Source organism: Tachyglossus aculeatus, chromosome 7 (assembly GCF_015852505.1).
Source record: "Tachyglossus aculeatus isolate mTacAcu1 chromosome 7, mTacAcu1.pri, whole genome shotgun sequence".
Classification (NCBI taxonomy): domain Eukaryota; kingdom Metazoa; phylum Chordata; class Mammalia; order Monotremata; family Tachyglossidae; genus Tachyglossus; species Tachyglossus aculeatus.
The window spans coordinates 41,565,924-41,792,580 of NC_052072.1; the positions used below are offsets into that span (position 1 = coordinate 41,565,924).

Below are 226,657 nucleotides of genomic sequence, written 5' to 3' on the forward strand. Positions count from 1 at the left end.
GGTGGCTAGAAAGTCAGATCTCATTAGGGCTATTAAGAATAAGGCAGATCCATCCCATCATAACGTTTGCTCCAGAAGACACAATTATAATTTCCGCAAAGTCTATGTGAGCCAGAGGATCAGGTACATATGCCTGGCAATTAGAAAAACTGGGTCTAATCCAGATTCTGCTACCCAATCACAGATATTATGCAAGAAACTTTATGTTCAATTCTCATCTAGAAAAACATGGTAAAGAGTCTCCTCTTTGTACTGAAAGTATTTTTTAATATCTAAAACTTTTAAAGGAATAAAGGTATAGTATCTTCATTTAAAAAGATACAAGACTTGTAGTTGTCTTGTATGCTTCCATTATCTCAGAAAATGCAGAATTATTTCTGGCATTTCTACAAAATCTTTAATCTTGAAGCTGTGCATCAGGCTACTCAGCTCTGCTTTAAAAAAGTGATGAATCACTGTTGGTAAACACAGACTTCTGTTGCTTGTGCTTTTTGGAGTCCTCTAATTCTCTTAAAGCACCTTTCTTGGCTCTAAACACAAATACCGGGGTAACCAGGTATCAGCTGCTGCCCTCCTGAGACATATCATGGAGGAAAATTGGCAAGAATGCTAGGATTTCATTACTTTAATTTATTATTCTGTCCTTTCACTTTAGAAGCAGTTGCATCTAGCAGAAAGAGTATGGGCCTGTGAGGAAGAGGACCTGGGTTCTAATTCCAGTTCCATTTACCTGCTGTGTGATTATTATTATTATTATTATTATTATTATTATTTATTATTATTATCACCAAATAATGCTGGCAACTGAGGCCCTATTGGGTGTTGCTTAACTGAGGCACAGAGAAGTGAATACAATTGAATGCTTCTAGACTGTGAGCCCACTGTTGGGTAGGGACCGTCTCTATATGTTGCCAACTTGTACTTCCCAAGCGCTTAGTACAGTGCTCTGCACACAGTAAGCACTCAATAAATACGACTGAATGAATGAATGAATGAATGCTGCCTGGATCATTTTTCTACAAAACATTCAGGACATGTCCCATTCCTCAAAAAACTCCAGTGGTTGCTCATCCACCTCTTCATCAAATAAAAGCTCAGCACCATTTGTTTAAAAGCATTCCACCAACTTGCCCCCTCCTACAACCCAGACCACACACTTCACTCCTTTGGCGCTAACCCTGTCACTGTGCCTCGATCTCACTTGTCTCACTGCAGACCCCTAGCCCACGTCCTTGCCTCTAGCCTGGAATGTCCTCACTTCTCAAATCTGACAGACAATTACTCTTCCCCCCTTTAAAACCTTATTGAAGACACATCTTCTTCAAGAGGCCTTCCCAGACTAAACCCCACTTTTCCTCATCTCCCACTCCCTTCTACATCACCCTGACTTGCTCCCTTTGCTCTTCCCCCTCCCATCCTCACAGCACTTATGTACATATCTGTAATTTTATTTGCATTGATGTCTGTCTCCCTTCCCCCCTAAATTGTACGCTCACTGTGGGCAGGAACTGTGACTGTTTATTGTTATATTGTACTCTTGCAAGTGCTTAGTACAGTGCTCTGCACACAGTACACACTCAAATATGATTGAATGAATGAATAAAAGTTCCATTATTTTTGGCTACTCCACCTCTCTATTAGTTGGCCCTTGATAGCCAGGGAATAGGGATGGATAAAAAGGGGGAGTCTTATCAGCTTTTACTAACCAAGCAGTACTTGTGAGTCAGCTTGAGGACAACTCCTTAAGTAGGCTGCATCATCTTCTGATCATACTTTTGGACCATTCCAGTCTTAATGATGCCAAAGGACCTACCTACTAATTTTGGGGTTCAATGTTTCAAGAATCAGGATAGAGGAGAGAACGTATTCAAGAGAAATAAATTAAAGTTTTTTCAGGCTCCTAAATGGCACCAATTTAACTCTATTTGGTCTAGGTTTTGATTCAACAGCCCCAAATTGTATAATGTCAAGAGGTCCTGAGTATGACCCAGATTTGATACATCTAAAATATACAAGTTGCATTTGCACATCATGTTGGGTTCCTGAGAAGAAGGAAATACTGGAAATGCAAAATAATTACCATTAACAAGTCATTATGTTGTTCATCCCTTGGTGAGCCAGCATTGCCAAGTGTTTAGTATACTGCCCTGCACCCAGTAAGTACTTAATAAATTTCACTGTTAGATTGCTATGGTAAATTCATTGTAACCATTCAGGTTTCCACCCCAGTATTGGTTTCACTGACCTTCTAAGTCTGTCCTTTGCCAGACAAACTTCCAGCCAGAACACCCCTTAAACAAACTGTCTGTAAACCCATGGTCAAAAATTCTCCAGGGCACAACCACAACTTGACCCCTCATATCACGGGGTAGGTAGTACTGGCTGAAAAGCCCCCCAAGAACATCTGTAGCTGCCTCTAATTCCTCTTGATTCAGGCAGTGATTTGGAGTCTGCCAAGTTGTAAATTACTTTCCTTGGACAGGACCCTGGCATTACTACATTCTTACCTTGGGATTCACTCCAATTCAAGGACACCTTCCCAGATTATTTAAGGAAACAAAGAGCCCTAAAATCTTACATTCATTTCAAAGAAAACACGTATTGATAAGAGAGATTCTTAGCCTATCCATCTTAGTCACTCTGATATTAAGTGCTCATCCCCAAGAAATAAATAAATTCAGAAGCACTAAATGGCACCAAGATTTTAAGCCATGGTTCCAGTCAGGTGCACAGAGTAGAGGCAGATATGTCCATTAGCTGATATGTTTCATATGAATTCCAAATTGACAATTTCCGAGATGTGCTAATATCAAGTTACTGAATTAATTCCACCTCAGTGAAGTTTGATCTCCCCAAATTCCCTCTGACATTTTAAATGGCTCTATTCTCCTTGGGATCTCTTCTTAGAATATCTTACCCTTCAGAGTAGCATGCTGCTACTGGTGTAGAGTGGCAGTTATATTTTCATGCACCAAATCAATGGGCTTTTTTCTCCCCACTTCAATCAAACAAACAACAATCACTGTCTACCACAACAGCTGGCTGGTATCCCACAGTATTATCCCATCTCTTATGAATTTGGGATCTGATTGACATTTATTCAAGGGGACAAAATGAATGAAATCGGTACCTAAACTAATGAAACTCAGACTACTATGACTGGGTCTCATCAGAACAAAAGATCATTTAAATATAAAAATGATTAACTCCAATGGTCTCATTTTCCTCTCACTGGGAAACTGTCAATGGCACCCACATTTGCAGATACCTCTAGCAAAGGCAGCAATTTTTTTTTACTGAGCTCAGCAACAAGCATCATGAAAGACTGAATTTTGTGGCAGCAACTGGCCTCTCTGATTTATGTCTATAAGGTGGCTTACATTTTTCAGAGAGCAAAATGAAACAAGAGGAAGGACTAAAAAGACTGGAAAGAGAGTGAGGCCCAGAGAGAGTCAGAGAGGGAGAGAGAAGGGGAGAGCAAGGAAAACAGAGGGCGAGGGCAGAATGGCAGTTATGGCTATGGCAGAAGAGAAAAGGGGCAACAAAAGGAGCAGAAAAGGAGATAAGAAGGAGAATGAAAAGCTGATGGAGACAAGGAGAAACAGGAAAAAAGGAGAACTGCTTGGCCATCCCATCATATGCCCTCCTGTGACAAAAAAAAAAAGCAGGACTCTAAAGCTATCCAACCAGCCAGCTGCTTGGTAGCTCATGCAAGTTCCACCTAATGCAGAACAGATGGTCACAGTCTAAGGAATCAAAAGCTATTGAGGAAGAAGTAGAAGAGTGATCCTAGCTCCAAAGGCAAAATGAAGGAAATGGTGGAGGAAATTACCTAGATATTTTAGCAAAACAAAAGAGCCAAAGGAGCAAATTAACAAGTAGAAATTAAGAAAGGGAGATTAATTTCTCCAAAGAATCTTTATTACCTGAACTACATTTAACTTTTCAGTTTCTGGGATTGGGATTATTTGGAGTTTGTATTTTTCAGTTCCAATTTGCATTGCTCAGAATGGTTATACATGGAACACATCTACCTGGGGGCGGGGGGGGGGGGGAAGAGAGAGAGAGAGAGAGGAGAGAGAGAGAGGAGAGAGGAGAGAGAGCACGTGCGAGTGTGTGTTTGGGTAGAGGGTGTCTTTTGCTTTTAAAGATGATGTTGCTGTCCATTCATTCAATTGTATTTACTGTGCTTACTGTGTGCAGAGCACTATACTAAGGACTTGGAAAGTACAATTCTATGCATGTACATGAGGCTAAAAAAAAAGAAAATGTATGTCTGACACTCCCTCCTGCCTAGTTTACTCAGAGGGAAAAAAAAATCAATCATTGGTATTTACTGAGTACTTACAGTGTGTAGAGCACTGAACTAAGTGTTGTGTTTAGGAAACTGTAATATAATAGAGTTAGATAATTTCCCTGGCTACTATGAGCTAAGCAACTTTAAGATGGGGACCATTTCCCTTACTTAACTGAATTCTCACTGAGGCTCAGCCCAGTGTTCTACTCACAGTAGAAACACAATAAATACTATTGATTTCATTGAAAGACAGCCACTGCTGGAAAATCTTTGCCAAAGTGGCAAGTCAGTTTTGAGCATGAGATGTTTCCTCAGCTCCCTTCTCATTTGGGAAAAGTAATGGGGTCCAAAATAGGACTATTTTGGACATAATAGACATAATATAATTATGGTATTTGTTAAGTGCTTACTATGTGTCAAGAACTGTTCTAAGCATTGGGGTAGATACAGGCTAATCAGGTTGGACACAACCCTATCCCACATGGGGCACACACCCTTAATCCCCAATTTATAGCTGAGGTAACTGAGGCACAGAGAAGTTAAGTGACTCACCCAAGGCCACACAGCAAACAAGTGGCAGAGCTGGGATTAGAACCCGCATCTTCTGACTCCCAAGCCCACGCTCTTGCCACTGGGCCACGCTGCTCCTATCCCCTTGTATTGGTCAAAAATAATATGATTCTCTAGGTCATCTGTGTGTGGTTTCCTTCAGTGTTACAAGAATAGTTAAATACACCATGAAGGGATGGTGATCATTAAATTTCAAAAAGAAAGACACCCATTACCAGGATATTTGTGTTTCTTTGTCTGCCTGAGCTCAGCTGTCAGGAGAACAAGATGGTTATCTGGTTTCAAATGCATCTAAGCCACTGCAATGTCAACAGATCCTTTCAAAACAAAGGGATTGCTTCCTACTTACCCCTTCGCTACCTGTAATACACTTAAGAATTCCTTCTACCCCAAGAAAGATAAAATGATTTAGTCTTGGTAGTGTCGGTTTCCACCAAGTTCAGTAAACTTCTGATCCACCTCAGCCTGAGCGTACACTTGAACTGTGTTGGGGGGGAATTGATACATCTTTTACTAATAAGCATACCCCTTTCATTTCAAGGGATATCAAAGGATGTTAAAACCTTATTCATGTAGGAAAATTCTTGCCTAGCCAAGTGGGATGTCATGGAGGTGGAATGCAATACAGCAACGGAACTCATGCAAGCTAAATGATTTGTAGGAAGATAATGGGTTTAATGCTCTCAGAGCTGGAAAGGTAGTAGGTGCCTCAACTGCAGAGAGAAAATTATCCTCTTCCTGCTGCTTTAGCATATTCTCAGTCAAGCGGCGGAGCTTGGATGAAGCTCTCTTTTGGGGTTTCTCTCCCAAGGTAAGCAAGGGCACAGAACACATCAGCACTACTGAGGAAGTGAGAGAAAAGGAAGTGGAGGGATTTTGGAGTTTGCTAATGCCCCAAGAGCTCCTAGAATATGTACCCTTTTCAAAACTGGAATATATCAGAGGTTCAGTGGATTGAAGCCAAGGGATTTCAGTTTTATGGTAGGCCCAGAGACCCAATATCATGGCTACCAGCAGCCAGTCAGTCAAGTGTACTTATTGAGCGCTATGTATAGAGCACTGTATTAAGTGCTTAGGTGAGTACAGGCACATTCCCTGCTCACAGCCAGTTTTACAGTCTATAGGGGGAGACAGATATTGCAGGCTGCTAGCATTTAAACTTCTCTGTGCCTCAGTTTCCTCATCTGTCAAATGGGGATTAAATACCTACTCTCCCTCCTACTTAAATTATGAGCTACATGTGGGACAGGGACTGTATCAAACCTCCCCATCACATGATTATCCTCCATGTATCCTAATGCTTAAAACAGTGCTTGACACATATTAAGTGCTTACAAATACCACTAAAATTTATCTCCACTCCCACCAAAATCTGTCTTCAAGCACAGCCAGATGAGGCATGCTTTCCCCCGCAATCATTCCTCCCACAGCAACTCTCCCCTTCCTGTACCTCTGGCCTATTGCATGGAACAATCCTGCACGCGGGACTGGTGGACTGAGCAACCAATGCAGGCTTTGGAAAATGTCGGGGTGGGGAAAGGCAGGATATGGCTATGTGATGGGGAGGGCACAGGAAGTGAGCAGGTTAGGGGAGTGAATAGGGAAAGGAATGATGTTTTGTGGAAGGATTCCATGGATTCCTCAGGTTGGCTGCTCCCATCCAGGCTGGTCACTCAATCTCCAGCATCTTCTGTTTCCCATGGATTCTCTCTAAATCCCTCACTAGGTGAAAAAGCAAACAGGAGTGTCTAGGAAAGAAACTGGTTGCTTTTTTCCCCTAGCAAAATCCAGAACAGCCTCAGGCTGGGTGACTGATCTTAATAGAGCTTAGAGAAGCAGTGTGGCTTAGTGGAAAGAACACAGGCTTGGGAGTTAGAGGTTGTGGGTTCCAATCCTGGCCCCACCACTCATCTGCTGTCTGACCTGGGGCAAGCCACTTAACTTCTCTGTGTCTCAGTTACCTCTTCTGTAAAATGGGGATTAAGACTATGAGCCCCACATGGGACAACCTGATTACCTTGTATCAACCCCAGAATTTAGAACAGTGCTTCACAAATAGTAAATGCTTAACAAATACCATTATTATTCACTTATTACAGTGCCTGGCATATAGTTAAGCATTTAACAAGTACCACAATTATTATTATTAATTATTATTATTATTATTTTATTAATAGGGCCAAGAGTTGGTCTCCTGTTCCACTCAAACAGGTGGATGTCTGCCCTCCCCTTCAAATTGCTGGGTAACCAGGCCCAATCTGTCCTATTCACAGGAATGGCCACCACTCATTCCCTCATCCCACCAAACAGTGGAACTGCCCTCCTCAGACCCCAGCTCTTGGTTGAGATGGACAAGAGAACCCTCTGTCCAGGGAGCGGAGGACCAACACACAGAAACATAAATAAGAATAATGAGGTATACAACCAAAGGCAAAGGGCATTGTCACTAAAAGAGCAGATATCTTCACATCAATCCCTTCAATGGTCAGAAACATAGTAGACATAAGGAGGACAAAGAGGTTATGGGTCTTCCTATAATCCAAGAAGCCTTTTTAAGGGGACACAGATCTTCTCAGAAGAAGGCAGATAGTGAGCCCAGTAGCCAGATCATCAATATTCTTTATCTTTAGCAGGGACAACAAAGTATCCCTTTAAGGAAAAAGAATGGTGTGTCACAGAATGCATGCTCCACTAAACAATGCTTCCTATGGATCAGTTATTTTATGTTTTACTGGAGTGGGGGGGAAAGTAACATCACAAGAAGAAACAATTTCTGTAGATTTTACTTGACTGATTTGTCAACTGAATGAGCAATTCAAAAAAGGGAGGTGGTGTAAGTTTATGGTAACATGTGAGGTCGAGGCACAGAGAATTAGCTCATTCTTTACCAGGTGTAATACTAAAGAACACTTAATCCTTCGCTTGACATTTCAGGCCCCTTCTACGCCTCCTAAAAGCTATAATTGACCCAAGCAGATCTATCAACCAAAGCTGGGATTCAATTACATTTTGGAAGAGAGACTGGTTGGGTGGAAGGAGTTGAGGTATTTTGTGGACTTGAGGGCTAGAGGGTGCATGTGTGCATTTGTGTGTGTGTGTGTGTGTGTGTGTGTGTGTGTGTGTCTGCACACATGCATGAATGTGTTTTGTTCCATGGGTCAATAGGCCAGAACAAGCTCTAGAGTTAACAGAAAAGACATAGTAGCCAGAACTGGGAGTGAATATGCTGACCCCTTGTGGGGCGCAGAGTACAGTCAAAAGCTGGAGTACCAATACTTAGACGCTTGAAAGGATGGTTCAATTGAACACGGATAAAAAATGAGAGAGACCTGGAATGCACTAACAATGGATTAAAAATTTATTCTTACCCAAAATCTTAGTACTCATTAAATAGTACAATTCTTCCCCCCCACCCCTCTACATTCTGGTTGAAAATTAATCTGAATCCTTAGTAGAAATTTTGAAATAGACTTCGAGGTTAAGAGAAAGTTGGACTGGAGAGAGACACCAAAAATAAAATTTGGATACCCATTTGAGAAAACGTTGAGGGAAATCAATTGTATATTCTGGTTGAAAATTAATCTGAACCCTTAGTATAAATTTTGAAATAGACTTCGAGGTTAAGAGAAAGTTGGACTGGAGAGAGACAACAAAAATAAAATTTGGATACCCATTTGAGAAAACGTTGAGGGAAATCAATTGCATATTTTATTCTCGGAAATGTATCTCTTTTTTCTAGGACTCACATGGGGTCGTTTCAGTGGTGGAAGGAAACTTATCCAATGGGATATCTATAAAGCGTTATATTGATGTGATAATGTCACAGCTCTCCATCAAGAACAGGAATCACAATCAATTGACACAATCCATCAATGATATTTATTGAGCACTTACTATGTGTAGAGCACTGTACTAAGTGCTTGGGAGAGTACAACAGATTTAGCAGACAGGTTCCCTGTCCATTATGATTTTACAGTCTAGAGAGCTGTACACAATGAGACCCAAAGCAGTTGACCACGTCCAATAGGAACCTGACCAAATCCTGGGCATTTTACAGTCATTTATTGAATGATGCTAGAGAACTAGCCAAGCTTCTGGAATAATATATTTGTTGGAAATTACATTTATTAAAGGTTATTTTTATTCTCAAATCTGGGTGGAAAAATATGTAGATGGATGCTTGATTTGGAATTTTTAGGAAATTGGAGCATCACAGCAGGATGAGTAGTTATCTATAATTTTGAAGACTACTAAACTACAATGCATTCTGTGGTGGTGAAAGATGATTTTTCTTTGCCAGGAAAATTTCAAAGGAAACATAAAATAAAATTCGTAAGTTCACTAGGTAGGTTTTCCATCAATTCTTTCTTAAAAATACTTTTTCCCATAACCTTTTTCAAGCAAAATCTCAAGTAAGTCGAAACAATCACTGTGGATGGCTGTTAGACCTGATTTTTATTAAGAACAACTCTTGGCAGGGTGGGTGATGATGATAATAATCATAATACTATTTAAGAACTTACTATGGGCAAAAACTGTACTAAGTGCTAGTGTTAATATATGATTGTACTCTCCCAAGTACTTATCACAATGTTCTAGAAGCAGCTTGGCTCAGTGGAAAGATCACGGGCTTGGGAGTCAGAGGTCATGGGTTCTAATCCTGGCTCTGCCATTTGTCAACTGTGTGACTTTGGGCAAGTCACTTAACTTCTCTGCACCTCAGTTCCCTCATCTGTAAAATGGGGGTTAAGACTGTGAGCCCCATGTGGGACAACCTGATCACCTTGTCTCCACCCCAGTTCTTAGAACAGTGCTTGACATATAGTAAGCACATAACAAATACCATTATTATTCCTGATTGATGGATAAGGTCAGGCAGTATCTGTCCCACATGATGCTCACAATGTAAGGGGCAGAAAGAACAGGTAGTTAATCCTCATTTGAACTGATGAGGAATCTGAGGTGAAGAAGATGTACTGAGATTCGGTCAGATGGGCCATACGGGGGACTTGGGATATGAGCGGAGAAGCAAGGACCACTGCTGCCCAGTGGAGTTCTGCCCCAAATACTGATTAGTATGGGAAGAGGGGGTCAGTTGCAAAGAGCTGAGGTTCATGTGTCTGCAGGACATTGGTTTCCTACCATCCCCTCTCCCATGGTCTAGGCATGGAGAAATCTCCCCATCATATTCCCAGAACTTAGCAAAATATGCTTCTTGCCATTCAGGAAGAGGCACATTTTTGAGAAAGTCTACAAAAACACATTTACATCTCTTTCAAAGGGATCTGATTTCTTCCCCACACATTTCTTTAATAGGCTTTCAGTCGCCATAGATTTCATCTTCAGATGGTAAAATGAGCATTAAATGTCCCTTAGCCTTGCCCGAAGACTATAGGGAAGTTTTATCATTTATTGTAAACAGTTTGTGAAGAGAAAAAATTCTAATTAAAAAATAAGTAATGCCATACTGATGCAAACAATTAACAATTTTCTGTCTCAGATTAGCAGTTAAGAATCTCTGGCAAAATAGTTTGAGAATGGCTCTGGGAATCAGAAGATCATGGGTTCTAAACCCGGCTCCACTTGTCTGCTGTGTGACTTTGGGCAAGTCACTTCTCTTCTCTGGGCCTCAGTTACATCGTCTGTAAAATGGGGATTGAGACTGTGAACTCCACATGGTACAGGAACTGTTTCCAACATGATAAATGTATATCTATCCCTGTGCTTAGTATAGTGCTGGTGTATAGTAAGTAGTGGATAGAGCACAGGCCTGGGGGTCAAAAAGACATGGGTTCTAATTCCAGCTCTGCCACTTGTCTGCTGAGTGACCTTGGGTAAGCCACGTCACTTCTCTGTGCTTCAGTTACCTCAACTGTAAAATGGGGATGAAGACTGTGACCCCTATATGGGACAAGGACTGCATCCAACTGGAATAGTTACTATACGCCCTCTTGCATAGTACAGTGCCTGGAACACAGTAAGCACTTAAATACCATAATCATCATCATCAATCATTTATCAAATAAAAAATGTGAGACTGTCATATCTTGAAGGCTTTCCCCTGAATAACATTTTGTAGTGTAAAATGTGCCCACCCTTCGTGAAACCAGGAACAGATGATGTTCATTAAGGAAAGGTTAAGTGGCCCATTCTCAACAAGCAACATGGATAGCTTAAGGTTTAAAGCAAACTGTGAGGCCACTATTCCCAGAACACCACTAGAGAGTCAAGTGCAGTAAAGCTCAGATTTCAGAAAAATTAACAATAAAAAACACATTGACCGGACAAATACACGTACATTTGTGTATTCTAAGTATAGTTTTAAAATAAATTAAATTGGAGATAAGATTAGGTCTTCCATTCAAGATTCTTATGTATACAAGATAAAAATTTGTATGTTGGCAAAATGCTCCAAAGACTCCCTCCTTTGTTCCTTTTCTCCCTCCCTGTACCCCAAGTGTCTCCCTCCCAACTGGTCTTCATTGTTGTCAAAAATATTTAGCCGGTAGAGGAATGACTTCTGACAATAAATCAAAGAAACTGGTCTTTCCACATTTCTCTCTTTTCTTTCTGCACTTGAACTAAATCTCCCACAGAGAAAGTTACACCATACAGGGGGTTCAGCAAAATGGCTCAAATCCCTGTGTCACCCACAGGTTACTTGCTTAGGGCAGAATTCCAATTTGTGGTTCTAAAAGAAGAAAATCCACGTGTATGTATTTTGTTTAGGTTCCTTAACATTATAATTACAGCTGTTCAAATATTTATCACTTCATATTTCAAAATCAAGAATTCACCGATTTACAGTGATCTGCACAATTTTCCCAATCTGTTTAGTGTTTGTTCTGCTCTTAAGAAGCTGGTGGTTTATGCATGTTTCTTTTTCTCCTTTAAGCCTAGCTCTTCTCTGAAGCCTTGTAAAGTCACTTCTACTCTACCTGTTATGAGAAGTGTTCTCAACGTAAAGTAGAGAAGCAGTGTTGCTCAGTGGAAAGAGCCCAAGCTTGGGAGTCAGAGGTCATGAGTTCTAACCCCAGCTCTGCCACTTGTCAGCTGTGTGACTTTGGGCAAGTCACTTCACTTCTCTGTGCCTCAGTTCCCTCATCTGTAAATGGGGACTAAGACTGTGAACCCTATGTGGGACAATCTGATTACCTTTTATCCCCCCCAGTGCTTAGAACAGTGCTTGGCACATAGTAAGTGCTTAACAAATACTATTATTGTTATTATATTCCTGAATCTTTAAGAAAGATCATTAATTTCTAACTCTGTAACTAGTACAAAACTTATTAGACTTAATACTGACATGATGATCTTCAATAAAGTATTATGTGCCACTGTCCAGGTGGGAGAGAAGTTACAAAAAATGCCTTCTGCCTTTGAGGGGCTCACTAGCCTCAAAAATTACTGAAAACAAAACCGGTTCTAGAATCACAGTAACCAGAACAAGATGCAAAGTGTTCAAACTTGGGGACAGAAGGGAGAGGGAAGGGGAGTTGAGATGTTTCCAAAGCCTCTTCTTCAGTGTCAGAGTTTAGGGCAAAAGACACCTGAATAGGCTACTGAAAGAAGCAGGGGAAGACTCTATTTGCAGAGATGTTTTAAAAAAGAATCGACAACCACCTGTCCTGGGTGGTTGGAGACTCCCCTGAACGTGTGGGCAGAGGACTGGAACAGAAAAAAAAAATCTCCAAGTCCTTTCAATTCACTGGATTTAGTAATATCCCTAGAGGGTTCCAAAGTTAGGGTGGCCACAAAACCAAAATACAGAACCTAAAAACACTAAATAATAATTGTATATGCCAAGTATTTACTATGTGCCAAGCACTGTTCAAAGCACTAGAATAGATACAAGGCAGTCAGGTTGGACACATTCTCTGTCCCATGCTGAGCTCACAGTCTGAATCCCCATTTTACAGATGAGGTAAATGAGTTTAAGACTCACATCCTGCTCCATGAAATAATGCCAGGCCACCAGGTAGCAGTCTGGCCTAAGAAGTTGTTGTTCACTTTGATGCCACCCCGATCCCTCTTACGGCTGAATGATAGGGTCCAGGGAATCCCACCTCTGGGTAAGAAAGGTCAACCCAGTATAGCCTACAGCTGTGGACAAGCTCAGAGCAGGGCTTACTCATCTTGGCAAAAAAAGGGTGCAGTGGCATCAGCAGGCCAGGCCAGAGGCTACCTCTGAGCACCCTGGGTTCAAGAAGGGGGCGGGGGGAATATTCCAAACACTCCACAATGTGGCCCCCAGTCACAACAGCAAGGCCTCCATCAACCAGTCCCATCCCACGGTGGAACTCCCTCCCCTTCCTGCAGCTCAGGCTTGCTGCCAGGACAACCCCATTGTGTGATTGGCAGACATAGGAGCCTCCCTCAGGCAGGGGATGTTGTGGTGGTGGAGATGACACAGGAAGCACATGGGTGGAGGAAGGGGGAAGTATCAAAGTATCCTGCAAGTCGGTTGCCCCTTCCAACTGGGGGGACTAAGGCCCTCACTGTGCCTGCCTGGGGCCTACCCTCCAAACTAGCTGGGCTTGGCCATATTGTTCTTGCTCCCTCCTTGTTTCCCTCAGTACAGTTTCCTTCCCCTTCAACATGGTAAAAACTTGCCCAACCTACATCTCATCTGGAATCTCCAATCTTATCCTAATACTGCCTGGTTCTACTTTGAAAGCTCAGCTTCTACCACCTAGATTTACGTCCTCTTGGGGCATCTGCATGACATTCTTTCTCTCCTTTCATTCATTCAATCATATTTATTGAGCACATACTGTGTGCAGAATACTGTACTAAGCACCTGGGAGAATACAATATAACAATAAACAGACACACTCCCTACCCACAATGAGCTCACAGTCTCCTGATTGGCAAGACTCTTCCATGGCCATTTCAAACACAGAACCATCATTTCTGGCTCTGATTTAGGACACCAGTCACACAGGTGAAACAGAACCAATCACTCTCATAGGCTACATCCATGGATTCATTCATTCATTCAATTGTATTTATTGAGCGCTTACTGTGTGCAGAGCACTGTACTAATTTCTCTGCCTGTGAATTCAAGAGTTTTTTTTTGAGGGATGAGGTAAATACGAATGCCATCTTGGAATAAATTATTGTATAGAGAAAGAATGTACGGTAAAATGGGAAAAAGAGACCCTACTGTGCACACTATTTCTGGAACACACTGAGAGACTATTTGGGGAGATTTAGTCACTAGAAAATAAAGGCAGAAATAGTATTTGCAACATTCCTTTCCCAAAATATGTTGTCTGGGAGTCTTCTCTGATCAATTGTCAATTCACAGTAAAATGACCTCAATGGATATTCTGTTAGAAGGCCTTTTCTCAAGAAGACTAATAGGATAGAACTTTCTACATTTATCCATTAAGGGGAAAATAAGGGTGTCTGAACCAAAGTAGGAAAAACAGAAGGGAAGAGCAAAGCAGCAAAAAAAAAAAAATAAGAGGACTACATTTTCAGAAGAATAAAATAGAAGAAAACATTGTGTTTAATTAGTATGAAAAGGAAAGTTTCTGAGAATAAGGAAGAAAGAATAAAGGTGAATTTTGATAACATTTGAAATGTGAATTAGTAGTTTATTTTTCCTCTTCTCATAGAAAATAGTACTCAAATGTGTCTAGGAATATCCTGCATTTGTATATTTGAACTTCAACAGCTTAAAATTTTACTCAGGACAGAACATAGCAGGCAGTGTTGGACTAAAAGTACAAAGCCATCCTTTGCATTCGAAGGAGACATGGAGATGACGGAGAATTCACCTAAGAGTGCATGTGGCAGTAATAGCCAACGCAGAACCTTCAGGACAGGCCACTTTGTGCTTATAAAGCTGTTCTTGGCTGTGTAAAAGTGTCTTATTTTTTGCAGTGCCTGTTACTGTTTTCTCCTGTGCCTCCAAGTCTCTTGCTGTGCTTGGAAGATGTCACTTCTAAAGCTTTGGTCCTAAAGTTCACTGTCTATGTCTGTTATATTGTACCCTTCCAAGAGAGTAGTACTGTGTTCCACACACAGTAAATGCTCGATAATTATGATTGATGAGACTCGGTGGAACATTATGCAATTGGATGAAACTTCTACAGGATAGGGCTTCTGGGGGAAATGGAGCTCTGAAAAGTCCAATTTCAAGTTGTTCTGATCTGTATCATGACAGACCATCTAACATACAGTGTTTACTGCCAGAGAAGTCACGTGGCTCCGTGGAAAAAGCACGGGCTTTGGAGTCAGAGGATGTGGATTCTAATACCGGCTCTGCCACTTGTCTGATGTGTGACCACGGGCAAGCCACTTAACTTTTCTGTTACCTCAGGGATCTCATCTGTAAAATGGGGATTTAGACAGTGAGCCCCACGTGGGACAACTTCATTACCTTTGTATCTGCCCCAGAGCTTAGAACAGTGCTTGGCACATAGTAAGCACTTAAATACCATAATTATTATTATTATTATTATTACTGGGTAAATGGTAGTGATGATGTTGGGGGTGGAGTGTAGAAGTAAAGAGAAGAGAGGAGGAAAGGAGAGACAGATAAGGGAGATAAGTGAGTGGTTCCCTTCCTCTTCTTCCATTTCTCTGGGCACATTCTAATTATGACATTCTGATAATTTATGAAAGTGGCAAAAGCTATTTTCATATTTTCCCAACACACCCGAATTTTCCTAGTCTGTCAGTGTCACAGATTTCTGGAGTGATTACTCCACAGTTCACTTTATAAGACACATCCTATTAAAGCCTAAAGGTTTTCATTCATTGGAAGATTACCACAGTATTATTTAGGTCACTAGTATCCTCTCAGCTAGGAATGGGCAGATCTGATATCTTGATCCATTCTACTTAGAAGTTATCCACTTTTAACTCCAACTGCTCAGGATTAATATGGGATAAAGGCCAAGACAAATCTGAAATTATCAAAATAATCTAGAATAGATTAGGCATGTAAGTGTCCTTAGAAATAGACTGTAAGCTTCTTGTGGTTAGGAAATGTTTCTACGGACTTTGTTATACTGTACTCTCCAAGGCACTTAGTACAGTATACTGCACATAGTAAGTAAGCGCTCAGATATGATTGATAAAGATGGTTGCCCTTAAAAAAAATTTGGGCCCATCCTTTTGGGTGTCAACCCTTAAATGGGAAAGCCAATCAACAGTGGCAGATTCATAATATTAAAGGAAATTCTGTTTAGAAATAACAGAGCAGCAGACCGATATTCCCTTTTTACTCTCCAAGGCACTTAGTACAGTGTACTGCACATAGTAAGCACTCAAATATGATTGATAAAGATGGTTGTCCTTAAAAAAAAAATTGGGCCCATCCTTTTGGGAGAGTCAACCCGTGAATGGGAAAGCCAATCAACAGTGGCAGATTCATAATATTAAAGGAAATTCTGTTTAGGAATAACAGAGCAGCAGACCGATAGTCCCTTTTTAGCACAGGAAAGCTTCACTTTTGAAATCTTCTCTCCCAAATTTTGTATATGCTCAAGCTGTGACCTGAATTAGCTTAGGAAATCAAAGGATAAATTGAGTACAGGCCAGTTTCATGAAATTTACTGCAAGGCTCCTTCCTTCTCAGGAAACACTATATCATGACTAAAATACTTTTACACTCAACCTTAAAATCGATAGGTGACAGCTCTTTGTCAATTGGCCACTAGGTGGGGGGCGACTAAACTGTTACATTGAATTTTAAAATTACTACATGGCTTAGCCAAGTCTCCCACGCTCTCGGAGAAGGGAAAACCAGAAGGAATTTATGCTGTTTCTCTATTTAACCTTTTCCTTTTAGATCAGTTCTTTTTATTATGGTAATTGGCTAGCACCTTTTTTCTTACATTACAAAAGAGAACAGATTCCTTTTAATTTCCAAAGCAAATTTGGGTCATTCATTCATTCAATCGTATTTATTGAGCGCTTACTGTGCGCAAAGCACTACACTAAGGCTTGGCAACATGTAGAGATGGTCCCTACCCAAGAAGGGCTCACGGTCTAGAAGGGGGAGACAGACAACAAAACAAGTAGATAGGGGTCACTCGCCTATAACCAGAACGCCTGAATGAGGAGGGGGAAGAGAGGATGAACACATTGAGGAAAGCCTATATTCAAATCCTACATTTTGATGCAAAAATAACGTGAGGCTAATACTTTTCTGTAAGGCTTTTTATGAATATGAATCCCCACACAACTCAAGAACACTAGGATTGGATTCAATTGTATATACTGAACACCGTGTGTGGAGCGCTGCACTAAGCGCTTGGGAGAGTACAATATAATAGGGTTTATAGACACATTCCCTGTCCACAAAGAGCTTACAGTCTATAGGAGAAGGGCTCAGGGCTAAAACTGGTAGAATAAGATTAAAGAGATTGGGAAAGAACCAGCGTATGAGGAATCTCTGCACCGTGCTTATTTCCAAGGGACGTAGCGTTAATGCTGTGCTGACTTTACAGGTGTGTTTGTGTGTGTGCGGGCAAGAGAAAGACATGGAGCTCAGGCCTAACATGTTCAGGCATCAGGTTTCATACCTGACAATCTTGCTTACAGCTGGCCTGTCCCTTGTCCAGTAGAGATAGATTCTGCACCAGACACCTTTGTCAATCAGTGGTATTTATTGAGCTCTTAATGCTTAACAAAAAACACTGTACTAAATCCTTGGAAGAGTATAATACAATGGAGTTGGTAGACACATTTCCTGCTCTTGGTGAGCTTACAGTCTACACCTTTATCAGTGGTATTTATTGAGTACTTACTGTGTGCAGAGCACTGTACTAAGCACTTGGGAGAGTAAAATACAAACTTTATGTGCAATATTTATATGCATCATTCCTTCCTCTGCTGCAGCTACTCTGTCCAGAAAGCCTGTGTTGAGAGAGGACAACTGAAGGGAACAGGACACCCACGAGAAATGCTCTAGGACACAGAAAAAAAAAATCAACTAAAATCAGCGGGAATCAGCTGGATTTAGCACAAAGGGCACCCTTCTATCTTCACTTTTTGAGCTCCATCATTAACCACCTTCCTCAGGACTTATATAGCCAGGTGGGCTTTAAGCTAGGGAGGCTTCTTCTGAGTTATGTGAAATAGGAAAGGGAGACAGATTTAGAGTGACCGAGTACTGCAGGCTAGAAATGGGCCAACTGGTTAGAACCGAGTGGAGGGAGTGAACCCAATACCAGCCTTCTCTATCCAGAGAGGGTCAGCAGACATAGATCACTTAGCATTCTCTCTGGGAAGAAAGACTAACTTGGATTTAACTGTATTTCCCATGTTGGGAAAAGAGCTAAAGACAATTATTTATTCACACTCCAGGGAAAATTGAAATCATTTTCAGTTCATTCCTCTTTTAGGAGACACAAAATTCATTAGGGTTTTTTGCCTAGTAGAAGCTATTAGATGATGTGAAAATTAAAGCAGAATGCAATAGAGTTGTAGCTATCACAGGAACAAGTCCACTGTACTGGGCATGGATGTTTCTGCTGTCTTCTGGAGAAGCGACTGGGATCTTTCAAGAGGTATCCCTTATTTGAAGGAGTCATTTCTTCAAAAGTAGGTGGCTAGCTTATTTAACCAGCATCAGCAAGGGCTAAATTGCAGAAATAGATTTCTCTTGAATCACAGTGCCAGAGGGTCACACTGACTAGCTCTCGACCTCAGTACACTCTCTAGGTTACACCATGGCACTAGAAGTCTTCCCATCACTTTCCCTTGTTTTAAAGAAGCCATTTTAGGTCTATCCTCAGGGTAGGCTGGTGCCGGGGACAGGCAGGCACTTCCCAGGTGCAGTGATGGTGATGCTGGGAAGCCGGGATATGTGCCCCTTCCAGTTATTCCTCTTAGTCATTCCCAGCCCCAGGACCACAATCTCCCAGGAAGGAGGACTGCTCTGGCCAACTGGCTCATGTGTAAGAGTGATCATGACAAGTCACGTAACTTCTCGGGGCCTCAGTTACCTCATCTGTAAAATGGGAATTAAACATGTGAGCCCATTTAGAGAAGCAGCGTGACTCAGTGGAAAAAAGCATGGGCTTTGGAGTCAGAGGTCATGGGTTCAAATCCCAGCTCTGCCAACTGTCAGCTGTGTGACCTTGGGCAAGTCACTTCACTGGGCCTCAGTTACCTCATCTGAAAAATGGGGATGAAGACTGTGAGTCCCCCGTGGGACAACCTGACCACCTTGTAACCTCCCCAGTGCTGAGAATAGGGCTTTGCACATAGTAAGTGCTTAATAAATGCTATCATTATTACTATGGGGAATAGGGACCACTTCCAACATGATTAACCTGTATCTACCCCAATGCTTAGAACAGTGCTTGGCATAGTAAGTGCCTACCAAGTCCCCTAAGCTCCCAGGAGCATAGCAGCACCTGCAGTCTCCCACAGGCTCAGGGATCAGACCTCCCTCTCAAACCACCCCCACAGCATAGCCAGGATAAGCAATCCAGGGTTTAGACATTTCATGGGATCTGTGTTGACTCCCTTCCTGGCTGGGATTGGGCTCCTTGTGCTCTGTTCTTATAAACCCATTGAGGGCAGAGACCTTATCTGCTAATTCTGTTGTAGTGCATTCTCCTGAGTGCTTAGAACATAATAAATGCTCAATAAATTTCATTGATTGGTGACAGCTGCCTCTTGTCCACCTAATTGGGGCCCCAGCTCTCTCTGATGCCTCATCCCTTCATTTCCAGCTGCTGCCTACTTCCCTGCCCCATTAAATCTCCTATGTAACTCTTTCTGTGCCTAAAATACATTTTAACTAAATCTTCTCACTGAGATTTATATCAGGGGACAATCAGAGGGATGAAGGAGGAAGACACACTGCTGAAAAGTACAATAAAGATGGTTGCCTCACAGAGAGGGAGAATGGGAATCCTGCATTTGCATGGTGGCCTTCTTGTTCATAACTCTGGTTTGGACCCCAGCTTAAGTGAAGACTATTGACAGACACTACCCTGGGGCAAGCCCTTACCTAGCTTACCCAACTGGCCCTGACAGAAAAAAAAAAAAACATGAGCTGCCCCCAGACATCATCCTACAGCACCTTAAAATGAGACATAGAATGAAACAATTTTAAAGTACATAAAAAGATAAAAAGTTAAAAGCAAATTACAACACATCCCTATGAAGACAAGCTTCCAGAAATGCCAAAAGCCTTTTATTACAATGTTGCTTAAATAAACAATGTTCGTAGAAGGTGTACTCACAAAAAAAATACAGGGGTACCTTCCCCAAGACTGTCCACATGACTCAGGAGGCATAGGGAGGAAAGGGCAGAGAGGCTTCCTACTGTGAAATTTAAATGGTTCCACACAAATTGATTGGCTCCCATTCACAGGGTATTCTGGGAAATGTAGGCTTTTCACCTTTTGGGAAAAGTATTCTCCAGTGAAATTCATCTTCACTTAGTTCTTTGTCCCTAAGCCTGAATATTATAGCCATCAGTCCCTGCCAAAAACTACCAACTTTCAAAAGTTTCCAATTCTTCTACTTTGGGCAGTCTCTCAGGTTATGCCTAAGATTGTCAACTCCCTGAGAGCAGAGATCTTGTCTATCATCTCTGTTGTTTTTCGCTTTCCCAAGTGCTTAGTACAGAGCTCTGGACACAGTCAGTGCTCAATAAATACCATTGATTGGTCTAGGTCTTCTAGGTTTGAAAACAACATGGAATAAGCCACTATAAAACTTCATAGTTACTATTTATCTAAGTCCCACAGAATTCACTAATTCGTTATGAAGAAACCCATCTAGCTAATCATTTAAATTACATTACATAATTTGCTTCTGATTATTCATTAGTATCAAAGATAACCCCCCAATGATGTTATTATCACAACCAGATATAGTTAAAAGATCGTGTTAAACTCATTGTGGTGAAAGTCTCTAGCCCAAGAAAAAATGATAAACCTTTCTCAAATTGTGACGCTGATCATAAACTCTTCAGGAAAAATATAACTACAAGGTACTCTTTAAAGAAATATATTTAATAAAAATGAGAAGTGTGGTTAATAAAGAAAACTAGACCGATTTGTGCCTATAGTTAATTGAATGTGATACCTTATTTTAGCTTCTTGATTTTTCATGAATCTAGGATTTGCGAAGTTCCACAGTTAGGTAGACATAATAATAAAACAGTGTTTCTGAGAATAGTTTCACATACTAGATGCCACCAGTCATCTTCTAGTGGAAGTGTGCATTTATAGTTTTTCTTTTTCCTCTCAAATTTACACTAGAGAAGTTTTTGAAATAAATATCTCTGCAGGTTTTGGTAGTGCTATTCAAATAAGGATTTCCCTCTCTAGAGAGAAATTTAGCATGTTTTTGTGAATTTTGCATTGACTGTGGAGGCGTGAGTCTTTTATGTGTGACCTCTTATGGGGTTTGGAAAGGTAACAAATGTAATTAACTTTAATTGATTTATTAGGTAATTGTGGTGCAGAAAGAGAAACGTTTGAGAGAAAGGGTGAGTAGGAGTGGGACTTTCTGTTCCTAGATTTACAAAGGGGACTCTTAGGAGAGAGTAGAATGTTTGCCTAGCATACAGTTAAAAAGACTTCTCTCTAAATACTTTGATTTTGCTGGTAGATACCAAACATTATGAGCTGCTTGAAATTTTGCACCTGCCCTAATAAAATGGTTGTATTCTAGCCACTAGCAGCTACTTCAAAAGCAAGTAGAGCTCCCTACTAGAAAGAGCATGGGCTTGAGAGTCAGAGGACCTGGGTTCTAATGCCATTTATCTGCTGTGTGACCTTGGGCATGTCATTTAGCTTCTCTGTGCCCCGAGGTAAAAAGGGAATTAAGACTATGAGCCCCATGTGGAACAGGGATTGTTTCCAACCTGATTAACTTGTATTTACCGCAGTGCTTAGAACAGAGCTAGACACATAGTAAGTGCTTAAATTCTATATTATTTCAAAATAATATAGTGTGTCCTAGTGTCCTAGTGGAAAGAGCCCAGACGTGGGAGTCAGAGTACCTGGGTTCTAATCCTGTCTCCACTGCTTCTCTGCTGTGTAACCTTGGGCAAGTCACTTAACTTCTCTGTGCCTCAGTTACCTCATCTGGAAAATGGGGATTTAAACTATGAGCTTCCTAAAAGACATGGGCTGCATCCAATCTGATTAACTTGTATCTACAGCAGTGCTTAGTACAATACCTGGCATATAGTAAGGGCTTAACAGACACCATTAAAAAATGAAAAGAAAGAAGAAGACAAGATCTTTAAATGAATCTTGGCATTTTTCCATTGTTAATGTTGAGCACAAGGAAAGTGCTAAAAGAGGTTTGAGAGTGAGACATCATCTCTGGGTTACTATTCATCTCCACCCCATGCACATTCTCAGAAACAATGAGTTCTAAGCTCACACTGTCTTAGTCACCTGGTAGTATGTAGGACTTGGAGGATAATAATGATAAAATAATAATAATAATAATAATAATGATATTTGTTAAGTGTTTGCTATGTATCAAGCACTGTTCTAAGCACTGGGGGAGGATAGAAGATAAATCAGGGCAGATACAGTTGCTGCTCAACACAGGGCTCATACTCTAGGAGGGAGAATGGTATTAAATCCCCATTTTACAGAAGAAGTAACTGAGCCCCAGAGAAGTGAAGTGATATGACCAGTTACACAGTAGGCACTGTGCAGCTGGGACTAGATCCCAGGTTTTCTGATTCCCAGGCCCATGTTATACCCACTAGCCCACACAGTCACTCTTTCAGACTACTGGGTCATGTACTTTCCCCATGTCAAGAATAACAATCTATTTGAAACAGGCTTATAAATGAACATCTGGTAAGGTTTATTTTTTGAGGAATACAAGTGCACAAAAGTATATGCACAGTAAAGGTCAAAGGTGCCTATTCACCCCAAAGGTTTATCACAAGCCTCTTCATTTAGGTTGTTAAATATGTGGTTTTTCCCAAAGTATATGGGTTCAGCTTCACTTCAAAATTATTAATGTGTCTCAAAAACCTAGTATCCTAAATGTAGGTTGATGGTTTCAAATAAAAGACTTCAGTAGGTCCTAACTTCTTTCTGGGTTGTGGTTGAGGCACTAAAGAGAATCTGGTTCTAGAGTTTCTATTTTTAAAATTAATATTTATTTTTGTTCCTCTCATCCTAAAATTCCTTCTGGGAGGTAGAAAAAAATTTGGGTAATCTTCATTTTTCCTCAAAATATGTTTTATTTCTTCCAAATGCTGAATGATAGTAACTTTTTAAACACCATGTAGCTAGCTTTTTCAAGAATAATGATAATAATTATGGCATTTAAGTTCTCACTACATGTCAGGTATTAGGTGAATCAAAGAGGTAAAAACAAGATAGATGAGACTAAAGAAAGAGTTTGGGTATTTCGGTATGGCATTTTCTATATTCCCTTCCAAAAGATGAGAAACCAAATTTAGTATTGTCCAGTTAACAGAGGCAAACAGGACCAATCAACACAGAAGCATTCCAGTTAACCTCTTCAATTGACTAGAAGCAGGCAGCCAGGACAAGAATTGACAAGTTAAAAACCAAATCAATCAATGGCATTTATTGAGCATTTACCTTATGGAGATCACTGTACTAAGTACCTGGGAGAATACAATAGAGTAGGTAGAAGTAATCCCTGCCCTCAGGGGTTTATAGACTAGAGGAGGAATGCTGTGACTGGTAAGAGTCACATAAGAGGGTGAGCAAACAGGTGATATGAGAAATGGATATGTTTATAAGTGCTGTGGGGATGGGGTGAAAATCAAAGTGCTTAAAGGGAACAGACCCAAGTGCATAGGTGTCGCAAAAGGGTGAGCAAATAGGGGATGTGAGAAATTAGGGAAGGCCTCTTGGAGGAGATGTGATTTTAGTAGGACTTTGAAAATGGGGAGGGGAGTGGAATGTCAGATATAAAGAGGGAGGGAGTTTCAGGACAGAAGGAGGATGTGAGAGATGAATCAGCAGTGATAAAGATGAGCTTGAGGTACAGTGAGTACCATGGGGTTAGAGGGGTGAAGTGTGTGGGAGGGGGAAAGTTGATTAACCCCCCTCCTACCTCACCTCCCTTCTCTCCTTCTCCAGCCCAGCCCGCACCCTCCGCTCCTCTGCCGCTGCTAACCTCCTCACTGTACCTCGTTCTGACCTGTCCTGCCGTCGACGCCCGGCCCACGTCCTTCCCCTGGCCTGGAATGCCCTCCCTCCACACATCCGCCAAGCTAGCTTTCTTCCTCCCTTTTCGTTCATTCATTCAATCTCATTTATGGAGCGCTTATTGTGTGCAGAGCACTGTACTTAGCGCTTGGGAAGTACAAGTTGGCAACATATAGAGACGGTCCCTACTCAACAACGGGCTCACAGTCTAGAAGAAGCCCTTCAAAGACCTACTGAGAGCTCACCTCCTCCAGGAGGCTTTCCCAGACTGAGCCCCCTTTTTCCTCTCCTCCTCCCCATCCTCCCGCCCTACCTCTTTCCCCTCCCCATAGCACTTTATATATTTGCACAGATTTATTACTCTATTTATTTTACTTGTACATATTTACTATTCTATTTATTTTGTTAATGATGTGCATATAGCTTTAATTCTATTTGTTCTGACGATTTTGACACCAGTCTACATGCTTTGTTTTGTTGTCTGTCTCCCCCTTCTAGACGGTGAGCCCCTTGTTGGGTAGGAACCGTCTCTATATGTTGCCCACTTGTACAGTGTGGCACAGTGGGAAGAACCCGTGCTTTGGAGTCAGAGGTAATGGTTCGAATTCCGGCTCTGCCACATGTCTGCTGTGTGACCTTGGGCAAGTCACTTCACTTCTCTGAGCCTCAGTTCCCTCATCTGTAAAATGGGGATGAAGACTGTGAATCCCATGCGAGACATGGACTGTGTCCAGCATGATTAGCTTGTATCTACCCCAGGGCTCTAGTATTGTGCCAGGCACATAGTAAGTGCTTGACAAATACCATTTAAAAAAAAAAAAAAGAGGCTGAGGCCAAGGAAGATTAAAGGTTGCTGAACACCCTTCCCTCTATCTCTTCTCCAATGCAAGCTTTGGTCCAGGCCTAAATAGATTCTGTTTTAAGTTTTGTTAAGTTTCATTTGTCCATAGCTATAATTTAAACTTGGGAGCTATAATTTAATTAGTGACTAAACTCCCACAGTAACATTTCTTAATTAGCTTGGCATCTGGGAGAATTCTATGATGAGACAGCATGTCTAGTAGGAAGAGCATGAGATTAGAATTCAGAAGGTCTCAGCTCCACACTGGCCTATAGTGTAACCTTGAGAAACTTAATTTTTTCTGGGCCTCAGATTCCTCACCTGTTAAATGGGGGTAAGACAGAATGAGTCCCATATAGGACAGGTGAAAGGAAAATTCGACCTTTATGGTCTATGTGCCCTTTACCTTGATTTTATTCTTAATTGCATAGTGCAGTGCTTTGCACACAATAGGCACTTAACTCATGCTAAATAATTCAACACGGCCCAGTTGGGTTTCCAGCCCAGTGAGGATTGAAGGTCCCCTAAGTCCTAGGCGACTTTAGCAATATGAGATCCAGTCCTCCAAAATATGAAATTTTTGCTGCCTCTAGAAAAGGAAGTATGCTTTTCTGTAGGTGATGCATTCTGTAGATTGTAAGCTCCTTGTAGGCAGAGATCACGTCTATCAACTCTATTGTATCATACTTTACCAAGTGCTTAGTACAGTGATCTGCACAAAGAGCTACGTAAATACCACTGACTGACTGATGGATTGATTGAAAGAAAGTCCAGTCTTTATCCATTACATTCAGTTATTTGGGCCCTAAAAGCATTGCCAAATAGTGGGGGTTACAAGGAGGGAAAAGGGGAGATGTAAGGGAAGGGTGACAGATCTTTAGCAGGGATTGTGGGAATTTCAGTGGGTAGCCCAATCAATCCATCAAATTTATTGAGCACTTACTGTGCGCAGAGAATGCACTTAGCTCTTGCGAGAGTACAAAATAATAGAATTGGTGGACATATTCCCTGCCCACGGGAGGATTGGAAAGGATTGAAGGGAATAATAATAATAATGGTATTTGTTAAGCACTTACTATGTGCCAAGCACTGTTCTAAATGCTGGGGTAGATACAAGGTAATCAGTTAACCCACTTGGTGCTCACAGTCTTAATCCCCATTTTACAGGTGAGGTAACTGAGGTGCAGAGAAGTTAAATGGTTTGCCCAAGGTCACTCAGCAGACAAGTGGCAGAGGTGGGATTACAACTAAGGTCCTCTGACTCCCAAGCCTGTGCTCTTTCCATTAAACCATGCTGCTTCTCAACAGGGTCAGGGACAGGGCACATGGTAAGCGCTCAGTAAATATGATTGATTGGATAGCTAAGCAGAGGGCTTAGGAAGAGCTTGGTAGAATCACCCCACGACCTCCAAAGAAAGGTCTCTTCCCATTCCTCTGCAGTACTATCATTTGATGTGGATTGGTGAGAAACCCCTGAGCATGTGCAAACATGATCGATAAGCAACCTTGCTGTGGAAACACAGTAGATAGAATGGCATTCTTGATAAATTGAATTCTTTTCCTGGATGACATGGCCAAATTGTCATTTTTTAAAAAGAAACCATTAGTCATTTCAAAATATGCCATACTTCCTTTCTTCTGGACTGCTTGTTTGGTGATACTACTTCCTCCACTCCAAAAGAAGCTGCATTTTGGGCCCAAATGAAGTGAGTCCCAGTGGAATATAGCTTTAACACAAGTTGTTCATTCATTCATTCAGTTGTGCACTTACCATGTGCAAAGCACTGTACTAAGTGCTTGGGAGAGTACCACAACAAATAGTTTTTTGTAAGCTCCCTGGCAGACCATCTATCAGTCATCATTGGCTGGAGATTGTTTGGGGCTTGTAAGGGCACGGAAAAAGGGCAGAAAATTTCTAAAAAGACAAAAGGTGACATGCTTCTGATCTCGTTTACAAACTTGTGGCCTTGGACTTTGAAAATAAAATTGGTTTATAGAAATTGGATGTACTGGAGCTGAACTGAGAAGAGTACAAGGGCTCAGAATAAACTCAATGCACCTTTTCAGAATCACTGATCCAGGATAAGGGGCTGAAAATAGATGAGAGACAGAATACGTGAAGTTAGCCTGGAAAGGACAGATGCAAACAAACTGAAATGGAAGCTGGAAGCTTCAGGCTTAGAATTATTCAATAGAAGAAAACATGTTTGATATTAGTTTTGGCCCATTCTCTACCTCAAGAAAAAGCAATTTTGCAAATGGCTTTAAGTCAATCAGTCAATCAATCATATTTATTGAGTGCTTAATATGTGCAGAGAACTGTACTAAGTGCTTTGGAGAGTACCATATAACCTAGTTGGTAGACATGTTTCCTCCCACAAGGTCCTAAAGAACTTTCTTTAGAAGTAGTAGTAGTAGTAGTAGTAGTAGTAGTAGTAGTAGTAGTAGGTAGCAGTAGTAGTAGCAACAGTATTTATTAGGTGCATATTGCGTGCAGAGCAGTGTACTAAGTGCTAGGAAAGTTTATATAAGTGGAAATCAGACGAGGTCCCTGACCCTCTGGTGGCTCACAATCTTAGAACAGTGCTCTGCACCCAGTAAGTGCTCAATAAATATGATTAAATGAATATAATAAAAAAGGAAGAGTGGGTAAGGAATAGACATCTAAGGAGAGATGAAATAAAGAGACAAAAACAAAATTAGTAGGATGCTTAGCTAGTGGAGCAGAATTTCAGGCTCCTCACAGCTCAGAGTCCACAAACATGCTCGAGCCACAGTGACGTTACAGCAGCCCCTACCACTGTCTTCCCAAAGTTTCATGGAGGCAGTGCCATACCGTGGCTGCTTTAAAACCTGTACATAGTCAACCATCCCTTTCCTTTCTAGCCCTCTCTATTAGCTCTACTGTCCTCCTTGTTAACAGGCAAAGACAAGCAAGCAGCTTCCAGAGAGAAAGAAAAAAAACACTCATTTCCCCACTAATATACATTCCCATGGAAACCAAATAAAATGGGAATGGAAAAGAAATGCAGAGCTAAATTTGTTACACCCATTACATGCTGGTGAGGCTGGCTGCATGAACTCTTTTTGGCCCAAGGGATCAACACACATTTCAAGGTTGGAAAGAATACTTATGAGGGTGGAAGTGGGACAGGGTAAGGCTGTTGTGCTTTCAGAGCCTGGCAGATCAATCCATCAGTGGTATTTATTGAGCACTGACTGTGCGCAGGGCACTGTACTAAGTTCTAGGGAGAGTAATAATAATAATAATACTAATAATAACGGTATTTGTTAAGCACTTACCATGTGCCAGGCACTATACTGAGCACAGGGGTGGATACAAGCAAATCAGGTTGGGCACAGTCCCTGCCCCACATGGGACTCACAATTTCAATCACCATTTTACAGATGAGGTAACTGAGGCCCAGAGAAGTGAAGTGACTTACCCAAGGTCACACAGCAGACAAATGGCGGAACCAGGATTAGAACCCACAACTTTCTGATTCCCAGGCCTGTCCTCTAGCCATTTTGCCATGCTGCTTCTTGGTGGAGATGATTCCTGACTTCAAGGAGCTTACACTTAGTGGAGTGAGGTTCTTTGACCATCCCACAAAAGGAGTTGGATAAGTCTGCCTATGTGTCTGTTTCCCAGCCTACCCATGGCCAGCTGGGTTTTCTTTCAGAAGCTGAAAGGGAGCTGTAGGATAGGCCAATTTCCAATCTGCTCCTTAGCAGCAGGCAGTGGATTGAGCATGGTGGGTCTCTGGCCTCCATTCACCTTGTAATAATGCTAACCTGGATTAATGTCGTCCTTAATTTTTTCTTCAGAAGGCAGGGGAGTGGAAAATGTCTTTTGGCTCCTCCACTAATTTCCAGTCAACACACCTTGCTGGTTCTGTTTTTTTTCTTAATGAATATAATCGTTCATTAAACAGCAGGACCTAGTGGAAAGAGGGTGAGCTTGGGAGTCAGAGGACCTCGGTTCTAATCACAGCTCTGCCACTTGCCTGCTGTGTGACCTTGGGTCACTTAATATCTCTGTGCCTCAGTTTCCTGATCTGCAAATTGGAGATTGAATCCTGCTTCCTCTTTTTTAGACTGTGTGCCCCAGATGGGACAGGGACTGTGACAGAGAAGCAGCATGGCTCAGTGAAAAGAGCATGGGCTTTGGAGTCAGAGGTCATGGGTTCAAATGCAGGGTCCACCAGTTGTCAGTTGTGTGACTTTGGGCAAGTCACTTAACTTCTCTGTGCCTCAGTTACCTCATCTGTAAAATGGAGATTAAGACTGTGAGCCCCCCGTGGGACAGCCTGATCACCTTGTAACCTCCCCATCACTTAGAACATTGCTTTGCACATAGTAAACACATAATAAATGCCATGATTATTATTATTATTACCACCTGAATGTTATGTATCTAACCCAGTGCTGAGTACAGTGCTTGGCACATAGTAAGCACTTAACAAATGCTAGTGATTATTAGTAGCAGTATAATTCTGTCTGTTGCAGCAAAGGAACACATTGATATTTGTAAACTACTGATGTTTTTCAGAGATCCAACCACCAGCATTATGCAGGGCTGCTCAGAGCTAGTGAAGAAAACATAGCAGCTGCACTCCTGGTACTTCTTAGATCTCCTCCCCAGTAAGGTCCCCAGTACGCTTCACCCCTCCTAGCCCATGCAGATTTGAAAGAGAAAGGTGGGAGAAAAGAGCTAAAACAAAACCACAGCTTAGTGGATAGAGCACGGGCCTGGGAGTCAAAAGAACTTGAGTTCTAATCCCAGCTCCGCCACATCAATCAATCAATCAATCAATCGTATTTACTGAGCGCTTACTGTGTGCAGAGCACCGTACTAAGCACTTGGGAAGTACAAGTTGGCAACATATAGAAACAGTCCCTACCCAACAGTGGGCTCACAGTCTAAAAGACACATGTCTGCTGTGTGACCTTGAGCAAGTCACTTCACTTCTCTGGGTCTCAATGACCTCATCTGTAAAATGGGGATTAAGAGTGTGAGCCCCATGTGGGACAGGGACCGTGTCCAACCTGATTAACTTGTATCTACCCCAGAGCTTAAAGCAGTGCTTGGCACAAGGTAGCGTTTAACAAGTACTATAATTATGAGAAGGACTGTGGCTTAGTGGATAGATCATGGGCCTGGTTATCAGAAGGACCTGGGTTCTAATCCCAGCTCTGCTATATGTCTGCTGTGTGACCTTGGGCAAGTTGTTTCACTTCTCTGGGCTTCAATTACCTCATCTGTAAAATGGAGATGAGTGTGAGTCCCAAGTGGAACTGGGCCTTTGTCTCACTTAATTAGCCTTTATCTACTCCAGTGCCTTGAACAGTGCTTGGCACATAGTAAGCATTTAGTAAGTATTATTATTATTGTTATTATTTTGAGAGTGGCAGTTTCCAAACCAAGACCTCTAGGGATCTGGCATCAGTGTCAAACATCCCTCAGCTCCTGTCTGCCTCCACATCAAAAATATCTGCCATCCTTGCCAGTAAGCTTGTGTCTCTGAGTCCTTGTTTTTCTTTGCAGTTGCAAAAATCCAATCACTGTAATTATTAGTAACACCTATAATTTGTATAGCATCTCTTTTCTGAAGCACTCTCTTTTTGATAATCACACGTTATTGTCACTACGTCTCTGATTGCATAGGAAGGATAGGTATTTTAGTTGAGGAAACTGAGGCATAGAAAGGTTGTGGAAGTCACATAGTTAGTGAGCTGCATAGTTGGGACTAGAATTGAGGGCTCACTGGCTGCCAAACCCAATTTCTTTCCACTAAACCCTACTTTCTTTTTCTTACTTAATTTTTTTCTCTCAGTAATTCCTTTTTCTTTCTTTCACAAAAATTCCCAGATTGGTCAATTTCTGGGTCCAATCATGGCTGAGAGACTGGAGTGGGCAAAAGGAAAATATTCCTCAAAAATGTTGGTCCCAATGACTCTGTTTGGGAGAACTCTGGTCTGCTGGAATGGAAATACTCACTATGAAATGGTCACCCTTATTGCATGGGTACTGGTTGAGTCTGAACAGGGTCTGAATTTTGGGAAAGGACTTCTCTGTGGAAAATTTATTTCTGACAAATCTCCACCATGGCAACAGAAGAGGTTAGACCAAATCAATATTCAGGAGTCACTGTCACTGATTCCCCTTCAGAGCCCACCCTGGGTTACAGATGCCATGTTGTCTCCATCCTTCTGCCACTACTGGGAGAACCATGGCACTCCCCTGAGCCAAAGATGGCTGTCACCGAAGCTAATCTGAGGACATGCATGAACACCCAAACAAAAGGCTAAAAAAAAAAAGCAGCAAGCAAACGGAGAAAGTCACTTTCAAACAATGCTGACTACTAAACAGTATTTATTGTCTGCAGTGGAAAAGAAACTTGAAACCGTTGGGCCATTAGGGAGTAGATTGAGGTAGTTTATGGAACAAGCATTGGGTCCTTCATTGGACAGACCTAATCAATGAATGCTTGGAACTGTCCCCTAGTACAATTTCTAGGATTCTGTTTCAGGCTATTCTGGTCAAAAAGAAGCCTTTTCCCTCTGGACTCAAATATTAATAGTACTATTTATTAAGCACTTATTCTGCTATAAACTAGAAAAGGAATAATACAATCAGAGCAGACAAAGTGCCTGGCCCACAGAGGGCTCACAATCTATGAGAGAGGAGAGAGAAGAGAGCTAAGGTAGGAATAGCCTTTTAGAGTAGATATTTTATTCCCATTTTACAAATGAGACAATCGAAGCACAGAGATACTAGGTGACTTGAATAAGGTCATTTTGCAGCAGGCCAGTGGTAGAGCTTGGATTAGACCCTGCATCTCCTGATTCCCAGCCTCATGTGCTTTCCCTTAGGCCTCACTGTCTCCCCACCCCTGATTGCTCTCTATTCCCTCACTTTCACATCCTATTTTCACTATTTTAACATATGACATTTTTCCTTCTTTCCAACAGCCGACAGTTTAGAGAGTAGAAAGAGCCTCTGACATCTCCAGAGATGATATGCTACATAAATCCAAGATATGTATTCATTATTCTATAAATGAGATTGTCTGGATCAGTCAATTATAGGTTAGAATTCTGGGATTTTTACCTTTATGTCTGGATTTACATAGTTAGCTAGTTCACTGATATTTGCATAGAACGGCGATACACTGACATTGACTGAAATGACTCCTTTCTAACCCAAGTACAGCTTTCTCTTCTTAGGGAAAAATGATGCTCTACAATACTGAAACAGCAGTGAGAATGTTTTTAAAAAATCAGTGGTTTAAAAACAACCCAAGAGCTAGCAGTGCCGCCAATACGATCAGACTTGACAGCTCTCAAATGCTGTTCTGAACCCTCTATTTAGTTGCTTGGATAAATGGAACAAGTAGTGCTTTATAGTGCCTGTGTTACATGCAACACTGTGTTCTAAATGTTTTTAATTCTTCCAAGGCTTTGGCTGTTAGGAAATGAAATGGCTCATTGGTACATAATTTGAAAGTCACCGAGTTGGAGAAGTGATTTGGTATTCTGAATGTTGATAGACTGGACAGCCCTTTCTAATTGTGAAAAGATGGCCTTTTGAAAGGAGACTTCTTGTTAATAATAGCATTGCTATATCTAACATTTCTAAAGAAGGAATAATCAATCAATCATTTTTCCTGAGCACTTACTGTAGGCAGAGCACTGTACTAAGTGCTTGGGAGAGTACAATATAATAGGGTTCCTAGATATGTTCCCTGACCACAATGAGCTTTATCAGGTCTATTACAGGAAATGGCTCTCCAATATACTTTTGTGTAATTATCCGACTTTAGGCATGAAAGAAATTCCATGAATCGTGTTTCTTTTCCTTAGCTTTTCTTCAATGTTCAATCCCCATCTGTCCTTGGCCTAACTTTTAAAGACTTTTTTTCCCCCCAAGAAGAATCTTCCAGGGCAACTATAGGTGCTTATCTATGAAAGTCCTTCTCAGCTAAGCTACCAGTTGCCTATTCACTTGAATATTCAACATATTTAACACCTACAACACCTGAAGGAATCAACTGGGCATATCATGGGACAGGCTCACTCATTTATCAAATTTAACTGTCTATCAGAGGTATGAGGAGTGTGATGACACTTTCCCATCAAGAACTGTACTGTATTTAGCTATATCAACCAATAATTTTTATTAAGTACTTACTGTGTGCAGAGCACTGTACTAAGAGCTTGCGGTGGTACAATAGAATAGAGTTGGTAGATGCATTCCCTGCCCATAAAGAGCTTACTGTCTAGGGCAGGAGACAATCATTAATTTAAGTGAATTATGGATATGTTCATAATTGCTGTGGGGCTGAGGGAGGGGTGAATAAAGAGTGCAAATCCAAGTGCAAGGGCATTGCATTTTTACATTATTTGAGGTTGTTACTTTTATTATTTATTTTGTTTTCTATTGTCATTAGAAATCTGTTTTGAGGGGAAACTCCATCCGACTCCATGATTTATTCCAGCACTTAATCCAGTGCTTTGCATACATGGGGCTTAATAAATATCACCAATTGCTTACTATCACTACTACTACTATTACTACAAATAGATTTTGTTTTCTAAAATATGCAGTAATTGATTTGGGTCCATCCACAATACGGCAGCAAGAGTGAACTGAATAGAAATTACAGATTAGTGAGTGAAGGTAGATACCTAGATTGATTTGGCGCAGTTAGAAACATCCAGCAATTTAAAGATGATAGTGAATGCTACTTATGACAGGAAGCAATTAATCCAAGCATTTACCTTGTTTCCAAGACCAACTGGTTTAAATCTAAAAAGCAATCATAGGAAGAAGTAATAAGCATAGAAGTAGCTGAGGAAAAACTAGGTTCATTATTTACTAAATATTTACTGCCAAGGTCAATCAATGAATCAGATTTATTGAGTGCATACGGTGTGCAGAACACTGTACTAAGTGCTTGGGAGAGTCCCAAATAACAGAGGTGGTAGACACATTCCATGCCCACAACAAGCTTACAGTCTAGAGTTGGGGAGACAGAAATCAATACAAATAAATAAATTATACATATGTACATAAGTGCTGTAGGGCTGGGATCGGGGCAGAACAAAGGGAGCAAGTCAGGGCAACACAAAAGGGAGTGGGAGAAGAGGAAAGTGGGGGCTTAGTCTGGAGGCTTCTTGGAGGAGATCCATAGAAACTCCTTCTCTCTGTTTGAGCCTTCCTCCTGATATTCCGTTCTTTGAGACATCCTCTCCTGATTGTTACCCACCAGGCATCCAACTGTCCAATCACATTGTTTGAGACTGTGTTGTTCTTTGTCTTTAAATTACTTATTCTCTTCCCTTCTCCCCATATAGACTGTAAACTCCTTGTGGGTAGGGTCTTGTGATTTCCCAAGTACTGCATACAGTACTCCACACACAGACAGTGCTTAGCAAATATCACTAATTGATTGATTCTGGCTTGCATCCCTTTGCAGTTTCCCACTTGGTAGCTGCTTGGTTCTCCAGTTACTATAAATACTCCACAAATGTCCTGCCCAAGTTAGCTGTGTTGACTGAGCATTGCTTCAATGCTGATGAACTAACTACATTTTAGGACCTCGGATTCATTACCCTGTCTTGCCATTTATTGTTGTGGCTCCTGTAATAGGTCCTTGTCTTCCAGTCATATAGAAGGTTAGGCACTACGATAGTTTCGCAGCCCTCTAACTGGAGCTTGATGTCTTATTGCTACCACGATGTCTCTCAGTCTATTGAAACGTATACTGGCCTCTTTGAACATGTTTCCTAGTTCTTTGTTTATCTGTACATTGTTGGATTATCTATTGCCTGGGTAACAGGGATGAGTGATAACATTAAGTTCTGTGATGCAGATGAAATGTGTGTGTGCTTGTGTGTGTGTAGTAATAACATTTTTATACATAGCTGTAATTTTTTCTATATTATTCATTCATTCAATCATATTTATTGAGCGCTTACTGTGTACAGAGCACTGTACTAAGTGCTTGGGAAGTGAAAGTCAGCAACATATATTGATGGTCCCTACCCAACAACGGCCTCGCAGCCTGTCTCCCCCTCCTTAGACTGTAAGATCACTGAGGGCAGGAAATGTGTGTGTTTATTGTTGTATTGTACTCTCGCAAGCACTTGGTACTGTGTTCTGCATACAGTAAGCACTCAATAAACGTGAATAACAGACTGACTGACTATTTATTAAGTGCTTACTGGGTACAGTGCCCTGTATGGGTGTGGGTGTGTGTACTTTGGGTGAAGACTGGAGCACAACATTTTATTTTATGATTTGTCAGTTCATAATCCTATGCCCAAATCTGCAAAGCAATTCCTTACAATTTGTGCATTCTTTCATTATGTAGCAGATGTCTCAAGAGCACAATCATCTGCATACAGCAGTTTTTGAATGACTGTCTCAGAGACTGTAGATGATAGATGATGCACAAGGATTGTTGAGCTGTAAGAGTTTCCCAGTGGATCAGAAGAATATTCTGCCTCCATTTTCATATCACTCATTGCATTCTCAGGAATTGTGACATAGAATAGGTTGAACTGAATTGGACCTACCTCACCGTTCTGTTTACTCCATTGGTTTAAAGGAAAAGCATCGGACAGGATTTCTTCATTCTGATTTTCTTGGTCCTGCCCCAGTGTTCAGTACAGTGCTTGGCACATAGCAAAACACTTATTAATCATCATCATCGTAATGATGGTATTTATAAAGTGCGTACTATATGCTGGGGTGGATACAAGCAAATCAGGTTGGACACAGTCCATGTCCTATGTGGGGCTCACAGTCTCAATCCCCATTTTACAAATGAGATAACTGAGGCCCAGAGAAGTGAAGTAGCTTGCCCAAGGTCACAACAGACATGTGACGGGGCTGGGATTAGAACCCATGACCTCCTGACTCCCAGGCCCATGCTATGTCACTACGTCAGCATGCCACTATGTCACGCTGATTCTCTAAATAAAGACTATTATTATTATTATCCTGATTAAGCTACATCCTCCTGTAGCTTAAATATCTTGGAGAATCTCCCGGGGCAGTTCAATTTTCTTAAAAATTCCCAGCGTTCTTTTTTTAATGGCATTTGTTAAGTGTTTACTATGTGCCAGGCACTCTACTAAGCACTGGAATAGATACAAGATAATCAGGTTGGACACAGCCTCTATCCCACAAAGGGCTCACAGTCTTTTTGTCTGCAGATAATATCAAATGTCCTTGGAAGTGACATGGAAACAGCACAGAGGTCTTGATGTGAGGTCTGCACTTTCCCAGTGTTGAACTAAGAAATGAGGATATAGAGAAATGGATGAAACTCAAATTATAAATAAAAAAGCCAAGCTCTACCCTTCTGCCACCCTATATATATAGAGTACTCTATGTACTCTGCAATCAGTCAATCAGATGTATTTATCGAGCACTAACTGTGTACAGAGCTCTGAACTAAATGCTCGAGAGAGTTGGAAGAAATGTTCCCAGATCACGAGGAGCCTACATTACTGTTCCAACTCCTTGTATGGGCTGCATACAGACACTTGCAACCTCCACTTTCTTTCCAACTCATCCCCCCAAAATATGAATTTTGTACTTTTCTCTTAAGAATGATAAGTCCACAGTGAGTCCACAGTCAGCTTCTTTTGGCTAAATTCAATGGTTCTCCTCTTCCCTATTTCTATTAGCATTATCAAGTTACAATATCACACTTCACAAGAAAAGTCAGAATTAGACTTTCAACAAATTTGGAAGTGAAACCTGTGGCAGACGGGCTAGCAATAGAGAGAGCACAACGAGGAAGCAGAGGAAAAAAAACTGTGACATGACAAGCATTCTATTTGCTTAAATATAAAGTTCAATTAAGTCAGGCTATCCAATGGAAAATGTTGGAAGGATAAAGATGCTATTTGGGAAGTGATGTCAAGATTGTAAGAGGTTAAGAGAGAAAGTGGACAAAGGAACCATTTACAATTACTACAAACTGAGAAAAATAAAATCAGCCAAGACAAAACAAAGTTTAAGGGAAAAAAACTGGCTCTAAGAAAACAAATTACAATACTATTTCTAATGGTGGAGTATGAGGAAAAACATGAGGTATAAATAATGACATTGTAAGCTCCTTGGAGGCCAGAATGGCATCTTTGCACTCTTCCAAGTCCTTAGTACAGAGATACGCATGCCCCAGTTGCTCAAAAAACATCATTGACTAGTTATGATGAAATTAGGAAGAGATAGAACATTTCAGAGGTCAATTTAAAGAAAAGTAAGATTAATTAAAATTATTTAAAGCATTTGTTCTTTCTCAATATAAAATGTTAATATTTGTTATAATGGTTAATATGGTCAGGTAGAAAGTCTTTAAAAGAGAAAAAGTTCCAGAGGGACAGAGAAAGTCAGAAAAACCAGGGCGAAGATAAATACATAAAATTAAAGATTTATTTCACTGAAACTTTCAGTAACTCCTTTGCTTTTCAGTAAAGATACACAAGATTGACCATCATTCCCACCTCCCCTTGGACTCCACAGCCTCCATCCACATGGCTAAACATTCTCCCACCTGCCTCCAACCAGTGACTCTATAGATGCCTTAAACAATACAAGGTTGATGTGACTTCAGAAGAAATGTGACTTTACCAGCTGTCCATCCAAAGTCATTTTCATATTTAGGACCACAATGTTTTCACTCATTAGTTTAGTTCCCTTAATTACTCTGTGCCTATGTTACCTGATCTGTAAAATGTGGATTAAAAGTGTGAGCCCCATGTGGCACAACCTGATTACTTTTATCTACCCCTGTGCTTAGAACACTTAGCACATAGTAAGTGCTTAACAAATACCATAATAATTATTGTTATTGTTTCCCCCTCTTCTCAATTTCCCTCCTTTTTTATGGTATTTGTTAAGCACTTACTATGTGCCAAGCACTGTTCTAAGCACTGGGGTAGATACAAGGTTGTACACAGTCCCTGTCCTGCATAGGGCTCACAGTGCTAGGTAAAAGAGATTAAGATTTAATCCCCATTTTACAGACGAGTAAACTGAATCACAGGGAATTTAATTGATGTGCCCATAGTCACCCAGCAGACAAGCGACAGATCCAGATTAGAACCCAAGGTCCTCTGACTCCCAAGTTTGGACACTTTCCACTAGGCCAGACTGCTTCTTGATTCCAGGTAAGATTTTCACACATTGCTATTGTTGCTAATGAAGCTACTGAAGTAAAGGTGTAGTCTGGTTTATGGCCACCCCACAATATATACAATGAAGGATTTCATCCTGCCCTATCTGCTGATTTACCCTACCATAGGTTAGTCCTGATTTTATGTCCTAGCACCATAAGTAAGTTAATTTTATCCCTCTCCTTCCATTGACCAACAACCTCCCTGCATACCCTGTTCCCAGCATGTTTTCTGTACCCACAATTCAGACCTCTCTCCTCTCTCTTCCCTCTTTTCTCCAGGATGCTTGCATTTTTTTATGCAACCACATGTACCCCACAAGGTACTGACTGCCTCCTTCCCCAAACTGCTAACAGGGATTCTGAGGGTAGGATGGGGGCAACAGCTGTTGCTGTCACTGCCCTGGCTGTTGGTGCTGTCCAGTTGTTGTCCCTCCTCTCTCTCACCTCAGTCTCTGGTTCTTTTTCATTGCTGGGATTGGGGTGGGGCATTAGAGCTACAAACTGAAAAAGGGGAAGGGAAAGGAGGGGCAGCAAAACAGCGCTAGTGGTGAAGAGCACACTGCAGCAACAGTTGTTGCTATGTGGTGCGGACAGGGAACTGGAGAGAGGGGAGTAGGGGGCTGAATTTGGGGTTCAGTGTGTAGGAAAGTATCTGAGAACAGGGGTGGAGAAGGGATAAGGGGCCTGGGGGGAGCACGAAAGGATTTACGGTAAAATTTTTACTTTACCTGTCATTCTCCACTGTCATGGTGGGGCTGGTTCTGGAGAAGATCCCTAATAAATGGTAAGTAAGTCTATGAGTAAACATACTCCACGGTACCACCATTCATGATACAACTGCATTTTTGAGAAACATAGCCAGGCTGTATTGTGAGGTACCTCTGTACTGCTGTTGTGTGAGCATGCTTTCTTGCCGCTGCATCTGGTAACAAATCCTTTGGCTTTCAGTGTGCAGACAAGGCACAAATGCAGAAGGAGCCTGACCACTTTGGGAGGTTCACTTTTCAAGGAGAGGAATCATCTAAGCCTGGCAGATCCACTTTTATCCAGCTCTGTCTCCCAATTTGGGCAAGTGCTGCGCAGATAGTCAACTGTTTCAGCCAGAAAGAGATTCTTTGTTTGTACAGAATGGTTGTCATGTCAATGAGCAGAAAGTCATTCCATATACATGCAGGGCTATCACTGTAACAACAAATTCCTTATCTCTCCTTATTCCAACAATAGCGCCCAGGGTGAAAATTAGTCTCAATGACAATTTTCAAATGCTTCATCCTACTACTATATGTTCCTGTAACATCAAACTAATATATGATCTGACTTTCTATGATGATAGTCATCATTGCGTCCCTTCAGAGGTTAATATTCAATTCATTCCCCTTTCCATACAGTGAACATACAACTATGTATGTTTGACTTTCAGGTAATGTGCCTACAAGAGGATCACTTCTCTAATCGTAACTTTTTTTTCTCTGAATATTGTTACTAAATATGAAATGAATTTTGAAGATTTTCTAGTTTGTTTATAAATTGACAGCTCACATTAAATGTACACAGCTCAAACCGGTTTGCTCCTTCAAATCTCTTTACTGATCTGTAATTTATCATGAAGGACAAATTCATTTTAAAAGACATTTTTAAACAAAGCACCAATAAGATACATCTAGGGATAGAAGAGCCCTCTAGGGATTGGGGACCATTTCCAAAATGTGTGTCCAGGTACGTATCCACAGAAATTGTCCTCCATTTTCCATGTTCAAACCTTAGAAGCTCTGCTAGAGAGGACAGAGTTAAGTTAAGATTTCACCTTTACAAGAACCAGTGTATCATAGAGCAAGGCACTTTGGGTTGCGTTGAGTCACTTAAATGTACGCATTCAGCCTGGGTGGATTGTCTTTCCAAAGCTCTTCATTCCTTGAAAGCTGCGAAACATGGCAAATCCTCTAGCTTTAATTTCCTAGGTTCTGAATATTCTTTTCAGATGGCCTTCTTCCCCAAACACTTGAATCTCTCCCTTGTCCATTTCTTCCATCCTACCCCCAATCCCCTCTGAATATACACAAAAGTAGTCTATGAACCCAAGCCAGCTTTTAAATTCTTGGGTCTTGAACACACTCTTGATTGAACTTAAATGAACTTTGGTATGATGCAAACATGTCCTAAAGGAAAGAAAGGATCAGGGGATGGGGAACACTTTTTTTTCAACAAATAAAACAGCATAAAAATATAACTTTATTGTCTCTGTGATGAGACAGTTTAAGAGTACAGGACTCCACAGTGAACATGAAAACACTATTAAGGACTGGGTTGGTAGGGCGGCCGGGGGGGAGGGGGGTAAGCCCTGGGCTCATCAACCTCCTCCTGGCATCGGCCCCTAATGGCTTCACACTCCCAGGAATTACACACACTGTGTGCCTCACAGCACAAGTAAAAGTGATCCACTGAGCATGGGATTTAGGGACATGGATAGAAGAAACCCATTTAAACTTTATCCCCGGGTTCTAAGTTCGGAATATTTGGGTGGGATTGAAAGGATCAAGCTCTGGGGAGCCATTTTGCCCTGACCTGACAGGATGAGACATGGAAGAGAAGGTCTACCTTTCAGCCATACTTCCAGATTCAGCCCTTCAGTGAGGACCTGAAGGTTTTCTGTCACCTGGAAATGAACAGGAAGAAAAATGGAAGCAGGCACCGGCTAAAAATAAAAAAAAATGTTCATAGTTCCCATTGGTTCATTTTACAAAGAGGCTGACGGGGAGAGTAGCTCCCCTCCTTTGTCCGGATTAAAGTACGTAGAAGTCATTGTTGTTAGATAGATCCGTAAAGTGATGGAGGGCAAGAGAGGAAACCTGAGGGGCTGGCGCCTCTGCCTTGTTTCCATTCTGGATCCAGTGAGTCTCTGAGTGTTGGGGGACGGGTTTGCAGAGATGAGTCTCCCAATGGGGCTGGACCTGCACCTCGGCCCTGCTTTTGCTCCTGAGCTGACTCTGGCCTCCGCAGTAGGTCACACAGCACCGACAGTCCGAAGAGGGTTTGGATCGGTGCTTGGTCCTGCCCGCGGGGGCCGGGACTGCGCTGAGCCTACTCTTGGAGTCCTGGCGCTCTGGAGGAGTTTTCAATCGGCTTCTCCTCCTCTGGATGTGGTCTAGGCTGAGATCAGACTGAGAAGAACAGCTGTCGTTCCAGCCAGAGCTGGCGTTCAGGCTCCTCAGGGGCAGGGCCAGCCTCAGGGCCTTCCAGAACTGGGAGCCCGGCTTGTTGGATTTTTCTCCCTTCCAGCTGACGAAAGGAACAGACTCTCTGAGCTGCAGGACTCCTGGATGGGGATGCTGAAGGGGTTGGTACTCGACTACAATGAGTTGGGTAGCGATGGAGTTCTGGCACATAACACCCAGCTTGAATTCCAGCATGCTGATGCTCTTCTCAGTCACGTAGTCGGGGCTGAGGACCACAATCATCCTTCGGCTCCTCTGAATGAAATCAAACACTGCTTCAACAGTGTCTATGGCAGAGGAGGGAGAGAAGAAAATGGACTGGTAAAGATACAGAGAGAATTAGAGCTGCCTAGTGGATACGGCACAGGCCTGAGAGTCAGGGGAATCTGAGTCTCATTCCCGGCTCTGCCACTTGCTTGCTGTGACACCTTGGGCAACTCACTTCAACTCACTAGGCCTTTGGGCTCTCATCAGTAAAATGGGGATTAAATACTTGTTCTCTCTCCCCATCCGTCTGTGAGTCCCATGAGGGACAGGGCCTGTGTCCGACCTGAGAATCTCATCTCTTTCACACACGTAATACAATGCTTGGCATAAAGTAAGTACTTAATGTATAGTATTATCATTATTTATTATTAAGTAGCCCCAAACAATCCCCCAAACTCGAGGGGTTATATATGACTTCCAGTTGGACCATAGGACATAAGATGTTAAGCAGTTGTCGTTACTGGATCACATCAGTGGTCCTCCCATCCCAATCACCTATCATCCATCTCCACCAGTGGCAAGAGAAAGCCTAGAGGAACAGCATGATGGTTGCTCTCCTTGACTTCCTCCAAATAATTCTTGAGTGTATCACCTATCATCACTAATTTCCCTCTCTGATATCCCATTATGGATCTCTCCAACTTCAGTGGATGGGTGTGGTTGTCAATAGTCTATCTCCCGCTCTGGACTGTAAGGTTGTTGTGGGCAGGGAATGTGTCTGCTTAGTGATGTATTTTACTTTCCTAAGCACTTAGCACAGTGCTCTGAATGCAGTAAGTGCTCAATATATGAGAAATAATGAATGAACAGTTCCACATTCATCCTGTCCAGACCCTCCATTTATTATAAACTCCAATCCTGTCCCCTCTTTGCTTCCACTGACCAGGTGAGAGAGCCATAATATTCTCCATTTATCCTCAACAGGAAGCTGATCCAGGAATCACGTGCAAACTTATTGTGGAGGAACAGTAGATACCCAAGAGTGAGGGGTAAAGATTTTCAGGTTCTTTTCCATTTACTTTGCTGGATTTAGGACAATCAATAACCTCCCCCTCTTTAAAATGTTCTCATAATTTTCCACATTTACCTCACAGTGGAACTTGGTAATTTAGATAGTATTTTGAAATACTACAGGGAAAGGTATCCCCTAAGATGCTGAAGAGCATCCCAAGCAGCTTGGCCAAGTTTATTAAGCCTTATGCTAATATTTGAGATGCTACGTCTTAATGTAATGACCTCGGTACTGAATTTTTGCAAGGTTATAAACATGAAAGAGTTGCAATAAATAATATCACAATGAAGCCACTCTGGATTTAAGGAACTAACCCATTTATCCAATTAATTTTTCCTAATTAACATTATCAGGAATTCCTAATGAAGGCAATAGAGCTGCTTGCTATCAGCATGTTGGCTGTTAACAGAATGTAAAATGCTTGGTAAGGCATTTTATAAAATGTGAAAGATAAAGGTAAAACCCTATACCTCAAGCAAATAAATAAAATCTCTCTCCTCTCCTTCTACTTCCTCCTGTCCCAATTACTGTTATTGAATTTTGTTGTCCCCTGGTAAATGCCTGTAAACGGAAAACAGTTTATGTAGCTTTTATGAACTTTAATGATCTTTTAATAAATCAGTGTGTGGGCTTATATCATAAATAACTCTGCTTTCTCTGTGTCCTGCTAGTTTGAAATATCTCTCCAGTAAACAGAAGATTGCTGTCAAATCAACCTGGGTTTTTTAGAAGATGAGTCTGGAAGCCTTTTGGGCTGTCTGCTTGCTTCAAATGCTACTGGGTTCCCACTTCAGTTCCAAGCAGATCTTTAATATTTTGTGGACTAGATTTCACTAAGATTCCTTTTCCAAACACACAGATGGTTTAGCTATCTTACTTTGGCAACATTACAACACATCTACTGAAAGAAATTTTATAGCAAAGAACTTTGGGGATGTTGTCGTTGTTGTCTTACGCTGTCGAGTTGTGTCCGACCCACTGCGACGTCGTGGACATATCTCTCCCAGAATGCCCCACCTCCATCTGCAATCATTCTGGTAGGGTGTCCATAGAGTTTTCTTGGTAAAAATATGGAAGTGGTTTACTATTTCCTCCTTCCGCACAGTAAACGTGTCTCCACCCTCGACTCTTTCCCATGCTGTTGCTGCCCGGCACAGGTGAGTTTTGACTTGTAGAAGATTGCCTACCACTCGCTAACCACTGCCCAAGCTAGAAATGGAATGGATATGCCTCTGCTTGACTTCCCCCTTCCATAGTCGGGACTGGTAGCATACTGGAAACTCTCCAGGTGTGATCCTGAGAGGGGCTTTGGGGATGTACACATTTTAGTATCTGCCTAACAGTCTCTGATAGAGGTTTGAAATGAATTTCAAGTTCCATTACTGTGATTTCAAGCTAAAGAGTGGTATTTAATAATAACTGTGACATTTGCTAAGCACTTACTGTGTGCCAAGCACTGTGCTAAGTGCTGGGTAGATAAAGTACATTCAGATCATAGGATGAATGGTCAGTTCTGAACAGGGAGACAGTGTGGCCTAGTGGAAAAGCCATGAGTCTAAGAGCAAGAGGATCTGGGTTCTAATCCTTGCTCTGCCAATTGCTTGCTATGTTACCCTGGGCAATTCACTTAACTTCTCTATGCCTCCGTTTACTCAACTGAAAAATGGGGATTAAATACCTGTTCTCCCTCCTATTCATTCATTCAATCATATTTATTGAGCGCTTATTGTGTGAAGAGCACTGTACTAAGTGCTTGGGAAGTACAAGTTGGCAACATATAGAGACATCCCTGCCCAACAACGGGCTCACAGTCTAGAAAGGGGACTACCTAGACCTACTTAAACTGTGAGTCCCATGTGGGACAGGGACTGTATCTGACAATTAATTTGTACCTACCCCTTAATTAACCTGTACCTATCATACCTATCATAGTAGGCATTTAATAAATGCCATAAGAAGAATTCTGATTTTCCAGTTGGTAGACTAACCACGCCCTTTTCCTCTCCTCCTCCTCCTCCTTCCCGTCTCCAAGCTTGAAGACATTTCACTAATTATTAGTTGGCTCATCAGAGGAAGGACAGGAGAAAAGATGAGAAACTCAAATCAGCCTATTTTCCTTCTAGTTAGCAATTGTTATAAAATATTTGAAGAGTTAACATTATTGTGAATTAGGTTGTGGAATACCTGTGGACTACTCAGACTTTCCCGCTAAGCACTGTTATGAATAATTAAAGGAAGACTGCACTGCAAGCCAGAGCAAAATGCCCACAAAGTCTAATTCCGGTAATGTGTTAAATTTACAAGACCTGAAACAGGCCACCTTCCATCTCCCTGCCTCAGTGTACTTACACTGTGGGGTAAAATATAGTGTTGGCACCCTGCTACCAATTAGATGTTCAATAGGATTTCCAAATATTTCCAGATAAGTTCCATTTCTAGTTGTGCAAGTCTTGGGACCCAAGCTCATTAATGAGTCTATTATTGCTGAAAAGGGGGAACATTCAAAATGCTGTCATGGTTGGCCAAATAAAAAAAAAGAAAAGAAAAGCCTGCTTCAGGCACAATGATTCCAGTAATAGAAGTTATGAAGCAAAGGTCCAGGACTGCACATATTTTTTCACAGGCATTGGGATGAGTCATTTGCTATGGAAAGTATCTTCCAGGGACCAGCCAAAGTTCTGGTGGCATGAATTGTAATACTTCAGAAAGCTGTTTGCGCTTCTGCCTATCTGTGCCTCTGAAACTTGCAGTTCTTCATAAGTTATTGGGGAACAGGCATATCGAGCTACATGTTTATAATAATAATGATAATACTACTACTACTACTAATAATTTGTGGCATTTGTTAAACTGCATATCAAACATCATACCATATTTGGATCAAACACAGGCCCTGTGCCATAGGGGGCTGGCAATCTAAAGGGAAGAACCCATTTCACAGTTGAGGAAACTAAAACACAGAGAAGTTAAATGGTATGCCCAATGTCACACAGTAGGCAAGTAACAGAGCTGTGATTATTATGCAGGTCCTACCAGTCACGAGGGTCAGCACACTGATGCAAGCCTTCTGTAAAGGAGAACCTACTTAGGGTGTCCACCCATCTGAGTTTTTAACAATCTTTGCCCCCAAAAAAGTCCCATGGCATCAGAGATGACCTAAGTCCTCTCCTACTACAACACAACCCACACACTTTGCACCTTTAACACAAACTGACAAACTGTACCTCCATCTCATCCATCTCATCGTCGATGGCTTATTCACATTTGTCTCCCTGTCTGGAGCCTCCTCTACATTTATATCTGACAAACCACCCCTCTCTACAGAAAGTAAGCACTCGGTTACTTTGATTGATTGATTGGAATCTGTCATTTTATTGTTATATGGTTCTCTCCCAAGCTTTTAGTATAGTGCTCTGTACACGGTAAGCACTCAGTAAGTACGATTGAATGAAATAATGCTCAGTTTGATATTCCCTCAGCACTTATTGTGCAGTTTGGCAGTTATATTCTGCTGTTCTTCTGGTCTTTCAACTTGCATAATGAAAATATACATTATGACAGAACTGATGTTGTGAATGCGAATAAGTAGTTGATGGGGTGGCCTGATCAATTAATCAATCAATCAGTGGTATTTATAGAGCTCTTACTGTGCAGAGAACTGTATTAACTGAGTTGGTACACACATTCCCTGCCGACAAGGAGCTTACGGTCTAGAGGGGGAGACAGACAATAAAATAAATTACAGATATGCACTTAATTGCTGTAGGGCTGAGAGTAGAGTGGGTGAATAACAAGAAGTTAAGTGCAATTTGCATCCTGCATAGCCTTAGCCCTTCCATCCCAGCTGAGAAACTCTCTGCCCACCCCTGGCTTGCCTTGTGGGAGCCAGGTCAGGTATAAAAGCTGCTGCTCTGCTTTCTTCGCCCCTCTTCACATCTGGCACTAGCAGCCTTGCCTCCCTGTGCACACTTGGGCTCCTTTGATTTAGCTGTTTCCCCTCCCCTCTGCATCACCAAGAACATCCCATCCTGTCCTGCTTTCCACCGCCATGGAAGGAATGAGAACAGCACCTGCAACATAAGGCCTCAAATAACCACGGGAAAGCAAGTTGCTGCAATAGCGACTGCTGTAGACCCTGATTCCTGACGAGAAATTCTGCTTCTCTAGCCACAGCTCTCTGCTGACTATTGTTTTAGCTTTGTGAATTGCATTTTTGTCCTCATGCTTTATGCTGTTTTAAAGGGTTAGTGTTTCAGTGCTCCCAATGTGTCTATCTTCAGACTCTCATCCCCATATCAATAGATTTTGAGACCATCAAGGGACAGGGTCTGTGTTTAATTCTCCAACTGTACACTCTTTTCCAGTGCTTTGTTAAGTGATCTGCATACAGTAAGTGGTTAATAAGTATTACTACTACTACTATTTCTTTGCTTATTCCCTTATCTGTAATTTATTTTAATGTCTGCCTCCTTCATTAGATTGTAAGGCCCTTGTGGGCAGGGATCGTGTCTATCAAAGTCCATTTTCATAATAATAATAATAATAATGCTATTGTTAAGCTCTTACTATATACGAAGCACTGTACTAAGTGCTGGGGTAGGTTCAAGATAATTGTGTTGGACATAGTCCCTGCCTCACATAGGGCTCACAATCTTAATCTCCATTTTACAGATGAAGTAACTGAGGCACTTGGAAGTTAAGTGACTTGCCCAAGGTCACACAAAAGACAAGTGACGGAGCTGGGATTAGAAACCAGGTCCTCTGATTCCCAGGCTCCTGTTCTTTCCACAAATTAACACTGCTTCTTATTGTATTCTCCCAAGCAATCAGTACAGTGCCCTGTACACAGTAAGAACTTAATAAATATCAAATATTAACTTCTCTGTGCCTCAATTACCACATCGGTTAAACAGGGATTAATGCTATGAGCCCCGTGTGGCACATGGACTGTGTTTAAAATGATTAATTTGTATCTACTCCAGTGCTTAGTACAGTGCCTGGCACGATGTAAGTGCTTAACAAATACCATAAAAGAAAAGATGAGTGATTGGTGAGATAGATTAGTGACTGGACCTATCCCAGAAGGCACTTATGGTTTTTTGAACAGTTTCTCCAGTAGAGCCTAGAACCTCATTTGATATTGTATATATTGACAAATGGATAACAAACAATGAGGTCTTTGATTCAGTCAGTTGGCCCCAAATGAGTCCTGTCATAACACAGCTCACTGGGCAGGACTAAAGATAATGAAGGCAGGATACCCAATTTGCTTAGTTGCATTCTGACCCGAAATACCTGTCTCCCTCTCTAGACTGTAAATCTGTTACAGGTAGGGATCGTGTCTGCTAATTCTATTGTATGGTACTCTCTCAAGTACTCGGTACAGTGTTCTGCACATAGGAAGCCCTCAATAAATATGATTGACTTATTGAAAGGAATAATAGAGCTAACATTAGGGGTGGGAGAATGGTCGATTAGGGCTGACAATTGGAAGGGGTGGTCTTTTCTCACCCCATCATCTCTCTCCCCCTCCCCAAGGCCAGCAGAGCCTGTCAGAGAAGAGACCCCAAGGGTACCTCCCTGCCTCTTTCTTTCCCAACCCAATGGTGAAACAGTTTGGTGGTCCAGGCAAGCTTCCAGCCCTGGGACCCCTGTGTGGGAAATCAATCAATCATTCGATCAGTGGTACTTATTGAATGCTCATTCTGTGCAGAGAACTGTACTAAGCACTTGGGAGAGTACAATATAGTCATGTTCCCTCCCCATAAAGAGCTTACAGTCTAGTGGAAGGAGGTATACAGGTAGGACCTACTTGCTATTTCAGTTGTTCTACTTCTTAAACCTTCCCCTCCCCGAACCAAGCTCGGCAGAACTAATGATTCTTGGGTTCAATCTGGAGAGGAGGCAGGCTTGGGAACAGAACTACTGAGGCAGAGGAAGCTTCTGGCTTCATTACCCTGCCTAGCACTGGGCTCTGAAATGTCAGCATTTCCAGGGCAGTGGAATGTCAGGAGTCCTTAGAAACAGACAGACCAGCCTAGTGTGCAGCAATCATCAGAGAGGTTGCTCTCCTTGAGCAGGGACTTTGAACATCAGGTAGCCAAGCAAGAGATTCAAAATCAAGGACAGTCAATGCAAGTGGCAGGCCCACTGGAACAGAAAGAGCTATCTTCATAGGCAAACAGTCTGGACTAAATTGCTGGGTCATATGAAGGCTTCTTTATCCAAGTCCATAAATGCAAACAGATTCTCTGTAAATGTCACCTTGTAATGTGAAAGACATATAGTTGGGTTATGTAATCCAAGATCCTAATTCACAAAATTGCCAATGCTGTATGAGGTAGAGAGAGGAGGTAACCTGTAATCTAGTTTATAAAATTTTAGTGATCTGATATCACTAGTGGTAACCTAGCCAGAATTCTAATAAGTGTGAGGAATACACAGAAAAAAATTATAAGTACAATTGGTTGCAATGCTAATCTTTTGATTATTCATATTCCTAGACCATCATCAATGGGTGAAAAAAAAAACATATGGAAGATTCTGATTCTCCCATCCCCCATCCCACCACAAACTAGCTATATAGTGGAAGAAGAAAAGTATTCTTGCAGAATAGTCACCAATTTAAAATGTGTCTATTTATTGTTGTATTGCACTCTCCTAAGGGCTTAGCACAGTGCTCTGCACACAGTAAGTGTTTAATAAATACATTTGAATGTATTAAACAGTAAGTGTTTAATAAATACATTTGAATGAATACATGAATAACACATAAAGGGTATCCTTCTGCAGGCAGTCAAGGCATACCGACTTTGACAAATAACTGAGGAAAATACTTGGTACCTCTCCCATTCATGTATACATATAATTTATGTGTATGCGTGTGTGTGTGTTTGTGTGCACGTATATATGTAGGTGTGCATATAGGTATATATGTGTTCATATATATAGATGCTTATAAATACACAGGTGTATGTATATATATATATAAGCATATGCACATATGAATTTTCAAATAGAAGAGAACAAGAGTTGTCTTCCATGTCTGAAGGTAACACAACAGACAATGGAATTCCATACATGGCAGAAATTGTGTCTTTCCACTCTATTGTACTTGTCCAGATGCTTTATATAGTGCTTTGCACACAGTAGGCAATAAAAATATTATCGATTGATTGTGAACACAAAAATAGAGTAAGAGCACACTTCTAGCCCCTTATTTCACTAGGGCAAGCCCGGCATCCTATAGGACTGAAATGTCAAGGGAGTGGCTGAAAGACATGCCCACCTCTTCAGCTAAGACACCAGTATTGGGATTCCCACTGCCATGAGACTACCTTTAAGTGAGGTAGAGGAAAATATCCTATGGCCAAGGTGTATTGGGCAGGAAGGTGATTTGCATAGGAGGCATTTGACCAGGCTATATATTTGCTGGATGCCTCTACCTTATCTACCTCCACCTAGAGAAGCAACATGGCCTAGTGGCTAGAGCACAGGCGTGGGAGTCAGAAGAATCCTGGATTCTAATCCTGGGTCTGCCAAATGTGTGCTGTGTGGCCTTGGGCAAATCATTTAATTTCTCTGGGCCTCAGTTACCTCATCTATAAAATGGGGATTAAGAGTGTGAGCCCCTGTGGGACAGAGACAGTGTCCAACCTGATTAATTTGAATCTACCCCAGCTCTTAGAACAGTGCATGGTGCATAGTAAGCTCCTAACAAATACCTTAGGAAAAAAAAAAATTACTTACCCAACACAGCAGGCAAGTGGTGGAGACAGAATTAGAATTCAGGTCCAAGCTCCCAAGACTCCCAGGACCAAGCTCTTTCTAGTAGAAAAAGTGTCATACTACCAACTCTGTTATAATGTACTCTCCCAAGCACTTAATACAGTGCTCTGCACACAGTAAGGGCTCAATAAATACAATTGATATGATACAACCTAAAGTGGGCAATTTCCATTATTAACATAAGCATGTCTGTTCTAACTTGATAGGATTGTTGTTGTTTCTGGTATTTGTTAAGTGCTTCCTATGTGCCAGGCATTGTTCTAAGACCTGGGGTAGATACACGTAAATCAGGTTGGAAAGAGTCCCTGTTTCACATGGGGCTCACAGTCTTAATCCCCATTTTACAGATGAGGTAACTGAGGCCCAGAGCCGTAAAGTTACTTGCCCAAGGTCACACAGCAATAGCGGAGTCAAGATTAGAACCCAGGTCCTTCTGATTCCCAGGTCTGTGCTCTATCCACTAGGACCTGCAGGGTCAGGAGAAGGATACCACCTCTGGTGTCCAGGAAGAGGTAAAAGCCTAGGAAGATGACAGCTCATTGTCTTTGAAACCATCTCCACCCATTTCTATAGTGCTTCTAGCTGCATTGTCTTTCGTACTGGAGAGTACAATTTTATTCACTGAAATGACTTTGTATTGTATTGTGGGACACACATCCAGGGAGTAGTATAGACACTGGTAGAATCAAACTCTAAGCAAACCTTATAATTGTCAATAATTGTCAAATACGTGAGCCTGTGTGAGTGCTTATCGAACCAGAAGAAAAATTCCCTACAAGTGCAGGGTGGTGGGCAGAGGGGAAGGGCTTTGGAATTCACCTCACATCACATGGAAAGAATTAAAGGTAGGGTGGTAGGCGAAAGCAGGGAAGAGTACTTAAAAATACTTAAATTATGCTCTTCTCTCATTTTAAAAAATGACCATGGGGGATTCTGCCTCTGCTGGTAAATCAATGTTCTCCCAGGGTCTGGATATTTGGGTGTGGAGAAAATTTCCAATCCCAGACTGAGCAGACTGTGGTGGATTGTGACCCAGCACTTCATGCCTCCTTCCTCCCCTTCCATCTTCCTTTCATAAAGTGAAGTGCTTGAATTTCAATCATTTGTTATTGTTCAGAAAATATTCCATTCATAGTTTCCATTATTTTTGTTAAATCACTTTCTAGTTTAATTCTAGTGGATTTATACTTGCAATCTGCCTTAAATAGGAAGTTACCCTCCTTTTGACTGTCTTTAATATCTCTCTGAAGCAAGATTCAGCCAATTTTTACTTTGTTGAGTTCCCATTACAAGTGCTGAATATTGCCCTGGGCAACTGATTAAAGAGAAGGTTGCTAATTGCACCATCCACTTAAATTAGTATGAATTAAAGCAGTCCACTTTTTTCAGATTTGTCCATAATTTTGACCAGTCATTCTTATGCTTGAACTTGATTTCTATTTTAAGCCAGTTTTGGCTCCTACAAATAGTGTTGTTCCTCCATGGTGATAAAATGGAAAGAAAAAGCCCATATTCAAATGTCTTAATTTTAAAAGAAAAAGATGTGCCTTGATTGCTCTGGCCAACAAGTCCCTTTCCTACCTCCTGTTCCCTCTCCTGCTCCTTGTTCCCTCTTCCACCTTGTGACCCCTTTGTGAGACAGGGACTGTTTCCAGCCTGATTAACATGTTTCTACCCCAGCACTTCGCCCTCTTAGGATCGCCCCTGGAGAGTTTCCAGTTCTCTACCAGTCTCAGCTAGGGGAGGGAGAGTCAAGAATAGGGATACCCATCCCATTGCTAGCTTGGGCAGTGGCTAGCAAGTGGAAGGCAGTCTTCTACAAGTCAAAACTCACCTGTGCTGGGCAGCAGCGGCATGGGAGAGAGACAAGGGTAGAGACTCAAGTTTACTGCAGGGAAGAAGGCAATGGTAAAACACTGCCATATTTTTACCAAGACAACTCTAGGGATACACTACCAGAAAGACTGTGGGTGGAGGTGGGATGTTCTGGGAGAGATGTGTCCGCAGAATTGCTCTGGGTTGGAGATGACTCAACAGCACAAGACAAGACCCCCAGCACTTAGAATGGTGTTTGAAGCATAGTAGGCACTTAATAAATACCATTTAAAATATTTTAAAAAAACAAAACAGAATGGGAGTAATGTGCACAATCTATGATGGGGAAACAACCTCTCTGTGCCCTCCTTCACCAACACCCAATGTTTTGTCTTTACTTGTTTCATAAACCACTACTTTGAGAGGCATTCACGCCAAATATCCTCTCAGGACAAGGACCAATCTAAGAGCAACATCAAATGATAAAGGACATGAGATGGGGGAAAGCTCTCAAGGTGAAGGAGCATGGCCTAATGGATAGAGCAACATCAAATGATAAAGGATATGAGATGGGAGAAGGAGCATGGCCTAATGGATAGAGCACAGGCTTGGGAGTCAGAAGGACCTGGGTTATAATCCCAGCTCTGCCATTTGTCTGCAGCATGACCTTGGGAAAGTCACTTTACTTCTCTGTGCCTGTTACCTCATCTTTAAAATGGAGATTAAGATTATGAGCCCCACATGGGTCAGGGACTGTGTCCAGCCCGATTTACGTGCATCCACCCTAGGGCTTAGTAAAGTGCCTGGGACACTTTAAGCACCCAACAAATACCACAATTACTATTATCTTGTATCTACCCCAGTGCTTAGAAGTATACCTAGCACATAGTTAGTGTTTAACAAATATCATAAAAAAATGGTGGGGGAGGTGACCCCAAAAGAGCCAGCCTAGAGATCTTGGGGAGGAGAGGCTGGAAGGCTAGTAAAATATTCAGCTCTGGTGGCCTCTCCTGCCTGGATCTATCACTGATTTTACTCAATCACATTTATTTATTTATTTATTTATTCACGTACTGGGTTCAGAGTACTGCACTAAGCGCTTGGGAGAGTTAAATATATCAATATACCAGAGTTGGTAGACATGATCCCTGCCCACAGTGAGTATGGTAGGGATTCAATATTTGAAAGAGGAATTACTTTCACTAGTTGCTGATCAAGAACACAAAATAGACAGGTCAATAATCTGGCTCTCACGTGGGGTGGTGTTGTGGCCTAGTGACATTTGGTAATATTTGCTAAGCACTTACTATGTGCAAAACACAATACTGAGTGTTGGGGTAAGTAAAACTTATGCAGAATCTGGACACTCTTCCTTCCCCAAGTCTAACGGGGCAGGAGAACAGTTTTTAATACCCATTTTATTGATGAAGAAATTGAGGCTCAGAGTGGTTAAGTGACATGCCCAAGGTCACCAAGCACTCAAGCGGCAGAGCTGGATCCAGAATTCAGACCCATCCTCTTTCTCTAAACTGTGCTGTTTCTCAAAAAGTAGAAAGTAGCAAGCAATGGGGAGTCAGTAAATCCTGGTTCTAGTCCTGGGTCTGCTGCTTGTGTGCTGTGTGACCCTGGAAAATCACTTTACCTCTCTGGCTTCCATTTCATCATTTGTCCCTCTGGGACATAAACTGTGTCTTATCTGGTTAGACTTGTATCTAACCCAACCCATTGTTTAGCATATAGAGCTTAATGAATGCCGCAAATATATCAGAGCACACTATAACAGAACTGGTAGATATGTTTCCTGTCCACATGGAGCATATAGTTTCCCTATTTAGAAAGAAGAGGGAATAGGATTCCAAACATTTCTATTCTACACCATGTGATTGCAGGAAAGCAATTTCAACTTAAAATTACAAGGTTTTTAAAGGATTCATTTTGCCACATACCATTGGTTTTGTCAAATGGATTTAATCAAGGATATATACATATATCTGCATAAATATCTATCGATATCTATATCTGTAGTTATAGATATTCTCTAAGAGTACGCAGAAAGGAGTGGGAAATTGTGTTTAATAAAAAGAGTTGAGTGAGCTTTATAAAAAAATCCTACAACATTTAAAATGGGGTGGATAGAGATCCAGTAGCTACAGTAGTTTGGATGTCTTGCTTTATTTCTGCCGTCTTTGAGTTTTCCCAGGGGAGGGGCAGCTAGTCTCAAGCTGAACCAAGTACCATTTATGTTTCAACTGTTGTTTGATGTCAGAGATAAACTAGTTTATGTGTAAAGGAGTCCCTCAATTTTTTGGTTAAAATAATATCTTTGCAATGGGAAGAATAATTTAAGTGCCATACTGGAAAATAAAGATAACAAACATGCAAAAGAAAGTCCCAAAATGAAAATAAAACAGTTTATTTAAAAATAAACATATTCACAAATAAAATATAAAAATACAAATAAAATAAAAAGACAATGTTAAAATATCAAAACATTTAATTGACAAGTGAGTGATGCTTTTGTTTTCAAATAAAATGGAGTGTCAACATGAGGATGTTGATTGTGTATTTTGACTCACAGTATATTAGAATACAAAAGAAAATTCAATAAATGCCCCCCATCAAAATGCACTGTTCACCTGTGCACTATGAGGCTCAGATGTTTACTGCACATGGGATCTGAGAGTTCCTAGAGCATATCTGAGGCATAGCCTTCTTTTACCTTTACCATTTTTACTACTCTCTTAAATTTCTTTTCCTCACCCCTACCTTTCCCAACATAAGAACCATCTCAATTATGCCTAGTTTTCCTAATCTTTTGGGAAGTAATGTTGAATCAGAAATAAAAACATACAGAAGAATTAGAATGCCACCTTAGTGTTAAATGTGTTAAAAGTGTACATTAGATCTCAGAGGTTCGAAGTAATCAGGAACAAAAACCAAAAATAAGCAAATACAACCCAAATGGAAGGAAACGGTGGCATAGCTCTAACTTCCAGAACTTGGAACAGAGAGAGAAACACTTAACCTACTACCCTAAAGCACAGTGGGTTTGGCCAACGATCTTGACTCAATAGCATTCCACATTATCTAGCATCTTCTGAGACGCAGGTGAGAGACAGAAGAAGCCATCTATGAAGTCTCTTATTAGGAACACTGGATGAGCCTTGATCCTGAGACTTCATGGAACTGATTGCAATGATATGTACAGCACGCCTTACATGCTCTCTCTTTCCCATCAGTCACATCCCTTTTGGGATAAGAGCACAGCACCTTAGAAGTGCGTGCAAAGGGGTTTTACAAACAGGACTTGTGTTTAGCTGGTTCCTGCCAGTGGTCTGGACATTGTGAGCTGATTAATGCTCCAGTTTTATGCCCCTAAGGGGAGCAGTAGTGATTGTGTTCAGGTGCTCTGCATAAGATAAATTTCTGGCAAATGTCCCCCAAGTCCAAGGACTTGTTAATTAATAAGTGCTAGATAGATGCGATTCACCTAAGGCCGTTTTTTTCAAGCTAAAAAAAAAGTGTCATCATCCCCCAAACCAGAACTCATGAAATTTTTCAAAATGAGATACAAATATTGGAGAAGGAGTTCTATTTCAGGTTGATGAATTCAGAGCAGTGTGGTAAATGCCTGTGTTCTGGGACCACTTGGATTGATTCAGTATTCATCTCGGCTCATTACTGACTCTGGTTTCTCATCTCCAGGCCAAGAAAAATGCCTCTAATAAAAGCTTTAGCCTTGTAACTGATGATAAGCAGGCAGGCCCAGAACAAAGACACAGTTGCTTCTAGATTCACATGTGACTAGCCAACTAATACTGTCAAAAGGGATATCCATGCAGATCAAGACAGACCCCTTCCCGTAAAAAAAAGCAGCAGAATATTATATACGGCTTGTGCTGTTTGTAACATAGCACTGGAAGATTGTCATCTCCCAGTTTGTGGCCTTTGAATTTAGAAGAAAAATAAAGTGTAGGGAAAGTACAACACAGAACTGTTAAATAAAGGCAAATATACAATGTAAGAACTGAAAAGGAATTCAGTGCTCATCAACAATGTGATGAAGAGTGCTCACTGCCCTCCTCTGACATATGTGAACTGAGTGTCATTCCATTTAGCTTGCTTTCAAGGGTCCCTCAATCAACGCTAAAAGTGTTTAAAAATACCAGATATTCAGGACCATACCTCTTTTGGGTTAAACCCCATCAAATTTTCTCCCAGGTAGGTACCTCATGACTTGCTCAAGGATAGCATTGTTAAAAACATTTCCTTTCAGAGTAAACCAAAACAGTCAGCTGCCTTCATTAGTGAGGACCCTGAGAAGCAAAACCTATGGTATATTTTTAGTGAATAAGGTTCACCCACATAAGCAGTCAGTCGTATGTCGATCAGAGAGTTATTGCCCTTAAATCAAAAGCACTGTGCATTGTTCAATTTTTGAATGCCTGAAAGGCAAGCACAGTCATCTGTCATGACAAAGAGATACTGTTAATCTTCTGAAAGAGAAGAAATAATCATTTTTTAGCCAAGTGTTCTGTAAGATCAAAACTGAATTGGTACTTTAGCTTCTTTTTTTAAAACTCTGCAAATACTTTTAAATCCTGCAAAAAGATTACAGAATCCCCCATAAAGCATGGTTTCACTAACTATTTTGGATAGAATGCTATTGGGGAATTAGGGAATATTCTTCAGGAAACAGGCATCAAACTTGACAGAGTATGACGGAATACCAGAAGGGACAATTGTCCACATGCACATGGCATTAGTCAAGGCCCACATAGTATATCTTAAGTTTTCCTTTCCTCCGAATCGTCAGAATCTTAACCCCTACATTAGGGGAGGACTGACTGTATCTGATGAATGTCTGCCTCATTAGTCAGATACCTCATAGGGCAGCATGGCTTAGTGGAAAGAGCACAGGCTTGGGAGTCAGAGGTCATGGGTTCTAATCCCGTCTCTGCCACTTGTCAGCTGTGCGACTTTGGGCAAGTCACTTAACTTATCTGTGCCTCAGTGACCTCATTTGTAAAATGGGGATGAAGCCTGTGAGCCCTATGTGGACAACCTGATTACCTTGTATCTACCCCAGTGCTTAGAACAGTGCTTCACACATAGTAAGTGCTTAACAAATGCCATTATTATTATTATTATCATTTCCTAATTGTAGATTTTTACCACAATTCAGGATGGACTGAGTGAAAAGAATTAGGTGGAGCAGAGTTTGCTCTGGTAGGATTATGACCAATGTGCCTTTGCTGATTATCTCAGAAGGCCATCCAATCACTTGCTGCAGTCCGAATGTGCTGAAGGCTCTGCACTACTGTCCTAATCCCTCGTCCAGTCTGCCTTTGATGAGGGTGGGTACTGCCTTAGAGAGACAACTGGGAACAGGGGCAAAACAAGGAGCTAGAAACGCTCAAACACTGGGCATCAATGTTCCTGGACTAGGCTTGGGAGTGGGATTAATGATACACAAATCCTAAACATAAGCTTTCTAGATACCATGTGAACCCCAGTAACATTAGGTTGGGGCCAAAGGTTAGATTTGTTTGGGGAAGATCTGGGTGAAATAAGGAATTTTCCAAAAGAAAATACCCCTGACATTAAATGGGTATGGCCTGAATCTGTTGTTCAGTGGGTTCTTTTTTTTACTTTACGTCAGTGTTTAAACTCCTTGTGGGCAGACAATACGTCTACCAGCTTGGTAGTACTGTACTCTCCCAAGTGTTTAATACAGTGCTCTGCACACAGTAAACCCTCAATAAATAGCAATGATTGATTGATGAGACTCGGAAATCAAGGCAGGAAATCCTATAGTACCGAAAGTCAGATCATAAACAGCTAGTAGGGTCCCAGTTGCATACAAAAATAAATTCATCTGCCTCCACTTAGAGGACAGAGCATCTCTAAAAAGTGCCAAAGGGATGGGGCCAAACCAGAAAGCATGCCAATGGACTTGGCATGAGACATAGGAGAGACAATTCATGCGGACCCAAGACCCTTCTTGTGAAACACTGACTGACATAACAGGCCGGTGTCAAATGAGATGCAAGAAAGAAGCCATCCTGAGAATGCCTTATATTTGGAAGGGTAAAAAATAGCTGCAGTCATCTTCCTATCTGGCAGTAAAGACAGTTCTGAAATGCTCCTGCAGAGTATTTTACTGGGGAGGAGGGAGGGGTTGCACAAGGGAAAATTACCAAAACCCAGAATGGAAAAACTCCCTCTCTTCACGGTGTACTCTCGTATTTTTTCTCTCAAACATTTTTTAAGGAAGAATAGGATAGGCCCTGTTCTTCACTGCTGGGCCATCTGGATCTTCTCTTCACAGGCATGGACACCTGCAGCTGCTTCCAGAACCTGCCCTGGGGATACTTGGACTTTTCACCTTTCCACTTAATGACTGTGAGCACCGCTTTGGCCCTCTTCAACTCCTTCACCTTAGTCTGCTTGACAGCTTTGTATTGCACTAAAATGACGCTGATGTTGCCCCTGGAGGCCATGTTTTCTAAGCCAGCTTTGAGCTCCAGGAGGGCTTGCGTCCCTTGAAGGACGTAGTTTGGGCTCAGGACAACCAGTAGGCGTCTGCTTTTCTGAATGAAGCTCAGAGTTTCATCTGTGACAACTGGGAAAGAAAACATCAAGGGGATTAGTGTTGGCTGAAATCAGGCTTCTGTGCTGCTGAGACAGATCTGGGTAGAAGAGGGGTTGGGTTCTTTAAGTAGGAAAACAGAATGAGGAACAACGGCTAGATAGAAAGGTCCCCTTCCCTTTCCATGGTACTTTCTTAAATAGTATTCTATTTCAGAAATGTAGTTAGCACACACACTCTTCAGTTTACCAATGGATTTTCTTTCAGGAACTGATAGAAACTCTTAACACTTGGTAGAATTTAGCAGTACATGGATGGGTACTGTTGCAGATTAGAGCCCTTAGAATTTAGAACAATTCAGCCCAGCTGATTTCAAAATGAAGCTTAGTGGAAAGGTTCGTCAACCTCGAAGTGGTCCTAATAAACTACCTCAAAAGTGGGTATTGTGTCCTGGAAATGGATGTGAAGGGCAGTGGAACTGGCAAGTGGAAAGTGATCAGGTCCTTCAATAACAATAATAAAAAAAAAATAATGGTGATGGTATTAAGTGCTCCCTCCAAGCACTTCATTAAGCACTGGAGTAGATAAAAGATAACCATGTTGGGCACAGTCCCTGTTGCACAATGTATGAGAGAAGGAGAATGGGCAGTTTATTCCCATTTCACAGATAAGTAAGTTGAGGCACAGAGAAGTTAAGTGTCGTGCTCAAGGTCACCCATAAAAGTATTAATCCAGGTCCCCTGACTCCTAGTTCTGTGATCTTTCCACTAAGCCAGGCTGCTTCTCCAGGTGCCTAGTTCAATGCTGTGCACACAGTAAGCACTCAATACTATTGTTGATCACCAACTGGGTCATTTCCACTGACATCCGTGGAAAGTAAATCAGTAGCTGCAGAATGAAGTCTTGCGATCTGAGCAGCACTTTAAAATTCCCCAAACCTACAATATCATTTTCAATTATTTTTGAAGCAATCAAGAATGTTACAAGTTGTGGTGATCGCACCACATCTAGACACAAGGCATTTAAAAAGGAGTTGCAGAGCAAAGGGCCTCTTTGATGATAAAGGATCCCCACTTCAACTTCTACAGCCCAAAACCTTCCCAGCCAGCAAAACTCACCCTAATGTTCTATATCTTACTCATCGCTACTGTAAAGGCATGTGCTCCAATAGCTGCTCCTTAACAAGCCTATATTTCCCTGACAAGTAAATGCTTTCATCAGAAAAGATGGGGAAGGGGGAAGAGAGAGAGTGCACGTGTGGAGCAAAAAATATGGAAATGCAATGAAATTTTATTTTGCTTTCAAGGGCTCTGATTAGTTCCTGTCACAAAACTCTTGGGGATAATCCATCTCCCAGAGTTTGCATTCTTATCAAGAACTGCATAATCCCCTACCTAGCATGTGGGTGTACACACACTCAGGGTACCAGACACTAGCGTCTGAAACCTATTTCACCGCCTGCCGGGCTCCCTGCTAAGCAGTGGTTGAAGCCTCTTAATCTCTAGTGGTACAGAAGAAGCAGTTGATAGTCCTGCAATTATAAACCAGGAGGGTTGGATGTGACTAGAAACTGCCTCAGCAAAATGAAATATATAACTCGGGTAGCATTGCTGGAGACAGGTCTGAAAAGCCCAGCTTGACAAAATCCCAAGTGCATGAGAAGAGATTCAGAGGCAAAGGACACTGGGGAGGGAGAAAGAGGAGACTGGAGAGGAGCTGCCACAGTGACAGACAATCCCTGAATACCCAAAAGCAGATGCTGAGGGGTAATTGTGCAGAACACACTTTCTTTGGGTAATGACCACAGCCTATTGATGTGACTTTCAGCTTACTAAAGGAGCTTCCATGGTCCATGACATCCATAATATCTTCCACGGGAAGGATGGGAGCTAGGTCCTGATGCAACTGAAATTCAAACACTTGATATTCAGAGGGAAGCCTGAATTAGGGGAGAGTTGGAACGAATGGCTTAAGTCACAATTTTAGCTTGTCCTTTGAGAGAAGTCTTTAACACCTGTCAAAGGCAAATTTTTCTGTTCAGCTAGCCCACAGCTTGCTTAGCCTTCGGACAGCAGACTGACAGGAATATAGATTAGGTGCAGAAGGGGAGAGAATAGGCAGGTTAGCACTGGACTCGGAACTGCAACTGAAGAACAGCTCACCAATCACGACTGTGATTCAGGAGATGGAAAATATAACCATTTTTCCCAATCAGCATTAATTTTGAAAGAAAGTAAAGAAACTGAGAGAAAATTAAGCAGGAAGGGTCCAAGTTGGCATCGGTGAATGATTTTTATAGCTAGGAGCTAACCTTTCATCATAAGGACTCTTTGCTTATATTTACTCAGCAAAAGCATTCTCTTGAAATTTTGCCAAGCTTAGAGTAATTGCCCTGTGCTAGGGCCAAGCAGCCTTGAAGGCTATACGTCAAGTGGAGCAATTCACTGGTAAGATTCTAGTAACTTTCAGGAGCCTTTTTTATTTTATGAAGGATTTTTCAAATGGACGTGGGGTAGCAGCAGAAGCTGTGGTGAAGGGGGTGACGAAAGTAGCAAGAGAAAAAGTGAGTCAGCAGGTCGGGGGAGAGGAGAGAGACAGGAGGGGTACAGAGAAAACTCATTTGAAGAAAGGCAGTTTTGCTTGCTTCTCTCCCCAGTTCCCCAGCTACTTCTCCCAAAAGCATTTCCTCATGGCCTGTCTACCCTCACCTCCTGGCATCCTAAGATTGAGGGACAGGACAGATGTTAATTAGTCAGGGGTTTCTGAAAACAAAACAACACCCTTGCTGTATGACTCCTGGGGGTATTTCTAAACCATCTGCTGACTCACTGGGGATCTACTTTATTATTTCTGAACTATGGAAAGAAATACTTGATCTCAATTCTAAGATGAGTGAAAAATCTTCTGTGACATTCGTATCAATGATTTTAGCCTGAGGTGTGGAATGTAACAAGGAACTGAAGGGTGAAAATGTGGAGGTGTTAACCACTAAAAGAGAATCAAAGGTCAATAATAGCCTTTGTTTTCCTTGATACCATCGCAGTTGAAGTCATCTAAAATACTTACTTCCACCTGGCAGGCTGTCCCGGTCAAAAATGCACAGCTTGTAACCAAATTCATTTTCTAGGACTCCGCGAAGGGTCAGTAGTACGAATTCTTCTTCCTCAGCATTTCTTGCATAGGATACATAAATGTCATACTCCTTGCCATCTGCAAAAAGAGTTCAACGGTTACAGAGTACAAACTTAATCATCAGGCACACTGTATCTTTAACATTTGTAAGTGATCAGGCAGCTCACAGAAATGCTTGGATATGCCCCTATGCCCGGTTTCACAGCAACTCAGGAGATAGAAAGGGGAATTACTTTTTTCTGTCATCACCAAATGTGACAAAAGGATAAAGGGTAATGCAGGATAATTAGGGAATTGGGGAACATCCTTCCAATGTCACAAGTCATCTTGGAAACAGCACAGTGCTGTGTGGAATAAGTTTGCATGCATGTATGCAGTGTTGGGCATCATAAGGACTGCAAGACACTACAGACCCTCCAATCTGGCATCTGTCCCCTACACTCCACCAAAACTGCCTTCTCAAAGGTCACAAATTACCTCTTCTTGCCAAATCCAATGGCTCCTACTCTATCCTAATCCTCCTCAACCTCTCAGGTGCCTTCTACACGGTGGATCACCTCCTTCTCCTCAACATGCTATCCAACCTTGGCTTCACAGACTCCATCCTCTCCTGGTTCTCCTCTTATCTCTGGCTGTTCATTCTCTGTCTCCTTCGTGGGCTCCTCCTCCCCCTCCCATCCCCTTACTGTAGGGGTTCCGCAAGGGTCAGTTCTTGGTCCTTTTCTGTTCTCTATCTACACTCACTCCCTTGGTAAACTCATTCACTCCCATGGCTTCAACTACCATCTCTACACTGATGACACCCAAATATACATCTCTACCCCTGCTCTCTCTCCCTCCCTCCAGGCTCATATCTCCTCCTGCCTTCAGTACATCTCCATCTGGATGTCTGCCTGTCATCTAAAACTCAAAATGTCCACGACTGAATTCCTTATCTTCTCTCCCAAACCCTGTCCTCTCCCTGACTTCCCGTCACTGTAGACGGCACCACCATCCTTCCCATCTCACAAGCCCGCAACCTTGATGTCATCCTTGAATCCGCTCTCTCATTCACCCCAGATATCCAGTCTGTCACCAAAACCTGCCAGTCTCACCTCTACAACATCGCCAAGATCTGCCATTTCCTTTCCATCTAAACCGCTACGTTGCTGGTTCAATCTCTCATCCTATCCTGACTGGATTACTGTAGCAGCCTCTGATCTCCCATCCTCCTGTCTCTCCCTGCTTTAGTCTATGCTCCACTCTGCTACCTGGATTATCTTTGTACAGAAATGCTCTGGGCATGTCACTCCCTTCCTCAAAAATCTCCAGTGGTTGCCTGTCATCCTATGAATCAAGAAAAGACTCCTCACTTTCAGCTTCAAGGCTCGCCATCACCTCGCCCCCTCCTACCTCACCTCACTTCTCTCCTTGTACAGCCCAGTCCGCACCCTCTGCTCCTCTGCCACTAATCTCCTCATCATGCCTCGTTCTTGCCTGTCCCGCCATCGACCCCCGGCCCACATTCTTCCCCTGGCCTGGAATGCCCTCCTTCCGCACATCCGCCAAGCTAGCTCTCTTCCTCCCTTCAAAGCCCTACTGAGAGTTCACCTCCTCCTGAAGGCCTTCCCACATTGAGCCCCCTTTTTCCTCTCCTCCTCCTCTCCCCATTGTCCCCCCACCCTACACTTGTATATATTTGTACATATTGATTACTGTTTTACTTGTACATATTTACTACTCTATTTATTTTATTAATGATGTGCATATAGCTATAATTCTATTTATTCTGATGGTTTTGACACCTGTCTAGGTGTTTAGTTTTGTTGTCTGTCTCCCCCTTCTAGACTGTGAGCCCACTGTTGGGTAGGGACCATCTCTTTATGTTGCTGACTTGTACTTCCCAAGAGCTTAGTACAGTGCTCTGCACACAGTAAGCATTCAATAAATACGATTGAATGAATGAAGACAGGAGGAGCAGCATGGTCTAGTGGAAAGAGCAGAGGTCTGGAAGGCAGTTCATTTATTCATTCAACCATATTTATTGAGTGCTTACTGTGTGCAGAGCACTGTACTAAGCGCTTGGGAAGTACAAGTCAGTTGACCTAGGTTCTGACTCTGGTTCCTCCATTTGCCTGCTGCGTGACCTTGGGCAAGTCACTTCACTTCTCTCTGCCTCAGTTACCTCATCTGTAAAATAGGGATTAAGACTTTAAGCCCCTTATGACACAGGGACTGTGTCCACCCTGATTAATACACTGCCTGGCACAAAGGCATTTAACAAATACCATAAACAAACAAAAAAACCCACAAAGTTTTCTTTAAAAAGAGGTTGTTCGAGAAGGCAACTCCCATAGTGTATGAGAACTGGGTGCATGATTTAAGAAATATCTATTGAGGTTCCTACCACTTTTCCACGAAGCCCAGTATTGTGATGAAAGGAGTAACATCCTCTAGACTGTAAGCTACTTTAGCAATATTATTGTTATGGTATTTGTTAAATGCTTTCTCTGTGTCAAGCACTAAGCCCTGCAAGAGATACAAGTTAAAGAAGTTAAATACAGTCCCTGTACCATATGCGGCTCACATTCTAAGTAGGAAGGAGAACAGGTATTGAATCCCCATTTTACAGATGAGGAAACTGAGGCACTGAGAAGTGAAGTGACTTATCCAAGGTTACCCTGCAAGCAATTGACAGACCCAAGATTAGAACCCAAGTCCTTTGACTCCCAGACCCAAGCTCTTTCCACTAGGCCATGCGGCTTCTCCTTGTGGGCAGGGATTGTGTCTACCATCTCTGATGTACTGTATTTTCCAGGAACTTAGTTCAGTGCTCTGCACACAGTAAGCTCTCAAAAAATACACCTGATTGATAAATAGCCATACATTGCAATTCCCCTCATCTGCTCTATTCACCATAAACTCAAATGGTTTTCAAGGGCTCTGACTACCTGTTAGATTGCAGGTCATTCCAACTCAAGGTCTACTTGCCGATTAAAATCTGCATAATTCCTATTATATCATCATATGAATGGAGGAAATGAATATTTTTCTAACTCTGAAACTTAGGGAAATTGTAAGCCATAACATTCCTTATTCATTTTGCCGTTGAATAAAAATTTCACTGTGCTCCATTCTCCTCCCATTGGGTTATTAACTTTTCCTTATAAAGATGTTGCAAATACTGTCCCTTTCTTGATTAAATATGGGGATTGAAGTTCAGAACAATCCAAAATGAGATAAATGGAGCAGAAATCCATTCATTTATTTTGGAAGGTTTAAGGAATGCTTTTCCTTGGAAAGCGGCATTGAAACACTTTATGAAAAACTTGTTTCTTACCCAAAATTGTTTCATCTGTCCCAAAATGAGCCCGATAAAACAGCACCATCTCCAGCCAGTAGACATGGTAGACGACAATCAGAATCACCACAAGGAAGACCGTGGCTCCAAACCCACAGGCCAGTTCCACCGTATATCTTGGCACTAGAACTGAGGGAAGAGATAAAGGGGCAGGATAAGTATTACACATGAAACACTATCACCAGTCATCACATCACAGGTCACCTATACCTGGACATCCAGCCGACATCTCAACTTAAAATATCCAAAACAAAACTCCTTCTGTTTCCACCAAAATCTCATCATCTTCATCTTTCCCACCACTGTAGACAATACCGTTATCCTTCTTATCTCATATCTGTTATCATCTCTTATCTTAAACCCATAATCTTGGTGGTGTCCTCGAATCATCTTTTTCATTCAACCCACACTTTCCATCTTTCACCAAATCCTGTCAGATTGCCAGATTTACCTTCACAACATTACTAAAATCCACCCTTTCCTCTCCACCCAAACTGCTACTATTCTGATCCAAACCCTTATCCTATCTGGCTTTGATTACTGAATCGGCCTTCTCACTACTGACCTCCCTGCCTGTCTCTGCCCATTCCAAAACATACTTCATTCTGGTGCCCAGATCATTTTTCTAAGAAAGCATTCAGTCCATGTCTCCCCACATCTCAAGAATGTCCAAAAACATCATCTCTGAAACATACAAAAACTCCTTGCGGTTGGCTTTAAAGCACTCAATCACCTTGCCCCCTCCTATCTTATCTCACTCATCTCCTACTAGAGCCTAGCCCACACACTTTGCTTCTCTAGTGGCAGCTTGATCATGTGTCTTGATTATTAGGCTCAGCATTTCTGAATTTGCATTCTGTAATCAGAACACAAGGGTAATCCCTTCTGTTATCTTCATTTCTGGCTTTCTGCGGATGGTTGTGTTGTAATACCGGAAGGATGGTCGCTGACTTTAACCCAGAGGCAGGTTTTTCAACAAGTGTTTTTCCAAATGATCAGTTCATCACTATGGCACTGCCAAACACTTTCCCACATCCTCCCTCTGGCCTGGAACTCCCTTCCCCTCCAAATACCCCAGACCACAACTCTCCCCACCTTCAAAGACTTATTAAGGTCCTATTTCCTCCAAGAAGCCTTCTCCTGATTAAGCCCTCTTCACCCTGGTTTCCTCTCCCTTTTGCACCATCCAGGCACTTGTATCTGTGACTTTTGGGTATTTGGTATTTGCCCCACCATCCGCCCTGCAGCACTTCTGTACATACCTAGAAATTATACATTTTAAATTATTTATTTATATTAATGTCGGTCTCCCCCTCTAGACTATAAGTTTGTTGTGGGCAGGGAACATGTCTTGGAACTCTGTAGAACTATACTCCCCCAAGTGCCTGTTACAGTGCTCTGCATACAGTAAGAGCTTAATAAATACCACTGATTAACTGATGACAAAAACCACCTAAAAAAAAACCCACCACTTGGAACAAATCCAGGTACCTAATGAAATGGAATCTTTAAAGAGAGGCCAGTGCCTTGAGAAAGTACATGGTTATTATTAATTGAAGCAACAGGGAAATCAAATGAGAAGCTAAAAAGTACTCCCTCTTAGTATTTGCCTAAGACTGGTCCCCAAAATCTTATGTCCAGGATCCTAACCAGTTTAAATGTCCCACATGGATACTTTTCAAGCACTGTTTCAGAAAAATCAATGAAAAAAGTCTTTCTATAGCACTAAGGGACTAGTCTTTGGATTATTAGGCAACAGAGTTAGGAATGAGCATAAAACTATAAATGGCATTTATTAAGCACAAACTATGTTCTACCTGCTACAGTAAATACAAGGTTATTTATTCTTTTCAGTGTATTTGTTAAGTACTAAGGACTGGGTCAGAGAAAGATAATCAGGTTGGACAGACGTAGTATTTAAGAGGGGGGCAGTATCTAATTCCCATTTCACAAATGAGAAAAGTGAAACCCAGGGAAGTCAGATGACTTGCCCAAGGTTACACGGTTGTAGGTCAGGGTCAAGTCTGGGACTAAAAACCTGACATCCAGTACTGCACTCTTTCCATAGGCCACATTGTCTCCCTTTCCCTATTAAATGGGCAGAATGCAACGTTTTGGTCATTTTGGTCACATAATTTTCATTTCATGCCTGGCCTAGCGAAGGCTTACTCTGGAATAAGCATCAGGTAGTTTAGATTTTTTTTGTGAAGTGCAATGCTCTGAGATATTAAAATTCCATACCAGAAGGTAAGCACAAATGCTAGCAAAGTCTAGGAGATTTTACTAAAATTCATCTCAGATAGCTGGCACAAAAACTGCTGCGTGCTCAGCATTTCTGAATTTACATTCTGTAATCAGAACACAAGGGTAATCCCCTCTGTTATCTTCATTTCTGGCTTTCCGTGGATGGTCGTGTTGTAATACTGGAAGGATGGTCACTGGCTTTAACCCAGAGGTAGGCTTTTCAACAAGTGTTTTTTTTAATGATCAGTTCATCACTTGCACTTTGATCTATGACCTCTGGACATTTGATATTCTCCCCACCCCCAACCCTAGGGCACTTATGTACACATCTTTAAATTATATACTACAATTTATTTATTCATATTAATGTGTCACCCTTTCTAGACTGTAAGCTCATCATGGGCAGGGAACATGTCTGCTAATTCTGTCATATCGTGCTCTCTCAAGAGCTTAGTACAGTGCTCTGCACATAGTAAATGTTTAGTAAATAGACTGATTGGTCATCAATTATCTTGATGCTCTTTTTTCCACATCAATCATTTCCATGAATAGAACCTATTCCAGGAATCACATTTTGTGGCTGAAAACATATAAGCATTTAACACAGTGCTCTCCACACAGTAAACACTCAATAAATATGATTGAATGAATAACACCACCTTTAATAGATCACAGAGTGTCAGCTGCCATTTAAAAAATTGGATCTGGGAGAAAGGAGCCCCAGCACTTGTATTTCCAGATTGTGCATGCTGCATTCAGAAAGGTACACAAATACCAAGTGATGGAAATACAGTATATAAAGACACCACGGACAATCAATAGAAACATTTATAAATCATTTATAGAGGTAAACACATATGGTAAAGGCTGTGGATAGTTCAGGAGATTGGAGTACACAATCATATCTGTGGGAGGCTTCATGTCAGGGATAGGTGGGTGGAAAGGTTTCCAAGACGCATGAGCAATAACCTGCTAGTGGGTGAGTTGAATGCCGACTATGCACTGATTAGCTTGGAGGAATCAGAGGGCAAAAGCAGGTCAGCAGCAGGCAGATAAGTGGAGAGTAAAGATAAGTGGTGAATCAAAAGTGGGACAAAGGGGCTTGCAGAGAGCCCAAAAGAGAAGGCAGTGGAAATAGACTGTATGTCCACTGAAAATGAATTGGAGGAGGGACATTAGATGACTCTCTAGACTGTAGGCTTGTTGTGGGCAGGGAATGTGTCTAGCAACTCTGTTATATTGTATTCAATTGCTTTGTGTAGTGCTCTGCACAGTAAGCACTCAATAAATGCCACTGATCGAGGGATTTCTGGAGGCACTCAATAAATACCACTGATTGATGGATATCGGGAAGAGTGCTTGGAGCCTGGAAGTGATGTTCTAGGGAATAAGGATTCCTGTGCTAAGAATGTAAACTCACCATGGGCAGAGGGGCAGGTTTAGTGCTTCTGTTGTAGTAGTAATAGTAGCAATAATAGTAGTAGTAATGGCATTTTGTAAGTGTTTGCTGTATGCAAAGCACTGTATCAAGCGTTGGGAAAGAATATACAAATGGGAATCAGAAATGTCCCCCCTGTCCTTTAGGGGGTTCATAATCTAAAAAGTACTTAGTATTGGGATCATTAGCACTGTAGTATTCAAGAGGAGTTCAATGAGTACACTTACTACTATGAGAAAGATTGTAGGATCAAAGATGGGGGGATGGGCAGAGCTGAGGGTAATGCATAGGCAAGACGAAGGCTTGGTATTTGAAGGAGGGATGGCTCATGATCAGAGTCTGAAGGAAGGAAAAGGGAGTCACTGCTCTGGTAGGTGCAGCTGAAGAATGAAGAAATGGGCCTTGAAGGAGCTCACATCAAAAGGTCAATCTGAGGAAACTTGCAAGATCATCAGCTATGAAGAAGGAAGGATGAAGAGGGAAAGGGTCAGAGGGAGTTGAAGATGCTGCAGAATTTCTGTAGATTGCAAGTAAGTGAGTCAATGAAATTTGAGAACAGTTTGGTAGTGATTAGGACTAAGTTGTGGGAAGGAAGGCTCTTATCTGACCTTCGAGAAAACAAGGAACACAAACTACTTGCATAAAATTTTAATCACTAAAATTGGTCTCAAAAGGGCCAGTACTTCATGTACTTTGAATTTATATTGAGATTTTCCCCTAAGATCATAGAATGAATCCTATTAAAGGTAAAATACGCCCTTATTCGATGAACTGAAGTGGGACATATGGAAATAAACTTTAAGAAGTTTATAAATGCAGAACAAAGCTAAACCTGAACCCAATGTATTATGGCCATTCCTAGCTAAAAATGTAGTGGAGAACAGACCATGTTAGCCTGAAGATATTGAAATATATGAAGGAAACTCATATTTTTCCAGAGGTCCGGAAGCAAGGTCTCAATTTATAACACCTCACAATACAGCCATTCATGCTACAGCCACATATGCACTTATGTAACTCTGTTAGCGTATGGTATATCTGAATCAGCAGTGCCATCTGTGGATTCCCTGTACAGACATCATTTCTTCCATATTGCTATGAAGCCTTGGTGAAAAGTTGGGGGCTTTTCTTAGGACCAAAGTCACATGTTAAAATTGAAGAAATTGTCACTCTGCTTTTCAGACCATTACCACAGTACCCAAATCTAGCTCCCAGGAGACAAAATTTGAACTCTGTAGCACTGATGCCATGAATAGGGTAATGCAGAATCTGGGCAGAAACACCATGAGAAAAAGAGGCTCTCACACAACCTCATGGGAAGTGAACACTCAAATCTCCTACGATTCAGGTTTTACACTTCAAACTCTGCATTAAAACTCACTCCCTATCACATAGATTTTGACTAGTGCCACATGTGCACAATCATTTCTTCTAACACCACATTTCATAATAATAGTAATAATAATAATAATTTTGGTATTTGTTAAGTGCTTACTATGTGTTCTAAGCTCTGAGGTAAAGTCCCTGCCCCACATTATTCTCATAGTCTAAGCAGCAGGGAGAACAGACCTTTCATTCAATTCAGGGAGATGTGTGCTGTCCCTAATAGTGTTCTAGCCAACACATATAATAAAAACATGTGTACCACCAATTCTGCTATAATGCATGCTCTTTACACATTTTCACTAGAGTAGTGATGAAGAATCAGGTAAAGTTCATCCAACAACCCAAACATGATTAGAGACAGCAAGACACTGTATGAGAAGAATGCTTTATGTCTGTGCATGTGTACACACACACACACACACACACACACAGTTTGGATCAAAGGAGTACTACCATGCCAGTTTTCCTTAAAACAAGGTTTAGTGAGACTACAACCCCCATATTCTAGGAGAACTGAATATATTACTTTCACCATCATGGGCATCTGCTTTCTACATTAAGTAATCTGCAAAGTATGCATTCCTCCCAATCCACCTCAGAGTCACTCCCACCATTGACAGCTAATGAAAAAAGTCAGTACAGTAAAAAGAAGTGATATATCTGAATTCATGCTCAGAGATGACATAACTAGAGTGAAATTTTTTCACATGTGCAGGTGTAGGTGAAAAGATAAAAGTGTGACTAACATACCATAATAATAACAATAATACCATAAGATTCTGCTCTACTGCACCTACACTATCATCCTATGAGCTTCACAGTGCATGTTTCTGCCTCTTAGGAGCACTAATTGCCTGAGGCTTCTGCTCTAAAATAGCCATCCAATTCCTGACTGTCGTATGCTAAACTGCAGAGACTGATGATGGGAGAAACAAAAGGCAACTTCAACTTGTATTTGACCATCCACATTATTTATGAGGACCTCAGTAAACTTTTCAGGGCAAGGGTAGCTGCACAAAACCTGGCAAAGCCCAATACGATTGATGTGTTCAACATTTCTGACTCTATGAGATCTATGGAACTGTTCTTTCCTTGGAGTAAATGAAAGGGCTTGATGTAAGAACTTGAACTTCTCCTATCTCTCCTACAGCAAAGATGCGATTTTTTGTATTGCAGTAAAAGCCAAAGTTTAGTTCTGTTTGTTTTTTTTAAACTAACTGGTCTGACTTGGATGGTGATAGTAGGCGATGACAATTCCTACAGTCACTTTTCTAATCTTTCTTTAGAGGAGAGTGATGATGCTGGGATCTTTTCAATGATGGCATTCTTTTAGTGTTCCATTTGTTGAAAAGGCCCTGCAGATGCTGAGCATTTATCTGAGCAATTCAACTTCCTCCCTTCTTGGAGATCTTTGCAAACACAGAAAGAGATTTATCATTCCATATGGAACAGATTGTTGGAATGAAGGCCACATCATGACATGCTGATGAGCGCTCTATTTTTTGCTGGTCTTTAATCCTCTATAGTAGAAGGCATGTTAAGAAGATCACTGAAATGTTGCTGTTCCTCTGCAGGATTCTCTTCCTACCTTGGATAAGGAACCATCGTCTATCTTCAGTTATGCTATGGTGTGGGGGAGAGGGGGAAAATGTGTGGGTGGGTGTGTATTTATAGAGGTTCAACAGATTGTTCCTGAATTTGCATATCACCGGTACATAAGAAAAATAATCTTTTAAGAAGGACCTGGAAGGATTTTTCTGTAATTGTAATCATAATGCAGGTTAATGTTAAGAGGGCCTATGAGACAGATTAAGGTTATTTGGGAAATACCAATTGCCTGGGAATAATAATCAGGACCAATCCTTCTCTTTTTCTTACACATTATTTTTTTCTCTCTCTCTTTCTCTCTCCCCCTTTTTCTTTCCCCTCCACCCATTCTGGTTGTGTCTCGGATACTATTATTCCTTTCCCTCTCTCTCCAACTGTGATGACCAACAGGAATTCTATAAAGAGGAAAAGGAAAATAACAAACACATAAACAAGTGAATGGAGGAGATATTTTGGATTCAGAGTAATATGGTAGATTAAATCTACAACTGAATTATTTTTATCATAGGATATTGCTGTTGAAGTTGACACCTCACAGTTTCATAATTCCATTTACCTTTTTGTTTCACTTTGGCCTGCCTTTCCACTTTCCCTTTTGCATTTCTTGCATGACAGGTATAGTTGCGCTTCAAATCATCAGGGGACACTTTTTTGATGTTCAGTGTCTTTATTACTGTTATATCTTCAATTTGAGAGGTGATTATGCTAGGAAAAAATAATCAAAGAATTACTGTCACCTTTAACCACTAGTAAGAAATCTCATAGTAAAATTGTCAACTTCTAATGATCCTAAATTTCACAAGGTCTGGGGGCTCTAACCTTCATGACTTGCTTAAAATATAACTTCTGGAATTTTTCCCATGGTTTACTTCTGTTAGGGGTTATTTCTGTTGATCTATCTCTGTCCTATGGCATTAAACAATATAATGAATCTGGATCCAACCTAAGGATCCCAGATGGAATGAATAAAAGGGCCATTCATTTTCAGGCAAAACCTCAGATTTTATAAAAGTTAGAGTGACTTTTCCAATAATCACCCAAATTCTTATTGAACATGAAAATATGCATTAAGGAAATTGAATGCAACAGGTGATAATTTCTCTGATATCAAGAACATTCAAGTCTAAATCTACTTTAGGCATTCTGAGCCCCACATGGGACAGGGAATGTGTCCATCCTGATCTGCTTGTATAATAATGATATTCATTCATTCAATCGTATTTATTGAGCGCTTACTGTGTGTAGAGCACTGTACTAAGCACTTGGGAAGTACACGTTGGCAACATATTGAGACGGTCCCTACCCAACAGCGGGCTCACAGTCTAGAAGGGTGAGACAGACAACAAAACAAAACATATTAACAAAATAAAATAAATAGAATAAATATGTACAAGTAAAATAAATAGAGTAATAAATATGTACAAACATATATACATATATACAGGTACTGTGGGGAGGGGAAGGAGGTAAGGCAGGAGGATGGGGAGGGGGAGGAGGGGGAGCACTTAATAGATATCATTTTATATGTATATGTTTGTACATATTTATTACTCTATTTTACTTGTACATATTTATTCCATTTATTTTATTTTGTTAATATGTTTTGTTTTGTTGTCCGTCTCCCCCTTCTAGACTGTGAGCCTGCTGTTGGGTAGGGACCGTCTCTCTATGCTGCCAACTTGTACTTCCCAAGTGCTTAGTACAGTACTCTGCACACAGTAAGTGCTCAATAAATACGATTGAATGAATGAATGAATGAATTTTTTTTCAAAAAAACAAGACCTGCTGAACCTCATTTGTGAAATGGATAGGGTTCAAGGAGGTTCCTTGGGTTCTTGTTCTAGTCACAAAGGGGACCCAGGAATCCCCTATTCTGTCAGCAGACCAGGACTCAGGATGGCAGGTGGAAGGGAGGAGTAAGGGGTGTTTTTAATTTGCCTTAATACCTACTATCAAATACTAAAAATGCACTTAATATCAGCCAAAATATAGCTCAAGTTTTTACACACCAATTTTCACTCAGTTTCGTCCTGGAAGTAAAGAGATAAATTAAAAATGACAATACCGAAGTCCCAGAGCTTACAGGCATCCACAATTCTATGAAGGTCTCTTGGTTTTACTCCAGATTTTCTAGTCAAACCATCAGGGTTGGAGGATGGATAGGAATAGGAGGAACCTGATCCTCTCTCAGGTCCAGAGAAGAACTGCTGCCAGTTCCCCACTGCCACGATTGACTCTGCTCACCACTCCAACTTAGGCTGGGTTTCTACCTCACTTACCCTGCTCCCTCTGTCCCCAGGGGAATCCCAGTTAGGCCTGGGACAATGGTGCTGAGCCAGAGGTTGGACTCTGCCCACTTGAGAGTACACTTAGCATCAAAAGGGGCCATACTGATAGCTCCAGCTAGCTCTGAAGCATTCCCACAGTGTGCATTCCACAATACCAAGTCAGAGCCTTCTTCCCTCATTGACACATTACCTTTGGTTCACTGTTATGTCAGGGATATCATCAGTTTTCTTCCCATCAATAGTCCACCAAATGTCTTTGGGTGAGTCCTTCAGGAAAGTAAAAATGACTTCACAGGGAAGGAGAAGTTCCTCTCCTAAGGGAGGTGAGCGAAGTTAGGGTAACCAATCATCAGCTTTCAAGGTTTGTACAAGCCATATGGACTTAGCTTTTCACTGAACGGAATGTGTGGGGAGCCTAAGAACATGAATGTTACAAAGAATTCCTAGATCATTTTGGTCCACTCCTACGTTGGTACTAAATAGGAGATGAACCTGCCAGACTGATAGCACACAAATCAAGATCCACTAAATCGCTCTAAAAATAAACACATTGCACATAGCCATTTAAGAGCACAAGTAGAAAGTCTAAGAATGGGGCTGCTATTTATCCCTACGTTGTTGCTTCTGTTTTCAAACATAGCTCTCCAAAAGACCACAAGTGGAGAGACCTTAGCAGTCTTCCTTTGCCATGAAATTACTCTTAAAACTAGAACAGTGGTATCCACACACTGATAAGTTGGTGAGGCAGGGCATTTCTAGTGACTAAAGCAGGTTTTAATAATAGGTCAAATTTAAAGTTACCTTTACTGCAACAGCCTCCTCACTAGTCTTTATAATAATAATGGCATTTATTAAGAGCTTACTATGTGCAAAAGCACTGTTCTAAGCGCTGTTCTGACTCCAATCCCTCTCTCCTCCAGTTCATGCTTCACTCTGCTGCCTGGATCATTTTTCTAAAACAACATTCTGCACGTCGTCCCACTCCTCAAAAACTTCCAAAGGCTGTGCCTTCCTACATCAAGTAGAAATGCCTGACAACTGGTTTGAAGATATCCAATGAGCTCTCTCCAAACCAGTTATCCATGGTTTTTTCCTATGACACCCCAGCTCACTATCTCCTCAGGTAGCTTCCTTGGGGCAGGGACTGTAAGACTGTAAGCTCCTGGAGGGTAGGGATCATGTTTACTAACTCCATTTTACACTCCCAAGTTCCTAGTACAGTGTTCTGCCCAGCGCAAACATTCAGTAATTGTCTCAGGGTGACAATCTGTCATTTTAAACATAGAAAAAACAGAGTGGGACACGGTGTTTGCCTCTTCAGCAAACCCCACCTTCTCTCCAGCCTGAGCTATTCTCCTAGACTTCAAAGGACGAGTATCATTTTGCCAGATGAGTGGGTCATTTTGCCCAGTAAACAGTGCTCTGAACCTGCCCCACCCCCTGTACAGATGCATGATCCACAGTGCTCTTCTGACTTGAACACTAGTTTTAAATTGCCCAGTGATTACATGAGCAGTAGAGGCCGCTCAGACCATGCCCCAAGGATTCAAAATTAAAACTGGGCTGCATGAGGGATCACAGGTAGAATTGGGCACAGTATGACACTCAAGAGGAGAAATAATACATGCTCCTCACAATTTCTGAATCACAGGGCTAAACTGCCCCATATGGAGTCAGATCCTTGCTAATTTCAGTGGGAAGAATGAAATCTACCAACTCTGTCATACTGAACTCTCCAGAGCACTTAGTACAGAGTCCTGCCCACAGTAAGCACTCAACAATGACAAAATTGATTGACTGATTGATTGATTGAAAGAGTTTCAATACCACGGTCTGGAAAGCATTCTCTGCTTACACCAGCCTGCTGGTCTCAGAATTCTGAACCACAGAACTCTGAAAAATCTATCTTTCTAATTTCTTTTTTTAAATTTTAATATATACTAGTTACCAATTCTCCTGCATTTTGTTATTTTAATTAACTGTTATTACTTGTACTTGTATTCTGTTTGTGCTATAGAGGTTTTGGGAATCTATTTGTCTTGGAATGAGTCATTATTTGTATTTATCTTTGCCCCCTCATCTCCATTAAACTCCTGAAAGGCAAGGAGAGTGCTCTTCCTCTGAAACCTCCCCAGTGTGCTTGACAAATACTATGATGGACTCAAATTTACATTTACCAAAGTCCACAGTTATATGAGTGCAAAATACTTAGTAGATATCTAACCTTGGTAGGTGGATTAGGGAAGGCAGGGGAAAGATAAAGAACAAGAAAAGATGGCCACCATTGGGCCCATCTTTCCTGCATACACTTTAAATCAATCAATCAATGGGATTTATTGAGCATGAAGTGTGTGTACTAAGCATTTGAGAGAGAGCAAAAGAATAGATGGACATGATCCTTGCACTAAAGGAGCTTATGATCAATCAATCTATAGTATTTATTGCATACCAACTATGTGCAGAGCACTGTACTAAGTGCTTGGGAGAGTACAATACAACAGAATTAGCAGACATATTCCCACCCACAAGAGGACAGTCTGTGATTTGAAAGACAATCACATAGACAGTGAAAAAGACTGGAAAGACAAGCTGGACCCAGAAAGTCCTATATGTAGGGTATACACTGGCTATGATATAGTCTTTAGAATCACATAAAAACTTTCTCTCTGGGACCGAAAATATCCAGTCAGGGTTGTCGTTACCTGGATCCTTTTCATAAACTACTTGGTCCGTGGGAGACAGCATCTGTGGAGGCAATGCTTTATTCGGATGCCCTGCAGAAGAGAAATCAAATATTTTATGAGATGTTAAATCATGCTTAATTGGTCAGTTCAATCAGTTCTTCTCTGAGGCATAGTTTCTAATAAGTGCAGATTTCTTATTTTCTTTCCACCCCCAACATAACACCCAGTGTCCAGCCTGATTATCTTGTATGTTCCCCAGCATTTAGTACAGTGCCTGGCACATAATGAGTGCTCAGTGAATACCATTAAAAACTAACAACAACAACAACAACATCAACGCCCCCCATTTTCTCAATCATTTGGAATACGTTGTAAAGTTAAACTTGGCTATAGAAAGACTCTAGAACCTAGAGTATACCAGGATTCAGTACTAGCCTGTTCCCCACCTGAGGACTCTGGGAAAATCACTTTACATCTTTGTGACTCATTTTCTACAACTGTCAGGTAGGGAGAACCACTTTTCTCTTGAATATATTGTGCTCTAGCGAACTCTCAATTGCGCAAGAGAGAAATGAGAGAAGTGAGTCAACCCACTCTACTACAGGAGAGCCTACCTAACAAGAAGAAAAATGTCCCAAAGACAGAGTGCAGAAGGGAGTAGGAGGTGATAGAAGGAACAGAAAGGATGAGAACCAGGAGCAAAACTGACAGATTTGCTTTGAGAAGAGGGTTGTGGAACCAGAAGGAAAAGTGATGATTGCTTTCATAGGACATTCCCACATGCCTTTGTTCAGCTTTCCTATCTTTAATTTGGACAATCCCGAACAGGGCAATCCAACCTGAATATGGAAAACTGATCTTGCCCTGGGACAGAGACAGGGTGAACCCCCTGTGCTCCTGGGGAAGAAAGCAGAGAGCCTTAATATCCCGAGAAATGAGTGCCTCTCCATTCCACTCAGTTTCTTCATAGTCCCCAGTCCTGAAGGATGCTGCTGGAGACAACACCAACCTGCCCGCGAGTGGTGTAAGAGTGACGGTCATTCATAGCAGATCGGAAGTGATAGTGGCACTGGCCCTCAAATACATGATCGGGAATCGGCATGTGTCTCACCCACACCTTGGACTCCACACTCACCTCAAAATGACCCGGAAGCGGTAGGACTGAGGCTCAATGGTTGTTCCCCCCAAGAGTCCCCATCAAGTCAAAATTCACATACTTCAGCCTTGCTCTTTCCTTCCTCCCTGTCTACTCCTGCTAATGGTAGGCAAAGGCTTTGATCTAAAGAAATGACCCGTGCTTTAGTCAATAGCTCAGTAAAGCATCACAGACAATGAAATATTTCCAGATGTGAAAAACCTAGATCTCTGAATGTACTAGAAAAATTAGAGGAAACAGTCAGAGAGAGAGGCAGGCCAGGATAGATCCCGGCAGAAAATCATGCCTAAACTTAGCCCATATATAGATTCAAGGAGAGACACAAACAGTCAGGTAGGGTGCTTAGTAAACAGCACACCTTTTTCACACTCAGGACGACGGAGGGTTGAAAGGGAGTCTGTACTCCTTAATCATCTCCTAGGGATGCACTGATGTGTTTCCTGGAACTGCCGATGAGTAAATACGGTTCAACATTCTTAGTAGACACAGGGGTCCCTCCTGAATTCCACTCTGTTTCTCTACCAATTGATCCATTGTATTTATTGAGTGCATGGAACACTATACTAAGCACTTGGGAGAGTACAATATAAACAATATGACAGAATTGGTAGGTATGTTCCCTGCCTATAGTGAATTATCCTTTGGTGATGCTTAATTTGTGATGCTTCACAGATAATTTCAAAAGACAGCTACAATGAAAATAACAGTTATGCTTAAGCAGAAATAGGCATTAGGTAATTAGGTATTAGGAAATCGGTATCCCTTAGAAAGCATCACTAAAATCCACTTAGGCCTCTCTATGGTTGGGTATCGCTTTTTTTCCAAGAAATCATCCTTACCTACCACCTTCACTTCTACACTTCGGGTGAGACTGAAGGTTCGCCCACTGTCCAGATAGTTCACGATGCAAGTGTAAATTCCATTAACTGAACTTCGGGCTGTGGTAAAGTCCAAGCTAGTCCCATTGGGAAATATACTATGAAAGTTATTCACTTCTTTACAGCCCTACAACAAAAAAACAAAGATGGTTAGCATTTAGCAGTGATTTCTTTCCAGGCTTTCATGCCCATTTCCCCTTGGGTTTAACATGCACTCTTCATTCCAACCAACCCCACTCACGTTCTCTGGCATCAGAGAAGCAGTTGTGGTACAGTGGTAAGAATATTGGGTCCATTAGAAGATACTCATCCTAGCTCTGTCATTTGCCGGCTGTGTGACCTTGCGCAGGTCATTTAATCAGTCTATGCCTCATATACAAAATAGGGTAATGATACCTGCCTTTCTATTCCAAACAGGAAGTTTGTGAGACCCACAACCTAAGGAGAAAGTGTTTTGAGAATAAAAGGGTTATATAAAAATCAAAGTTATTTTGTCTTCATTCTGCCTTGGAGCTTATTTCCAAACTGTTCTTCATGCATAGAACATACTAAAAATGTTCATCCTTTAAATCCTAGCTTAAGGCCTTCCTCCTCCAGGAAACTTTCCAGGATTAACCTCACCTAATCACCAACATACCTGCAAAATCCATGACATACACATACTTAACCAATTCTTGTAATTACAACACTGTACCTTCTGTATAAACTCTTATATGTTTTTCTTCTTTTAACTATTATTAGCTTCCTGAGATCAGGAACCATGTCTAGTCACTAGTACATGTACCAGAGGTCCATTTCTGCAAAGTACACATGACTGCTATTAAAATGACATTCAGAGTAAAAAATGTTAGGAAACAGCATTGATTGTGTGCTTACTGAGAGCAGAGCACTGACCTAGGTGCTTGGGGAAACTACAAAGGCAATAAAAGGTACAAGTCCTGCCTTGGTGGAACTTTGCATCTAACAGGGAAGACAAGCCCAGACAACTGAATATACAACTGAAAAAAGCGTGAAAGGCATGACTAGCAAAGTGGACAGTTAGTCTGGAAAAGCCAACTTAAAGAGAGCTTTGACAGAGGATCGCCAAGATCGACCCTTTCCTCTCCATCCAAACTGCTATCTTGCTGGTTCAATCTCTCATCCCATTCCGACTGGATTACTGCATCGGCCTCCTCTCTGATCTCCCATCCTCCTGTCTCTTCCCGCTTCAGTCTATACTTCACTCTGCTGCCTAGATTATCTTTGTACAGAAATGCTCTGGGCATGTCACTTCCCTCCATCCTCCTCAAAAATCTCCAGTGGCTGCCTGTCAACCTACGAATCAAGCAAAAACTCCTCACTCTTGACTTCAAGGTTCTCCATCGCTTCGCCCTCTCCCACCTCACCTCCCTTCTTTCCTTCTACAGCCCAGCTTACACCCTCTGCTCTTCTGCCGCTAACCTCCTCACTGTACCTCGTTCTTGCCTGTCCTGCCATCGACCCCCGGCCTACGTCCTTCCCCTGGCCTGGAATGCCCTCCCTCCACACATCCGCCAAGCTAGCACTCTTCCTCCTTTCAAAGCCTTACTGAGAGCTCACCTCCTCCAGGAGGCCTGTCCAGACAGAGCCCCCTTTTTCCTCACCTCCTCCCCATCCCCCCCTTCCCTACCTCCTTCCCGTCCCCACAGCACTTGTATATATTGGTACAGATTTATTACTCTATTCATTTTACTTGTACATATTTACTATTCTATTTATTTTGTTAATGATGTGCATATAGCTGTAGTTCTATTTGTTCTGACGATTTTGACACCTATCAAAATCTCCCCCTTCTAGCCTGTGAGTCCGTTGTTGGGTAGGGACCGTCTTTATATTTTGCTGACTTGCACTTCCCAAGCACTTGGTACAATGCTCTGCACACAGTAAGTGCTCAATAAATACGATTGAATGAATGAATGAATGGGGTGTACTCCAATGAGGAAATCTATTTTTTTCCTCCTAAACATGTCCTATGGCGCACATAATCAATCTATCTAAGCACTTAGTACAGCGCTCTGCTTAGGAAGTGCTCACTAAATACAACTGAATGATTGCTTCTGTTCAAGAATCAAGTTTAGTGGTTGGTTATCATCACAAACTCCTGTGCACACCTAAGGAGTTTGGGTGTAATATAGAATCTGCTCCAAGGCTAGTGCTGGCCTGGAAGCAATTTGGAGAGGACGGTCATGCTGTCTACTGGGGAGGTGGGGGTTGGGGAGAGAAGCTGGCAGAATCTCCCTTGGCCTAGAAGTCACTGCCAGGCATGCCAGGAGAAGAGGGGAGATGATGAGCCAGCATTCTCACAGATGAATGACACTCTTATTTTCTGATTCTCCTACTCCAAGCTCCCCGGGTCATATCTCTCTCCTCTCTCCTCTCTCTCTCTCTCTCTCTCTCTCTCTCTCTCTCTCTTCTTTCTTTCTCTCTCCTTTCCCTTTCTCTCTCTTCCTCCTCCTGTTTCTACTGCCTTTTCTCCCAGTGAGTTGAAGGGGTCTCTAGTCTAGTTAGACGATATTCCTAGAAATTAAAGTAGTAGCCAATAGGAATACTTACTGAACAACTGCTGGGTACTGTGCAAAGTACCAACACTAGAAGGCCTATCCAGACAGAGCCCCCTTTTTCCTCTCCTCCTCCCCATCCCCCCCTTTGCTACCTAGTGTACCAACACTAACAAAGAAGTGTTGCATTCCCTGCCCTCTACCATGTTGTAGTGTACTCTCCTGAGCACTTAGTATGGTGCTCTGCATGCAGTAAGTGTTCAGTAAATACTATTGATTGATCAAGAGCTTACACTACCAGGGAAAACAACTATCAAAATATTTAAAGATACAGTAGTCACAATAAATAGGTGAATGCACACAAATGGACCCTTATAATTACTCAGGAATAAGTGCCAATTGTTCAACTGCAGAATAACATTTACTTTCCTGGTGCTTTCAGTTAAAAAAATGATTTTGAATACTAACATCATGCATTAATATACATTTGTAAAAAACTAGGATTGTTTAAAATTGCACATGTGAATAAAATGTTTCTCTAAAACCCTAAGGTACACATAGCATGACATCTACATTGTGGCTTTTGATTGCTCTGCTTCTGGTTACCTTACTGTACTTTAAAAAATATTATAAATGGCATAACATTGCAGTAGCACCTTGCATTTATGCCTCTCTCCAAAGGCATTCAAAACACTTTCACACAGACTGTCTTATTATACAGTGTCTGGGAGGCAGGAAACAGGTGCAAAAGGAGGTTTGCTTTTACAAGGGGAGAAAATGAAGGAAAGATTGTTGAAATGGCTTGAACAAGATTATATAGTAAATCAGTTTTCAGGTCAAATCTAAATTGCCAAGCTATGACTCTCCAGCCTATGGACCCTTGCTCTCTAGCCTCTTAACAGCTGGCACAGCCTTCTGCTCTCAGCAGCAAGCTTGTTAAAGGCAGAAAGACCCACATGGGACAACTGCAAAACTAGAGCCAGCCTTGATTTAGATGGTATTTGTTAGTCAGCTCTGCAAGGTGCTGATGGCCTATAGATTGAAGGGTCTCATTCTCTCTAACAATACTGAAAAATTGGAAAATAATTTGCAGGGTGAGATGGCTACCATTAACGCTGTTGAGATCCCCACTGCCGCACTTACCCTCTAATGTGTGTTGTAAGGCTAGCTCAAAGATATACATCTTACTTCTTTAAGAGTTATTAGGCCTGTAGCACTTTTACAAAGAAATTCTCTTTCATATGCAATAGGGTAAGGATCTTAACAAAAATAACCTACCGGATGCATCAATCAACTGTATTTATTGATCCCTTACTGGGTGCGCAGCACTGTATTGGGTACTTGGGAGAGTATGTTCTTACAGAGTTGGTAGAGACATTCCCTACCCACAATGAGCTTATAGTCAAGAGGACAAGCTTACAGTTTAGCAGATGAATAGTTCATATGAGGTCTGCCTGTTCTACTGAGGAAACAATGTGATCAATCATTCAAACAGTAATTTAATTGACTATTATAAACTGAGCAGTGTACTAAATGTTTTAGAGAGGTCAATAGCCGGTAGGCAGGGAACAGGCCTACCAACTCTGTTGTATTACACTCTCCCAAGCACTTAGGGTAATGCTCTGCACACATTAAGAGTTCAAATACTACTGATTGATTCAGTAGAATTAGAGAAGCAGCGTGGCTCAGTGGAAAGAGCCTAGTCTTGGGAGTCTGAGGTTGTGGGTTCTAATCTCGACTCCATCACATGTCTGCTGGGTGATCTTGGGCAAATTGCTTAGCTTCTCTGAGCCTCAGTTCCCTCATCTGTAAAATGGGGATGAAGACTGTGAGCTCTGCGTGGGACAACCTGATCACCTTGTATTCCCCCCTGCGCTTAGAACAGTGCTTTGCAAATAGTAAGCGCTTAACAAATGCCATCATTATTATTATTATTAGTTACAATCTCTGCCTTAAGAACCTTACAATATAGAGGAGACTGTCACAAAAAAAGACAATAAATTACAGATAGTAGTAAATACGATAGTACAATGCTTCGCACACAGTAAACTCTCAGTATAGTCCATCAATCGAAAGATAAAGATAGGCATATTTTATAGCTCTTCGAAAATGGAATTTGAATTTTTATGGAATTCACAGAAACTAGCAGTGGATACTGGTTGAGAAACAAATGAAGGATTTGAAGCGGCACTGCAGTAAATCATCCACTGAAGAATTGCAAAAAGCAAGGCCATAAATAGGGAATTACATGCAATAAAAGGAAGCAGCGTGGCCTAGTGAAAAGAGCACAGGCTTGAGAGTCAGGGTACATGGGTGCTAATCCCAACTCTGCCATCTGTCTGCTGTGTGACCTTGGGCAAGTCACTTAGCCTCTTGGTGTCTCAGTTTCCTCATCTATAAAATAGGGATTCAATATCTGTTCTCCCACTTAGACTGTTAGCATAATGAGGGACAGGGACTTTAACCCATCTGATTATCTTGAATACAACCCAACACTTAGTACGGTACTTGGCACATAGTACGCGCTTAAATAAATAGCATATTTTTTAAAAAAAGAATCCAGGTAGTGAATAGAGCACAGGCCTGGGAGCCAGAAGGACCTGGATTCTAATTCAGCCTCCACCATTTGTCTGCTGTATGACCTTGGGCAAGTCACTTCACTCTCTGTGCCTCAGTTACTTCAACAGTAAAATAGGGATTAATATTCTGAGACCCATGTGGCACAGGGACTGTGTTCAACCTGATAACCTTGTCTCTACCCCAGCACTTAGAATGGTGCTTGGCACATGGAAAACACTTAATACCATTATTATTATTATTATTATTATTATTACTAGGTGGGACAAAGGGCAGAAAAGCCCTGGAAGGTCCCAGGATGGAAGGGGCAACAGGCTGGAGTGGATGGCTGATGGAGTAGGAGAATGGAAAAGCTGCGGAGTGGTAGAGAGTACAGGAGGGCAAAAGTATGGCAGACAGGTGAAGAGAAGCAGTAGCTGCAGAACAAATGAACAGACAAGGTAGTAGGTGTACCAAGGGGTAGCGAGTAAAAGAAAGATGACTATGGCAATTGACAGTGAAGGAAATGTCCAAAGATTAAATGTCCAATAGCTAATAATAATTATAATAATAATGACAGTATTAATTAAGCATTTACCATGTTCTAGGCACTGCACTAAGCACTGGGACAGTCCTTGTCCCACGTGGTTTCACAGTCTCAATCTTCATTGTACAGATGGGGTAACTGAGGCACAGAGAAGTGAAGTGACTTTCCCAAGGTCACACTGAAGACAAGTGGTGGAGCTGGGATTAAAACTCACAATCTCCTGACTCTCAGGCCTGTGTTCTATCCATTATGCCATGCTGCTTCTCAACAGCTAAACAGTATGGGGAGGAGAGATGGATAAGGAAAAAGGTGGAGAGTAGGGATGGCCATCTGGCAACTGCTGAAACCCAGGCTATGATTTCCTACTTGCCTGTAAGTAACCCTTCTAGTCCGGAAGCTCCTTAAGGGCAGGGGTCTTATCTATCAACTCTACTGTAGTGTCCTCTCCCAAGCACTTAGTATAGAGCTTTGCATATAGTAAGTGCTCAGTAAATTCATTCATTCAATCATTTTTATTGAGCTCTTACCATGTGCACAGCACTGTACTAAGCCATTGGGAAGTACAAGTCAACAACATGCGGAGACGGTCCCTACCCAACAACGGGCTCACAGTCTACGAGGGGAAGACAGACAACAAAACAAAACATGTAGACAGGTGTCAAAACCATCAGAATAAATAGAATTATAGCTATATGCACAACATTAACAAAATAAATAGACTAGTAAATAGATACAAGTAAAATAGAGTAATTCCATTGATTGATTGACTGATTGCCTGGGTTGGGGAGGAGGTGGCAACAAGTAGAGGGGTTGGAGAGGGAGGGGGCAGGATGCCAGGGAAATTTCAGAGGAGGCAATGGAAACACAAGCAAAGCCAGATAAAACTATGGGACTGTATGGAGGATGCACTCATTAGGGCAGGCAGTGAAGTAGAGTGGGAAATGGCTGTTAGCACATCAACAAACTATCTTACACCCATATTCTTTCCTCAGTTTCTGGGGACCCCTAATCTCGCTCCTGCCGCTGTCTAGTTAGTGGCCCCAAAGCAGCTTGGCCTAGTGGAAAGAGCCTGGGCCTGGGAGTCAGAAGGACCTGGGTTCTAATCCCAGCTCCACCATTTGCCTGCTGTGTGACCTTGTTCAAGTCACTTCACTTCTCTGTGCCTCAGTTACTTCATCTGTAAAATGGAGATTAATACTGTGAGCCTCATATGGACAGGGACTGCGTCCAACCCGATTTGCTTGTATCTACCCCAGTGCTTAGTACAGTATTTGGCATTTAGTAAGTGCTTAACAAATGCCACAATTATTACTATTATATTATTACAGGCTACCCCACAGTTCCATTCTCCAGGGTCTCAAGGGATCTCTCTCCCCACCTTCCAACCCTATTATTATTACTGCTAATGACAATAATAATAATAATGATGGCAATTGTTAAGTGCTATGTGCCAAGCACTGTTCTAAATACTGGGGTAGATACAAGCTAATCAGGTTGGACACAGTCCCTGTCCCACACGGGGCTCACAGTCTTAATTTCTATTTTATAGATGAGGTAACTGAGGCCCAGAGAACTGAAATGACTTGTCCAAGGTCATACAGCAGACAAGAGGCAGAGCTGGGATTAGAACCCATGACCTTCGGACTCTCAGGCCCATGCTCTAATAGGCCAAGCTGCTTTGGGGGCCACATTAAGCACTCAATTAACTGATTGATCAGCTGTCCCATTTTTCTTACCATGGCAAGTAGACAGAGTTGCAAATGTCCAGCAACCAATAGCAGCAGGAGAGAACAAGAATGTGAAGGGACAACCTGCTTCCTTCCATCCCAGCTCAACTACACATTTTCCATTGTGCTTTCAGTAATGATAATGAATAATAATAATTATGGTAGTTAAGTGTTTCCTTTTTACAGGCACAGTATTCTGGGATAGATACAAGATAATCAGGTTAGACACAGTCCCTGTCCCACATAGAAATCATAGGGAGGGAGTAGGATTTACATGTTTATGCAGCATGATTTATGTTGCTTTCCTAAAGAGAATTCATTATGCATCCATTTCAAATTCTCATTCAAGTGATGATTTTTAGACTCTCACTGCCCAGTTGCATAGAAAGCACTATTCATTCTACTCTCCTCAGAATGGTGATTATCACACCTGTTTTCTAGCAAAGGTCATCCGACTCACAGCCAACTAATTCCCCACACCTGATCCTACTGAGACTGTAGCCGGAAAAGTTAGGCTCTTGAATATCTTTTTCAATTAAGTCACAATGGTTTCCACAGCAACATACCATGATTCTAGCCCCCCAAAACACACACACACACACACACACACACACACACACACACACACACACACACACACACACACACACACACACACACACACACACACACACACACACACACACACTCTCTCTCTCTCTCTCTCTCTCTCTCTCTCCCTCCCACCCTCTCTCTTTCACTTTGGGACCCAGAAAACAGAAAGAATGAAATGGGAGGGTGGGCTTTAAATTGGGCCTATAAGAAAAGATTGTGTGGGCTGTATCAGAGGCTGGGAGAAAAGGGCAGGCTGTGAAAGTGAGCGTGGGCTGGGAAGGATAACACAAGCATTCATACACAGTCATCACTAATAATGGCCAAGGGAACAGAGAACTCTAGTCTGCTCAACTGTGTTTCTCCTGTATCTATTCACTGTTCATCCGCCAAACTTTCTTCTAAATAGAAGCCTCTCTACAGCAGAAGATTTTCCAGTCTTCATTACCAGAGATTATGTGCTTTGATTTATTTAAAATTCACTAGGCATTTAATCAATCAATAGTATTTATTGATAGCTTACTATGTGCAGAGTACAATACTAAGCACTTGGGAGAATATGGTACAGTAAGAGGTGGTAGACATGATTCCTGCCCTCAAGGAGCTTATTCATTCATTCAGTCGTATTTATTGAGTGCTTACTGCATGCAGAGCACTGTACTACGCGCTTGGGAAGTGCAAGTCGGCAACATATTGAGACGGTCCCTACCCAACAACGGGCTCAGTCTAGAAATTCTCCCAGAACCCCCCACATCTCCATCTGCACATCATTGTACATATTTACTATTCTATTTATCTTGTTAATGATGTGATTTAGCTTTATTTCTATTTACTCTGATGATGACACTTGTCCACGTTTTATTTTGTTGTCTTTCTCCCCCTCCCCCTCCCCCTGTGAGCTCGTTGTTGGGTAGGGACCGCCTCTATGTGTTGCCAACTTGTACTTCCCAAGTGTTTAGTACAGTGCTCTGCACACAGTAAGCACTCAATAAATGATTGAATGAATGAATGCTTGGAAAGTACAATTCGGTAACATATAGAGACGGTCCCTACCCAACAGTGGGCTCACAGTCTAGAAGGGACTTATACCACCTCCTTGGTTCTAGCCCTCATTACCTCACAGTTAACACTTAACTGATCTCCCCTCTGCAGACTACCCTGCGTAGAGCCACATTTATCCACTTAAAAAGACACCATTCACAAAGACATTCCTCTCCCACTTCAAACCTTCCAACGGTTCTTCCCTTTCTGCTGGCATAAAACTCCTACCCATTGGCCTCTGACCTCTTCCCCAGCTGCCTCTCTCTTACTTATCCACTCTCATCTCATTAAGTGCCAGTCCACATCCTTTCCAAACTTCCAAATTTATCTCACTTGATTTTTAGATGCATTTATTATGGCATCTGTTGAGCACTTACTGTGTGTCAACCATCGTTCTAAGTGCCGTGGTAGATACAAGCTAATCAGGTTGGACAAAGCCTCTGTCTCACATGGGGCTCACAGTCTAAGTAGGAGGGAGAACAGGCACTGAATCCCCATTTTTACAGTTGAGAAAACCGAGGTACAGTGAAGCCAAGTGACTTGCCCAAGATTGCACAGCAGTTGACTGGCAGAGGATTAAAACTCAGAAACTTACGGCTTCGATCCCGGGTGACAGAACGATCCACCAGAGTCGTCTCCTATCTCTTCTTCCTAGAGGGCAGGGATCATGTCTACTATGTCTCAAGTTCTCTGCCAAGTGCTGAGCCTTCTCCTGTGCACCCAGGAGGCTCCCAAATAGTAGGGATGGTGAGAAATCCCAGGCAACTTCAGGCACAGAAATGACAGAATGTCTCAGGCCTGGGAATTTGACATTTGAGCAATGTATCCAGACTATAACCTCGTTGTAGGCAGGGATTGTGTCTGTTAATTGTTTTATCGTACTCTCCCAAGCGCTTACTGCTGTGCTTTGCACACAGTAAGCACTCAATAAATGTGATTGACTGAATGAATGATGTTTTCCCGCTGGTGCGATTCTTGGGCAGTGTTGGGTTTTGAGAGTCATGAGAAAGGGCAACAAATGGCGGGGGGGACGGAAGCATGCCATTTAAAGGATTTCCCAAGCCCAGTGGACCCATTTGAAAGAATGGGATTTATCTGGTTGTAAATACAGCTGAACGAGAGAAAGTGTGGCTGGATAGAACAGCTGCAGCAAAGGAGTTATCCACCTGCTTGGAAACAGGAAACTAGTTGGAACACATGATTTCTCAATGATTCCAGGATTCCTGTTGTACACTTTCACCAGCTCCTCTGAATCTCTGTAGTTGACGGACGTATCTGAGGGTTGTTTCAGAGCACAGTTGCTGGGTTGCTCACTAGCACAGTCGGCTATTTAGCTCAGACAAAATGTCTGCACATGACATAGTGGTTAGAGTCAGAAGGTCATGGGTTCTAATCCCAGGTCCACCACATGTCTGCCATGTGGCCTTGGGCAAGTCACTCCACTTCTCTGTGCCCCAGTTACCTCATCTGCAAAACGGGGACTAAGACTGTGAGCCCCAAGCAGGACAGGGACTGCGTCCAACCCGATCCACTTGCATCCACCCCAGCGCTTAGTACAGTGCCTGGCACACAATAAGAGCTTAACAAATACCACAATTGTTATTATTATTACCGGCAAGAAGGGGAGTGGTTATTTTAGCTTATGAGCCCCCTGAGGGGCAGGGGTATGATTCCCATCTGCGTATTCTGTCCCAATGCTTAACACAGTGTTCTGTCTACAATAATGCTTAATAAATACCCTTACTACTAAAGAATGCTTGCATCAGGTACATTGTAGGCACTGGATGTCTGTAATTTTGGACAATGCTGCACAGTCAATAGCATTTACTGAGCACTAGGCACTGAACTGTGAGATCACAATAGGAGCACGTCCTGTTAACCTGTCTGCAACCAGCATACTGTCTAATGGGCGAGACAGCCCCAAATGATCAACTGATCACAAAAGGTGGAAGAAGTATAAGCACAATGCGGTACAACAAGTCACAATGAAACAACTGAACAATTGCTTCAATAAAGAGGTAAACAATATGCTTAAGTGCTGAGGCTATCACCCATACCTGCCAAGTAAGGACTGGTCTTCTTTCCATTTGTCACATGGGGAAAACAATAATAAACATGAGGTAGAAGTGCAGTGGCAAAAATCAGCACTGAAAGTTTCCTAGCCAACTGAGTGGCCTAGTGAAAAGAGCCCAAGACTGGGAGTAGAGGACCTGGGTTCTAATCCCAGCTCCACCACTTGTCTACTGTGGAAACTTGGGCAAGTCACTTCACTTCTCTGGGCCTTGGATACCTCATCTGCAAAATATGGACTAAGACCGTAAGCCCTATGTGGGACAGGGACAATGTCCAACCTAATTATCTTGCATGTACTCCAGCGCTTACTACAGTTCTTGGCACATGGTAAGCACTTGACAGATACCATTAAGGAAAAAAAAAAAATTACTGGGCAGTACTGCCTCTCCATGAGTACTGTGGATCATTACACTCGTAGCCTTGAGACAGACACGGAGAAGAATTATTCGGAAATGTTACGGCAACATTTCCCCCTTGGTCTAGAGACAGGCCCTCTTTGGGACCACCAAGCTATTCTTTCCTCCATCCTTCCCCATTCATTCTCCAGGTTTCTATTTAGAGAACTGCTAGACTTCCTGGGCTCTCTGGAGACTTGCAAAATATTTGCCACAGGTTGGACACAATCCCTGTACTACAGGGAGCTCACAGTCTTAATCCCCATTTTACAGCTGAGGTAATTGCAGGACAGAGTAAAGTGACTTGCCCGAGGTCACACAGCAGACAAGTGGCAGAGCCAAGATTAGAACACAGGTCCTGACTCTCAGACCCGTGCTCTAACCAGTTGGCCATATGACTTCTCAGCTTTAACCTGCAGTGACTGTAAATATCATTCTGTAAACATAGGTCTTTGAAGTTGTAACTCTGATTAAATCTTGACTTTCGGGTTATTTTTCGCTTTGGGAATCTGGTTCTCTCATGATTACTGGGACCGCTGCAGAGTTGCTAATGGGCTCTTAGCCAACTCCTGAACTCCTTTCTTCTGGATTGTTCTGAATAAAGGTTGGTCCCTATTTTTATTATTTTGTCATTTTTAATTCTACTTAAGTGTTGTACAACTATGAGACCCAAATTTTGATATCCTGAAGCAAAATCTTCCAAATCTATAAAAGGGCAGAAAGTATTGAGTAATATTAAATTTAAATGAACACTTGAAACGATAGCTATTACACGAGGCTTTTAATAAACTGCCCACATTTCCCAACAATGCATACAGTGCCAATAAAGAAAGCCCAAGTTTGATTCCTTTTCAGGAACATGTTACACTGATGGTATCTTGATAGTCATAAAAGGCAAAGATTTTCCCATTTTCCCAAAGATAACTCTAAACTGTGTTACTCCAAGTCAGATTAATTTCACTGCAAAATTTACAGGCGGAGGTAATATACTATTTTTAATGGCTCTATTAGGCAAGAGGATGGCTTGCTTTTGCAAATTGATTTCCACAGGGTTTTTTGTTTCATTCCGTTAATTGATTGTTGAGAGGATTCTGCCAGCTGTCAAAATTGCTGCATTTAAAACTCCCAATGAAGTCATTCCTCTGAACTACAATATACAGGCTTTAGTTGAGGCAGATTTCAAAGATAAAAAGAATAATTTTCATTGTTTTATATATATATATCTTTGGAAATTACTATTTCAGGCACTCACTTGAAGCAACCAGAAAGTGGGTTAATGATAATTGTGGTAATTGTTAAGCACTTATTATGTGTCAGTTACTTTAATACACACTGTGGTGGTTACAAGCAAATTGGATTGGACACAGTACTTGCCCCACATGGGGCTCACAGTCTCAATCCCCATTTTAAAGATGAGGTAACAACTGAGGCACAGAGAAGTGAAATTACTTGCCCAAGGTAACACAGCAGACAAGTGGCAGAGCTGGGATTAGAACCCATGACCTTCTGAATCCCAATCTTGTGCTCTATCCACTATACTATTTAGAATTGATGGAGGTCTACCTTGGTTTAAAACCCAGAACAAGTAGCTAAGTTTATAAAATGTAGGAATTAGAGAGCATGGAAAACATAGTACATTTTGAGTTCTAAACATACGGTTCACAATGTTAAAACATTTCAACCTTCATAATTTAAAAGGTAACATGGTATATATTATAATTTAATGCAGAAATTATAGAAATGACAAGAAAATAATTTCATACCAATGTATTCTGACCCATTCAGATAACTTTTTCTTTTCTTTTATGAAATGGTATTATTGATACACAGCCCTTATCCTGTATTAAGCACTCAGCATTTCTTAATGTAACAAATATCCGGCAAAAAAATATGCTTTTTTCCTTCCCAAATAAATTGGTCACAGCACTCAAGGATTTCTTTTTTTATTTTTTACAGAACATATGTCCTGCTCTAAACAACACAGCTTTTAATTTCCAAAGATTGCAATTCAGATTTTGATTCACTTTGCTTTTCATGAATGAAATGAATAATTTAGCAGGGGCAATGAGAAGAGGAGGTGGCAGAAAACTACTTAGTGTGAAAGAGGGTCTTATAAGTAGGTTCACCATAATATAAAAAGTAGGACTCATTACTCTGAAATACCCTGAGATCAGGATGGTCTAACAACAAGAGTATCAATGTACCTTTGATAAACAAAAAGCAGTTGTGGAGAGCAGGAATCATTACAGAGTTTAAAGTACTCTTAGAAACCGAAATAGTTTTCATGTGTACATGGAGTACACAGGACAACTGGGCATCAATCACTCTTTCTGGCGATATGATCAGCTGCATCATGTCAGCCAATAGTATTTAGTGAGCATTAATGTAAAGGACACAAATGCCAAATGCATTTAAATGATCTCATATCCACAATATTTTTCTGAGACCAGATCATAGAGCACAAAGAGATGTAGAGAATTGGCCATAAGCTGATTAATTCTGGCTGAAAAATGTAAGCCAAATTGGTTTGTTTTCTCTGCATGATCAAGATCAATTACCTACTCACCCCAGATTTAACAGATAATAGCCAATTTTCTAGGGAAGTGGTTGGGTTTGGGGAACAAACAAGAGGCATAGGGAAAAAAAATCAAATTTTTGCCCTGACTGATCAGAATTGGCTTCGGTCTCATCCTTAATCCTCCAGATAATTGCCAACTCCACATTTAACAGTGGCATTTCCTCTATTTTATTAATATAGAAAAGAAAACTGAGAGATTAAGGAATCGTCCAAAGCCAAACAACCAAGCTAAGAATAAAGTCAAAGTCTCTCTTTGAAGAGAAGCACAGGGGCTTCCTTACCTTGAACCAACGGACAACTGGTTTCAGGCTTACAGGATAGAATCCATCTATATTTGGACAATTGATGAATTGCAAGTCTTCCTCTTCATATAATAACTTCACCAACGGTTTCACTACTGGACTGACACATTTACCTGGGTCCTTTCTAACAACTTCCAGGGGAAAGGCAACTTTGCTGCAATATGTGGTATTCCTGATTTAAAAAAAGAAAGAAAAAAATAATGCAGAGTAAAGCGACAATAATGATTAGTGAGGATTAGTGCTATCCCACCAATAGCATTTAAAAAAAACTTTTATAAAACAAATTCTAAAGGGCATACAACATATTTAGAGTCAGAGATTTCACATTTATGTGCGTAAAAACTGGAAGCTGAAAAAAGGAGTTATAAAACTGAAACCAATGCACCAAACACCAAACAATAAATTTAATATGATCTAGGTAAAGCATTGGATAATCAATATTTTATGCTCTCAAAATTTATTTAAAAAACAAACAGAAGTGTATCTTTTATGAGGTTGAAATAAGACTACGATTGATTGACTACTTTGATCTTGATGATAAAGTTTTTTTAATGTTATTTGCATGCCAATCACTGTAATAAGCACTGGGGTAGATACAAATTATTCAGAATGGACACAGTCCCTGTCCCTCATGGGGCTCACAGGTTTAATCCCCATTTTACAGATGAGGCAACTGCGGCCCAGAGAAGTTAAGTGACTTGCTGAAGGTCACACAGCAGACAAGTTGGAGGAGCCAGAATTAGAACCCAGATCCTTCAGACTCCTAGGCCTATGCTCTATCTATTAGGCCATGCTGTTTTTTGTTAGATAAAATAAAGTTCACCAAAATAATTATTTTCCCTAAGAAAAGTTTGAATGGACTTAAACATTCCACGGCCACTCCTAACTGCCTCACTTATAAGAATGTTCCAAAGGGGCCCTGGTGGTGGGGGATGGGAGGGAGGAAGTGGGGAGAGAGAGGGGGAGAAAAAGGAGGAAGTGGAGAAGAAGTCTTGGTCCTGAGCAGTGCCTCATTCCCAATTCCTAAAAATGGCTTGGTAAAAACCTGGTCAACCCAAATAATTCCCTGCAATTTCGAGAGCCTGTTCCTACATCTCCTTCCCCCAACTGGAGGATGCAAGAGGGTCTTGGGATTAGTGGCCCAGTCCGAGAGATGAGCTTCTGGCCAGGAGCTGTACACCTTTCCCTGTAGGTATCTAATAGCAATAATAATAATAATGATACTTGTTAAGCACTTACTAGGTACCAAGCAGTGTTCTACGCACTGAGGAGGATACAAGCTAATCAGGTTGGACACAGTACCTGTACCACATGGGCCTCATAGTCTTAATCCCCATTTTACATGAGATAACTGAGGCACAGAGAAGTGAAGTGTGACTCTAGGTCACGCAGCAAAGTGGTGGAGCCGGGATTAGAACCCAGGTCCATCTGACTCATAGGCCCATGCTCTATTAGGCCATGCTGCTAGTTCCAGAACTTTAAGAATGTCCCCACACTCTTGGGGATCTTGTCAGCCCACCCAGGTATGAATCAATGCTGGTGTGAATGGGCTTTTCATGGTCCAGAGCTTTCCTCCAGAGTTTGGTCCAAAATGACTTTTTGCAAGAGTGCTTAGTACAATGCAGGGAGTTGTGAGACTGTGATTCACATGACAACATCACTTATTCCACTCAAGCCCACTGGGTAGAGGTATTTGTTAAATTTTTCTCTCGTTACCTGTGCCACAATCAGTGTCTTACAGCATGCAAACCCTTACACTTGCCTTCCCAAATCCACCTCAATCCCAGACCACTGTGTGACTCACAATCTAGGGAGGAGGGTGAACAGATATTGAATCACCATTTTACAGATGAGGAAACTGAGACACATTCATTCAATCGTATTTATTGAGTATTTACTGTGTGCAGAGCACTGTACTAAGCGCTTGGGAAGTACAAGTCGGCAACATATCGAGACAGTCCCTACCCAACAATGGGCTCACAGTCTAGAAGGGGGAGACAGACAACAAAACATGTACACAGGTGTCAATTGTCAATTGTCGGAATAAATAGAAACAATTAGAAACAAAATCGTCAGAACAAACACAGCCAAGCTAAGTGACTTTTCCAGTCTCACCCAACAGGGAAGTGGTGAAGCTGGAATTAGAAGTCAGGTCCTCTGACCCCCAGGGCCATGCTCTAACCACTTGACCACAAGAAGCTTACAGTCTACAGGGGGAGACAGATATGAAATATACTAAACAAAGGGGCAAAAGTATAGTATGACGATATGTACATAAGTACTGTGGGGGCTGGAGTGAGTACTGAAGTGCTTAAGGGGTATACGGTCAATTGCCTAGGTAGGGCAGAGTGGAGGGCACAAAGGGGAGACAAGGGGTTAATCAGGTAAAGACTTTTGGAATAAAGCTAAACATACTTTATGTTTAAATTTGGACATGTAATTATGTAGCACTCTTAGAGCCAAATGATTTTGCACACACCTCCTCAGCTAGGTTAAATTCTTATTCCTGATTGTAAATGAAGACATAAAAGCACAGGGAGGAAAAGTGATTTGTTCAGGTCACAGAGCAATTAAGGGACATAACCATCATCATCATTATCCAACAACTGCCCACTATTTTTACTGCACTGCACAAATCGGGAACTAAACCCACTACTCTCTCTTTTGTACCAGGCTGCCTTTGTAAGTTCCTGAGGAGAAGATGAGGTTCACTTGAGGGCTTACCCACCTGAAAAAAATGAAACTTACTGGAACTACCCCCTTTCTAAATTCCTCTTTCTTTTCTTCTTCTTTATGTGTCCATGGTGTGTAGACTAAGCCCTTTTTTCCTCAGCTCCCTCTCCCTCTCCCCTCCCCATAACCCTGATTCGCTCCCTTTGCTCTAACCCCCTTCCTGCCCCACAGCAATTATGTATATATGTACATATCTATAATCCTATTTATTTATATTAATGCCTGTTTACTTGTTTTGATGTGCATATATATATATATATATGATTCCATTTATTTATATGGGTGCTATTGATGCCTGCTTACTTGTTTTGATGTCTGTCTCCCCGACTTCTAGACTGTGAGCCTGTTGTGGGCAGGGATTGTCTCTCTTTGTTGCTGAATTGCACTTTCCAAGTGCTTAGGACAGTGCTCTGCACACAGTAAGTGATCAATAAATATGATTGAATGAATGAATGAATAAATACCTGGGCACCAAAATGATGGGACATACGGGAAAGCTGAAAGAAATAAGATACAATAAAACTCCACTAATCTGGACCCCACAAATCTTATACTGACAATGATTTAGACTGCTTTTACTTAAAGTAGGTCTACATAAATCAGCTAGTGAAAACGCTCTAAGAAGTGGCAGAAAGAAGTAGGCAGGAGAAGGTAGAAGAGTGGTAAAAAAAAGCATTTGGATTTCAGGTGACTAGAGAACAGCAACGCAAAAGAGAGGAGGAAGAAAAAAATCAATTAACCAAAGGTATTTATTGAGAGCTTATTGGGTGCAGAGTAGTGAAGTAAGTGCTTCAGGACAGAATGGAGTATGTGAATGTAGTTTTCACATTTCTATCAGCCTTACTCTCTGCAGAGGTGTAAGGTCAAGTTGAAGGGGAAGAAAAGAATTGCTAATTGTGTGGGAGAATGCGTGGGTGTGAGAGAGAAAGATTTCAATGAAAGATGTCAGAATCATCCACTCAAGAAATCAGTCCTTGTTTATCATAGTATTTGTTAAGCATTTACTATATGCCAGGCACTGTACTAAGCACTGGGATAGGTACAAGATAATCAGGTTGGACACAGTCCATGTCCTTCATGGGGCTAACAGCTTTAATCTCCCTTTTACAGATAAGGTAACTGAGGCCCAGGAAAGTTAAATGACTTGACCAAGGCCACACACAGCAGATAAGTGGTGAAGCCAGGATTAGAACCCAGATACTGTGATTCCCAGGCCTATGCTTTTTCCAATAAGCCACGCTGCTTCTTCTATTGAAACGTTCTATTAGACTGGCCTGTACTCTCCTTCACTTTGGCCTCAATTAGAAAGGACTACGTTATTAGTGGGCAGAGAACATGTCTACCAACTCTGTTGTAATAATAACAATAATAATAATAATGGCATTTGTTAAGCGCTTACTATGTGCAAAGCACTGTTCTAAGCGCTGGGGGGATACAAGGTGATCAGGTTGTCCCACGTGGGGCTCACAGTCATCATCCCCATTTTACAGATGAGGGAACTGAGGCTCCGAGAAGTTAAGTGACTTGCCCAAGGTCACACAGCAGACATGTTGGCGGAGCCGGGATTCGAACCCATGACCTCTGACTCCAAAGCCCGGGCTCTTTCCACTGAGCCATGCTGCTTCTCTTCTGCTTCTCTTCTCTTCTGCTTCTCTTGTACTTTCTCAAGTGCTTAGTACTATACTAAACTCTTAGTACAGCGCTCTGCACACAGTAAGCGTTCAATAAATACAATCAAATGAATACTCTGCACACAGTATGTGCTCAATAATACAACTGATTGATTGACAAGAGGAAGTCACAATAATCTCACTCCTAAGAAAGACCACCTACCTCAACATGCAAGTGTAATTCCCAGTGTCATTGAGAAGAGTGGGCCGAAACCAGAGGATGTCTTTCTCTTTGCTAATCCGGTTGTCTGGCAGTCGGAAATTGATTGGCTCCTCGAGGTCACGGTCTTGTCCAATCCAATACCAGATCAGAGTAAGTCCGGCAGAGTGGGCAGTACTGTAGTTGTACTTCAGGAACTGTTCGAAGAGTGGGCACTTGATACAGGCAGGTTCCCCATCATATACTTGGATTTTGGTCATAGTGTCTAGTCCCCAGTCTTCACAGCGTTCTTGAACCATCAGAAAAAAATAAGATGTGATATTTGTAAGTTTCCACCCCCAAAACTGCATCGGTGACATTCTTTCCACCTTATTCACATTGGCATATTTCCCAATATACTCTATAAGCAGTAGTAGTAGTAGTAGTAATAATAATAGTAATAGTAATGGTATTAAGTGCTTTGTGCAAACCACTAAAGCATGGGGAAAGAATACTTTAAGTGGGAATTACACACAGTCTTGTCCCTTGGGGGGACTCACAATCTAAAAATAAAAATGGGGGGGGTGGTAGTGGAGACTGGTGACAGATACCTAAGGAGGGAGGAAATGAAACATTAAGATAATGCAGTGACAAAAACAAAGCTCGGTAAGGCGAAGTGGCTAGAGGAGCAGAATTTTGGACTCCTCATGGGTCACAATCCACAGGCACAGCTGCAGCCACAGCAACTGCTACAGTAGCAGTAACCACAGTCTTCCCGAGGTTTTGTGAAGGTGGCACCAGGCTGGGGTTGCTGCCCTCTGTCCTGCCAGAGTGGTGGAAGACGGGATGGGATGGAGGCTCCTCAGAGATGTAGAGGAGATATGGTATGGGATCACATGTCTACCAACTCTGTTATATTATCAACAATCGTATTTATTGAGCGCTTACTGTGTGCAGAGCACTGTACTAAGCGCTTATAATAATAATGGCATTTATTAAGTGCTTACAATGTGTAAAGCACTGTTCTAAGCACTGGGGAGGTTACAAGGTGATCAGGTTGTCCCACGGGGGGCTCACAGTCTTAATCCCCATTTTACAGATGAGGTAACTGAGGTCCAGAGAAGTTATGTGACTTGCCCAAAGTCACACAGCTGACAATTGGTGGAGCCGGGATTTGAACCCATGACCTCTGACTCCAAAGCCCGTGCTCTTTTCCACTGAGCCACGCTGCTTCTCTATATTGTTATAGAGAATTATCTGGACATATTATATATAATATATTATATAGAGATCTTATATATTATTGTTATCTCTATATTGTTCTAATTGTTATATTGTATTCTCCCAAGCACTTACTGTACTGCTCTGCACACAGTAAGCACTCAATAAATACCATCAATTGACTGACCCTGACTCAGTTCCACTAACACCTTGAATTTTGTATAGCATTTTTATTTTTCCGAGTGCTTTCACCTTACTCATGGCATCCCTGTAGGAGGCATGGATAGCAGGTATTATTTATTAACCCCATTTTACAGGCAAGGAAACAACACAGAGAGGTTTAAAAGTCTTGCCCAAGGTCACATGGAAGGCCAGTGGAAGAGGTGGTATTAGTCCCATGCTTTTTCCATCAGGCACCCTGGTCTCCCACTAGGACAGTTTTATCACTCTGCAGAGGATTATTAACCGATAAGGAATGTTAGCCTTTCTTATGTCTGGGCTTCCTCTTGCCCTAGATATAGGACTCCACCGAAAAACACTTCACCTAATTCATCTCCTGGATGAAGCACTAAACCAAGTCTGTGCAGAACTGTTTGAGATCTGGCCACAAACCTTAACAAAATGCTTGGTCCTATTAACGAATCTTTCAGTGCTCTGCTCTTCATATGTAAAATAGGGACAGTAAGACAAGTGAAAAATCACCTGATTGATATCTTCAGAGCATTAGACATCTTTGAAAGAAAGTACCAAATAAATGCTCCCAGGCATAAATATTCAAAAGAGTCATATCAATTCATTACTATATCATCATCCACTTTTGGGGCATTTGACCACTTGAAATAAGATCTATGAATTTTGAAATTTCTGCAGAAGCCACCTGAGGTGATTTTGTCCAAGAAAATGCATGACAATAGACCAGAACGTCATAGAACACAGAATCAATTATATGATTTACTGTTGGCTCCAGCAGAAGGAAAGACTGAGGAGAAAGCTGCCATGCAAACAGATTCATCTTTAATAACAGCAAAGGGAATTCAGTAAATTGCATTTTTGTTAAAATGTTCTTCCTATCCAGTTCACTCCACAGAGGAAATCCCTCTTTAAATTGTCCGCAGATCACAGGGGAACGATAAAGTAAACCGAATGGTTTCCTAAAGCTAATGCTTGGTGGCACAAAAGACCAATGAGGTAATCAGTGTGCTTTCAACTCCAGGTCTCTAGCAAACCCAGCCCAGGTGGGTAGCAACAATTAGCATTTATATAACATGGTTTACATTCTAACAAATTAATCCCACAAGGTCCCCTTTAGGTTTCATTATTATTCCCTCATTCAGTGGGAGAAAACAGAAACCCTGAGGTTAATTGACTTTCTCTCATGCTTAAGAGATATGCCAATGGGCAAACTGACTTTAGTTTTCTAGAATCCTTGCCATCCTAGCCTATCTATCAATGGAATTTGTTGTGTGCCTACTTTGTACACAGCACTGTACAGACTCCTTGATCCTCTGACAGCCAGGACACACATCCCTTACAGAAAACTAATTCCAACTTCTTATAAATGAGGCTCTTGGGAAGCAGCATGACCTAGCAGAAACGCCTTGAGCCTGGGAGTCAGAGGGCCTGTGTTTTAATCCCAGGGTCTAACACACAGGCAACTCATTGAACTTCTGTGTGCCTCAGTTTCCTCATCTGTAAATTGGGAATTCAATACCTGTTCTCCTCCCATTTGGGCTGTGAGCCCCATGTGGAATAGGGTTTGCGTCCAACCTGATTATCCTGTATCTAACCAAGTGCTTAGTTCAGTGCTTGACACATAGTAAGCACTTACCAGTTAGCATAAAAAATACTAATCAGGTAGAAACAAGGAAAGTTCAAGAAGGGTGAGGTTCTCTGGCCACATTAACGAGCAGTAAAGGGAAGATCCCCACCTGTAATGAAGAATATATGTCTCAGTTACTAAAACAGAAGAAGGAGGAGGTTAGATTGTGAAACTGAGAAAATATCTCAAATTCAGAAAGCGAGAGCTTCTGGGAGCCACTACATATGGGAAGGCTTGTTCCATTGATGATTTTTATATCTCAAAAATGCACTGATTTACTCTTAAGAGATAAAGGGAAAAGATTCTGAATGATAGCTACCCGGTAGCAAGGGTTGGGAGCCAGAGTCTGGCTATTCTTGGAACCAAATGGGATTTTGGGACAGAGGCAGAGAGGCATCCACTGGCAGCCTCAGCTGCATGATGGTGTTACCATCACTTTTTTGCCTCCACAGCAAAAAACTATGGAAACCATCCGCATTACTGATGGAGTGCCAACTATGTGTGCAGAGCTCTGTACCAAAAGCAGACTGGGTGTCTGACTTCAGGCACACTGATAGCAGCTGTGTATGTGTCTGTTAAGAGCTGGGCAAGGGCTGAGTAGCACACTGGAGCTACCTGATGCTAACTCCTCTCCCACCTTCCTTCCTCCTGGAATTGTCAGCTTTGCAGAACAGTGCTTGACACATAGTAAGCGCTTTACAAATACCATAATCGTCAGAGTTGGCGGTGGGGGGGGGGGGGGGGGTTGGTGGATGGGGTTGCAGAGAGTTGGAAGAAGAATCAGGCATCTAACAGCAGAAGTGGAAAGGACAAGGGCTTTCTGAAAAAAAGAGTCCAGAGGCATATCCGCTGGCTGCTACATGGGGCAGATATTCCCTCCAGATATTCTGGCAGATTTGAGCAGGGATTCTTCAGTCACAGAGGCATTAGTCTCGGCTCTGGGGTCCTCTTTGGACCCTGAGGCGGCAGTCTGGTTTGGGACCTTCTCAGAGACGGGGCTGCCTGCCCCACTTGGCAGAGGTCTGCAGGCATGCCACTAGTTGTGGGCAGGGAATGTATCTGTTATAATGTTATTCTCTACTCTCCCAAGCACTTAAACAGTGCTCTGCACACAGTCAGTGCTCAATAAATACCACTGACTGACTGGTTGCCTGCTGCTGAGAGCTGCTCTGAGGAGTTGCCTGGTCTGGACTCCCTCCTCCTGCTCACCCTTCCCTTGTCCTCCCTTTCTCTTCTCTTCCCTCTTCCTAATGACATACTGTGAAACAAACATAAGGGCTGTAAATTGCATGGCTGTTTGCACACTGACTGCTCTATGGTTTCATTTGGTTTGAATCTTCTGCCAAAAAAACAAAAAACAGCTCTCAGATTCCTGTTCTATAGTCTTCAAATGAACCCCTTTACACTTAACTTTTCCTTAACACGTTTGACAATGCCTACCAAAATAAAGCACGATGCTAAGTCGAAAGAAACAGTTTTGTGCAAGAACCCGTGATTGAAGCAGGCATACTATAATGCAAGCTTTCCACTAGATGGGTCGTCAAGAATGTAACCCCATGTTCAGTAGTAGAACTGAATGTAATTATTTTGGTACTCCCATTCATCAATTGGCCTCAGATATGAAAATGAGCATCTTCTATTCATGGAACATCTTTTAAAATGTTCAGATGTCCATGGGGATGCACAACAAAGCCAGAGAAACTTCTGGAAGAACTCTTCTTGATCTAGCTAATGCGATGGACAGTTACACTTTAAAAGTGAGCCCTTTGTCTTACATTTTTACCATTAGATTATAAATCCCTTGAGAGTAGGGATTGGGAAAATGATCAGGAATGAATCTGACCAAGTGACTACGGGAGTGCTCCGCACAAAGTATATGCTTTATATATAACTGTGTTGATGATCACAGATCATTTAAAAGGATTGCCTAATACTGCAGTTAATACTAAAGATGTTATTTGTCCATAAAGGCAGTTAAAGGAGGGTGGTGAGAAAGAAGATGAGAAAGACAGACCCAGTGGAAACAACACAGGACTAGGAGTCAGGAGATCTGGGTTCTAATCCCAGCTTCTCCACTTGCCTGATGTGTAACCTAGGGCAAGTCACTTTAGTTATCTGTACCTCGGTTTCCTCCTCTGTAAAATGGGGATTCCATACCTATTCTCTCTTCCAAATAGACTGTGAGTCCCTTGAAGACCAAGGGCTGTGTCTAATCAGATTGTATTCATCTCAAAGTTTAGCACAGTGCTTGGAGTAGCATAGAAGGGAAGCAGCTTGGCCTACTGGAAAGCATGGCCCTGGAACCTGGATTCTAACTCCAACTCTGCTACTTGCCTTCTCTGTGACCTTGGGAAAGTCATGTAACTTCTCTGTCCCTCAGTTTCCTCCTCTGTAAAATAGGGATTCATTTCTTATTCTCCCTCCTCCTCAGACCATGAGCTCTGGGAGAAAGGAACTGTGTCTAACTTTCATTCATTCAGTCATATTTATTGAGTGCTTTCTGTGTGCAGATCACTGTATTAAGTGCTTAGGAAGTACAAATCGGCAACATATAGAGATGGTTCCTACCCAACAGCGGGCTCACAGTCTAGAAGGGGGAGATATACAAAAAACAAAACAAAACAAGTAAACAGGTGTCAATACCAACAGAATAAGTGGAATTATAACTATGTACACATCATTAATGCACTAGAGTAAAAAATATGTACAAATATACACAAGTACTGTGGAGAGGGGAAGGGGGATGGGGAGGGGAGGAGGAGGAGGAGAGGAAAAAGAGGAACTCAGTCTAGGTAGGCCTCCTAGAGATGGTGAGCTCTCAGTAGGGCTTTGAAGGGAAGAAGAGAGCTGGTTTGGTGGATGTGTGGAGGGAGGGCATTCCAGGCCAGAGATAGGATGTGGGCCGGGGGTCGACAGCAGGACAGGTGAGAACGAGGCACAGTGAGGAGATTAGTGGAAGAAGAGGAGCAGAGTGTGTGGGTGGGCTGTAGAAGGTGAGAAGGGAGGTGAGGTAGGAGGGGGTGAGGTGACGGAGAGCTTTGAAGCCGACAGTGGGCAGTTTTTGCTTGATTCGAAGGTTGATAGGTAACCACAGGAGATTTTTGAAGAGGTGAGTGACATGCCCAGAGTGTTTCTGTACAAAGACAATCCGGGCAGCAGAGTAAAGTATAGACTGAAGCAGGAAGAGACAGGAGGATGGGAGACCAGAAAGGAGGCCGATGCAGTACTCCAGTAGGGATAGGATGAGAGATTGAAGCAACAACTTGATTAACTTGTATCTACTCCAGTGTTTAGTACAGCACCTGGCATACATTAATTGCTTAATAAATGCCACAGTTCTTATTATACGGCATAGGTAAATTATCCTACTTCAGGCTGGTCCAGTATGAATAACCATTCATTCATTCAATTGTATTTATTGAGCACTTATATATGCAAAGAACTGAACTAAGCTGTTGGAATAATACAATACAACAACAAACGGACACATTTCCTGCCCACAACAAGCTCACAGTCTAGAGGGGGAGACAGACATCAATAATATAAATAAATAATTACTGATATATTTGTATGTGGTGGGGCGAAGGGAAGTATAATGAAGGGAGCAAGTCAGGGTGATGCAGAATGGAGTGGGAGAAGAAGAGAGGAGGGTTTAGAAAAGGCTTCTTGGAAGAAATTTGCCTTCAATTAACAACTAAATAGATAATCCAGCAAAAGGCTACTCTGAATAAGGGAATATGACATACTTCTAACCTATCCTCTGCATTTCAAGAACAAGACTTCAGGGAGGCTGTTAAAATGAAGAAAGTAAAGGAAAAAAGGGCCAAGTTCACATAAAAATGTTGGCATTTTTTGTTCCGTGTTTCTATGAAGGAACAAGAAGTTGGGCTGAAGTCTTTTTGAAAAATGGTACTATATATTTTGACATGCCTTTCATTGGTTCACTTTTCAACATTGACTTTTTTTTTTCTTTTTCAAGAGGCTTGGAGCCCTCCTTAAGGAGCTAATCATCTATTTTTGCACTTTCAGAAAGTGCAGAAATATATCACCAGGCAAACCTGAGAGATTTCTTTGATCAGGAATGTTTAAAAAACCCCAAAACTATAGAATAGAGAAAAAATAGCGCAGGTTTTTAGAAGCAGGCAGATGCAAGGGTCTTTGAGAGACGCAACCCTCTGGCTCCAGACTAGAGAATGACTAAACTAAACCAAATGGGACAGATGGTTGTTTATTCCTTTCTTGAAGATGGCCAGGGATAGAAACTCCACAATCTAACTTGGAAATCCATTTCAGGATTCTATCATTCTGACAGTCACTCTGAAATGTTCTCCCTTACGTCCAGCCGAAGCATCTTCTGCTTTAATTAAAACCCAATTCCTCTCTTCAGCCCTCTATAGATCTGAAGCTGTATAAAAATCTTCATAAACTTGTAGTTATTAAGTCACCCCTTCACCTTCGCATCTCTTGGCTAAATAAACCTCAAATCTAATATGTCCTCCAGGACCCATTTTCAAACCCTCTAATTGTTTTTGCTGATCTTTTCTGAACTTTCTCCAGTTCCTCTTCATACGACAGAAAGCTTTTAAGAATTGACATGGCCAAAACTGATTATTTGCCTTTCTTTTTGTATCACCTATGATTTTGGAACTATACCTTTAAAATATTTGATATTCACCCCACTCCCAGCACTTAGGTAATAATAATAATGATATTTACATATCCTTATATTGTCCCTTACCCCTAGACTGTAAACTCTTGGTGGGCAGAGAACAGATTTACCAAGTCTATTGTAGTGGACCCATTAAGGGCTTAGTATAGTTCTCAGCACACTGTAATCACTCAACAAATACCACTGATGGGTTGACTGATTTTAAAAAGGGTCTATTCCAAGTAGTGAATGGAGAAAGGATACATACTACACTCTTGTTAATTCATCATGATTCATGCATGATTTAATGCATGTTGATGCATTAAATTAGTTCTTTGTGTTTCATATTTGATTTATAGTCTACTACAGCCTACAAGTGTTTTTCTGCTGTGGATTTAAATTAACCAGTGGTATTTATTGAACACTTTGTGCAGAGCAGTGTACTAACTACTTGAGAGAGCAAAAAAGACAAGATTCCTGCTCTCAGTGAGTTACAGACTTCCCCCACCCTCAATCAATGGTGTAAATTGAGAACCTACTGAGTGCTAAGCCCTGCACTAAAGCCCTTGGGAGGGTATAAAGCATAGCAAGATGTGTTACCTCCCTCAAGCAGCTTACAATTTAACAGGGGAGAGAAAAAAAGTATTTAAAGGGAGTAAAGGCAGAGGAAAAACAAAGTTAAAGCATGAAGCAGTACAAACACATTAGGACAAAACAACGGAACTCTTGTTGCTGGTAAATATGCCATCTTGAACTTGGCCCCGTTGAATTTCAGTTGGTTTTTTCAAACCGTATTTCCGGTTTGATGTCACTTTCAAATGAATTCCTGATTTCCAAAATGTCAGTAATCCTGACCAATTTAGTATTACCTGAAAATCAAATTTAAGTAGCATTTTCTATGTTTTATTTGTGATGAGAGAGGAATAGTGGCTCAAACGACTCAGGATTTTGTATTTTTACCATGTAAGATTTCATGCGACAGGATTATCATCATTATACCAATGACAATACCACCACATATTAAATCAAAACCAGTTTATTTGAAAGGGTGGAATATTAGTGTTATTCGGTGTAACTGCTGCATGTGTACAGCAGAGAAGATGGTCTCAAATCTAAAATTTCAATTTTATTTTTAATTCCAGAATTTAAAGCCCAGGGGTCTCAGGGCTATGAATTACCAAGCCTTGACAATAAAGAAATCAATAATATTTACAGTGTAGCCATTATGTGCACAGCACTGTATTAAGCACAACTGTGCAAAAGACACAGATCCTGTATTCAAACTGCATACAGACTAACAGAGGATGACAGACAGAAGCCATTAAATGGAAAGAGCATGGTTTTGGGAGTCAGAGGTCATGGGTTTGGTCCCTGGCTCTGCCACTTTTCAGCTGTGTGATTTTGGGCAAGTAACTTAGCTTCTCTGTGCCTCAGTAACTGCGCACTCAGAATTAGAACCCATGATCCTTTGACTCCCAGGCCCGGACTCTTTCCACTGAGCCATGCTGCTATGTAATTTGGTGCCGTGACTCTGATGACAATGCTTGACAATGGTCCAGAGCAGTCCATCTCTGTGACCCTCAAGCAGAACCTCAGAGTCTCAGCAGGTCCCAAAATCCAGAGTCGTGGGAGAATCCTACCCAGCCTTAAAGGTTGCTCTCAATTAACCAGCAGTGGAAGCCCATAGCTGCAGAAGGTGAGCAAGTTGACCGAGTGACCAAGGTGACCAAGCCACCAGCCCCTGCATCTCCGGGAATCCAGCGGAATCACCTCCATATAACCTCGTCTTCCGAACCAGCGTGTGGAAATGCTTCCGCTGCATTCTCAGGGTCTCCCCACATCTGGGGGCCTCCTCGGGCCGGGGTCTCCCACCCACATGGAGGAACCACCTAGTGGGCCGGTGATCAGACATGTGGAATCTGGCCTAAACCCAGCGCTCCCAGTTTGGCATCCCAGTCTTCTCCAGAAAAAACTGGGGCTCCTTCCCTGCTCTTTGATCCAGAATGAAGCCAGGAGCCCTTGGGAGTCTCAGGGCAACTGAAATTGTGCCTCTCCTCCTCTGCCTGCAAGAATGGACGTGCCCTCAAGTCACCGGCACTCCCTGGCTCCCTGGAGCACCATCAGACCACTCATGGCATGGAGTGCTTTGGGGGGAATCCAGGCACTAGGACCACCTCAACCATCTCAGAGCCGCCCTTCTCTCCTTCTACAGACCAGCCTGAACACTCCACTCTTATGGCATTAACCTTCTCACCATGCTCCAATCTCGCCTGTCCCGTTATCGACCCCTGAACCACATCCTACCTCCGGCCCGAAATGCCCTCCCTCCTCAAGTCCACCAAAAGATCACTCTTCCCCCCTTCAAAGCCCTACTGAAGGCTCTCCTCCTCCAAGAGGCCTTCCCAGACTACATCCCCCTTTTCCTCAGCTCCCCCTCCCATCTGCATCACCTCAACTCACTCCCTTGGCTCTTCCCCCCTCTCCTCATCCCATGGCACTTATGTATTTATGTATATATGTATAATTCTATTCATTTATATTGATGTTGTATACTTGTTTTGATGTGTACATATTCATAATTTTATTTATTTATATTGATGCCTGTTTATTTGTTTTGATGTCTGTCTTCCCCCTTCTAGACTGTAAGCCCTGTGAGGGCAGGGGTTGTCTCTCTATTGCTGAATTGTACTTTCCAAGTGCTTAGTACAGTGCTCTGCACACAGCAAGTGCTCAATACGATTGAATGAATGAATAACCGTGTATCTACCCCAGCGCTTGGCACATAGTAAGCGCTTAACAAATACCATCATTATTATTATTATAATTGACAGCAAAAGTCGAGGAGATATATATTTATATATATATATATATATATGTGTGTGTGTATGTTAGTTAAACTAACTTGATAATACATTAAAGTGCTAGGGTGTATAACTTCCAAGACAGCTACTGGAAAGACATGATTTAAAAAGACAGAGTTTAATTAGGGAATGTCTTCTGGAAGAGGTGACCTTTCAAGATTGCAAGTGCTCTTGTCTAGCAGATTTGAGGTGGGAGGGAGTTCCAGGCAGGATGACAGACCTAGAAGAGAAGACACAGGAGAGCTAAGAACCAGGGACCATGAGAAAGTGAGCTTGAGACAAATGAAGATGGGAAGCTGGGGTGACAAAGGAGAAGAGAGAGCATAAGTCAGAAGGAAAGAGCTGATGAATGCCTTAAAAAATATTTTTTTAAAAATCAGTGGTCAGGAGTTCTTGTTTGGTGTGAAGGGAACTGGGTAAACCTCATTGGAGGTTTTTGAGAATTGTGGAGATATGTGCAGAATGACATTTTAGAAAAATTATTTGGGCAATCAAATGACCTGTGGACTGGAGCGGGGAGGCCTTCCCTGACAAAGCCCTCATTTCTTTTCCCACTCTCTTCTGCTTCATATATGTTGCCAACTTGTACTTCCCAAGCACTTAGTACAGTGCTCTGCACACAGTAAGCCTCAATAAATATGATTGATTGATTGCTTCACCCTAATCTGCTCCTCCAGCTTACAGCACTTATGTATATATCCGTAATTCATTTATATTAATGTCTGTCTCCTCTTCTAAATTGTAAACTATTTGTGAGCAGGGAATATGTCTACCAACTCTGTTATATTGTACTCTCCCAACCACTTGGTACAATGTTCTGCTTATAGTAAGTCCTCAATAAATGCAATTGATTGGGAGAGGTGAGAGACAAAAGTGTCCATTGACAAAAGTGGTTAGAGTAATCTAGTCCAGATTTGACTAGTACCTAGACCAGGGTAGTGGCTGTTTGGATGGAGAGGATGGGAAATATTTTTTAAAAAGCTGTCAGGATTTAATAACAGAAAAGTTTTAGAGTTGAAAGGAAGTGAGGAGTCAAGGATAACACCACGGTTCTAGGCTTCTGAAAGAGGAAGCATTATGGGATGATAGGAAAGTTGTGTGGAGGAGTAGGTTTTTGGAGGGAAGTTGAGGAATTTGGTTTTAGATGCACTGGACTCAAGGAATCAGTGGAGAGGTCCTGGAGGTGAAAGGAAATGTGACATAGCAGAGGAGGTGATGGGGTGAAGTAGTGAAATGGATTTGGGAATCCTCCACATAGTTGATCATTCAGTTAGTGGTATTTACTGGGCATTTGCTGTACACAGGAAACTACTAAAACACTTGGGAAAGTACAATAAAATAGAGTTGATAGATCCAATCTCTGCTCATAAGGCACTTAGAGGCTTCAGGGGAGGATGACATTAAAATAAATTACAGATCAATAAATCAATCAATGGCATTTATTGAGTGCTTACTATGTACAGAGCATTGTACTAAGGACAGATACGGGAAATAGAAAAGTATAAGGATATGAGAAGCAGCATGGTCTAGTGGCAAGAGCATGGCTTGGAAGTCAGAGGATGTGGGTTGTAATCCCAGCTCCGCCACTTGTCTGCTGTGTGACCTTGGACAAATCACTTAACTTCTCTAAATCTCAGTTACCTTATCTGTAAAATGGGGGTTAAGACTGTGAGCCCCACGTGGGACAGGGGCTTTGTCCAATCTGATTGCATTGTACCTACCCCAGGACTTATAACAGTACTTGGCACATAGTAAACACATAAATACCATAATTATCATTATTATTAAATAAATGCTATGTAGCTGGGGTGAATACCAAAGTGTGTAAGGGATGCATAGCCAAGTGCACAGTCAATTCAGAGGGGAGGGTGGATAGGAGAAATGACAACTTAGGGATGGCCTCCTGCAAGGCATGTAATTTTCGAAGAGTTTTGAAGGTAGGGAGAATGGTGGACTGTCATGGGGAGGGAATTCCAGGTCTGAGGGAGGATTTGGGCAAAGGGGTCAGTGGTGGGATAGATGAGATCAAGGTACAGAGAGTGAAGTTTGCCTTTAGAGGAGGAAAGTGTGCAGACTAGGTTATAGCAGAAGATTAGCAAAGTAAGGTGGGGGAAGAGAGCTGACAGTGCCTTAAACTGATGGTAAGAAGTTTCTGTTTGAGGCAGAGGTGGGCAACCATTGGTAGTTTTTGATGTGTGAGGAGATACAGACTGAACAGATTTTCTAAAAATATGATCCTGACAGCAGAGTGAAATATGAGCGTGGCTCAGTGGGAAAGAGCCCGGGCTTTAGAGTCAGAGGTCATGGGATCAAATCCTGGCTCCGCCAATTAGCTGTGTGACTTTGGGTAAGTCACTTCACTTCTCTGGGCCTCAGTTTCCTCATCTGTAAAATGGGGATGAAGACTGTGAGCCCCACCGTGGGATAACCTGATCTTGTAACCTCTCCAGCGCTTAGAACAGTGCTCTGCCCATAGTAAGCGCTTAATAAATGCCATTATTATTATTATTATTATATGAACTTGAGTGGAGAGAGACAGGAGGCAGGGAGGTCAGTGAGGAGGCTGATACAGTACTCAAGGTGGGGATTTATAAGTGCCTAGATCTGTATGGCAAGAGTTTGGATAGAGAAGAATGGGGGGATTCTTGAGATGTTGTGAGGTGGTAGTTGAAGTCTTCTAGACTGTGAGCCCGCTGCTGGGTATGGACTGTCTCTATGTGTTGCCGACTTGTACTTCCCAAGTGCTTAGTACAGTGCTCTGCACACAGTAAGCACTCAATAAATACGATTAGTTGATTGATTGAAGCATGGGAATGGATGAGCTCTCAAAGTGAATGAGTGAGTTTAAAGGATAATAATAATAATAATAATGGCATTTATTAAGTGCTTACTATGTGCAAAGCACTGTTCTAAGTGCTGGGAAGGTTACAAGGTGATCAGGTTGTCCCCTGGGGGGCTCACAGTCTTAATCCCCCTTTTCCAGATGAGGGAACTGAGGCCCAGAGAAGTTAAGCGACTTGCCCAAAGTCACACAGCTGGCAATTGGCGGAGCCGGGATTCAAACCCATGACCTCTGACTCCAAAGCCCGTGTTCTTTTCCACTGAGCCACGCTGCTTCCCTTTGGATCATCTCTTGGTGCATTCCTGTAGGTTAACACTGAGTCATTAACCACTGAGTCTAGTGGACAGATCACAGGCCTGGAAGTCAAAAGACCTGGATTCTAATCCCAGTTCTGACACTTGTCTGCTGTGTGACCTTGGGCAAATCACTTAATTTCTCTGTGGCTCAATTCCCTCATCTGTAAAATGGGGTTAAAGATTGTGAGCCCCATCAGGGACATGGACAGTGTCCAACCTGATTGTCTTCTACCTGCCCTGGCACTTTGAACAGTGCCTGGCACATAGTAAGTGCTTAATAAACACCATAATAACAGTGCTTAATAAACACCACCAGACTAATTTGTTTGAAGACCAGTCTGTCCTAGTTTGTTGATATGAATGTAATGGATCACAACAGATAACAGCAAAACACAGTCAGAACATAAATCCGATCTTCAGTCTGTGACATGTGGTGGTCAAAGTTCCAAATCATAGGTTACACAAGCAAAAATTGTAACTCTGATCCTTCATCTAACTTGAGTCAGCTATAAAGAGTCTCTCTGAACAGAAATCCAGGTTGCTTGAAAGTGAATTAAAACTACAGCAATCCATTTTAGTTTATATTCCAGTGGAAATTGGGCATTTTCACCCATAACATCCTAATAAATAATTTTGATCTTTCAGACAATGGGGCCAAACGAGAAGACTTCAAAGATGCAGATGGTGAGTTACTGGCTTACTATGGAACTGGCCCAGAGTATCTAGGAAAGCAGTTCCAAAAACATAGCACTGAAGAGACCCTTTGTGCAAGGCAGACTGCCAGCCTTTGATTTCATGTTATGCTCAAGGATTCTCAAAATATCCCACCTCCAAGTTAATAGGTATAATTACAAGGTGAACTGGTAGCTAAGGAAACTTCACATTTAAATTATTGAGCCACTAAACCTCCACAAAAGATTCTGGAATACTGGGTTCTTTTTTCCATCTTAATCTGATGACCTGTTCTGGCTTTGAGAAAGTCATCATCCACAAACAGTTTTGAAGTGCCCTCACTTCTTTTGTGCTGCAAAAATGAACAGGAAGGCAGAGTGATCACAGGGAAGTACAGGTGGCCTTGCATTGGGGAATTATGGACAATTGGATTGATTGATTTCAATAAATCAATAGTATCTATTGAGTACCTATCATTATCCAAGAACAGTGAACGTCAGTTATTAGGGATTTGTTTTTCAGATCTCAATCGAGATACCTGTGGCACAGATTTCAGTGGAATGCTGTTTTAAAGGTCTTTTCTAATAGTGTATCTATACCACCAAGTGCTGTTTTTGCAAGGGAATTTTTCTGGGGAAACATCTATTTTGGCCCCATTTTGATTCCTGGAAAACCTGCTTCTCAGGGGCCACCAAATGCTAGTGATGAAGACGGTATTTGGTAAGCACTGTTCTAAGTGCTGAGGTAGATACAAGTTAATCAGGTTGGAGCAATTCCCTATTCCACAGGAAGCTCACAATCTTAATCCCCATTTTACGGATGAGGTAACGGGCACAGAGGAGTTAAGTTACTGGGGCCTAAGGTCACAGAGCAGACAAGTGGAATTCAGGATGAATAGATTACAGTTATTTATTATGGAGGCAGGTCCCACTTGTCCCTCTTCAAACCCCTGCTTCTGATACCCTGATGACAGCATTGCACTAAATTGACAGATTTCAAGCTCTCTCATGCCTCCAGTAGACACCCACCAGTTAGATTTGGAGTGAAGTGGAGCGGGAGACAAAATGCCGGCCACCATGCTAGACATTTTAGATGGGGCCTGCCATCAGTTCCTTTTTCCCCAGACAGGAAGGCACAGAGCCAGTGGCAACAAGAGCCAGAGCTGTCCCTTTATACTGTACGGCCGGCCCCTAGCATGCAATGGAGTTCCCCGCCCATTATACCAGGAGGCCCATCATCCTCTCCTTCTTCAGCTCGATGAATCAGTGGCAACATGAGGCCACCTCAACTTTCAGAATATTGTGGCTGCTGTTGTGACCATAACTGCAGCTGAGAGGAGCTCAAAACTCTATTCCTATAACCACAATGCCCTTATCCATAATGATAATAATAATGATGGTATTTGTTAAACACTTACTATGTGCCAAGCACTATTCTAAGAGCTGGGGTAGATACAAGGTTATTGGGTTGTCCCACGTGAGGCTCACAGTCTTAATCCCCATTTTACAGATGAGGTAACTGAGGCATTGAGAAGTTAAAAGACTTGCCCAAAGTCACACAGCTGACAAGTGGCGGAGCTGAGATTACTTCCAAGATGGTGCTCTTTCCACTAAGCCATGCTGCTTCTCCATATATATGCCCCCCACACACACACCTATATACAGATATTATCTATATGCACATATAATATATATTAAAAAATTGACCTTGTCTTTTATAATGCTTTTGTATTTTTACCATTTCTTCCTTCCTTGTGTGTCTGTTGCCAATCCCCTCTCCCTTAGTCTTAGATTATGAGCCCTTCAAGGGCCAGACACTGTTATTACATTTTCAACTCTATTTTTCCCTCTGCACAAGTTAAGTGTTTAATACATTTCCTTACTACTACTACGTCTATTGTCAATCATCTGAGTGGGGCAAACAGGAAGCCTACATCACAGACCTATTGCCTTGCCTGCACAAGATGAATCAGCCAAAGGGATTGCTACAGCATAATGAGTAAAAATATTTAAAAAATACTAGTCTTCAAGCCTCCTTTGATTGATTTGAAAATGATACTGGAAGCAAGGTGACCAATAAGCACTTGGCCACTTTTGTGCCTATTCTTCTTACTTTTTTTTGCAATGTACCAGGTTATTTGACCTTTTTTTAAGAAGAGGCATTTGCTAAGTGCTTACTATGTTCCAAGCACTGTACTAAACCCTGGGATGAATACAAGATGATTGGACTGGACACAGTCCCTGTCCCACATAGGGCTCACAATCTTAACCCCCATTTTTCAGATGAGGTAACTGAGGAACAGGGAAGTAAAGAGACTTGCCCAAGGTCACACAGCAGACAAGTGGCAGAGCTGGAATCCAAATCCAGGTCCTCTGACTCCCGGGCCCCTGCTCTTTCCACTAGGCCAAGCTTCTTCTCTCTTGACAGAATAGAAAAATGATTTTTGGAGATACTGTTGAGAAGTGAGGCTCAAACCCAGGGAGAAAACAGATTTCTATCATAAGAATGAGCTACGGTGCTCTCCACCAACCCATAAAAGGCTGGATTTGGAAAAGATGATACGGTTTACATACATACACTGCTCAGCCTCATTGATTACTCTGCAGCACCCTTCTCGATGTAACTTTCAAGATCTATAAATCTAAAAGAATTAATAGTGGAGAAAGTGAAAATAAAAATCCATAAATCACTATTTGAATCCTGGAAACAGGCAAAGTTTACATTTAAATCTCTTTTGCTGGTAATCACTTCCCTGTCGGATAACCACATATCTCTACCTCGTACAACTTTACCTCGTCAACTGCTTGGGATGATTTCAACAACTATCTACATTGCATTTAGTTGGACAGTAAAAGATGTCTTCTGGGCTTTGTGTTGCCGCAACAAACAATAAAGTGCAAAAGTAAAGATAGACATAAATATGTCATCAAGTAACAATTATGTTCTTAGAAACCCAGACAATATCTGTCCAAAGGCAGTGATTCTCTGGCAGCAGCACGTTTCTTCAGCTGGCGGGGGATGGCATCTTTTTTGTCTTGAGTTAATAAAGGCCTTCGCTATCTGTCAAAGACATTGCTGTAACGAAGAAATGGAAAATCTGCCTGTTCAGTCGTAACTAGAAAGTCGGTCACAACATTTTCTTAGTCTGGGGGAGTGGGGGCAGAGGAGAGGGTGGGAAGGGAGGAGAGGGTTTAACCTATTTGCAAAATGGACCACTGTAATAAGCACTGCAGCTGTTCTTTGCTTTTACTCCTCTATGTACCTCCTTCCTTCTTCCTAAGTGATACCCCCCCTCAGTTAAATTTTGTGTCATGGAGTCCAAGTCTGTTATTTTCTGCTAGAACCCAAAAATTAAAGAATGAGCTTTGAGTTCTGGCAGCTATAAGGCAGTCTTACAAATCACGAGGCTGTATAGTTCTTTCCAGGATGAGGCAGTTAGCTAGAGGGAGCTTAGGTAGAATCATTTTCCTTGCTTTCTATTCTTTTTCTTCATTTTTTTTGCTCTCCATAGCACCTAGAAGGAATAATTTCTTGAATTCAATAGAATACTTTAATTTTCCAAATAGCTGATTTTTGATGATGATGATGGCATTTGTTAAGCACTTACTGTGTGTCAAGCACTGTTCTTAGAAGTGGGGTGGGTACGAGATTATCAGGTTGGACACAGTCTCTTTCCCACATGGGGCTCACAGTCTTGATCCCCATTTTACAGATGAGGTAACTGAGGCACAGAGAAGTTAAATGACTTGTCCAAGGTCACACAGCAGACAAGTGGCAGAGCTGGGATTAAACCCACATCCTTCTGATTCCCAGGCCCGTGCTCTTAACCAGTAAGCCAAACTGCCCTCACAACATTCCAATGAAGTAAAGAAAGGTAAACTTCATACCCATTTTACAGATGAAGAAACTGAGGCAGAGAGATTAAGTGGCTTGGCCAAGGTCACATAGCAGAACAGTGCAGTGCTGGCACTAGAACCAAGGTCCTCTGACTCCCTTTTTTCTACATCATGTTGCCACAAGCGCTGCTCAATATATACTTGATTGACACAGAATAGACATAAACTAGATTAAAATCAATTTCCCTTCTAAGCAATAAAAAGGTTCCACATATCAGAAATCAACATTCTACTTTCCCTCTACCTCCATTTAAAAAGAAAAAAAAAAGAATATGCAGGGTAGGATTTTTTTTTCCTACAGTAGAACTAAACTCTCAATTCGGTAACTCAGTTTTCCTATTTCAAGGTGTTTCTGACCCCATGTATACTTTCAGACTCAAAGAAGGGGAATCTTGTTAAGTAGTCTTTCAGGAACTAGCAATTGCGGACTACAGAAATTACCTGGCATGAGACAAACATCTAACCACATGTCCAAAAAAAAACAATGCACCCTGCCATCCTGCTGAGCTGTTCAACTGAGACTTTACCCGTAAAATGCCAGTGCAATCTCATTCTGTTTTAATAATGTCAGACATGCAGACATCTTTGGAGAGTGGCAGGGACAGTAGTAAGAGGGAAGTTTAGTAGAAAACAAAATGAGAGAATCGAAGAAGATAACAGCTGGTAATATGTAATGCTGGAGAGGAGTACTGATGGGATTGAAGGATGATAGAATTGGGGATTGTTTCTTGAGCCGGGTTAAGCGATGGAACTTGGGGAGGCAAGAGGTGGGTCCACTGCTCCAGAGGCTGGGGCAAAGGATCATTTCCAACAGAGATGATGAGGGGAGAACAGAACTGTCAGAAGAGATGGAGCAAATAGAGAAAATGCCAAGATAAAAATCTCTGTCCTAGTTTCCTAATACTGGTTTCTTTCGGTCCATTTCAATACTCAAACCCACACAAAGCCAGATCTGGCATAAAAACTCATCTTAGATTTTCTTTGGTTTTGTCTCAAACTGATTTTTTTTTAACTGTATTTTCTTTCATTCTTGTTAGTTTAAGAAATGCCAGAAATAAAGAACTGTTACCTACTGCAGGAGACAGAGCAGAAACTGCACATTTCAATCCTAATCCTGGTCTTGCTAAGTAAACTGAGAAGACTAAATGGGAAAAATGTTCTTACAAACTGAAAAGACTTAGAAGAATCTCCATGCTATTCCTGTGTACTCTCCCAAGAGCTAAGTGCAGTTATCTGCACACAAAAAGTGTTCAACACCACTGACAGATTGTGTCATCAGCTCCCCATTCCTCAAACTAGAAATCCTTCTCTTTATTCATTCTATACCATATTACTTTCTACTGGCTAGCATTATGTTATGCAACAGATTCCTGTATGCATAGGACATATATGTAACTGTCCTTCATTTTCAAAGATGTTACCCTGAAAGGTAAGATCACAACGATGTTTGAGTAGGGTTGAAAAGATAAACACTCCCACCTCTACAAGAACATATCTTAATTATCTAGGTCATTCATCTCCAACTTTTCAGGATATATAACAATAACAGTGATAATAATGGTGGTATTTATGAAGCAGTTACTATTGTCAAGGACTGTATTAAGGACTGGGGTAGATGCAAGATAATCAGAATATACTAAGGCAACAAACTCATTTTTAGTTGTACTTAGATTATAATCTGCCCTTTCTTCATCATCCAAAATGCTACTATGATGATGCAGGCACTCATCATACCCTACCTTGACTACTGCATCATCCTCCTCGCTCACCTCCCTGCTGCCTCTCTCCCCACTCCAGGCTGGGTCATTTTTCATAAAAACGTTCAGTCCACATCTCCCCACTCCTCCAGTGGTTTCTCATCCAACTTCACATCAAACAGAAACTCTGTTCGATTGGCTTTAAAGTGCTCAATCAGTTTGCCCTCTCTTCTCTTACCTCATCAGTTTCCTATTACAACCTAGTCCATGTGCTTCGCTCCTCCAATGCCAACTTCCTCAATCTCCGTATTTTTTCAACAACCCCTCACCCACGACTTCCCTCTGGCCTGGAACTCCACAGCCTACAACCCTTCCGATATGCCAGACCACCGCTCTCCCCACCTTCAAAGCCTTATTAAGGTCACATCTCCTCCAAAAGGCCTTCTCTGATTAAGCCCTCTTTACCCCTACTCCCTCTTCTTTCTGTATTACCTATGCCATTGTATCTGTACCTTTAAACATTTGATATTCACCTGAACCTCATCATTTATGCACATACACGTAAGTTACTTTTATTATTGCCGTCTCCCCTTCTAAACTATAAGCTCCTTGTGGGAAGATGTCTACCAACTCGATTGTATCCTCCCAAGTGTTTGGTACACTCTGCACACAGTAAACATTCAGTGAATACCATTGATTGTTTAAAATATTTATTGTTATGGTACTTGCTAAGCACTTACTATGTGTCAACTAACTATACTTTCCAAGCTCTTTGTACAGTACTCTGCACACAGTAAGTGCCTAATAAATATGATTGAATGAATGAATGAATGATTCCAGTTCTCTCATTTACCTCAGTCCTTGCAGCTTAACCAGTCCAAAATGCATTAATTTGACTCCCTCCTTAACAACAATTCTCTCCACAGTGGTCAAACGAAGCAACCAGTAACTCCTGCCTCCCCTCTCACCACAGCCTCTGCTCCAGACATGTTCCAGGCATACAAGCGCTTAGTAAAGTGCTCTGCACACAGTAAGCACTCAATAAATACGATTGAATGAATGAATGAATGCTAGGCCATGGGGATTTAAGTAGCAACAGCAGCATGTCCTCGGCATCATTCCTACCTGACAACCACGCTGTCACTTGAGAACTGACGCCAGCTCTCCCCTTTGCCACTCAGGAGACTCCATCCCATCTGTTTTCCACCACCCCAGAGGGAAAGAGAACAGCACCTGGAGCATCATTAGGCCTCCACAAAGTCCTGTGATGACTAGCAGCTACTGGCAAAACCAGTAAAGGTTGTTGTGGCAATGGGTTTACCTTGGACTCTGACCCATTAGGGGCCTGAAATTCTGCTCCTCTAGCCACAGCACCCTTCTGGTTTTGCTTTTATTTCATATATGTGTGCTTGCCTTTTATATTGTTTTAGTGTTTTATTATTCCAATCACTCCTTGTGTCTGTTCCCAGTTCCCTCTCCCTTACTTAACTTCGCAGGCTGTGAGTCCCCAAAGGAGTAAGGGACTGTATTTGATTCACAGCTGTACATTAATTCCCAGTGCTTAGTACAGTGCTCTGTGCCTAGTAAGTACTTAGTAAATAGCATTCCTTATGTTATTACTAACAACCAGTCACTGTTTCTTTCATATTGGGATGTTTTCTTCCTAATTTCCCTTCTTCAAGATGCCACTCCCCACTCCTAAGATACTTCCTTGCACCAAACTTTGCAGCATTTTTTGTCCTATCATTGCAAATGCCATCTAGCAGACCCTCAGGGAGTTCCTTCCCAATCTGCTACACAGGGAAGCTGAACTAGATAGTCTATAAATGGGTCTTTGCTCTTTCTAGGTATAAATGACACTATCCTGAATGTGGACTTTTAAGGGTTGCTACTTCTGATGCATCTTTTTCAATTCTGTTCAATATTCAAAGGGTGCTCATTCTTTAAAGGGAATCTGATCATTACAATAGCCAGGCAGGAATGGTGAAGGAAACCATTTTTATCTGAATTAAAGAGGTTAATTACAGACACTTGGCTTCAGCAGAGACCTCGAAGCAATCTCCTTTGTAAATTTGACTTCAGCGTACCCTTACAAGAAGCCAAAGCAGCAGAAGAGCCAAGAATGTCAATTTGTCAGCTAAGCAGTTTTCTCTGGCTTTTACCACCTCTGTTTTATTAACATTAAGCACAGTCAGGTGTGACTCAGGTCCTGCATGAGGTGGGAAAGGGAGAATGGTTCTCAAGCTGAGAGAAATACCACAGCAGGTCACACTGGAAGTCACTTAAAAAGACAATTAGAGGCTGATTGTTTATTACCCTAAAAACAAAACACTTCATCACCAGCAGCAGAGCTCAATTACCAGGACAATAGAGAAACTGCTAGGTTGACAATCATCAATCAACTCACCCTGCCACCTCCCATTACAGCCAACAGTCATTCTCTTGTGTCTTCCCTTCAAATTACATGGTACATTGAATTGTGAGTCACATTGAGAATGTGTCTGTGTCTCTCCGAGCATAAACTTTCTGGGAGACAGGATGGCACATAGCTTTCAACTAATATCCATCTGATAGTCACGGGAATTGCAACTCACTTACATTTTCCTAACCCTCTTCCAACCCATTCCCCCATCCACCTCAACTGAAAATTTCCTGTCTAAACCAGAACTGGAAAGTGGGATGGAGAGCAGCACACGTAAGTCAGAAGTTCTGGGGTGTCTTGGGATGCAGGAAGGAGGTAAGGGTAAAGCCATTCTGCAGTGGCTCGTTTCTCCCAGAGAAGGAAGAAGGAAGAACTGAAGAAGGAAGAAATTCATTACCTGAAACACACAGGCGAACAAGTGAGCATAAGGGATGGGGCATGTACAGTTCAGGACTAGAGAGATTCAGTGAGAGGCAGTATGACCTACTGGAAAGAGCATGGGCCTGGGATTCAGAGGACCTGGGTTCTACTCCTGGCTCTGCCACGCACTTTGCTGTGTGACCTTGGGAAAGTCACAACTTCTCTGTGCCTCAGTTACCTCATCTCAAAAGTGGGGATTAAGACTGTGAGCCCCCATGTGAGACATGGGTTGTGTCCAACCTGATTAGCTTAGAATGGTGCCCGGACTGAATAAGTGCTTAATAATACCATAAGAAAGTGACTAGCTTTCCATTAAATGAAGATCGACTTTCAAAAGGGTTCATTATCCAGGCTCTTTTCTTCTTTCTTCTTCTCTTCTGTTGTATACTTTTTGTGTTCTTCTCTACTGAATAGCACCTCCTGTGAAACTAGTCGAGAAATCACAATAAAACACAGAACTAAAATTTGTTTATCAGACTATCTCACCCACTAGACTGTAAACTCACTTTGGGTAGCTACCAACTCTGTTGGTTATACTAAACTCTCCCAAGAGCTTAGTACAATGCTCTGCACACAGTAACCATTTAATACAATTGACTATTAGTTTTGAGTTCCCCGACTCATACTCTCATACTTCCTGGGTTGGTTTAAAGAGGATATCTTCTCCAAAGCAAAATCTACCCCCTCTACCTTTGCCTCTGACCGCATCCCTTGTCACTTTCTAACACTTTCACCCAGTCTTCTTCCATCCTCACTGTCACTTTTAGTCCCTCACCCTTTGATGACTCGTTCCCCTCTGTTTTCAATCAATCAATTGTATTTATTGAGTATATACTGAGTACAGAGCAATCAATCAATCATATTTATTGAGTGCTTACTGTGTGCAGAGCACTGTACTAAGCACTTGGGAAGTACAAGTTGGCAACACATAGAGATGGTCCCTACCCAACAGTGGGCTCACAGTCAAGAAGTGCTTGAGAGGGTACAATATATCAGAGTTGGTAGACATGTTCCCTTCCCACCATGAGCTTTCAGTCATGGTCTTGTCGCCCTTATTATCAAAAAGCCTATTCAGGATTACGCAGCATCCTCCAATCATTGCTCCCATCTCCAAGCACCCATTCCTCTCCCAAATGGTTTGGATATATCCACTGTCTTCACTCCTCAACTCTAACCCCCCTTTTCACCTTCCCAAACCCAGTTTCCATCCTCCTCACTCCATTGAAACTGTCTTATCCAAGACCACCTTCTTGTGGTCCAATCTAAAGGATTATATAATTCTATAATCCTCCTTGATCTCATGGCTGTCTTTGACATCATAGACTACTCCCTACCCCTGGAAACACTACCATCCCAGATCGCTTAAACACAACTCTTTTACAATTGTGACTATTTAGAATTCCACCCACTTGACCTCACTGCCACTTAGAATAACAGAAATGATGGTTTGGCTTAAAGGCCCGGGTCATGTGTCATATTTGACAAATATCCTCCAAGACATCCCCTGAGATTGAACAGATCTATGGGGAGCTGAGCCTCCTCCTCTGAGATGCCAGGTTTTGCCTCTTGCACCTTGACTGTAGAAGAGGATTCCCTGAGCAGACCAACAGTGTTCTGCCTGTGCAGCCTCTTTGTCTAGAGTGAGTGTTGGTGACAGTCATTCTAATTGTGTTGATCCAGCCTGCATTCAATCTTGGAAGTCCTTGAGAATAATAAGACATTTTGGCACTGTAAAAAATAAAAAGGAACTTGGAGTGAAACCACTGTCAGATTTTAAAACCATTTCACACCCAATCTCTGCCAAGCACAGCAAAAATAGCTGGAATTTTAGGCATGTTCGAGTTCTAATGATAATATTTTGTAGTTCTTTTGTGTTGGATAACAAAGGACATCAGAGCAACCTGCACACCTCATCTTCAAAGGAGAAATAGCTAAATCCTCTATCAGAAAATGACCAAGTTGTTCTGATTTCCTGAGATCATCAACTGAATCTCAAGAAAGGAAATGTCAGACGCTTTGGGACAGCAGAATGGAGGGAGCTCCACAGTCAGTGACTACACCTACTTGATTCTAATCTCAAAATAAAGATCCTCCTCTCCCAGCATTTCCCTGTGTTCTTCCCAACTCCAAACTCAAATGTAAAGCTAGCTCACAGAACATCCTCCTTGGGATCATAACCACCCATTCTGGCAGGAAAAGAGTCTCATTTGGAAGGTATTAGATCAAAACAAAAATATAAAGTCTTAATTCAACAGCCTGGTATAAACACTATCCCCATCATCATAACAACGTTTGTGATATTTAAGAGCTTACTATGTGCCAAGGGCTGTTCTCAGTATTGAGGTAGGTATAAGAAAGTCAGGTTGGAGGCAGTCTTGTCCCACACTCACAGTCTAAGCAGGAGGTAAAACAGGTATTGAATTACATTTTACAGATGAGAAAATTGGTCTGAAATTCAAATGCTAGAAGCCTGCTTGTTTGTTCATTTATGCTACCCTTGTCACTCATCACAATACATAATCGAGTTGGCTGTGCATGGGAAAAAATGCAACTAAAAAGTAAATACTATCTGCTTCTTTACCTTTTTTGGGAAACAAGGACAGTAATGGAAAGGGCAATTTTTTTTTTAAAGTTCTGGCTAAAAGAAAGACGGAAAGAGCCCAGTGATTGCTCAGGAAATGTTACACCGTGGTGAGGAATAGAAACTGCCATGGTAGCAGATTGAATTTAGTGGATGTAGTTAATATTAAAAATGACTTTGAATGCACTGCAAAAACCTCATTATGTAATTAACAGGGGATATAATAATGTAATAATTACAAGGTGCCCACCACCGCACTGAGCACTGGGGTCGATACAAGATGTTAATACAAAATATACATGTAAATAAAACATGTCTACTTAGGACTCTTAATAATGACGATGAATTAGAAGGCTACCACTCTTCCAAAAGGTTCAAGAATCACTGATTTAAGGTCTCAGATTTTCAAACTCCATTTCAAAATCAATGTCTTCAGGATGAACAGCTCCAGTTTCCCTTGGTGCTTCTAAAGAACCCTGAAATTTAATCTTTGTCCCTGTGTCTGTTAAACACTGCACCTAGAAAAAGGTTTCCTTATTCACTCATTTAACTGCCAAATTTGATTTCCCTGTTTCTTAAAAGAAAAAAAAAACTGTCAAAATAAGTCAGTGGAACTTGTTCTGGATGGCTGTTGCAGTGACTTCTTGTTTTTACACTGAGTAGGACAAAAATTGGGAAATTTGGCTTGTGTTCTTTCACAGGTTTTGGTTTTGAAATTTTGTCATGGTGGTGACTTCTTGTAAAATGGCCAGAAGACCATCAGATTTTAATGCCACAGAAATGACTCTGTTCATTTAGATGAAAAGTCATTATAAAGAATTATGCTTCTATCATACTACTGTACTTACATAATGTCTTGATGAAAGAAGGTAACATTCCTTGTAAACATTTTTTTGTGAATGAATGAATGATCTAGCCAATGCCCTTAATGTGTGCAGAGCAAGTACAATATAAATATAAAGTGTGACAATCTCTGCCCACAACTAGCTCACAATCTAGATGGGGGAGACATGTATCAATACAAGTAAACAGACATAAATACAAACAAATAAAATTACATATATAAACATAAGTGCTGGGAGAGGGACGGAAGAACACAGGGAGCAACTCAGGGCGGTGCAGAAAGGAGTGGGAGATGCGGGAAAGTGGGGCTTATTTAGATAAACGTTTTCCCAATGACTATATAAATTAGGACGCTTTTAGAGCATCTGGTCAAGAAACATGAATTCCTATAAATTCCTTTGTAACTATATCATTATTTAATTTTTGTTAAATTCAAAGCCAAACATCACAACATTACATAAATAAGGAATTGTACTTGATCATGAGTCTATACAGAAGGCAGCAAATGCTTGTTCTGACTGCGAGAGGGGAGATTCCCTCTTCCTGGTGAAGACTGTGAACTTGAATGGAACAGCTGCATCTTTTATTCCTAAAGCACCTTGTATCTAGTGGATTTCTTCTGAACACCTCTGCACACCCGTGAACTCCTCTGTTCATTTAATGTCTTCTTTTTTCAATGTTATTTATAAGTTCATCTAATTTCTTGTAAATCAATGCAACATTTGAGCAAGTGCTGGAGAAATAACAACTACATCTGTTTGGAATCTACAGTGCTCTGCACACAGTAAGTGCTCAATAAATACAATTGAATGAATGAATTGAATTGTTGAAATTAAATGAAGTTCTCAGTGAACTATGCTTCCCTTGAATGAATTGCAATTCAGTTGACATCTTCAAAATCCTTTTCTAAATTTCCTTGTCTCCACATCCCAGTACACACTCCCCACAGCATGTATGCATAGTTCCTTCTACTCTACCATTTTCTCTATCTGTAATTATTTTAATGTTTGCCTCCCCCTTTAGATTGTAAGCTTCTTATGGGCAGGGATCATGTCTATCAACTCTACCATATTGTACTTTCTCAAGTGACTAGTACAGTGCTCTGCACACAGTAATTAAACACCATTGATTGATCAGCTCAATAAATATCATTGAATTAATTGATTGATCAGAATAAAAGCACTCAATCAGCTCTCTCCCAACCTGATCTTGCTCCTCCCACTATAACCCAGCCAGCACTTCACTCCTCTAATTCCAGCCTACTCACTGTGCCTCAATTTTGTCTCTCCTGCCATTAATGCCCCCTGCTAAAAACCCCCCCTCCCCATCTTTAAAGCCTTACTAAATTAATATTTCTCACTTCTCTCCCTGTGTCACACTAAGCACTTAGGTACTCAGCCAATACTCAGCGGCATGGCCTAGTGGATAGAGCATGGGCCTGGGAGTTGGAAGGACCCAGGCTCCAATCCTGACTCCACCACTGGTCTGCTGCGTGACCTTGGGCAAGGCAATTACCTTCTCTGGGCCACAGTTACCACATCTGTAAAATGGGGATTAATACTGTGAGCCCCATGTGGGGCATGGACTGTGTCCAATCTGATTAGATTTCATCTACTCTGGCCCTTGATACAGTGCCTGCACATAGGAAGTGCTTAAAAAATACCATAAAAAACACACAAAAAAACCCACAGCTCAGCTGGTTCCCTTATTCCTTAATGTATTTTAATGTCTACTTCACCCACTACATTTTACTCTATTGTACTCTTCTTGGTGCTTGGCACAGATTCAGTGCTCAATAAATACCATTGGCTGATTATCTTCAGAGACCTTTTACTCCTTTTATTTGCATCTGGTGCTAGGCAGCTACCTCATACACAGCTGTACCCAGAACACAGCTACACTGTGTACTTTCCCATGTATCCTATATGGGCACATTTCAAGGATTAGCAAAGGCCCAAAGGATTCTGGGATATCCCAGATCAGCCTGGAGCTTGGGGTACCCTCAGATAGCCTCTTCTACACTGCAGGCAATAATAATAACAATAATAATAAATGGCATTTATTAATCACTCACTATGTGCAAAGCACTGTTCTAAACGCTGGAGGGGTTACAAGATGATCAGGTTGTCCCACAGGGGGCTCACAGTCTTAATCCCCATTTTACAGAAGAGGTAACTGAGGCACAGAGAAGTTAAGTGACTTGTCCAAAGTCACACAGCTGACAGTTGGTGGAGCTGCTATTTGAACCTATGACATCTGACTCCAAAGCCTGTGCTCTTTCCACTGAGCCACACTGCTTCTACTGGTTCCATTACAGCCTGGAACCACTGCAGCTTCTGGAGATGACTCTGACTTTTGCTGAAAAGGTTCCAGTCAACTTTTCCATGAACCCTAACCATTCAGCCTGGGATCCCCCAAAGCTATATCCCAATCCCCTGTCAGAGCTGGGGTACCGCAAAAAACTAGGCACCTATACTCCCCAGGCAGTACTCTCCCACATGCTTAGTACAATGCTCTGAGCACAGTAAGTGCTCAATAAATATGATTTAATGAATGAATGAATGAATCACCAATTCCTCCTGTTCCTAAACATCATATTTACAGTCATCAACCCACAACATCTACGGGAGTAACCTCCTGCATATTTACATATCCCTCCATGAAAAAATTTCAAAACTCATTCTCATTTGAGCTTTTCAAATTCATTCTTCCAGCTCTCCTATTAAAACTTTTTTTTAGAAATGGGGAAATCACCTCTTCCCTTTAAAGTGATGTCAAGGGCCAACAAGTAAGTCAGCGTTAGGTGTCAGGCCTTCAGGTGCCAATTTCCTTCTCCAAATGGAAAAACAGGCTTTCATATTACAGATTACTTTTTTTAGTAGTATTTGTTAAATGCTTACTATGTGCCAGGCACTGTTCTAAGCCCTGGGGTAGATAAAAAGTAATCAGGTTGGACACAGTCCATGTCCCACATAGGGCTCACAGTCTTAATCTCCATTTTACAGATAAGGTAACAAAGAAGTGAAGTGACTTGCCCAGGGTCACACGGCAGGCAATTGGTGGAGCTTGCATTAGAACCCAGGTCCTTCTGACTCGCAAGCCCGTGCTCTATCTACTGGGCCATGCTGCTTCTCTTGTAAACAGATTAAGATTCCAAAGACAAATTTATCATATCCACATAATTGCCTCCACTGCAAAATACTCTCCACCCCCAATTTTGGAGAAAGTCCAAGATTATTTTTGAAAGCACTGATAGCAGTGCACACCTGGAATGAAGGGGAGATGGGTCAGAATATACTAACACAGCAGATAAAAGGATCACTCTAGGGAGGAGTTTCCACATGGAAGCTTAAGAACTCCAGGGAAAGAAGCAGAAGGATGTCAGGGTTAATTTGTTGAGTCCCTATAGTGTGCTGCACTTGGGAGAGTATAATAGAAGTAAGGGATTCAGCCTCAAGAGTCGTCTTACCTTCCTCTACCTTATCCCTTTCTCTCCCCTGCCCCATCTGTTTACTCCTGCTCACTTTATTGCTAGACTTAATTCCTATATGACCCCGAGTGCAGCTCATCCCCTTTCGGGGACTGCAAACAATATGCAAAAAAAGCAGAGCAATTATGGAAGTCAACAATGTACTTGTTTTTTTCAGGAGGAAACATAATTTCTTAGGCTCTCATATGTTGCTTTCCTCCTTTTATAGCATACCTTACTCGCAACAAACCATGCAAGTATTGTTCAAAACATTCTATATGCTGTCTATTTCTCAAATAGCTCAGGGGAAATAGACCAGGTAGGGAATTTTACCTCTTTGAATTGGAAGTAGCCCTGCCTTATGATCAGGCACTCATTAATTCACTCATTTACTCATTTTCTCACTGACAGCGTTGAGCATCAATTATTGCGCAATACCATTTACTAGGTGCTCGGGAAACCTACAATAAGAGTTAAATCTTGTAAGTGAGAAAACAGACACAAACTACCAAATATGCTAAAGAAGGATTATGTTCCCCAAGAACCCCATATTAGGGAAAACAGGTAGCAATAAAAGTGCCTTGACTAAATCAAAGCACATCAACATTTAAACTTGGGCCAGAGGCCTTGTTCCTTCGATTGACTTGGTTAGGGAAGCAAGAAACCTCAGCTGTCCACAATAACTGCCCCACCTTGGCAGAAAAATCTTTTCCCAGATCTTCCCAAGCTACCTCTAATCTCTGTTGCTCTGGCTAGAGTTCCATTTAATCTAATTTGGTCTGAGATGGATCCAAAATCCAGAATGCATTGTGGCTTAGTGAAAGAAACAGGATTGTGGGTTCTAGTCCTGGCTCTTTCACTTGCCTATGAGAATTTGGGCAAGTCACTTAATTTCTCGGATCCTCAGTTTCCTTAGACTGTGAGCCCCTTGTTGGGCAGGGACCATCTCTATATGTTGCCAACTTGTACTTCCCAAGTGCTTAGTTCAGTGCTCTGCACACAGTAAGCGCTCAATAAATACTGTTGAATGAATGAATGAATAATGCCCTCACTCCCTTTTAGGCTGTGAGTTCCATGTGGGAGAGGGGCTTTGGCCCATCTGGTCATGTCAGAGCTAGCCTAGCATTTAGCACAGTGCTTGGCAGATATTAAGTGTTTAATGTAAGCAAAGTCATGTGGTTTAGTAGAAAGAACACGGGCCCTGGAGTCAGAGGACCTGGGTTCTAATTCCAGCTCTGATATGTACCTGCGATGTGACTTTGGGCAAGTCACTTCACTGTGCCTCATTTCCCTCATTTGCAAAATGTGGATTCAATACCCGCTTGTCCTCCTACTTAGTCAGTAAGCACCACCTAGGACCTGATTATCATGCCTCAGTTACCTCATCTGAAAAATGGAGATCAAGACTGTGAGCCCTATGTGGGAAGGGCCTGTGTCCAACCTAATTACCTTGTTTATACCCCAGCACTTAGTACAGTGCCTGCCCCTAGTAAGCGCTTAACAAATACCATTATTATTATCATCACATTCTACCCAGAGAGGTGAGCATAGACAGAAGAATGTTCTATCCAAAGCACATAATAGAAACATTGCGGAAAAACTAAATACAATAGTAAAGGAATGAGATAATGGATACAAATGAAAACATGAGTGAATACGGCATTTAGGAAAACAGTGTGACCTAGTGGACAGAGGACGGGACTGGGAGTCAGTAGAGCTGGGTTCTAACCCCACATTCTTCACTTGCCTGCATATAACCTTGGAACCTCACTTAATTTCTCTGTGCCTGGGTGTTTTCAACAGTAAAATGGGGATTCGATACCTGCTTTCTTACCTACTTAGACCAAGAGACCCTTGTGGGACAGGGACTATGTCCAACATGATTAACTTGTATTTATCCCAGCACTTACAACAGCGCTTGAGTCAGAGTAAGTGCTTAACACCCTAATTTTTAAAAATTGAATAACAAATAAAGCAAACAGATTACTACTAGAGTCCTGACATAACTAAATGCATGTTCAGGAATGTGGAGCAATTGATCAGGACATGCTTTCTTGAATAGAAGTCCTTTAATGAGGGTTTTGAAATACAAGTGGGTCAGTGTTTGGCGAAGCAAGGAAAGGCTTAAATAAACAGGTCAGAGATGGGAAAGTCAAGACGAAGATTAGCTTGGGAAGAGTGAAAAGCAAAAGCTGTGATGTAACAAGAAAAATAAGAGGCTAGGTAAAAGGAAATCAACTGACAGCTAATGGAATACCTTGAAGCCAATGAATAGGAGGTTTTGCTTTATCAGAAAAGTTAGTGGTAGTCCTGGAGATTTTTGAGGAGAGTACTGTGAGATGGCCTTTACAGAGCCTCCAAACTCCAAGTCATTTTTATTTTTGTACGGGTTGTTGGAACTCTTTTAATCAATAAACTCTGTACTAAAAAAAATCCCACAGATTTAAATGTTGTCTTTCCTCTCTCAACCATTCTCCCACCTCCAACACCACCTCCACTGTAGTCACTGTCTAAAGGTCTGTTACTGCTGGAAAATAAGCTCTGAGAAGCAATAGCTCAACCTTCTGACACAATGTCCCTGAAATATATCAAAATCAAAATGGATGGCAGTTCCTCATTTTTATTCTAAAGGACAGCTTAAATCTGAGTCTGGTTGGATGGTTTGATGTGTAACAAGCAGACAGAAAGTGAGTGTTGAGATGTTTAACAAGGAATCTTGAGAGGTCATTCAGGGGCTTGGATAGCTTAGCGTTCCATAAATGTGAAGAAGGAACCTGGAAAAAGAACTGGTTGTTCAGAAGAAGCACACAGAGGAGTCTGAAGAAAATGACTGCTTTTAGCAAATCTAAATTTTCCACATCCTTGTGCCCACAACTCTTTAATTTCCTCTTCTAAAATACTGAAGTCCTAACAAACACTACTTTCACCTCATTTCCTGAGATAAAAGGAAGGGCCACATCATGTATTCCTCACTTGGCCTTATAATTGTTTGTCCCATCCCTAAAGCAACTAAAAAAAAACCACACACACACACACACACACACACAAACACTGTATCACCCCATGTAGTTGCTATGTTCAACTGAAGGACTGGTTGTACTATAAAATACCCAGGTCCTCTGTATCTCTACATCACCATACTGTCTCAGGGCAACAGCATGTTATATATTTACATCATACTCCAACATATTGATGCACTATTACAGCAGATATGTGATGGTTCACCTCTTGATTTGGGGACATCTGATGAGAAATAATGATGATAAGGCATATAAAGGACGGACGTGTAAATGCTATGAATGGCAACAGCCCTCACAAAGAACTGTGGGTGTCTTGATCGGCGCAGTGATGTTCTTTTCTCCTAATTAAACCAGAGCCAATTCCTCTTTCTATTTTGTTACGGTAAACAACGCTTCCTTTTTCCCCAAATAGGAAGCCCAGCACAGATACAGACACAATACACCTCTTCATAATGAACACAACTGAATGTGTGTCAGATGGGCTGTGGGAATTACAACACATTTCCTGCTTTCTCGGTGACTCATTTAGGCTGGTATGAGAACCCAACTTATTCAAGAAGTTCCCCGGCTCAGCCTCCACGATGGAGCCATGAGTCACAGCTCAAGCGTAGAAAGCCCACTTTCCGGATGCAAACAGGAATAAAGACCTTTGTGGTCAAATTTGGAGTTTGTTTAATTGAGAAATGTAGGGTAACAGGCAAGTTCCCTGGTTCAAAGTACAAGAATCTCACTCCTTTATTATGGCTTCCCTTGACTCCAAGGAGCATGAATGAAACACCAGGAGGTAGATGGGGTCAGAAAAGAAAAATCAAGAAGCAGATGGCTTTCTAAATGGTGTTTTGTGACAAAACTGGTCAGCTTAGTTCACCTGATTCTGACAGATTTTGGAGGCAGTAGAACAAATATTTGAAAAGCTTCTCTCCTCCAAATGCATGAAGGTTCTAGGCGACTTGAGAAACAAAAATTAATTCATCATAGGATGTCCATTCCAAACCAGTGGCCATATATTTTTATAGTCAAGAAAAAAAAAAAAGAGGGAGGATGTGAGTGCAATACTGAGTTCCAATTCCTGAAATTAGCTCCCTAGGACCTAGGGAAAGGTACATTTTTTTCTCTAGTGCTTCAGATATCCAGCCAATAAAATGGAAACATGCCTTTCACCTTTATAGACGGACAACAGCTGAGTCAGTCAATATCTCTAAGTCCTTTAAGGATTCCTAGTGAAAGGGTGATATTTATCACCTACCCTCATTAATAGTGGTAATGAAAGAGGAGAATTTAGAAAGCCCTTGCTTGGTCTTACCACACAGTTGGATCCCAAACACTGTCAAATTGAAATGCTGTCAATCTGAACTAATTTTATCATAGGAATAACGTTACCAATAGGGGATAGGGTTCATAAACCAAGGTTGGATACTGCATTTGTTTTTAACCAAAATGACCCAATCGTTTGTGCTTAAATCGACTACACTTCATTTGTGTGTTTATATTGAGTCAGAGACATATCACAATAGGAGAGCACTGACTTTTATTTCATTGGAAGCAAAATGGACATGTTGACCCTACCTGGTGATTGTGTAGCATCTCCCACCTCTCCACCCACCAGACCCTCCCACTCTTCCACCTAGCCCTCTTTGGCATAATGCAGAGGAAAAAGAGGGAAAGTGCATTAAAAGTATTTTTCAGCTTTTTAAAAGCTCTGAATTAGGTCCAAATACTCTCCCCCCACCCCCACTGCCCTCATCTCTAGAGCGAGTGCCAGACAAAGAAGGCTAGGGTTGTGAATTGGAGATTAATGGGTTGTACAGCTGAGAGGGGTGTCCATTTAGAAATGTGTCTTTAAATTGAAGACTTTCTATAGCATGAATTCTAGTCCATGGAAATAGGCTCAAAAGATACTAGGTGAAGAGGCTTCCAAAGGGGCAAGTTTTAGGGAAAAGAGAATCTTATATTGTAAGGGAAAAGAGAATCTTATATTGTAAGGGAGATCCCTTCTTTTCCTTCCCCTAGAAAAATCCAGAAATGCATCTCTTACCTGAGGATCCACTTTGTAGTGATACACAAAGCCAGAAAGTGACCAGGAAGCAGAAGGGGTCCATCCTGTCAAGATAAAAACAAACAGGGCCTCCCATTAGCATGACTTGAGGCATTTACAAAATTGGTCCCTCTAGGCTGCAAGCTCCTTGTGGGCAAGAAATGTATCTACCAACTCCATTGTATTCTCCCTATCACTTAGTATAATGCTCTGAACACAGTACCCTCAATGAATACCATTGACTGGTTGATTAAATCCTTTCTCTTTCCAAAGAGATTCTATGCCAGGCCATCAGATTTAAACTGCATCAGTTTCATTTGCTGGTTCCCCAAAGATGACTACCATTCACCTTAAACACATATTCTTAGGTGATGAACACATAGAAGTCTGGATTCCAGAAGTTTCTGCTTACAAAGCCTTAGTTTCACTCCTGTTGAGAATCTTCTTTGTGCAGAGCCTGTGGATGATTTTAAACTGAGTTCAATCTCTATCCTGTAGAAACTGTACCCAGAATCTCGAGTCATAGAAATAGATCTCCACTCCTATTTGCCTTTACCTTCACACACACTCTCCCTCCGAGACCCATCACGTAAAGTGAGAAATAGTACTGGGATCTAGTAACTCTTTAGCCAATCAGTATCAATCAGTATGCATTATTGGGGGAACGGGGGTGGAGGGGGGGGAGGGAGAGGGAGAGGAGAGAGAGAGAGAGAGAGAGAGAGAGAGAGAACGACACACACAGACAGACAGACAGACACAGAGATGGAAGGCCCTGGACTGAGATTCCCTAGATTACATCTACTTTTTGAATGAAACACTTTAGAAAGAAAGAGTCCAAGATATCTGGGACCTCAGGAAAATGACCTCGGCAGAACCTGAAGTCTTCAAATCCAGATAGTTCAGGCTAACTAAAGGACAAAGTTCCTCATGGCCTCAGTATGCACTAAAGTTTTCCGAATTGCTTCTACTGGCTTTTCAGTTATGAAATGAAAAGAAGAGGCACCAGGAAATTTTTCATTTGAGGTTAATGCAGAGATAGTAAAGCTGCCACGATGTTTCAGTCCCTGTCACAGCTAGTGAAATGGCCACACCAATGCCAACTTCATAAAGGACATAATAGCAGTTTGGCTTTAGGGAGGGTTGACTTTTTTTCCTTTACCATCAACCTCACCCGGATTTTTGTTGGTGACTGACAGTTAAATGCTTATGGCCAATGACATCATTCCTGGATTTCCTCAGATATACAGCTCAAAAGTATACTGTAGGTGTATTTGTTTGAGCATTTATCTTGCTCATTGCATAAAGCGTGAAGATGGCTCATTATGGATTCCAGGCGAAAAACAACCAATTAGAACCCATGTTGTAGTGCCTGTCATCATAAGCACTCTTTCCTACTTAAAAAAAAAAATCCAAGATGCAAAAAAATGGTGAACTGCTGAGATCTTTAGGCATGGTGACTGGAAGACAGTCTAATTAATGTGACTGAGGAGCTTAAACAGTATTCCCAAATACAAATGGATTATACCCAGAAGGGAAGTGAATACACTAACTGAAGTAAGTCTCATCAAAAGCATGAAAGCACTCATGTGCTGTCAGTTCTGTCATATAGCCGACCGGAATAAACTTAAGAAGAAAAAGTCCCCTGAAGCTGGCCTGTAAAGTCAACAAGGCTGGGTGCAGATCTGTACTCCTGACCACAAACAGTCAGACTTCTGCATCAGTAGTTTTCAACCAGCCAGTTAAAAACAACTACCAGACAGAGGTGTTTACTCCCCCTTCCTTTTCTCCTGCCCCACAATACCATCAAGATCAGATTTCTAATTTAGTTTAGTAACTTGTTTTTAAGGATTGTAAAACAAGAGCTTAAACGATGCTGCTTCCCTGCTGAAAACTGAGTCAGCTGCTGAGGACAGATCACACTGCCTTCTAGAATGAAGTGGTTCTCTGAGCACAGGCTTCCTATGGAAAGAGGGGCAAGGAAGCAAAACGAGAAAACAGCACCAGGCCCTACAAGCATTAAATGCAACACCACAACACAGGCCAACATTTTTGGGTGCCCAATATGGCAAGGACTATGGATCCTATGTTAGCTTTTTCGGCCACACACTAAAACAGAAGTGAATGTCACTATTAGAGGTGCCTTCGCAATCGGAGAACCATATATATCAATCAATCATTCATTCATTCAGTCGTATTTATTGAGCACTTACTGTGTGCAGAGCACTGTACTAAGCGCTTGGGAAGTACAAGTTGGCAACATATAGAGACAGTCCCTACCCAACAGTGGGCTCACAGGGAGAGACAGAGAACAATACCAAACATATTAACAAAATAAAATAAATATAATAGATATGTACAAGTAAAATAGAGTAATAAATATGTACAAACATTTATACACATATACAGGTGCTGTGGGGAAGGGAAGGAGGTAAGACGGTGGGGATGGAGAGGGAACAAGGGGGAGAGGAAGGAAGGGGCTCAGTCTGGGAAGGCCTCCTGGAGGAGGTGAGCTCTCAGTAGGGCCTTGAAGGAAGGAAGAGCGCTATACGTGCGCACATGCACGCACACATTTCTATATACATATAAATATGTATATAATAACTCATTACACATGTTAATTTTACTTTGTATTTTGAAGATACAAAATATTTAGTTGCCATTATACTAGAAGTGTTAAATTGGACAATCATATGATGTTATTAAAGTTTCGCGGTGCATCTCTGACCTAAATGGATACTTCACAACATCTCTTTCTAGCCTATTCAGGTCAGGAAATTCTTCCCTTCTCTAACTGAACATTTCTCCCTAAATTAAATCTTTCATTATTTCTGCCCTCTGTAATTGACCTCGTTTTTACATTTGAAGACAATTATTAAAAATCTTCCACTTTGGCCTTTCCCAGACTAAAAATCAGTGTCCCCAGTTAAATCCTCCTCATCATCAGTATTTACTGACAGTCTCCCGAACTTCTTGTCTTATGCCATCAAGTCATTTCCGACCTATGGTGACACCATGGACACACCTCTCCCAGAACGGCCCACTCTCCATCTGCAATCATTCTGGAAGAGTAACGAGAGTTTTCCTGGTAAAAATACAGAAGTGGTTTACCATTGCCACCTTGCGCACAGCAAACTCAAGTCTCCGCCCTTGACTTTCTCACATGCTGCTGCTGCCCAGTATGGGTGAGTTTTGACTTGTAGCAGACTGCCTTCCATTCATTCATTCATTCATTCGTATTTATTGAGTGCTTGTGTGCAGAGCACTGTACTAAGCACTTGGAAAATACAATTCAGCAACATATAGAGACAGTCCCTACCCAACAACGGGCTCACAGTCTAGAAGGGGGAGACAGACAGCAAAACAAAACAAGTAGCCTGGTGTCAATACTATCAAAATAGAATTATAGATACATACACATCATTAATAAAATAGAGTAACAAATATGTACAAATATACACAAGTGCTGTGGGGAGGGGAAAGGGATAGGGCAGAGGGAGGGAGTGGGGGCAATGGGGAGGGGAGGAGGAGCAGAGAATAAGGGGGGAGCTCAGTCTGAGAAGACCTCCTGGAGGAGGTGAGTTCTCAGTAAGGCTTTGAAGGGAGGAAGAGAGCTAGTTTGGCAGATGTGTGGAGGGAAGGCATTCCAGGCCAGAGGTAGGACGTGCACCAGGAGTCGACGGCAGGACAGGCGAGAAAGAGGCGCAGTGAGGAGGATAGCAGCAGAGGAATGGAGGATGCAGGCTGTGCAGTAGAAGGAGAGAAGGGAGGTGAGGTAGGAGGGGTTAAGGTGATGGAGAACCCTGAAGCCAATAGTGAGGAGTTTTTGCTTCATGCGAAGGTTGATAGGCAACCACTGGAGACTTTTTAGGAAGGGAGTGACATGCCCAGGCGTGCTTCCACTCGCTAATCACTGCCCAACCTAGGAATGGAATAGGTAGGCCTCTGCTTGACTCTCCCTCCCATAGCTGAGACTGGTAGAGTACTGGAAACTCCGCTGGTGCGATCCTGAGAGGTATCTCCTGAACTAACCTACACAAAATGCAATTCCTGCCAAACCTCAACAAAATGTATTCATTCAAGGAACCTGTCCTACACATTCAGCAAAGTTGACTAGGTTATTTTCTTTACCAAGATTAAAGTAACCCTTTCCGCATCTTCATTCACCTCCCAAAACATTGACAGACAAAAGCATGGACTTCTTTGTCAGGTTGTTTGGTAATTTTGTATTTGTTAAGCGCTTACTATGTGCCAGATAATAATATTAATAATAATAATAATAATAATAATAATAATAATAATAATAACAATAATAATAATGGCATTAATTAAGAGCTTACTATGTGCAAAACACTGTTCTAAGTGCTGGGGCGTGGGGATACAAGGTGGGGCTCACAGTCTTAATCCCCATTTTACATATGAGGTAACTGAGGCTCCGAGAAGTTACTTGCCCAAGGTCACACAGCAGACATGTGGCAGAGCAAGGATTCAAACCCATGACTTCTGACTCCAAAGCCCATGCTCTTTCCACTGAGCCATGCTGCTTCTACTGTACTAAGCACTGGGGTGGATACAAGCAAATTGAGTTGGATACAGTCCCTGTCCCATGTGGGGCTCACAGTCTCAATCCCCAAAGGATTAGAACCTATGACCTTCTGATTCCCAGGCTTGTGCTCGATCCACTACGTCATGCTGCTTCTGTTCAGTTACCTGTACAGAACACATCAGACAAGTGGTGGAGCAGGATTAGAACCTACATCCTCTGACTCCCAAGCCCATGCTCTCACCATTAGGTCATGCTGCTTCCCTAAATACTGTCTCAAGGCCACATACAATGAAACCCCTTCAGAGACTGTCAGATTGTCCTCTAAACTGTAAGCGCATTCTGGGAAGGAAACGTGTCTGTTACACTGTTATATTATACTCTCCGAAGCACTTAGGACAGTGCTCTGCACACAGTAAGCGCTCTGTAAATATTATTGACTGACTGACCAGGCTTTATTGGGTTCCAAGCTGAGGGCCACACTCATGTTTTGAACTAAAATAAAAACCTAATCCCAGAACTGAGGAAGATGTTCCCACAATGGAGCTAATGTTATCAGATGTACATATTGCTAGACTTGACACCCTACATAGACTAGTCACTGCTCCAGTTAAATAAGAAAAGCGAGAAATCACAGTGGAGGTAGTGTAGGCCTCGGTGATCAAAGAGATCTGGCCCTAGGCTAGAGGAAGTTGAAATAGGAGAGGCTGTGGGGATGACCCTGGGCAAATCACTTAATTTCACTGTGTCTCCGTTACCTCATCTGTAAAATGGGGATTAAGACTGTGTGCCCCATATGGGATAGGTACTGTGTCCTACCAGATTTGCCTGTATCCACCCCAGCTCTTAGAACAGTGCTTAGCACATAGTAAGTGCTTAAATGCCACAATTATTATTATTATCCATGGCCAGACTTCTCCCACAATCATATTTATTAAACACTTATTGTGTGCAGAGTACTGTACTAAGTGCTTGGGAGAGTAAAATAGAATATAACAGAGTTGGTAGATAGATCCCCAGCTCCCAGTGAGTTGATGGTCTAGAAGATTCTCCAGCCCAACTGCTCTCCCAGGATTTTCAGCCAGAAAAGCTGCTAGTACGTGCCAAACTCCTGATGCCTGAGCAGCAATTTCTCAACAGCCATGCTGCTTTAATGTACTGAATACACAGATTTCCCAAGACTGTCCTGGGAAACACAAAGTCTGGATTCTGCCCTGTTAGAAAAATGTGGGATGATCACTGTTGATTCCTTTCAGGGAAGTCTGGTATAGTTCTACAATTGCTATGTGGTCAAACTGAGAAAGTGCACTTAATCTCCCTTTGTACAAATGGTAATGAGCAGACATTTTATGCCAACACTATCTACTTATTCATAGCTGCTAAGCTTTAAGTGATCCTAATATTTAAAGTAATTATGCAACTTCACCTTGCAGAACCTCCCCCCAACTCCATTAAACACACACGTGCACGCGCGCACACACACACAAAGCATGCACACACAAAAACTATGCCTTCCTCCATGCATGTTGATGTGGGATCCTTAAAATTTCCTGTCCAACTAGTTGGGCAGGAAAGTAAAGATATTAGCATCTAATTTAAGAAAGGCCTTGAATGCCTCTTTACAAATGCATATGGAATCTGCAAGTGAACCTCCTCCATTACAAGGAGTAACCCAAATAAATAGTGTCAAGCTCAAGACAGTCAATGCAGCTTCCCTGGCATATTTAGCTTTGGTTCAAAACAGCTAATCAAAATGATGTTTTTTTTTCTTACGAGTGAGACCATTCAGTTTAATTAGGAATCCCAAACACCTGATGAGAGAAAAGGTCAAGTGTCAGATTTTGTTATACAAATCTTTCTATCCAGCATAAGTACCTGCTAATACCAACTCATACCTAGATAATGATAATAATAATAATAATAGCATTTGTTAAGCGCATACTATGTGCAAAGCATTGTTCTAAGTGCTGAGTGGGGATACAAGTTGATCAGGTTGTCCCATGTGGGGCTCACAATCTTAATCCCCATTTTACATATGAGGTAACTGAGGCACAGAGAAGTTAAGTGACTTGCCCAAAGTCATACAGCTGACAAGTGGCACAGCCGGGATTAGAACCCCTGACCTCTTACTCCCAAGCCCGTGCTCTTTTCTTTGAGCCATGCTGCTTCTCTGAAAGTGCCCCTTGCCACAGAATTAAACAGGTTATTATCAACATAACAGGGCAATAAAGAACAAGTTTTATTGCTCTAATACTGGAATGGGACACTTTTTAACCAGGGTCCCGAGTGCTAGCATTGACTTTAACTACATATGGTAAGGGGCATTAACCAGGGAAATGCTATTTTCTACAATGTAAGATCCCTTCTATACCGTAAGCTCCCCGTGGGGTGGGGACATTTCTACCACCTCTGTTTTACTGTACTCTTCCAAGAGCTTAGCACATGTTCTGCACACAGTACATGCTTAATAAATACCACTGATTGACATTTTCTGCCTAGGGCACAGAAGAGTAGAATATACAACTTTTGACTGGAACTAATAGTCTTGTACAGTCATCTCTGTCCTAAGAAATTGCCACATTGATGATTTAACCAGTATTCCCTTATTGAGAATGGCAGCTTTGTACTTCTGGTGTCCATCAGCTTCCAATCAATCATATTTACTGAGCGCTTACTGTTTGCAGAGCACTGTACTAAGCACTTGGGAAGTACAAGTTGGCAACATATAGAGACAGCCCCTACCCAACAGTGGGCTCACAGTCTAGAAGGGGGAGACAGAGAACAAAACCAAACATATTAACAAAATAAAGCAAATAGAATAGATATGTACAAGTAAAATAGAGTAATAAATATGTACAAACATATATACATATATACAGGTGCTGTGGGGAAGGGAAGGAAGTAAGATGAGGGGGATGGAGAAGGGGACGAGGGGGAGAGGAAGGAAGGGGCTCAGTCTGGGAAGGCCTCCTGGAGGAGCTGAGCTCTCAGTAGGGCCCTGAAAGGAGGAAGAGAGCTAGCTTGGTGGATGGGCAGACGGAGGGCATTCCAGGCCCGGGGCCGGGGGTCGATGGCGGGACAGGTGAGAACGAGGTACGGTGAGGAGATTAGCGGGAGAGGAGCGGTGGGTGCGGGCTGGGTTGTAGAAGGAGAGAAGGGAGGTGAGGTAGGAGGGGGCGAGGGAATGGAGAGCCTTGAAGCCTAGGGTGAGGAGTTTCTGCCTGATGTGCAGATTGATTGGTAGCCACTGGAGATTTTTGAGGAGGGGAGTAACATGCCCAGAACGTTTCTGGACAAAGACAATCCGGGCAGCAGCATAAAGCATGGATTGAAGTGGGGAGAGACACGAGGATGGGAGATGAGAGAGAAGGCTGAAGCAGTAGTCCAGACGGGATACGATGAGAGCTTGAACGAGCAGGGTAGCGGTTTGGAAGGAGAGGAAAGGGCGGATCTTGGCAATGTTGCGGAGCTGAGACCGGCAGGTTTTGGTGACGGCTTGGATGTGAGGGGTGAATGAGAGAGCAGAGTCGAGGATGACACCAAGGTTGCGGGCTTGTGAGACGGGAAGGATGGTAGTGCCGTCAACAGTGATGGGAAAGTCAGGGAGAGGGCAGGGTTTGGGAGGGTAGACAAGGAGTTCAGTCTTGGACGTGTTGAGTTTTAGGTGGCAGGCAGACATCCAGATGGAGATGTCCTGAAGGCAGGAGGAGAGCGAGCCTGGAGAGAGGGGGAGAGAGCAGGGGCAGAGATGTAGATTTGGGTGTCATCAGCGTAGAGATGATAGTTGAAGCCGTGGGAGCGAATGAGGTCACCAAGGGAGTGAGTGTAGATCGAGAACAGAAGGGGACCAAGCACTGAACCTTGGGGAACCCCCACAGTAAGGGGATGGGAGGGGGAGGAGGAGCCTGCAAAAGAGACTGAGAATGAACGACCGGAGAGATGAGGAGAACCAGGAGAGGACGGAGTCTGTGAAGGCAAGGTTGGGTCACCTGGGCTACCAACAGAGTCCTTTGAATCTTAAACCAGAAGTTGATGAACTATGCTTGTGAGAGGTCCAGTAATTGCCTAGGCAAGGTTAAACATTGGTGGAATAATAATAGTATCGATGCCCTGGCTACATGAATTATCTTGCAATGAATTATAACAGAGCCTTCTAGCTCCAAAGCCTGAGGTTGCAGGCCCATATGCATACATAACTGAGTTCTGAAATTAAAACACTGGCATGCAGGAGCGGGAATTCAAGCCCCATTTATTCATTTCCCTTTAGGGTTACCCTTCCATCAGAATTCTACCTCTCCATTCATTATAGTGACTATACTGGCTTGGCATCCAACAATTCGGCACTTAAAATGCTCTGATTACCCTTGATCATTCCATCATTGCCGCTGTCAGACAGGCAAACATGGTTATAGTCAAATTTTCCCTACAATCGATTGTATTTACTGAACACTTACTGTGTGCAGAGCACTGTACTAAGCATTTTGGAGGATCCAATACAGCGATCATAACCAGTCGTTAATGTATTGAGGGCTTGCTGTGTGCAGAGCAATACTAAAAATTGGACCATTTTCAGGGTATGATGATTCAACAGTTTTGGCCACCAAAGCTTGAAAAAGGGTGGCTGTAATAATAATAATAATAATAATGGCATTTATTAAGCGCTTACTATGTGCAAAGCCCTGTTCTGAGCGCTAGGGAGGTTACAAGGCAATCAGGTTGTCCCACCAGGGGCTCACAGTCTTAATCCCCATTTTACAGATGAGGTAACTGAGGCCCAGAGAAGTTAAGTGACTTGCCCAAAGTCATACAGCTGACAATTGGTGGAGCCGGAATTTGAACCCATGACCTCTGATTCCAAAGCCTGTACTCTTTCCACTGAGCCACGCTGCTTCTGTAGTGTTTCCATATGGGCAGGGAAGATGCCTTTTTATTGTTATACTGTACTCTCCTAAGCATTTAGTACAGTGCTTTGTGCACAGTAAGCACTCAATAAATGGACTGAGTGAATAAACCTGGGATAATAAAGAGTTGATGGTCATAACAAATAAACGTAAACTGTAAAATGATGTCAAATCAACCTCCTAGGTATTAAAGTTTCTAAGAAAAAAAAGTACTCCAGTTACCCTAAGAACTGGTCAAATCAGGCAACCTTATTATGCTAGGAAAAACTTCAGATTTCTGTATTTTATTGAGTATTTTTAGGAGAGAATACAAAGATTTTAAACTTTATTACAAGGCTGATTGAAGTTACCACCAATTTCTAAATTTATATACTGTCCCTGGCTAATATTCCTGTGGATTAACACATATACTTTCTCCCTTAAAAGTTCAGAACTAGTCATCTCAGACTTCTACATGCCTTCCAATTTCCAAGCCAATAATCAGCTTTAACTAAGATAACTTGCTCTGTTCCTCCTCTGGATGATAAAAATGGATATTCTAAGAAGCAAAACAATCCTATTTCAAGATTCTAAGAATCCAGTTTCATGAATGTTTTGTCAACTGGGAAGTGACAGCCCCCAAAAAATTCTAAAAATTTTTTGTGGACTTTGGCAGGTGTTAAGAGACAGTTGGCAGGGGTAAAAATAAAATGGAAAAAAAGTACACATGACTCTTGGACTAGTACATGAAATCACTATGGGAAAGACACAAACATTTTTTTTTAATGGGAGATATATTGTTTCATGAAATTGCTGTGATAATTTTTGGCCAGGAGTCACAGGAGCAGTGTGGCTTAGCGGAAAGAGTATGGGCTTGGGAGCCAGAGGTTGTGGGTTCTAATCCTGCCTCTGCCATTTGTCAGCTGTGTGACTTTGGGCAAGTCACTTAACTTCTCTGTGCCTCAGTTACCTCATCTGTAAAATGGGAATTAAGATTGTGAGCCCCACATGGGACAACCTGATTACCTTGTAATTATCCCAGCATTTAGAACAGTGCTTGGCACAGAGTAAGCGCTTAACAAGTGCCATTATTTTCATAAACAGTTTGGGCTCAGGGGTCACGCCTGCAAAGGAGAAGACAAATTCTAAATCTAAATCAACAATAATCAATTTATCAACAGAATTTACTGAGCATCTACTACATGCAGAGCTGTGTACTAAAGAGCTTTGAAGAGTGAAATAAAATTAGTAGACAAGATTCTGAGAAGCAGCATGGCCTAGAGGAAAGAGCACGGGTCTGGAAGACAGAGGACCTGGGTTTCTAATCCCAGCTCCACTACTTGTCCGCTGTGTGATGTAGGACTAGTCACTTAACTTCTCTGTGTCTCAGTTATTTCATCTGTAAAATGGGGATTAAGACTGTGAGCTCCAGGTGGGGCATGGACTGTGTCCAATCTGATTAGTTTGTATCTTCCACAGCGCTTATCACAGTGCCTAGCATATAGTAAGAACTTAAATTCCATTAAAAACAATTCCTGCCCAAAAATCTATAATAATAATAATGATGATGGTATTTGTGCCAAGCACTGTTCTAAGTGCTGGGGTAGGCACAGGGTAATCAGGTTGCCCCACCTGGGGCTCACACTTTTAATCCCCATTTTACGGATGAGGTAATTGGGGCACAGAGAAATTAAGTGACTTGCCAAAGGTCACACAGCAGACAAGTGATGGAGGCAGAATTAGAACCCATGACCTCTGACTCCCAAGTCCAGGCTCTTTCCACTAAGCCACGCTGCTTCTCTACTTTCTCTAATTTCAGACTAGGCACTAAATTAAATTACAAATAGGAGTAATAGTACCTCATTGGTTTGGAGGATAGTAGTTCAGGGGTAGGGAAGCAGGTACTCAAGTGCTTAGGTGATGTACAAATGCTGAAGTAGCAGTTTTTGGGGGGAGGTGAAAGATAAATCAGGGAAGATCTCCCAGAAGAAATGTGATTACAGGAGGGATTTGAAAATAAGGAGAACAAAGGGAAGTCAGATGAGGAGTGAGGAGAGGGAATTCCAAGCAGAAGGGAAGATGTGAGCAAGCAAGGTATTGGAGATAGGAATGATGAGAATGTGGCCCAGTGGGAAGGTTGGCTTGCGACGAAAAAAACGTATGAGCTGGGGTGAAGTGGGTGAGGGAATTGAATTGTGTTAAATCTGAAGGTAAGGAGCTTCTGCTTGCTGTGGAAAGGAATATTCAACCCTTGGAGGTTTTTAGGACTGGAGATTCATATGCAGAATGATGTTTTAAAAAAAAATCTGAGCAGCAGAGTTAAGTATGAACTGAAGATGGGGAGAGGCTGGAGGCAGGTTGGTGATAGCACTGATGCAGGAGTCAAGACAGGACATGACAAATGCCTGAAACAACATGGTGGCCGTTCCCATGGAGAGGAAGGGGCAGTTTCTGGAAAGGTTGTAGAGAAAGAATCGATAGGACTTTCATTCATTGTATTTGCTGAGCACTTACTGTGTGCAGAGCACTGTACTAAGAGCTTGGGAGAGTAGAATACAACAATAAACAGACACATTCCCTACCCACAGTGAGCTTATAGTCTAGAGCAGGGGGAGACAGATCAATACAAATAAATAAAATTTCAGATATGGACATAAGTGTTGTGGGGCTGGGATGAGGGAAGAGCAAAGTGAACAAGTCAGCGTGACACAGAAGGGAGTGGGAGATGAGGAAATGTGGGGCTTAGACAAGGAAGGCTTCTTGGAGGAGATGTGCCTTCATTAAAGCATTGAACAGTGGAAGAGTAATTTTCTGTCGGATTTGAGGAGGGAGGGCATTCCAGAACAGAGGCAGGAAATAGGTTAGGCATGGTGGCAAGATAGGTGAGATTGAGGCACAGGGAGAAGGTTGGCATTAGAGGAGCTAAGTTTTGGGGATGGGTTGTGGAAAGAGAATAGTTAGGTGAGATAGAAGGGGGTAAGGCGGTGGAGAGCTTTAAAAGCCAGTGGTGAAGAGTTTTTGTTTTATGCAGAAGTGGATGGGCAACTATTGGAGTTTGAGGAGCGGGGTAGAACGTCCTGAACGATTTTGTAGAAAAGTGATCCATGCAGCAGCAAGAAGTAAGGCCTGGAGTGGGGAGAGACAGGAGGCTGGGAGGTCAACAAAGAGGCTGATGCAGTAATCCAGGTGGGATAGGATGAGTGACTGTATTAACTTGATCACAGAATGAATGTAGAGGTTGAAAGAGAGGGATGAGGAAAAATCAAGGAAAATGTCATAGTTATGGATTGGAGAGTCTGAGAGGAGAGTGGTGTGGGGATGGCAAAGTTAAATGGAAGACAGGATAATACGGGAGTGAAACCATATAAATTTGGGCTGTTAATGAGCATAAACAGCCCCGATGAAAGCAGTCTCCTTTTCATCCATTTTGTGACATTAGAAATGTTTGGAGTGAAAATAGCCAGTCTCTGGTTCCTGCGGGAATATTTCTTAAGGAACATTGGATCCAAAAAGATAAAAAAAAGAAGAGGAAAAAGAGAGTAAGGCAGTGAGCAGAGGGAGGGGAGGGAAGCAAGGTGGGGCCTTCCAGATTGGGAGTCAGCCCAGGAGGGCATTATTTGTCCTTATCAGCTTTTATTACAGATATGCTAATATACTTATTATACTTTTATTTTCTGGGAAGGACAAGGGAGAAAAGCTTTTTATCCCTTTATGCTGGTCATTTGGCTCCCTCAACCCTCCTGCTGTTTCAGCAAAGAAGTAATATTTTAATAAGGAGACAACAGGCACCCTTGGTATTAACAAAGTTGTAAATAAACAACTCTCCCTTGAACCATGACAGTTGGCATTATCAATTGGACAGGGTTTTGTTACATCAAAACTTTCCAGGATGGCAGTGGGATAAGCAGGCAGTCCTGGAGGTGGGTCAATCGTCTCTCAATGTCATCTGCAGCACAAGGCCTCAAATACCTTGAAGGAGCCACTGCTGTGGTTAGAATGGACTCCAAATCATGAGAAGCCCAAAATTCCGCTCCTCTAACCATAACTCCCAACTGACTTTGGTTTTTATTTTGGTATTTCTCTTCATTCTTACGCTGTTTTAATGTTGTTGTATTTTTTGGTTCAACACTCCCAATGAGCTGGTTTCTAGTCTGCCCCACCACCTTGGCTCATGGATTGTGAGCCCCTGGAGGGACAGGATCGGTGTCTAATTCCTAGACATGTACTCTTACCCGGTGCTTAGTACAGTGCTCTGCACACTGCTCCTTCTCCTCAGGGAAGGTAGAGATGTCAGCATGAAGTCTGCCAATTGGCCAGGAAACAGCGAGCCCTGGGGTCCTACAGCATGATTAATGAAATGTGCTTCCAAAACATGATTTTCATCTGCAGAGTGATCATTTTTTTCTCTTCTGTTATCAATCATATTTATTGAGTGCTTACTATGTGCAGAGCATTGTACTAAGCATGTGGGAGACTACAATACAACAGAATTAGCAGACACGATCCCTGCCCACAATGAGCTTATAGTCTTGACAGGGCTTACAGTCTGTTAAGCACTGTGTGCCATGCACTACACTAAGCACTGGGATAGGTCCATCAATCAATCAATGGTATTTACTGAACACTTACTATGTGTAGAACACTGTACTAAGCTCACCTCCCCTTCTAGTTTTCTCCCTATCTTCCTCCTACCATTCCTTTCCAAACTCCTTGAACAAGTCATCTACACACACTGCCTCAAATTCCTCAACACCAACTCTCTCCTCGACCCCCTCCAATCTGGCTTCTGTCCCCTACATTCCACTGAAACTGCCCTCTCAAAGGTCACCAATGACCTCCTGCTTGCCAAATCCAACGGCTCCTACTCTATCCTAATCCTCCTCGACCTCTCAGCTGCCTTCGACACTGTGGACCACCCCTTTCTCCTCAACATGCTATCCAACCTTGGCTTCACAGACTTTGTCCTCTCCTGGTTCTCCTCTTATCTCTCCAGCCATTCATTTTCAGTCTCTTTTGTGGGCTCCTCATCCCCCTCCCATCCCCTTACTGTAGGGGTTCCTCAAGGGTCAGTTCTTGGTCCCCTTCTGTTCTCTATCTACACTCACTCCCTTGGTGAACTCATTCACTCCCACGGCTTCAACTATCATCTCTACGCTGATGACATCCAAATCTACATCGCTGCCCCAGCTCTCTCTCCCTCCCTTCAGGCTCGTGTCTCCTCCTACCTTCAAGACATCTCCATCTGGATGTCTACCCGCCATCTAAAACTCAACATGTCCAAGACTGAACTCCTTATCTTCCCTCCCAAACCCTGCCCTCTCCCTGACTTTCCCCATCACTGTTGACGGCACTACCATCCTTCCCATCTCACAAGCCTGCAACCTTGGTGTCATCCTCGACTCTGCTCTCTCATTCACCCCTCATATGCAATCCATCACCAAAACCTGCCGGTCTCACCTCTACAACAATCGCGAAGATCCGCCCTTTCCTCTCCATCCAAACTGCTACCCTGCTGGTTCAATCTCTCATCCTATCCCGAATGGATTACTGCATCAGCCTCCTCTCTGATCTCCCATCCTCCTGTCTCTCCCCACTTCAATCTATACTTCATGCTGCTGCCCGAATCATCTTTGTGCAGAAACGCTCTGGGCATGTTACTCCCCTCCTCAAAAATCTCCCATGGCTACCAATCAACCGACGCATCAGGCAAAAACTCCTCACTCTCGGCTTCAAGGCTCTCCATCACCTCGCCCCCTCCTACCGCACCTCCCTACTTTCCTTCTACAGCCCAGCCCACACCCTCCACTCCTCTGCCGTTAACTTCCTCACTGTGCCTCGTTCTCGCCTGTCCCGCCATCGACCCCCAGCCCACGTCCTCCCCCTGGCCCGGAATGCCCTCCCTCCGCACATCTGCCAAACTAGCTCTCTTCCTCCCTTCAAAGCCCTACAGACAGCTCACCTCCTCCAGGAGGCCTTTCCAGACTGAGCCCCCTCCTTCCTCTCCCCCTCCTCCCTCTCCCCATTCCCCTGCCCTACCTCTTTCCCCTCCTCACAGCACCTGTATATATGTTTGTACATATTTATTACTCTATTTTACTTGTACATATTTACTATTCTATTTATTTTATTTTGTTAATATGTTTTGTTGTCTGTGTCCCCCTTCTAGACTGTGAGCCCTCTGTTGGGTAGGGACCACCTCTATATGTTGCCAACTTGTACTTCCCAAGTGCTTAGTACAGTGCTCTGCATACAGTAAGCGCTCAATAAATATGATTGAATGAATGAATGAATGAATAAGCAGACAAGTTTCCTGCCCATACAGATGAGATACAAGACAATCAGGTCAGCTACGATATCTATCCCACATAGGGCTTACAGTCTTAATCCCCATTTTACAGATGAGGTAACAAGCTGAGAGAAGTGAAGTGACTTCCCAAAGTCACACAGCAGACAAGTGATGGAGCTGAGATAAGAACCCTGGTCTTCTGACTCCTGGGTCCATACTCTTTCCCCTAGGCCATGCGGCTTCTCTAGGTTCACATCCTACAGATTGGGTGCAAAACTTTTACACAGGACAAATAGTTTAAAAGCCCCCATTTTCACTGCAAACAGTGCTAGTGCTATTGAATACTCTAGACTTCTAAGTTCACTCCTCATTCTCCTCAAAAGGGAAACGAAAATCCTAAAAGGAGATGTAAGAGTCATTATCTATAAAACCCTAAAACAGAATGGGAGAGTAACCCAAACGTTTTAATTACATTTTTTTTCCCAAGGTATAGCAAGGTCTTTTTTCCATATGGAAAATAAAAAAAGTATACAGCAGACTTGTTTTTATATAGGTCATACACTGCTCCGTTTGCTTATTTTTATATTTCTCTGGCACTCCACTCTTTTGTTAAAGATCAGGTTTTCTGCAGTTGCATGAATATAGTACAGGACTTCACAAGGTGGGTGTTGTGAGAATTAACAAGAAAGAGAATAGCACAAATGAAATTTACAGAGAATGAAAGGGGGGAAACAACTTTTAGTATATGCAAGAGAGATAAACTAAAAATCAGGGCAGGAAAAGAAAATAACTGACAAGGAAAGCTGGAGAGGAGCTGAAAAGATTCCTTCCTAATGGAAGCTGAGGAGAGCCCTCAAGGAAATTCCAGGCACTCCTGCTTTTGATGTTTAAAACAGTCAAATGGGCAACAAAAATAACTGCTGATGTGTATGTCTAAAGAGGATCATTTGTGGATTATAACCTTTGCTCCTGAATGTCTCTGATGATTTTCAATTGAATGCATCAGTTTTTTTCCCCTTTACGAGTATTTCTCTAATCTCCAGGGTGGAAGAGTATAAAATAACTGACATCACAATTACTCTCCGAGGAGATCTGAGAGTGACAGAATTTGAGGTAGTTGCCTCTCTCTCTGGGATGTGCACACACTCAAAAATTTAACACTAGGAAATTTAGAAAAATTTTCCCAAACCTAAGGTCATGATCCAAAGGATAGTCATACAAATGTACTGCACTCTCTCCTTCAGTCAGAAGCCTAAGAGCTCTGATCTAAGCACCAGCAGTAAGATCTAGAATTTCAATATCAAGGGGATTTAAATCATAAACCTCCTGGTTATATATGTTTAAACATTAAAGGAATGTATTCTCCCAGCTGTCATTCCAAAGGGAGAATAATTGGAATAACCACCTGCACATCTTTTCCTATATAAAACTTCTCTATGACAAGTACATCAAACCATTCAGCCCAGTCCGCTCTTTAAAAACAAGACCTCACTGAATGAAAAATTAAGACTATTCCTGAATCCAGTTTTCCTTTCCACAACCAAAAGTTGCATTGTGAAAGAATCTGTTTGGCATTAAAATTAAAATCTGTTTGGCATTGGGAAGCAGCGTGGCTTAGTGGAAAGAGCCCGGGCTTTGGAGTCAGAGGTCTTGGGTTCGAATGCCCACTCCTCCACTTGTCAGCTGTGTGACTTTAGGCAAGTCACTTAACTTCTCTGTGCCCCAGTTCCCTCATCTGTAAAATGGGGTTTAAGACTGTGAGACCCATGTAGGGCAACCTGATCACCCTGTATCTACCCCTAGCACTTAGAACAGTGTTTGGCACATAGTAAGCGCTTGAATACCATCATTATTAAAATAAATCCATTTGCTTTATTCTGAAGGACCAACATGATGTTACTGTCCTCTGGGAAGGGATGCCTCATTGCTCAGCAGCTCTACTGCTACTACCACTAATGAAAGCACTGTACAAAACGCTGGGGTACGTACAAGATAATCAGGTCCCATAGTCTAAGTAGGAGGGAGAAGAGGTTTGAATCCCATTTTATAGATGAGGGAGCTGAGGCACAGAGAAATTGAGTGACTTGCTCAAGGTCACACAGCAGGGAACTGGCAGAGACAGGATTAAAACCCAGGCCTTCTGGCTCCCAGGTGCGTGCTCTTTCCACCAGGCCATGCTGCTTCATCTAGGAGCTCCACTGGGAATTTCACTACCCTCTGAGCAGTGGGGTGAGGCTCCCCCTTACAGAGCCCAGGTCACAGTGGGGGATCCCAAGCCAGATCAATCAATAAATGCTATTTATTGAGCATTACTGTGTGCCGTGTACTGTACTAAGTGCTTGGGGGGAGTTCAATATAACAGAATTGATAGACATGTACCCTGCCCACAACAAGCAGAACCCCAAGTCTCAACCTAAGCCTGGTGTGTCAACAACTGCCCCCATCCCTCCCCTGCCACACACATGCACACACACACCCTCCCCCCTCAACCTTGCTGCGGTGATATGTTCACATGGCTCCCTCCGAGGTCCCTGTGGGCAGGGAATGTGTCTGTTTATTGTTGTACTCTCCCAAGTGCTTAGCATATCGCTCTGCACACAGTAAGCACTCAAGTAGGACTGAATGAATAGTCAGGTATCTCAATCAACCAGACATTTTTCAATATGATTTTGGGGATCCTAGACATGTCCCAGAGAACCAAAAGCAGTCAGGAGAGTCAAATTTGGGACGATCTGCTTACTTTAGGCCAGGCTGACAGAGTGTCACCAGCTCCTGGTTGATTCAACATCAATCTATCGTATTTATGTACTAACGCACTAAGTATCTGGGGGAGTACAGAGTTGGTAGACACATATTTTAGAGAGACCAACGACAACCCCATTAGCTAGAAGTATGCATACTTCTTTATATTTTTGTTGTGGGCAGGAATGTGTCTGTTATATTGTACTCTCCCAAGCACTAAGTACAATGCTTTGCACACCATAAGCACTCAAAGAGTTACTATATTATTATTATTGCATTTGTTAAGGGTTTACTATATGGCAAGCACTGTTCTAAGCACTGGGGTAGACAAGCTCGTCCAGCTGGACAGAGTCCCTGTCTCACATGGGGCTCCCAATCTAAGGAGGTGGGTGAATATATGATAATGAAGTCTCATCATATCAATCAATTGTATTTATTGAGCACTTATTGTGGGCAGAACACTGCATTAAGCACCTGGGAGAGTACACCATGAAAGAACAAGCAGATACAATCCCTGCCCACAAGGAGCTTGTCTTAGTACAGTACTTCATACAAACCAAACAATTAATATTGTTGATTGAGACAGACCTTAAAGTAAATTGCAGATGGATATGTATGCAAGTGATGTGGGGGTGGGGTAAAAAAAAAAATCAAACTACTTAAATTTACAGACCCAAGTGCAGAGGTGACACAGGAGGGAGAAAATAGGGGAAGTGAAGGTTTAGACATGCAAGGCTTCTGGGAGCTTTGATTTTAGTAGGGTTCCAGAATACAGGAAGAATGTGGGCAAGGAGTCAGTGGCAAGGAGGAGGAGCTTGAGGTGCAGTGATTTGGTTGGTATTAGAGGAATGAGGTGAATGGGCTGGGTTTGGTCCATTTAATGCCTGCATATCCCTTTTATGCCTATTTAGGCAATAGTCTGCCATTTTCTAGTTTCTTTTCCTCAATTGCTTTGTGTTTTTCAGGAAGCAGTATGGCCTACTGGAAAAGCACAAGTCTGGGAGTCAGAGGACCTGGTTCTAATCCCGTTCTGCCGACTGTTTGTGTGTGACATTGATCAAGTCACTTTACTTCTCTGTGCTTCAGTTCTTCCTCCTACTCAGACTGTGAGCCCGATGTGGGACATGGACTATGTCCAAACTAATTAACTGGTACTTACCCCAGTGCTTAGAACAGTGTCTGACACATAGTAAGCAATTAACAAACACCATAAAAAGAGAGAGAGCTACCAAAGCCATTCCCTTTTCAAGCCTTTTCAATTGTGAAGATAATATAAGTGTTTAGGGGATGAAGTAACAACTGTGGATGCTTAATCATGTTTTCAAAACCCTGCTGGACCAGTTGAACCTCCAGACTTAAGAGAACTCAAATACTTTGCCCCTTGCGCTGAATTTTATCATTCTTGAATCCTATAGTCTGCATATCAGAAGAAAAAAATACAGAGAAATGTTATAAAAGTGGAAAGACATTGATTTATAAGGCTCTGTTAAAGGACCTAGTGAAAAACACAACCTTATTATTCCCCTGCATAATATGCTCTTGCATTAATAGACAGGCTAGTGATTTCTCAAACTCTTTGCCAAATATGTTATTCAAAAATATTCCAAAGCCAAAGTGTGGTCAGCTTTCAATATTTTTCCTACTGCTTCTGCAGCCCTTACTTCAAAATGGGTACACTGTCTTAAATCTGAAATTAAAATCACAGGGCTCTGGCCTAGGAACAGCAGAGCCTTAAGATAAGTCAGAGCAAAAAAAAAAAAATTAAAAAAATAAAATACAACTCTGCAATTCTGACATTGTGCTTTCTGAGCAGCTTCTCATTTGAACTGACAGTAAGAACTCTGCCATCAAAGTCGCTTCCTCATACACTGCCAACTGCAGAAGGAAGATTTCTTAAAGGACGTTTGTTTTGTCTGCCATTACGGATCTGTTCCAGGGCAGATCATCTTCTTTGAGAGGCTCGCCTTCAGCGATACTACAAAACTTTTACTCTGGGTAATGTAGTCTGAAAGAAGCATCAGTTTCTCCAGGCAGCTTTCAGGTGGTTCACTAACAGATGGATTCTCCCTGGACCTTGCAGGGTTGTGGTACACATGCAGAAAGAGCACGTGTGCGTGCGCGCGCACACACACGAAAGGAGAGGAAAGTGAATAGAACCCAACAACTAGAAATGATTCCAGGTTTAATAAGGGATAATCTTTACCCCTATCTCTAAACACTACTCCCAGCAGAGAATATCAATCAATCAAATGTATTGAGTACTTACTATGGACAGAGCACTTCTAAGCACTTTGGAGAGTACAATACAGCAGAATTAGCAGACATGTTCTCTACCCATAATGAGCTTACAGCTAAGATGGGGGGACCGGAAGGGGAAATATAACACAGTCCCTCTTTCATCAAGTAACCATTTATCTTTCATTGAAAAAAGGTGAATTTCTAAGGAGAAGAGATCCAAAATAACCTATGACAATCAAAGGAAATAGACATAGAGCAGTATTAGACTGAAAGTGCCATGTGGGACAGGGACTGCATCTACCTTGATTACCTTGTATCTACTCCAGTACTTAGAACAGTGTGTGGCACCTAGAGTGCTTAAATTCTAAATTACTTTATTTTATTATCTTGATAAAACTTTCCATACTTTAGAAACTCATTTAGTAGGTCCCATGCCTGCCAGTTGGATCAGCTCCTTCTGAAAACCAAAAATGTACTAGAATCCAACAACGGCCCAACAATAGTTGTTCCAGTATCAATCAGTTCCTGTATCAACTCTCCTCCTCTGTGTTCTTAGTCCCACCCTTGCCCAGAAACCCACACCCCCACACACCTATTCCCACCAACAGACATGCTTAGTGTGGGTCTGAAGAGTAGGAGGTATCCAGGATCTTGGAGCTGAAATCCACCAGTACAAATTCTTGGGAACTCTCCCTATGACTTGCTAAAACTAGAACTTCTCTGGAACCAGTGGAGGAAGGGAATCCCGGAATCTAGTAGGGGTTGTTGCTATAATCTACTTTGTTGGTCTACTCTATGCCGACTAGATGTTGGCTAGACTGCCAGCTTTCTGTCAGGCTGAGGGGTACAATTCATTCATTCATTCAATCATATTTGAGTGCTTACTGTGTGCAGAGAGGTGACGTGTGATTGTACAACCAAAGGTAGCATGGATGGTCACCTATGGGCATTTGAGTTCTGCCTAATCTAGAAAGGACAAATAACTATTAGTCAATGCTATTTACTGAGTGCTTGCTAAGTGCTTGGGTGAGTACAATACAATGTTCCTTGCTCATAATGAGCTTACAGTCTAGATGGGGAGACAGACATTAATACGAATAAATATGTATAAGATATATACATAAGCACTGTTGGGTTGGGGGATACTTAAAGTGCCCAAAGGTCACAGATCCAAGTGCATAGATGACACAAAAGGGAAAGTGAGCCATTGGAAAGAAGGCTTAGCACGGTGCTCTACATCTAGTAAGCACTCAATGAATATGACTGAATGAATGAAAGAGGACAATCAGGGAAGCCCTTCTTTCCTCTTCTCCCACTCCCTTCTGCTTCACCTTGACTTGCTCTCTTTATTCAACCTTGCTCCCAGCCCCACAGTTCTTATGTACTTATCTGTAATCTATTTATATTAATGCCTGTCTCTCCCTCTGGACCGTAAGCTAGTTGTGGGCATGGAATGTGTCTGTTTATTGCACAGTGCTCTGCACACAGTAAGCACTCAATAAATGTGATCAAATGAATGAATGGAAGGCCTCTTGAAGGAGATGTGAACCTAATGATACTTTGAAGGTGGAGAGAGTGATAGTCTGGTGTACATGGAGGGGGAAGGAGTTCCAGGCTAAGGGGACAATGTGGGAAAAGGGTTGGTGGTGAGAGAGGAGCAGAGTGGGTGGGCTGGGTCATAATAGAAGATTGGTGAGGTGAGGTAGGATGGGGAGACCTGATTGAGTGCTTTAAAGCTGATGGTAAGGAGTTTCTGTTTGACGTGGTGGTAGACAGGCAGTCATCGGAGGTTCTTGAGGAGTGGGGAGACATGGACTGAATGTTTTTGTTGATAAATGTCCATGCAGCAGAGTGAAGTATGGACTGGAGTGGAGAGAGACAGGAGGCTGGAAGGGCAGCAAGGAGGGAGATGCAGTAGTCAAGGCAGAATAGGGTAAGTGCTAAGGCAGACCTATGACAATTGCAAGCAAATGTGTGTCCCAACGTGTTAAATCAATGCACTTTACAAAATTTTGAACTTTTTATTAGCTGAGAAGCAGCATGGATTGGGAGTTAGGAGATCTGGGTTCTAATAGCAGCTCCATCACTTGCCTACAGTAAGACCTAGGGCAAGTCACTTCACTTATCTGTGCCTTAGTTTTCCCACCTGTAAAATGGAGATATAATCCCTTTTCTCGCTCACCCTTTAGCCTATGAGCCCTATGTGGAACAGTGACTGTGTCTGATCTGATTATATTGTATCTTACCCAGTGCTTAGTATAGTGCTTGGATATAGTAAGTGCTCAAAAAACACCATTATTATTATTATCATTATTATTATTACTATTATTATTACTATTAAAGTGAGCCAAAAAGGGAACAGAAAAGCCACACCTTAGCACTTAGCTTTCAAAACTATTATTTACAAAGGTAAATAATAATGTCAGAAAATAGGTAGGGGTGAAAACAAAAGAAAAACACAAATACTTTGCCTGTGATTGTTAGATTTCTCATAATTTGGGGGTGTAAATTAATGTGTTCTAGGAGAGGGTGCTAACAGAGCAGAGACAATTAATCAATTGACGGCATTTATTCAGGGTTTGAGCAATAGACAGTGTTCTAAGTGCTTTGAGAAAACAAAATAATAAGTGGTCATCCATCCCAGCCTTCAGGGATATTGTTCATTCACTGAATCGTATTACTGAGCACTTACTGTGTGCAGAGCACTGTACTAAGCACTTACAATCTAATGGGAACAATAAACATCCTTACAGACTTTGAAAACAGAAGGAAGAACTAGTGGAACGTGGAAGAAGGACAATCACAACAAGATGAAGGAGATGAGCACATTATTGCATGAATGGCTATGAGAAACAGTAGTACATAAGCACAAAAAACAGAGCTACCTGTTTTCTTGTGTGGCTCCCAAATGTATCTCCTTTAGCATTTAGTAGACTGTTGGGAGGATGGACATGAAAGGGATGAGCACGAAGTACATAGGACTCAGGTAAGGTCCAGCACCCCCAAGTTTCCATCAAGAAATTAAGGAGAGGCCACAGGACCTGAGAAAGCAGCAGGCACCACTGCTCTTTCACTCATTCATTCAATCGTATTAATTGAGTGCTTACTGTGTGCAGAGCACTGTACTAAGTGCTTGGGAGATTACAATACAACAATAAATAGTCACATTCCCTGCCCACAATGAGCTTACAGTCTGGGGGGGGTGGGAGGGAAGAGACAGACATCAATACAAATAAATTAAATTACACATATGTATTCAAATGCTGTGGGATTGGGCTGGGGGAAGAGAAAAGGGAGCAAGTCAGGGTGACACAGCTCTGTCCCCTGCCAAGATAATATCCCAAGGTCACCAAAGGAGACCAACTTGGTTGTATTCCCAGGACTCTGGCTGGAAAGTTGAGATATTGAAAGATAAATGACATGATTGATACCTCATAGCCAACTCCACCAAAAAAAAGACACCATAATTCTTGTGTCTATCAGTTCAATTACACTGTACTCTCCCAAGTGCTTAGTACAGTGCTCTGCACACCGTAAGTGCTCAATTAGTTCAGTTGATCGATTGAGGCCCAAACTCCAGCTACACCCCTCGTCTGCTGTATGACCTTGGGCAAGTCACTTAACTTCTCTGTGCCTTAGTTACCTCACCTATAAAATGGGGATGAAGAGTGTGAGCCCCATGTTGGGCATGGACTGTGTCCAATCTGATTACCTTGTATGTATCCCAGTAGCTTAATACAGTGCCTGACACATAGTAAGCACTTCAATACCATAAAAATACAGTTGGTTGATTGGTTGATTTATGAAGTAACTTGTAGAGATACCCTGCTTTTCAGAGTATGGCTGCCCTAAATGGAGAGGACATGATTACTGAACCTTTGAACCTGAGACCATTAAGGTCCTCAGAGAAAGAATCTGTAACAAGTGGAGAAAAAAAAAATGCAGTTTGATCATCCAAGGTCAGAACCCTATTCTATGAAACACCATGGGAATTCATTACTTCTGAAGGTCAAGCAGATAAATTGTGAGAAAGAAAATGTATAAAGAGCCCAAGAAAGTTTTATCCCTTATGCGCTGTTCTGACTTTCTGGCTCTGGCATACAGAGAGAGCAAAAGGCACATGCCTATTTATCTTATTTTCTTCCTTGTTGCCTTGATGTTTTGTTTTTATGCCAAGCTACAAACTATCAGATCACTGCGGCAGAAATACAGGAATCTGATTTATCAGAATTCAAACTCTAGTGGTTGAACACTATTGTTTGATTTTAATTTCAAAAGATAACTATCAAAAGAGTCCAATTCCATGCCTTTAGCAGGTGAAGCTGAAAGCAGATTTGACACAGGAGGGGCCGGAAACTTTATAAAATGGAAATGATGTGACAATGCAATCCCGGCTAACAAAAGTGAGCTTGGAAATTGGGATTCTTGGTTGCGATTGAACTCGGGAAGGCTGAAAAACACAGGGAATTGCAAGGGAAGGTTCCTGGCTCCTAAACATGACCTAGCTGTGCTAGTAATTCACCCAACTGGTGACATCTGTCCAATTTCAGGCTGGTTAGAATTCATGCTCAAACCAGAGGCCACCCTGGGAGGAAGCAGTGTAGCAGGACAGGATGATAGAATTGAGGTATGCTGGAAGAACTTGAAAGGCTAACTGTCAATCAGGGAGACACGGTGATGTCAAGGATCCTGGGTCATTCATTTATTCATTCAATCGTATTTATTGAGCGCTTCCTGTGTGCAGAGCGCTGTACTAAGCGCTTGGGAAGTACAAGTTGGCAACATATAGAGACGGTCCCTACCCAACAGCGGGCTCACAGTCTAGAAGGGGGAGACAGACAACTAAACAAAATATATTAAGAAAATTAAATAAATAGAATAAATATGTACAAGTAAAATAAATAAAGTAATACATATGTACAAACATATATACATATATACAGGTGCTGTAGGGAGGGGAAGGAGGTAAGGCGGGGGGATGGGGAGGGGGAGGAGGGGGAGTGGAAGGAGGGGGCTCAGTCTGGGAAGGCCTACTGGAGGAGGTGAGCTCTCAGTAGGGCTTTGAAGGGAACTTAAAATGCTAACTTAACTATGTCCCCTACTTGACATGACAGGCAGGCCCTGTGCCATTCTTCCAATGGAAAGAGCCTTGCTCTGGGAATCAGGAGTCCTGGGTTCCAGTCCTAGTTGGGTAGGGACCGTCTCTATAGGTTGCCGACTTGTACTTCCCAAGCGCTTAGTACAGTGCTCTGCATACAGTAAGCACTCAATAAATACAATTGAATGAATGAATGTCAGTAGTTGGCTACTGTGGGCAAAGACCACATTTGCACTTCACAATGTGCTGTACCCCAGCCTGCCTACTGGCTGGTTGTACTCCAGACCCCCGCAGGAGCGTGACTGCCAGGGGTGAGTGGAAAAGTGGCCCCGTGCAAGCCACAAGCATTATTAGCACTTCCTCAGTGCAGATTCTTGGTTCTGGAACACTGATATCCAGTGCAGTGACAATCGAGATTCCTGGGAGGATTGAGAGAGTTGTTCTTGACAAACTAACCGTCCGAGTATGAAAATCCTTGGACACTGCCTAAGAGTAATAATAATAATAATAATGGTATTTGTTAAGTATTTACTATGTGCCAGGCACTGTTCTAAGCACTGGGGTGGATACAAGCACTACACTCCTCTGCGCAGATTCTTGGTTCTGGAACGCTGATATCCAGTGCAGTGATAATCGAGATTCAACTCGGGGGTTTCACATCAGCCTGGAGGAAGTCGCTTCCTCTGGAAAGGATGGCAGCTTGGGTCGCCGCACTTGTGGCTTCACTAAGGAAGTCACCTCTCCCCTTAGGTTCCCTCATCTTTCACATCTTTTCTGGGCCCTGTCTGGCACCCTAAACTTGTTTCCTATCTCCTCTATATTCTATATCTTTTTTTAAAAAAAATGCTTTTATTTCTTTTTATCAAGAGAGTTTCAATGCTACTGGTTTGACATGACTGCTGCTGTTCCCTTGCTTATCAGCTGTGACCTTCCTCAAGGTCGAGGGGCCAGGTCCAGATTGGGAGGGGGAAGGGGCGGAGAAGAGTGTGGTGACAATGCAGCAGGGGAGAAGGTGGAAGATCTTAGCCCACCCCACTCCTCTCACTCTTTATCCTCTGCTATCTGCTCTCCCCGCTCCTACCCAGCCCAGCCCCAGTCCCCTGACTCTACAGTCCCTGACAGTGAACACTGGAGTGGCTAGAGCTGTGAGCCCAGCCAGAGTGGCAGACCCAATGGGACCCAAAGGCATTAAAGTTGTAGAAAAAAGCAGCCCACGTCATCCCCCTGGCCTGGAATGCCCTCCCTCCCCACATCTGCCAATCTAGCTCTCTTCCTCCCTTCAAGGCCGTACTGAGAGCTCACCTCCTCCAGGAGGCCTTCCCAGACTAAGCCCCCTCCTTCCTCTCCCCCTCCTCCCCCCTGCCTTACCTCCTTCCCTTTCCCACAGCACCTGTATATATGTATATATGTTAGTACATATTTATTACTCTATTTATTTATTTTACTTGTACATATTTATTCTATTCATCTTATTCTGTTAATATGTTTTGTTTTGTTCTCTGTCTCCCTCTTCTAGACTGTAAGCCCACTGTTGGGTAGGGACCATCTCTATATGTTGCCAACTTGTACTTCCCAAGCGCTTAGTACAGTGCTCTGCACACAGTAAGCGCTCAATAAATATGATTAATTGATTGATTGATTGCAGCTAACCTTAGTAGCATATAACTTCTGAGGTTCCCAGTAGCACAATTCACTCTCAATGGCAGAAATAATAGTTGATAGCAGCCCCCTTAATGTGATTCTTCCTCAGTGTCCAGATCACTTTCAACATCAGTTGGGTGCTTAGCAGAAGGTTTTCCAAGGGAGGTATAGATTACAAAAAGAAGTAAAACAACTATCTTTTACTGAGAAATCATCACCCTGGTACAGATCCAAACACAACTTCCTCTAAAGAGGTTAGAAAAGCATATCTCAATCCTATACTTTAGAAGAAATTTCCTGTAATCACAAATCTTTATAAAAAAAAATATTCAGGCCTCTAACATGTACTGCCATCTTTGGCTAAGTTGGCAGCTAGGTGGGGAGGAGGGATGGGGTGGGAGTTAGAAGGAGAAAGGAGAAAAAGAAGCTTAACTGCCTACATGAGCTCTGAAGTCAAAGGCCTCAGCAAAATGAACAGAATTGAGAAGGGGAAGTAGTGACTCATTGTTGCCAAAAAAAAATTAATGACAGCACTTCCCCTACTGAGAAATATGGATGAGGGCACAAGCCCACCAGGAAAGGTTAGATGGGGAAGACTCAGCTGCCAAAGAGAGACTGGAAGAGGCACTGAGAGAAGTTACTTAGGGGCAAAGGGCTGACAGTAGCCATTGCCAGAAAGATGAATAGAGACTGGCAATCATTTTTTCAAGGTAACCAGGAATTGTTTCAAAATAGCCAATACAATGTAGCAGAAGTGATCAGGGCATTCAAATATTTACTAGTTTTCCCTATGCTTTACAAAGCCATCCATTCTGTAAAATCTACCAGCTGGCCTGCTCCCTTCTGAAAACTCAGTTCATGTTCCTTTCATCCCAATGGTCCCAGTCCCTTCTCTTCGCTCCAACCATATCCCAGATTCCACTCCCACTCTCCTCAAGTGCTTCAACCCCAATCCCTCTCCCTGAAGGTGTCTCCAGGACCTGTTCTCTCTCCCAGTGACCCAGGCACCTTCCCCTCTCCCAAACTTTGGAACGGTAGAACCAGGAGAATCCCAGAAATGCACACACCCACACTATCTTATGCTGTCACTTCTTCCTTCAGTTGTATTGTGGAGGCTCCTCTTTAGTCATTCTTTCAATCACATTTATTGAGTGCTTACTGTGTGCAAAGCACTGAACTAAGTGCTTGGGAGAGTACAATATAACAATAAACAGACACATCCCCTGCGCACAATGAGAGACAAATATTAATATAATAAATAAATTACAGATATAAACATAAGTGGCATGGGGCTTGGGCAATGAATGAAGGGAGCAAGTCAGGCCAATGAAGAAGGGAGTGGTAGAAGAGGAGAGAAGAATTGCGGGAGAGCAATTGTCTGTCTGCTATGAAGAGGGAGGGCATTCCAGGCCAGAGGCAGGATGTGGGCAAGAGGTCGGCGGCAAGATAGACACCACTCACAACTAGAAAGGAGGGAAGGAGGGAGAATGGAGGAAATATAATATGCAGTGAAAGTATCAGTCTCTGCACTAGTCTCCCTGCCAACAATCTCTGCACATCATTTTTCTGAAGTGTTCTACACACGTCTACCAAAAGAATCAATAGTATTTATTAAGCACATACTGTGTATAGAGCATTATACTAAACACTTGGGAAAGTACAATTCATTCATTCATTCAATCATATTTATGGAGCACTTACTGTGTGCAGAGCACAGTACAAAGTGCTTGGAAAGTACAATTTGGCAACAGATAAGAGACAATCTCTACCCAACAATGGGTTCATAGTCTAGAAGGGGAAGACAGACAACAAAACAAAACAATAAAACAGACTTGATAGACAAATTCCCTGCCCATAGTGAGCCTCTACTGGTTTCCCACTCCTCTCCATTTTGAGCAGAACCTTGGGCATTCCATCAGCTCTGTCTCTTCTCACTCACCCCAGCTCACACTCTTCAGTCCTGCCAAGGTAGCCTTCTTACTGTGTTTCATTCTCAACTCTCCCACCTGCAGCCTGTAATTCCCTCCCCCTTCAGATCCACCAATCACAGTATGCCCCATCATAAAAGTCCTTCTGAAAGCCCACCACCTCCAGGAGGAATTCCCCAGCTAATTTTACTCTCTCCAGGTCATATATCTTCGAGGGTCAGGTGCCAGGCCACCATGGAGCAGAAATTGCCCAAGTCGTATGACTGCCATATGTCAATCCTAGGGGATGTGGTTTATTAGCAGGTCATCTATCACCCCTTCAACTAGGTGGAGGTGGATCCCATCAGATAGGGGCATCCAGGCACATCCAATCAAATCGGGTCTCCATTTCATGCCCCTCTGAATTACCACCTATCACTTAAGTACTCAGTCACCCAGGACACTTACGTACATATCTATTTAGGTATTCAACTATTTTCAGTCTTTTTGGGCCTGCCCCACTTTATTGTAAGCCCCTTGGGGACAGGAATTGTGTTGATATTTCTACTGTCTTCTCCTAGGGGCATAGCGCAGAAAAGCAACATGGCTTAGTGGAAAGAGTATGGGCCTGGGATTCAGAAGGACTTGGGCTCTAATCCCAGCTCTGCAACATGTCTGCTGTGTGACCTCGGGCAAGTCACTTCACTTACAGATCCTCTTGTCTCTCCCCACTTCAGTCTACACTTCACTCTGCTGCCCGGATTATCTCTGTACAGAAACGCTCTGGGCATGTTACTCCCCTCCTCAAAAATCTCCAGTGGCTGCCTGTCAAACTATGCATCAAGCAAAAACTCCTCACTCTAGGCTTCAAGACTGTATATCACCTCAACCCCTCTGACCTCACCTCCCTTCTCTCCTTCTACAACCCAGCCCGCACCCTCTGCTCCTCTGCCACTAACCTCCTCACTGTGCCTTGTTCTCACCTGCCCCGCTGTTGACCCCCAGCCCACATACTTCCCCTGGCCTGGAATGCCCTCCCTCCACACATCCGCCAAGCTAGCTCTCTTTCTCCCTTCAAAGCCATACTGAGAGCTCACCTCCTCCAGGAGGCCTTCCCAGACAGAGCCCCCTTTTTCCTCTCCTCCTCCCCATCCCCCCTGCCCTACCTCCTTACCCTCCCCACAGCACTTGTATATATTTGTACAGATTACTCTATTTTACTTGTACATATTTACTATTCTATTTACTTTGTTAATGATGTTCATATAGCTTTAATCCTATTTGTTCTGATGATTTTGACATCTGTCCACATGTTTTGTTTTGTTGTCTGTCTCTCCTTTCTAGACTGTGAGCCCATTGTTGGGTAGGGACCATCTCTTTATGTTGCTGACTTGTACTTCCCAAGAGCTTAGTACAGTGCTCTGCACACAGTAAGCATTCAATAAATACGATTGAATGAATGAATGAATGACCTCATCTGTAAAGTTGGGATGAACACTGTGAGCCCCATGTGGGATAGGGACTGTGTCCAACCTGGTTACCTTGTATCTAACCCAGCACTTAGAATACTGCTTGGCACAAAGTAAGCAATTAACAAATACCATTATTATTAATTATTATTGTTCTGCATATACTAGGTAGTTCATAAATCTTATTAAGTATTAACTACCAGAGACTGAGGAAGAGGAGAAAGGAAGAGAAGCATTGTCGAGGGTAATACGTTATTTCCAGGTAAGCAAAACTAAAGTTTTATCCTGCAGCAGCAGAAAAGAGAAGAGGGGGTCCTGCTCCTCTTCCCAAATCCTTACGGGAGCGTTTGCTGGTTTTATTAGTACAGGGTTGGAAAATACCACTGGGACCATCCTGGATAAAGCAGGAAAAGCAGTTTGCCTAGAAGAGTGGAGCAGCGTTATAAGAGGATATTTTGCCAAGAAACCTGAGGTTGCTTGTCAAGGGTTTACAGGTTTCAGCTAACTATGCAGTGTTTACAGGTTCACTGCCCAGCTCATGCAATATCTCTTTACAAAATACAAGTATATCAGCAAATGCCAGTCGGGAAAATAATTTATTTCAATTGACAGTTTATTCTACAAACCAACAAGCCAATTCACATAGGTTTCAGAATAGATTTTGGCCTAAATTATTCAATTTGGAGATTCACCCTGATTGCAGTGAATAGATAACTGACAAATTTCCACTTTTTTTAGTAGAAGTAGTGATAGTCTTTATTGAGTGCAATGCTTAAATTCTAAAATGCAGGCCAGGGTGTCAGAGGACCTGGGTTCTAATCCCAGCTCCACCGCTTGTCTGCTGTGGACCTTGGGTAAGTAACTTCTCCATGCCTCAGTTCCCTCATCTGCGGAATAGGGATTCAATATTGTTCTCCCTCAGACTCTGAGCCCCATGATGGACCTGATTATCTTGTATCTACCCCAGCACTTAGTAAAGTTCTTGGCACATAGTAAGCACTTAAATACCACAATTATTATTATTATTTCAGTGCAATGCACTATACTAAGTGTGTAGGAAATATGGAACAACTGACTTGCTCCCTACTCACAAGGAGTTTACTCTCTAACAAGGAAGGCAAACAAATATTGACAAAGAGTAGTCAAAATAAATAATGATGCACAATTGAATAATCATTCTGAATGTACTTGAATAATTGCCCACTTTCTTGGATAACTGTTACAATACTAAAACAAGGGTGAGCTTATTACATGGATCCTATAAGAATTACACCTAGCAATAAAGGGGTGGGGAAAGGAGGGAGGGAGAAAAAGGGAACTTGAGACTGTCTCTTACTTCTGCTACACTAGTGCTAGATATAACAGCCAATCAATCAAAGTTAGTTGAGTGCTTACTTTGGGCAGTGCATTATACTAAGCACTTGGGAGAGTACACTACAACAGAGTTGGTATACGTGTTCTACAAAAAGTTTATAGTGTAATTAGGGAGACAGACATTAAAATAAATTATGAACATGTACATAAATCCAGTGGGGCTGAGGGTGTGATGACTATCAAGCCCTTAAAGAGAACAAATCCAAATGAATAGGCAATGCAGAAGAGCTAGAGAGTAGGGAGAAATGTGGGCTTAGTTGGGAAGGTCTATTAAAGGGGATGGGATAAGACTTTGAACTGAGATCTGCTTATATTGTATCTATCTCAGAACTTGGCACACAGCAAACATTGGACAAACAGCACAATTATTATTAGCAAGGCATAATAAGTAGGTTTTATTAGAGGATCAAAGCATGCAGAATGGGTTGAAGTGGGAGAAGAGTTAAATACTACATAGTGAGGGAAGAACTGATTGAGTGCCTTAAGACAGGAGTTTTGCTTGATAAGCACTGGAGAATTTTGAGGCAAGCAGAAGACATGCCCAAAACAATGTTGCTTTGTTGTGCCTCCACAGCAGCTGAATTTACAGCACAAAAACGTTTACATAGCAGCTCATGGCCAGAAAGACTGGAGCTGGAGGTATGGAGCCTGCCACCATTATTGCCAGCCATGAGTACGGCTAACTGTAAATAAGCAAAACTATGAACACCACCACCTCCACAAAAAACTGACCCTGTGAATGCAAGGCACTATGGTACGGACTTCTTCAACAGCTGGAATGAGAGCTATTTCTTCATTTGTTGGCAGATTCTCAATGCTTTGCAGGGCCTAGGCTGATCCTACTTAAGAATTAGACTAGCAACAGAATATGAGCATATTTTCTCTGATTTATTTTACAAAACATATTTTTTTCCCTCCTTTCCATCTCTCTGGGAGATATATGGACAGTACATCAAATATATAAAGGAGCTTAAAGCCCTTTTTCACAAGTGCAACAAGTATTACAAAACAGCATGGCTAGATACATGAAAAATGCCTTAATAAGGGTTTTACGGGGTAGTCAAGAAGCAAGCGCACAGACAAATAGAAAGCAACAGAGAAGATCAGTGCAAACTCTTATTCTGGGAAAGTGGTCATCTTTATAACCTCATGAACCTTCAACCTTATGAAGTCAATGAATGCCACTGATTAATATAGAAAGATCACAGGGCTCAAATTCCAGGTGTAGTGAAAATCCATTATTACAACATTTCGTCTGGTGGCTAAACGTCTAACACTCAAATGTTTTTAATTTTTAAAAAGTCAAATTATTTTTGCCAGAATACTCCAGTGCAAAAAAGCAAACTGTCTTTTAATACTGAATCCTGATCTTTCAACTCAGAGTTGGTCTTATTCAATATTTTAAGGCAGCTTTAATAGGTGGAAGATGTTAAACTACTTATAAAGGAAAAAAAGATGTCTTAAAATCATCTTAAGCAAATAGCAATCACAATTCTGAAATGCCATCTAAAGTACTCATTTCTTCCCTAACACGGTCATTGTGCTCTTCTAAGTAGCTTTCGATTCAATGAGGACAAATGGGTTAGGAAGTAGATGATTTGCCAGCATGATCGACATTTTGACGTTACTGTTACATCCACCACTAACCGAATGCTTTACAATCGACCCTCATGCATCTATTAAAGTTGCAAAAACACAAAGTTTGGCACAGATGAATTAGGTTGAGGAGGTGCTGGAAAGTCAGCAACACACTATGCTGTGACTGACGCCACACATGTGCTCACAACTGTTTCTTACGGTACTGTAATGGTAGTACCATCATTTATTGAGTAACCACTATGGGTGATGCACTTTAGACCATGGCAAAAGCAAAATGCATAACTGAAGTATTTCATGCTCCTAAGTGCTGAGAATGGGTATCTTGCAAATCCTGTAAACCCAAATCTTACTTGTGGAAAGAGTGTTCCCTAATACTTCCATCATGTTCTAGCAAAATTATGTGTTAGAAAACGTTACAGCAAAAATGACTGTAATTAGCAGGGATAAAAATGTACATCAGTGGCAGAATAGTGAGTTTCTCCCAAGTGGTCAAAAAGAAATAGCCAAAACTCAAGTTTGATATCACCCAGCAACACATCTTCCACGTACAATGAGAAGCTGCTTCGCCTGGTTGACAGGTCAGACTGAAGTATAGTTAGGTTGGCAAAAGTGAGCAGGCTGGGTTGTAGTAGGAGAATAGTGAGGTAAGATAGGAAAGGGCAAAGTGACTGAGTGATGTAAAGCAAATGAGAAGAAGTTTCTGTTTGATTTGCAAGTGGGCAACCATGGGAGGTTCTTGAGGAGTGGGGAAAACAGACTGCACAGTTTTTTGAGGCTAATGATCTGGGCAGCAGAGTGAAATACAGACTAGAGTGAGGAGAGAGAGGAGGCAAGGAGGTCAGCAAGGAGGTTGATGCAGCAGTCAAGAAGGGATAGGATAAGTGCCTGGATGAGCGCAGTAGTGGTTTGGATAGAAAGGAAAAGGTGGAGTGCAGTAATGTTCATTCATTCAGTCATATTTATTGAGTGCTTACTGTGTGCAGAGCACTGTACTAAGCACTTGGGAAGTACAAGTTGGGAACATATAGAGACTGTCCCTACCCAACAACAGGCTTGTGAAGGTAATAATAATAATTGCGGTATTTGTTAAGCACTTACTATGTGCCAAGCACTGTTCTAAACACTTAACAAATACCATAATTATTATTACAAGGTAATCAGGTTGTCCCACGTGGGCTCAGTCAATCCCCATTTTACAGATGAGGGAACTGAGGCACAGAGAAGTGAATTGACTCACTCAGGGTCACATAGCAGAGAAATGGCAGAGCCGATATTAGAACCTATGTCCTTTCATTCATTCATTCAATCGTATTTATTGAGCACTTACTATGTGCAGAGCACTGTACTAAGTGCTTGGGAAGTACAAGTTGGCAACCTATAGAGACGGTCCCTACCCAACAGTGGGCTCACAGTCTAGAAGACTGTGACTTTGACTCCCAAGCCCGTGCTCCTTCCACTACAATTTGGTGACCCTGAATATGTGGGTTGAATGAAAGAGACGAGTACAGAATAATGCCAAGGCTACAGGCTTGTGAGACAGGGAGGATGGCAGTGCTGTCTACAGTGATGGGAAAGTCATGGGAAGTCAAGGTTTGGTTGGGAAGAGGAGGAGTTGTGCTTTGGACATGTTTAGTTTGAGGTGTCAGAGGGACTTCCAAGTACAGATGTCTTGAACACAGGAGGAAATGTGAGGCTGCAGATGAGAGAGATCAGGACTGGATATGACCGCTGAAGCCACGGGAGCAAATGAGCTTCCCAAGGGAGTGGGTATAGATGGATACTAGAAGGGACCCAGAACTGAGTCTTGAGTGGCTCCCACAGTAAGAGACTTGGAGGTAGAGAAGAAGCCCACAAAATAAGCTGAAAATGAAAGGTCTGAGAGATAGGAGAAGAACCAGAAGAGGACAGTGTCAGTGAAGACAACGTTAGGTAATGTTTCCAGGAGAAGAGGATGGTAGACAGTGTCAAAGACAGCTGAAAGGTCAGAGGATTAGGTTGGAGTAAAGGCTGTTGGATTCGGCAAGAAGGAGGTTATTGGTGACCTATGAGAGGGCAGTTTTGGGAGTTAATAATAATGATAATAATGATAATAATAATAATAATAATAATAATGGCATTTGTTAAACACTTACTATGTGCGAAGCACTGTTCTAAGCACTGGGAGGATACAAGGTGATCAGGTTGTCCCACACGGGGCTCACAGTCAATCCCCATTTTACAGATGAGGTAACTGAGGCCCAGAGAAGTTACGTGGCTTGCCCAAGGTCACACAGCTGACAAGTGGCAGAGTCAGAATTCGAACACATGACCTCTGACTTTCAAGCCCGTGCTCTTTCCATTGAGCCATGCTGCTTCTCTGAAGGGGGGAAACCAGATTGGAGGGGTCAAGGAGGGAATTGGAGGCAGCAGGTATGGCCAAATCGCTATAGGATTTTGGAGAGGAATGGTAGAAGGGTGATGGAGCAATGAATGGAGGGAGCCATGGGGTCAAGGGAAGGTTTTTTTTTTTTAGGATAGGGGAGTCCTGAGCATGTTTGAAAGCTGGTGGGTGGGAGCGGGGGGAATATTCCATTAGAGGGTGAACAGTTGAAGAAGGCAGTCCAGGAGGGAAGAAGGTGGAGGGGAAGAGTTTTGATAAGGTGAGAAGAGATGGGGTTGGAGGCCCAGTTGTAGCGGGTAGATTTTGAGAGGAGGCAGGAGATCGCCTTGAGATAGTGCACAGTGTTAGGCATATAGTAAGTACTATGTTAACAAATATAATAGTTTCAATTTAGTATATTGTTCAACAGAGAGCCTAATTCTAACCAGCAATGACTTTTGAGCCAGCTTTTTTACTGCTGTTTACAAATTTACTCTATAAATACTTTTAGCAAATGGATTAACACTGGCACAAAGAATTGTATCCCTGTCAACTGAATAGAACAGTACGTATTTTCCACCTATGATTTAATTCGTTTAAAAATGGGAGTATTGCTTTGAAAGAAGTAACCTGGTTTTATTATTTAGGGCTTTTTTTAAATTCTCACCAAGTGAAGGATAGAAAATATTAAGTGATGCATCAGTTAATGGTAGCTTGTGGTAAGGGAGTTCATTTCCATAACTTCCTGTTGATGGATAGCATACAAATCCCATTCAAATTGATCCAGGACTTCAAGAAATAGATTGAGAAGGGATGGAGCTAGATGTGAAATGATGGGTTCTCCCTTCTAATTTACCAGGAAACTGAATAATTCATCTTAAACTAGTTAGCTGGGAAGGCTCATGGAAAAATTGGCTAATGCACTAATCTTTTATCTTTGACATTTCTAGATTCAAATCTCAAGGAAGGGTGCCAAAATTCACAACTAAGCTTTTATCATAAAATTCTAAGGAAAAACTCAGAAATAGAGCCAGAGTATTAATGTATTCCCAAGATTCCTAGAAAAAGCTCAGGAGAAGTCAATCCATAGTTTCTCCATTTCCTCTTGAATAGACTGACTGAGTTACTTAGGACAGCTTAGTATCATTAAAAAAAATCTACTTTCCTCTTCGGTAATAAAAACCTATCTCTTCATTTAATTGGATGCAAATCCAAATGGCTCATATCCAACATTCACTCAAATGAGAGGGAGTTATGGGAGCATTCAAGCCATGGCAAAAAGGGATACAGGAAACGAACACTCATTCAAATACAGGTCCCTTCTTGCATACGCTCTCTGGGTCATGCAAGATGAAACTCAATCACCACCAAATTCTTTGGCCCTAGTAGCAGTTACAATCCAGGAGTAAAATGTTAAGAGTCGATTCTATATGTGATAGCTTTACCTTTCGTTCCCCCTTTTAAAATGTAATTTTTCTTTGTGTAAATTACCAGAAATCATCCCAACAAATTTCCTAGGACAAAATGAAAGGAGGTGGGAGAGAAAATGATTACCGATGGACAGCTGGAAAAGGCATACTAAAATTTATAATCTTCCTGAGAATAAAAAGAGAGTTCTTTAGTCCTGTCTGCAAAGCAGTATCTCCACAACTATTAATCACAATGAGCTATGACAAAGAAATAAATGGAGGAAAAAAAATATTTGGCTTCCATTTGGATTTAAGCATTATGGGTGAGTATTTTCAGCTTTCTCTTTCTTTGGGGATAATTTAGTGCCCATAAAAGATGGTCCATTGCCCGCCCTGAATACTGGAGCCTTTTTCAATGTCAGAATAGGTGTAGAGGGGAAAAAAAAAAAGAGGAGAAAAAGAAAACAGGAGAGAGGAGGAGAATATAGCAAAAAGATATACAGACCACCTAGATGTACTATGAAAAAGCACTTCAGCTTTAGAGGACCCTAAGATCTAGGATAGAACTGATAAAGCATTTCCTCAGAGAGCCACACAGCTGGTGGAAGACACATGGAATCTTCTCAAGATGGCAGCTGCCTGGTGTGACATTCCAGGGATTCTCCACTCTAAATTCCAGCCAAAGTATCCCCCCAATGTCACTTAGGAGAGCCCAGACCCCTAATAAGTTCCACTGGGATCCTTCAGCCCTTCCCTTCCTCAATCTTACTTACTGAGTGCTTATGGTGTGTGGAGCACTGTACTAGTTGCTTGGAAGAATACAACAGAGTTGGTAGACACGTTTCCTGCCCCATGATGGACAGAACTGAGGCTCCCTACCTAGAAAACCTCACTCCTGAAAACCTTTACGACCGTCACCACCCCATCTCTCAAAGAAGAGATTCTCCGAACAGCAAAGGGGAATATTCTGAGGGTAACCAGCCATCCCTCTTCTTGCGGAAGGCTATTGGAAAATTGGGTAGAAAGAACTCCATCACTGACTTCTGGGAAAATCTGTCTTCCCGGATCTTTGGACTTCCCAAGATCATGAATGGGCTTTTTACTAGCCACCTTGAAAATCTTTTTAATGGGTTATTTGGGTAACAGATCAAACCTCCTTTCCCTTTCTCTAACTTTCCCTTCCTACTTTCCTGAAGACATCCAGGAACACACATGCTCCTGGCCCTTTTTATCTTCTCTTGGGGTGCCCCAGGTTCTAGTTCCACCCCTTCAGGGTCCTTCCCCTGGGTCTTTGGATATCAAGGTGGATCTCCCGCCCACCCTCCTCTCCTTTCTCACCCTCCCGAGTAGAAGTCTTGCTCCCTGGGATCCTAACCCTCCAGGACCATATCTCAAATCCCTCTTTATGCCCAGTGTCCTTCCAGGGCTGAGGCCCAACCATCTAGCCCCAAATATCAAGCCTAATTTTCTTCTCCTTTCCCAAAACTTCCCTATGATTAACTGCATTCTAGGTAAGGTGACCTAAGGCCAACTACCTAATTTGATCACCTTTCCCTAAGGAGACAATCTCTTCCTCTTCTAACAGCATCTTGGGCTTTTCCTCTTCCTGTCCTCGGTCAGCTAGTCTGAGTGTCTGCCACATTCTACTCTGACATGGTGGCTGCACAGCTTCTCTCCAAGAAGACCCAGCCAGTACTCTTTTCAGGGATGGCAGTTGTGAGACTAAGATGGCTCTGCCACCGCCCTTCTCAAAAATGAAGGTACTTGATCAAAGGGCAGCAGAAAAAAGCTCTTTGGCAAAAAGGCTGCACCTGACATCATTTCATTACACCATGTCTCCGTGAAGCAACAGCCCCACTTGGAATGTAGGGATGGATTGTTTAAATCCAGTCTCAAGGGGACCAAATGTTTGAGTTTGGTCCGCTTCATGTCAGCCGTTTTTTCACTGTTGTTTTCAAATCCACTGAAAAGTAAATGCCCAAGAAGAAAAAAAATAGTCTTTAGGTGATTTACAACTAATTCATATGCCAAGAATGGCTTAGGATCTGTCTCCATCTATATTAGATCCTCATATTCCTTTGAATGGGAAACCTCTTTTTTTCCTACTGATACAATGCACTGGGTCTTTCTCCCCTAAACTTTGTCATCCATCTCCATCCCTTTTCAAGTTATCAGCTTGAGCTGAATCAATCAATAGTATTTAGTGAGTGATTATTGTGTACAGGGGTTTGTACTACAAGCTTGGAAGAACATAATAGAGCTGGCAGCCATGACTGCTGCCTACAAGGAATGCACAGACTAGAGGGGGTAGCAAGGCCATTCAAACTGGCCTACGAGGTTTAAGAAAAGGTTTGCCTCAGGATACTATCAGTCTGTCTGCTGGCCGTCTCAGATCAGTCCCAGTGCACTGAAGAGAAAGTCCTTTGTAACCCCTTCATTTCTCTAATCACAGGACAACTAAAACAGGAAGAATACATGGTAGGGGGTTTCTTCTCATATCCACTTGACAGTGAACTGTCAATGCAGTTGTGATTCACCAGGTCCTCCATCTGGGTGAAACATACTGGGGTCTGCTCCAGGGCCTAGAGGAGGCTTGAAAAGTAGAGCAACAGATGAAAAAGAGCCTGAAGCACACATGTGATTAGGTTTTTCCTTTGCCACCACATCTGATTTCTTTTTTCCCCTTCACCCCCCTGGCTGTGTCTGGGAAAAAGACACAACCCTTGGATGAGAAAATGCTGTTCTTTTTAGAAATTTCAAGAAGAATGAACCCCACTCTCTGAACTGCATTGTCAATTTCTCTCACTGCAGCCGAAAACATAGAAACTGATGGTCTGTGCTCATGTTCCAGTAGTTAAATAGCCCCTAAGCTCACATTTTAAATGGATTTGTTTGCCTAGCTACATAAGCCTTGCAGGCAGCCGCTGCAGTCATTTTCTATAGGATAGACTAAAACCTGCAATCTGCGTGACAGGGACCACCAGGACACATTAGTCTTTTCAGCTCATATGCACAGGACTGTAAACGATGCCTTTGCTGCCTAAAATAATGTCCGCCACAGATTTCCCTCCTCCAAAATAATTTGCATGAGAGGTGATTAAAGCTGAGGCGGCTTGTGTCACGCTATCCACACCTGTCACCCTATAGTCAGCAGCATGCACTGAGAAATGTCTCAGACGACTTGAGGACAGAACACTAAGAAACAAGCCATTGAGAAACTACATTAGCAGGGTCACCTTTGAATACAAAGTGCCAGGAGGATACACTATTAGATGCTTCTTTGACACCCTAGACAATGTCCACCCATATGCACATACCACACACACACACACACACACACACATGCCCCCCCAAATATAGTTACCAGGCTAGTCACCTAAGAGAAGAGGGAGGTGAGAGGTGGTATACTACTAATCTCTGCTAAATTTCAAACAATAACTAACAAAAATAGAGGGATTGGTTAAGCACTACTGGATATCAAGGTCTGAGCTAATCATTGAGGTAGACACAAGGTAATCAGGTTAGAGAAGTTTCCTTGTCCCACGTGGGACAGACAATCATTTAGCTTTTACCTGCCTTGGGTCCCTCCCTAGAAAAGATAACTATTCTAAAACTCTCCGTCAAGGTTCCTGTGAGGAACAGCTGTCAGAAATTATAGTTTGACACTTAGCAAATAAATTGCATTGTCATAGCCTATCGGACTGTGATATACTCAACTCAATGTTGAAGCCAGCCCTTCATATTTTGTACTAAAAATGGGGATTTTAAATTTTGGTCTCTTGGTAGCCTTGGTCAATTGATATTAGGCAAAGTGAGAGGTTAATCCATTTGAGTCTCCTTCAGAATTAAACTGCATATAATTTTCCTTCACCCTCCAAAGACACCATGGTGACAATCTCATATATGTGCATGTGTGGCTGAAGAGGTTAACTCAGGTTCCACAGTCCCAACCACACCTTAAAAACAAAAAGACTGTCCTTTTTGCTGTGCGTTTCTGGTTTTACGATAATAATCTTTGGGTTTTAGAGGGTGCATTTCCCCACAAGAAATCCAAAACTTGTCTCCTTGGTTCCTCTTACTTTATGTTTGCATATTTTTCCCTTTCATCCCATTTCCTCCCCCCATACCCTCACTTTTTCAACCACCCTATACCCCACCTGCCTGGTATGCACCTGCAGGAGCGCGCTCACGTGCACACACACACACACACACACACGCGTGCAAGCACACACACACATACACACCTGGCTCTTTCAGGAGCATACTCAGTTGTATACTTTAATGTACTCAACCTAAATGTGTGTCCTAGGAGGCAAGCATAACAGATGAGCTCAGACCTCTATAGATGCAAGGTATCACATATGACTACCACTATGCTGCCTGCGTCATAGTCCTCTCTGCTTCCCCTATTCCTTCCAGAGATCCAATTAATTCATTTCCCAAAGGGTGCCCATCAATACTACACATAAACGCTTTAGCTGTCCAAGATAGGCTGGTGGTTATAAATGTTGCACACTAAATTAAGGTACACACTGTCTCCTGCATAGATAGTAACAAGTAGTTGTACATTCAACCAAAACAAAACTGAACTGACAGGAAAGAAAATGTGTAATGAAATGACCAGGAATAACCTGTATTTTCAATACATATAAACAAGGATTTATGTTTGTTCATGATCACTGCTGGTTGCTTTAGTGGTCAACACAGAAATGAATGAGAAGTGACATGTGTGACCCAAAGGGAGAAACAATACCAGGATTTAATATGCTCTTGGTGGAGGGATTATTCCACTTTTCCCTTCCTGAGTTGAAGCTTGAAGCTCCCTGCTGCCAGTACCTGATATTGTTCAAATGAGGAGTGTTTCAGAGTGGGTTTCTTCCACTTTACAAAATAAAAGCCAATCTAGAGCTGTGGGAGGTGTCTTTATCTTTATTCCATTTTAGGCACCAGATGAATCAGAGCCCACACTGGCACCCAGAAAACATTTTAACAATACTGTCTCTCTAAAGTCCTGCCTAATTTTAAAAGCACGATATCAAAATCATAATGGTTCTGCACAAAATCATAATGGTCCCACATCACTGAGAAATGCCAGATTATTTTTGAAATATATTTTCATACCAATAGTAATTGACCCACTTTTCTAGAAACCTCTCGATTTCTAGAACATATCCAAACAGATAACAGGAAAAGCCTCAAAATGACAAAACGTATGGCCTTTAATGAGGACCTTATGGTACAGCAAGAGAAACAAAGGTACTACCGTTTCCAGGGCCATGTGATAATCTTTGACTATAACAAACACTCATTACTATAACGTGTCTTTTTTTTAAAAACAATTGGGAAAAAATTTCACACTAAATGGAGATCTCACTTATGTCCAAGTTTGCTTGCATATCTTTAAACAAAAAGTGCATAAAGGCAGCTGGAGTGTCTGGTGGATCCAACACACAAGACATCATAGAAGTCTTGGCTCACAATGTGAAAGAAGGAAGGGGAGAGGAAGAGGACATTAATTGGGGTGAGGGGAGAAGGTTGTGGTGTGGGGGAAACATACAGACATATTTTCTGAGGTTTCTTTCCACTTCTCTGCAGTTTCTAATAAAGGGTAATGAACACTGAGCACCGACCCAGGTGGGTTGTTTCATTAAGAAGCAGCATGGTGTGGCGGCTAGATCTTGGGCCTGGGAGTCAGAAGGTCATGGATTTTAATCCTGCCTCCCCTACTTCTCTGCTGTGTGACCCTGGGCAAGTCACTTCACTTCTCTGGGCCTCAGTTCCCTTGTCTTTAAAATGGGTGTTGAGACTGTGAGTCCCATATGGGCCATGGGACTGTGTCCAATACGATTTGCTTTTATGCATAACAATAATAATAACAACGATGATGATGGTATTTGTTAAGTGCTACCTACAAGCCAAGCACTGTTCTAAGCACTAGGGTAGATTCAAGGTAATCAAGTTGTCTCATATGGGGCTCACAGTCTTAATCCCCATTTTACAGATGAAGTAACTGAGGCTCAGAGAAGTGAAGTGACTTGCCCAAAGTCACACAGCTGACAAGTGGCTGAGCCAGGATTAGAACCCATGACCTCTGACTCTCAAGCCAGGGCTCTTGCCACTGAGCCACGCTGCTTCTCGAGCGCTTACTGTGCGCAGAGCACTGTACTAAGCACTTGGGAAGTCCAAATCGGCAACTTATAGATACGGTCCCGACCCCACAACGGACTCACAGTCCAGAACAATCCAAACGCTTAGTCCGGTGCCCTGCACACAGCAAGCACTCAATAAATACGATTGAAAGAATGCCTGGCACAGAGTAAGCGCTTAGCAGATACCATAATGATGATTCATTCGATCGTATTTATTGAGCGCTTACTGTGTGCAGAGCACTGGACTAAGCGCTTTAGCACTGTACTAAGATAATGATGAAGGCTTGCCCCTCGGGCCGGATGGCCAAGGCCTGTTTCTTGTCCCAAGTCCGCGGGCATTGGGAGATCATCTTAATGTAGAAACGCTCTGGGCATGTTACTCCCCTCCTCAAAAATTTCCAGTGGCTGCCTGTCAACATATGAATCAAGCAAAAACTCCTCACTCTCGGCTTCAAGGCTCTCCATCACCTCGCCCCCTCCTACCTAACTTCCCCTCTCTCCTTCTCCAGCCCAGCCAGCAGCCTCCGCTCCTCTGTCACTTACCTCCTCACTGGGCCTCGTCCTCGCCTGTCCCGCTGTGGACCCCCGGCCCACGTCCTCCCCCTGTCCTGGAATGCCCTCCCTCCACACATCCGCCACGCTAGCTCTCTTCCTCCCTTCAAAGCCCTACTGAGAGCTCACCTCCTCCAAGAGGCCTTCCCAGACTGAGCCCCCTTCTTCCTCTCCTCCTCTCCATCGCGCCCCCCCGCCCTACGGCCTTCCCCTCCCCACAGCACTTGTATATATACATTTGTACAGATTTACTGCTCTATTTTACTTGTACATATTTACTATTCTATTTTGTTAATGATGTGGATGTAGCTATAAATCTATTTTTTCTGACGATTTTGACACCTGTCTACATGTTTTGTTTTGTATTCTGTCTCCCCCTTCTAGAGTGTGAGCCAGGTGTTGGGTAGGGATCGTCTCCATATGTTGCCGACTTGTACTTCCCAAGCGCTTAGTACGGTGCTCTGCCCACAGTAAGCGCTCAATAAATACGATTGAATGAATGAATGGGAGGACCCCGTCCAGAAGGCGGTCGGAGAGACTGCAGGCCTGCCCCAGCAGCACTCCCGGCCCCCGGCGATCGGGGCCCCCAGCCTGGAGCCCGCCCCGCAGCCCCGGCTTGTCTAATACGGCGCTCTCTGCAGACGGGAGGCGTTCAGTACATAGCCGGGGGTGGCGAGACCGGGACCCTCTCCCTGCGCCCCGTCCACGACCCCCGGGGGCACCTGCGCGAGGGCAGGACCGTCTCTAGCTGTTGCCCATTTGGACTCTCCCAAGCGCTTAGTCCAGTTCTCCGCACACAGTAAGCGCTCACTAAATACGACTGAATGAATGAATGAATTGTACTTCCCAAGCGCTCAGTCCAGTGCTCTGCACACAGTAAGCGCTCAATAAGTACGGCTGAATGAATGACCTAGACCAGAGCGGGGCTGCCGCCCACCCCTGGATCCTATTTACTGAGCGCTTACCATGCCCGCTGTGGGGTAGGGACCATCTCTATATGTTGCCGACTTGTCCTTCCCAAGCGCTTAGTACAGTGCTCTGCACACAGTAAGCGCTCAATAAGTACGACTGAATGAATGACCTAGACCAGAGCAGCGAGGGGCTGCCGCCCACCCCTGGATCCTATTTACTGAGCGCTTACCATGCCCGCTGGTGGGTAGGGACCGTCTCTATATGTTGCCGTCTTGTCCTTCCCAAGCGCTTAGTACAGTGCTCTGCACACAGTAAGCGCTCAATAAGTACGACTGAATGAATGACCTAGACCAGAGCAGGGCTGCCGCCCACCCCTGGATCCTATTTACTGAGCGCTTCCCATGCCCGCTGTGCGGTAGGGACCGTCTCTATATGTTGCCGACTTGTCCTTCCCAAGCGCTTAGTACAGTGCTCTGCAGACAGTAAGCGCTCAATAAATACGATTGAATGAATGACCTAGAGCAGAACAGAGCGGGGCTGCCGCCCACCCCTGGATCCTATTTACTGAGCGCTTACCATGCCCGCTGTGGGGTAGGGACCGTCTGTCTATGTTGCCGACTTGTCCTTCCCAAGCGCTTAGTCCAGTGCTCTGCACACAGTAAGCGCTCAATAAATACGATTGAATGAATGAATGAATGTGCAGAGCACTGAACTGAGCGCTTGTCCCGCCCGCCCGCCCGCCTCCCTCCCTCCGTCCCGGAGACACTGACCTTTCGGTGTCGGGGAAGGGGCGTCTCCCCCGGAGTCCCGGGGTCTCCCGCTCGGGTTGCGGGTCGGTGCGGACGCCTCGGCGGTGGCGTCCAGCCCACGGTCCCGCTTACTTTGGGCCGCACTTTCTTTTTCTGCTTGGGGCCCCGCCCCGGAGCCGCCGGATTGGCCCGGCCCGGACTTACCCTTCCTGCCCGGGCCCGCTCCTCCCCCTGCCCGATCCTGCCCGCCCCTGCCCCGGTCCTGCCCCTGCCCCTTCCCCTTCCCCTGCCCGTTGTCCTGCCCCTGCCCGTTGTCCTGCCCCAGCCCCTTTCCCTGCCCCTTGTTCTGCCCCTGCCCCTTTCCCTGACCCGATCCTGCTCCTCCCCCTGCCCTTGCCCCTGCTCCTGCCCCTTTCCCTGCCCCGATCCTGCTCCTCCCCCTGCCCCTTCCCCTGCCCCGGTTCTGCCCCTGCCCGTTTCCCTGTCCCTTTCCCTGTCCCTTGTCCTGCCCCTGCCCCTTGTCCTGCCCCTTGTTCTGCCCCTGCCCCTTATTCTGCTCCTGCCCCTTGTCCTGCCCCTTGTTCTGCCCCTACCCCTTATTCTGCTCCTGCCCTGGTCCTGCTCCTCCCCCTGTACCTGCCCCTCCCCCTGTACCTGCCCCTTTCCCTGCCCCGATCCTGCCCCTGCCCGTTTCCCTACCCCTGGTTCTGCTTCTGCCCCTTGTTTTGCCCTTGCCCCTTTCCCTGCCCCTTGTCCTGCCCCTGCCCCTTTCCCTGCCCCTTGTCCTGCCCCTGCCCCTGTCCCTATCCTGCCCCGGTCCTGCCCCTGCCCGTCTCCCTGCCCCTTGTCCTGCCCCTGCCCGTCTCCCTGCCCCTTGTCCTGCCCGTGCCCGTCTCCCTGCCCCTTGTCCTACCCCTGCCCGTTTCCCCGCCCCGATCCTGCCCCTTGTTCTGCCCCTGCCCCTTGTCCTGCCCCTGCTTCTTTCCCTGCCCCTTGTCCTGCCCCTGCTTCTTTCCCTGCCCCTTGTTCTGCCCCTGCCCCTTTCCCTGCCCGCCCCAGCCCCTGCCCCTTTTCCTGCCCTGCCCCCTTTCCCTGCCCCTGCCCTGCCCAGTGGCTCGCTTCCAACGCCCCGAGCCGGGACGGCCCCTTTAGGCTCCCCGAAAAAGCGGGATTCCCGGGGGTGAGGGGGCTCCGGATGGACGGGGACGGGGAAGGAGGAGGGACCGCCGCTAAGGCGGGGGACAGGACAGGGGGCGGGGTCTGTGTTCATTCACTCACTCATTCAATCGTATTTATTTAATAATAATAATGGTTGTATTTGTTCATTCGTTCATTCAATCGTATTTATTGAGGGCTTACTGTGTGGTGAGCACTGTACTAAGCGCTTGGGAAGTACAAGTGGGCAACATATAGAGACGGTCCCTACCCAACAGCGGGCTTACAGTCTAGAAGGGGGAGACGGACAACAAAACAGAACATAGTAACAAAATAAAATAAATAGAATAAATATGTACAAGTAAAATAGAGTGATAAATATGTGCAAACATATCTACATATATACAGGTGCGCTGGGGAGGGGAAGGAGGTAAGGTGGGGGGATGGGGAAGGGGAGGAGGGGGAGAGGAAGGAGGAGGCTCAGTCTGGGAAAGCCTCCTGGAGGAGGTGAGCTCTCAGTAGGGCTTTGAAGGGAGGAAGAGAGCTAGCTTGGCGGATGTGTGGAGGGAGGGCATTCCGGGCCAGGGGGAGGACGTGGGCCGGGGGTCGACGGCGGGACAGGAGAGAACGAGGCACGGTGAGGAGATTAACGGCAGAGGAGCGGAGGGTGCGGGCTGGGCTGTAGAAGGAGAGAAGGGAGGTGAGGTAGGAGGGGGTGAGGTGATGGAGAGCCTTGAAGCCGAGGATGAGGAGTTTTTACCTGATGTTAAGCACTTACTGCGTGCAAAGCACTGTTCTAAGCGCTGGGGTCGGGGGAGATGATACAAGGTGATTAGGTTGTCCCACGAGAGGCTCACAGTCTTAATCCCCATTTTACAGATGAGGCAACTGAGGCACAGAGAAGTTAAGTGACTTGCCCAAAGTCACACAGCAGACAAGTGGAGGAGCCGGGATTAGAACCCAAGACCTCTGACTCCCAAGCCCAGGCTCTTTCCACTGAGCCACGCTGCTTCTCTGTCACTTACTGTGTGCAGAGCACTGTACTAAACGCTTGGGAAGTACAAATCGGCAACAGAGACAGTCACTCCCAAACAACAGGCTTGATCGGATTTATTGAACGCTTACTGTGTGCACAGGACTGTACTGAGCTCTTGGGAAGTACAATTCAGCCACAGATAGAGACTGTCCCTACCCAACAACGGGCTCACAGTCTAGAAGGGGGAGACAGACAACAAAACAGAACAATTAGACAGACATCAATACCATCAGAATAGACAGAATTAATTCTACACATCATTAATAAAATAGAGCAATACATATGTACAAATATACCCAAGTGCTGTGGGGAGGGGAAGAGGGTAGGGCAGAGGGAGAGAGTGGGGGCAATGGGGAGGAGAGGATGAGCAGAGGAAAAGGGGGTGCTCAGTCGGAATTGTATTTTTGTTGCTGAATTGTATTTTCCAAGCACTTAGTACAGGGTTCTGCACACAGAAAACACTCAATAAATACCACTGAACGGATGAATGAGGTAGGGAAGGAAGGAAAGAGAGAGACAAAGAGAGACAAACAACCCCTGCCCACACTGGGCTCACAGTCTAGAAGGGGGGAGACAGATGTCAAAACAAGTAAACAGGCATTAATAGCGTCAATGTAAATAAAGATAATCATAGAAATATATACGCATCAAAACAAGTTAACAGGTATTAATCTACATAGAATTATAGATATGTACATATATACATGTATAACCTCCTCACTGTCCTTGTTCTCGCCTGTCTCACTGTTGACCCCTGGCCCACGTCCTCCCCCTGGCCTGGAATGCCCTCCCTCTGCACATCTGCCAAGCTAGCTCTCTTCCTCCCTTCAAAGCCCTACTGAGAGCTCACCTACTCCAGGAGGCCTTCCCAGACTGAGCCCCCTTTTTTCCTGTCCCCTTCCTCCCCCTCCCCATCTCCCCCTCCTTACCTCCTTCCCCTCCCCACAGCACCTGTATATATATTTGTAAATATTTATTACTCTATTTTAGTTGTACATATTTACTATTCTATTTATTTTATTTTGTTAATATGTTTTGTTTTGCTGTCTGTCTTCCCCTTCTAGACTGTGAGCCCACTGTTGGGTGGGGACCATCTCTATATGCTGCCAACTTGTACTGCTTAGTACAGTGCTGTGCACACAGTAAGTGCTCAATAAATACGATTGAATGAATGAATGAATGAATGAATATATACACATATGTGCCGTGGGGAGGGGGTGGAGCAGAGGAAGGGAGTAGAGGCATTGGGGAGGGGAGGAGGAGCATAGGAAAAGGGGGGAGCTCAGTCTGGGAAGGCCTCCTGGAGGAGGTGAGCTCTCAGTAGGGCTTTGAAGGGGGGAAGTGAGCTAGTTTGGAGGATGTGAGGAGGGTCATTCCAGGCCAGAGATAGGACGTGGGCAAGGGGTCGACGGCGGGACAGGCGAGAATGAGGTCTGAGAAATGAAGTGACTTGTTCAAGGTCACACAGAAGGCATATGGTGAGGGGGGATTAGAACCCATGATCCTCTGACTGCCAGGCCCGTGCTCTGCCCACTAGGGCTTACTGCTTCTCCGCAGCATCAGATCTCTGCAGTTGCTCCTGATGTGCGGCAAAAAAGAGGCTGGGGCAGAACAGGGCAATGGTGCCTGAGGGGCTCAGAAGGGAACGTTTGGGACCCCAATGTTCCCTCGGGATGCAAGGGCACAGGGGCACCAAGCCGACTGGAGGAAAATGGGGGTGGGAGGGTGGACTGACACCTTCTTCAACCCCGAGGGACCCCGATGAGCTGGCAGGGCAGAGGGAGGCAGGAACCGGCCCAGGGACAAGGAATACAGGCATGGATATGACCACACAAGCATACTCACTCAGACTAAGACCCCTACACACCCACACCCACGTAGGGTTGTAATAATAATGATGCTATTTGTTAAGCACTTACTATGTGCCAAGCCCTGTTCTAAGAGCTGGGGTGGATACAAGGTAATCAGGTTGTCCCAGTGGGGCTCACAGTCTCAATCCCCATTTTACAGATGAGGTAACTGAGGTACAGAGAAGTGAAGTGACTTGCCCAAAGTCATACAGCTGGTAAGTGGTTTTTTGTCTGTCTCCCCCTTCTGTTTCTGGGGAAACAGCGTGGCTCAGTGGAAACAGCCCGGGCTTTGGAGTCAAAGGTCATTGGTTCAAATCCCGGCTCCGCCACTTGTCAGCTGTGTGACTTTGGGCAAGTCACTTAACTTCTCTGTGCCTCAGTTCCCTCATCTGGAAAATGGGGATTAAGACTGTGAGACCCACGTGGGGCAACCTGATCACCTTGTAAACTCCCCAGCACTCAGAACAGTGCTTTGCATATGTAAGCGCTTAATAAGTGCCATCATTATTATTATTATTATTCTAGACTGTGAGCCCATTGTTGGGTAGGGACCGTGTCTATATGTTGCCAATTTGTACTTCCCAAGCGCTTAGTACAGTGCTCTGCACACAGTAAGTGCTCAGTAAATACAATCAAATGAATGAATAGTGGAGTCAAGATTAGAACTCATGACCTTTGACTCCCAATCCCGAGCTCTTTCCACTAAGCCACATATGCTTTATTTTTTTTAGAACCCATGACCTTGTGAATGCCAGGCCCTGGCTCTATCCACTACACCATGATGCATCTCTATCGACAGCGAATTCTTGGATATTCTATCCTTGCAGGATACATGATAAAACTGTAATTCTACAGAATTGCTTTGATCAACATCAGGTTGTATTTATTAAGTGTCCAGGTGCCTGGAAAACTATGCTGAGACCTTTTTCTCAGGCTATCTTTCTTGACCTTAGATACTCATAAGGGCCAAAAAGAAAATTAAGTGCCTTAATTATCTACCAGATAATCTTTATTGTTTTTTTAATGGGTCAGAAGACCTGAAATTCTTACAATTGTCCATAACGATTTAAACTCATTCAAATTTCCAACCTCCATAAGAAAATTCAGCTAAAAAAATGTTGTTAACGAGGAACTAAGCAGGAACTCCTAGGCCACAATTTCCCTCCAGAAGATAAATAACACCAAAGACCCCTTAGCCTGAACCCAAATTAAAATCACATCTCCTCCAAGAAGCTTTCCCTGACTAATCTCTCATTTCCTCACCCTATTCCTTCTCCCTTCTGCATCCTCTATGCACTGTTATCTATCCCTTAAGCACTCCACTCATCCTACCCTCAGCCCCACAATACTTATGTAAACATCATTATGTTATGCTGCTTCCCTTATCAGTAATTTATTTTAATGTCCATCTCCCCCGTTCAATTTCTAGCTTCTAGAGGGGAGGGATTGTGTTTACCAACTCTTTTCTATTGTAGTCTCCCAAGTGCTTAGTACAGTGCTCTGCATACAATAAGAGCTCAATAAATACCACTGATTGATTGTCTGAAGTGTGATAAATATTTTGCACACTCCCAGGGGAATAAAAGGTTGCTTTAAAGTGCAAAGGGGCTACATGATGTGGGAGAAAACATATCAAAAGGAACAGGTTTAGCAAAGTGGCTTTGTGGAGGAAGTGTGGTGTAGTGGAATAGCATGGGACTTGGAATCAGGAGACCCAAGCCTTAGCCGGCTCTGTCACTTGTCTGCTGTGTGACACTGGGCAAGTCACTTTGCTTCTCTGTGTGTCAGTTTCCTCATCTGTAAAATGGGGATTGACACTGTGAGCCCCACATGGGGCAGGGACTGTTTCCAACTTGATTTGCTTGTATCCACCCCAGTGCTTAGTACAGTGCCTGGCAAATAGAAGGCACTTAACAAATGCTATTATCATTAAACTTTTCTTTGCCAGTACCAAGAGAGGGGTACAATCTGCACGACAATCACGTGTTTGATCTCAGAGGTTGTCCAGGCCCTCTATCAAACTTACCAACCTCAAGGGAAGGGGTTAAATTACCTTGCTACATGGTGCTTCCCCCCTCCCCCACTTCTCACTTCCCAGTCATGAAGCAATCCAGATGTGTCTCAATAATTCCCTCCCTCGGGCATGTTGGGACCCATCGTGGAACCTCTGTGCCTCCAAATCCACCTCCTCTCACTTTGGACAGGGAATGTGCCTGTTATATTGTACTTTCCCAAGCGCTTAGTACAGTCCTCAGCTTACAGGAAGCACTCCATCAATGCGACTGACTCCTCTGTAAAGTGGGATGTGATACACTGTGAGCCCCTTATGGGATCAGAGACTGTGTCTGATCTGATAACCTGATCTGTGGTCTTTTTAAGTGCTTACTTTGTGCCAAGCACTGGAGTAGATACAAGGTAATTTCATTGGATGCGATCCCTGCTCCCAATCTCAGTAGGAGGGAGAACATGGTATTTAATCCACATTTCACAGAAAAAGGAATTGAGGCAAAGAGAAGTTAAGTAATTTACCCAAGGTCACACAGCAGGAAAGTGGCAGACCAGGGATTAGAACCCAAGTCCTCTAACTCCCAGACCCAAGCACTTTCCACTAGACCACACTCCTCAGTGTAATGTCATATACTATCTTGTTTAATTGGGTGCTGTCAAAGATACATCTTAGAAATACAACTATGCTGTCATACTGGGTTAAAATAGTTGGCTGAATGCACAGAAATTGGGCACATTGGCTGGTGAAAGAGGGCAGGGTTCAAGCCCATGGATGAAGAGAGGATGGCACCCCATCACTTCATGACTGTGGTGGAGCTGTTGGGAGAAAAGAGAAAATGGAAAGGGAGTAGGGAAACAAGAAAGATTTGAAAAACATAAAATCAGATACCAAGAGCTATAGTCAACATCTTTACAACTTCAACAAAGTTGCCAGCTCTTGTGGTTATTTGCACTTCCTATACATGAAAGCTATCAGAAGCCTGGGAGAAGGCTTGAGTTGTTATGAGGTATGGATTGTGACCTGACATAACTTTCTTTAAAAATCCACTGCACACAACTGCTGGTTTTGTCTCCTCCTACTGAGGTCATGTCCTATCCCCAGCCCGATTCCAGGACTTTCAGTACGGTGAGGCTTGGGGACTGGAATCCAATGGCCATTCAATCTTCCTCAACTCCTCACACCTGCCCTTGTTTTTGACCACCAAAACTATCCCCTCAGCCTGCTTCATCCCACCCATGACCAGGTCTGTTCTGATCCTTGTCCATCCCCTGTCTCATCCTCACATCTTGCTACCCACATAGGAATATGGTGGATGGACAGGTTCCAAGACCCTGCTGCTCTCAGCTTGAGCCCTGTTGTCAAGCCAGTGGAAAGAGCATTCATTTCCCTGGAAATCAGGAGACCTGCATTCTAGTCCTGGTTCTGCTTCCCTCTGGGCAATGAAGATGAGGACAGCATAGGCTTTTCCCAATGTACGGCACTCTTCTTTTACAGTATTTAGGTGCTTACTATCCCAGATGCTGTACTAAGCACCAGGGTAGTAGATACAAACTATCTTGGACACAGTCCATGTCTCACATGGGGCTCACAGTCTTTTCCTCATTTTGCAGATGAGGAAACTGAGGCACAGAGAAGTTAAGTGACTCTCCTAAGGTCACACAGCAGACAAGTGGTGGAACTGGGATTAGAATCTGGGTCCTTCTAACTCCCAGGACCTGGACTCTATCAACTAGGCCACGCTTAGTACTTTCTCACTGCACTCTGTGCTTCAGCGGTAACCTGTCTGGCAAGGACAAGAGAGTGCAAGTGGCACAGTGCATGCCACTGGTAGAGAAATAGCACAGCATAGTGGATAGGGCACAGGCCTGGGAATCAGAAGCTCATGGGTTCTAATCCCGGCTCTGCCACTTGTCTGTTGTGTGACCTTGGGTGAGTTATTTAATAATAATGGCATTTGTTAAGCACTTACTACGTGCCAAGCACTGTCCTAAAGCGCTGGGGGGGATACAAGGTAATCAGGTTGTCCCACATGGGGCTCACAGTCTTAATCCCCATTATACAGATGAGGTAACTGAGGCCCAGAGAAGTTAAGTGACTTGCCCAAAGTCACACAGCTGACAAGTGGTGGAGCTGGGATTAGAACCCATGACCTCTGATTCCCAAGCCTGAGCTCTTTCCACTGAGCCATGATTTCACTTCTCTGGGCCTCAGTTACCTCATCTGTAAAATAGGGATTGAGACTATGAGCCCTACATCGGACAGGGACTGTGTCCAACCTGATTTGCTTGTATCCACCCCAATGCTGAGTACAGTGCCTCACACATAGCAAGCGCTAAACAAATACCATAATAATCAATTCCTCTGTTCATGTCCCAAAGTCTCAGAATTGAGGCTAGTGCATTGTTACTGACAGGAGACATCAATCTCCTTGACTCCAAAGCTTCCAGTATGGGGAGTCTATGAATCAGGAGGTTACTTGCTGCAGGAGCAAGGAGGTAGGCCTGACAAGAAGTGACTTGTCTAGGAGTTCTATAACGTCTACTGGCGATGCTGCTGTGCTGTGGATCTCATTCCAGGGTTTATCACAGAAAAGACAGTCCCTCCTCTCCTTTAAATTGTTTCAGGTGAATGATATTCAAGTCAAGGGATTTAAGATTTATCATGATGAGAGAATTAAGAGGGGAGAATCACAGACAGCTAAAATCCAGTAAATCAGAATAGGAATTCTTCCTTCTCAGAGGTAGGGAGAGCCCTCAAGTAAGACATGTGGTGTCACCCAAAAAGACTGAGTCATAATAACTACAGTCCTGAAGATTTTCTAGCTTGTGGTTATTAGGATTCTTTGTATTAGCACTAGTTAGGCAGTCTTAAGTCAGATGTCTTGACATTCAACTTTTCATTTTATTATTATTAACAATAATAATATTAATTATTTATTTATTTAATGCTTATTTAGTAAAGTATGTGTCAGGCACTGTGCATAAGGTGGAAATGGACACAAAATAATACTGGCCACAATCCCTGCCCCACATGGGGCTCACAGGGTAAGAAGAAGGGAGAACTGATATTTTATCCCCATTTTACAGATGAGAAAACTGAGGCACAGAGAGGATAAGTAAATTGCTCAAGGTCATATGACAGTCTAAGGACAGAGCCAAGACTTGAACTCAAGTCTTCTGACTCTTAGTCCTTCCTGTCCCCTCTTTCCAGAATATAATGGTGCTTCTTCTTTGGGTAACTGCAGCTTTATCGTTTTGCATGTGTAGAGTGTGTGTGTATTTGATTACCTCTTATTTCAAGCTTCTCCTGGTGTGCCTCCTAAAGGCAAGGGATTGAACTTCCTTTCCTAAAGGGAAGTATGTCCCCAAAGGCTAGGACAAATAAGACAACTTCTATCTAAATTGGCCAGTCAATGTCCTTTACACTAACTAGAGCCAGACAAGCATATCAGGCAAAATCAGGGGTCATTCTCAGATAGGAGATTCGATACCTTTTACTGAAACTTCTAGGCATAACAGTTAAATGAACCAACAAGATCAACTAGCAAGAATACTTTAAACCATTGGGCAATTATCAAGATTTTTGGATAAGATGAGGTAATAGCACAGATATTGGTTCAATGCTGACTACTCAGATATTAAACACCAAATTGCAGGCTCAATCTTCATGATCAGAACCAAAAAGGAATGTATAAAAGAGATCAGGCCTGCAAATCAAAGTATTTAATTGAACAGTATGGAAGTTGTTTAGGTCCCTATCACACTGTGATTATGACAGCACCTGTATTGAATGCCGAGGACTTGACCCTTGACACAGACCAGGAGTCAATTCTGCAGAATGGTAATCTCAATTCAGTGATTTTAAGAACACACCCCCTCAACTAGGGGTTGCCACTTCATATTAGAGAAGCAATTAGTCGATAGGTACTAGCACTGATTGAGCACCTATTGTGTGCAAAACGTTGGACTGGGTGCTTGGCATGATCCCTGCTCTCAAGGACCTTAAAATCTAGAGGGAGAGACAGACTTTAAAATACATCATAGGTGGGAAGAAGTAATAGAGTGCAAAAGTGCAGTAAAGGGATTTTTTTAATGGCATTTGTTTAGCGTTTACTATATGCTGAAATGTGAAAGAGTGGGACACTACTGAGTTATCTCACTGTTCTTCAATGCCAGGGGAATTCTAATCAGAGTCCTTTTTCATATGTTAAGAGCTTACTTTGGTCCAGGCACTGTACCAAGTGCTGGGGTAGACACAAAATTGTCAGGTTGGACACAGTTCCTGTCCTGCATGGGGCTCACAGTCTTAACCTCCATTTTACAGATGAGGTAACTGAGGTACAGAGAAATTAAATGACTTGCCCAAGGTCACAGAGCAGACAAGTGACGGAGCAGGAATTAGAATCTTGGTCCTTCTGACTCCCAGGCTCATGTTCTAAGCACTTGACCATGCAAGTTACTGTAGAATACTGTTAATCCTAACGACTAAATTTCCAAGTGACTTCAAACAAAATGTAGTCTTGCAGACAAGACCTTCTCAGCACAACAGGTACAAGAGTAAGGCAAGAAATAACACCATGACCCTCCCTCCCGCCCCATTCTTTGTTCAGAGATCTTAACAAAAGAAGTTGATGTGATGAACAACTGGGGAATTGGCATATATGAAAGATATCTGACTCCTCAGAGAAGTTAATCCAAATACTAAAGTTACTTCAAGATAGCGTGGACTGTTTCTTCAGAGTTAAAGTGCCTTTCTTAAATATTATTGGAGTGAAGTAGGGTTTTGTGCAAGCCTAGACTGGGTCACCTGGCAAATCATGTGGCGGCCAGTGTATAGATGAGGTGATGTAATCACATCTGACTGAATGGCTTCTCACTGGCTGCCAGGTTGGAACCAAACTGACAGATTCCAGCCTTCCTCATATTGAGAGGCTTCCCTCCAGCATGCCTTCCCCCAGTTAGTTACTATCACCCCAATTCACATCAACTCACCAGTCATCTCTACCACTTATATATTTATTTATACCCATCCTCACTTTGGGATCACTTTTCAGAGTTGTTCATTTACTATTGCACTGTACCTGTGGACACTTGCAGTAATACTAGATTTCAAAAATGGCAACAAGTGCTCCAAGTGGTAAACTCATAAACAGAGTTAAGGATTATTTTTACATGCACACTGTACAGGAAGGAATGTTTTTATGGTATTTGTTAAATTTTAATCCTGTCTCTGCTATTTGTCTGCTATGTGACCTTGGGCAAGTCACTTAACTTCTCTTGGCCTCAGTTATCTCATCTGTAAAATGGGGATAAAACTGTGAGCCCCATGTAGGACATGGGCATGGACTGTGTCCAACCTGATTAGCTTGTAACTACCCCAGCACTTATTCATTCATTCAATTGCATTTATTGGGCACTTACTGTGTGCAGAACACTGTACCAAATGCTTGGAAGAGTACGATACAACAATAAACAGTCACATTCCCTGCCCACAATAAGCGTACAGTCTAGTAGGAGGGAGACAGACATCAATACAAATAAATAAAATTACAGATGTGTACATAAGTGCTGTGGGGCTGGGAGGGGAGAAGAGCAAAAACAGCAAGTCAGGGCAACGCAGAAGGGAGTGGGAGGTGAGAAAAAGTGGAGTTTAGTCTGAGAAGTGCCGTCTGGCACATGGTAAGTGGTCAGGAAATACCATTTTAAAAAAGTGAGAATTTGGACACAGTCTGTGTCCCACATGGGACCCACAGTCATAATCTCCAGTTTTACATATGATAGCCAGACTAGCCCTTATGGGTAGGAATTCACTGTTAATAGTCCCATCTTTGCTTGCAGATGCTGCAGAAAGAATAATAATTATTATCATCTGGCCACTGCATTTCAGAATGAAACTTCTTATCATGGTGGTAATTGGGTGACATAACTGCGGGAGATAGGATTCCAAAAACTAACTCATTAATCCAAAGGAGAAAGAACTGTATACCAGGATACTTCAAATAATATTTATAATTACTTTCTCATGGCTGTCTTACCACCACCTCTAGGTTGGAGGAAATAGCAATTTTACATTGGGCAGCAAAGCGCTATGTAGTAGTAGTTGACAAAAGGAAGCTGAGAAGATTTCAGCAGCCACGGAGGGTATTTTAAATTGGCTGAAAGCAGTTACCCACGTTGGAATTTGTCCAAAGTCTCAGATTCAATAAGCCCACTCTCAGAAGTAAAGCCCTCAGAATTTTTGAAGACCATCTGTGGATTGGGACCTTAGTTTTACTGTTTTGCAAGTTTCATCTGAAAATATTTCTATATTTTTATCGGGATTCTTTCTACTCCTTTTCTACAAAGTTTCTAATTTGCCCTCAGTAGTGGCTGTCAACCCAAAGCATTTTCACTTTCCTTGAAGGCCAGTTATTTTTTATGCAGCTTGGTTTCCAGTCGATATAGTTCCTTTAATCAGTACATTCATGAAGAATGGAGACCTCTGAGGAAAGCAGCACATTATATAGTTCCTCCACACAGATAAATCAAACATCAAGTTTTCCAAGATGGCAATCTCCTCGTAGTGTAAACCTACGGGAGGATATCCTTTAGTACCTTCTTGAAAAATTTCTTTTCCCTCACAAGGCTGAGAATTAGGCCTTTCACATCCTCTAATGGAGAAATGGGCAGGACAAGCAATGGAGAGGAGGATTCAAAACCAAAGCACATTTTCATAAGGCACTGCGGATGTAAGTCAAGAGCCCATGAAGAGCAGAGTCAGAAGCATTGAGTTCGTATTAGAGTAGGTGGCATGAAAGCAATGTTCCTGAAAAGGACCTAAGACCCTTCTACTATACTTCAGCAAATTTCATAATCATCATCATCAGTGGTACTTATTGAGAACTTGCTATGTGCAGAGCACTGTACGAGGGGCTTGGGAGAGTACAATATAACAAAGTTAGGAAACCCTCTCCCTACATAAATGAGCTTGAAATCATCTGAGTCTTAGAAGGTGTGTGAAGGGGTAGTCCCGGAGAATGACAAGAGTTTAGCAGACAGTGAGTACCAAGACAGCACAATGAGGGAAAAGTTAGAGGGAGAAAGTAAATCGATCTCAGGGCTACCTGTTGAGATGAAACTATTCTGACTGCATTATCTGTCCAGTGGAGTGGACTTAGAATCATCCCTCTATACACTGCATTGCTTAGATATTCTGAAGAACGTCTTGTTTTTAAGTGCCCAAAACACCTGGAATGCAATGCCAAAGGCTGCTGTTGAGTCACCTTTTCTAGAGTTTTTTTTATGAAAAGAGCTGAAAGCTACCATTCTGACTAGACAGCAAGCTCGTCGTCAGCAGACTGACTGATTGATTGAAATGATTTCAATGCAGTCCTCTTCAGAGGTGGAGGAACTAAAATTTGGTAATAGAATTCTGTTCCTGGTTCATGATCATCTCATTGTATGACAGTGGAGTAATCTGTTTCCTTCGCTAATCCATATCAAAACCTTCCTTTTTTTCTTACAATCCTCCAAAGAGTAAACTCCTCCAAGGCAGAGTATGTGTCTGCTTACCCTATTGTACTCTTTAAAACACTTAGTATATTTCTCTGCACATAGTCAATGCTCAATAAATGCATTGACTGATTGATTGATTCAGAGCTATGTGGTACAAGGTTTAATTTTATTTGAAATTATTTGTTCTTAAAAACAGTCACTATGTAAAAGCATGATACATATCTCATGCAATTGCTTAATATACTGTTAAAGCTCAATTTCAAATATATAATCAGTAATTATCTGTAATTTATTTTAATGTCTGTCTTCCCCTATCAATCAGTCATATTTTTTGAGCACTTACTGTGTGCAGAGCACTATACTAAGTACTTGGGAGTGTACAATATCCCCTACTAGACTGTAGCTCCTTGAGGACCTGGATCACATCTACAAAAGATATTATATTATATTCTCCCAAACACTAAGTTCAGTGCTCAACAAATACCACTTAGTGATTTTGTAGTTTTTCATTCTTGAAGATACGGCACAGTACTGGGGGATGGAAAAATATTTCTTTGGAGAATGTGTAGGTGAAATTGTCATGTCTTCAAAATAATTAAATGCAGTTGGCATTTCAAGATGGGGTCTGCCAGCTTTTCTTTCAGACATCATTTATGGAAGAGCACCTGACACGATCACTGACATGTGACTTGTTTTCATCAAGGCCACTGATGCTGAGATGACAATATGACATTTCATATCCAAAAGAGCACTAAAGTGTTAGACAAAATAAAATCACTTCAGTGCATTTCTAATCTCATTGGCATATCTCCTAGTCAAGCATAAGAAGGAAATGTAGCCTTTGAAAACTGATTCAGCGTACCTCACTTCCACAGAAAGCACCACCTTTTATTTGTGTTATTTCTCTGCAAAGAACTCGTGCTTTATAGCCTTCATCCTCAACACATCTTTGGAAAGTTGTGTACCCCCCACCCTTTTTCCTCTCCTCCTCCCCTCCCCATCGCCGCCCCTTCCTTCCTCTGTCCTTCCCCCTTCTCCTTCCCACAGCACTTATGTATGTTTGTACATATGTATTACTCTATTTTATTAATGATATATACATAGCTATAATCCTATTTATTTTGATGGTACTGACACCTGTCTACTTGTTTTGTTTTGTTGTCTGTCTCCCCCTTCTAGAGTGTGAGCCCGTTGTTGGGTAGGGACTGTCTCTATATGTTGCCAATTTGTACTTCCCAAGCGCTTATTACAATGCTCTGCACACAGTAAGAGGAAGGAAGGAAGGAAGGAAGGAGGGAAGGAAGGGAAGGAAGGGAAGTGGGGTTTGAGGAAGGAAAGATCATTGACATATGAGTGAACGGAAGCCCAGAGAAGAAAGCAGGTCACACAGGTTGACTCCCCACCTACCACTCGCCTACATCCTGCCTCTGGCCTGGAACTCCCTCCCAATTCATTGCCAACATTCATTCATTCATTCAATAGTATTTATTGAGCACTTACTATGTGCACAGCACCGTACTAAGTGCTTGGAGGAGTACAATACAATAAACAGATACATTCCCTGCCCACAACAAGCTTACAGTCTAGAGTCAGGGAGACAGACATCAATACAAATAAATGAAATTACAGATAAGGACATAAGTGCTGTGAGTCTGGGATGGGGGAAGAGTAAAGGGAACAAGTCAGGGCAACGCAGAAGGGAGTGGGAGATAAGGAAAGGTGGGACAGTCTGTGAAGGCTCTTTGGAGGAGATATGCCTTCAATAAGGCTTTAAATGGGGACAGAGTAATTATTTGTCAGAATTGAGGATAATAGGACATTCCAGGCCACAGGTAGGATGTGGGCTAGGGGTTGGTGGCAAGACAGGCGAGATGGAGGCACGGAGGTGAAGATTGTGGGTTGGGCTGTAGAAGGAAAGAAATGAGGTGAGGTAGGAGGGGGCAAGGTGGTGGAGTGCTTTAAAGACAATGGTGAGGAGTTTTTGTTTGATGTGAGGTGGATGGTTTACCAACTGTTATACTGTTCTCTCCCAAGTGTTTACTATAGTCCTCTGCACACAGTAAGTGTTCAATAAATGCAAATAATTGATTGAATGATAGTCATATTTGTAAGGTTTATTGCAGGAGCATCTATTAAGAATTCTAGTAAAAATCTCTGCTGGCACTGCTACCTAGGAGCTATGGGAAGCAGCATGGCTTAGTGGAAAGAGCCCAGACCTGGGAGTCAGAGGACATGGGATCTAATCCCAGTTTTGCCTTGGACAAGTCCCTTAACTTCTCCATTCTTCAGTCCCCTCATTGGCAAAATGTGGATTCAATACCTGTTCTCCCTCCTACTTAGACTGGGAACTCCACGTGGGTCCTGATTACCTTGTATCTACCCCAGTGCTTACCGTAACTATTATGATTTTATTATTATCATTTTTATTACTGTTACCCTCAACAACCTCCTAGCATGCTGCCACTCTAAGAACAGTGACATATTAATCAATCAATCAATCATATTTATTGAGCGCTTACTGTGTGCAGAGCACTGTACTAAGCACTTGGGAAGTACAAGTTGGCAACATATAGAGACAGTCCCTACCCAACAGTGGGCTCACAGTCTAAAAGGGGGAGACAGGGAACAAAACCAAACATACTAACAAAATAAAATAGAATAGATATGTACAAGTAAAATAAATAGAGTAATAAATATGTACAAACATATATACATATATACAGGTGCTGTGGGAAGGGAAGGAGGTAAGATGGGGGGATGGAGAGGAGGACGAGGGGGAGAGGAAGGAAGGGGCTCAGTCTGGGAAGGCCTCCTGGAGGAGGTGAGCTCTCAGTAGGGCCTTGAAGGGTGGAAGAGAGCTAGCTTGGCGGATGGGCAGAGGGAGGGCATTCCAGGCCCAGGGCATGACGTGGGCCGGGGGTCGACGGCGGGACAGGTGAGAACGAGGCACGGTGAGGAGATTAGCGGCAGAGGTATTAGGGGTGAATGAGTGCAGTCCACGCATGTAGCAGCAGCCCTAGGATAAAGTATCTTCACTGCCCTTCTAAGTTCATTCATTTATAATAATAATAATAATGGCATTTATTAAGAGCTTACAATGTGCAAAGCACTGTTCTAAGTGATTTATTCATTCAATCATATTTATTGAGCACTTATTGTGTGCAGAGCACTGTATTAAGTGATTGGAAAGTACAATACAGCAATAGAGACAATCCCTGCCCACACCAGGCTTACAGTTTAGAGATGGAGAGAAAGACATCAAGTTCCAACTTCCAAACAACCCTTCCATCTTCCCCAACCTTAACTGTTCATCAGCTTGTGGCTATGCAGGAAAATAATACACTCCCCAAAATTTAAAACAACTGTCCTAGAGCATAGCTATCAGACAAAGGAGTTTCAATATTACCAACTCCAGTACTTTTCATGATCCTCCTAGCTTACTGAATTGGAAGAGTTTCCCAGAACATTAGAATTCTATTTTAACTCTGAAGGATTTGCTGCCTCCTCAACCATTGCTAAAGAGAATAAATCGAGTAGGTTTGGACTACTATACATTTGACCATGATTTACTCCACTGAAGGTGGGTGTTACTGTGGACACTATGACCAATATGTTGATGGAACAGAGATGGTAACTATTCGCTTACAGTTAATAATTGATATCCCCTTCATAACTTAGTAGGAAAGGATAAAATGACAGAGCAGGGGCCTGGAGGCTAGGTGTCATCCGATTAAGTTATTGAATCAAAAAGAAGAATTGAAAGGGGGAAGTGTGTCATTTTGGGTAGATAGGCAGTCTCCTGATTATATTAGGAGAAAGATGGGGAGAAGACAAAAAGACAAAAGGGGAGCTGGGGAGGGGGCAATTGGGGGGAGAATGAAATGGTAGGATGAAGGTGAAAGGTCAGCTGCGTTGGCCTAGAGAAGTAGGGAATAGCATTGGCTCAGGGAGGCTACGTAGACTGTGAACCCCATGTGGGATTGGGACAGTGTACAACCTGATTAACTTGTATCTACCCCAGTGCTTAGTACAGTGCCTGGCACATAGTAAACGCTTAACATACTATTACTGGGAAGAACATGTCGTAGTGGATAGAGCATGGGCCTGTGAGTCAAAAGGACTTAGATTCTAATCCTGGCTCTGCCACATGTATACTGTGTGACACTGGGCAAGTCACTTAACTTCTCTGGGCCTCAGTTACCTCATCTGTAAAATGGGGATTAAGAGTGTGAGCCCCATGTGGGACAGGGACAGTGTCAAACACAATTTGCTTTTATCTACTCCAGTGCTTAGAACAGTGCTTGGCACATAGTAAGTGATTAACAAGTATAATAATTATTATTATTGTCACTATGCTAAAAGGAGAGAGGCAGGAGTGAAAAATGAAAATGGGCCAACACCAGAATGGGGGCAGGGCCAAAAATTCAGTCATTCATTCAATCAATCATATTTATTGAGCGCTTGCTGTGTGCAGAGCACTGTACTAAGCGCTTGACTGGCTGGTCTCTATAAGATAGTGTGTGTATTATGGACCCTCTTGATGATGGAGAAAAGATCAGAAAGGGTCTTAGCCAACATTGCTGTCATGAAGCAATCTGAGGATTTTGGTCAATATTTTTTAGAAGTTGCTAGAGCCCAGGTCTGCTAATGCTTCTGTTGAAAACCTAAATTGCTAGAAGAGAAGACGGAGGGAAGAAAGAGCCTCAGCAGAAGAGGACTTGGGACTCATTGTACGAATACCAATGAACCAGTTATCTACTAAGGAAAATTTGCATTACTTTCATTTGTTGATAAAAAAGCATATGAACTACTGGAAAGCACATGAGTCTGAAAAGTCAGGAAACCAGCAAGATCCAGGCTCTAGTTTCAGCTCTGGCCACTGGCTTGCTGTGTGTCTTTGTGCAAGTCACTTAACCACTCTGGACTTTATTTTTGTCATCTGTGAAATGGGGATCATACCAGATCTCTTCCCTCTTCTGTTGTGAACAATGTGTGGAACAGAGACTGTCTAATTTGATAATCTTGTATCTATCCCAGCACCTGGTATTTAGGAAGCTGTCAATAAATAACACTCTTTCTATTAACATTATTATCACTGTTATTAAGGTGGTTCATTTTCATTAAAGAGAGTCCAGTCACAACCAGATGACGCATTGTGTAGTACTTCCTCTGCCTGGAAACTCTGTTCCAGAGAAGCCAGTAGAGAATGGCAGGCTCTGAAAAGTGCAATCCATTGCTAAGAGTCGTAAAAATCAGATGGACTGGTTGGAAGTGAACTGCTCTGCTATGAGAGTTTCCCCACAGTAAGGAACAAATATTCTGACGCGATTAGTGACTGTTAAAGTGACTGTTATAAAGCTGCAGTTTGTATATGTCAGAACAAATCGTGTGGGCTGAGCACTTTTTTTCTCCATTTCTTTGAGGTTTGACAAGGAAAATGAATGTGAGAATGGATAATATGAAAAGGAAGTAGAGAACATGGAACTTGACAAATGAGAGTTTATGTAATATGCCAAATTGTTAAAAAAATGCATCCCCCTGAAAATTGAGGTTTTCTTTGCCTGAAACAAAGCATTGCCCTCTAACAGCTTGAGACATTATATCATTGTCATTATCAAAAGGTATTTACTTAGGTATCCACATGCACATTGCACCATTCTGATTGCTGAACAGAGAGGTTAAGCTTTGCACATAGTAAGAGCTCGATAAATACTGCTAATTGATCATCAGATCCTATATGAATTCTGTTTCTGTGTTCTGTTGTTTCTACCACAGCATTATTTCACACATATCTGACTGCTTCTCTCAAGTTTTATTACGACTCCCGTGGGCCCCTGTCCTGCTGTTGGTTCAGAGGAAGGGGCCCAGCACTGGGAATCAGGGCATCTAAGATATAGTTCTAGCTCTATAGGTATGGGAATGCTTGCTTAACCTATGCTTTCTGTGATGAAGATCTCTGCTGACCAAACAGCCTCCTAGGATATTTAGCAAGGTGAACAGGCCCAGAAGGAATGCAGAAAAATATCTGGAAGAAATGGGTAGAAAGAGTGGCTACCAAAGCAACCGCTTGTTGAGTTACAGTGTTATAGTCCAATATTGGCACTTTGCCACGGTCACTTTGGCCATCAACAGTTTTTGTTTGGGAAAGCCCCTTTTTTGCCTGTACTTCATAAAGTACAGCACCTCCGCCCTCCTGGTTATTCATTGCACTCTGTGCTCCTGCTGCAGGGGCATAGTTGATGCAAGAGGAGATGTGCAAACCAATCAACCAATCAATCAGTTATATTTAACGAGTACTTACTGTGTGCAGGGCACTGTACTAAGCACTTGGGAGAGTACAACACAATATAACAGACAATTTCCTGACCACAGTGAGTTTGTAGTCTAGAGGGGGAGCTTACAGTCTTCTGTGGGGGGGGGGGGGGGGGGGACACCTCAAAACGATAATAACAATAATAGTGATGGTATTTGTTAAGGGCTTACTATGTGCCAGGCACTGGAGTGGACACAAGCAGATAGGTTTGCACGCAGTCCCTATCCCATGTGGGCTCACAGTCTCAATCTCCATTTTACAGATGAGGTAACTGAGGCACAGAAAAGTGAAGTGACTTGCCCAAGCTCACACAGCACACAAGTGGCAGAGCTGGGACTAGAATTCATGGCTTTTTTTACACCCAGGCCCATGCTCTATCCACTAGGCCATGTTGCTTCTCAAATAAATGGTACCTGCATTTCCCAGGACCTGATTGATTGAGGCTCACCTGCTGTTGAAGCCTTTAACAGTGCCATTCTTAAATATTCCTCCCCCCTGTCAAACCCAGTCTCAAAAAGAAAAACTGGCACATATGTCCTTTGAGGTATTTTCCAAGTAACATTCTAGTTGTCCACCTAATGGCATGTTTTCTCAATCAACAGGAGGGCTAGATGCTGGTCTCAGTCTCCACTTTTCTATGCATTTGAAACCTTAGACAAAACACTTGACGACTCTACCTCGACCTCCAAGATCAATAAAATGAAGAATATCAATTCATGTCTTTGCATATTCTCCCAGTAGAAGGAACTGCTGATTAAGCAGTGGACTTTCCCGGCACACCTACACACTTGCATAAAAATCGACTGTCACTAATGTCAACTTCAAACCCAAAGAACAACTATATTTAGTTCTATCTACATTCACATAGATATGCATGCATCTATCTATACCCACAGTAACTGAAGTCCCTGGAGATATGCTAATGAATACACTAAATGCTAAATATTTCTAGTAGTTTCAGTAAAAGCAGCTCACTATTTTGGCTTAACTGTAGTAAAAATAAGCACTGCTTAGCAACCAATGTTTTACTGAGAGTGCTCTCCAGAGGGGAGGAAAATAAAATAAATGTCAGGGCTTAAAAGTAATGGAATCGAATAATTGTTAAGCCTTTAAACAATGAGCCATTAGAGTTTAGGGACCAGCCTCCAAATCATTGCTCTTTGCTCAGAAAGAAACAGATTGTCTCATTCAAACGGTGATGAAAATCATTTCTTTGGGGATTCTTTTATTCTCATCAAATAATGTAGCCCAGTATTTTCTGGGACATTTTTTTTTCTACCTACTTGCGTGTCATCGTTCATAATACTTCAGAATTTTTCTCATCTAAGTCAAAATCATACCTGATTTAAAAGATTCCTTAACCTTGCTGTTAGCATGATCAATTGAATAATAAATCCACACTACTCAGTGGCAGAAATAAAAGCATTCAGTAATTATCTCTCTCCCCAATCAAAATTCTTTAAAAGAATGAACCCAGTGCAGCTTACAATAATGCAAGTTAACATTCCCCGGTTTTCAAAAACCACTGAGGATTGTCAGTGGAGGTGAACCTGTGGAACCCTTCACTCACTGGAGGCCTGAAAGACATTCATCAGCTGGGTCTCAGAAATAAGCACCACAGCCAAAACAAAATAGTTGCCTTTCTGTAGGGAAATCTTCAGTAATCTTCCAGTTGTTGATTCAGTTTCATCAGAGCACATTCTAAAGAGGTAAAGGATGTCACTGCCAAGAAAAGGGATCATATTTAATCAGGCTCTGACTTTAAAATCCTAGAATTCACAAGAGACTGAGACTCGGGACTCTTTTTCTAATCAATTCATTCAATCATATTTATTAAATGTTAACTGTGTGCGGAGCATTGCACTCAGTGTTTGGGAGAGTACAATATAACAATAAGCAGACATATTTCCTGTCCACAGTGACCTTACTGTCTAGAGGGGGAGAAACATTATGGATTTGTACATAAGTACTGTTTAGCTGGGGAGCAATCAGGGAGACACAGAAAGCAGAGAGGAGGAAATGAGGGCTTAGCCCTGGAAGGCTTCCTGGAGGAGATATGCCTTCAAAAAGTCTTTGTAAGTGGGGAAGGTGATTGTCGGATATGAAGAGGGAGGGCATTCCAGTCCAGAACACTAAAAGCAAAACACTCAGAAAACCAAGCAGCTTCACCAAACAGACCACCCTTCTTATCCTTGATAGGTTGGCTGAAATAGGGAGGGGAAGAATAATTTCTGCCCCTAGCCTTAATGACTACATAGATCACGGTGGTTGCCAAGAATATTGTCTGCCAGATCATGGTGCCACAGCACTATGCTGAGTTCATTCATTCAGTTGTATTTATTGAGCACTTACTGTGTGCAGAGCACTGTACTAACTGCTTGGGAGCGTAAGATATAGCAATAAACAAACACATTCCCTGCCCACAGTGAGCTTACAGTCTAGGTCACTCAGCTGTAACTGAGTCCTGTGGATAAAACCCTCTGTGAGCACCACATAGTGTGTTGTATCTCAACCCGCCTACCTGCCCATCCTGCCTTGTGCTCCAGCAGAAACACGGCAGGCAGAGACATGAAAGAGTGATTGGTGTTGAACAAACCACTTCCCTTGTAATCATTTCCTTTAAAGAGGTTCCTTTATTTCTTTCCTTATTTCTGAACTTCTCTCTGATCTCCCATCCTCGTGTCTCTCTCCACTTCAATCCATACTTCATGCTGCTGCCCAGATTATCTTTGTCCAGAAACGCTCTGGACATATTACTCCCCTCCTCAAAAACCTCCAATGGCTACCGATCAATCTGCGCATCAGGCAGAAACTCCTCACCCTGGGCTTCAAGGCTCTCCATCACCTCGCCCCCTCCTACCTCACCTCCCTTCTCTCCTTCTACTGCCCAGCCCGCACCCTCCGCTCCTCCACCACTAATCTCCTCACTGTACCTCGCTCTCGCCTGTCCCGCCATCGACCCCCGGCCCACGTCATCCCCTGGGCCTGGAATGCCCTCCCTCTGCCCATCCGCCAAGCTAGCTCTCTTCCTCCCTTCAAGGCCCTGCTGAGAGCTCACCTCCTCCAGGAGGCCTTCCCAGACTGAGCCCCTTCTTTCCTCTCCCCCTCGTCCCCCTCTCCATCCCCCCGTCTTACCTCCTTCCCTTCCCCACAGCACCTGTATATATGTTATATGGTTGTACATATTTATTACTCTATTTATTTATTCATTTATTTATTTTACTTGTACATTTCTATCCTACTTATTTTATTTTGTTGGTATGTTTGGTTCTGTTCTCTGTCTCCCCCTTTTAGACTGTGAGCCCACTGTTGGGTAGGGACTGTCTCTATGTGATGCCAATTTGTACTTCCCAAGCGCTTAGTACAGTGCTCTGCACATAGTAAGCGCGCAATAAATACGATTGATTGATTGATTGATTGAACACTGTCTGGGAGACTCCACCATCGTGGAATCCTAGGTTTTCCTCTTTCGAAGATCACTCCAAGCCTCTGAAACTTGGTGGCTGGGGAGGGGACACAGTCTGCCACTTCCCTAAATATCCTATATATATATATATATATATATATGTTTCTACATATTTATTACTCTATTTTACTTGTACATATTTATTCTATTTATTTTATTTTGTTAATATGTTTTGTTTTGTTGTCTGTCTCCCCCTTCTAGACTGTGAGCCCGCTGTTGGGTAGGGACCGTCTCTATGTGTTGCCAACTTGTACTTCCCAAGTGCTTAGTACAGTGCTCTGCGCACAGTAAGCGCTCAATAAATACGATTGAATGAATGAATCATGATTTACAGCTCTCTTATGTATTCCAGAAGAATCAAGTTTTGAAAGAGCTCTCAGAGGGACCACTACCACCACCTATTAATCAATCAGTAATTTTTATTGAATGCTTACTCTGTGCAGAGACAAAATCTTTGCCCTGTGTGGATGGAATTTATAATCCAGAAATGTTGGGAATGCATTGGGCTAACCACTAAAATGCCAACACCCAAGCATTTCTGAACGTTGATGGACTCCCTCTGGACAAAATATAGGTTCATCGATTTCTATAAAGCGAAGGCCAGAGTACAAGTTGGATCCCTAGATAGAAGGATCTTCCCCCACAGGCGACTGACATTTGAAAACACGGTGTGTGGAGCATGACTAAAGGTTGTATAAGTAGCATTCAAACCATCCTAAATCTAGAATAGACCAAGCACCACACACATATATAATGTCACAAGCATTCTTGGGTCACGTAACCACTTGCCCAGGGGAAATAGGAATTTGTACCAGTTAAGTGGTAGTTTACATAGCACGGTCCTGGGAGTCAGAAGGACCTGGGTTCTTATCCCAGATCCTCCACATGTCTGCTGTGTGTCCTTGGGCAAGACACTTAACTTCTCTGGGCCTCAGTTACCTCATCTGTCAAATGGGGATTAAGAGTGGGAGCCCCATGTGGGAGAGGGACTGTGTCCAATCTGTTCATTTGCATCTACTCATTCATTCATTCAATCATATTTATTGAGCACTTACTGTGTGCAGAGCACTGTACTAAGCACTTGGAAAGTACAAGTTAGCAACATACAGAGACGGTCCCTACCCAACAACGGGCTCACAGTCTAGAAGGGGGAGACAGACAACAAAACATGTGGACAGGTGTCAAGTCATCAGAATAATTAGAAATAGAGCTAGATGCACATCATTAAGAAAATAAATAGAATATTAAATATGTACAACTAAAATAGAGTAATAAATCTGTACAAACATATATACAGGTGCTGTGGGGAGGGGAAGGAGGTAGGGCAGGGGGATGGGGAGGAGGAAAGGAAAAAGGGGGCTCAGTCTGGGAAGGCCTCCTGGAGGAGGTGAGCTCTCAGTAGGGCTTTGAAGGGAGGAAGAGAGCTAGCTTGGCAGATGTGGGAAAGGAGGGCATTCCAGGCCAGGGGAAGGACATGGGCCGGAGGTCGACGACAGGACAGACGAGAACGAGGTACAGCAAGGAGGTTAGCGGCAGAGGAGCGGATTGTGCGGGCTGGGCTGTAGAAGGAGAGAAGGGAGGTAAGGTAGGAGGGGGCAAGGTGATGGAGAGCCTTGAAGCTGAGAGTGAGGAGTTTTTGCTCAAGAGCTTAGAACAGTGCATGACACTTAGTAAGCGCTTAACAAATACTATAAAAAAAGATAAAACCCAGTTGTGTCCTATCAAAAGGCTGGTTGCTGGATTCTTGCTCAGAGGGAGTTTAGGTCCTTCACAGGGGTACATTAGGATCCGCTCCACTCACACAATGCAGAAAAAAACATTCTCCTCTTAAAGTAAACCCACAATGACTATTCATTAGGGAGGAAGGGACCGAAGGTAAACATGGGTTCTAATCCCAGCTATGCTACTGATGCACTGTGTGACATTGATCAAGTCATTTAACCTCTCTGTGCCACAATTTAGACATCTGTAAAATGGAGATAATACCCGCCTCACCCTATTCATTTATTCAATTGTATTTGAGTGCTTACTGTATATGGAGCACTGTACTAAGCGCTTGGAGAGTACAGTACAATAATAAACAGACATACTCCCAGCCCACAATGATCTTACAGTCCAGAGGACAAACTTACACTGTAAGTAATATTGTGAGGATAAAATGAAATCATTTGTACAAAAGTGCTCCAGGAAAATAGAAGCCTTTCACAGTATTGTAAAAGGTACTATAAACCTTTTGCCCTCATGATGATGATAATATTATTGTATTTATTAAGCACTTACTATGTTTCAAGCAATGTACTAAGCGCTGGGTATAAATACAAGGAAAACACTGCCCATATGGGACTTGTAATCTAAGTACTAGGGAAAACAGGTAATGAATCCCCACTTTACAGATGAAAGAACTGAGGCACAGAGAAGATGTGACTTGTCCAAGGACACAAAACAGAAATATGGCAGAGCTGGGATTAGAATCCAGGTCCTCTGACTCCCAGGTTCATGCCTTTTCTATTAGACCGCATACTGCTTCTCTATTATCTGTTGATATTTAGACATTAACAACCTATATGCACATAGAACCTTAGGTTGAGAGAAAGTTGTATTCAATCAGAAAGAATCATCATTTCACATTGTGCATTTTGATAACAATTCAATGAGCCAGAGATGCAAAGGTCTATTGCACTGTGTCACTTTAAGCCAATGGAATGAAAGACTTTTGAAGCATCTGTTTTCTAATTATTTCCAAACAATTTAAGCCAGCTACTCTGAAAGTTATTATTGAGTAAAATAGCTCTATCTATTAGGCAGTGAATTTTGGACTCCCTTGCCCTCCTGAAGCAGAGTAGTCTGACCCCCAAATGCACCTGCCACATTTGGAATTCTCCTGGCTTTGGTTGTAACCTCAATGGGAGAAGACACTGAATTTAAAAATGTAGCAGGAGGTGGAGGAGGGAAGAGGAGATAATAATAATAACCACCACTGGCTTTTAAAAGGTAGCAGGAGGTGGAGAAGGGAAGAGGAGATGATAATAATAATAATGGCATTTCTTAAGCACTTACTATGTGCCAGGCACTGTATTAAACACTGGGGTGGATACAAGCAAATGGGGTTGGAGAGAGTCCTTGTCCCAAGTAATAATAATAATAATAATAATAATAATAATAATAATGTTGGTCTTTGTTTAGCCCTTACTACGTGCCAAACACTGTTCTAAGCACTGGGGTAGATACAAGGTCATCAGGTTGTCCCACTTGGGGCTCGCAGTCTAAATCCCCATTTTACAGATGAGGTAACTGAGGCACAGAGGAGTGAAGTGACTTGCCCAAAGTCACACAGCTGACAATTGGCAGAGCCAGGGTTTGAACCCATGACCTCTAACTCCAAAGCCAGTGCTCTTTCCACTGAGCCCCTGCTTCTCTCTTAGGGCACAAAGTCTCAATCCCTATTTTACAGATGAGGTAACTGAGGTACAGAGAAGTCAAGTGCCTTGCCCAGGGTCACTCAACAGTCAAATGGCAGAGTCAGAATTAAAACCCACTACCTTCTGACTCCCAGGCTTGTGCTCTATCCACTATACCATTCTGCTTCTCATAATGAAGAGTGGAGCAGGGCTAGCTGAGAAATGGTCGCCCACCGGGCTGTGTCCAGAGAAGCTGCTGAGCCCATGTTTAAGCACCAAAATGGAGAAGTAATAGGACAAAAGGGTCTGTCAGTGGATATGGAGAGGTCTCAGAAAGCCCCTCTGTTGCCCACGGTCCACAGCTCCTACAGTCATCTGTTCTTATCTCTGCTTGCAGAGAATATTAGATTTATACTATTTATCAATCAATAGTACTTACTGAGCACTTGCTGTGTGCAGAGCAGTGTACTAAGCACTTGGGAAAGCACGATACAGCAATAAAGAGAGTCAATCCCATATCCCACAAGGTCATCTGTCCTAATATTAACCTGTAATGTTTCTGAGGGACAGGGACCGTGCCTAATTCCCACTGTCGTACTCTTTCCCAGCACTTATGACATTGCTCTGCATACCATAAGCACTTTACTCCTATTCATTACTATTAGTTTTGAAACATCTGCGAAAGTGGTAGAGAACTGTCTCCCTCTCTTGACTGTAAGGTCATTATGGGCAGAGAACATGCCTGCTAATTCTGTTGTATTGTACCCTCTCAAGTGCTTAGTATAATGCTCTGCATATAGTAAGTGCTCAATAAGTACAATTGATTGATTCTTCTGTGAATCAGTTGGTAAAATCTTTCGTTACTTACCCTTTAGCGTCACATACGTCAAGGCCTGCCAACATTAACTACATTTTAGGGTTATTTATGCAGCTTTGATTGCTTTCTGCATCTGTGATAATAACCTATCTTAGAGGGGAGAAAAAGCTCAGGCTGGTATCCAAAATGTGTGCTGATTGCTCAAGTCATTAATGCTCAAACGTTTGGTGTACGTTCCCTGTTGAGGCTTTTAGTCACCCAACTAATACTACATTAAGTTGATAAATGATGCTATAAAATTCAAGAACCCCAGCTGAGGGATTAATGCGAGATGTCCTTTTAAGGAGGATTTAGGGTATGTGTATTGAATTGGAGAGTTATGTGATCCTATGGGATTCAGAAATACAGCAGTTTTACTCACTTGTATGCCGACAGTGTCTGTTGAAACAAGGTTGGATCATTCCCCATTACATAGGCACCAGAGATATATTTTGTCATTAGTGAGCCGCTCGGTACAATCCAGTTGGATGCCCATGGCAGTCACAGGATCAGAGTCCTCTAAACTCATTACCATTCACTCTCCTCTCTCTTTCCTTTTCCTGATCCTTTTCTCTTTTTTTCTCCCACAAGAGCTGCTCTGATCCTCTGATGAAATGAGTGAAACCCTGCTCTCTGTGACAGGAATGTTAAGAATTAAATCATTACTGGTAGGACTATATCTCAGTAAGCAGGTTCTTCTTAAGCACAATCATTTTTAGTAAAATATGCAGCTGCTTCTGGGTAGTCAAGTCCCTGGAACATTTTCACAATTCTGGTTTAACTTGGTTTCCAGTTGTGCTAAACTAATATACATAAATGCTATTTTAATTATCAGTTCCACTTAAGCTATTCTCATTTTTGAAGTAGTTGTATCACAACTCCAATATCTGCTGTAATTTTTTTTTAACGGTATTTAAGCATTTACTACATGCCAGGCACTGTATTTAGCTCTGGAGTAAATACAAGTTAATCAGATTGAACACAGTCCATGACCCATATTGAGATCACAGTCTTAATCCCCATTTTACAGATGAGGTAACTGAGGCACAGAGAAGTAAAGTGACTCGCTCAAGATCACACAACAAACAAGTGGAAAAGTGGGCATTAAAACCCTTGTCTTTCTGATTTCCAGGTCTGTGGTGTATCCACTCGGCCACACTGCTATTCCTATATTTCCATTAACTCTAACTCTACTGTTATTTTATCAATGTTACCCTCAAGGAGAAGGGATCTTTTTTCTCATTAGGTGTCACTATCCTGTCTCTTTGATATATACAAATTCAGATGATCATAAGGGATGAGGTAAGAGAAAGATGTGTCGTGACAACAGAAAGAAACTGCAATCACTCAAGACAATCGGTGTTGTTTTTCCTGATGGCTTTTTTTTTTTTTTGCAGCAGCAGCAGCAGTAGCAGGGTTTTTCCTGTCAGTCCACTTTCTTTTCCAGTTAAGGATATTGGATGCCCGCAGCAGTACAACTATTTACCATGACCTCCTAAATCCCTCTCAAGTCCTCTGTGTGTCGCAGCCTTTTTGTGCTCAATAAATACTATTAATACTATTCAAGGTATTTACAACTTAACCCAGAACTAATGCTAAATGTAAAAATTTATTCTTTGATTTGAATCAAACCAGGAGAAATGTCAATGGCTATGTGGGACAGTGTTTTTAAATGGAGTGGATTCTCACAGAATCGATGTTCTTATTTGGCAGTGCTTATAACAGTGCTTAGCACATAATAAGCGCTTAATAAATGCCATTATTATTATTATTATTATTATTATTACCTGTTGGGAGAAGGGGTGTCCTGAGATAGTGGGGGTGGGAGAGTGGGGAAGGGAATGTTAAAGAAACATGAACCTTTCTTCTTACTATTAAAAGTACCCAATGAAAATTGGGAATTGCTTCTCAAAAAAAAAAATACTGCCAAGAAACTTGGATCAAAACAGTTCCTTTAACTGGAATGTTGAGCAGGTATTCTGAGAGGCAAGGGCTCTCAGGTCTGCAGTCTCTGGATGCTGGGATAAGGAGGGACCCCAGGTACCCCTCCATCCTGAGAGACTCAAATCACTGTTGCTTCAGATCATTTGTCTCCTACTCCTTCACAGATGGCTGTTGCATGGAAGAGTATAAAGATGGTTCCTCAAATGGAACTCCACCAAATGGGCACAGCCCAGGTACATAATGAGAAAGGTTTAATAATAATAAAATAATAATAATGATGGTTTTGTTAAGTGCTTAGTAGGTGTGGATTCAGGAAAATGGAACTGGACACAGTTCCTGTCCCACATTTTACAGATGAGGTAACTGAGGCACAGAGAAGTGAAGTGACTTTCCCAAGGTCAGACAGCAGACAAGTGGTGGAGCCAGAATTAGAACCCAGATCTTTTGACTCCGAGGCCCATGTTCTATTCACTACACCATGCTACTTCTCTAAAGTAACTTAGGCACTGCTGGCATTGGTCTGTAGTTTCTACCATCCAACCTGCTCCATTACTCCCTCCCTCTGATGTGGCACATGCTCACCAACTTGTTTAAATCTCTCTGCTTTGTAAAGGAAGGGGTGATGGAGGGCACAACTGGAGCAGTGGAGCAATGGTATTTGAATTTTACTTTGTGCAGAGCACTGAACTAAGCACTTGAGAGAATACAATCCAGTTGGTAAACATGAACCTGCTCTCAAGGAGCTTACAGTGTAGTGAGGGAGATACATATGTGAGGCTGCAGGCTTGGAGGTCATCCTGGGCACCCAGGCATTGCCCTGTCCTGGTCTGCTTTCTCCACTGTCCCTCAATCTTCCCAGCCCAGTCCGGCCCCAGAGATGAGGCGGCTTACATGAAATACATCACAAAAATATAATTGCCACTAAAGAACCAAAGGTCATTTCTGAGGAGTATATTTGCCATTAAGTCATAGAGATGAAGAGCCTCAATTTCTTGTTTTGTTTTTAAATGGAGAGGCAGTTGGAATTATGAGGGAAAACTCATTCCCAGTTTTATTCAAATGTGATACTCAACTTTGGATTTGAAGTAGTATTGTTTAAATCTTCACAATAAATTTCTTCTGTTTGGAGAATATGGAGAGGTCCTGAGCAAATTGTTTGCATTAGTAAGCTTTTCTCCTATGAAGAAGAGTACATCTTAATCCTGTTTTTCTAGGAGTTTCGAGAAAAGGGCTAGTAAGCATGTAGGATTGGGCAGCAACCCCAGGGGGTGTGTCTAAACAAGTCTAAGCCATTTAGGAAATGTATCTGCCAGCAATATGAGAGAGATGGAGTGAGAGAGAGGTGGATAGAGTGGGGGGATGGGGGGAGAGAGGGGAAAGGAGGAGGGGGGTGGGGGGAGGAAGAGGGGAAGAGAGGAGAAGAGTTGGGGAAAGGGAAGAAGAGGAGGAGTGAGAAGAAAAAGAGAGAAGGGAGGAGAGAGATGAGAGAAAAGGAAGAGGGTGAGTGGATGAGAGGAAGGGGGACAGAGAGAGGGTGGGGGGAAAGAGGGGGAGGTGGGAAAGAGGGGGAGGTGGGAAAGAGGGAGGGGGAAAGAGAGGGATGGGGAAAAGGAGAGGGGAAGAGAGAGAGGGGAAGGGGGAAGAGAAGGAGGGGAGAAAGAGAGGGAGGGGGAAAAGAGGGGGAAGAGAAGGGGGAAAGAGAGGGTGGGGGAAAGAGGGGGGAAGAGAGGGAGAGGAAGAGAGGGAGAGAAGGAGAGGGAGAGAGAGAGAGAAGGATAAAGGGAGAGGGAGGGGGGGAAGATGGGGAGTGTGTCTGTCTATTGGTATACTGAACTCCCCCAAGAGCTTAGTACAGTGCTTTGCTTATAGTAAGCACTTAATAAATATTGTTGAATGAATGAATGAAAGCCTGGTGGGAAGGTGGTTGTGTGGAGGGAGGAGTGAGAGGAGGCTGATGGAAGTTTCTCCATGTGGGAGTAGTCATGCAGGAGACCCCTCAAAATTCTCTCCACTGGTCACCCCGGGAGAGTGGGGAGGGGGCACCTAGGTTTGTTCAGGATGACCCAGGCCAGAGTCCCACCTCAGGGTGAGGGCCTCAGAGGGCTCTTGCAGAGAACACTGCCTGATGTAATGAAGTCACCTGAGCTACTGAAAGCTTGTTGTGGGCAGGGAACGTGTCGACCAACTCCTTTATATTCTAATAATAGCAGTAATAATGATGGCATTTGTTAAGCACTTACTATGTACCAAACACTATTCTAAGCACTGGGGTAGATACAAAGCAAGCAAGTTGTCCCATGTGGGGCTCACAATCCCCATTTTACAGATGAGGTAACAGGCACAGAGAAGTGAAGTCGCTTGCCCAAGGTCACACAGCAGACAGGTGGTGGTGCCAGGATTAGAATCCACATCCTCTGACTCCCAAGCCCATGTTCTTTTCACTAAACTATGCTGCAACTCTGCCAAGCACTTAGTACAGTGCTCTGAGTATGGTAAGCACTCAATACCATTGATTTATCTGAGTCCAGTGCCAGAATGACTCCTCCAAGGGTGGGGGGCGGGGGTCTCCTTGACTTCCATCACTTGCTCCAGCACCATTGTGTCCCCTTCCCAGGGCTGTATGACCTCTAATGCCATATTACCCATGAAACTCAGGATCAGGAGCCCCAGTGAATTCAAGGGTCAGCCCTAAAAATCAATTTTAAAATGAACATAAAAGCATCTGATACCCTATCTGAACCGGACAGGGGATAGACCAGCTGAAAAATGAATTGTCCAGTAAAAGATTAATTGTCACCCTATCTGTGTGATTTCAATATCAGAAGTGAGGAAGTGGAATAGTTTAAGCTTGACCTCAGATTTAATCTCTGAAAAACAGAAAAATAATTTCAACATAAAGTGGACTAGCTGACTATTCATCCAACCCCACTTTGGTTCCTGAGGCCCAGGCTTGGTGTAGCCATGGCAACGTGATGTGAGCTAGTTTTCTTACTTTCTTTGTCCCTGGGCACAAACACACCTTGTACTATGAGCTTCCTCCTTATTTGGAATATTTACCTACTTATTTTGGTCAAACTGCTTGTTTTTTCCCTTCTTGCTCACAATGTCTCCAAAAAACTCCCAGGTCTGAGAATCAGAGGTCTGAATTTTAGTCCCAGCTCTGACACTATTAGTACTAGATTGAGGGTCCCCTGCTTGGGAAGCATAAAGCAAGCAAATGACATGTTTCCTGCCCACAGCGAGCATACCCTTCTGGGACACCTAGAGTCAGCGGTTAAAACTCTCAGCATCTTAATTTCCTCCTAAGTAAAATGAGGATAGTAATACTTAAAAAATAATATGGTACTTCCTTAGTGCTTACTATGTGCCAAGCATTGTACTAAGGGCCTGAGCATACACAAGATAATCAGGTGAGATGTAGCCCCTGTCCCACATAGGACTCACCATTTCAAGGGGAAGAGTACAGGCACTTAATACCTACTTTACGGATGGGAAACTGAGACAATCTAGTTAAGTGACTTTTCCAAGGACATACAACAGGCAAGTGGCAGAGTCAGGATTAGAACATAGTTCCTCTAACTCCCAGGCCCATGCTCTTTCCACTAGCCCATGTCTCTTTCACCCTTACAGGGATGCTAGGAGGTTGAAATGAGATTTGTAAACTCCCCGTGAGAAAGGAATGTATTTACCAACTTTGCCGCATTTTTTTATGGTATCTGTTAAGTGCTTTCTATATGCTAGGCACTCTTCTAAATGCTGGAGTAGATACAAGCTAATCAGGTTGGACACAGTCCCTGTCCCACAGAAGCAGCGTGGCTCAATGGAAAGAGGATGGGCTTTGGAGTCAGAGGTCATGGGTTCAAATCCCAGCTCCACAAATTGTTAGCTGTGTGACTTTGGGCAAGTCACTTAACTTCTCTGGGCCTCAGTTACCTCATCTGTAAAATGGGGATTAAGACTGTGAGCCCCCTGTGGGACCACCTGATCATCTTGTAACCTCCCCAGCACTTAGTGCTTTGCACATAGTAGATGCTTAATAAATGCCATTATTATTATTATTTTTACAGATGAGGTAAATGAGGCACAGAGAATTGAAGTGACTTGCCCAAGGTCACCCAGCAGACCAATGGTGGAGCCAGGGTTAGAACCCAGGTCTTTATGACTCCCAGTCCTGAGCTCTATCAACTAGTCCATCCTGCCGCTCCCGTATTGTACTCTTCCAAGTGTCTGCACACAGTAAGTACTCTGCGTGGCTCAGTGGAAAGAGCCCAGGTTTGGGAGTCAGAGGTGGGGGATTCTAATCCCGGCTCCACCGCTTGTCAGTTATGGTTGCCTTTGGGCAATCACTTAACTTCTCTGTGCCTCAGTTACCTCATCTGTAAAATGGGGATTGACTGTGAGTCCCACGTGGGACAACCTGATCACCTTGTATCCACTTCAGCACTTAGAACAGTGCTTTGCACATAGTAAGTGCTTAACAAATGTTATTATTACTATTACTCAATAATTACCTTTGATTGCTTAGGAAAGCACAAGAATTAGCTGATGTGATTCTTACCCACAAGGAGCTTCCAGTCTACAGGACCATAACACCAGTCAGAAGCACAAAGCCCATAGCCCCAGAAGGAGCACAATCTAGGCTAGGGCAGAGAAGCTAATAAGGTTGCCCCTTTCTTTGATATTTTCAAGGTTGGGGGTTTGTCAACTCTTCTCAAAGGGGTCCTTTGCCAAGCACGCCTTATGTGGAGGTTTGAACTTCTGAGTGTGTTCCCAGGCTCACTCATTGAACAGGGTGGCAATGCCAGGCAAATAATAATACTAATAATAATACTAATAATAGAATTTATTAAGCACTTACTATGTGCAAAGCACTGTTCTAAGCACTGGGGAGATTACAAGGTGATAACATTGTCCCACGGCGTGTGTGGGAGGGGTGTCACAGTCTTAATCCCCATTTTACAGATGAGGTAACAGGCACAGAGAAGTTAAGTGACTTGCCCAAAGTCACACAGCTGACAAATGGTGGAGCCGGGATTTGAACCCATGACCTCTGACTCTCAAGCCTGGGATCTTTTCACTGAGCCACGTTGCTTCTCTGACCACTTCCTATGGAAGTTAGCCTCCTGACAGAAGGGAATATTAACACTAATTTGCTGTACCCTGGAGAACTTGTGAAGACTAGTGAGTGTTGGCAAAGCAGTTGAAGATCCTGGAAGAAAGGGAAAAATGCAGATGATTACTCTCTGAAGATCAAGCCATGATGGAAATCCAGATATGATTGACATAGTAATGTGTTTAATCTCCAGCGACATTTATGCTGAAATTATCATTTTCTACTTAATTAGAAATTCCAGACATTTAAACACACCCTTTTAAAGCAGGTTTTGTGGGTGCTTTGTACTCCTTTCAGTGAAGGAGGTTATTGTTTACAAATTCCATCCCTAAACTTTCTCTCTCATGGCTTACCAGATCCTATTACCAGGATAAGGTCAGGATTCTTCCCATTGCCTAGTGAAAGGAACAAGGGACTGGGAGTCAGAGGGGCTGGTAGTTACTGAGAACTTCTTGTTTGCAGAGCACTTTACTAAGCACTTGGGACAGTACAATACAGTAGAGTTGGTAGATGCATTCCCTGACCTAAGGAGCTCATACAGTCTAGAGAGAGAGACAAACCTTACAGTAAATTAAAAATAGGGGAAATGGCCAGGTATAAGGGTATGTACATAAGTGTTATGGGACTGGGAGTGGATAGTACTTAAAGGACACAGATTGAAGTGCATAGACAGCACAGAAGGGAGTCCATGTCTTCAAAAATATCCTTACCACAAAACTCAGCTCACCCAACTTTCCTTTCTCAATCAATGGTATTTTCTGAGCATTTACTATTTGCAGAGCACTATACTAATTACCTGAGAGAGTACAATACAACATAATTCCCTGCCCATATAGAGCTTACCAGACATTACTATAAGTAATTTATAATATACAATTTAATGGATATGTACATAAATTATGCAGGGTTGGGGAAAATATAAAAAGCCCAGAGGTCCAAGTGCAGGTCACAGATATAAGTTGTTTTCCATCTTTAGTCTCCTTCCCCAACAAATCTGGCAAGATTTCATTCCTTCAAAGCCCTACTGAGAGCTCACCTCCTCCAGGAGGCCTTCCCAGACTGAGCCCCCTTTTTCCGCTCCTCCTCCCCCCCGCCCTACCCCCTTCCCCTCTCCGCAGCATTTGTATAAATTTGTACAGATTATTGTATCTTACTTGTACATATTTACTACTCTATTTTGTTAATGATGTGCATATAGCTATAATTCTATTTATTATGATGGTTTTGACACCTGTCTACATGTTTAGTTTTGTTGTCTGTCTCCCCCTTCTAGATTGTGAGCCCATTGTTGGGTAGGGACTGTTTCTATATGTTACTGACTTGTACCTCCCAAGCGCTTAGTAAAGTGCTCTGCACACAGTAAGCACTCAATAAATACGATTGAATGAATTAACTCCTTCCTCAACTTTAAAGCCTTCTTAAAATCCCACCTCCTGCAGAAAGTCTTCCCTAATTCCCACTACTTTGAGCTTTATCAACACAATAGCTATCTCTAGCATTTATTTATGCCCACCCTCAGGATTTAGGTGCAATCAGTTGTACATTCAATTTCTTATTCTGATATTTCATACTGAAATAGTTGTTTTTACTCTCTTTTATGCCTACTCTTCTGACTGCTTCCACTATTTGCATATAGTTTGTCTCATGCAATAGATTTCTTTTTCAATGATATTTGTTAAGTGCTTACTGCATGCGAGACACAGTACTAAGTGCTGGGGTAGATATAAGATAATTGGGTGGGATGTAGTCCCTCTTCCACATAGGGCTCACAGTCTCAATCCCCATATTACAGATGAGGTAACTGAGTCATGGAGAAGTGAAATGACTTGCCCAAGGTCACACAGCAGACAAGTGGCAGAGCTGGGATTTGATTGTAAGATATTTGTGGGTGGAGAGCATGTCTTCTGCTTCTATTGTAGGACTCAGTAGTTACCATTACTACACATAAACAGGATTTAAATGACAAAACAGCCTGGGTAGTTACAAAGATTTATAACAATTTGCTCCATGCCAGTGTTCCACAATTACCAGCTGGCCACTCTCTGACATGTTTTTTGTTTTTTAAATGGTATTTGATAAGAACTTACTATGTGCCAGGCAGGCACTGTACTATGTACTGGGGTAGGTAGATACCATGTAGTCAGATTGGTCGCAGTCCATGTCCCACATGTAGTTCACAGTCTTAATCCCCATTTTACAGATAATGTAATTGAGGCAGAGATATGTGAAGTGACTTGCCCAAGGCCACACAGCAGACAAATGGCTGAGTCAGTATTAGATTTCAGGTCTTCTGCCTCTTAGGCTCATGCTTTTTCACTATATACTATTTCTCTGTTCTCTGGTTACATACCAGAAATTTAAATGCTTTAACATAATAATTCCAAGTTGCTTGTTATTCCTGGTAACTGTGTCTTGTTATTATCTGAATTCTGATGTGCTACTTTAGGCACTCCTTCTGCCTTTTGTTTTCCATTTAATAAATCTTTCCCTTTCCAGCCACTTAGTGTCACCCTATCACAATCCAATTTTCAGTCCAAATTACAAAGGCAAAATGCCTTGTCCTCTGCAATGAGGAGGGCAGCCTCCAGGAAGAATAAATTGCCAGGTGGCATGTAAAACAATTGATGTTACATTTCCAGCTGAATTTTCCATTCAGAAGCATTTCTAATTATATGCTATGAAAAAAAAATCAATATTTTGACCAGGCAGTATTCTGGGAGCTGTACAAAAGGTCTACTAATAACTCTATTGAGAATCAGTTAAAATATGAGTTTCCTTAACACTTGAACTAATATTGCTAGATATTCCTGAACCCTACACTTCTGGTTCTAAACCAATGAGGGTTTATTCTGTCTTGGACAAGGACAAGAGGAATAAAAATGTGCTCTCCCTCATCCCTGGGCATCAGAAGGGCATGGGATTTAATCCTGGCTCTACCACTTGTCTGCTGTGTGACCTTGGAAAAATCACTTCACTTCTCTGTGCCTGTTACCTTACATCTGTAAAAGGGAATTCAGATTGTAAGACCCATGTGGGACAGGAACTGTGTCCAACCTGATTTGCTTGTATCCACCCCAGTATTTAGAACAGTGCCTGGCACATAGTTATCACTTAAATACCACAACTGTTACTATTATTTCTATCTCCACTTACAAATAATGAACAAATGTTTCACAGTCTCTGTGCCTGGCTATGCAAGCAGGAGGGTTAAATTAGACAAGCAACATTTGGGGGTTTGGTGTAGGTCAGACTCAGGATGGTAAACTCAGGATCACATTCCCAATGATATTGCTGGAAGTCTTGATGTATTCTGCCCCCTATAGAGTCTTCTGCGATGCATAGGGAGCTGTGCTACAGGTACATATAGAAACCCTCAGGGTATAGGAGGGAATCTTGAGTTGACCACTGACCATTTTGGTTTCAACAGGATGGAGGAACTCATAGATTTAGTTGAGCATGGAGAGGGAGAATGAAGCTGATTGATTATTAAGCCTACAGAAGCAAGATCAAGTTCACCAAGGATTAGTACAGTATAATTAACTTAAGGAACCAAAACAAACTTCAGAAATGGAGGAGAGTGAGGGGCATGGTATGACAACCCCTTGTAAGATTTTTTTATTCACTACATTACTCCCCTGAACCTTTCCTTTCTGGTTCTTTCTTTGTGTTCTCCCAGTAGTGCTGAGTGCCATACTTTGAGCTTGGTAGCTGTTCAGGAGGTTGGCAGTCTTGCCCCATCTCTGGATAGAGAACTAGTGTGGGAATCAGGTGACCTTAGTTCTATTCCCGGTTCTGCCACTTGCCTGCTGTGTGACCTTGGGCAAGTCACATTGCTTCACTGGGCCTGTTTCCTTACCTGTAAAATGACGATTAAAAGCTTACTCTCCCTCTCAATATGTGAACCCCATGTGGTACAGAGGCTGTCTCCAAACCAATTGTTTTGTATCTACTCCAGTGCTTAGTTCAGTGCTTGAAACAGAGTAAAAGCACTTGACAAATGCAATGGTTATTGTTTTCATTTCCAAGTCTCACTACCTTTGTGAGTGGGTGGTACCCCAAGGTTAGGAGGTAACCCTGAGAGAAAATAATAATAATAATAATTCTGGTATTTGGTAAGCATTTACTATGTGCCAGACACTCTGCTAAGTGCAGGGGTAGATACAAGGTGATTAGGTTGGACACAGGCCCTGTCTGACATGGGGCTCGCAGTGTCCCCTACTCCCTGTAGCTTATTTGACCAATGTACAAAATGATACAAGTACAAAAATGGTCACAAGGGTGAAGTCAATGTCAGACCAGCCTTTTCCACTACAGTTCTCATAAAATAGACTCATTTCTGTGATCCCTTGTCAACCTTTACAATTTGCAATACTTCAGGAAAAATGGTGGTGTTTGCATTTTTGACATAACCTCCAGAGTTGATCTCTCACCTGTGAATCAACTGGCAATTTTCTTACTTTATGGATTAGATTTGGCCCCATTACAAGAATTGCTAGGTGCTACAGTTAACATTAAAGAGTACGCATCTGCTTTACTAGGAACTTGGTTTATCAAAAGAAAGAAGATAGCACTGAGTCTTTTCACTTTATCCAGGTGGTTATTTTTTCTAAAAAAAATTCATTCTGTGCACATCTCCTGATTCCTTAACTGCTTCCAATAATTGTCCATCCATCTCTGCATCAAGCAGAAACTCTGCACCATGAGATTCAAGGTATTTGATTAGCTCTCTCCCAAAACGTACCCTTTCCCCTCTCCTACTACAACCTAGCCTGCACATTTTGCTCCTGTAATAGCAACTTACTCTCTGTCTCTCACCTCACCCATCACTGGTCCTCCCTCCAGCCTGAAACTCCCTCCCAACTATGAATCTGACAGACCAGAATCTTCTCACGTGCAAGGCCTTTCTAAAATCATATCTCCTCTAGGAAAGGCTTTCCTCCTTAAACTCTCATCCTATCTTCCCACCCTACTGCCTCTCCCATGTCCTTAGTTCCAATTTAGGTACTGTCCCTAACCCCCACAGCAATCAATCACTCAATCACATTTCTTGGGTGCTTACTTGTGTGCATACCACTGTGATGAGCGCTTGGGAGAATACAATACTACAGAGTTGATAGACATATTCCCTGCCCACAAGGAGCTTACAGCACTTAAGAATACATCAGCCACTTCCCTTATTTGTAATTTATTTTGATGTTTATCTCCCAGACTGGACTGTTAGCTCCTTGATGGCAGAAATAATGTCAATCATCTACGCTGTGCTCTCCCAAGTGCTTAGTACAGTGTTCTGCATAAAGTAAACACACAATAAGTAGCATTTAATGATTGAAGGTGCTAAACTGAGTTGTATTTCATAGTTCAGGAAAGGTCCATATTCATCAGTGCTTCCCCAAGTTGTTATGCCCAAATAGCAAAGAAGTGGTTCTGCCACTTGCTATGTGACCATAGGCAAGTCCCTTAACTTTTTTCTGGGTTAGTTTTCTCATCTGCAGAATGGAAATTAAATGCCTGTTCTCCCTTTTATTTATCAATAATCAATCATACTTATTGAGCACTTACTGTGTACAGATCACTGTACTAAGTGCTTGGGAGAGTATAATATAAAAGAATTAGCAGACACATTCCCTGCCCATAACAAGTCTACAGTCTATTTAACCAATGCACCGTATATAGTTTAGGGAATGTCTCCAATCTGAATGTCTTGTAGCTATCTATTCCAGTGCTTAGTATATAGTGCTTGAGACGTAAGTGCTAAATGAACACCACAAACATTATTATTATCACTGTAGCACCCATTGCCCTAGCTTAAGTGAGAAAGATCACAAATTACTGGCACTAAAATCAATTCTTTCACACACATTCTCATTCCCAAAGTCTTTGCGATGGGACCGAGGCTTGGCCACCCAATTACCATGGGAGTCTCCATTTCCGTGACCTCAGATGGTCTTGAGCACATGGCCAGAGAAAGGGCTCCTCTTCCTTCCGTAACTAGGAGAGAAAACTGCATATGCTTCCTTCCACTTTGAGGAGAATTGGTTTCAATATGGGTTGAAATTTTGTTTGAGCACTGTTTTCCCCCCCCACTAGATTGTAAGTTCCCTGAGAGCAGGGATCATGTCTGTTAACTCAGTTGCATTCTCCCAGGCACTGAATAGAATGCTCTGTCTGCAGTAGATTCTCAATCAATATTACTGATCGATGTACCAGCTCTCTCTAAATTCAAGAGTTTTAACTCCTATCCCCCAATCAACTACTTGGAAATTTTCCACTTGCTAACCAAAGTGCCATGGAAATCTGAAAAGAACCACAAAAAACTGAATCCTTCAGCAATATGTTAATTTCATTGAATCTAAATGAACAAAAACTACTTGTAGTACTTAGCAACTGCAGATAATTAACCAAAATGAGCTTGCAATTGCAGCAATATTTTAGAAATTCTACAATGTCTCTAGTTAAGAAGAAAATAATACCGCACCTCAACCTTAGGTTGGTTGGTCAATTATTACCACAGACAATGCTTCTCATGGAAAATGTTTAACTTTGAGTTATGTCAAAACACCTTCAGAGTGACACAATTTGTGTTAAATCGGCAAAGACCTAAACTTAATGGCCCATTTCAGACATGGTCTCAGCTGCTGGTACAATCTAGTAATGAATGTCGAACAAACCAATGTCAATTTTTGTGGTCGTTCAAAATAAACAAAAAATTTCCCAAATACTGGTCTTAGGGTCACTTACACTACCCCAACATCTCTATGATACGAGTGTAAATGTGACAGGCTGTGCCAGAAATTCGTCCACCATTAGAAATGTGAGGAGATTTGGGGGTTTGTTCTCTCCCCCATTCCTTCCGCTTGGAGCCTCATTTGAAGCTGTCCTCCTGCTTTAGAAATCTGGCAATAATGCTATCCTCTGTTTTTCCCAGCCACTGCAAAGGATGACAGTCTGTCAGTGTGATCATAAACTTCTGTAACATTTCAAAAGTTCTACATAAATACAAAGTATTTTGATCATTCCAGATTGTAAGGGCAGCTTGGATCTGTTGTTTAAAACTCACATTTCCCTGGTTATGTTACAAAATTCAACAATAAAAGTAACAATTGTGCCTTGCATGCAAACTTTCAAAGGATTTTTGAATGTGTGATCCTATTAAACTTCCCTGCACATGTCCTCCTCTGGCTCGCTATTCCTTTTCCATTATCTCTGTTTTCTTTCTGTTCATGCCTACAAATACCCTTGGGTCTGAAGTTGGAGGAGTCTCATACTTTACAAACACTTCCAATGCATTATATTGCACTACAGGGCATCATAAGAATTTATAATGGAGAAATGGACAAGCTCAACCTTCAGTGGGGAATAACTTGCTGTCCTTCCCAAGCACTTAGTGCAGTGCATTGTACCCAGGGGGTGCTGCATAAATGTTATTACTACTAGTACTACATTATCAGGAGAGGAAAAAAAATAGATTGGGGGATAGGAGTTAAAACTCTTGAATTTAGAGAGAGCTGGTACATCGATCAGTAATATTGATTGAGAATCTACTGCAGACAGAGCATTCTATTCAGTGCCTGGGAGAGTGCAACTGAGTTAACAGACATGATCCCTGCTCTCAGGGAACTTACAATCTAGTGGGGGGAAAAACAGTGCTCAAATCAACATTACCAGTGGCATTTAACACTTACTGCGTGCAGAACACTGTACTAAGTGCTTGACAGTAAAATCCTATTCCCTTCTCAAAACAAGCTTATGGTCTAGATGGGCTGGGCTTCCCTTCCTGCGGCAGACTGGAATCAAGGCATGAGAATTGTCCTGCCCCAAGCCTGCACCTGTGTCCTAATTTCCAGCTAGGAAGAAGCAGAAAGGGATATGTGAATCAATGAAGCAATGGTATTTATTTAGTGCTTACTACATCCAGAACACTTTACTAAGCACTTGGGAGAGTATAATGCAATAGAGTTGGAAGATATGATCTCTGGCCTCAAGGAGTTAATAGTCTAGTGCAGGTGAGCTAGTGCTCAACTAATACGGTAAAATATTCACCCAAGTACCATTGATGTTGAATTCACAAGTGCATAGCTGATGCACAGCTATGGGTGGGAGGGTGGAGTATATTTCCTGGGAAGAACAGAAATTAGTCTGAGAAGGCCTCCTGGAGGTGGTGGGATTTCAGAAGTGCTTTGAAGATGGGGAGAGCTGTAACCTGTTTGAAGGACAAGGGAGTTCCAAGCAGGAAGAAGGATGTGAGCAAGAGGTCAGGCAGAAAAGAATGAGATACAGTGAGTAGGCTAGCTTGAAAAAAATGAATGCAAGCTGGGAGAAGTGAATAATAAATAGGATAGAAAGAGCTTATGGAGTAAAAGAAAGCCAATGGTCCAGTTTGGGGTTTTTGAGGCTCAGAATCACTTCAAGTCTACCTATATATTTTTTGCCAGTAATCCATTGAAAGCCATGTGAGATTACTTCCACCATTCTATAACTCTGGATCCTGAAAACTTGGCAAATGATTCCTTCCTCCTCAGTAAAGCTGAAATGAAATCCTATTATTTTTTTCCATTTTGGATATTTACCTAATCTTGGGTTCATTCTGAATCCTGAAAGTGGCTCAGCTTTGAGGTTACAGATTTAGTGTTCTTTGTGTTCTTTATCAGTTAATTCATCTAATTCTCAACTTCAATGTGTTGAAATAGAAAAAAACCTACAAAATATCACACCCAACCCTGGAAGGAAACAAATATTTATGGAAATTCAGTGTATATGAATTCACCCACACACACATTCCTCATACCATTATTCCTCCTCTCTTTATTGCCCACTTTCTCCTCCCCTCCATCTCCAATTAAATCAAAACACATCCTGGGTGAACCAATGGAAGTCATTTAAGCTTTGCTACTGTTTTTAGTTTCTGTATTTAGTTATGAATCTGCCCAAAGAGTGGAGTATGAAGGAACTGGAAATATCATGGTCCACAGATGTTTGGCTTCAGAGATAACGGAGCTTAACAATTCAGAATTATCTGAATCAAAGTTAACTCTGGCTGAGATGAAATCACCTGTCTCTCGGAGGTACTGGGATCAGGAAAAAAATCCCCTATTTATATTTGAAGGTATTACATTATTATCATCATTATCAAAAGCTATAACTCCTTGTGTAGTAACAGTGTCAAAATGGACTACAAGAAAGCAGTGTTGCTTAGTGGTTAAAGCAAGGGCATGGTAGCCAGAGGACCCAGGTTCTAATCCAGGCTCTACCACTTGCCTACTGTGTGACCTTTGGCAAGTCATTTGACTTCTCTGTGCCTCAACTGTTTCCTCAACTGCAAAATGGGAACTCAGTACCTGTTCCCCCTTACTTAGGCTGTGAACCCTGTATTCATTCATTCGATCGTATTTATTGAGCACTTACTGTGTGCAGAGCACTGTACTAAGCGCTTGGGAAGTACAAGTTGGCAATACATAGAGACGGTCCCTACCCAACAGTGGGCTCACAGTCTAGAAGGGGGAGACAGACCACAAAACAAAACATATTAACAAAATAAAATAAATATGTACAAATAAAATAGAGTAATAAATATGTACAAATATATATACATATATACAGGTGCTGTGGGGAGGGGAAGGAGGCATCATAGGGGGAGGGGGAGGGGGGAGAGGAAGGAGGGGGCTCAGTCTGGGAAGGCCTCCTGGAGGAGGTGAGCTCTTAGTAGGGCTTTGAAGGGAGGAAGAGAGCTAGCTTGGCGGATGTGTGGAGGGAGGGCATTCCAGGCCAGGGGAATGACGTGGGCCGGGGGTCGACGATGGGACAGGTGAGAACGAGGCACAGTGAGGAGATTAGTGGCAGAGGAGCGGAGGGTGCGGGCTGGGCTGTAGAAGGAGAGAAGGGAGGTGAGGTAGGAGGGGACGAGGTGATGGACAGCCTTGAAGCCCAGGGTAAGGAGTTTCTGCCTGATGCGCAGATTGATTGGTAGCCACTGGAGATTTTTGAGGAGGGGAGTAACGTGCCCAGAGCATTTCTGCACAAAGACGATCCGGGCAGCAGCGTGAAGTATGGATTGAAGTGGGGAGAGACAGGAGAATGGGAGATTAGAGAGGAGGCTGATGCAGTAATCCAGTCGGGATAGGATGAGCGATTGAACGAGCAGGGTAGCAGTTTGGATGGAGAGGAAAGGGCAGATCTTGGCAATGTTGCGGAGGTGAGACTGGCAGGTTTTGGTGACGGATTGGACGTGAGGGGTGAACGAGAGAGCAGAGTCGAGGATGACACCAAGGTTGCGGGCTTGAGAGATGGGAAGGATGACAGTGCCATCAACAGTGATGGGAAAGTCAGGCAGAGGGCAGGGTTTGGGAGGGAAGATAAGGAGTTCAGTCTTGGACGTGTATGGGACAGGGATTGTACCCACCCTGGTTAACTTGTATCTTCCCCAGCACTTAGAACAGTGCTTGATACAAAACATGGCAGAGACTTAGAAAATACCATAAACATACACACAAAAGGACTGCACTACTAATGGAGTCAGTTATCCTGTCCCTTGACAGTGGTTAGCAATAGCACCAGAGACAGGGATAGAGTCAGGCAATTCTTCTCACATGGAAAAAAGAAATAACATTAGCAGGAGTTATTAAGCTCTGATCCCTTCTGCCACTGCACACATTCCAGTCACCATGGCTGGAAGTTGAAGACTTGATGAGGACATAGTGAGCACTGGGAGTTCTATTTGTTCCCGCTCCTGGTGTTTCACTTATTTCTGGGTTCTCTGGAGATCTCAACTCTTCCAGAAGCCCAGCAACAATCAGAGCAGAAACAACAGAAACAGCAGCTGCCACAGTCATCACCATCATCATGAGCAGCAAATTTATTAAGCTCACACAGAGCATTCTTTTAAGCACTGAAAATGCATAATGAAAGTACACGATGCAGTCCTTGAGGTCCAGGAGTTTGTTTAATAGGGAGTCAGGCAGATGCAGAAGTAGCATGGAAGCTGCTGCAGTATGGGGAACAGCGTGGCTTAGTGGATAAAGCATCGGTCTGAGAGTCGGAAGGACATGGGTTCTAATCCTGGCTTCACCACTTGTCTGCTATGTGACCTTGGGCAAGTCACTTCACTTCTCTGGGCCTCAGTTATCTGTAAAATGGGGATTAAGACTGTGAGCCCCTTGTGGGACAGGGACTGTGCCCAAACTGATTACCTTGTATCTTTCCCAAGTCTTAAAACAGTGTTTGATGCAGAGTAAGTGCTTAACAAATACCATCACTATTATACAGATTGTGTAATCAAATTTATTTGGCACTATGTGCAGAGCACTGTGCTCAGTGCTTAGTACTTAGAGCTACAGTGCTCTGCACATACCGCTTAGTACACTGCCTGGCACACAGTAAGTGCTTTTCAAATACCAGTATTGTTACTAAGCTTGAGGGAGAGTACAACAGAATTAGCAGACATGTTTCCTGCCCATAACAAATTTACTATCTAGAGGGAATTGCAAGGGGAACAAGAGGTACACAAAGGTAAAACAAAGTGGAAAAAAAGTAAACTGAAAAGAATACCTAAATTAAATGATTTGATACACCCAATTAGGTGAAGAATACTTGGGGAATGACTTCTGGAAGAAACGGTTTGAAGGTAGAGAGGGACAAGGTCAGGCAGAGTTGAGATGGTGGGTGGGGAGGGAGTTCCATGGAGTGAAAAGAACATATGCAGTGAGTCAGAGAAGGGACAGTCAATAGATAGGTACTGTTCGGTTAGCTTGGAAGGCATGAAGAACACAGAAGGGAATTTAATGGGAGAAGACAGCTGACAGAGCCTTGGATCTATGGTATTTACCTACGCCACTGCACTTTCCCAAAACAAAGAATACTTACCTACGCTTAAACTCTGTTACTGTCCTCTCCCAAGCTCTTGGTTCCATGTTCTGCACACAGTAATGCTCAATACCACTGGGCACTTGGTATTTTATGTTAATACAATTTTATATTTAATAATAAAAGTTTATGGTTGATTGGAGGAAAAATGGTTTGAGTAAGGGTGGTGCGGTATGTTGCATTCTGACTGGTTTTATAGGAAGATGATCTGAGCAGCAGAGTGCAGAACCAAAGGAAAAGATGGGGGCAAGCTGCCTAGTTTAGCAACTGAAGTAATAGTCCTACCAGGAGGTAACAAAGGCTTGGGCCAGAATGGAGGCCCAAAGGGTGATGAGAAAGGAGAAGGGCAAGGTGAAAGAGAAAGATCCAGTAAGTACTGAGGAAGGAAAAATCAATGTGACTGAGAAACAGACTGAATGGGGCATCAAAGACAGGGAGGAATCAAAGATGATACTAAAGGTTGTCAGTTTCTGGAACAATGACGACAATATCAACCATGATGAGAAAGATAGGAAGAGAAGTAGATTTAGGAAAGAATGAATCTACTTGGTTTTTATCAAATTGAGATTACCATAACCACAGCATCTGGGGTAGGGGAATCTCCTAGGGAATGGGAGATAGCACATGTTTGCCCTCTAGGTTTGTCCATGAAAGCAATAACCTTCTTTGAAAAATATAAATGGTTATAGAGGTTTGATGGCTTTTTTGTCTGTCCTGTAATTTTCCTTCGAGCAGTTCTATCAGTGGGTAGGGACCAGGTGAAATGAACTGTTTTTCTTTTAGGATAGTTTTGCTTACTATGCATTAATAACCCATAATGCTCGAGGTATTTGGGAATGGTCATTCTTCTGAAAATCTCATCAAAATAGAGTTTTCCTAAAATTATTGGATACAGGAAAAAAGAAAATCATTTATGGTATTTTCATGTTCTGCATCCAGACAGGAGTGACTCAAAGGATGCATGTTGTTTGGGAGAGGAAAAGCACTTTGAACTAGTAAAATAACAATCTCATTTTATGCAGAATTGTTACCTAGGGCTATTCCAATATCCACCCAGAGAAAAAGGATGGGAAACTACATCTCTAAGAAGGCAGTTCTATTTCAGGGAGGAACAGATTAATACATTGCTGCAAGGCTAGTGCTGCCTTGAATACTGGGGCCAAGCTGCCAGGATGAGCCATTTCAGGGAATACCACCCACAAGTGAGTCCTAATCCTCTTAATTGCTCTTACATACAAAGAGCAGTCTTGCCCACATAAAGAGCAGAAAGAGGAAACTGCCAAAGTTGCTGACTTGCCTTCCCTAAGATCTCATTTTCTTTTCTCCCATTCCCTCTGCATCGCCCTTGCACTCAGATTTAGACACTTTATTCACCCCTCCAACAACCCCAAAGCAATTTTGTCCCTATCCATAATTTGTTTATATTAATGTCTGTGTCCCCCTCTAGACTGCAAGCACACCGTGAGCAGAGAACATTGTCTACCAACTCAGTTATACTCTTCCAAGTGCTTAGTAGAGTGCTCTGCAAACTGTGATTGATTGATGAGGAAAACTGCAACAACTCCTGAACAAGCTCAGTCCTTTCTGAAGCTTAAGAGGAGTACAAAATGAGGAAGTTAGAAGAGGGCTGTTTGGAGGAAAAAAAATCAGTCAGGGGAGATTGAAATCAGGGCAAGAAAACAAAGGGGCTCACGTGCTTCTTACTTGCCTAGGACTCCCAGTTTCAATTCCTCTTGTTGAACCAAATATTCTGCTTATCCTAA

At 42.5% G+C, this 226,657-nt stretch overlaps 1 protein-coding gene across 2 annotated transcripts; it reads right to left on the reverse strand.

Annotated features, from left to right (window-relative positions):
• Positions 1-39,848: 39,848 nt before the first annotated feature.
• On the reverse strand, positions 39,849-178,515 carry LOC119930633 (interleukin 1 receptor accessory protein). 2 transcript variants are annotated; one of them, XM_038749171.1, is made up of 11 exons: positions 178,428-178,515; positions 132,503-132,567; positions 97,785-98,070; positions 93,198-93,390; positions 78,854-79,019; positions 76,877-76,948; positions 74,365-74,488; positions 72,443-72,591; positions 65,190-65,339; positions 61,805-61,948; positions 39,849-41,551 (listed from the first exon to the last, which is right to left on the reverse strand). In XM_038749171.1, exons 2-11 carry the CDS (start codon positions 132,564-132,566, stop codon positions 40,833-40,835), a joined length of 2,067 nt encoding a protein of 688 aa, XP_038605099.1. In that variant the 5' UTR covers position 132,567; positions 178,428-178,515; the 3' UTR covers positions 39,849-40,832. The 2 variants fall into 2 exon arrangements, with proteins under 2 accessions (XP_038605099.1, XP_038605100.1); XM_038749172.1 differs by lacking the exon at positions 39,849-41,551 and adding an exon at positions 57,238-58,771.
• Between the last annotated feature and the right edge of the window lie 48,142 nt (positions 178,516-226,657).

What these genes read in the sequence shown, in the direction of transcription:
- LOC119930633 (XM_038749171.1), bottom strand. Translation starts at nt 132,566, where the DNA reads ATGGACCCCTTCTGCTTCCTGGTCACTTTCTGGCTTTGTGTATCACTA. An exon ending in AATTACACTTGCATGTTGAG is followed by an intron (nt 93,391 to 97,784) that starts GTAGGTGGTCTT and finishes TTTTTAAATCAG; the next exon opens with GAATACCACATATTGCAGCA. An exon ending in CAGTTGTCCGTTGGTTCAAG is followed by an intron (nt 79,020 to 93,197) that starts GTAAGGAAGCCC and finishes TTTTTGTTGTAG; the next exon opens with GGCTGTAAAGAAGTGAATAA.